General features: G+C 42.4%; 2 protein-coding genes and 1 pseudogene across 6 annotated transcripts; 1 reads left to right on the top strand and 2 right to left on the bottom strand.

Moving 5' to 3' along the window:
* Positions 1 to 105,720: 105,720 nt before the first annotated feature.
* LOC119064402 (chloride intracellular channel protein 1-like) lies at positions 105,721 to 106,371 on the top strand (annotated as a pseudogene).
* Positions 106,372 to 126,708: 20,337 nt separating this feature from the next.
* Positions 126,709 to 225,808, bottom strand: TTC17 (tetratricopeptide repeat domain 17). 4 transcript variants are annotated; one of them, XM_053673012.1, is made up of 26 exons: positions 225,615 to 225,808; positions 225,236 to 225,286; positions 207,422 to 207,511; positions 202,255 to 202,424; positions 201,490 to 201,601; positions 201,152 to 201,283; positions 196,172 to 196,281; positions 195,449 to 195,593; positions 194,894 to 195,033; positions 192,929 to 193,089; positions 191,393 to 191,505; positions 190,275 to 190,421; positions 188,834 to 188,949; positions 188,512 to 188,677; positions 187,288 to 187,365; positions 186,927 to 187,151; positions 180,893 to 181,079; positions 163,722 to 163,892; positions 153,364 to 153,623; positions 152,738 to 152,891; positions 148,605 to 148,725; positions 146,188 to 146,347; positions 143,920 to 144,003; positions 130,262 to 130,381; positions 128,597 to 128,740; positions 126,709 to 126,899 (listed from the first exon to the last, which is right to left on the bottom strand). In XM_053673012.1, exons 1-26 carry the CDS (start codon positions 225,771 to 225,773, stop codon positions 126,768 to 126,770), a joined length of 3,648 nt encoding a protein of 1,215 aa, XP_053528987.1. In that variant the 5' UTR covers positions 225,774 to 225,808; the 3' UTR covers positions 126,709 to 126,767. The 4 variants fall into 4 exon arrangements, with proteins under 4 accessions (XP_053528987.1, XP_053528988.1, XP_037022162.2 ...); XM_053673013.1 differs by lacking the exon at positions 163,722 to 163,892; XM_037166267.2 differs by lacking the exon at positions 225,236 to 225,286.
* Positions 225,809 to 234,167: 8,359 nt separating this feature from the next.
* On the bottom strand, positions 234,168 to 255,892 carry API5 (apoptosis inhibitor 5). Of its 2 annotated transcripts, none has more exons than XM_037166207.2 (14): positions 255,674 to 255,892; positions 251,649 to 251,810; positions 250,467 to 250,560; positions 249,946 to 250,011; positions 249,210 to 249,361; positions 247,930 to 248,136; positions 247,117 to 247,221; positions 244,832 to 244,921; positions 243,694 to 243,875; positions 242,216 to 242,309; positions 241,392 to 241,448; positions 240,894 to 240,970; positions 240,247 to 240,383; positions 234,168 to 236,280 (listed from the first exon to the last, which is right to left on the bottom strand). In XM_037166207.2, exons 1-14 carry the CDS (start codon positions 255,740 to 255,742, stop codon positions 236,198 to 236,200), a joined length of 1,575 nt encoding a protein of 524 aa, XP_037022102.1. In that variant the 5' UTR covers positions 255,743 to 255,892; the 3' UTR covers positions 234,168 to 236,197. The 2 variants fall into 2 exon arrangements, with proteins under 2 accessions (XP_037022102.1, XP_037022103.1); XM_037166208.2 differs by having other exon boundaries at positions 234,168 to 236,275.
* Positions 255,893 to 257,132: the final 1,240 nt, after the last annotated feature.

The following is a 257,132-nucleotide window of genomic DNA, read 5'->3' as shown; positions in this document are numbered from 1 at the left end:
TGGAAGAATGTGTTGTCTGCTGCTTGGAGTGAAATTTTCTGTAAATATCAACATCATCTGATCTAGTGTGTCATTTAAAGCTGTTTACTTGTTGATTTTCTGTCTGGAAGATCTATCCATTGATGTTAATGGGGTGTTAAAATCCCCTACTTTGACTGTACTACTGTCAATCTCTCCCTTTTAGCCCATGAAGATTTGATTTATACATTTAGGAGCTTCCATGTTGGCTTCCATGTTGGTTTGCAAGGATTGTAAACACTTATGCAAGAATTGTAAATGTTTATGCAATGTTTAATTGATAACTTTGGCATTATGTAATGCCTCACTTTGTCTCGTTAGGATCTTTGTTTTGAGTTCTTTTTTGTCCAATATATGTATGACTACCCCATTCTTAGCTTTTCATTTCCATTTGAATGGGATGTCTTTTTCCACTCCTTCACTTTCAGCCCATGTATATCTTATGTTCTGAGGTAGGTTTCTTATATACAGCATATATGTAGATCAAGTTTTCTTATTCATTCATCTACCATATACCCTTTTGATTGGAACATTTAAGCCATTTACATTTAAAGTTATTATTGATAAATATGTGTCTATTGCCAACCTATGTACAAGGATCAACTTCTTCCAGTTCTGAGCTGGAGGTAGATCAAAAAACTGTCCAAGGTTCCATGAGATCTTCCTCCACTTGTCTGCTACTCTGCCACCCTGAGATTGCCTGGTCTTCCTCAAGAACCTTCCAAAGAAAGGCTGTAGAGTAGGCCCAGGGTGGATGCAACCCATGGTCCCTTTCACAAGGCATGAGAATGGTAGGGCATGGTGCCAGGGTCTGGAGAACAGAGCCGATGGGTCTCTTACTTGAGGACAGTGCAGTCAGCCACTCACTGGGGGGAAAGTGGCCCCCACACCAGAGCCATACCACTCAGTCTCTGCCAGTCTCCAACTCTAGCTCCCCCAGCAGGAGAGCACTGCAGATTCAGATTGGGTGCACCCAGCTATCCCCACTATAGGATCAAACTTGGCAGGGCAGAGCCACCAGAACTCAGGTGGACAGATGAAGAGTCTCCCACTTAGAGGTGGTGCCAACCAAACCTGTAGAAGGGAGACAGGCACTTCATCTACCCGCAGCTTCACAGCTGCATGACCTAGCACTTGTCTGTGTCCCAAACAATAGTCCCTGATGAATTCATGACCCCAAAATCCCAGCTCTAAGCAACTCTGCCTTCCTTCTGTGGAACTGAACTCAGCAGGGCAGGGCCACTGGAACTTGGGAGGACAGATACAAATTCTCCCATTGCAGGTGATACTGGCTGAACCTTCAGGAGCTGAGGGGCAAGACTGGCCCTAATCCAAAGCCACACAACTCAATAGCTGTCTGGGTGCTCTGCCTAGTTTCTCCAGAAAAAGAGCACATCAAAGGTCCCTGTTGGGCGCAGCCAAAAGATCATTCTGCAGGACCCATGCTTGGGAGGGTGTTGTCACCAGTAGTTGGAGGTTCAGGTTTGAGCACTCCCCAGATTGGTGTTGTAAAAATAAGAGTGCTGCCCTGGCTGGTGTAGCTCAGTGGATTGAGCACGGGCTGTGAACCAAAGGGTCACTGGTTCAATTCCCAGTCAGGACACATGTCTGGGTTGCAGACCAGGTCCTCAGTGGGGGCCACGTGAGAGGCAACCACAGATTAATGTTTCTCTCCCTCTCTTTCTCCTTTCCTTCTCCTCTCTCTCGAAATAAATAAAATATTTTTAAAAATAAAAATAAGAGTGCTAAGTCCTGGGAAGATGGTACCTGAAGGTGGTGTAGGGTAGGGACTAAGGACAGGGACCTCAGACAGTGACCACCCAGATCTTTTCTTTATGACTCCTGTATGACCTGAGTTGCCTTCCCTCTACTGGAGCCCTGAGTGAGTGTCCCAGAGCACGATCCTATGCATTGGCGCTTTAAGAGAAGACCTGCCTGGGTTCTTAGAAGACTCCCTCCTATATCAGAGTCCCCACTGATTTTCAGTGCCAGATGCTAAGCAGACTCCTCTTCCCAGCCCTGGTGCTCTGAGTTGGAGATTCTGGCACGGGCTAAGACCCCACACTCCTCAGGAGGGACTTTTGCAGTTAAGATATATATTCCTCTGGCCCTGACCAGGTCGCTCAGCTGGTTGGAATATCGTCCCGATGTGCCAAGGTTGTGGGTTCAATCCCCGGTTGGGGCACATATGAGTCAACCAATGAATGCATAAACGGAACAGCAAATCAATGTTTCTCTCTCTCCCCCACCATCATTTTTTTTTAAAAGATAACCCTACCATATGCAGCTACAAGGGCCAGCCCTCTCCAAGTCTCTTCCCAAGTTACCAGCCCCTATCATGGCCTCTCCTATAAATTCTTGCTTATAATACTCCTGCTCAGCTGTCCTGGTTATTTAGGTTGATTGCTCTAGTGTAGCTGTAAATCCAGTTTGTTGCCAGGAGGTGAGTGTAGCTTCCACCTACTCTGCAGCCCTTTTCGAATCTCCTTGAGCCTCAATTCTTGTAAAAAGGCCATTCTCGATGAACGCCTGGATGTACTGAATGCTTGGCCCAGATCCTACCACTGCCTAGGTTTGCTTCTAAGAGTTTTATGGTTTTAAGTCTTGCATTTAAGTCTTTAATCCATTGAGTTTGTTTTGTATATGGTGCCAGAAGGTGGTCCCATATCATTTTTCTTTTGCATGTATCTGCCCATTTTTCTCCCCACCGCTTATTGAACAGACTCTCTACACCACATTGTGTATCTGGGCCTCCTTTGTCGTACACTGACGTAGAGTGAGGATTTACTTCTTCACTCTGCATTCTATTCCACTTACTATGTTTTAACACCACATTAGTGCTCCTTAAATGGTTTTGGTTTTTTAATTTCAACTTACAATTGTTTGTTGCTAGAACACGAGCATTTTTAAGGCGCTTGGTAAATAATGTCCTTTTTAAAGGTCATACCAATATACGTATCCAATGAAATATGAGAATGCCTGACACTTTTTTAAGTACTGAACTTAATTTACTCTTTCGATTACTGGAGAATTGTAATTTTCTCTTCTTGGATTGGAGAATTAGTGCTGGAACTTAAGAAAATCTGATCATATACCTTGGTTCAGAGCACATCATCATCACTGGCCTCTTAATTTAGTGTGTTCTACCTCACCCCCCATTCCTATTCTCTTTCCTTCCTCCTCTATGGGTAACTCTTTTCTTGTCCTTAGGAGACTGTTCCAATGTGTTTTAAAATATTTGAAATTTTCTTGCAAGACATTTTTGTGTCCATGTTTTAAATGTGTACAAATTGTATTATTATATATTCCATTGTTTATTACTTTCACTAAACACTGTATTTTTAAAATATATACATATGTGATAGATATATGTAGTCCTTTGCCTCTAATGTATAGTACTGCATGTAGACCTCTAGCATATTGTACCTTTCTCCCCACCATTGCTGAGTAAGAACCCCAGGTTGGCGTTAAGTATGTCACCAAAACAGTATGCTCAATATCCTATTTGCTCCTACCAACCCCTTCATCTTCATCAAAACTTGACATTATCCATATTCCTAATTTTTGTTAGCTTACTGGGTATAGAGATATTTTATTGTGGCTTTAATCTGAACCTCTCTGATTACTAGTGAGTTTGAGCATATCTTTCTATGCCATTAGCCTGTTCATAACTTTGGCACATTTTTCTACTGGGGCTCTTTTTTTTTGTTTGATGAGGTGAGCATCCCTTGCTGTACTGTAGACACTAGTTCCTTGTCAGAGTTAGGTGTGCAAATATATTATTATCCTACACTGTCACCTATTATAAATTTTAAGTTTTCCCAGTATTTTTTCCAGTTATCTATTGATAAAAAACAAAGCACCCCAAACCTCAGAAACTATGAACAAACCCCTCTATTTTGCTTATAATTTTATTGCTCAAAAACTGGGAAGGGCTCCAGTGGCAGTTCACCTGAGTTGCATAGCAACAACTAGGGCAGTTGGGGCTGGAGAATTCATTTCCAAAATAGCTTTTTTCCTTACAGGCCTGGTTCCTTGGTATTCCTAGCCCTCTCCACTTGATGTCTCATCCACCATGGCCTCTCTACATAACTCTGGGTTTCTCTCGGCACAGTGATTTCAGGGTAGTCGCATTTATTCCATAGTGGCCGGCTTTTAAGAGTCAGGAAACCGTCACCAGGCCAGGTAAGCACAATAGTAGGCACACCCTCCAGTCTACCACAGCAGCCAAAGGGCCCACTCAAATTCAAGGAGGTGTCAAGATGCCGCCTTTTGACACCAGAGTAACAATATCACATTGCAGAAGAGCACGAGCTGGGAGATAGGAGCTGGGCCCATCTTTGGAAAATATAGTCTACCACGTTATTGACGGACATTTTTTTTTTCTTTTGTGAATTGTCAAACCATGGGTTAGCCTTTCTTTTTCCCCCCCGATTTATAAAAGTCTTTATATTACATATCTCAAAACTTTTGTGTTCATAAAAAATTGTTTCTTCCGTGTTTTCCTCCTCAGGAAGAAGAATTTAAGTCAGTTTCATTTACTCATTTTTCGGACCATAAAACCCACCTAGGTTTTAAAGGAGGAAAATAGGGAAAAAAAAACTTTGAAGCAAAAAATGGGGTAAAATATTTAATAACATAAATAACATATTTCACCAATGTAAATGTAAACAGAACTCAACAGCAGCATTAACAACCATTATTCCTCCCAAATTTGGCGAGGGGTGCATCTTATAGTCTGAAAAATATGGTACTTCACTGTTCATTTCTTTTAAAAATAATTTGTTGGATGAAAAAAGTTACATAAATCTATACATCTCAAAAAAGTAATGCTATGTTATAGATCCTTATTAAAAAATAAGTCATTTCACAATTGCCTTAAAACTGAACCCTTTATATTAGAAATTCTCTAATAAAACAATTGTAACAAGTGGTACAGAAAAGTTTAAAATCACTGATGTCTTCATTTTTAACTCTGATACAATGGGCCTTTTGCCACCTTATAAACTGCATATTCTATAACTGTGGTGAATACTCAAATAAAAAGATACACACTGGCCATTCTTTTAATACAACTTCACTGACAATACGGTTCCTGCCTCCTCAAAGAGACTTCTTTAAAAACAATTTAAAATCCAGTAACACATATTTATTTCGGATTTTAAAAAACAAACTGTGAAAGCGCCCTACATTTTTTTTTAGATTAGTAAACACATTTTCTACTCTACTCTTTCTGCTTTCTACTCTTACGTGAATTTATGGATTTTTTAGATTGCCTGAAATTTTTCACAAATACGTATTTCATGAGAAAGTCAAGTAAGAAGTAATACTGTCTTCAAGTAAATCTTGTCTAAAAATTACAAGTTATGCATTTTCACTTACTAAAGACCGTAAATAACAGAAAAGGAAACCAAACCCATATATCCTGGATATTTCTGCAGGCCAAAATGTGGCACTTTTTGCTGAGGTTTAAAGAAGTCATTAACTCATTTGTCCCCTGGAATAAAAGTATCATATTTACATCATTTTAATTATAAAAATGTGATGAGAAGACTGCTTTACTAAAATATCCTTATTATGAATATTTCAGATGAAAAGTTTTTAAAGGTGGGAGTAAATAATTCAGAAAAAAATCCAAAATAAACAAAAATATATTTAAGTTCCAAAACCCCAGAAGCACACTGAGACACTTGAACAAAAAAAGAAAAATAAAGAAGGCAAAATAATCTAAGATATTCTGAAGCTAAGGATCGATAGAAACCTTTAAGTGACAGGATATATGAATACAGTCTTTCTTTCTTTCTAATGGAAATTACTATATTTTCACCTAGATACAGTACCTTGGAGTAACTGTTAGTTTGCTCTGTCTTGTCCATAAAATTCATATGATTAACACTCTGACCAAAAAAACAGGGCCCAGCAAGGCAGAGATAATGTGTTCTGTCCTGTATATACATGTAGAAAAAAAATCAGAAAACAAAATTCATCATTGGCAGGCATGAAAACTTTTAAAATACTTTTCTTTTCTCCCAGACCTTAACTTCCAAGTAGGTATAGGTGAGGGGATGGAGATACACTTGATCTTTAAGAGTATTGCAACCTAAAAATAAATGTATCAAACAAATGCACAAAGTACAACCAACAAACGCTTCCTGTTCAAAGAACATAAATGAAAAATAAGGGCCAACCCCTGAATGCGTGATTCGTCATCTTGTATATATGCAATGTTACCACTCACAAATGTTCAGATGCAGAAAGGCAGTAAGAGACACTCACTTTCAGCAACGTGCACAGTTGTGTACAAGGAAACAATCAGACCTGAGTAAAAGCCTCATGCAGACAGACATTCCTACCCAAAACCCCATCCAAGTGTTTCCAAATTTTGGCTACAACCTAAAATCAAAACTTTAATTTTTCATTATCTTCCAAATTCTATACTTTGAAGTAAATGTGCTTTCCTTTTTTGAAGGAACGCCAGAACCAAAGGCTTCCATTTATAACACTGAGGTCAACAAAGTTACTCTTTGGTATTGTCTCCTTGCAAGGAGTTTCATTAAAAAGCCTAAGTTTAAAAAACCTCTTGGCATAACTATCAAAAATATATACCCAACTTCAGGAGTAATCGTCTCCAAAAAGTAGTGGATCTTACCATATTTTTCTGAAGCTACAGTGGACTTTATGTATTACAAAAAGCACTTCACACCAACAGCAGAACTGAAGTGAGGGAGGTGGAAAGTGGAGTACAAAAAAGGCACAAGGGATTCAATGTTAGACCTCCTGGGTGCAAAACCTCACCACCTCCTAGAGAGATGTGTTTACTCATACATGCCAGAAGGGTTCACTGCAAATGCACAGATAAGTTTATCTCTAAACTTACCAACTAAGTACCCATCCACTCTCAAAGCACCTTCTAATGAAGTCACAGGTAACCTGGCAATTACAAAATTATGCATCTTCTTCTTTCAAAGCAAACTGTGGCTGTGGTTGGTTCCAAATGACTGAATGATTCTACAAATCTACAAAGTCTAGCCATCCAGTTTTCCTAAAATACAAAACCAATGCACAGTGCTTTACCACATCACCAAACACTAATAAATAGGGACATTACAGGTCATTTTAAGATAAGTTTCCCAATCTTTTTTCAATTGGCAAGTTAGTTAATATTTTAAAACACACTGGAGTCAGGCCAAAGGGAAGGAAATAGTTTCCTGAGACCCCACTAGGAAGGCAACAATATTATTCTATCAATCTATACCTGAAACAACATTCAGCAGAAACACACATACAAACCCGTCCAGCTTTGCTCCTTTCTCTACTGTTACTATATTCTCAAGTAGTCAAGCACTAAGTAAACTCAGATGAGAAGGGTATTATGAAAAACCAGTTCATCACAAAACATCAAAGGGCTTTTAATGATATATGAAGGAAGTCCAACAGAGTGCCACAGTGTCCAACACAGCGCAACAGGTTTTCGGTACTCTGACATGCCAAGAAAAAAAGGGAACATATTTTTTTTTCACTTTCTGAATCAATTCTGTCATGTTGCCTGGCCCAAAATTAAAAATTGATAGCCAATTTCCAAAATTACTCTTGTACCTTCTTTCAAATCCCCTACTTAACCAAGTGAGCGAAAAACTTTCTAGACCACGGTTTTACTTGTAGGGGAAAAAGCTTTTAAATAGCATTGTTTGAGAAATGGCTCCTCGTGACCAGTTAGTCCTCAAGTTACACAGAATCAACCAGACTGTCAAAATAAGGCATACTTTATACAGTGCATGGTGGGAGAAATAGTGAGGTCCAAGTTTGTACAAGCAGGTAAGATAAGTACTGACCTGCTTGGCAATCTGGTGTTATCTTAGATTCTGATACATGCCATTACAGGTCTGTACAGTGTCACACCCTGTCTCACGCTGACAGAGTAACCAATAACAAAGATCAAAGTGTGCCAACATGCAGAGCACCCCTGTGAGCTAAGACTACGGTGAAACAGCTAAAAGCAAACCTGTGGGTCCCATAAAAGTACCCAAAACGACTCCACAGCACATAAGAAGCCCAAGGGGCTTGGTCCCCTGAACTAAAGGTACTTATGATACTGGCATTTGTTTTAAACTCGCTTTTACACACAATACCTTTCTACAAACAACTGCCAAACGGTCTTCTGGAGGCTCCAAAGTTTTAAGAACACACCCAAGTCAACAGCAAAACATTTCACAAATGCCTGACACTGCCTGACAGCATCAGCAAACAAGGGCAGGGTTCACCACATGCAGGGGAAGCGAAGCACACATTCACGGACATGCTCACAACTCATGCAATTTCTCAAGCTTAAAACAAGACAGATCACGCCCATACTATTACTGTCCATACCTTCCAAAATCCCCAGTTCTTGCATAAATTCCACCAGACCCAAGAAAACAAGCCCACCTAATCCCAAACAGTGTCGTGAACATCGACGACTGCATGGAGAGTCGAAAAGTGTTAAGGAGGGGGAGGGGGCGCAGGGCACAAACTACAACAACATAAAGCACACTCCTAAACCCTTTGGCGCTGGCCATCCAAATAGTTCAAAGGCAAAGGGCCAGACCGCCAGGGTCCGTGAGAATGGTGCCCCTCCTCGAGCCCGCAGCCTCCAGAGGCCCCCTGGCCAATCTAGCGACAGCAGGCCCCACCGTTAACCCGCCAGGCCACTCTTCCACTTCCCTGGCACACACTTAAAGGCCCTCGGTGACCTGAGGGCTGCTGGTGGCCTTCTGATGGTGCAGAGAGCCCCCAAACCATGCGGAACGACAAAACTCTTCTACCCTCGTCTCGGAGGCAGCCATCACAACCAGGAAGCGAACTTTTACGACAACTCCCACAATGCCCGCAGCCTACAACTCCCAGAGTGCACCGGGCAGCGCCTCGGTTAACCCTGTCCTGGCGCGGGAGCTGGCAACCTGCTGCACTGTTCCTCCCTGCACCCAGTTCCTGCACTTAACTTTCACCCGCACAATCCGAAACTTACTTTGCAAACTCTGACAAGCGGTTACAGTTCTGCTCTCTCGATGCCCTGCTTCATCACACAAACAACCTCAGCTACCCAGAAAATTAATCCTGACAGAGTACTATTTGTTAGTTTGAGAGCACCCCTCTCAGTGCCACATGCTTATCATTTAAAGGGTACATTTAACTTCAATCAATTTTTCCTTGCGCCTTTATGCTTTTTTGGCAGTTTTCTAAATTATTATAGCCCAGATGTTTTGGTACTCAACATTATTAATTTAAGTCTGTTTTCTGAGTTCTGGGACTTAACAAGAGAGAAAGACTATCCTATATCCAACTACAATGCCTGATATCTCATCATTTTACAAGACAGATTTTCTCAAATATATTGATTCATCAAATTCATGAGACTCCAGATAAGTCCTAATAAGACAAATTAGTTAGGGGCAACATATCTTTTCAATTTCGAGTTAATTTATTAAGGGAAAACTCTACTGTGCCAATATATTTTGCTTTTCCTTTCTCCCTCTCTATTATTGATAGAAAGATGATCAAAAATAACATATACTACTGTCCTATTCCTTTCTGGTTTTAAAATGCCAGCAAACAACGAGGGAAGAAGCATTTTAATAAAATATGACAATTAAACTAAGAGTTCATTCTTTCAGAAAACTGCACAGTTACATATGTTACTGACAGAAGAACTCCTTCCAAGTCTTTCTCATTTTAATTAAAAACTGAATGTTAAAATGCATTTATTTTAAATATATCACCCATAATTTCAGTAAAGATGGCAATTACATTTAGAGATTACTGTATCGTCAATACATGTTAAATATCTAAGATGTACTTACACAAATTGTAACTTGCTTAGACGAGTAATTATCTGACAGACAAAATAATTGTTTGGTATTTGATGTAGGCACTAAAATAACAACTAGAATTCTCCCTAAGGACCTGCTCTTTTTCTCATACCCAAACATGACACAGAAATGTACACAATGTCTGATTTTTCTACAGGAACACTTTGCTATTTGAAAGAGCACTCAAAATTTATCATGAATTTTAAACCACAAAAATCAGAAATCCTAACACACACACAAAACCCAAAACCTTGTTGGAAAGACACATCTTCTAGAAAATTTTGTTTTAAATATGTCCCTTAACATTATATTTAACTCATTAGGGAATTTTTTGATTTAGTAAGTTGCAATGAGAAAATACTCCTTTATATTTATTTTTTTCACTCACGTTACACATAATTTCATTAGCAATTAAGATAAGTGCTATATACTCGGATATAAAAATTGCACATACATGTATATTTTGAAATTTTAATTAATTATACTATTATAGCTTCTGTATTTTTCTAATTTTCACTTGACACTTTAGATAGAATTTTGCTAGGTAAAGTTGCATTTCCCCTTAGTTTTAATAGACCATAATAATCAAATGCATGTTTTATATATTATGCTCTGAATGTTAAAATATGTGATTCATAAGAAAGGCTTAAAAACAAGTCAGAAATGAAACTAATCTCCTCATATATTTATTTTCTGCTTACAACCCTCTTCTCAGTGCTATAAGGTTAGATTTTCCATTAGGAAGTTAGTCATGTTTTCTTTCACTTTTTATCCTTCAAAATATAACACTTGAAAACTGATACATTAAATAGCTTTATTTAAAGATGACATTAGAAATAATTTGAGAATTTTTTCAGGTTATCATAATTCTTCTTTTAAAGTAACTTAGAAGTTTAGTGTATCCTAATTAAGTAATTTAAGTAAGTTTTAACCTATATGCTTAATATTAATATGAAGTTTTTATAATATAAGGAGAAAATGAATTTATCCTAGAAATAAATTCTTCAAATTCATAGAGAAAAATTTAGTATTTTTTCTCCCAAAGTTTTTAGATGCTATTTAACCACATGAATTTTTACATATATTTCTTAAAACCTAAACCTCTATAGTACAGTTTTTAAAAGTATTTATAAGAACCTATATAATGTATTTAAAATTAGGAGAAATCTTGTTTACTCTTGAGAATACATATTAATAGAAGAGAAACATTGCAATCTATTTCTTTTTCCAAATGTGGTATTGGTGGCAAAGCTAGAATGTACAAATTTGTATTTAGCTTACAACAGATTTTATGTATAAATTCTATAACTACTTCTTTCAGCCTTTTGGCTGCATAAAATACTTCAAAGCATCTTTAAATGTTAGTTTAGGCATTTAAATGCATTTATAGTTTATCTGCTTTAAAACATCTGATTTTCATATATGTAATTTATATTGTTTATGTAGGTAAAATGCATTAATAGAATTACTGCCAAAAATGGAATGAGTTGCTAATATTCTAATATGCTCAAAAAGTTAGTCTGTCTTTTTTTCTCTTGTTACTAGTATGACACAAACAAAAACTGAAAAACAAAAGGCAGATTCTTGTCTGATTGACCAACTTGCTTATATTTACAATATGATCCTACAAAGCAGTATTTTCCTAGCACGTGAGTATATCCCAGAGTTCAAGCTTCTCTGTCACTGCCCGAGTCTTAATTAACTTTAATTCACTGGCCTGCTTATAAAGCAGTGACCAATCTCTCAAATGTTCACAATAGTACTTTATTTATTATCACACATGTCCACATTGATGTTTAGAAGTATTCTAAGTGCCTGGAAAACCTCTAGTTCCTGGTTTTGCTACATATAATTTTAATTTTGTCTTGTCTTAAATACTTAGACAAGACAGAAGATAGGGATCCTATTATCATGTCAGCCTGTTAGAAAGTGCAAGAAAAGGGTCTTATATTTTTTTCCCTCAGAAGTTGATCTTTTTAAATGAAAAATTTCCAACTGATTTGTTTTATTTAATTTAAAAATCTGGCTCTCCGTAATCTTCATAATGTTGTATATCAGTTAGGATGGGCAGAGCTTACGTACATGCTTCCTCTGTCCTTTAAATGAAATGCTCTCTTTTCAACAGATATATAAATAATAGAAAATGTTTCCTTACCTAAAAAGATGAAAAGTTTCACCTTTAAAAGAATCTCCCTGATTCTTCAGGAGATAAAGCATTTGGCATTTTTCTACAAAAATGAAGAAGATACAGGTTAATTACTGTGATCGCTTTTCTGTGAAAAAACATAATATAGAATGATGGATATTTGAATTTTTTGAGTCTTACTTTTAAACAACAAGGCTTAAATATAATTAAATGAAATCAAAACTGCACACTAAAAAAAAACCACCCTGTTTTAAATTTTATCACAGAGACTTACAAGGTTTTAATACTTTCAATATATTTATCATTAACTATCCTTAAATGTTTTAAATGATTTCATAATGCATAATAATGCCTGTTTTATACATAGTTTCTATGACCTAAATTTCTAATAAACATGAAAGAAAAATATATAACCCCTAAACTTTCTAACTTTCAAAGGATTTTCTAGCTTCAAGTCAATTTCTCCAAAAAGAAATACTTAAAACACTAAATACTCTAAGATGGAAATATTAAACACTCTAAGACAGAGTAAGATTTAGGGTAAATATTTTAAAACAATTACCCTCTTTGTCCCTCTCCCTCTTTCTGCTCATAATTTTCTTTCCATTTTAATGCAGGTTTGCATTCTTAATTCACATGCCTTCTCTCCAAAGAAAAATTATCTTCTGCTTAGAAATATTTCAGTTTCCTTACATTTTCCCTAATTTTACATAAGGATTTACTATTTCAAACTCTAGAAGGGGAAGTGAGAACTAATTATGGTGTTTCTTCCCTGAATTTCTTTTCCTAGATATGTTTTCTAATTTTCCTTCTATCTAATCATATCGTACCCCATTTGACTCTTTTTTTTTTTAACAAACCAACAACATTTGCCTAATGCTGCTCTCCCCAGCACCTGAGGGCATATTCTGATTTTGTTTCTGTGTTTTGGTGCTTGTAGTACCAGTCAGCTAACGGTACCTCTCCATACTGCAAAGATAAATATATGTACCCCCACCAGGAACCTGTGAGTTTTCACTCGCCAGACCCTAGTTATTTTCTGTTCTTCACCAGAACACCCAATGTGGGGGTCAAACACAGATGAACCAAGTTGGAGAGCTTAGGTCAGTTAGAATCACAAGAATGCCAGCCACGGAGAACATCTTTCACGCCTTTGAAAGCATCTTGCTCATGACAAATTATGAAACTTAGGAGCAATACAGAACCTATAAAATGTATATGCATGAGCACTAAAAGGTTCCTCTTCCTTAAGTCACTATTGCCTAGTTTCCATTCCCAAGCCATATTTTCAAAGGATGTGACCTTTCTGGTACAGATGATTTTGTAGGAGCAAAGTGGAGGTTTGAGGGTAGGAGAGTTGGCCACTGACGGGCCCAACCAATGTCTAAGGCGGATGCAACGTGACCTCTCCACCCGGACTGCAAGCCTGAGTTCTGCCTCTCCTTTCTCCTTGTCATGTGCCCCTGAAGGACTGAAGGTAAGTATGTAACTACGCTGTGCCTCAGTTTCTTCGTCTCTAACTCCATTCCGACATCCAACAACAAGCAGATGCTGAAGTGGGAGCAGCCAGGGCAGTCAGGACCAAAAGGCAAAAAGAAGAAAGACTTGAACTAACATGGCAGCTATTCCCCAGCTGTACCCATTTTTCCGAAGCCTTTCTCCCACGAGGGACTGACGTGGCCTGCGACCTTGGGCGAGGCGGAGGGGTACATACGATATGGAGAGCCTGCAAAGTCCTCAAACCCTACGACGGCTCAGACAACAACATGGGCAGAAATAACAGCAATGTTTTTCTTTTTTAATAAAAAAATGACAAACTAAAAGCCTCTTTCTAAAATACTGACATGGTAGGTAAATGCTTTTTATAAAGAATGATACACAAGTGGGTTCAGAGCCATAACAACCTTCTCTTTGCTTCGGCCTCTGTGCTGCTGGGTTTTTTCTTCCTCCTTGTAAACAGACCATCTAGCCCTTACTCAGTAACCCGATGCTATTGCAACTGGGGAGCAGGCACAGTGGGGCGCCTTTAACCCCCGGGGAGAAGCTCCCTCCGACCCAACTCTGGCTGGGAGAATTGTACTGGAAACTCCGCACAGCATTTTTTAGTGTTCCAGATAAGGGTCCCTGCCCTCTCCATTGCTCAGAACTCCACATCGAATTAACCTGACTCATTCGTTCCTATTAAGACCCTTCGTTATTTAAAAGAATGCCCTAAGCAGAAACTTAGTCAAAAGCCATTTTTTAAAAAGCCAACATGTAGTCATCCCAAACAGTCACAGATTAACAGATGAACATGAACTGCTTACTAGTTTCCACCACACCAGCTGCAAATGGCTTGAGTCTTCATTTGCTGGAATCATCAATGCTGCCAAACTCTCCCCCAAACTTCCTTTCCATTTTAGGAAACCAAGTTCCTAGAAATAATGAAAAAAATTTTTTTCTTTATCATGGGCTTTTTAAACAGTAACTGCAAATCCAATCTGACTTTATTTAGCATAAAGTTAGTGTCTCCTCTCTCTCTCTTTCTCTCTCTCCTTCCCTCCCTCCCTCCCCCTCCCCTCTTTCCCCTCTCTTCCTCTTTTAATTAATCTGGGAAAATCCACTGCCCTATCTACACTGTTTTCCTAGCTGGGCATCACCCTAAAGGTTAAGGAACTTTTCTTTTTCCCTTCATCCTTACTTGAAATCCCTCTTTAAGCGCACCACAAATTTCCCTGACTTTACTGTACTGTGATACTGGCCAGATTTCACCCAATGCTGTGCTCAGAGGAAATGTAAGATGTAAAAGAGAGGTTTGCACAGGACAGTCTCCAAGGCCCCATTTAGCTCTAACACTCTATATGTGTCTGTGATGATCCAGAGAAACTGCCATAACTCCCTGTCGGCACCCAAATTCCGGTCCCATTTCCATGTGCGACTGCTGTCACAGTGTTCCTTCAAACTTTTCGCTGAGTTACAATATAACACGCATTCTCCTGCCCGTGTAGGCCAACAACCCCCTTCTTTGTTTGCCTCTTCAATCAAATTCCTTTCTTTCTCTGAGAAACCATCCTGTATCACTAATAATAACTCCATTCTTTCCATCAAGACCACCACTGCTCGCAGCAGGCATTTTCTGACCTAATCTCTTAATACTGCCACATGCTCCTCTAAGTAAAACAACAGTGTCTACTTATTCCCAGTCCCTGTCTTCATCCTTATCCTCATCTTCATCTGTAACATTTACTGAGAACTTCCATGTTGACAGACACTGCACATTGCATGCTAGCGACCTTACAATGCAGACAGCCTTACCAGCCCCGTGTTGCCCATGAGGACACTGAGGCAAACCGAGGTTAGTTGGCTGCCCAGCGGGTAACCCCAGCAAGCGAAGGATCCGAGTCTGAAAGCTACACATTTTGGGTACAGAGTTTGCACACGTAACCGCCCTGCTGCGCTGCCTCTCTGATGAAATGCCCCCCCCCCCGGGCCCTCCCACCTCTAAAACTCCTTGATTACCAGCACTTGATCATCTCAGAACATCTAGTTTCCTAACTGATGAATTAGGCATAATCAGCATATCTACTTTATGGAGTTGTGAGAGTTTAAAAAATTAATGTAAAGCACTCAAAACAGTGCCTGGCACAGAGTAAATAGTTTGAAGAAATGTTAGCAGTTATTTAATGAGAGATCTCTTAATTTGCAGCTGAAGACCCTGAGGTCAGTACTTAGTAGGAAAACTAGACTTAGAAGTAATGCGCCCTGTTCTTCTTAAAAAATTTGTTAGTGTAGTGCTAACTTCAGAGACACGCTTAAATTTGAAGACCTTAAAATAGCCTTCATCTTTTGTTTCTTAGTCTACGGTGTTATCTGTTGAACCACACTCCTCTGGCTAAAAAGCAAATTCCGAGGAATCAAGGACTAGGGATTTGCCCATCCACCCCTCATATCCCACAGCTGGACTTTGTCCCAGTAAATCAGCAGCATCTGCTTTTTGGAAGACCAACATCTCCAGAGGTTTCATAGCTATTAAAAATCACGTCTATCTTAGTATAGGTTTAAAGTCGTTTCAAATGGTGATATTGATTTGGTGAAACATATTTTTCACCAGGGGTCCCCTACTTTACATCAAGCCTATTTTACATTTATTAATTGAAAAATAAATTGGTGTTGCAAAGGAAAGAGTTTCTTCCCTGTATAAACAAAACTGGCCCTGACCAGCATGGTTCACTCAGCTGGGTGTTGTCCTGCAGAGCAAAGGGTTGATAGTTTGATTCCAGGTCAGATACATGCCTGGTTTGTGAGTCCCGTCTCCTGAAGGGGTCTGTGAAGGAGGCAGCCAATCAATTTTCTCTCCTTCTCTTGCTCCCTCCCTTCCCTTCTCTCTAGAGGTAAATAAATATAATTTAAAGCACTGGGGCTCACAAGTGTTGTATAAGTAACATTTATATTTTTAAATCAATGTGATGTATTAAATGTGATAACAGTAGATTAAGGCCTGCATTTGCGTACAACAAGAACTGAAGGACCTGAAGCCAACCCAGTTGAAGCTGGGCTCTCCCAGAATTTTATAATAGAAAGGATCCTTTTACTATTAGAGGTATATATTCTTTCTGTGGCCTTATGGTAATAAATAAATAAACATACATGTTTATGATAAACAAGTGCTTTGCTAACATATCAAAAAGTATTACATTACTTGGGTAGAATGCAGCTACTGTAGTAATAACTATTCAAAAGACAAAAATAAGCATTTTTAAGAAGCACACTAATCTGGTAATTCCAAAGACTAAAATAAAACCATTTTGGTACAGTTTACATTTTCATAATTTGTGTCATTAGTTTCAGACTTTCGGTTAGTTTCTACCATGATTCTGTCTACTCCAATCTCCTCTCATATTCCCATCCAAGAATCCAAGTTTCTCAAACTTTTACATTTCTGTGACTTTCTTCAAGGGACATTTTTATCTCACCCTGAGGTCAAAGCCCAAACTTTTCAGCATTTAGCTCAGGTAAATAAAAATGAATATGTCTTCATTTCAAAATGCCTATCATGCTTTCATTGTGGTTTCAACTCTACAGTTTTTAATGCATTTTTAAAAATAGATGAAATAGTATTTTTGCACAGGAATTTCAATTTATACTGGTTTATAAGTTACTGACCATACTCCCCCAGTTCAGACATTGAATTTGCCTATCAGTCCAGAGAAATTTTAATCCATGTGTCCCTCTCATGCATGCACAGAAATATTATCTCAATTAGTTTTTTTTACTATTTTATAGAGATTTTCAAACAAAGAAAAGTGGAAAAATTATAACAAATATCCACGCATGCATCATCTCTATTTATTTAACAATTATTAACATTTAATTATATTTGAAAATCTCTTTTTTTTGTTGCTAAACTATTCTAAAAAACACAGATGTAGTATTTCACTTCCAAATACTTCACCGTGTATGTATAAAAAGTAAGGACTTTTTCTTACGCAACCAGAATGCCATTATTACTCCTACAAAATGAACAATAATTTTCTACTACCCAGGCCATACTCTAATTTCTCTCCTTGCAATCCAATTTTCTTGATAATATCCTTAAGTCTCTATTCTGTCATCAGTGACAGTACACATGTGTTCTTAGACAAAGCCACCTCTAAAGTAGCTAATTCTAACCAGTTCTGTGAAGGAAGCAATGCCCTCTCTGAATGGCTCCAAGCCCATTATCTGGTGGATCATCAGACATCTTCTAATCTTGCCCTCGTGCCTATTGGAGATGCCCCATTAAATCAAACACTGATGAGAACTGTGATAAAAGATCCTATGGAATTGCAAATAGATATTTTCCCTCAATAATCAGTGTGCATTGGGGAGCAAAAAAAAAAGTGGAATAAGGAACCACAAAACCCTAAATACAGTCACTGTTTAAAATAAGATTGTTTTAGGTCCCAGCTGGTGTGGCTCAGTGGATTGAGTGCTGGCTGGGAAACCAAAGGGTCGCCGTTCTTTACCAGTCAGGGCATGTGCCTGGGTGGCAGGCCAGGTCCCCAGCAGGGGGCGTACAAGACTCAACCCCATATTGATGTTTCTCTTTCTCCCTCCCTTCCCCTCTCTAAAAATAAATAAATAAATAAAATGTTTAAAATAGCGTCGTTTTGTTTAATCATCCAGTACATGTCTATATAGCTCAATCTATAGTTACAAAAGTTGTGCTTTTCTGTAGAATAAATTCACAGAAGCTCAGAAAAAAATTACTTTTCCTTCAATTATTTAGTTAATTCAGTAAAAGTGAAATTATAGTAACCCATGGAATAACTGGATTATTTAGATTTTTGTTGTAGCAAGAAATGAAGAGGTAGGGGATCCAAGCTGTCAGCCGAGTACGTGTATGTTACACCCACATCCTTCCAGGACCAAACTGCAATTACAGCTAAAATATAGACCAATCAACCTGAGTAGTTCGCTGAAAAATAGCTGATCAAAAGTCTTATAACCAAAGATTTACAGAAGAAGTCACATCAAGACTGGTAGGAAGGGCAGAGATGCAAATAGAGGGAACACACCTCAACATGATAAAGGCCATATATGACAAACCCACAGTCAACATCATATTCAATGGGGAAAATCTAAGAGTGTTTCCCTTAAGACCAGAAACAAATAGGGATGTCTGCTCTCAACAATCTTATTCAACATAATACTAGAAGTTCTAGCCACAGCAACTGGACAAGAAGAAGGTATCCAAATTGAATAAAAAGAAGTGAAACTGTCATTATTTTCAGATGACATGACACTGTGTGTAGAGAACCCTAAACATTCCACCAAATAACTGCCAGAACTGATAAATAGTTCAGTAAAGTAGCAAGATAGAAAATAAATATCCAGAAATTAGTTGCATTTTTACACACCAAAAATGAACTATCAGAAAGAGAAAATTTTTTAAAAGTATATTTATAGTTGCAACCAAAAATAAAATAAAATACCTAGGAATAAATTTAACCAAGGATGTAAAAGACCTGTACTCAGAAAATTATAAGACAAGAAAGAAATTGAGGAAGATACAAATAAATGGAAGCATAAACTGTGTTCATGGACAGGAAAAAAATAACATCATTAAAATGTCCATACTACTCAAAGCAATTTATAGATTCAGTTAATTCCTATCAACATACTAATCGTGCATTTCACAGAACTAGGACAAATATTCCATAAATTTATAGGGAACTACAAAAGACCCTGAATAGCCACAGCAATACTGACAAAGAAAAACAAAGTTTGAAGAATCATGCTACCTGATATCAAAGTGTACTACAATGTCATAGTACTCAAAACAGCATGGTACTGGCATAAAAACAGACATATAAATCAATGGAATAGAATAGAGAGCACAGAAATAAACCCATGCCTTAATGGTCAATGAATATTTGACAAAGGAGGCAAAAACATACAATGGGGTAAAGATAGACTATTCTACGAATGGTGTTGGGGAAATGGGACAGATATGTGCAAAAAACTGAAACTAGACCATCTTCTTATGCCACACACAAAAATAAACTCAAAATCGATTAAAGACTTAAATGTAAGACTCAAAACCATAAAAAAACCTAGAAGAAAACAAAGGCAGTAAACTCTCGGACATTTCTCATAGTAACATTTTTTTTCTGATATATCTCTTTGGGCAAAGGAAACAACAATAACAAAAACAAATGGGACTACGTCAAACGAAAAAGTTTTTGCACAGCAAAGGAAACCATCGACAAAATGAAAAGACGACCCACTGAATGGGAGAACATATTCGCCAGAAACACATCTGATAAGGAGTTAATATCCAAAATTTATGAAGAACTTATAAAACTCAACACCAAAAAACCAAACAATCCAAATAAAAAATGAGCAAAGAACCTGAATAGAAACCTCTTCAAATAGGACATACAGATGGCCAACAGACATATGAAAAGATGCTCAGTGTCACTAAAGCATCAAAGAAATGCAAATTAAAACCACAATGAGATATCACCTCACACCTTTCAAAATGAATATCATCAATAAGTCAGCTAACAACAAGTGTTGACGAGAATGTAGAGAAACAGTGTTCACTGTTCGTGGGCATGCAGATTGGTGCAACCACTGTGGAAAGCAGTATGGAGTTTCTCAAAAAACTAAAAAATGGAACTGCCTTATGACCCAGCAATTCCACTTTTGGAATTGGAAGTTCCACTTCTACAGCCAGGAAGGACCCAAAACATTAATTTGAAAGCATATATGCACCCTTGTGCTCATAGCAGCGGTATTTACAACAGCCTAGATATGAGAGCAGCCCAGCTTCCATACGTAAATGAGTGGATGAAAAAGCTGTGGTACATTTACATAATGGAATACTACTTGGCTATAAAAAAAGAAGGAAATCCCACTTTTTGTGACAGCATGGAAGGACCTATAGAGTAATATGCTGAGTGAAATAAGCCAGTCAGAGAAATACAAGTACCATATGATTTCACTTATATGTGGAATCCAATGAACAACAAAGCTAATGAACAAAATAGAAACAGACTCATAGGTACAGAGAACAGACTGACAGCTGTGAGAAGGGAAGTGTTTGAGGAGATGAGTGAAAAATGTAAAGGGATTAAGAAAAAAAAAACCCCTCCTAGACAAGGGCAACAGTATGGTGATTACCAGAGGGAAAGGGGTGTGAGGGGAGGTAGAAAGGGTAAAGGAAGGGTAAAGGGTGATGGAAGGAGACTTGACTTTGGGTGGTGAAGACACAATACAATATGCGGATGATATATTATAGAATTGTACACCTGATAGCTATATTATTTTCTTATCCAATGTCACCCCAATAAATGTAATAAAAATAATACAAAACAACAACAAAAAAAGAGATGTGCCGGGGATGGACAAGGAGACACTGTTGCCCTGACATAAATTTTAAATCCTTCCAGGGTGAAAGGTCTCTCTTGTCCTTTAATAGGAAATAATCAGAAGAATAGAGAAAATAGGTAACCTAACCAAGATAATATTTTCTGTTTTATTTTGTCTGGAAGTGACTTGTTTTTTCTAGAAATGACCAAGTCTCCTTTAGATGTCTGTCAGAAACTGAGGCAAACAAAGGAAGGTGGTCAAGGGTTTCACAAACCACACCACTTGAAACTGTCTCGACGGCTGTGCTTCTGCGCCATTTAAAGTGAAAATGTAGCTTAGAACAGCTTGATGCTTTTTCTTAAGCTTTACCTTTATTTTCTCCTTCTTCACAAAGCAACCTCAAAAATATGCGCCATGTTATTATTTTTTAGTTATTATTTATATTGGGTTACAGATGTCTAAATTAGTTAAGAAAATACAAATTTTGGTTTTTCATTGAGGTAAAACTGTATGAGGAAAAGATAAAGAAACCTCTTCTTTCTACTGTAACCAAATCATACAACATTATGCTTTTCTATGTTTCTTTTTTCTTCTTTAATAGAGACATGATAACAAAAGTATGAAGCAGAAAATATTTACAGATATTCTCAGAACTGAATGCAGCACACCCATCAGCACTCAGCTATGTGACACCCCATTAAGAGCCTTGTCCTCAAAGACATGCCAAGATGCCTACATGCACGTTTACAAAAGCATATGCCTCGACGTGGTTACATTTGATACGATAACTTATGTAGAGAAAGGCAAAGTGAACTTCTGTTAAAATGAGACCGCAGGACAGCTTGGGAAAGCAGAATCCGAACAACCTCAAAACACACGCACACAAACACGCACACTATAGGACTTTAAATGCCTCACAAGAAAGGGTTTTTTTCCCTCTAAAAGTGTTGGAAGAACATGTGTAAAGGACCTGTGGGTAGAACCAAAGGGGGGTAGGATTGAGGGTGGGAGTGGGTGGGGTCGGGGAAAGTGGTGGTGGGAAAATGGAGAGAACTATCCTTGAACGACAACAACAAAATAAATAAATTTTTAAAAAATGTTTTCTAAATGAAATTTACAGGATAAGTAGTTCTGCATTATGCCAACCTTTACAGGCATTTCACTGTACAAGAGGCCGAAGGTCCGCCGCATCACTGACCGAATAAATATTTATTGGTTGCCCCTACATGACTGGTAATAGAAACCCCGGTCTTTGAAGTTGGAAGGTTCCTCGGGCATCACCTAATTCAATTTATTTGCTCCAAAGATGAAGCTAAGAGAGGTAAAATGACTAATCAGAGCCACACGGCTTGCTGAACTGTTTACCTTCTCAAACAGATGGCAAAGAGCTCAAAAAAGGAACTGCCAAAGAACAACTCCCAAAACTAAGAGATTATGAATTGTTCTTCCTGATAACTTTTCAGAAGGAGAAAAGGTGGTTTCCTGTAACATCACATTGAATGGGGGGAGGGGGGAGGCGTCAACAGGAATGGTTACGTGGGAACGAACGCACGCACAGCCTCTCTGTCCGTCTGGGCAGGTGCTGAGTGGCTCTGCAGCCACTGCCATGGTCAGTGATGGATTTCCGAGTGTTTAGACCACCATAGCACCTCTACACTCTTCACTTCTTATAGTTGCCATTTTTCTTGCTTTTAAGGCTTTATTAGGGAGAATGGTAAGGGGAGGTGGCCGATAACTAAGTTATTTATTGATTTTTTTTCTGGAAAATTTTGGTAGTGAAAGGAAAAGATTGAGGACTGTCTTTGTTTCAGAGGATGCTAACGGGCAATCATTCAAAATAGAAAAGAAGCTGCAGTCACTAGAAATTCAAAAGGAACTGTTTCTAAATTCCATCTAGCTGGTGGCTGACACAGTATGTCCTTCCAGGTAGACCTAGAGAGAAGAGGTACCTGACAGGGGGAACCTCACCAGGCAGGCTCAGTAAACTCAGCCAGTGAGACGCCAAGGGCTTTGAACCACCTACCACTCATCTCTTCTAGACCCCCCAAAAGTCACCTCTGTTGATTAGAATTACCTAATATATTTAAGTCTTAGAAACAGAGAAAATTGAACAAGTACTCAGGACAAACAAAAATATAATAGTAACTTTCTCAAGGTACATTTCAAGAAAATGACCCAGACAATCCTATTACAAACAAAAATACCACAGGTGACCACAACTTAAATACTGAGTCATTAGAGGGTCCCATTAGAATCCTTTGACACAGCTTATTTGAGAAATTGTAATATTATAAAATAATTATATTTTGTTAAGAAGTCTGGATAATTTATTCAAAGCAAAGGACTTGCAAATAAACTGTCAGAACTGGCAATTAACTAGATCTCCCCATCTGTATTTCCCTAGAAAAATACGTCTAGGAAAATCAATTTCCAAAACCATCAACACTGAAAAAATTGCTTGGGGGGGTGGGGTCATGTTTGGCCAAGTCCCGATTATAAACATAGACTCAGACACTGGGTGAAAGGTGGTGAGGAGATTAACGGTGTGGATGAGCCACGAAGCTGAACGACATTCTGAAACGATCATATTGTATAGCCCGGAATACTTTTCATTAAGCCAGTCAAATAATGTTGAAAAGTCAACACTACTTGTTTGAAAATTACTTAGATGAACCTCAGAGCTCTATAAAAGAGGTTTGGGATACCTCTACCAATGATACACTACCTGCTGTATCACAGTTTAGTTAGAGCCATGATTGGGATAAATATGCAAAACCAGGTTACCCGGGTCCCAGCAGTTCAGGTGGTTAGAGCATCGTCCCAACACACCGAAGTTTCAGGTTTAATCCCCCGGTCAGGGCACATACAAAAAACCCCCGCAATGGATGCGTAAATAAGTGGAACAACAAATCAGTGATTCTCTGTGTCTCTCAATAATGTATATAGGTATATTTATATATATTCTCTGAAAGAATATAAGTATATGCATTCATTCATTTCTCTGGCCACAGCTATAGTACAGGTTGAAGTTTAGAAAGCTAACCCAGCTCTGAAGACTACCCCTAACCCAGCCAAATTTGTATTAGGACACAATGTTTTTGAGTCAAAGTAACTTGAAAATTTGTTTGGAGGTAAAGTGGTCTTCTTGTCCATTTTCATTAACATTTATACAAGGTGGGGAAAAAGTAAGTTTACAGTTGTGAGTATGCAAAACAAAGAGTTTATTCCTGCATTAATATTTATTAATTATTGTATTATTTTCCATACAACCAACTGTAAGCCTCCTTTTGCCCCGCCCTGTATTTAAGCAACATCTTTTTTGTGTAGCTGATTCTATCTGTAACTTGTGAGTAGTACTCATCTGAATACCTAACAATTTTTGAGGATTAAAAATGCTTTTAAAATTCTAGTCCATAGTGACAGTGAAGAGCGATCAAGGCCAGAAGGGCTGGTTTTTGTTGTTTTTGTGGGTGGGTTTTTTTTTCTTTTTTCTTCCTGCATCGTTTGGATAGCAGACGAGCCATGGACATAGCTGCCAAGCACAAACGAATAATGATGTCATTCAGAATGCTTAAATGTTTCTCATTTGGGATAAGACTCAACAGAAAGTTCTCCAGCAAAATGGGATACACTGGAAAAACAAGACAAGGGAAGCTGACCAAAAATATTTAAGGGAAAATTTTTGTTTATGAGAGAAAAGAAAGTTTCATTGAGATGGGATCCAGTTTCCCTGGTAACTTTTAAAAAATCATTAATTTGTAATATTTCTTTTATTTGTCATGTTGCAAACATTTTAAACTATAATTATATATTTCTTTTTATATGGCATTTTGTAAAAAAATGTCAGGAAGACAGAAACTTCTGGACCAATATTGAGAGTTTTAAAACATTACTACTTGCATTAACAAAAGGAAAATTTTGCCAGTGCTTTTTAATTTTTTTCTAATAATACTTTTAAAATACAGATTTAAAATTTTTAAACATTAGGCAAGATCAAAATTTCTTTAAGATTTATTATTTATCATGAGAAGGATTGTAAAGATTAGCATTACATCAAAATTATATCAAAATCTGAAGAAAAGAATATCATTTAGAATACCTAAAAAATATATTTTAGAAATAAACACAATTTAGTTGTTAAGCTTTTAGTAATTTTTGCAACTGCTTCTAAAGACCAGAATACAGATTTCTGATACTATGACATTTTCAAAAGTTAATGAAAATTTACATGCCAAGAGATATACTATTACTAATGTTTTAGTATCATAATGTATAATAGATAAGTAGTAAAAAGTAAAATGCCATTTTAGTTTATATCTGTGGCTCTTATTTAATATCACTATAAAGTTTTTTGTTAAATCGTCATTTTATTTTAACTCAAATATATTTTTCTTAAATGCAGTTTTTTTTGTAATCAAGTTAATTTAAAAAAAATAAGGACTAATACATTTAGACAGCAAATTCAGGAGAGGATAGGATTTCTCCCTAAATTTCTGTTAATGTTGCTACAGTTCTATATAGTCATGATGAACCCAACTGCTCTGCTTTTATAATGTCAATATATCTGTTTGAAAATCAAAGATCAGCACAGGGCTGCGTTGCCTTGGTGAGGCCTGACAACTGAATGTTTGTAAATATCAGGTAGCTGGAACTGACTCATGTTAACGTTCTGTACTCTCTCAAACCAAACCATCCCTCTTTAACTTTCAAAACTGTGAGATTAATTAATCTATCAAGTAAATTAAAGTAAATGTAACTGGCTAGCCAGGGGTTTGAAGGTCCTAAAACTGCATTACAATTTCCCTCTTTATTGATTCTTTCTGTAGTAGTTTTTATGTTCTCTGGAGCAGCCATTATTATTACTATTATTATTATTATCATCACCCATAGAACATATAACATTTATTAGTATGTCAATGCAAATACTTAGTTTAGTAAGATATAATTCTAAATCCTATGGAGTTCCATCTTACATCAAAATTGTAATCTGCTGCAGCTTTTTCATTTAAGTCTAAGAGCTGGTAAAATAGAAAATTAAAGAGTATTACAATCCTTTGAAAATGTTAGTTATGATACTATAAGTTACAGATAAAATTAAAATAATCTGTCCTGAAATCATTGTTTTAGAAACTCCTAAAAAATAAAATGCAAGAAAATTTCAATATGCCATATACTTTCTGTTTCTTGCTTCTTGTTCATGTATTTGCATATAAAACAAAAAAGGCATGATTTTATATGTATTTTATAAGCCAATAAAGGAATATCTGACTAGTTCTAGAATGTATACTCTATCTTTAGAATTTATAAACAAATTGAAATAAATGGAAGGTTTATATTCTAACTACAGGATACAAAAATCTGAGTAATAAAATACCAACTTTTTTAAATGCCTGATATTCAAGGCAAGCATTTAAATAAATTGGTATTGCTTTATAAATCTAAAAGGAACTTAAGACAAGTAATTTAAAATTTTTTCATATATAGTTAAGATTGCTTTTAGCTTTTAGGAAATTCTATTTTAAAATAGAAATTTTCTCCAGAATGTATACATTTCCATTGTTTTACAAATAGATGCAATAGTTTTTTAACTCAATTTAAAAAAAATTTAAATTTAAAAAATCTTAAGCAATGAATAATCTCATAGTAATTCCTTGCTTTTCTTGGAAATAAAACTTCTAGGTAATGAAACTAAAGCTCATCTTTCTTCCCTTCAGTGTTTCAAATATTAGTATTTCAAGCCTTGAGAATTTAACCTGTTTTAAAAACCAAAAGAAGAGTTTTAAATATTTATAATAATCTTTTTGCTAAGTAAAAATATTTGTGAACTGAAAAAATTCATATTAAAATTTTGAAATTACCGATGATTCCTTATGGGAAAAAATAATGAATTATATTGTTTTATGCTATCATATGTTAATTATTAGTCCAAAATTATTTATTTTGGTCTTTTTAGTACTTTTTGAATCATTGAGGACAGATCTCAGAACTAAATTGACAATGAACTTCTATACTTATCAATTTGCCTTCATCAAAATGTTCCTGCTTGGCAAAATTTAAACATTGTTTATAGGGCTAACATCTTCTTTTCCTAATTTGGTTGTTTCTTTTCAGATAAGGTTTGCATAAACATATGGTAAAATTTCTTGCATGCTCACATTTGTATATGAGTCCTAAAAAATATTTTAGTCATGTCTCCTTTTTTTCTGAACTACAAATCAATTGTCATATTGATTATTTGGTAATAACCAAAATTTAGTTTTTCAGATTATTTTAAAAGTACCTATTTTTACTTTAATTCTGCAAATACATTAAATGAAAAAAGTATAATTACATCATTTTAAACAGTAACCATTAGCTTAGCATTTAGTGATTAAGGCCAGTATTTTGCCACAGGCTTTATAAAAGCTTTATGTTAAGAGTTTACAGTATTTAATTATGCTATCCTGAAAAAAATCTTCAAGTATGACAAAACTGTAATTAAAAAATCTTAGAAGTTAAATTTGGAAAATTTTTAAGTTTTGGTTTTGGTTTCTTTTTATATTTCGGCAATCTAGTTTCATACAGTTTAGGCTTTTTGTAAACAGATAATAGCCATATCATTTCTGATACTTGGAAACATTGTTTTGATAAATTTTTGTTTGTAGAGCTGTGTTAAATTTTGTGTGTACATGAACTATCCTTTAAAGCAGTAATAAAATGAATGTGATTCTGTTGAATCTATTGCACAAGTCCATATTTGAAGAACAAATGGGATAAATTATAAGCTTCTTTTTTATATTCACTTAACTAATCCTGGTTTAAATATTGTGCTTCTTATTTTTTAATGGGAAAATGTCTGACATATGACAGACCTTGGCAGTAGTAAATGATGTTTCAAATTTTGCTTTAATTTAAATATCTGCTATAATTCATGGACTATTAATCTATGCAATTTTTACCTTGAAATTTGCAGGTTAGTTTTGTGTGAATATTTACTTTAAATTAAAAAATATATATTTATAATGGGTTTTACAAATATTTTCAAAAGATCATGTATCTTTAGCCGATGGGGTCACTGTAATTACTTTTGAATTTCTGAACCTTTATAATTTCCTGGTCTGGCTATTACTTTAGCATCTATCAAGAAATACTCTAGTGTGTACTATACACACTGGTAATAATTCCTTTATTTAAATTGTGTAATTCACAAGGATATACCACGTGGACAGAATCATAGGGGCATCGCATCCAACTGAGAACTTAATGTCCTTCTGTTATCTTCTGTTAAATTTGCAATCTCACCTGAAAAAGAAAGGTACCTTGAAAATTAGTCTTGAGAAAGCTTTTTGGGGGGAGAGGGGAGTCATTACTATAATTCTCTATTCCTCAGAAAAATAACTTTAGATTTTCTTGAAAGAGGATTCTCCAAGGGTCTTACTTTCTTTTCCTTTAAAGTATAACTTGTACACATCTCATGGAGGTTGAATGAATAGGGGGAAAAAAAGAAAGAAATGTTCATGAAATTTCTTCCTGACTCAAATCCTAGAGCCCTCTTCAAACTCCTAGGGTGAAGTTTAATTATTGGGCGAACTGATCAGTGAGAACAAACAATCCACGTAGTTCAGGCTCCTCCAATCTCCATTTTTTAGTGAAGAAAATTTTTTCCTTTGAATTATCTGAATAACTGCTTCAACTCTTCAGTTCAATTTGCATGTCTAGACAGGAAACTAGACTGAATAAGAGTTGGAAGGACTGTGATTTCTAAAACTGCTTTAAAAAAAAACTGCATTTTGAATTGTAATTCTTACTATCTTCCATGGGTAACCTCCCGGACTGCTTGCATGCGAGGCCTTGCAGAAATCTCGTGTCATTGTAGCAGTTGTTATGCAGAAATATAATCACATTTTAAAACTTACCAGGGTCTGTTTCACTTTTTCTCTTTTAAAAGCCCACCACAGATCTTAATTGGGCACTTATATGTAACTTATGTGACTTATTTCCCCCCAAAACCCAGTTTTTATGAACAAATAAAAATGTTTTACCTCTTTTTCTTTTCTTTAAAAAGAAAAAGGAATTTGGGGTTTTTAAATGCATTGCTCTTTAGCAATGTAAGGTAACTCTTTAAACATAATTACTCAGAGGCAACTCTTTTCAGAGAGGAAAAGGAATGCAGGAATGGTTTCACTTGTTAAATGAAAGATTTTTTCCCACTTACATTTTGCTAAAACCCTTTTTTTAAAAAAATTATAAATCATTTCATAAGGCAAAAAATAGGCTACTTAAAAAAAACATGTTTTCTGAGGAATATGCAAAAAAGAAATCGAAAGCTTTTTTTGCCATTCAAACGGCAAATGGCCGACTGGAAAGAGTTAAAAACATGATTGAATGAAGGTGGTCAAAAGGGACAGATTTCCAGTTATACGTCAAGCAATGACTGGGGATGGGAAGTACAGCAAGATGGCCACAGTTAATACTGCTGTGTGCGTGGTATGTTTGAACGTGGCTAAAAGGGTGAGTGCTAGAAGTTCTCATCACAAAGGAAAAACTTTGTTTTGTACTGTGTGAGGCAGTGGATGTTAACTTATCGTGGTAATCGTTTTGTAAAATGTGTATGTCGAGTCGTGATGCCATGTCCCTTCACTGACAGAGTGCTGCATGCCAATGACATCTCAATAAAACTGAAAAATAAAATAGAGAAAAATAGATTATTTTTTCTTTTTTTAAAAGATTTTATTTATTCATTTTTGGAGAGAGGGGAAGGGAGGAAGAAAGGGAGAGAAACAGCAATGTGTGGTTGCCTCTTAACGTGGCCACTGTTAGGGACCTGGCCTGCAACCCAGGCATGTGCCCTGACTAGGAATGGAACCGGCAACCCTTTGGTTTGCAGCCTGTGCTCAATCCACTGAGCCAGGGCAGAAAAATATATTATTGATCCGAAAGCACTAATAAATAAATGTCGGTTGACTGCTCCAACAATTGCTATTGCTATATGGATAATGCAAGGCCTTGTCTGGAATCCTTCATTTTCAATGATTTTAAATAAATTACTCTCCCTCCAGATTAAAACCTGGAAAGCAAAGCTTTAGTGACAAGATCCAAAAAACCATATACCTCCTTGAATTTTGTGAAGCAACTGGGCTTAAAACATTCCTCAAGCAGCATTATTTTCCTTTCTCCCTATATTACTGTCGACAATAGTTACTGTCAAGACCCACGAAACGACTGCTGGAAAACACACTCTTTGGATCACGTATGGGATCCATTCACCATTAATCATGTTGAGCTAACCAAAAGAAAAACGAAATTCAAAACAAAAAAGGTTTTGCTTGTAAACCTTGTAAAATTGTTAAACCCAGTGTTAAAATTCATGAGATTGCCGTTAAAAAGTGGTCCTTTCTTAAGCCATTTTGGTTTGGGTGCGCCTCGATAAATTCTTACAGGCCTCTCTTCCCTACCAGCACTGCCTGCCAGAAAAAAAAAAAATTCAGTAAGAGTCAGTTTTCTAATAGAGATCAAAAGAGTAAAACCCCTTGTTCCCTAAACATCGTGTAGTGCATTCATTCAGCTATTTCATCCGGTATCTCCCTTCCTGAAATAACCCGCCTCTCACCGGGGATGGAGCTCACGCAATGTCATAAAACCACGTCTGGTCGTTCAGGGTGCACACCGTTTCCTGTGCGGGGGCAAAGGGCAACCCTGGAGCAGCAGCTGCGTAGCTGTTCCAGGACTCAACCGGGGACAGCTTTGGTTTCCCGAAAGAGAAGCCTTTACAGCTCAGCAGATGGAGATCCCGTGAGTATGGAGGCCATTCGCTGTGGATTTTCTAGCGCAGGCCCAACTTCAGAAAACGTTATTCTTTTCAGGAAGAACGGATTATTAAACCTGCACTAAATGCGATGCAAGTTTATAACTCTTAACGACTTCTCCTATCAACAGACAAATAATTTGGGGTAAAGAGACATTCATCAGTTAAAAAATCCCCAGTTCCAGCTGGGAATGCAGTTGTCATCATCAAGCCTAAGAATTTTGAAAATATTTCTTCTTAAGGGACAGGAGCATGAATTCTAAAATTTCAGTCCTCAGGCTCCCCGCAGGGTACGATATCTGGTAACCAGAGTATGCATTTACTTTTTCATTTTGAGGCATACCAATGACCACAGTCCCTTTAGTCTTGATCTACCTATTATTATGTATTCCCATCTGTCTACCTAACCCTATAGTACCCACTCACTTTAATCAATACCATCAGTACTATGGTGCCCAAAACAACGAAAGCCAGTAGTTTGACTCTGTTAAGAAGCTTGTTTGCCCAAGAATTTCCATCTGGTTGGTCCATGTAGCTATGACCTTCCTGCTGATGGAGGGTTCTTGTTGACTCCCTGACGCAGCCAATGGAGGGAAGGGAAGGAATGACCTCAGCCTTCTTCTCAGCTTCTCGTACCACCTGTCAACAGAGTTCTGACGGTGGAAGACAGGCCCAGACAGCAAAAGCAGAGTGCTCACGGTGAGCTTAGCAGATCTGAGGAAGCTACGGACCCATCAGAAGGGAAAAAGTATAATTTGGCTTTGGGGCCTGAACCCTTGGATCTTATACATTTCAGAGAAAAAGCATATGGAACTGGAATAAAATCTTTTGAAAATCCTTGTAGGGTTTTTTTTTGTGTGTGTATATGTGTGTGTTGTTGTTGTTTGTCCGGGTTGTTTTGAACTGTAAATCTACAAAGCATTTTGATCACTGTGTTTCTAAATTTACTATCTGTAAGGGTATGTTTAAATTTCTACTTGAAAATAGGAAAACTTGGAGTTGTGTATATTTCATTGTGGTGGTAATTTAAGGAACATTATGTCTCTATTTCATAGACTCTGATCTTCTTTTGTCCTACCAGCAAACAAATAACACTTTCTAGATTATTGGTAACCTACATCATTGTTCCTGGGGTTTTTGAGCTGAATTTCTGTGCAAATGTCTTCACAGCTTAAACAAATAAGCAAACCAATGCAGCTTGGCTGGGAGGTATCAAAGACAACGGAGTTGCTTCTCTTTGTCTTTTCTCTTTGTCCAGCCTTCTAAAAACTGATACAACCTAAAGTGGAATGTTCATTCATTCTACCTGATTTATGTAACATATCATATTTAATATTTTGATGGGGTGCTGTCGAGAAAAATAATGTATTCAGGAAATACTGAGTTGGTTGACATAGTGCGAGTAAGTGGTGGTGTGTTGGCACATGAGAGCACTTTTCCATGACCGTGTCATAAAATTATTTGTCACTCTTCCTTTTCTAAATGATCTCATTATCTCAGTTGCGACACTTCACATGTGTATACAGCATAGGTGTTTTTACAGACACCGTCTCTTTTGATATATGTCAATGATAATGTTATTATTGGCCCCACTTCAGGGAGATTAAAAGCTCGGTGTCTGAATTGAGACTGATGAGAAATCGAATCTTGGTCCCCTTAATTTTCTTGAGCATGCTTCTGAGCCTCAGTTTACTTATCTGTAAAGTGGGGATGTGATATGATTGTTGTGAGGTTTAAATGAATAAAAGTGCTAAGTATAGTGGTTGGTACACAGTAAGTACTCAATAAAGCTGTCATTTAAAGAGAAGGTAAATGAAACTTAGAGACGTTGAGAGGTGTGCCCTTGATGTAGCAAGAGCCATGACCCAGCTCAGCTGACTTCGGAGCCCAGGATGAAGCTCTCTCACTGTGTTCGAGATGTAGCTGTTTGACAGTGTGACTCAGCATTGTTTCTAACTACCTTCTGCCTACATACTGATCGAACACAAAAGTACATTTTTCTCTTAACCAGTGGACTTCAAAACCTTCCACAGATGTCTTCATGAAAGTTAATGGACACCTGGACCTTGTCCTGGTACAGGAAAACACAACAAGGTTAATGTATAAAAGCAAATCACTAAGAAAAAAATATTCCATGAAGAGAGCTTCAGTGGTAGCTCAGTGCCCCAACAGGAAGCTGTTCCAAGCAGCAAGCTGGTAAGTGAGAATGAGGAAAGCCTCAAGGTCTTCACATCAATGTATTTTTGTCTATCATTTTAAACAGACATTCTTAGCGCACGTGATCAGGCTATTGTGTTGGTTTAAAAGGGAAAATGCATTGGCGTTAATGTATGGTAAGTGCCCAGAACTTCCAGATATGGACACCAGTCCCCTTACATCACCATCAATATATTCTTTTCCATCTTTGTTAAGACAGCTGAGAAGTGAAACGCGTTTTGGTACTATGGTTCTCTGAGTTGTCTGATGAGTCTCTCTCCCTTGGGTTCTAAGTGGGGCCATTGTCCAGAACACAGGTCCTGGTTACTGCCGCACATCTCAGCTCCCTAGGTGCTTTCTGAGTCACTTCAGTTTAATTGATTTACCCTTTGGCTGAAAGTCTCTGATGCGTGTTTGAGCCCAGCTGACGTTCGAGTATGTCATAATCACAGGGAGTGAAACGCTGGCCCTCTGTTTATAACCTTGCAGCCAGTGCCATTCCATCTCAGAAGTCAATGTTCTAGGCTCTTTAGCCCTAAATTTCTAGTTTCGTTCTAATCCTGGAATCCTCAGAAACTGACGGTGAGGTGTCAGAATTTCAAGCTCAACGTTTTCTTACATGGAACTTTGCCAGAAGTTTGCCGAGGGGGAATACGCTGTTTTGTTTCTGGAAGGACCAACAGATGAAGAAAGGTGGGGTATAAATGTAGAAATAGAGCCAAAATTTAACTTACCCTTCAGTAGGACATTTTTTGAGTTGGCTATTATTATATGGTTGACTCTCAAAACAATAGCTCTCAAATATTGAACCCAAGGTGTGTAGGGCAGAATGGCTCATTTCCTTTGTGTGGTGAAATGTCTGTCGGAAGATGTCTTTCATATACACAGTGTAAAAAATATTTCTTAGTTTTATAGGAGGTATAAGTTGTCAAGCACCATCTGAAATTCTTCATGCAATAAACAAAACACAGCACCTGGGTTTGAGATTCTTCTTCTACCAGCACAAGGGAAACTAAACATTCTAACCCAGGACCTCTGGAGATGATGTGTTTTTCATGTGGAGAAGAATAATGAACATAAACAAATAAAATCAAAACTATCTTGATGTTATTAGTCTTAGAGGAAAATTCCCTGGAACTTAGGCATCTCTTTAGATTCTTTCTTCAGCAGGAGACTCCTTCCAAAAAGAAAAGAAAAATAACAATTATATAGAATAATTACAGAACCGTGGTTGACAAAAGAAAAGAGACACTGGTTTTCTGGTTTTAAAATGGGCCCAGGTCATCTGTCCACACTCAGGTCTTCCTGGTGGATAAGATGTTACTATTCCAAATGCAATCGTCACCCATTCCATTTCATAAACTGCAATGTCTAATGCATTTTCCTTAGACATTACAAATAAAATATGATCACCCTAGTACATGGCTCAATTCATGTAAAAAGATACTTAAGGAGCTGATTCACTAATTAGGAACCTTGCAAACAGCAGGGAGAATAGACGATGGTGCCTCCTGTCTGTGAGGACATGAGATTTTGTGAAAGGGAAAGACGTGTGAGGGACGGGCACCTGAAGGTCCACACCAGCTGAAAGACATGGGCCCTGGCTCCGCTTCCAACCCTGTTCACTGCTGTCTTCCCGCTGGGTGCTGGGTGACTCAGGGGCTCCGTTTTGGCACACACAGACTTCCTCCTCTGGGTGTCAAAGGCAGTCTCGTTCGACAGACGCTGAACAGAGTGGTTCATGACTCAGGGACCAACTGGTGGCCAAAGAGAAATGATCTTGCCATAATAACGGCCTGCAATCTGTTATCGTCTTCCTTCCTGAGATCTCCAAGATCACAGGAAGGACTCATCCCAGGGAGATGTCAACTCTCAGGGAGAGAAGTGGAAACAAAATCCTAGGGAGACCCAGCGCCTCTAGTCTGGATGGGAATCCCTCCCCACCCTCCCAACCTCACCACCCCTGAGTCAGAAGCAGAACTAGTGTGAAAGTCTGGTAGCGTGGATTGCTGATAATTTAGGAGAGTAATTTTTTTCCCAACAACTTCCTATATCTCAAGGGAGATGGGTCAGCACAACCATCACCTGGTTTCTCAGGTTGTCCAGATTGGGTGCTAAAAATCTCCCTGAGTCACTCAGCGAGTTTCACCCACACTGGAAGGTCACTTGAATATAAAAAGAGAGACTGCCAGCTGAAGTCAATGAAATGGAAAGGGCTAGCAGGGTGTAGTGCGAACAATCTGTGGGCCAATGGTACATCTACCTCGTCGATTGTCTAGCATCTCCCACCAGCCCCAAATCCCAATGAGGCTTTTATAGCTCACCAAAATTGAACATTGGAATTGTTTTTAGTGGACAGAGGAGTTGGGGGGGGGATAAAAGAGACTAACAAAATCCTTCTCTGATATGAAAGCCATGTAAAGATTAAAAATGTAGAGTTTCAGATGTCGACTGTCCTGAATGAAATCCCAACTCCTACCTATGAACATTGCAACCTTGGGCAAGTTGTCTCATGTTCTTATTTCACGGTTTTCTAATCTGTAAAATGGATAATACACGCACATATCACCATGGGTTGTTATGAAGAACAAATAAAACATGTGAAACACTCAGAACAATATCCGATACGTGATAAGCACTCAAAAAAGTAGCTAATATTGCAACAAGTTACATTTTTTTAAAAATGACTTTCATGCTGCGCATTACCTTTTAAAATTGAATGTTTTGACCCTTTCAGTGTATCTTCCCTACTTTTATATTTGCTTGTCCTCCCTTTTTCCTCTCCTCGTACCCATTTGCTCTCACTTTCACTCCCATACAAACACACAAAGCACACAACCACTCTTACAGGAAAAGCATTACACCAGAGTCTGCAAACAGCACCTTGAATTCCGATACCACGTTGACCACGCTCTTTGCCTATAAAAAATTCTCTCTTTCTCATGCCTTTTCAAATATATCCCACGTCTCAAAGGTAATACAGTAGGCACCCAAAGGGAGGGTTGTGAACAACTGCATGTGAATTAGTCGATTGTGCTAGAGATTTACACTTTCAGCCATGATGGCATAATTAGTACCAGGCTAGTCCTCCCATTATAAATACATATAAAACTGAAACAGAAGTTGTCACACTTTCGACAACAATAAGAAAAGGAACGAGATCCTGAAAAAGGAAAACACATGATGCCAGCCCCATAACCACCTTCCGTTTCCTGCCTGGAAGCACCTTCCAGACTGTGGTACATGAAGGGGGAGCAGAGGCAGAGCAGGATGATCTGACTGAGCTGACAGGGTAAAGAATGAATGGAGTTCAGGGCTGCTTAGGTGGTTGATATTTGTGCATTTGGTGCCAGAGAGAAAGAGGCTGAACACACACACACACAGAGAAAGAGAGAAAAAACTCTCAAAATATGCATAAAAGTCTCCTTGAATATTTCACTGCACACTAAGTTGTGCATACATAGGAAAAGACTCTGAGTCATGGCAGAGAATAATTACTGAGACGCTGTGAGCTAAGTGAGGGTTCCAAAGATCGCATAGGGCTTGGAGACACTGGAGAACAGACCAGCCAGATTTGAGAGACCTCACTGTGCATACTGGACAGTCAGTTGAGATCTCAAAACAAAAAGTCTTAGGAGAAGTGCTATTCTAACTCTAGGGTAAGGGTTAGTTTATTTGGTTCCTAAAAACTTCTAAAACAAGCTTCAGGAGGATCAAGCTGGTCTGTGGGCAAATGAAACATCTGACAGAACAAAAGTCAAGTCTCTTTCAAAGGAACACAAATCCAGTTTTGCAACAAGGTAAATCCACAATGTCCAGTATACAATGAAAAAAATCACTAGCTATGTACGGAGACAGAAAAATATGACCTATAAGCAAGGAGGAAAAAATGAAAAAAAAAAGACCCAGAGATAGCTCAGATGTTGAAATTAGTATACAGGACTTTAAAACATATAGAATTTAAAGCAAACTAGACAGCCCTGACCGGCGTGGCTCAGTGGATTAAGCATAGTCCCACAAAGCAAAAGGTCGCTGGTTTGATTCCTGATCAGGGCATATGCCTGGGTTGTAGGCCCGGTCCCTGGCTGGGGTATGTGCAAGAGGCAACTGACTGCTGTGTCTCTCCCACACCGATGATATTCTCCCTCTCTAAAAATAAATAAAACATTTTAAAAATAAAGCAAACAACATAATAGGTGAAAAGATAAAGAATCAGTACAAAAAACAGGAACTATAAAAAGGACCAAATAAAACTTATAAAAGCAAAAATTATTGTATCTGAAATAAAACTTTACTCAGGGAGTTTAATAGCAAATTGGACAACTACAGAAGAAAAAAATCAAAGAACCTGAAGCACAATGTAAAAAAGACTAAAAAAAAAAATGAACAGATCCCAGAGACAATATAAAATAGTTTAATACAGGTGTAACTGAAGTTCCAGGAGAGGAACGAGATATTGAGTCAGAAAAAGCAGTTGAAGACCTAACGACCAACTTTCCTCCAATAGTTGATGAAAAACATTACTGGGAGAGATCAGAAAGTTAACAAAATTCAACAAGCAAAGATGCAAACAAAATCACACCTAGATACATAGCTGAAGCCAAAGATAAATAGAAGAATGTCTAAAATGGCCAATCACATACAGAGGAATAAAATTTTAAATACTGATTTCTCATCAGAAATAATGAAAACCACAAGCCAATGGAAATACATTTTTTTATGCGTCCCCTGCTGGGAACTGGCCTGCAGGGAACTGGCCTGCAACCCCAGTATGTGCCCTGACTGGGAATCGAACCGCGATTGTCTGGTTCGCAAGCCCGCGCTCAATCCACTGAGCTACACCAGCCAGGGCTGGAAATACATTTTTTAAGTACTGAAATGAATCAAAGAAAAACTCGCCAACTGAGAATTCTATGTCCAGTGAAAATATCTTTGAAAAAATTGAAGGCAAAATAACAGCTATTGTTAGATAAACAAAAATTAAGCTAATTGATTACTAGCAGACCCGCGCTATTAGAAATGTTAAAGGGAGTCCTTCAGGCTGAAGAAAAATTGCATACACCAAAGGCACCGAGAACATCATATACATACTTGGGTAAATATAAGAATTTTGTTTCCTAAATTTGTAATTCCTTAGATGTAATTGTGTAAAAGTGTGGTTTATAGAATACATAAAAATGTCCCCTTGTAAAATTCTCAAAATATGCATAAAAGTGGCATCATAATAATTCACAGGAAGTTATGGTAAGTTAAGAATGCAAATAATAACTCTTAGACCAACCAGGAAAAATGTCAAATAGATACAGTTAAAGCTCATAGAGAAGATAAAACAGTAATAACAAATTCTAAATTATTATAAAAGAAGGCAGCAGAAAAGAACTAACAGTAAGGGACACGTGGAAAACGAGTAACAAGATGGTAGACTTACACCCAACTCCATTAACAGTTATGTCTAATGTAAATTGATTAAACATTCCAATGAAAAAGCAGTTATTGTCAGCCTGGAAGCAGAAGCGAGCCTTAAACATATACTGAAGAGTTTCACATTAAACATAAACAATCAGATTAGATAAAAGAAAAAAGAATGGGTAACTCTACAACGCACAGACCCTAATCACAAAGCTGGAGTTTGATATTAACATTAAATGATGTTAATGTCAGACAGCATGAACAAAGATAAAAGAGAATATTTCAAAATGATAAGTTTATTCATTAAGAAAAAATAATAATCCTAAACGAGTACACATCGAATAACAGTGCCTCAAAAACAGAACTAAAGGGAGAAATGGACAAATGCACAATTGTTGCTGGATTTTAACTCTCCTGTCTCAGTAATTGATAGAACAAATATACAGAAAATTAGTGAGATATAAAATTTGAACAAGACTATCAGTCAACTTAGTCTAGTAAACACTTACTGAACACTAGACCCAAGAACTTCAAAATACATTTTTTCAAGTGCTCAAGGAATATTCACTAAGACAAGACACATAGGGAGCCATAAAACAAATTTCAATAAATTTCCAAAAATTAATATCATAGACAGTATGTTATCTGACCACAAAAGAATTAAGTTATAAATCACCAGCAAAAAGAGATCTAAAATATCCCCAAATTCAATCCATTTGAAATAAACATTTTAAAAGTCATAGATGGAAAGCATATTTAAAAACACACGTAGGACACAGCTAAAGCAGCGCTGAGAGGGAAGTTAGAGCTTTACTTAATTATACTAGAAGAGAAAAATGATTTAAAAAACATAATCTGAGAAGCTAGAAAAAGAAGAGAAAATCAAAGCCAAAATAAGGGGAGTAAAAATAATATTAATGAAGAACATAAATTAATAAAATTAAAAATGTATAATCAAGAAAATCAAATATTGGTTCTTTGAGAAGGATCAACAAAAATGAATATGTTCTTTGCTAAACTGATGAGTAAATAAACAGAAAAAACAAATTAACAATATATAAAGAATGACAGAGGGGCATCACTATAGATCTTTCAAACAGTAAAAGGATAATAAAAAATTCTTATGAATGATTTTATGCCAATAAATTTGAAATTTAGGTTGAAATAGAATTTGTGCTGTAGACGCTGATACACAAAGAAATTAAAAGCCCAAGTAACCTTATACCCGCACCCATGTGGGAAGAATTAAAAACCTTCTGCAAGGAAAACTTCAGGCTGAGATGGGTTCATTGGTTAATTATACCCAACATTTAAAATATATAATAATACCAATCTTACATAAATTATTTCAGAAAGTAGAGGAGGAAGGACTATTTCCCAATTAACTTTATGAATCTAGCTTAACCCTTATAATAGCCAAGGACATTACAAGAAAGGAAAATTATAATAACACTCTTAAAGACCAACAGAAATATTTAATAAAATATTAGCAAACTAAATTCCACAATATGTAAGATTGATAACATACTCGGACTGAATAGAGCTTATTGCTGGAGTGCAATATTGGTTTCATATTTGAAAATCAATGTAATTCCCTATATTTACAAAATAAAGGAGAACAGTCACACGATCGTTTCAAAGTATGCAGAGATAGAACTAAACAAAATTCAATGATTATTCATGAAAAAACAACAACAACCAGTTTTAGTAAACTAGAATTGAAGGGAACTTCCCTAATCCAATAAATAGCACTTATAAATAATCTGCAACTAACTTCCCTCAGCCAACTAAGTTCTGAATCAAGGCAAGAATGTCTGTTTTCACCATTTCTCAATGTTGTACTGAATGTTCTAGCCAGGGCAATAAAGGAATAAATAAATAAATAAAAGAATGAAAAGCCACAGAGTTTAAGAAGAAAAAAAAGAGCAACCTGCTTTTATTTATGGATGAAGTCTGTACTGGAAACACGAGTCAGATCCAGTCACCGTATTCACCGTGTCACTGGTCACCAAACCACATAACTATGTGCACAACTGCAGGAAATCCCCCTAACATTCTGAGGTGTCTCAGAATTTAGGCCAAGACCAGGGCAAAGAGCAAGGCTCTGCAGGAATCGTTTTCTGCAAGGGAAACGCCTGATTGCTGGGTTGCCTATAAGAAAGCCCGTGACTTCGATTGGTCACTTAAGCTCATCTGTGCCACTGTCATTTTCTCTGTAAAATGGGAAAGTTAATCATTCCCAACCCTAAGATTGCAATTTTGGTCCTGAATAGGCGAATATTTGTTCATTAGGCATCAGCCCTAGACAAAATTAGGACGGTGAGAGTAATGCCCCATCGTTGCCAGGGCCTTGCAAGCATGGAGGACCCAGACCCCAGGGGCCGTATCTCAAAAATATGCCACACACATCACATACCTGCTCCTCACCATCACCCACCGACAGCTCTCATTGGCCTTTCAACTGGGCTCCCTGTTTACATTTTTGCTTTTCTTCCATCTATCCTCTACCATTAGCCAAAGAGATATTTTTCTTTTATAATGATTTTTAATTTTTCAATTACAGTTGATGCATAATATTAGTTTCAAGTGTACAACCCAGTGATTGGACATTTATATAACGTATGAGGTGAGTGCTCCTATAAATCTAGTGCCCACCTGGCACCACACATGGACATCACAATATTACTGACCACACTCCCTGTGCTGTGCAGAGTTACATCTCTGTGACTGTTCTGTAACTACCAATCTGTACTTTCTAATCCCTTCACCTTTTCCACCCATTCCCCTAACCCCACCCCTAAAGCCAAAGACATATTTTTAGGACTAGGTCCGAGCATATCATTCTCCTGAAACCCTCCAATGGCTTGCTCGTTGATCTTGGAATGAAAACTAAATTCTTCACCAAGGCCCATAAGGCCGAAAATGTGGCTCTCCACCCAGGTTTCAGAGAGACCACTCTCAACCTTGTTGTCTCATGTGGACACACCCTCTGCCTTACTCAACTCCCGCTTTAGCCATTTTCATTTTCTTCATTTCTCGGTGCAATTAGACGTTTTCCTGTTTAGCATTACCTACTTCCTTTGCTAGATTTTATCTCTCTACATTTGCTTAAGTTGCCCCTGAACCAGTCTGCCTCTGGATCAGCCCAGACCAAACGCTACCTTTTCCCAGTCTACTTCTTAACACAAGTAAATGCCATTGTGCTGAGCACAATCTGTTTATTAAGCATCACCTAAGTACTTGCTCTGTGGATGCAAAAAATAAGATAAGATTCTTATCCTGTCGAACTCACAATCCACCGATGAAGGTAGTCTAATAATAATTAGTTACAATATTATAACATTCTACTAACTATTAGAATAATAATTATAATTTTAATACCTAACATTTCATGAATACTTTATAGTTTTTAAGGTCATTTCCCAGGAACCATAAAATCTGATACCAAGAAAGAAGCTATCTTTTTGTGTCATTATTTTTAACCAGAAAGGAGTCAGACAAAGAAAAGTTAGAGGTGTTCTGATGCAGAGGAAGGAACCAGGGGTTTGGAATTCCCTAGAAGATCTATACTCATCACTTTAAAATATATAATAACAATAATAATAATAGTAATGATAAAAGTAACTTTTTATTAAGAATTGACTATGAACTCAAGAAGGACTAAGTTATGCCATACAATGAACTCAGAGTCGGCATATAATGGGCCACCATGAGAAAGTAGCCTAGCCTCTTTAAATCTTAGTTTCTCGTCCCTAAAATGGTAAAAGAAATGTACATGACTCTTGTCAGAGTTCAAAATGACATACAGTGGGCATGGTAAATGAGAGGAAATGAAAATGTGAATTACTGTATTTAATCATTATCCCACATCAGATACCTTACGGCAGTGTGTCAGCAACAAAGGCAAGCGGTGGCCGCAGCCCCCCTCCCACTTGCTCCTGGCCAGAGCTGTTTGGGTCACTGGGGAGACCTGTATCCTGGCTAGTCCAGAATCAGGAGGGCTCCACACCCCACTTAGGAGTCTGCACTTCTAGAGGATTAAAACAAAACAAAATGAAAGCACTCACAACTCTGCTGAACATAAATTTTACACAGCAAATTCTTAGTAATGTTTTATTCACTTTTGAAACCAATGGATGTTGCTAAGCTGCTGCAAAACTGGCCCTAATCAAGAACTCACCAAGCAGAGTGTGGAGCTGGGGACGGGGCGGGGGGGGCCTCATAAAACAAGTCATTTTCACCGGCCTGGAAGGACCGGCGGCCTGTGGGGTAATGAGATTACCCCTATGGGATGACTAATTCAGAAGCACAGTAAAACACGAAATATTTGGGATCCCATCTACATACAAAGTAGATTTACTTTTCTGGTACTGTTTGTTGTTGCTGCGCTTTCTCTTTTAATAATATTAAAATAACCTGTGTTCCCTGACCAAGTCAATTTAAGATATCAAAGGTTTGTCTGGAGTGGTTTTATGTGTCAGCAGAAGACAGGCTGAACATGGCGGTCTGACATATTACAGATCAAATACGCCGTCAGCATGCAGATAACAGGAAATCAAATCTACTGGGTTATAGGAAGGACCCAATCTCAAACTCTTGGAACACTGACTTCCCTAATGAATTTCCAAGAAAATGTGCTCATTGTCTGCCTTGTGGCAATCTCTACAGTGCTAAAACTATGCCCACGGGAGCAGAAAGACCATGTTCCTCTAGAAGCCCTTATATCTTCCCCAGGTATCACTCACCAGTGAGTGATGAAGAGCAGGTAGACACATCCTTGTACTGGTGCGGGTTCATGTACACGTTCCCCTGTGGACTTGGCAAGAATGAGAATGATACCACTTTTGGGTGCCATTAACCTAAAGATGCCCACCAACGAAATTTTCCAAAGATCTTCCCTACTGCTTGTGGTCCTCCAAAAGCATCTAATAATGTCTTATACATCTTATTTCCTGAAGAGGAACTCCTCTGTAATGAGCCCCTATCATATACTAGGAGAGAGAGATAGGTATAGGTATAGGTATAGGTATAGGTATAGGTATAGGTATAGGTATAGGTATAGGTATAGGTATAGGTATAGGTATAGGTATAGGTATAGATAATACACACACACATATATATATACATATAGACGATGAGATAGGTTTTATCTCCATTTTACATATGAGAAAACTGAGGTACAGACCACTTAGCTATGAAGTGTTGGAGAATTTCAACTCACATCTCTGTCTCCACCAGCCTTCCTCCCAAGTACTCTTTACCTTCTAAGTACTTCCTAAGACTCCTACTGAGCTAGTTGTCTGAAACCAATTGACTATGAGTCAGATACCTTACCCTCTGTGGAGCCCTGTCTGCTTGCCACCTTGCCTTTAACAACAGCCATCACTGGTCACCAGTTACATGCCAAACATTACGTCGGATGCTGGGGATGTGGAAATGCGTAGGATACCCCTGGTTTCAAAGATCTCATCACAAAGTAAGGAACTCGGTTTTACACTGGGTCTCTGTGACTCCAAATTGTTTTTTTAATCACTTATATCTGAATCAATGCACCCAAGTGGCTAAAGAAGAAAAATTCATTGAGAAAGAATCCTTTAAATAAAAAGGGGTAGGAAAACCATATTCCAAATTTTTCTTTCTAGTAACAATTAGGAAATATGACCCTTATTTTGTTCCATGCTACCAGCCCTGTGGAATGAAACAGATGATAACGTGGCCACAGGTAATGGACTTAAACTTTCCAGATAATTCCCATTTTGAGTCTAAGGGTTGCTAATAAGGACTTTATCAAAATCTTGGTGATGGAACTCCTATGATACAACCCTCTCATATTAGAAATGGGGAATAGTTCCAGAGAGAGAAAATGGCTTGCTTGAATGGTCAGGGACCGTTAGTAGCAGATCTAAGATCAGAATCTATGCCTCCTCGTCAAGGTGGGGGCTCTCTTCCCTGACCAGGGGTGCGGGGTCTGTAAGAGATTAAGTCTATACTGAATTCTATTCATCATAGCTTCCATGTGGAAAGGCTTTCATGGTTCTAAAAAGCTCTTGTACATATATTATCGCTACTATTTTGAGAGTCTAAACCTCTGAGGGCCACTATGAGGCAGTAAGGGGAAATACTATTATTCCCACTTAATGATGAGGAAAAGTGACACTCGAAGGAGCCATAGGATTTTCCCAGTGTCACACAGCATGCGGCAGAGCAGAACGTGGATTCGGGTTTTTTATCTCCCATCCACTGTTCTCAGAACTCCTACACACGGAGTGGGGAAGAGGCAGAGAGAGGAGATGAAACAGAAGAACCAGCTCTTTGAGGCCTCAGTGAGTTGGCAGGACACTGCAGGTCTGGCTTCCTTGGAAGGATGACCCTTCAACGGAGGGGCTTTCTCGGGTAACCGAAGCAGACCCTCTCAGGGGGCCTCCCCACCCTCTCACCCTCTTGCTTTAACTCTCATTTCAACTGCTTTTAACGTAAGGCCTTCCAAAGCGCTTCATTATTCGGAAGAACTTTTCTGAAAAGCATTTTGGCAACAATTTAGTCTCAGAAGTAATTAGAGATCTGCACAAAGATTTAGCTACAAATATTTTCATAACTGCATGACCAACAATAGCCAAAAATACTTTTTCTAAGTTGAAAATTTTCCAACAACAAGGGGCTGGTTAAATATATCATGAGACATGCATGCATTATAGTTCTCTTTAACTTCTTGAAATTAGGTTGTAGTGAATACATATTGCATGAAAAACTGTTCTTAATACGTTATGTGAAAATGCATATTTGAGGCTGTTTTTGTAAAACAAACAAACTATATGTAGATACACACACCAAGTTACTATCTCTGAGTAGTAAAATCCTGGGCATTTTTTTTCTTTTTCATTAAATGTGCTTTCCAACTTTTTCCAAAGAAAAACCATTGATCTTTGAATGAAGGAAATGTTATTTTGACTTTTTAAAAATGCATATGCCATGTAACTCAGTAACAAAGATATCCAAATGGTTCAACTAAGAAAATGGGCAAACCATCTCAATAAACATTTTTCCAAAGACATCCAGGTGGCTGACAGGTTCATGAAACGGTGCTCAACATCGCTAATCATTGGGGAAGCACAAATCAAAGCCACCGTGAAATACCACCCCACACCTGTTACAGTGATTATTATTGACAGGAAATAACGAGTATTGGCGAGAATGTAGAGGCAAGAAGAACCCGTGTTAAAGAACTCATGCACTGCTGGTCGGAGTGTAAGTTGATGTAACCATCATGAAAAACAGTGTGGAGTTTCCTCAAAAAATTAAAAGTAGATCTACTCTATGACCCAGCAATTCCACTTCTGGGTATTTATTCAAAGGAAAGGAAAACACTAATATATAAAGATATCTGCACCCTCATACTTATTGGAGCATTCTTTACAATAGCCAAGATCTGGAAGGGACCTAAATGCCCACTGACAGGTGGATGGATAAAGAAGGTGTGGGGTATATGTACACATTGGAATATTAGTCAGCCATAAACAAGAAGCAAATCCCGCCATTGCAACAACATGAATGGACCTTAAGGACAATATACTGAGTGAAAGAAGTCAGAAGAGAAAGACATACTGTATGATCTCACTTATCTGTAGCATCTTAAAAAACTCCAACCAACTTTTAGACAGAGGTGGGAGTAGGTGGGCAGGCAAAATGGGCCAAGGTGGCTAAAAAGTACAAACTTCCAGTTATAAAATAAATAAATCCTAGGATGTACAGCATGGTGACTACAGATTGTAATGCCGTATTTTACACTTGAAAGTTGCTAGGTAAGTAGATCTTAAAAGTTCTCATCACAAGAAAAAAATGTAAAACTATGTGTAATGATGGATGTAACTGTGGTAATCATTTCACAATATATATTGTACATACATAAAATCATATTGTATGCCTGCAGCTAACATCACTTCATCTTTCTGATGGCCCAGTCATTGGCGTGAACCTGAGCCACCGAACCCAAGCTACCGAAGGCAAATGGTACAAAAAGGTACTGAGTGGACACCATGTGTTGGAGAGGTGGGGCTGGGGGGATGGACTTAAATCCCTGCTTTCAGGGAGCTGACTACTCTCTGCCTCAAGTTATTACCTCCCAAGACCACCCTGGGAACACCCCACAAATTACTTGCACAAAAGGACCAAACCTATATGTGCGCGTTGTAGTACAATGGTTCATGTTGGTCCGTGATTCGAAAGGGTTCTTGTGTTTTCAAAGACACTATCTCTCACACCCAGGATGTTACCTCACAAAAATGGCAATGGGGCACTTGCTGGGAAGCAAATGTGAACTTCGTAATTATATATCCTTTTGTTATTGAACTTGTTACAATGGGCATGTATCAATTTTGTAACTAAATATAATTCCATAAAAGTTTTTAAATTGTACTATCAGTGCCTCAATACAGGGGTGGAAAAATGTAGTTTTACAGTTGTGAGTCCATGAAAGTTTATTCCTGTATTATTATTAATTATTGCATTATTTTTACATGAATAACTGTAAACCTACTTTTGCACACCCCTATTTCCAAGAGACTGAAGCAAGAGAGATGGAAATGAAGCCCAGAGAAAGACCCTGAGTTAAGAGGAAAGAAGAAAAGTGTCATACAGAAACTCCTCCCCAATACTTCATGAAAAAAACAAAGCTTTCTGGTAGCAACTCACAAGGAAAGGGGCACAGCCAATACTATAAGTAAGACTCAGAAAGTAAGAGGTGGCTAAAAGGGAGATGTCAGTTCTGGGGTGGAGCCGGGCCAAGGAATGGCAGGTCTCCTAACCACATCCTCATTTCTCCAAAGGATCAGGCCCGCCACTCATGAAAATTCTCACTTCACATTCCAAACCTGGCGACAATGAAACTGAGGATTCCCTGGTGCTTTTCTTCTTCACTGGGAAGTAGTGGAAATAGCTGCAAAGAGCAGACAAGGAGGCTGCCTCGAGCAAAGTGGAGACCTCAGGGCTCTGTCCTGAACAGGAACAGAGAGATCATCTGTCCATCAAATGAAGATCCACTCCCCACCCAAACCGGAGGGCGTGAACTCCTGGATGAGACAACTAACGTAATCTCTGAAGGAAGAGGACAGCCCAAGTGTCTAACAAAGCCTGCCTCAGGTGAGTCCTCCCTGCCTCCCTGTTCTCAGGCTACAGAAAACGTTTGCCTAGCTCTTAAAGGTAGACAGACTGTAAGGATGAACAAATGACACCGTGAGGTGATAGTGAACACATCACTAACACTAGAAGAGTAAATAGATAGAAAATATAACATGGGTATATACGTTCAAGATAAAAATAAATAATATACCAATATCAATCAGTGTATGAAACTAATATGATGTTATATGTCAATTAGATCTCAATTTAAAAAAAGAAATGGAATGGCACCAATACTAAGTATACACAAGACACACACACAAACACAACATGAAAAAGACCCACGAACAGCTGGCCTAGGAAATATAACTCGAGAAAGAGAAGAAAAACCCTTCACCTGTGCCTTTAACTAACGAAAACACCTAATTAAGAACTAGTACCTCAGCAGATGATAAAACCAACAAAAAGAGATGATAAAAGAAATAGCGGATCTAGGAAATAATGCCAAAAATAGCGTTAAAAATTAACATATAAATAAAAATACCAAGGGACAGAAGAGACGCAGCTAAAAATAAATTATGGTTGCAGAACAAAGGATTCAAGAAATCAATGTGTACACATATTTATTTATTTATTTATTTATTTTTTAGATTTTATTTATTTATCTTTAGAGGGGAAGGGAAGGAGAGAGGGAGAGAAACATCAATGTATGGTTGCCTTTAATGCATCCCCTGCTGGGAACTGGCCTGCAGGGAACCGGCCTGCAACCCGGCTATGTGCCCTGACTGGGAATTGAACCGCGATTGTCTGGTTCACATATTTAAAAAAAAAAAAAGCAAATCCAGAAAGCAAAGCCAATACAAATGGAGGATAAAGTTAATCAATAATAACAATAATAATAGATGTTTTTAAAGCAGCAAACTCAACCAATAAAGCAGAAAAAAGTATGAAAAGACCTCACACAAGAAAATTTCTCTAAAAAAAAAGCAGCCTTTAAAATGGTGCTCAGTATATATCAGGCTCTGCTCCACACACCTTACACAGGCTAACTCCAGTTACCCCAACAATTCTACAAGGTAGATACAATTATTTACATGGTATAGGTAAAGAAACTGAGGCATAAAGACATTAGGTAACTTGGTAAGGTCTTGCAGTGAATAATATTAAGCCAGGTAGAACTATATCTGTCTATTGAAAAGCACATGCTGGGTTCTAGAAAAATTGAATGTAAAACTCACAATGCAAAAATATAACATCCAGGACTAAAAGATAACTTTTCAAACCGCCAGAAAATGTAAATCACCTATAACAGGAAATAATCACGCTGACAGCCTTCTCCACAATAATATTCAATGTCAGAAAGAAAGGAGAAATAACCACAGAGATTTTTAGATATAAACTGTGACCCAAGAATAGTATGCTTATTCAAATATAAAGGCAACATGTATAAAGAATTCAATGAAACCATACCAATGAATTATTCAGAAGACAAAAATGTTTACAATAAAACCCAGCCAATTAAATAATAAATCCAAATAAAGAACCCAAGGATGGAAAAGCTTTGGTAAAAAGAATACAGTAAAAAAAGCACATATTAGACAATAGCTATGAATTATGGTTACAAAAATATAAAACTTGATAATGTGCAAATAATATAACTAAATAGCAATAACAAAATAATGTAAGTGATATAACAATAAAAGTCAAAATAAGGGAGAAAAGGTGGGAGGAATAAAAAGAGTGCTTGCATAGCAGGGACGAAATCAATACTGCCGAAAATGGAATCATTTAGGGTAAAAAACATGACTACAACCTGTTAAGGTACTTCATAATCTCTTTTCAACATTGGAAGGGATATATATTTTTAAAGTGATAGTTCTATTGAGAAAGAAATGTTTATTTGAAGTTAATGATTCCTTCAATTTTGTGCTTTTAGTTTCATAAAATGAAATGTATTAATTGTGTTTAAAAGCAGCAGTATGATCTCATTTTGCACGTAATAATATCTTGAGTGTCTGTCTTCATCGATCTACCCACTGTTCTATTTATATGTGCTTAGGAAATCTTTTAAATCACGCAGTATTTTTTAAAAGCTTAAATTATCTTTAAAAGCAAAAAACAATTAAGTGATTTTTACGTAAAGAAACAAAGTTATAATCATGGATTTGGGAAGCTGGATGAGACTTTGAAAGCCTCCGTCTCTGAACCAATGCAGGTCGGGGGGTGATGTTGAAAACAACATCATAAGAGATGTTGTTTTCAACCAGCATGTTAGGTGTATGTGGTGGGTGGGAGGGTTGTTAGTATTTTTTTAATGAATCTTCTCTAATACTGTCCATTAGCTGTCAAGCCTGGTCAGCAAAATCCTTTAAGTGTAGAAAGTGATTGAGTTGAGTTTCTTTTTTTTCTTTTCTTTCTTTGTGTGTGTGTGTGTGTGTGTGTGTGTGAGAGAGAGAGAGAGAGAGAGAGAGAGAAAGGTAAATGCAGAATTGGAGAAAATAACACAGGCATGCTGACTGGTGTTAGACTAAATATGTTATTTTTTTTTTAATTTCCAAGGCAGACATGGGGTAAGGAATATGCACCCCCAGAATAACTCTCTGGGCCACAGAAAACATCAGCAAGCCCATCTGGGGTGCCGGCTGCCTCTGGACACTGCTGAAAGTGGGCACTGCTGTGGTGGTACAGATCCCAACTATTAAGTGGAAAATGGGGAAGCACAGGTTTTCCCTAAAGCCTTTAAAGTGGATTTTTGACTTCCGGTCAAGATAGCGGCGTAGGCAGACATGACTCACCTCTTCGCACAAGCACATCAAAATTACAACTAAAATACAGAACAACCATCACTCAGAATCATCAGAAATTGAGTTGAATGGACGTCTGATGACTACAGAATTAAAGACGCCACGTCCATCGAGTCTGGTAGGAGGGGCGCAGAGGCCAAATGGGTTCTCCCACACCCATGTACAGTAAGATAAAAATTTGGGAGGTTTATTCTGGGAGCAAGGGGTCCCAGGCCCACCAGCCCAGGGTCCCAATGCCAGGAAGGTAAGTCCCCACAACTTCTGGCTGCAAAAATCAGCAGGGATTGAGTTGGTGGAAGAAACTGCTGGAGCCCCAAGCGGTTCCTCTGAGAGAACCTGCACATGGACTCACCTACTCAGACTCACTCCCTCTGAGTTCCCGCACTGGGGTAGCAGATTGAAAGGCACCAGCAGCATACTGGGAGAACCTGAAGTCCCTGTCATCAAGGCAAGAAGAGGCCATTGTACCTTTTCTAAACTCTCCCAGAACAGAGCCACAAGCTGGTGCCACATCTGAGACTCCATCAAACTGACTAACACTGTTTGGCCCGCCTTGGAGATCCCCAGAAATTCCACCCCACCCAATTTACAGGCCCACCTGAGCTGCTTTTGCATATGAATGGCTGGTCTTGGCCCCTGATTCACAATTTACTAAATCCTCTCAAACAAGCAACACCTGGCCTCAGGAGCCCCAGGCCGAGCACGAGCACGAGTAGCAGCCATCTCAGATTGCTTTATAGTTCAGGCAGGGTGGCCCTGGACAAATCACAAGTTGGGATGGACCTTGGCCTGCACCACCTGGGAAACCCCAGGGCCAATGTACCCAGTGGACAGCTACAGACCACATTGGAGCACCTCCACCCTGCCCCTGCACAGCTGATCCTCCACAGAAGGTGGAGGTTGGTGATAAGCGATCACAGCCAATCCTTGCAGCTGACTGGCCTGGGTAAACCCCTCCCACTGATCTGCCAAGAGCACCAAGGTTCAACTACAAGAGGAGGATGTACTCAACCCACACAAAGGATGCACCTCAAGTATCCAGCTTGGGTGATAGGGAAGGCTGTGCTACTGGACCCTGCAGGACACCTACTACATTAGGCCACACTATGAAGACACGGAGTCAAAGCAGCTCTACCTAATGTATAGACACAAACACAGGGAGGCTGCCAAAATGAGGACAAAAAAAAAAAAAAAAACATGGCCCAAATGAAAGAACAGATCAAAACTCCTGAAAAAAAAAAGCTAATCAAAATTGAGATGAGGAATCTATCAGGTGCAGAGCTCAAAACACTGGTTATTAGAATGGTCACGGAACTTAGTGTGGACCTCAGCAGTGTGAAAAAAAGACCTAGTCAGAAATGAAGGATATGCTAATTGAAATAAAGAACAATTTATTGGGAAACAACAGTGGAGGGGAAGAAGCCAAGAATCAAATCAATGATATGGAACATAGGGAGGCAAAAAAACAACCAATCAGAACAACTAGAAGAAAAAAGAATCCAAAAAATGAGGACAGTATCAACAGCCTCTGAGACAACTTCAGGTGGTCCAACATTCACATCATAGGGATGCCGGAAGGAAAAAAAAAGAGCAAGAAATCGAAAATTTATCTGAAAAAATAATGAAAGAAAACTTTCCTAATCTGGTAAATGAAATAGACATGCAGGTCCAGAAAGCACAGAATCCGTAACAGGATGGATACAAAGAGGCCCACTCCAAGACACATCATAATTAAAGTGCCAAAGTTTAAAGATAAAGAGAGAATCTTAAGAGCATCAAGAGAAAAGCAGTTAGCTACATACAGGGAAGTTCTCATAAGACTGTCAGCTCATATCTCAAAAGAAACTTAGCAGGCTAGAAGGGATTGGCAAGACATACTAAAAGTCATGAAAAGCAGGGACCTACAGCCAAGATTGCTCTACCCAGTGAAGATGTCATCATTTACAATCGAAAGGCAGATAAGGAACTTCCCAGACAGGAAAAAACTAACGTAGTTCATCATCACCAAACTACTATTATATGAAATGTTAAAAGGATTTATTTAAGAAAAAGAAGACCAAAGCTATGAACAATAAAGTGGCAAAAATACATATCTATCAACAATCGAATTTAAAAAAACAAACTAAGCAAACAAGAAGAACAGAGATTGATGGGTACAGTGAACCGATAGGTACAGTGAATGTTTTGTTGGTTACATGATGGCAGAGGGGTGTGTTGGGATGGGCGAAGAGGTGAGGGGACTAAGAAGTACAAATAAGTAGTTACGGAACGGCCATGGAGATGTAAAGTACAGTGTAGGGAATGGAGGAGCCAAAGAACTTACACGCATGAGCCTGAGGGAATGGGGAGATGCTGGGTGGAGGGGGGCAAAGGGAGAAAAATCAGGACAAGTATAATAGCATAATCAATAAAATATAAAAAATAAAATGGGTGTTTGTTAAGCACGGGGTTCTTTTTACCCTGTGGATTTTTACTTTTAAATCTTAAATGTTATGCTGCAGGCCACAGGCATGACAAGCAAGGAGCAGGTGGATAGCCAATGGAAAAGGGTTCAGAAACTCTGGGTTAGCTAACGGGCTTCTGAATGTGTCTTTGTGGCCCACAGAGGAGGCTGGAGAAGGGAGCAAGGGAATGCTGGGCCAGCTATTGCAGCTACGAGACAAAGTTGGTGTCTCTTCGTACTTTAAAATTGTTCCTAGGCAGCTTATTTTACCTTTGTTTCATCAAATAAACAAGAAGATTTTTCCATGGAAAAAAATAAAATAAAATAAAATAAAATCTCCTCTGTTGTTTGGCAAAAAATATACCGGTAAAAGAAAGAGATTAAGTACTAAGAGACATGTAGGCTGCTGTGACCTGAACCATCATTCATTCCATTCTGGTATTTTGATTTCCTATCAAGAATCTAAGCAGTGCATAAAAGCTTCAAAGAGGAAGTTTTTAGAAAATCACACTAAGTCCTACAATCTAGAAAAAACCATCATTACCATCAGGTGCACAGCATCACAAAGAATTTTTATCCACAGTGGACATATGTATAGATGACCAGAGAAATAATATTATTAAAAAAATAAAATGAGATTATATGTGCTATTCACTAACACAAAGATTCCATTCCAAAACCATTAAATTGTCCAAAGTGATATTAGAAATCAGACCCAGAGTTTTAAACGTCCTGTTTTGGGTCTAAGCCGTGAAGTACACCTCCTTCTCTAGGTACATACGTCAGTGAGAGGGTGTGGAGATGTGACACACAGTCCCACCTCTACACACGCACACTGCCTACTCGCCTGGCGACCCTGCATCATTCCACGGTCCTGCTGAGTCTTGTCTGCACACCCAGAAGGGGTTTCCGGGTTTCCCTCACCTGACTTGTCACGCCTCAGCCTGACACAGAGGCACAATACAGGGACATCGGAGCAGAGACCTGAGGGGCATGTGTGGGAAAAGTTTCAAAAGGAAGGGCAAGAGGACGGAGAGGAAGAGGACTTGGGGACAAAGTTGTGAATACTAAGGAGCAGAAGGGGAAACCAGGCGGGCACAGGGTGCAAGAAAAAAGAGCCAGAAGGGAAGAGAGCTGCAGGGTGGGGTAAAGCAGGATGAAGGTCTGGTTGCCACAGAAAGCCATTTCCTACTGGCATGGACCGAAATGGGGATGCGAGAGGAGCAAATCGAATTCACTGAGATCAGGTTTGGAGGGGAAAGGACCCCAGCTCAAGAACTTTGTCCTCCCCCAGAGGAAGACTCTTGGAGCAGGAGGTTGCCAGCTCATTCGGCAGACACATTTCAAAAGGAGAATTGGCGACCCAGGAGACAAGACACATGGCACACGTAATACATCTCTGTATGAAGTGTGAAGATGCTGGACACTTGGACACCCAAGCCACGAGCCTTTTCCACTCAGGAGGGACACTGGATCACACACACACACACACACACACACACACACACACACACTGCATGTCCAGTAACTTGGCTGCTTCTTGGAGGGCCTTGACCAGTACTGGGTGCTCTAAGTTCTCCCGGGAAGCCTCCCTGTAGCCCGTGGAGCTCCTCAGACCACCAGCCTCCTAGTCACATAAATGGTGTCGCCCTAGTCAAGTTTCCACCCAGCACTGCCACAAACAATGCCTTGACTTCCTTTGAAGCAGTATCAAAAAGGCAGGTCTTTCCTAATGACCAAAACTCATTGGAGCGGGCTCGGCTTCCATGTTCTTGCTCTTCCAAACCACTCCTTAATACTGTCACCACAGATCAACCCCCTGGTTGAAAGCCTTCAGTGGCTCTGTAATGCCTTCAAAATCTAGTACAAAATCCTCTGCATGCAACTTCCTCTACAATCTGGCCCCTCTCTTTATAGTTTTCTTTTCCTGTTCATCATTGCAACCACCCAGTGATAAATATATGGCCTGATATTTCCAAGATACGCCACGCACCCACCACTCCAGACTTTTATTGTGACGTTCCCTCAGCCAGACAAGCCTTTACTCATTATCTTTTAAGCAAAACCCTACTCATCTTACCAGGCACAGCTCCCATCAGGGTTAGCATCCCTTCCCGTCAGTGCACAGCGATTTGTGTTGCCCTCAGTTAGACCTCCTTCATTTTGCCTTGTCTATGTTGCTGTTTAAATCTGTCTTGATGGAAATCTGTCCTTACAGGTAGGAAGTAAGCGAACATTTATTGAACACCTACTGTGGTGCCAGGCACCTTCACAGACATCGTCAATTCATCCTTCTGGTGCTAATATGCAGCAGAGTGTTCACACATTTCAGCTGTTCATAAATGTTTGTTGGGTTACTCTATGAAAACATCACTATGTCTCCTTCCAGAGACTTGAAAGACAAGAGAAAAAGAGTTAGACTGATCCACTCAGTTGGACGGTTTAGAGAAAGGGTGACAAATATTTAAATATGGATACATCTGTCTTAGAAAAATGCCCTAGCCAGAGAAGGACACCATTTTTTTTATGCTTGTTTTTCTCTGCCCCACCCAGGAACTCAGACTCCCATCTCTTTTTGGCCCACAGCCAGACATCAGGCTAGATGGTTCTAATTCCAGACCTATCACTAACTGCCTGTGGACCTGAAGCAAAATGGTACCCCTCACTCTGCCTCATTTTTAACTCGTGTAAAATGAGGAGTTTGAGGAATTCGGGCTGCATGATCTCAAGGTTCCCTAACAGCTCCATACAAGGCTAGGATTCTACGCTGGTGGGCCTACGCAAAATGGCCTGGGAGTCGGCTCCTTATTTAGGCCAAACTGCAAACACCAAAATCTATGGAATGTTACGTAAAGAGGGAGATAGATCTCTCTTTCTCTCTCCTGTGTGTGTGTGCGCGCGCGCGTGTGTGTGCACCCGCTCTGTGAATGTTTCCTCTGTGTGGGCATCTGAGAGAGAAGTGGAAAGCTGTCAATCCAGTCCATAAAAGTATATTTTCAAGGAACTTTTAATTGTATCCAAATGAATACCTAAATAGTAAAAACATCACTTGGATATACCCCACTGGGGGCTGCCATTTTTGCCGCTGCTGTTGTTCACTGGACACTAAAAGGATTATTTTTTAAATACATTTCTGTTACAGTGGAGAATCTGGTAAAAAAAAAATCCACAGACCAACAGAACATTAACAAGGAAGTTCTCTTCATTTACATCCAACATCTGACTAATCATCCAGAAGGATCTTGTCGAATAAATGAATAAATAAATCAACAGTGTTGCATCAACTTCGGCAGGGGGAGAGGAAGCATGTAACAATTGATTTTTGTCAGATAATCAATGAAAGCTATCACTTCCCTCCTTAACCACCAGTTGATCTGAATTCAACTATTGTTTTCAAAACCATCCACTAGACTGGACTATACCTGCCCTCAGGCAGGTTTGGGTGAAAAGATGCAGTTTATGGACAAGGCCTGTGCATATACGAATAACAAGAACCTTCAGCTTGATTTTGGTGAGGCCACCACAGCTCTCTGCTTCCCCAAGGACACGCAGCGTCCTTTCCCCTCCGTCAGAGAGACCCACAGACACTTTGGCATTGCCAGGGTCAGGGTCAGACTCGCCCCTTTGTTAACAGCAAATATTTACTTTCTGCAGTTCTAATATTTCCACCCAGATTGTTTCACCCATAGCTGCCTAATGATGGGTCTCACATGTAGAAATGCCATAGAGATCCCAATATAAAGGCCCTGACTGTATCAGTACTACGAGTTTGCTGTAAGTAAAAGGTATTTGTTCTGCAAGGGAGAAAAAATAAGACAAAGGGGGGCAAAAGGTGATCAAAACAAAGAAAAAATTTATTGAGTATTTTGGGGAAAGTGGAGGTAGTATGATGTGAAATTCTGAGGAAAAAAAATATCCAGAAAGGGAAGGGAAAGGAAAAACAAGGAGTAATGTATATTGCCCAGTAAAATATATTTTCAGCGCAAACTTGGGACATTCAGAGGGCCCTCAGAAAGCAGGAAGCTCCCAGTTAAATACAGTCAGTTCTTAGCTCTGACAAGGCCAGGCCAGCCTACCAGGAAGGGCACAGTTTAGAGACCAAGGTTGGTAAATCAACACAATTTTCACAAAAGAAAACCAAATCAGTTACTAGAATTTTCAGCAAAAAATTCAGTGAAATATTTTTGAGATTCAACTTCCTCCTATATTTTAGTACCTTTTTAAGAGTATTTTCTTCAGTACATTAAATGCCTTTCTAAAGTACTTTATTTACTGAAGATTGCCCCCAAAGGAACATTTTCCTCCAAATCTATATTTTCAATATGTTAATAAAATAGTCAACCTTTTGTTTGGTTTTTGTATAAATTGTTAGCATTTTCCCCCTGAAATATCCTTTCCCAAAGTTGTATTTTTTTTTTTTACTCCAGAGTATTTAAAAATGATTACTACTTTTCCAAGGATTGTACCATTATGGAGTAATTAAGATTTTAAAAATTTAACCATCTTTATGACTCAGAAAGCCCTTAATCCAATTATCAGGGTGAAGGATAAATCGACCTTTCCCCCTTTCAATTCTGGTTCTAGTTTGGAAAAAAGAAATCTCCTTCAGAGAATACTGATTTCTATATTTACTAAAATATAATGGGCAAATTTAATAGCAGTCAGGTTTTAAATAAGCTCGATATATCAGTTAAAAAATACTTCTTGTACATAAATTTTGGGTTTATGAGCGTGTGCTGCTGAAGGAAGAGAGGGGCTCAGAGAAATATCTCACTTGATATTTATACTATGTGTTCAAACCTGCCTTTAGTAGTCCTCCAAATTTAACTTGCTGTGGGCAGATATTTTTCTTTCCTTTTTCTTTTCATATTTTACCTTTTCTTTCTTTAATCACCCTGTTACATATAGTATTTTCTTTTTGGTCATTAGCAATGTTTGGATAACAAAATCATCAGTAAATAATGGCAGCACAGCAACCCTGAGGTTGTAACTGTATTACCCATTGCTTTCCTTCTAAAGATCTCAGGGTAGCTCACAAAAAGAAAATAAAGTCTGTGCTTTTCCTGTTCTCACATGATTTAGAAATTTGACAATTGTCATTTTATCTTATATGATACTGATGCTAAACCATTCTAGAGGGTGCCTTTGCTGTATCATTATTGGGATTTGCCCATATGCGAGGTTGGAGACAAGAATTTTATTTAAAGATGCTTTTATTGAGGGCTGTCAGGCACTGAGGCTGCCCTGGTCCACATTCAGTCTTTTTAAGAAGGCAAAGAGGGTTTCAGGTTTATTTCAGACTTGAGGGTAAACCTACTTTTGAAAAAAAAAACTATCCTATGTCAAAACTAATGTCACTATTTAGTTTATTTATGTGGCAGACTGCACTGTAATTTTAAATGAAACAGAGGACTTCACATCTCCCAGGGTACTAACAGTCGGCATGGCTATTTTAACATTAGGCTACCTTCCCATATGGACGGACGGTTACGTCCTACCTTCTGGGTGAGAAAGATGGGCTAGCATATCTGTTTGTGATAGTGTCTCTATGAGCGTGTGTGTGCACGCACCTGCACACACACAAAAAGACAACAACAACAATGAAATTGCCAACATATGGACGGACGTGGAGGGTACAATTTCAGGGTTTTGATAACATCACTCAGCTAAGATATTGGAACAAACTCCCTGTATCTCTCTTTACCCTGGCCCCTCCGAGTCACTTCCTTGCTGTGACGTATTTCTCCCTCATCCTCTGAGGATATTTTAAGATCACAGCTGCCCTTCCCTACCTTCAGTAAATATATATTAGCCTCAAAGAGTACATGACATCAAAATATAATTCTGACCCCCTTGAAAAGAAAGAAGAATTAGCAGACATCAACTTCCCTTCCTGACTACCATAAAACCTCCATTTTAATAAAAGATATCTCCATAAGCCATATCCCCCCCAAAGTTGCATATTATTAACAAGCAACAGAAAGAATGGAAGAAATAACTTGTGAAGTATATACGCATCATCATTTTAATCACCTCCTGTCTCATCTTCTCCTTCCTATGGCAGACACAGTACATTTAAATGCAACAGGTTGGAGGTTATGATATAAGGTATGAGAAACAAAGATCTGTAAAATTTAGAAAAAATGTAATTTGGAGCAATTCTGTAACCTGAGATTTCATGCCTTTTTTAGATTTTTTGAATTACAATAATTTCTGGAGATTTTTTACAAACTCCATTTCATTTTATTTTGTCTCCTCAAGCAGCTGTAAGAATCTACCACTTTAACTTATTATAAAGCTCTCTTATATTTAAAAAAAAACAGTAAAAATATTTTGCCAAAAAGCAAAGTGGGAAATAAACAACAGTCCTTATTTAGTGTCATGTTTAATCCATTCTTTTATAACTATGAGAAATAAAACAACCTATTTTGATGTGTTATAAGATCTAAAATTTTATAATCCCTGAGCATATACAGAAAGAAAAAGAGATAGAAAAAGAGATAAAACCAAGTACTAAAACATAAACTCCTGAAATTTATGTTAGTTTTAAAAAATGCTTTCAGTTTAAAATTGTATCTGGAAAGATTTTTTGACCAAAATTATATTTCTCACTAAAAAAAGAGATCTTATTTTCAGATTAAGAAATGAATGTATGAAGAGTAGAAAAAAGTGGCTCACCTCCCCCAAATAAGCATATTAATAAAATTATATGTCTCTGTAGAAGGTTCTATTTTATGCCACATGAAAAATGAATATTTTGTATGCATAAATAAAATATCTTAGATATTGAGCTTTGGTGAAATGATCATCCACGCTGGGATGAAGTATCTTTAGTGCCGTAGGCTCTACAGAAAATAAACAAACAAAAAGAAACAAAATCTCATGTTAAATCTCCAAGTTGCTGAGGGGTAGCTTTACTGAGAAAAATGTTCAATCCTAAAATGAAAAAAAGTAGAGTATTTTTAAAGGTTTCCCTCTTTTAAAAAGATTTTCCCTTCTCTCAGAATTCTAAATCATTATGAAAAAATAAATTCAAAAGCAAATAGTTAATCCTCAATAATGCAAGAAGCTTGTATCTGTGTTTTTAAAATATTTGTTATTTGAAGAGATATCAACTGTTTTTCACAACTGCTTTATATTTAAATGCAAATGTTTCTTGTGAAACAGGTTTTTTTCTAGGTAAACTTCATAAAGGGTAACTTGGAGAGGGAAATATCTATGAATTGGAGGTTTTATAAGCCTACAAATATATGAAAATACTAGAATAATGTTACAAGTGAAAATGTTTTTTCTTAACATTTTCATTTTAATTCTTTAACACTTTAATAAGCAATTTTTAATTCAGAAAACTATCAATAAAAAATTTTTCTTTCTTTTTAAAATTTTCTTATAAATGACAGCTTTAGTGCTCCCTTATACTATATGTATAGTATATATACATATACATATAAGTTATATATATATATATACATATATATATATATATATATAAAATAATGCATTTAATTCAAAAAGAAAGTTAGGCATAAGGAAATTCACTAGGGGGAATCTGTAGTCCTCTTTTATATAAATATAATTTCATTAACAGTGGTGCTAATGCTCAGAGGTGGTGAAAATCTAAAGGATAAATTTGGGATTTATATCTGATTCACTCTTCCCTTTTAATTAATTTATAGGCTGCCAATTTGCTTACTGCCCTTCAATCAGCTGAGAAGGAAAGAATTTTCCAGACAGTCCCTCTGGTTTATGGAACCCCCACCTCTAGCAAGTAAGTTTTCTGCTCTTTTTCTTATCCCTGACCCAGTGCTCTTGCCACAAATTCAAAAAGCGAAAGAAGCCCCCTTAATTAAAAAAGAAAAACAAAAACAAAAAACCTCCTCACTCTACCTTGAGATAAGGATTAAAACTATATGTTTACTTGGGTTTTTTTTTTCCTACTAACCTGAGATCTGGGCCTTAAAGACGCTTTAACCCTGAGGAACATGACTCTCTTACAGGTTAGCTTGCCTGTTGAGGCATTTAAGGGTCAATGCCGTGAAAGTCATTACAGTTTGAATGACCAGCTCTCCTGGGAGGCCAGGAATTCCTGAGCAAGCTCCCTCGCATTCCCACTATTTGCTCAGCTCCAGATGCCTTCCTTGCCCAATTCATAGCCTCTAGAAAATTTTGGTATGACTGGACACTCCTTGACTTTAGACTTATCTTTGACCTTATGACTCCTAGTGACTTAACCTTTCTACTTCTTAATTCCTATTTCAACTCTTCCAACTGATCCAGGACTATTTCTATCCCTGGGTCTGCATAGACCTGTCTTAATAATAAGTTAATATCAGTTGAGTTCATACTACAAGACCTGCCTAAAGTAACTTACTGATATTTCATCTTGCCAACAACCCTGTGAAATAGGTACTTGATTATCCCCACTTTACAGACAAGGAAACTGATGCAGAGACAGTGTTGGCTCAGGGGTATTTTGCTGAAAAGAGTAGAACTGTGAAGTAAAATTAGGTCTCACTGGCCTCAAAGCCCAAGGCTCTTGGGCCATTAGGTGTTACTGCTCCCTTTAACTAAGCAGCTTTTATCCTCCCCTAAAAAGGCTGCAAAGAAGAGATGGCGAGGATCACTCTAGAACTGTGTTTGACATGCCCCTGAGCTTTCATTACAATTTTTTAAAAAGAGAGAGAGAAGTCATTGAATAGATGCAATGGGTTAAAAGTCGAAATGTCTGTGAAGAAGGCTCCAGTGTCTATAAAAATTAAATAAAATAAATAAATGAAGCATCTTTTCTTTTCCCTTTGGAAAGGCCTCGAATGTGCCTGACAGGTTCGAGGATACACATGTGGCCCTGGCCCCTTTTCCCCAGTGCTACCCGGAAAACAGAGAGACCGCAGCAGATTCTTCCTGTAATTGCCCCTGAAATTTGCAGCCAAGACTTAAAAGAAATGCCCGATAGGAAAAATGAAGTGGATCAAAGGGAGGAGAATGAAGATTGGGGTTTTGGGGGGGGGGTGGGCAGTCATAAGAGAAGCCAAAAAAATTTAAAAGACTGTGAAAAGTGAAACCGGAAGAAGGAAAGAAAGAAGATAAAATACAGGGTGGGGCAAAAGTAGGTTTACAGTTGTTTGTGTGGAAAAAAATACAATAATGAATACATAGTAATACAAGAATAAGCTGTTTTCTGTACTCACACTTGTAAACCTACTTTTGCCCCACCCCATAGGTATGAAAAGGAAAGAGAAAATATCAGTGATGACAGCAAATAGTGTTGTCTATTCTTGCCTTTACCTTTTCCTTGGAGGGACTCATGTGAGCCCCGAAAATTTAGGATGGGACATCAGCTGAAAGTCAAAAGTAAAGGGCAAGAACCTTACACGAATGGCTTTTTCTCCCCTGTCAAAAAACTTTTTTAAAAGTATAAAGAGAATGATTTGCAAAAACCATTGTGATTAAATTCAACAGATTTTAAAGGGAATTTGAAAGGAAAGAATTGCAGGGAAATGAAACTGCAAAGAGATAATCTGTGTGTAGGGATGCATAAAGTAGAGAAAAAGATTTTCCCATCAGCGATTCTGATTTGCTCCCAGCCCGGTAATCCTGGACACTGGCAGACTAGGGGGCAAATGGACAGATGCTTCCAGAAAAGATTATCTTCTATTTGTCACTCGGGGACAGGCTCTGGTCCTATGACTGCCGATGACTGCCGACTGTACAATCTGAGCCTTGTATGGCATTGCTACATGTGTCAAACAGGAAAAAAAGCTATACTAATAATAATAGTAATAATAATGACAACTAACACCGATTGAGCACTGACAAGATACAAAACACTTTTTAAGCCTACTTTCACTTAATCCTCACCAGAACCTATGGTGGCTACTATTGTCCCCATTTTACAGATGAGGACATTGAGAAGACAGAAGGGACCAGTCTGTGTTGAGATGGATTTTTCTACACTTCAGCCTCAGCAGCAGCATCTGCTGCTTTCTCATTTAAGTAGAAATTCATACACTTCACCCTGTCCTCCCACAACCCACTGCAAAATCTTTGAAAATTCAGATCCTACTTTGGGCCTTTCACTTCTACGGTCATTTCCCAGCTGTGACTCCCACTGGCTGAGCGCCCTGAGCATCTACCTCTCGCCGAAAGTGAAGTTTGCATCCAAATCGGATCAGTGTCACAGTATATGCCCTTTGCCCTAACTGATAAAGCTTAGGCCTTCGTCATTGCAAGGAGGAATTCTGAGAGCCCCGCAGGAAGGGAGGAAAGAGGCTCTGCAAGACTGGGAACGAGCAAGAAACCTTTGCACGTTGACCTCTCCATGTCCATTTTGGGCCTTGAAGACCTCAGCAGCATCACTTGCCATAAACCCCCTTGGGGTGCTATGTAGAAGCTTCTACCACCCCAACAGGGCCAACCCAATTGGACCACTCTACCAAAAGCAGCAATCAAACAAGTGAACTGTTCCATTCCTTCTCAAGGAATCCCTGTCCTGTCTAGCTGTGATTTTTCCCTGGTTTCCAAAAGCACCAGAGGAAATCTGACTTTGCTACAAACCCTGACATTGAGACCTTACGCTGTGGGGCTCCAACACAAACCTCTCTTCCCTCTGCGGAGTCACCAGACTTTGTCAAGAGCACACAGCCTAAAAGATAAATCATCTCTTCAAAATTCCTTAGGACCAGGCCAGGCTTTGTCATCGAAACCTTTCATCTGCTTCTGTCCCTCAGCTCACTGCCTGCCTTGCCTTGCGGTTTACTCATTTTCTGTTCAACATTTATTCTCCCCATTTGCTAAGTTCCAAATATTTGTTCTCCAAAAAAGAGAGACCAAAATGCATGCAATAGAATGCTACTGGGGGCAAAAAAAAAAAAGTGAGGAGCAGTTAGAAATTAAGATTTGATGATGCGATCTAAGTTTCAAATCTTAATATTATAAAATGTAGGCCTTAGAGACTACCTGGATTAACATTTTAATTTGGGGTTCATGGAGCCTAGGGAGATCATGAACTCCTTGAAATTAATGTAAAATATCTGTGGGTATCTGTGGGGTTTTTTTTCTTTTCTTCTCGTGTTTTAATGGGAGGAAGGGCCATATCTTCATTAGGTTACCAAAGGGAGAAACATTTATTTATATCTCCAATGCCTAGAATAAGGCCTTATACATAGTAAAGACCCAATAAACATTTGTTGGACAAACATTCAACATTCGTTGAATAAATGAATGGGTGAAGGGTCCGAGCTTTAATGTACCTAATTTTACAGATGGAGAAATTGAGGACCTAGAAAGGACCATCTTCAACATCATGAACTGAAGTAGTCACAAACAGAATAAACTCTTTTGACTCTTTCCACTACTGGCTGGTCTTGTTTCGCTTCTCCCCCTAATCGTATCTTTCACTCCATTTCATTTTCTTCCTCCCGATCCATTTCTTTCTATGCAGAGAAACAAATCTTATTTCCTAGTTAGAAGCTGCTGGCTAGTGCACGTCCCAAAGGGGAGGTGAGGGAGCAAAGAGCGGGAGAGTCTATGAAAAAGGCCACCGGAATAATTTGTTTGTGATAGCACACAGAATGGCTACCATTCCTACGTACTGAGGACATGATTAATGCACAACGAAATGGCTGTTATTGACAGAAATATGTAAAGCTAAAACAGTGAAGTTAGATCAGGCTCTGGAGCAAATGGACAGAAGCTTCCAGAAAAGATGATGTTTTATCTGTCACTCAGGGACCAGCTCTGGTCCTATGACTGCCGATTGTATGATCTAAGCTTTGTACGACATTTCTATATGTGTCAAACAGGAAAAAAACCTATAGTAATAACGATGCCAACTAATATATAGTAATTACATATAGTAATTTACTATTACTATAGTAAAACCTATAGTAATAACGATGCTATTGATTGAGCACTGGCAAGGTACAAAACACTTTTTAAGCCTAATCTCATTTAATCCTCAACAGAACCTATGGTAGCTACTATTGTCCCCACTTTACAGATGAGGACATCTTACACTTAACACTGATCAGGCCAAGCAGCTGTCCTACGAGCAGGTGACCTGCAGCATTCTAAAAGATATCCGCAGGACATGGATCAAACAGATTCCCCTCATGGTTTGAAAGCTCCTTTTGAGGACCTTCCTTGCTTGTAAAGTAATTAGGAAATCCTGGAAGAAGTCAAAGCAGACCTTCCTACTGTCCTAACAGTTCACAGTCAAACCCAGTGGGCAAGAAGGAGGAAACTCTAATTGCCACCCAGAGAACAGAAATCGGGAGAGGGGCCTGGGCTTCACAGAGCTGCTCCTGGGAGAGATTTTGAAAGAGACCAGATTCTGTGACACAGCAAAATTTCTAGTGCTGGTGACTCCCTCAGCACATCGAGGCCAACGTGAAGGCTCTGAGGGCTCAGCCATGTCAGAGGCAAGGACAAGAGCTGTTCTTCACCGAACGACACCCCCAGAATGCTACTTGCTTGCAGAAGAAACTTTCTGCACACTCTTCTCCAAACCCTGGCATCATAAACGCAGGTCTTTTTGGAAGGGAATCGGTTAAAATGCCCTGGTTGTGTTGATGGATTGTCTGTACTATTTGGTAGTGGTATAAAATATTTAGTGAAAAAGAAAGGATCCGGAGTAGACAATAAGCAACCTGGATTCAAGGCCGGCTGTGTGACCTTGATAAAGCACTTAACCTCTCTGAACCTACGTTTTTTGGTTTATAAAACAAAGGTTTTGGTTTACATATCCTGTATAGCTCTTTTCAGCTTTTGCATGCCACATGGATCGCAAACCATGACATCTAGGTTTGAGATCCCACCCAGCGACAGGTTTTTTTCAAACATGACCAGAAGAGGTTACACTTTAGCCAAAATAACCCCCTCCATACTGTTTTCTGAAATTTCTCTTGCAATTGAAATATAAAGTAAAGGGGGGAAAGGGTGAGATATTAATCTCGTGGAATGAACAGCAACCCTGTTGCTCTAAGACAGAGTCTTATATTCAAAAGGGGAATTTAAAAAGAAGATAGGTTCAGCCAATGATCTGAAGACCTTGCCTTCATGTCACATGGTGGGATTATAGAGGAGTCCAGTCAATTTTTTTCTTATTTGAGTTCCACTCTCAATATGCAAATATTTCACAAAACCTACGTGGCAGTCATTCAGTGCACAGAGCAACCAGGTCTGCTTTGTCATGTCCTGAAGGTCTTCCACGTTAACGTGATTCAGTTGTGCCACGAGCCGCAAGTTTTCCTCTACAATTGCTAACAGCTTCCCATGTTTCACTCACATAATATCCAAGGATTAGCCAGGTAGCTCGGTTTCTCCCTTCCTCCCAAATCTAACAGCCCTGGGGTTTCAAAATTCTCTACCAAGAGTTGAACTGAATTCCCCAGTAAGAACCACACTATGACACTGAAGCTCAGAAAGGCAGCTCAACAAAAGCTCTGTCACCGAGGATTTCACTGGTTAATAGAAGAAGTAAATGTATTTAGAGTTTAATGCGTTATCCTTCAAAAAAAAAACAACAACACAAAACAAGCCATTACCTGAAATGTCTATCTGTCCTACACTGAACTCCAGTTCAGGAGACATAACTCAATATTTTAGTTTCCTTGGAGAAACTGAGCTTAGCCAATGACAAACTCTGCACCTCTCCTGGGCCCCTGAGAGGCCTGAAATAGCCCCAAAAGTGGGGGGTTGAGAGTGAACTGTGAGGCCTACTGAGTAAGGCCTGCACCCCTTAGTAATGGGGGCTTGGGAGCCCCCAAACACCAAGGCCCAGGTCCTGCTAGAGAATAAGACAGGAAGGGGGACCTGCCTCATGTGTCCTTCCATATGATGTCTATGATAGGTGTCTGCTTTTTCCAAAGACTAAGCCATTGAGGACAGTCTCCAATGTTGGATCCCTGGCAGCTATAGTCCCCAAGTGGGGAGCACGTCTGGAAGTCCCCAAGTGAGGGCTGTCCAGACTGAGGGGGTGAAGGCTGAGGTATCTGCACTCACCTGTGACTCCAGAGCTCATTTGTCCAGACCCTTCAGCTCCTCTGACCTCTGAGACCCCCTCCTCCAGTGGCCACCCCACATGCAGACCTCCAGGTTGCGGGCACAGGTTTGACCACCTGAAAGGACAAATAGATGGGTAAGGTTACTCTGCTGGTTACTCTGGGGATCGGGGCATTTTGCAGGAACTCAAGGAGGGGATGCTAAAGGAGAAGAAAAGGGCAAAAAGACACATCTGGGCCAAGGGCTCCAAGGCAGGGGTGCTGGTGCAGGGGAGTTTTTCAGGGGTAGGCACCAAGCCTCCCAGGCTGAGAGGTCTCTGGGACAGAGAAGAGGGTCCTGGTCCGAGACTGCAGCAAGTGCACCCAGAACCTTTGACTCAACCCCTGCCTTTGACTCCAGCCTCAGGCAGAGAGACTCAAAGCAACCACAGGTCTTGGAATGAGGATAGAAGGGAAGAAAAGGCCAGGCAAAGGGAGGCCCCTGGTTCTAACCAGGGGTAGGGGGGCTACCCAGAGGGGGAGCAGTGCAGATGCAGAGCAGCCGGAAGTGAGCCTGGGGGGCAGCATGCAGAAGCCCCGAGCCTGGCCCAGCCACTAGAGGGCAGGTGGCAGAGAGGGGGCTCTGGGTGCCTTCACCCCTTCCTTAGCTGCTGAGGCAGCCTGGTTTCCTAACACAAGCAAAAGCTAAGCTTGTCGGCTGGGCTGCAGGGACCAAGTCGTCCCAGAGGCTTCCAGGACACTTCCCACTCCCCAGGGAGAAGCAGACTGCGGTGGGGAAGGGTCTCAGCTGCTCCCCCCAACCCCTTCCCTACAGGGACTCCAGGGGTTGGCATCAGATGCAAATGCTTGGAAGTTTCCATCAGGCCCTACGTGACATAGCTTTTTTTTTTTTTTTTCCAAAAGGGATGTATTAGCAGTGTGAGGGTTCAGAAAGATTTACACCCCCCTTGCCGACTTTCCTCAGCAAAGGCAAAGTGGGGAGAATGGGGTGAATCAGTTCCCACTGGCCTCAGGCTAAGGCAACCGCCCTTAGGAGGGAAGGAGTGATACACAGAAAGCCACAGATTTTCACTTATTGGGAAGGGGGAGGGGGGTCCTCTCCCCCGGTCCCCCCCACCCGGAATGAGACACCCCTCCGGGCAGTTCCCGGGGCCCGAGGGGAAGCGGGCCGCCCCGGCTCGGCGCGGCCCCCCCAGCGGCTGTGCCGCAGTAGCGGCTCCTGCGAGGCAGCAACAGTTGTCTGGCCGAGGCGAGGCGAAGCGAGGACTCGCTCGGGGCGCACGACGCCGGCTGGGGTCGGCCAGGAGCTCCTGGGCTCCGCAGCCCTGGCCCCAAACCTGGCCTCTGCGGGAGAGGTGAGGGCGGTCCAGGAGCCCCTGCCGCCTGCCTGTCTGGTTGCTCAACCCCCTCGGCACAAGTTCACTTCTTTTCGGTCACCTCTCTCCCAAACCTGGTGGAGGATCAGGCTTTTGGAGAGAGGAGGGCTTTCTTGCTGGGGAAAGGAGGGGGGTATAAGAAGCAAAAGACAAAAGCTAAACTGGAGGGACACAGGATGAGGCTATTTTTAATCTAACGTGGCCCTTCTGCCTCTCCCTCGGCGAAGTTATCGCTCCACAGACGGCCCCAGGTGAGAGGCAGGGAGGAAACCCCCCAGAGCTTTTGCTTTTGCTCCATCGCCTGTTGCAGATCGTAGAGACCCTTTTACTCTTTCAGAACACGCAACCAGGGAGGGGAAATCTCCTTTATCTCGGGAGAAGGGCTCTGATTCAGCCCTAGAGCTTGGAGTCCTCGTCCTCCGTGCCTTCTCGCAGGCTGAGCTGCCAAGATTGACTCTGTCCAGCACTGTCGGACTCCGTCGTCCTGTCTTTGCTCGGGAGAGGGGAGAGTCTGGGTGCTCGGCTAACCGAGTGGGGAACGATGGTGGGCGTTTAGTTTGCTGGAAGGACGGTGGTTGGGGTGCGGGGGAATTCAGGCCCTCCCCGAAAATGAGTAGCTTCGCAGCCCTCGGGTCTTGGACTCTTATATCCCTAGGCGCATTCTCTATCCTTGTGCATCCCTCTGGGCGCCCTTGTGTGTCTGTGTGTCCTTCTGGTCCAGTCCCTAAGGACGTCCCCAGTGTTTCTGGCTGGCGAAGGGCACAGGGCGCAGAGCATGGCGAAGGCCTGATTTGTGCCACTTGTAACCAAAGTGGTCACGACTGCAGGGAATGGAGAGGAGGGGGGGCCGCAGACAGTCCCCGAGCCTGCAGTTGGGCCTTCCCAGGATGGGGTGCCTTGAGAGGCCAGGACTGCCCAGCCGATGGGTCCGGTGCAGCCTCATCTCTCAAAACCTCCTTTCTGCGGGGTTTCCCCCAGTTTTTTTTTTTTTTTTACTGTTTTGCCCCCTTTGGTGATACTTAGTTTTGAAAAAGACGAGATGGAGAGGGACCCGAGGCTGCAAAATACCCTAAATTAGGTTGGAAGCAGGTGAAGGGGGGAAGAAGGGACTCCGGGGATCGGGCGGTGCCTGGGTTTTCCTTTTTGGAGCCACCTAATTCGCCGCAGCTCTCCTCACCTCCGGGTCCCCGGAGCTAGGACACAGGGTGCCGAGGGCCTCCTGCTCCTCCCTCAAGGGCTTCCCCACCCCCACAGTACAGAGTTGGACCATTAGGGTCCAGCACGACCAGAAAATGTCCTCAACTGGTTCATATTCCAGGTACTGACTTGGTCCTAAGACCAGATCCTTTTCTCTTTTTCTTTTCTTTTTTCTTTTTCTTTCCTTTTTTTTTTTTTTTTTTTTTTTTTTTTTTGGCAGTGGGTGAATGGGGTTATTCGGGGTGTGGACAGGGGCAGTGGGGAAGACACAACTTCTGTAAACTTTTATTGCATTTTAGCTTCTTCCCATTTCTCCGAAAACACACGCACACTGCCTGCTCCGATTCCCCCTGTGATACAAAGTCGATTAAAAAGTTGGGGGCGGGGGACCTGCGCGAAGGACAGGCGGGTGACCAAAGCCTCGGCGAGCGCTGGAAGGACAGAAGGGAAAGGATTAATTTTTTTTTTCCGTGGAAAACGGGGACAGGGCTAGGGAAGGCTCGGACTGAGTCGCTTCGGAGAGATGTGTGGGCTTCGGCGATGGCTTGCCGTCTTGTCGACGAGGGCGCCCTCCGCGAATGCTTTTTGGGGTAAGGGCTTCCGGCTATTGAGTTATGTACAGCAAGCCCAGACCGCAAAAAGATTCGCGAAGGGCAGAGTCTGCCGGCTTCTTCCGTCCGCCGCCGCCGCCGTCGTCTTCAGCCCAGGATGTCTCTGAACCCCGGAGCCGAGGCGGCTGGGTCTCCCCAGCGCGCTCCAACGCGGCGCAGCCTTCCCACCCTGCGCGCTGCCCGCCCTCTCCTGCCCCTCTCCGCTCCCCCGACCCATCCCCGCATTTCTCCACACGGTCCGCGATCCCCCAACTCAGCCCTCACAGCCTCGAGCGAGGTATGTAGCGGGCGAGAAGAGGAGCGCCGAGGGGGGATCAGGAATCCCGCCGCCCAGCCTCCACCCCTCTCCGGTCGCTCCAGCTCCCCGAGCTTCCCCGCCTATCTGTTCTATCATCCCTATTCCCTTATCAGGGCTCCGCGAGCCCGGCTGCAAGGTCGCGGATCTCTAAACAGGTACAGTTCGGATTCCCCCTGAAACCCCCTCCTGTCTCTCCTAGTCCCCCAGCCGAGGTTCCAGCCGTGACTACAGGCGCTGCGTAAAGAGAAAAACTCCCCCAGAGCACTAAATAAATACAGACGAAGCTGCCAGCTCATTGGTACGGACTAAAATCGTCACCCACCAATCAGGAGAGAGCTCACATTTTCTTTTTTTTTTTTTTTCCCCAGAACGGGGAGGGAGAAAAAAAATATTTCCATTTCTAATTATTCAACAAAACCCAGACTGGAACACGTTATAATATTATTGTTGCAAAAAAAAAAAAAAAAAAACCAACTGGCCATGACCCCTATTCCAGCCCAGGTGAGGGGAAGGGCGCAAGATACTGGGCAAGCGGGGTGCAAGAAAGCGACCTCTCCCAACGGGACCCAAGCCAGAAGATTCAGATAGAAAAAGATGAACATAAAATAAACCTAAAGTCCACGCTAGTCAGCCTATTTCTAGAAATATGAGACTATCTCAATCCCACCCCTCCAAAGTTCGGAGTGCTCATTAGAAAGGGTGAATATCCTCCCTCCCCACCCTCCCCCACACCTGTCTAGATATCGGGTATCTAATAGCCCACTCGCCTCAGGTGCCCTTTCATTGCTGCAGCCCGTCCTCCCACTCCCTACCCATTCTGCAGAATGCCGGAGGAACAACAAGGCCCGAACCCGTCACGGACCGCTGCCTCCCGGAAAGACCGGAGATTCCAGCATCTGCAGGGCAGGAAGGAGAGTCGGGGAAGGGAGGCTGGGGTGGAAGGAGGAGAAAGGAGATCTCTTTCCTACGTTCGCCCTCCTTCCCTCTTCCTTCTCTCCCTCCAGGCCCCCTCTGGCTCCCCAAAACCCAGATTTCGAGGGGGTGCCCTCCTACTTCCCAGGGCAGCGCCTCTCTTTCCATCGCCTCTTTTGCCCCCCCCCCATCCCCTAGCCCCATTAGTGTCCAAGAACAGTGTGACCATCTCCCTCTCTGCCGTAGTCCTGGGGAAGGAAGAACACAGCCAAGGTGGGAAGCTGCAAACATTGCAATAACTTAAGGGGAAAGTTGCCATATTTGTTCTTTGCCACCCTGGAATCGACGTGCGGACAGGCGCGGGCACGCGCGCACACACACTCCTGCTCAGCACGCCCGGGGAAAACGTAGCTAGACAGAGTAGTCGCTGTCTCCTGTCGACCCACCCCCTTCGCCCATCCATCACCCTACCGCCGCTCTGCGACCCACCCACCCTCCCACGGCCTCCCCTCTGCTCCGCGACCAACAGACGCACGCACACACCCTCCGAGCGTCGGCGCGCCGGCAGCGCCAGAGGGGGCTCCACAGGCCGCGCCTGCGGCCGCCGTGGAGCGGGGCAACCGAGAAAAAAGTTCTGCCTACCCGACCACTGAGCATACCGACCACCGGCCGACCCTCGAACCAATCCCTGTCCGCTTACCTCGGTCCGGAGGCCCCGGGAGTGCGCTGGTCCCGTCCGCACTGCAGCCAGCTGGAAGGAGGCCCTCTCCAACGGGCCCCTCTCGCGCCCCTCCCTGCCCCCCACGAGTGTTTGCCCAGAGGCAAAGCGGGCTCTTCCAGGTAAGTATATAAGTTACTGTACTGTGTGGGAGGGTCACGATCTTGGTAATTGCGGCTTTCCGAGCTTAACCCCTGCGTTCCTGCCTTCCTCCAACTTGTTGAGGACTGTCGGGTCACCAGCAGAGCGAGCGAGCGAGCGCACGAGCAAGCGCGCTGGCCGGGAGGGGTAGAGGTGCATCGGCCAGCAAGGGGAGAGCGAGGCAGCCAGCAGCGGAGTTCAAATGCCCCCCTGGCAGCGGTTTTCATTGGATAGGTCTTTCCCCCCACCCCCGGCCCCCCTGGTTTGGTGCCCCCCCATCTCCCTCGTAGGGGACGTCTCCTGGCGAAGTCACGATTCCTTCTCAGTTCGGAATGAACTGTGACTAGAGCCATGACGAAGCCAGAGCGCATTACTCACTTTTTGCAGTCACGACTTGGGAATCCGTGCTGGTTCCAACCAAAATTACACCGCTACCATTGAATTATTTAATAGGCTCCAGTTCGGAGGGGTGAACTTGTGCATTGTGTCAAGCGACGGAGGAGAGGGACGGCGGGGGGGGGTGTCGTAGTTAGGACCCAGGGTGTCCTCCCCTCCCCTTTCATGACACTTGGACACCCCCCAACCGCTCCACGTGTTGCAAGTGATTTATTGCGCTCCCACCCCTCCCGGCCCAACCGCTCCCACCCCGCAACCACAGCTATTTTCTGTGCAAATGTGGCAGAATTTGTAAACACGACCACGCAACTTGCGGGACTTGAGGAGCAAGGCTTGGGGAAGGGAACGAGTAGGTCCGAATGAATGACGAGGAAGCCGAGGGGTTGCGAGCAGCTTTGGTTTGAGCTGAATTGTCAAGACAAAGTGTGGGCTGCAGCGTTATTTGTGTTATTCTCCACAACATCAGTAACAGCCCTTGTTACTATTATGAGTTGGCGAATACTCAGTCTCAGCCAGGGAATCTTCCCAGAGAGGGACAGCATCTGAACTAAAAATAAACCGACCCACCCCTCCCCCCGACGCCCAGGGCTGCTGCTCGGATGTCCTGTATGGGGTCAGGTCACTAAAGCCAGAGGCTGTTGCAGGATTAGGATGGGGGCGGGGGAGCAGAGAGTACCTGGGCTCTTCTCTAGCCTGAAGGCTAGCCCCCTCAGATACTTACCTCCCAGGCCCGAGTTTTGTTTGTTTGTTTGTTTGTTTGTTTGTTTTTTCCTAATTACATAGAAAATGTCCCTGCATGCACACAAGCTTACTGCAGATCCGTAAGACTGCCTCATTTTCCCCACCGACTACAGCCCACTCTGTGGCCAGTTTGAGCATCCATTTTTATTATTTTTCTACCTGGAGTTAATCGTGTGGATGACTTTGTGTGCGCATGATATTCACCCCCTACTCCTGACCTCTGGTAGCCTTGCTCCTTCTTCACCTGTCTAGTCTAGCTACAGGTTTGGCCAAGGTGCCTGGAGCTGACTGCAGGATCCTCACTCTAGGTGGAGCCCATAATCCCAGGGAGTTGATGGTCTCCCTGGTAACATTTAGCAACTAGGAGAAACCCCCTCCTCCCCAGTTTCCCTCAGAACCAGTTTTCAGAAATCCTTTGGCTTTTGGTTTTAAGGAACCACGTGATGTTCCCAAGCCTGGCTTCTCTGCGCATCGCATCAGCAACTCCTGTGCCTTGGATTCTAATTCATTCATCCCACCAACTCATTTGTGGCTTCTGTGACTAGGGTGCGAAGGGGGAATAGTTAGAAAAGTGCCATAATGCACAGACACATCCTTACACACCTCACAGGAATTACAGAAATGTAGGAGCGTGGGGTCATGAAGTGGGAGGGGACGAGAGTCCGAATAAAGCAACCTATAGCCTCTTATTTTGAGAGTCACCATCACCGGAGAGAAATCTTTCAAACCCACTGGCGGGAAGGTGCGGGCGCCTGGGAATGGAGACCCGGATAGTGTCTGGCCTCTGCGGTGAAAGCCGGTGAGGCGCCACTCTCCGTTCCTGGAGCGCTGGGCCTTGGCTCATCTTCATCTAACATTTGGCTCCCCCTCCTTAATTTTTTTCCCTTCCTTCCCACTCACCCCTCCTTTTCCCCAAAGCTCTCACCGAAGTCACGACTATCCCCTTTGAATATCCTTAACTCCCTCCTCTCCGTATCCTCCTCCCGCATCCAGGGCGGGGCTATCTGCAGCCGGTGCCAACTCGGCCCCCTGGCGCTCGGAGCTGAATTCTCTCCGAGGACTACGGAATTTTCAGCACCTGCCTTCCATGGACAGCTACCTCGCCCTGAGCCAGCCGGGACTAGGGTCGCTGTCCTCCGGATCCTGGACCGGACCAGAGCGCGCAGGGAAGTTTGTCAAAGGAATAGGGATCTCCCTCCCTTTATCTTCCAACCCCATCTATGCAATTTTAATCTATATCTATCGTCTCCATTAATTTCGCAGAGAAATGGTCCATTAAATCGTATCTGGGCACCCTTTAAGACAGAGAAAATGGGGAGGGGAGTGGAGGGGAGGGGAGCGGTCGAGATAACTGAGCTCCACAGCGCCGACCCATAAAGAGAGAGGGAGTTGCAGCAGCTATTGATTCAGAGATTCGTCAGGGTGATTCCCCGCTCTGCAAGAATTTCCCATTCCAGTTCCTTTGCATGCAGCCCCAAATTCCTTACACACACACACACACACACACACACACACACAGCTATACCCCTCACCCCCCGCTCAGTTCCACCCTCCTCTTTAGAAAGGGGTAAGAAAAAAAAGCAGCCATAAAGAACCTCGGGGCATGCACGAAGTAAGCCTCAGCTCATACTCACAGTCTGCGGCATGCACATGACATAACATTACTTACCCGAACGGGAACTCCTTGAGAGAGAGAAAGAAACGTAGAGGAGGAAAGAGAAAGTGGAGAGAGGGAGACAGAAGAGAGGAGAGGAAAAATCCAACAATTAATTTCCAGACATAGTTGGGGGGTGGGGAATGCGGTGATGTCCAGGTTTTCTTCCACCCGCGCTGGCTTTTTATCCCAGTGCAGCCCTCGGTCTATTTCTGGAACACGATCAAACCCTGATGCTATTTTTAGCAAGTACTGAAAAAAACCTCCACACACAAAGGCATTTCGCTGGAACGTTTCATCCAAAACATTAAAGGTGCATTAAGCGCCCCCTCCCCACTTTTTTCTGCACTACTAGATTCACTTGCATTACTGCAGATGTTTTTTAAAGCAGAAAAATACCCAAATATTTCTTATATTCTTCCCCCTCCCAGTAACTCCTGTCTGCTTCTGCCTGTTGCAAGCTGCTCGCAGTCTCCTTGAGCAGAAGGCTTTGGAGGGGTTGTATTCTTTTAGAGCCTCATGTCTCCATTGACCAGATTCCTTGTGTGTTGAGGAAGAGGGGGCTGCTTAGGCCTCTTCCCCAGAGGAGCTTCCCAAGAAAGCTCTAGAGTCGAATGCAATCCACGATGGAGTTTCCCAAACGAGGGGGGGGGGGAATCCTCTATACCCTTCCCACGTTTCCCACCCATGCTTTGCAAAAATCGCGCTGTGTTTGCAACACACCGCCTTTGGAAATGTATATTTTGAAAGCTGCATGTGTGTGTGTGTGAGTGTGTGTTTTGCGTTCTAGTAATTCACTACGAGGGGGCTGGAGAAAAGAGACTCAGGAAAGCAGCGCAGAGCAGCCGCGTTGAGTCTCCTTTGCCAGCCTGCGTCAGTCGGCAGCTACTGACGTCACGTGCAGATTCTCCTCTTTGGTGGGTCTGGTTCAGCCGGGAAAATGCTTCTGCTCGGAGACAGCGCTTTGTGTTCCAGCGCAGCCACTAAGCAGGCGAGGCGGCAGAGGCGGGCGCCAGCCCAGGCTTGGGCTGGGCAGCTGCAGTAGAGGCTGCAGCCTTGTCGTGCGGGGCCCGAGGGCGTGCCTAGCTGGATAGCCCCCTTCCCAAATGCCCTCCGCCGCCCAGTGCAAACGAGGCTTTGCACAGACTCGCGCGAGCGTCCTTTCCCTGCCTTTTCTCAACTGGCCACTGTAGCAGACAGCTATGGCTGTAACTCGGATGAATTCTGTTTGTCGGGCAGAGAGCCGTGGCTCCTCCAGTGACGCAAATAACAGATTCTATGGCTCTCTCCCCTGCCCCCTTTCTCTCTCCCCCTCCTTCTTTTCCCTCCTCTGTTTCCTGCGCCCACGCATCCTGCTTGGTCTCCCACGAAATCAGCCAGCTACAGCTTCCCAGAGTGCAATGGTAATCCGAGTTACAGACAGACAGATTCCCAGAGCAAGGACAAATAAAACTGCATTTAAACACACAGCCCTTTGCAAATGGCCAGCAGCGCCTAGGAGCTGCGGGGGTGTGTGTGTGTGTGGAGGGGGGGTGCACGCCCGTTTTGGGGGGAGGGATGAGGCGAGGGACAGGGAACAGGGCTCAGTGCTGCAGCTTTTCCTTCTCCTTATCACCCCAAAAAGAAATGCACCTCTCCAAATGCCCAGATGGCAGGGTACTGGTGAATAACAACTTAAGTTGAATGGTAGAGGAAGGGAACATTCAGCAAAGACTGAAAATGCTTAGTCTCGAGCTACATAATCAGGACTTTTTAAGACTAAATGGTGGTTTACCCTTTGTCCTTTTCAAGATCAGGTGATCCTTTTTCTTCTTCTTAAAAAAAAAAAAGTCCCTGGAAAATTAGCTCAGTGGATTAGTGCTATTTTTAAACTAGTTTGAATTGAGCTTGTTTCGAGAGGGAGAGGGCGACAAATGTGAGTGCCTGTGGGTCATGCCTGTGTCTAGTCCAAAGCTGAGGCCTTCAGCAGAAGATGTACCACACCTCAGCAACAAAGGGTTTACTGGGGGGTGGAGGGATGGGGGTGGGAAAATCCTTGCATATCGGAATATCAGAACAAAATCTCATACACAGCTTATCCTCCCCAAATGTACACAGCATCCCAGGCCCACCTTGCCCATCTTCTGTGCTGGGGGTGGGGAGAGGAGAGGCAGAGAGCTCTTTACAGTCCTGGCTTGATGCGTGGTTCAGCTCCTCTACTGACCCTAATTATCAACTGTCCCTGACATTGGTTTTTGTTGCCGCCAATAAACAACTTTCCAGGGGTCCCCACCAAGCTCTGAGCCACGGAGCCTGGGAGCAGTGATCATGGGGTCGTCTCTAAGCAGTGTGATCTTTAACACCCCCTCCTCCTCCTCCTCAGGTGCTCCCGGACTTCGCAACTTGCCTTGGAGGTTTTGGTTTTAGCTGAGGCCTGTCTTGTACCCTCAGTGCCTGGTTTAAGCCTTGCCTACTAAGGGGAGACTGAGGATGGCTGCTTGGCACAGAGGACACCCTCTGGCAGCCCATCAGCAGCTACTTATTTTTAGCTGCACAAATGCACGTATGTGTGCCTGTGAGAATGTAGCTGCAGTGGGCAGGCGTGCAGGCCGGCAGAAGAAATATCAGTGCGACGTGGGTGGCCCTGGTTCCCCCACTGAAGATGACCTATCACATGGGACCATCAGAGGAGGCCCAACAGACGGGAAAGCGTCCCCATCGTGTGTCAGCAGCACTTCAGTGCGGTCTTCTGGGACTAATGCAAATGGCCGGTTAAACATGGCTTGTTAAAGGCACAGAGTAGGTGTGCTTTTCCAGAGATGAGACTAGGTGTGTGTAAGCATGAGTTCACACAGAAAACATATAACCTACATCAACTCTGTAGAGAAGAGACAATTTAGAATAATGTGACCTTATTCTTTGGTGCTTGGCTGCTATTGTGTCTGGTGTTGAGACCAAGGCAGGTTCACTTAAGATCACTTTGGGGTTCCCAACAGCTTCCAGGAATGCCTGAATCTAGCCCTAACAAATGAGGTAGAGTAAGAAACAGAAGACTCTGCACCTCAAAGCTCTGAGGTCAGTAGCCTAAATTATATAACAGAACCTTGGCCACTGGGTGGACCCAACATCTCTGCCTTCCCACCCCCACCCCAAGAAGAGGCCCCTCTGCCTTGTCCCCATCTTGCTACAGGAATCAAGCCGAGTGGTCAGATGGGAGGAAGAGCTGGGGCTGGAGTGGGGGTGGGGCGGTGCCCAGGACACTTGCAGAAAGGCCTGCAGAGACAGCTCCGTTTTTCATACTCATGACTCAGATCCTTTGGCACATGCCGGAACTGGAGCTGGTGACATTGGCTTTCTGAGCTGTCCCGCCATTCTTTGCTAAAGGCTGTGATGCCCTGTTCTTGTTGGAGCAGTCAAGCTCAGGGCCAAGGGAATTAACAGACCAGCGCAGAACCTGTCCATCTCTCCTTCTGCACTGTCATCCGGTGCCTGGGCCTCCCAAGCAGGAAGAGGACTTGCTTCCCCTCATACTCCTCCCGCAGAGGGCCTGTAGGGTAGGCCATTGTCCCCAAGCCCTTGAAAAGAACTGAGTCTCTTCTCTTTCAGGGTCAGTGGATCCCAGGAATGTCCCACCTGTGTGTCTGTCTCCTCTCCAAGCACCAAGAAAAATGCCAGTGGTTGAAATACTGGGTTTGGAGGAGGAAAACCACCTGGCTGCCGGGTAATCAACCAGCAGTCTCTCAGGGAAGAAGTCCAGGGAAGATACTCCTTTTCGCCTAAAGGTGTCTCCATCAGGGAGCAGAACTATTTGGCCTAAGTAAGGGATGGGGTAGGAGGAAAAGAAACCAATAGTCTCTGAGAACCTACTATGTGCTAGACCCTGTGCTTTTACATAAATGACTAATTCTATGGGTATCATTTTAATAATGTCACCTACCCTATATGAGTTGTAGGGCACAGAAATCACTTCAAAAGATAGTTATGATTTTCCCATTGTAAAGTTAAGGGAATTAGATAACATAGTTTAAATGACTTATCCAAAAGTCTTAGAGCTTAACACTCCACAATTAGGAATCCAATAAAATTCAGGTCTTTGGGGCTTCAATACTTATGTGCCTACCACTCTATCATGTTGCCTGTCTCTTATCTTTTACATTCCAGTTCTAGGCTCCATCATTTGGGATTGGAGATGTCTTGGACCTTCTCAGTAGTGACCTGAATAATGAAACTGAGTTCCTCCTTTCAAGGAGCCCTTTGGCCAATAGACATCCTTCTACACAAGGCTCTCCCCCTAAGAGACACCCTCCATCCTCTACCCAGGAAAGCCCCAGCTCATCCACAACTCAAAGGATTTGCCCAAAGCCAGCCCGTGTGGATCATGGCTGCAGGGAACTTCATGCCCATTCTGGCTGCTGCACCCAACTGTGTCTCCATCCTCCCTGAGGAAGCCCCTTAGCGGGGACTGAGGAGGAGCTAGGAATTTTAAGAAGGTTGTCTCAAGGTGAGAACAGCAGCAAATGTGCCTTTTGTTTGGCTAGTCGTGAGCCCTCCTTCACCCCTTTAGAAACTGGCACCGCTGGTCATTCTGATTCTGCAAACTTTAGAGGCTAAGCCATGAGCACAGCGGGGGAGTTGCTCCACAGCATGATAATACAAGCTATCCCACGATCCCCTTCCCCTATTAAATATGCTTTCATCACTTACCCTGATCCAGAGGTACATTCCAGCTTGGGAAACATTCCTTAAAGCAGCATATTTACGAGTGTGAGAGTGATGTTTTACAGGACCACTGGCATGCTGCAGCAAAGGGACTGGAATTTCACCCCTCTCCCTTTTTCATTGCCATCTGCACTCAAAAGTCTCAACTCTTTATCTACCTGAAAGCAACTGCAGTGTTCCACTTCAGAATAGTGAAGGCAGTATCTGCCCTCTGCACACCTCCGTTATCAAGGAGCAAGCTCCTTCAAATGCCTTCCTCCCCTCCCTACACCACTGCTGGACACCTCGGAGAACCAGATGATCGTTTCTCCCTTGCCTTGTCGACGGAAGGCACACTTGGGAGAATGGGGACCTAGAGGGTCACCCAGGAATATCTAGAGTGGGTTTCATGGTGAGGATCTAAGCAAAGACAAGGAAGGCAGAGCAAGCACATGATAGGGGGCTGAGGCTGAAGGAGTGGGGGCGGGGTGGGACTCAGGATGCCAGCATGCTTTAGTTTAGCAGAAGCTAAATAAAAAAAAAAAAAGATCTGAGCTTGTAAAGCATGGCCCGTGGGGAGAAATGAACAATCTGTAAGGGGCTTCAAGAGAGTTGCATAAGCTTGGCCTTAATCTGGTGGTTGGTGGATAGTTGTCTGCCTTTCCTGAATTCAGTGGGCAGGGACAGCTCAATCGCAAATTCACGAGGGGAGGTCTAGTGGGTCTGAATTAGCTGAACTTTTTATCCTTTCACTCTTAAGTCAGCCTTGAAAGTAGCTGCTGGTCTACTAGGCTTGGGCCGCTCTATCTGATAGGCCAACAGTAAAACGTGGGTGTTGCATTTCTTCAATTCCTACTCCAATAAATATAGGCTGTAGAACAGAGGCAGAATGAACTAAGGTGTCTGCTTGGCCGGCCAGTGTTTTGTACTTATTGGCAAGGCCATGAGTTAAATAACGATTAGGTCTGAACCTTGCCGGGAGAAGAGAGAACTTCAGCTCACCTGTAAAAACCTGGCATCTTTCATCAGTTCTAGTTGACCTCCAAAAGTGGAAATAGATGTGGGGAGAGAAAATGCACTTTCTACGTGTAGTGGGTTTCCTGAGAGCCACACTTTTTTGTAGAGATTGTCTTTGGAAAAGAAAGCACTATGACCTCAACCAATTCCGATTTGTTTAATCCTGGGGGGTCTGCTTTATTTTGTGGAGATTTAGATTAACATTGTGAGGCTGGCTGGCCTGAAAGGCATTCGAGTCAATAAGAACCAACAGAGGATAGATCTGACATCCTAACAGGCTGGATCTGGCTCATCAGCACTGGGCTTCCGAGGTCACTGCAAGTCACCCTAGACAGTGCTGCCGAAGGTCACTTACCTCACCATCCAGGAACCCGTGGCTCAGAAACCATGAAGCAAAGCCTCGAGTCTCAAATGAACATGCTTAGAGTGAAGCCATCACAATGTGGTAGAATGAAATGCAAATTTAATTGGATGGGGGGAAACTGAGATGATTCCATCCTGTGTGGAGGGGCATTCCAATTCTGAGGACCATTCTTTCTCTCCTTCCTGCCCCCACGTTCTCAATCACTCCAGACAGCCAGGAGTAAACTCTTTCACTACATCTGATGGGATTAAGGGCTCTGTGGTCTTTCCGTCCCATTTCAGTTATATCACACTCAGATACCTTGGGTACCTGCACTGAGTGTTACTGCTCTAGCAGAGGGTCCCTTTCCTGACCAGGGGGTTGGGTGTTGGGCCGAGTCTGGCACAAGACAATGGTAGGAGAGAGGGAGGTAATGTTAGCCACCTGGGTAAAACTCAAGAGGGGAACTTGCCAAACACAGAGCAAAGGTACTGCCCCTGAGAGGGGCACCTGGGAGAAAGAACTCAGTGGGCAGTGAATGGAGGAAAGATGGTGAACAGGGAGGGGTAATTATGGCGAGGGTTAATAGGAAGATGAACGTGAGCAGCGACATTGCAGAAAGCACGAGGCAAAGGGTGAGGTGTGTCCTGGGTGTTTGAGGACTGCTTTGAAACCTCATCTGGTCTCCTCTTGGTCGTTGGCGCTCCTACAACAAGCAAGAATGAAAGGGATACGGTGTCAGCAATCTACATTCCGTCACTCACAGTTCCCTGTGAGCGTCCAGTGCCGGGCTCTCCCCTCCCGTCCTTCAGAGGCATCATCTTGGCTTCCCTGGGGGTGTCAGGGAAGAGAGACAGATGCTCAAGGCTACCGTTGGGTAAAGATGCTCAGCCTTACCAGCAGGTGGCCAAATAAGAGTTCACTCCAAATTGGCAGGTCTGGACCAACTATTCATCAAGAAGGCACATTTCTGGCAAAGCAGAGTTTGTGGTATTAACAGGTCAAACCAGAGAGACAGCTGCTTCCCACTGGTAGTTGGGGGCCTGGAGGTTACATTATGAACAAATATTTTTAACCCAACCACTCTGTTTAGGGCAGTGACGGCCCAGTTGCTCAGGAGGCACTGCAGAAAGCCCCCTCTTGCATCCACTGTGTTACCAACAGCAGGTACCATCCTGACCCCATTATGACATCATCCTGCCTCTAGGGAAAAAGGAAGCTAGTAGAAGATCCTGAGTTGGGTGGGGTGGGGTGCTAGGTAACATCTGGAGTGGGTGCTGTCCCACTGTGAACTAGAGAGACACAGCAGTGACACCGAAGACCAGCACCCAACCCAACAAGGCCTGGGGATCCTATGGCTTACCCATATCTCAAATCCCCAGGAAGAATCAATGTGAATTAATGAATGCCTTCGGGTTATCTGTGTGAAAAGGATCACGTCTTTGCACGGTACAGGAGAGGTTGAGATAATAGATGGGATTCCCCCAGGGACCTAGGGGTGATCCCACATATTACCTTTAAAATGCAGGCTGCTAAGGGACCAGCCTTAAAACCTTAAAAAGATGAATGGCTTGTGTAAATTCCTAATTCCCAAATGATTCAGTATCCAGGGGCCTCAACCGTGAACCAGCCCGAAACGGGGAAAGGAGGGACTCAGCACAGGATCTGTATGTAAATCAGGGAGGTAGTTTCACAATCCTTATCTTCTGAAATTCAAAACCAAAACAAACAAACAAAAACATCTAGACCTCAATTTCAAGCAACACCAACCAGAAAGTCAGCAGTTAAGCTGAGAATGAAGATTCTGGACTTGCCCCTGCCATTTGCTCCTAACTAAACCCTGGAACATGTCGCCCAACATCTTCACTGCTCATTGGAAAACAAGTGGGTCCTGCCACCCGCCCTACCCACCTCACGGGATTTTATTTTTAAAAACGCAGGTGTGAACGTGTCCCTCACATTCAATGGAAGAATTGCGATGGGAATTCTTCTCAGTCACCGTGGCGGTGACTCCTTCCTCCACCTGGGCATCACAGTGGAAGTGCAGAGCGGAGAAGCATTTCCCATCACTCATCCCGCGGGTGGGGTTTCTACAGAGCAACCCCAGAGCCAGCACGGTCTACTCGTATTAGGTGATGAGAGCAAGCGTTGCGACCAATTTCCCTTCGTCCCTTGGTTCTTGCTTCTCCTGAGTTCTCTCTCAGGAGAATCCTAAGAACAGTGAGGGTCGTGGGCATGGTCTGCTAGCCTCTGGTGATGTCAGGAACGTAATTGGTTCAGGTCTCGGCTGCCTCATTTGCAAAGCCCTCGAGTAAGAAGCTTAGCACTGTGTTGGCACCCAATCAATAGGAGATGAAATTATGAAGAAGGCAGAAGAAACAAACCTCTGGAGTTTCATCTTCCTTGGTGCCTCAAGGTACCTGATTTTCTCTTTGGTTCAAGGCACCTAGCTGCTCAGATGTCTCAGGTTGATCCCCACAGGGCAAGGCAGAATGACTGCTTTGGAATTTCTACCAAAGAGCCAGTAGAGGGAGCTCCGGAGTAGAACTGCTCTGCTGCGGTCCACATTTCCTTCTTTTCCCTGCCCCGAGGCCACGGACTTTTTCTCTATGAGAAAACTAGCGACCTCAGCAAAAGACCTGGGCCCAGTCCTGCTTTCAGAGCACCCAGGGGTTCTTGGACTTTAGAGGCAGCTTGAGTTTCATGCCAAGGTTCAACTTTTGGGCTCCAGTTTCCAAACTGGAACAAAACAGGTCCTCTCGTGGCTGATCGCAGATGTGGGGCTGAGGTTTCGAAGCTCACTCTTCTGCAGCCCTTGGAATTCTGAGCAAGCTCCAGCTTTCTAGTCATCCTCTCCCCACAAATACCTCTGTCCTAGTCGTTAGAGGACCTTGCTATAAGGCCTGGAGCCTGGATACTGTTAGGAGGAAGTCGTCTTTGCCAGCTCTTGGATCCTTTAACCGCATCTGAGAAACCAAACGCTGGACGTTGCATTTGTCTCTGATAGAAGAGCTAAAATGGCTGCCCAGTGGTGCAACGCGGACTCGAGGCCCTGAGCCCTGTGCGTCCACAGCTCCTTTTCCCCTTGGATTCCTCGGGTCAACCAGGTGGCGCAAAGCCTTTCTTCTCATACTCCTGTTCTGGTTCACAGTTAATCAATGCAACAGTAGGAGCCCCAAGAGATGGAGGGAGATCTTTCCAGGCTTCCTTATAATTAACATTTGCTCACAGTCTGATTCTGATTAGAAGTGGCCTCGTTTCTTTTAGGGTCCCCCAGGGGCTCTGTGCCTCACCTACTTATAGGGTGATACATAGCTCAGGAGGAGCCCCAAATAAGGCAAGGACTTGCTATCAGGAAGGTTTAAAACATATGAGAACTTTTCTCCGCCTTTTTTTGCTGGTCCGATAGTACTTATGGGGTATTTCCAGCCTCGGGTACTCCACTAAGAAGTATGTGTACAGTATTCCACTCAGTTCCTATAGCAACTCAGTAAAATGGGTCTACTTACAATATCCATTTTCAAGTTGAAAAGCTAGGGTGTAGAGAGCTTAAATAAACTGCCCTAAGTCAAAAAGCTGGTAAGTATGGTAGCTGGTATTCTGAAACACAGAACAGCCCCTCTCTGGGCTGTAGCTTGGCTCTCCGCCACAGACAATGCTGGAGTTCCCTTCAGTATCAGGAAAAGTTTCCAAGAGTGAGGGGAACCTGGGCAGGGGGCCACCCCTTGTTAAGTCCCAGCCAGGACCAATGGAGACGTGTGATGTCTCTTCTCACTCCATTGTCCCAGGAGGAACTACCACCACCAGGATGAAGCAGTTCACCTCCCTTTTCTTCTCTAAGATAATCCCTTTGGACTCATTCCGTCTTTGGAAAATGTATGGGACTTTCTTAATTTGGGGATGAGTTGGAAGACAGACAGCTGGAGAGCTAGTTCAAGAGGAAAATTATTTAGGTCTTATGTCTGAAAATAAGAGTCTTTGGGAACTGCCGTTAAAAATAATCAGCGGTGGTGGGTAGGTAATAGATTTTACCAGCGGATCTCAAGCCATGGATGCATCTGCCCTGATATGTGACTTTGCTGGGCTGTCTGCATCTACGCCTGGTTGAGTTGGCCCCTTTGACACAGGGGACGAGACCAGGTAGGCAAGGCAGAGGCTGTACAGCGAAACACCACAGGAGGCGCTTCTCTTTAACCAGAGATGGCAGGGACCCTGCCTTCAATCACCTGTGAGCTGGGCTGCTCCTATTCATCCTCCACTTCTTGAAGTCAAGAGAGGGAGGCTGCCCGTGAGAAGGTGGGGTTCTGGTGACGAAGAGGAAAACACGAAGGAGCTGCTGAACGCTGCTTGAAGAGCTGGAGAAACACTGGCTATAGGAAGAAGAGAGGACTCAGACCCAGGCCTGTCCTGGCTTGTCCTCTCATCCCCTCATCTCTAGGGCTGACACCAAATGTTGTGACTTATGGAATACCCTGCTGGTCTGAGCCACCAGTATTAGCAAATACACAGGCTCCAATGGGTTTGAAATGGCATGGTTACAAATCAAAACAAAACTTTGGTCTGGACAGTAACTCAGGAGAATCACTAATGTTTGGATTGGCTCTGGGGCTCATGCCTATGAGGAGTTCCCTCTGATGAGGAATTTGTGGTCTGGTTTACTTCTAGGCCCCGAGGGGCATGCTCCAAGCCCTCAGGAAGGACAACCTTCATCCTGCTGCAACTTGCCTCATTTGCATCTTGCTAAAAGCCCTCCAGAGCCAAACTAGTTACAGAGCATGTTTTTCCTGAAATCCCCTGCAAATGAACATCACTCTCCCAAGAGGGTAGGGTATTAGGGACTGAGATGCCTAACGAATGGGGAAACACTCATAATAATAGCAAGCATTTACTGAGTACTTGTACAGATGTCCGGCAGTGTCCTGAGCACTTTATATGCATTCATTTATTCTTCATCATAACCTTAGGAGGTGAGGACTGTTATTATTCCCATCTTATAGTCGAGGAAACAAGTTACTGAACTTGAACAGGTTACAAGGTCTCAGAGCTATTTGAGTAGGCAAGATTTTCACCCAGGCTGTCTGGCTCCTACTCTGAGCTCTATGCTAGATTCTCTTGTCTTAATGGAAGGTGCTGTCAGGGGGCTGACACAGGCCCTGAATGAAGAGATCCACATTCAGTCCAGTGTGTATTTGATCTGGATGGCCTATGCATGCTGGACATCCTGGGGGCTAATGGGCCCAGAGCAACCTGTTGTCTGAGGCCTGAGCAACCACTGACCACTCCACCCCAAGGCTGTAGAAGAAGACCATAATAACAGCACCTGCATCTCAAGGATGCCACTCCTCTATGAGCCTGAGGAGCTCCTTAAGGATGAGAATTATTCAGCTTTTTCTGCAGAGCAGTTATGAGATTGCGTACATTATGTAGCTGGTTGACGCTGGTCCCCTTGTTTTAGGGATGAAGCCAAATGAATCACCTAAGTTCACTAAGTTAGGGCTGCAGAACCTGTACTGGCTTATTGGTCAGGTGAGGGTTTAAAAAAAACAACCCAGAGTTGGAAAGGGTCTTCCCAAAAGAAGAATATGAGCTTCTAAAGGCCGCTTTCGCCTGCGTAGCACTGTGAGTGCTATGGTGGCAAGCAGGAGCCACATCCTAGTTATTCCCGGATTTTCAGAACCTAGTATAAGACCTGCTGTCTAGTGAACCCTCTATAAATTTTTGCTGAGCTCCCAATTTGGATGAGGCCTTGGGGTCCAGGTAAGGGATCTCTTTCTTCTGTTCTCCACGTGGGAACAAGGTCATTGAAACACAAGATCTGGATGAGTAGACAGTCCTAATGGCCTCTAAGGAATCACTGAGGGACTCTCACAATGTCCAAGGTGGACTTGGAACACCTGCCCCAGTGGAAAGAAGGAGTCTTGCCTCTAGACCCCAGTGAATCAAAATGCAGGTGATCTTCTCACCCTAAGTCTTGAGGTCCAGACTGTGATAAGCCTTGACCTGGTCCCTTTCTCATTACCAGGAGGCCTCCTCTTTCAGAACTGGAGGCTGCTGGGGCAGGGGGGGAAGGGTTTAAGGGCTTTGAGCTGAAGTGAGAGCTCCAGGAGTTTCCCAGGCCTGTTCCTGGCTTAGCAGGGTCAATGGAGAACAGTTCCTCTGGCTTGTAGTAGGGTGTGGAGGAGAAAGATAGGTTTTACTTAGCATCTCCCAAGAAGAGTCCCTGTGAGTATGCAAAGGTCTAAGAGTGACTCTATCAGCTTTGGAAAAGGAAGAATCTACCCTGGAAAGAAAGGCATATGGTGGAAATGCCACTCCTTAATATGCTATTAAAATATGTTCCCATAGCCCTGGCTGGTGTAGCTCAGTGGAGTGAGCGCAGGCCTTCGAACCAGAGGATCACAGTTCAATGCCCAGTCAGGGCACATGCCTGGGTTGCAGGCCAGTTCCCAGAAGGGGAAGCACAAGAGGCAACCACACATTGATATTTTTCTCCCTCTCTCCTTCCCTTCCCTTCCCCTCTAAAGATAAATGAATAAAATCTTTAAAATAATATGCTCCCATGTCACATTTCTGATGCTTCCTCTGCCCCATGAATGGCCAGAGGTATAACAATCATAAAATACCAATAAAAATAGTAATATATCAGACATTTGGTATATGCCAGGTGCTGTGTCCAGCCCTTTGCAAGTAACTCAATGAATCGTCACAAGTCTTTGAGGTAGGTGCTATTATTACCCTCATTTTTAAGTTTCAAGAAACTGAGGCTTCAAGAACTGAAATAACTTGTCAAAAGGCACATAACCAACCAAATAAAGGAGCTGAGATTTGACTTCAGGCTTCTTTGGTTGCAAAGCCTGAACAACCTGCCATCAAACTGCACTCAGAACATTGTGAAAGTCCAGACCATGAAAGACCTATGTCTACCTGTATTGGTGGGTGACATGGGAAAATTTAAAATTTTAACATCTGCCTCTGTGCACACACATTTACACAAACACATGAATCACATATGAAGAGCGCTCCAGAGTGTCTTCGGATAAGTCACCTCACTTTTCATTTCATTCTCAAAGGGGTAGATAAATATTCCAATTGTGCGGGTGAAGCAAGCAGGTCACGAGCTGAATAATTTGCCCCCAATCATATATTCACTTGGTTGCCTGGATCTATGTGGTTTGATGTCAAACCCATGGCTCTTTGTGACATGTTGCCACAGTAACGAGGCATGCTCAGTCAGCTAGCGTTGATGCACCACCCACCATGGGTCAAGCACTGTACTAGGCTCACACACAAACAGTAAACAATTATTCATTGATTGGCCTTCCAGTCCACTAACTGGGCTGTCACTGCATCAACATCCATGTCTTGTAAAGGTTACACAAAAAAATAAATAAGAGTAATTCCTTTCCCTATTTCTTTAGGTGTCATCAGTCGCTTCGTTCAAGATGAATATTTAAAAAGGTGTTGCTCTCATCTTCAGGACAAGGCAAGAATGGAAAAGTAGACTAAGTCTAAAAAATGCAACTCTCAAACTCCCTGAACCAAGGAGAGAGGGTCAGCAGTGTCTTCATTCTCTAGGTTGGATGCATTTGCAATGCCACCCTATTTCCACAGTAGTCCACCTCACATTTTGGAGGTGTCCTTTAGCTTTACTCTTTAGGAGGTAGTTGATGAAGACAGGAAAGAGTCCCTTTCCATGGGGTTATCAGGGACATAGGACTGTCTTCTTCTTGACCCTTTGAGCCTCAGGTGCAACTTCCCCCATATCCCCATCATTGAATTTACTGCCAAAGTCATTCCTAACCAGGAGATTCCTGGGCAGACATCACAGCAGTAGCGAGACAAATGATACCTGATAGCAGTAAGTGCTAAATAATTAATACAATTATTCATGAAGCAAGTTAAACATTATTCTCTTTATTTGTAGATGGCGGAGCCTAAGTACACATCAAACAGAGGGTCTGCTTCATGGAGCCATGCTCAAAAGTGATGGGTAGGGATTGGATGCGTAATTTCTAAGACCTGCGCTCTAACCCAAGGCTTCAGCAGGCCCAGAAGAGAGAAATGGATGAAATTATTTCTTCAAAGCTGTGACACTATCACCAGGAAGTGGTAGACTACTCACTGAGTGGGACTTAGAGAAAAAGAAAACGCCAGTGGGTCAAAAGTGGAGGTTTGCTGAGGTTTCTTGCTGCAGGTAGATGATGCTCTTGATGAAGGAAGATGAGCAGCACGGTTCCCAGTCTGGCATCTGGGTTACTTCTTACCTCCTCCCGCCCAGGCATGTTTCCTGTGTAGAACACATGGCCCTGTGCTCAGAAGGGCCTTGTGCTTGGTTTAATACTCTGCTGTCATTGTCTTGAGATTCTTAATAAATTTCTCTTTGAACTTGTGTTCTGTAAGTCAAGTCTGTGGGAAAATGCCTGAGTAGAGAAAATATGCATGCTATGCATATTCGCCATTCCTTGCTGCCCCCCGAGGGCCCTAAGAGTAGAGAATTTCAATGAAGCTCAGTGAGACTCAAACAAGTAAGAGGTAAGTCTATGACTAAGTAAATGGGGGCACTGACCATACCTAGAGGTCATGCTGTTTGAACCAGAACCTACTCTGAAAGCAGAAAGGCGGCTATGGGATTCTATCAAACACTGATGACCAAGAAGCCCTAGCATATCATTTCTGACTAGTGTTTCTTCCCTGCAGTTGCCAACCATCTATGCTGAAAATGATGACATAGAAGGACAGGGAAAGATGGAGCAACCCATAGTTCCTTTTCCTGTCAGTCCTTCCTTATTCATCAGCAAGCTGAAGTCAGAAAGCGCTGGTAGAATGTGCGCATAAAGAACTGAAATACCGTAAGGGCAGTTTGAGTTCATTTTCTTTAATGTTCCCAATGTTCTGGTAAGAACAAAATATATATGCATGTACCATCTATGAAATACCAATTGTGTAATTTCAGTGATTCTGCAAATGAATTAAATGAATTAATATTTGCATTTGAAACTATCATTGCACAACATAAAGATGAGTGGTGAAACTCATGCTAATTAATTTAAAATTTTTATCTAGCATGATATTAAACAGCAAATTTTTTAAAAAGAAAAAATCACAAGTTGAGAGAGATAGTCAAAGAAAAAAACTATAGTACCTTTAATGGCACTTTTTCCTGTGTTTTGAACAAGGGACCCTACATTTTTGTTATACTAGGCCCCATGAATTATGTAGCTGGCCCTGGTCTTGTCCTTATTTTTCTGTTGAAAAAGGAAGGGGATGCACTGGAGCTCATCCAAGGGAAGAAGGGACGAGGTGGACTCCATTCTTCTCATAGGTGGGTAGCCATCGGCTTGCAGTGATGCTTTCCAGTGTTGAGTGAAGGGGGAACTGATACTCCTGAATGAATATGAGGAAACCCAAGGCAAATTCAGGTTCACCACATACACTCAGGGACATCAGATCCACCCCTAAACTGGACGTGGCATTTCTCCACTGGCATCTTCGGACTTCACAGATGAACAGGGTCCACTCTTGTTTGTAGCTCACAAGCTCAGAAGTGGAGAGAACTCTGCACACACACACACATACGTGTTGTGGTCTTGCCATACACATATGTGTGTATACTGCATATGTATATTTGCACGTGATGTGGGCTTGGGCACCTGGGTGAACCTGAGAAGGGTATTTTTACTTAGATCTCGGGGGCTGACTGACAGATGAGAGACACAGTCAAAGTGAGCTTGGAAATGGTGTCCTGGAACTTGGTTCCTCAGGAGACCACAGCTAAGAGTAGAGCGCAAGACTGATAGGTTGGGGGGGGCTATGGAGGACTATTTCCAGGACCTGATTTTTCTCGTAACCACTTTCCTCTCTTTCATGTCAATAGGAGACGAACACTTGTCGACTTAGGTAAAGGGCAGAAACAACTTCTTTCAGAGGGCCACGGCACGAGTGACCCTACCCCCTCCCAGGCTGTGAAAGACTGCCCCCACCTCCTCCACGGCGTACAAAAATGAAGGCGCCACCCCCAGAACCAGGACCGTAAGTGATGTGGACGGGCACGCCAGCCATGCTGTCCTGGCTTTACTCCACACCAACAGGTCCGCGGGCTGGAGCTGCCAGCCACTCTGCTGTTTTTAGTGGGACAGCATGTCACAACTGCAGCAGGCTCCATGCCAGGCTGTGCCCGTCCCGCCTCCGATCCCATTCTGTGCAATCCTTGCCTTGGGGTTACTGTAGCTCTGGAACCATGACAACAGCATGTTGATTCTAATTTCCAAGCACCCTCCCAAATTCTCCCACCACCACCCCTGCTGAAAAAGATTCATGTCAATTTGATAACCCTGTTGGAGGAAAAACCTGCAAATTGCTCCTTCAGAATCACATTCCCATCAGGTGGTCTTCACTACCACCAGCCCAGTCCGAAGAACCACTGCCTTTACCTTCTCTGTATTTCCAAATTCATTCTAACCAGGCATGCAAATGATGCCCCCACCTATATCTTTAAAGACCCATTAGAAGGGGGGTATTCCCCCTCCAAAGAGACTTGTATTCTACCTTCCAGAAGTGGCTGCTCTTCAGAGTGGATGTGATTCAGCTTTCCTAGAGATCATTTGCAGGGGAAAAAAAAAATACAGTACTACAGCAGAGAGTGCTGCCTGCTTCCGTAGATTAAAAAAAAAAAAAAAAAAAATCCTGCTCTCATACACGGAATTCCCAATGACGAAATCTGGCCAACACTGGGGGTAAATTTCCCCCATTAAACAGAAAGCTCAGGATGAAGAATGCAGGGCAAGAGAAGGGGGGACAACACCTTTTAAACCCCCTAGAGGATTTGAACTCTGGCCTCCAAGGTCAAATGGCTGATGTTCAAAACTCCCCACTTTCCATCCCTCCACCTCTCTTCCCCAAGCTCCTTGCTAACAAAGAAGGACTCTCTTTGCTACACATAATAAAGCCCTGGTGGATTTGCCCAGATTAAAGAACCCCTTGAAGTCTCTGTCAAAACTAATCTTCTCGGGAGAAACACTTGTTGATAACCACCTTGCGTCGTGTGGCAACAGAGCAACCAGGGCCCCGCTGGAAAAACTGGCCTCTGACCTCTCCATCTCCACATGGCACCAGGCACCATACAATCCCTGGCCTCACAGAACGCCCCCTCCCCCCAAATACCCTGCAAGCTCCCGCACCCATTTAGCCTCTCCCCTTCAAGCTGAACCATCTTCATACCAACCTCCAGAAGCAAGGAGGCCCGCCCCACAGCTCCCCAGACTGTGAGAGCCCCTGGCTGGTCACCAGCCTTTCCCTCCCGCTCCGCTGCCCGCCCCCGTGATTTTAACCCTCCACCCTGCGGAGTTCAGCTTCTCTTCAAGCTGCCAAAGTTTGCCAGGCGCCTGTTCAGGCGGTTTTCTCTATGCAACCGGCCCTAAGAAACCATGCATAAAGATTTCCCTCTACAGGTGGTTGTGAGCTGTAGCAGTTTTTGCTCTTGCAATGGAAATGTGTGGGGTTTTTTCCTTTAATTTCATTTTACCCATTAATAGGAATTTTTCAAAAATTGTTTTGCTTGCCCCCACTAAGGACTTGGCATTTCCTCCAAATAGTGGGGAAGAGAGATTAAATTCTTTATGCAAGAAATGTTACCACTACTATCACCACCACCCAGCTCCGCCTCTTTATATCTCCTCACACTCCCCCACTTTGCTTTGACTTCATAGAGCCAAATAATTACAAGAATGAAGACACTTGGTGAATGAGAATCCATCCAAAATATGACAGACTGGAAGAAACACTTGCCCACCACAGAATCCCCCTCCACCCTCCCACCACCCCTACACCACAGAACATTGGGGGCGGGGGACAGCACCCCCTCCCCGGTTTACCGCCCAGGATTGCCTTCCAACTGGCATGCTTCCTGCAAAGCCTTCTCACACACGGCCCCAGGAACGCCTGCTCGAGAAGTCTAGGCAATTTGTACAAATATACGTGTTCAATGAAAAAGACAGTAATCATGGCCAGTCACACAGATCTACTCCTCCAAACATTCACCAACTGACATCATAAACTTTGCAAAAGCCGAACACAAGACAGTGCATGGTATAACCTACCTTGGCGAGCTCCTTCACTTTTTGTGCAAATGTTTTCCCCTCCGCACGCTTCACACAGATTACTAGGAAAATTTGGAAGGACTGGTGAGGGGGTGGAAGAGGTGAGGGAACGAGGGTAATATAAATAAGGAAGCGTTTTCAATGCACCACGCAAAAAGCTGGGGATTTCACGTTATGTCTGCACTCTTCCCGGAGCAAAGCAAAACAGTTCGCGTTCAGTGCCAGACTTGGTGGGAGAGGGAGGAGAGAGGGAGGGAGAAAGGGAGGGGGAGAAAGAAAGAGGGAGGGGGGCTGAGAGAGGGAGAAGAGAGAAAGAGAGGAAACGAGAAAGGGATAGAGGCAGAAGAGCCGGGAGGTGAGCGGGAAGGGAGAAGGAGAGAGACAGAGGAGGGAGGGGGAGAGGCGGAGGAGAGCGAGGCGGCAGCCCCCTCCCACGCTCCCACCCCCACACATTCAGGCACCTCCTGAGTAACCGATTTGAGCAAAGAACTCCTCACCCACGTTCAAAAACCCCGTTTGGGGACTAAGTCCCGAGGCACTCACTCTCGGGGTCTATTTATAGACAAACCCTAATGATATGCATTGCATTATGAACGTAAATGTGTGTGTGTGTGCGCGCGCGCGCGCGCGATCGCGGACCACATAGGGTTCCTTTGACAGGTATGATTTCCATTTTATGTATTTTTTTAACTGCAGTGCGTTTGATTATATCTGCTTGGATTTTCTTCTCTTTTTTTTGCATCCGGAAAACATGCATCAATTTCGAAGGTTTTGTCAGGGGGAGTTGTGGGGAGGGGTCTCGAAGCTTACAAAACCCGGACACCCCCCCTCCACCCCCAGCAAAGCTGGGCTATTTGCAGAGTTGGGGCTGTTTGAAAAGGCTCCAGCTCTGGCTCGGTGTAGCACGCCCAGTTCCAGCGGTGTGTGCTATTGACCTGCATTGACGTCAGTGCGTCATTAGGTCTCCCTTAGAAACACTGACTTTCAAAAATAGTATCAAATTAATTCAGTTGGAGCCTGGTGAAGAAAGGCTACTAGCTGGAATCAACCATAAAACTCCAGAATTTTCAGCCCTACATCTCTTCTTTTTCTAGGAGCCAAATAGAAATTAGATTGTATGGAAAATGCCATTGATGGGATTTTTTTTCCTCCTTAAGAAAAGGGACCAAATTAGATTGCAAACCCAGAACTGCTTCTTTTTTTTTTCCTTTCCCTTCTTTTTTCTGATCTAAAAATAACCCCTGCTTGAGCTGACTGCAGTATCTTTTGTGTTGCAGCTTTCTGGTTTTAGCAGTGTGGTCTGGGGAAGGGTGGGACACAAGAACAGATATTGATCTATTGATATTTGCAAAGCCAAGAATTAATTTTAATAAAACAAGCGTGCCTGATGTGGGTAGGTAATGAAGGAGAGGAGGTGCCATAATGAGATTTATGCCATTCACACTTTTCTGTTTCATGTTTTTCCAATTCATCTTTTTAGGCTGTAATTCCCACCCCACGTGTCTCACGTGGCCTCTGACCAGCACGCGCAACCCCCATTCACACAAACACAAAGCACCAGCACATTCACACTTAGCGGAGACAGTACATTCATAAGCAAAGGCTCTGGATCTTTCTTCCTCTCATGGCTGCTTGGCAGAACAAGCACAGCAACCCACCAAAGTGGGATTAGGTTTAATCTGGGGGATTTAAATGTGCCATCTGATGATTAGATTGCATTGTTAACATCTGCATTTACTTTAAAATCTGCTTTTTATAGAGGAGCAACCACCCCCTTCACCCAACAATATAGTTTTAATCGGTACATTTTACAACCATATTCATATATATATATATATATATATATATATATATATATATATTGAATTATATACGTGAATATAGAAAGTACATCCCCCATGGAATCCAGGTGGGTGATAGCCTCCACTCTCAAAGCATTCAGGAAATGGGGGATCTTTCTCTTTCCAGATGAGGCAGTTTATAATAATAATTTTGTATAGTCTTTATTTCTTACATTCCTGCTTCCCACCCTCTCTCCCTTACCCACTCTTCTCAATGTGCTGAACTTGTGCCTCTGGGAGACAAAAAGAATTTGGTTTCTCTGACCCATTCAGTCTTTGGCCTCTGCTGAGACTATTAATGAGGGGACTAATTAGGGCCATTGTATACAGGGCCCCTCTTGGAGGCCACTAGGGTGACAAGGGATGTGGGGGGCCTTGGGTAGAGGCAAGGAGAGCCCAAGATATATTTAAATCATGACTCAAAATTAAGAGGGCCTGAATTCTCCTTTTCTTGATGCACCTACAAGGTCAGGTTCATAATCACGCAATGATTTGTGCTTATCACTGTTTCCTAAATGAATGAGCCTTTTGTTCCATTCCCTGAAATGGAGTTGAGAGAGAGAGAGACCTGGTTAAGATCTTGTTGACCTCAACATTTTCAGACAAGGAATGAACATGCCTGATTCTACCACGCCAGGCTAGCAGGTCAGGGGCATGGAAGGCAGAGAAAATCATACCCAGCTGCTACCCATCGGCCCCTTGCTCAGTCCCAAGGAGGAGCACTGAGGGTAAAACAGGAGGCTGTGGGGCAAGAGTTTATCTAAGGACAATGTCTGGTGTTTGGAGAAAACTCCAACTGATGACAGACTGACCATGTGGTTTCCCTTGTCTGCTGCCCCTTCTTCTCTGAGGGATTAGGGAGGACAAGGCAATGGTCAACAGTTCCTGCTGCGCAGTGGCGGCAGCAAAGGGAGGCGTGGTGGGAAAACTGAGTGCACGCCCCCCCACAACCCAGCACTTAATAGATTTTGGCAAAGACACTGATCAGTGGGTGCTTCCAGCCAGCCAGACACCTGCAAACCAGCACCCAGGCTCACAGGGGCTTCCATACGCCCTTCATCACAAATGCATTCATTCACAGAAACCTAAAGAGTCATTCATGCACCTGCATCCAACCACATTCATTCATATTTTAGCCACAATTGCAGCCACGCATTCGCCTGCAAAGGCTGAGAGAGTGTACACAGCAGTAAAACGCCTTTAGAAGGCTGCTTTCTCCTTCCCTCTTACACACACATACCCCCACCCCCTTCACCGTTTGCCCTGCTTCCTTCCCCCAGGGGCTTTCAGCTCTGAAGTACGCAAAATCCTGGCAGGAATAAATTTCTGCCATTCATATGGTCACATCCCCAGCCTATATAAAGACCCACTGACCTGGTCCATGATTAGATCATGGAAAAAGATGCCCAAGAGCTGGCAGAGCTGCAGATGCCTAGGTGTATGAGGGGGGGCCAGTTCTTTTCCTGGCCTGGTTTTCCTCACTTGGCAGCCACTGAATAGAGAGGGCCAAGGGAGGGGCTTGCAACGTGGCCTAAGACTGCATAATGTCCCACTTGGCCTGCTTGGATCTTGTCCTTCGCGGAGAGGTGAGACTTGTGGAGAGCTGTCAAGTACTGAAGGAGCCAAGCCTCGGCATTCCTAGGCCCTGGCAATTCTTGTCCATCTGCACATGAAGTACAGGGAGCTGGGGAGACTCCGTGTGCCCCTCCAGATCCACCTGACACTCTCACCTCTCTCTTCTGTGCTCAGAGAGGCTGACCTCTACGGACTTCATCAACACACTCTTCATCCCTGGCTCAGCCTATGGAGGACCCTGGCAGGGAAACTGAGGATGGGGGAGGGCATGGCAGGGTGCTTAGTCCCTCATCTCCCTCTCTGACAAGCTATGGATTGTCTGTGGCCATGTCCCTCTGCTGAAAGCCACAGCTGCTGTCAGTGGCCCTCCTGTAATGGCTACAGTTTGAGCCTTCTCTAAATTCTGTGTGTGAGTGTGAATGCGTCTAGACCGGCAAATCTCAGTCTCTCAGGGTATGAAACTCTTCACCAGGACAAAAGTCCCTGGATGCACGTGTCCTTAGCTCCTGCTGGCTACCTAAAAAAGTCTTTCATTGGAATGCTGGGTAAGCAGTGTTTACTTTACATACAGGTAACAAGGTGAGCTTTTTTTAGTCAAGTACATGAAATCAAAGAATAGATGCTGCAAAGATATTGCAGAGTAGTGGTTAAGGAGAGCTCTGAAAGTGGACCATCAGCTCAGCTGTTTACCAGCTTTGTGATCATGGGCAAATTACTTAATGTCTCTAAGCCTCAGTTTGCTCCTCTGTAAAATGGGAATGATAATAATAGCACCTTACACTTAAAACTGTTACAAGGACCGTAATACTAGATAATGCATGTGAATGTCTGTAACACAATGCCTAGGACAGAATTAACAAATTGTTGGCTATTTAACTATTAATAGTATAAGCATGCAGAACACAGATGGCCACCTATGGTGCCCCTAGAAACTTTCAAAGTCTTTGAACCATGGCCAAAAATAAAATATTCGTTTTTTATCATGACCTGAAGATACACACACACACAAACTGGAAGATAGTAATACTTAACTTTACAACTTGCAATGCACTCTGATACTTCACTCCTTCTATTTTATTTAAAAAATTGTGTCACAACAATTAATGGTGAGACAGTGATCTGGTGAACCTTCTGGGGATCAATGTAGTGAGGACATCCTTGAAAAATAGGTAAGGACCATTACCTGATGTCTTCTAAACGGGTGTAGTCATATTAATAGGGAAAAAAATTAGATACTCTCTCCAGAATCAGAAATTCCCCTATCAAGCATTTTTGTGGACTTATGTGTAAGTAACTAGGAGTTGGGGACCCAGATGTATATAGCATGGTGACTGACCTCAAGGAGCTTATGGCTGAGTGACACAGTTAAGATTCATTCACTCATTTAGTCATTTAACAAATTGAGCACCTACTATGTGTGACATCAGACAGAGTTTCCTGATCTCACAAAGCATACTGTTTCATGACAGTGGTGAACAATAGGTAAATAACCAAACTGTCCTGACTGGTGTAGTTCAGTTGATCGAGTGTCAGACTGCAAAGCAAAAAGTCACTGGTTTGATTCCCCAGCAGGACATATGCCTGGGTTGCAGTTTTGGCCCCGGCAGGGTGCAGATGAGAGACAACCGATTGATGTTCCTTTCTCACATCCATGTTTCTCTATTTCCCTTTCTACCTCCCTCTCCTCAATCCAAAAATAAATAAATAAAATCTTAAAAATAAATAACCAACCAAATACACATACTGTGGTTCAGATAAGCGAGGACATGGAGAGTGACTGGCAGGAAAGCCTACTCTGGATAAGGTGGTCAGGGAACATTCCCCCAAGGAGAAGAAATTTGCCAAGAGACATGAAGTGAAGGCGCGAACTGTGTAAATTCCATGGGACCGCCAAGAGCAAAGGCACTGAGGCAAAAATGGAATATCCTAGACACAGGCCGAAAGCCGGAGCGGCAAGAGCTGAGTGCACATGAGAGGTTGATGGGGCCAGATGACAGAGGTTCCTAAATGTCACGGTCATCCTGAATTACACCTGAATATGATGGGGAAACCAGTGCAGGGTGGTTGGATCTGGTTTGCGTTTCTACAGGATCACTCTAGCTGCCATGTGTAAAACCCGACGGAAGGGAGCACAAGCAAAACAATGGGTCTGACTGCTCGGGAGGCCACCACTGCAGTCCAGGCAAGAGATGTCAGTGGCTTGGACTAGGCTGTCAGTGATGGAGGTGGCAAGATGTGGTTGAATTAGCGGTACCTACTCTGAAAGTTGATGCCACTACATATCCAGAATATAACATAGAATGTAAGGGGGAAAAAACATAGAAAGTGAAGTGCCAAGATGTTGTGGGAACTCAGATGGAAATGACAACTGGCTGAAGGATGAGCTGGCACTGGAGCTGTGTGTGTCTTCAAGGATGAGTGGGCAGAAAGGGTGAGGGAGAAGACACTCCAAAGACAGGGAAGAGCATGTGAGTGAAGGCACGAAAGAGGGAAAGCAGAAGGCATGTCAGGGGTAACTCTGTGGACCATGGAAGGTGTGAAAGGGTAGACGGGAGGTTGGGCTGGACAGGTAGGTTTGGGATCAATCTTAAAGGGCCCGGGGTGCCATGGCAGTGTTTGGGCCACTATCCCAATGCACAGCCACTGCATGTTTGTTTCTAAGGAGGGTTTTCTAAGATCAGAGCTCAGCCGCAGAGAGTACTGGGCAATGTACAGCTGCAGGGGAATCTAGAAGCTTGTGCTTCGGGCCCCAGTAGACTCGTTCTTCAACCTTCCCTGATTCTGAATCTTTTGTTCCAGCCAAACTAGCCCTGTTCATGACCAGTGGGCTGGCCTCAACCACACCTTCCCTTCTCTGCCTTTGTTCACACAGTTCCCAGCACCAAGGTGCCTTCCCCAGATCCTGCCCATTTATTCAAATCCTCCTCATTCTTCTCTGGCTCCTTGGCCTCTATTGCTCTCTCTATTCTATCAAAGCACTTATCTATCCCACTCACACTGGCTCTTAATCTCATATACCCACTCACATTTCCTTATGTATTTCAAGAATATAGAATGTCCCCCATGAGATATAAACCCTATCCCGTCAAGGACCTTACCTGGAACTTCCTTTGTTTTCTCCAGTATCTGGCACTCAATAGGCATTCACTTATATTGACCATCCTCACACATCCCTAATAAAGTGAGTGTTAAGAGCCAAGTGGCCTCCTGCAGAGCTAGTGGTAGAAGGGCAGTTGTCCAGGTACACTGACATGGGGACACACAGTCAAAGGGGACACATTTCCCAGGCTCTATCCCTCTTCCCATTCCTTGGCCACCCCAGAAATAAACACACTGAGATCTGGCCACACTCAGGTTTTGCCTTTGATAACACTGTCTTGGGGAATTCACTATCTTTGCTTTAGGGCAAAGGTGTCAAACTCATTTTCACCAGGGGCCACATCAGCCTCTAGGTTGTCTTCAAAGGGCCAAATGTAATTTTAGGACTGTATAAATGTAACCACTCCTTAACCGTGAAGCGAGAGCTCGGAGCTGCTGCCCGGTAGAAACAAGGTGGAGGGCCGAATTCGGCCCACAGGCCTTTGTGTTTGCCACCTGTGCTCTAGGGAATATAATCGATGTTCGAGAGAACACAGCAAGCCCATGATTTCCAACAGGGAGACAGGAAAGTGGGCCTGAGTCAAATTCAGTGTCCTCCCCCTGGCCAACTCACAGTCCTGCCCCTCCTCCAGCATGGACCTGGCTTCCCCGGCCCCTTGCTCCCCAGACTCTGTGCCACATCCTATTTGTCACTTTCCCTGAAGACATTTTTTTACTTACTTTAGGGGCTTCAACTCTAGTGCTTCCCTTCAGCAGTGTCTGCTTCATTTCACCAGCCATTGGAAACATCAACCAGTGAGACATGAGTTTCAAGACAGCAACAGGGCTGTGTGGACTCTCTCAGCACCTGTCACCTTGCAAGGACATGGGTCACTTAAGGACACAATGCGAAGGCACTGATGATAGGTTTCCTCCTCCGTTGCTGTGGACACTGAATTTGGTGGCTGTCTCGTCTTTGGCCTCCATTGCCGATTCTGTCTCCATGTTCCACCATCCCCAGGAAGGGGGTGGGGCCCGGGAGCGCGAGTCATTGAGGTCACTGACCCAGGAAGGACGGAGAGGTCAGGTTCTTGCTCAGTGTTGAGCATGGAGCTGGGCCCAGGCCCAATGCCACGGGCCCCGACTCAAACAAACTCCGAATATGGTGGTCACTCAATGTGGCAGAGAAGACCCACCAAGCCAGGAAACCGGGGAAGGGGGGACGGTGCTGGTGCAGTAATGGAGGCTGAGCCGCGCTGTGGGGACCCTCCCCCTTTCCCTCCCAAGCCAAGCTTGGGTTAAACTTCCAGTACCACCTCTTCACTTCGGGAGGAGGCCCTTATGTGCCCCCCCCCCCCGGTCGACCGGGTTAGGGAAGGGAGAACTCCCTGGCCGGAGTTCCACGCTCCCGCCCCAAATTCGGGCCAGCACGCAGCTCGGCAACCCGGACCCCTGACTCCAGGGCAGAAGGGGGCAGGGGTTCCCAATGCCCCGGGGACCACGAGGGGATGAGGGGGGTTTGCGCCTGCAGAAGCAGCCTTTCCTTCAGCTTTGCCAGACCAGCCCGCCCCCGCCGCCGCGGTCTCCCACCCACGCGTGGAAGCCTGGAAGCCGCGCGGCCGCGGAGGCTGCGGTCCGGCGGGGCCTGCCGGTCACGCGGACCGCACGCGGCCCCGCGCTGTAGACACGTGAGGGGGCGGGGCCTGCGCCCAGGATCCCCTCTCGCGCTGCCTGCGTAAGAGCTCGGCGCCGGCCCTGCCCGCGTGCCTCCTCCCCCACCTCCCTCCTTCCCGCACCGCCCCGCCCGGCACTGCCGCCCCCGCACCGCTGCGCGCGCCGCCTCCTCCCTGAGAGCTCCCGCGCGGGGGCGGGCCTCGGAGACTGAAGAGTCGGAGCTGGCGAGGGGAGGGAAGGGGGGAGGTGGTGTGGCTGTCTGGAGGAGTGGGCGCTGGGCCTTCGCGGACCCCCCAGCGCCAGGAAGACCCCTCCCAGCTCCTCTAAAGGCTCTCCGGGACACTCGATTTTGTTTTTCTAGATTTGGAGCGAGGAGAAGCAGGGGTGCGGGATAGAGCTGCAGGGTGGTGGAGGCGCGGGGTGCAGTCGGATGCGAGCACACCTCCCCCCGTTCATCCACCCACGCGCGCGTGCTCTCCCGGCACTGATGATGTCCTGACCGCTCTGCTGCTCGGGCTCTGCTCGTGACTTTGCTTCGTGCTGGCAGAAATCCGCAGCGTGCGTTTGGGGGTGGGGATGAGGGCAGTGGGGGCAGGGGGTTAGCTCCTAACGTTGCCCCCTTGTGCATGCCCATACGTGGACACACCAAGCCACCCCACATACCCACCTCCACCCGCAATGTCCGAGGCCTCCCACACCAGGTCATTGCGGGGTCCAGCCCCTGTGTCCCTGTCCACACTACGGGACACTATCTCCATCCTGCTCCTGGTTGCCCCACACCAACCCCCAAGGCATTGAAAGTGCCCATCACGTCCGGTGGGCGCTTTCCTCTGGGTGCCCACACTCCACTTCTAGAGTCTGCATGGGTGCTGGCAGCAGGTGGGAGTGGAGGGGGCAGTGGGGCAACAGACAGGCTGTCCACAAGGCCCCTTCCGTGTGCACCCTCTTGGAACAGGGCAGTGGAAAAACAAACAGGAACTCTGCAGAAGAAGTCAAAACACCAGCTCCTTTCCACCTTCCTGGGGCTGGTCACCAGCACGTGTGTCCGCCCCTGGGGATAAATATTGTGGTTTGGTTCCGCTCAGCACCCAGAAGACGCAAATTGCTGCCCATGGTAACTGGGCAGCAAGGCCTGGTCTGGGGCTCTCACATGTAGGATGCAGTGCTTCTGACGTAGGGTCCAAGATAAGGCGTGTGTGTTGGACACACAGAGGGAGGAAGGGTGAGAAAATAAATATTATGAAAAGCAAGAGGTATTCTGAAATCACACTAGGTGCCCTCCTGAGGGTAACACCCTGCAGTAGAGGGGCTGGGCTCACTCTGAGGGAGGGACCGTGTGAGAGCTGTTTGCCCCTCCCTATGGAGGTTGATTCTGGATGCGACCCTGTCACCAGGCAAGAGGCAACAGGGCTGGTCTTCTGGGCGTTGAGCATTGAGGTTCCAGCGATAGCCACTGTATGAGAGCCTGACCTGTACGGGCTTTTCAGCGCCAACTCTCAGACGCACTGTATCGTCCCCGGAAGAGAAGTGAGAGCAGCTAGTTCAGTTTCCCCTGGTCTCTGTGCTACAGCATACCAGATGTATTGAATCTGGTCGCTCTTAGCATTGGAAACTTTAGGACATCCTTCAGAAAGCTCTCTCCTTTCTGGGCCACTCTCAAAATTCCTGTTCCTCTGGACAGTCATTTCATACAGTTTAGCAGCAGTGTATTCTTTGCTTAGAGTTGATCTTGTCAGGTGATACCACTTTGAAGACAGAGATTTATGTACAGGTGTGCAAAGAGCTCCAGGAGAGGGCTACACTCCTTGGGGAGCAAAAGACACTGCAGGGCATTAGGATCCGTTGACCATTCATTTATTCATTCGTGGTTTTTGAGGTTTAGCTGCATTCCATGCCTTGTGTGAGGCCCTGGAGAAACTCAGTTAAAATGACATGGGCTCTGACGGTGGGGAGTTCGGGGGGCGGGGCGCTGAGAAGACAATGAATGATTATGTCACGGGGAGGGCACTGCAATGAGGGAAGAAGCTGTGGGAATCTGCTCTGGGGACTCTTATCGGTCAGCTTGGGCTCCATTATGCTGCAGTAACCAGTGACTCCCAACTTGTTCCTCAATGAGCTAAAGCGATCAGTCCACCAGAACCCTGTGGCCCCAGTCCATGCTCTCCTCGTTCTGAAACCAAAGGCGAAGGTGGAGTCCCTTTGAGGGACCAGCGGGTCTCAGAAGCGCAGGGAAAATAGAGACAACAGAGTCATGTAAGGGCTCTGCTCCAAAGTGCCCTAGTCACGCTCACTCATGCTTCATCGGCCGTAGAAAGTCATGTGGTTAAGTTGGCCATCTATGGAGCAGGAATTATAATCTTTCCACAGGGTCAGTCCAGTGGGGAAGGACAGTGAATATCTAGACAAATAATATAAACTACCACAGCCTCCCAGAGTTGGTGAGGCTGGAGCTGATGCAGTGGGGCCAGGTGGGCAGTCAAGGCAGGGCGAATATGCCTGCAGTTTCCTGGGCCGCAGGTGTGGGGGCATAGAACAGCTTGGGGCCTCAGAGAAGCCAGTCACCTCGCTTCCAACGCCTTTTCCTCTGTGGCTGCATAGCGTTGGGTAGCATTCTTTGCTCACCCTGCCCTCCTAGGTGGGCATCTCTTTTAAGGGGTCAGCCCCCCACCCCTGTTTCAAGAATTGTCACAGAGGGAAGGACACTGATTTATTGTTACATGTCTTCCCAAAGAAAATGAACCCACGTTACCTAAAAATGATTGTCTTCCATGAATACTGGGGAAACAGGCCAAAACCCCAGCAGATTGCCATAACATTCTCGATGCCTAGAGACTGGACAGGGATGGCTGTGTGTGGAGGCTGAAGGCTGCCACAGTGACCGCTGTAGGTGTCAAGTCTTCTAAAATTTCAGCTTATGTTCATGGAGCTATTTCAGGGGGTGCCTCTAGATGATTCTGATGGCCACCTGGGTCTCAGCAACTAGCCTGTCTCTTCTGCTGACCCTGGTCAGTAAAGGCCCCATTTCTACCCTCTTCCTCTGTCGCCTTCTATCCCATCTGAGGTGTTTAAAGAGGAACACCTCTTGGCCAAGATGCCTAGTTGGCAACTCCCACCCACTCCCCCGGATGCTGCTAAACAAGAGCAAATAGGTGATTCCTGAACTATTAGCTAAACCTTGTATAGTGGTTAGTCATTTGCTCAGAAGTAGTTGGCTATTCACCACATTTCTTTGCTTAAAAGAAGCCTTAAGGCCAAGTTTGACATCAGTGGGGCCGAGAAACATACTAAAAAAATAATCTAGTGTATCACAATGTCACAAAAAGTGAGATCAGCAATAGGATTAGAATGCTCTCCAGGGCTTTATTCATGCAGGCGTGCGTGAAAAGCGCTGCTGAGAAAATCACATATCGAGTGCTTTCCTCCTTGCTAACTCCCCGTAGAAGTTTAACCATTGAATGAAAAACACCTGTTTCCTTTCTTCACCTGTTTACTGGACACTTCTTACACTAAGTATGTGGTGTTTTCCGAGTGTCCGGACACCAGCTGGCTGTCCCTCAAGTGAACTCAAGTCTCGCGATAGCTGCCTGTAGTCAGCTCAGACCCTACAGGTTGAGGACTCAGTCCCACAGGACTGTCCTCCCCACCCCCTGGCCCTGCCCCCTTTAGTTGTCAATCACAAGTCCAGGTTGACTGACACCTGTGCATCTTCTGGCTATAAATCAACTGTCCTGGGGTTTGGTACTTTACTAGAACGGCTCACAGAACTCAGGAGAACAGTTTACTTCCCAGGTGATTGATTCATTATAAAGAGATATAACTCAGAATAGCCAAATGGATGAGATGCATAGGTCAAGGTAGGTGGGAAGGGATGTGGGACTTCCACGCCTAGTCCAGGCACCTCCAGAAATTTCAAAGCTCCCAGCACCACACATTGTTGGTTTTTGTAGAGGCTTTGTTACTTAGCCATGAACGATTAAACCATGGGCCATTGATGATTAACTCAACCTGTTCATCCTTCTTTCCTAGGAGGTCAGATCAGAGGCTGAAATTTCCAACCCTTTAATCACAAGGTTGGTTTCCTTGGCAACCAGCTTCCATCCTGAGGGGCTTCTCAAAAGTCACCTCATTGACAAACTCAGGTGTAGTTGCTAGGGGCTTGTTTAGAATAACAAAAGATTCTCCTTTTACCTTTATTCCTCCTAAAACTTAGCAAATTTCATAGACTGTATGTGTCTTATTATATATCACAATATCACATATATAGTTGAGTTTTTATGGTAAAATACAATAGCATAAATTTTATCATTGCTGTACGACCATCAGCACTACCCATTTTCAGAATTTTTTCATTCCAAGCAAACTCTGCCCATTAAATGATAACTCTCCATCCTTCTTCCCCTTCAGCTCCTGGTAACCTTTACTGTACTTTTTGTATCTATGAATTTGCCTATTTTAGCAACTTCGCAGAAGCGAAATCACACAAAATTGTCTTTTTATGTTTGACTTATTTCATTCAGCATAATGTCTCCAAGGTTCATCCATGTTGCAGCATCTATCAGAACCTTGTTCCTTTTCCTGGCTGAGTAATACTCCATTGTGCACATAAACACTTTTTCCCCATTCACCTGTTGAGGGACACTTGGCTCGCTTCCCTCCACCTTTTGGCTGCTGTGAATCATGCTGCTGTGAACACTGGGGCACAAGTATCTGCTCTTGGTTCTTTGGTGCATGTATGGCCCTGCTGCATTTTAATTCGAATCGAACAACAGGCCCGTGGCAGCCATGGCTGAAGAACAACCGCAGACTGACTTGTTCATGAAGGCGGGCAGTGATGGGGCCAAGACTGGGAACTGCCCCTTCTCCCAGAGACGTGGTGCTCTGGCTCATCGGCGTCACCACGGTTGACACCAAGAGGTGAACTGAGACTGTGCCAAGCTGTGCGGGGGAGGGCAGCTTTCATTTCTGCTGTTTGGCACCGAAGTGCACGCAGACACCAACAAGACTGAGGAATTTTTGGAGACAATGATGTGACCTCCCCCCCGAGGTGCCCCACGCTGGCAGCTCTGAACCTTGAATCAGACACAACTAGCCTGGACATATTTGCTAAAATTTCCTGTGTGCATCAAGAATTCAAACCCAGCACTCGATGATAATCCAGAAGAGGGGCTCCTGAAAGCCCTGAATGTTTTAGGCAATTACGTGACATCCCCTCTCCCAGAAGTGGATGGGATGGGTGCTAAGGAGGAGGGTATCTTTCAGAGGAAGGTTCTGGAAGGCAATGAGTTCAATCTGGCTGACTGCAGCCTGTTGCCAAAGCTCCACATAGTACAGGGGATGTGTCAGAAGCGCTGTGGGTTCTCCATCCCGGAGGTGTGCCCCGGGGTGCATGGGCACTTGGGCGATGCCTCCACGTGTCCAGATGATGGCCTGTGAGCATATGGCCGAGGCCCTCAAATAAGCTCCCCAGGTGGTTTCTATTTGGCTACGCAATGGACACACTCCAAAATGTCCAGTGGGAAGGGAATTCCGGAGCCCCCTGCATGACTACCTGGGGGGTGAGTGGAAGGAACTGGGGGTCTGTGGGTGGGAAGGGCAGGGCAACATATTGCAGTAATAAAATACAGAATGAAAAAAAAACAAATCAAACAGGTGAATATGTATATATATATATATATATATTATTTCAAATTACACGTCCAGCTCTGTCTTCTTCTTGGTGTGTTGCATAGCAGGAAAGAGCATCATTTTACAGATGCAGAGATGGAGCAGGAGGCCCGGCCCGGAAGTCAGGGCTGGAAGCTGGGTCCTCGGTGTGTAGTGTCCGCACTGGACTGACACCCCCGAGGACAAGGGTTGCATCCTGCCTCACACCGATGCATCTCCAGAGCACTTGACTGCGGTGCAGTCGATAGATTTTGAAAGAATAAATGGATATGTGTGTGTGTGTGTGCGTGCGTGTGCTTTACACTCTGGCAGAGCCTCTCAAATAAAGTCCTGATGCCAAACACATATTTCTCTCCTTCTCCAAATCCCCCTCTCCATCTACTAGACACTTCCCCTCCAGAGGGACTTGCTTGTCCAGACAATGTCTTAAAATGCTAACAACTTCAGCCTCAGGCCTGAGGAAGGTTCTTTCCCACGTGTTTCTGTTCACAGTCTGGGGAGGATGTCCTTGTCCTCATCCCGTGTGGGGCTCCCTCTGAGCTCACCAGGGAGTTCCCCGCAGTTCAGGGGGCAACTGGCTCCCTGCTGGGGCATGAGACCCACGGGGGGGGGTGCCTCTGGCATGGGGGGCGAGCAGGTTTGAATGCCTTCAAACCAGCTTCTACTAGAGAGCTCTAGCCTGCTGCCTCACTGCAGGTCCCGTTCTCTCACAGTGTTATCCTGGGGTTTGGGAACCTCAACCCAAAGTCCCTTGTGTTTGAAAATGCAGAAACATGTCATTTGAATGGAGTGGTGAAAATGCTGCTCTTGATAAAACCGCACTGAGGACTTAGCACTTGCTTTAGAACATGGGGGCCTTTTGAAAGGAAAGGAATCCTTGTGCTCTGCTCCCCAGGACACTGCTTCGGGCTCTCAGAGGAGGTGAGGGGTGTGGCTTCAATCATCTGGGGTCCTTTGTCCACCGCTGCCTGCCAACATGCCAGCAGAAGCTGTCATTAATGGCACAGAGATGGGATGCGCCAGGTGCCATGACTGCCTCTGCCTGCGGGGACAGTCTGTAAGAAAGAAGGCAAGTGACGATGAGAAGCACATACAAGGCATCCATGTCGTGTCCCCAAAGAACCTGGCTTATGGTTAAGTTTCACCGGGGAGATTTCCTTGACTAAGGAGGGGCTGAGACAAAAGGTTTGGTGGTCGGGGTCGGGCGGAGCGCTGGAGATGAGCTCCTGCAGGTCTGGCGAGTGCAGAGAACTCGACGGAAGAGCCCGACGGAAGGCGACAGGCACCCCCCTCCGCTGCAAGGGAGAGGGGCGGAGCCGGCGCTGGGAGGGAGGCGGCTTCCCGCGGGCTGCAGAGGGTTAACCCCTCCGGGCGCCCAAGGACGTCAGAGCGGGTTTCTGTCTGCAGCTGGGACTCAGAGCTTTTATCCCTCGTTATTTTCCATCCTGTCACCGCTCTTTATTGTGTTTGGAGTTCGGGGTTTGCCTTTTTCTTTTCAATGTTTAAGCGATTTAGAGGGGAGAAAAAGGTCATCCCAGTGAAAGACTGGGAACCCCAGCTGGCAGGACTGTAGGATGTTGGGAGCGGCTGTGGAGAGGGCCAGGTTCAGAAGAGCAGGGCTGCCACCCTTACCTGGACCCCCGCATTCCTGCGCTCCCCTGAACCCCCACACCTCTACCTGGGCAAAGAGGCTTCCTGCTTTGGAGACCCAGCCATCCACTAGTCTGCTAGGAGGGCGGCTGCTGACAGGGACCACCTCCCCACGCCGCCCCGCCCAGACACACCAAACTCCTGGGCCTCAGCTGGGAGCAAGGAGATCCCAGGCCCCACCACATCTTTCTCCTCCATTGACCCCGTGGAGCAGCAAGTGGAGGAGAAGGGCGCTTCTCTCAAAGCAAAGGAGGGGAGTGCAGCTGCCACTGAGCAACGTGGAAGAGAGCAGGTTCCAGACACAAAGGGAGAGGTGGCGTAGGTTCCTCAGGGGACACGGAGGGCTTAGACGTTTGTGTGATCTTTATAAAAGAAGATGCTAAAACTCAGGGAGGGAGGGCACATTCAGCCTGTGGCCATAGGGGTCAGCATTTTCTGTAGCAAGTAGGCTTCATGTCCAAGTCCTTGGTCTGAGGGGAAATACACTGAACACAAGGTCAGGGGAGAGAGAGATCAGGTGGCCCAGGTGTGGCAAGGGGAGCCAAAAGTTGAGAGAGAGAGAGAGAGAGAGAAATGAGACAGAGCCTTTGAAGCGCAGAATTCCAGAGTTGGAAGGGGATGTGTGAGGGTATCCAGGGGACCTGCTCTCCAGAGCCAGAACTGTGTGGGCCCACATCCCTGAGGTGGAAGTGTCCACTTGGCTTGTGTACCCTGGGCCCCAGAGGCATGACCTGGGAATGGAAAATAGCTACGTCCCAACAGAACCTCACAATGTGGGAGCCCCAGGAAGCTGCAGAAATTATAGGATGAGGTGGGAGGTCAAGAGGCATTTGCATCTCTCTTATTCTTGCATGTGGTGAGTCTGACAGAGAGAGCAAGCCCTGGGGAATGGTCCCCTAGTGTTAAAGATCAGAACTGGGTCTTCTGAACTAAGACTTACCTTATAGAAATGGACTTCTACCAAGGACAGGGTACATCCGAAGGGGATTGTGACAATGGTGTTTGCAGGAAAATTTCCCACCTGATGAACATAACTTAAAACTAAAATTTGAGGGAATGAGGGAGGGGAAAATATCCATCTGCAATGGATATTGTGGAGAAGAGGCCCAGCATAAGTAAAAAATAGAAAGAGCAAAGATGTTCGCAGTGAAGTTTATATGGCTCAGACTGGGGCTGGATATCTCTGTTCTCTCCTCTTGTTCTCTCTCCATCCATTTGCGATTATGCCCGAGACCTATCTTTACCGTAGCAGTGAGCTCTCAGGCCCCCCTTGGCTCCTATGAGGTTCAGCCAACAAGAGTCAACCAGCAGGAGATTGGAAGGTGGAAGGAGAATAAAGTTGGGACATTTATTCTGTGGCTTCCTCCCAGCTGAGTTGCCGTGCGTGGGCTGCATCCCTCTTCTGATGACCACTGCCCTGGTCAGGCGGCGACGGGCTACAGCGCCTTTCTCTAGGCCCTGGTGTCTACCCCTCCCTTTGCCCCAGCAGGTCTTATGATGGTGCCTGGGCCCCTTTGGGCGAGCTCCAGTCCTTGCTGGCTTCCCTTATCCCCCCCAAATGATTAGCCAGCCCCTTTATTAAACTTTCGGTTACCCCATCTGAGAGTGTCTCCCACTTCCTGCTGGGACTCTGACCAATACAATCATTGAATAGAGATTACACAAAATTGAAACCGTAACCTGAGGTTAACATAAGCTCAAATCCATCGCCAAGCCTTGGTTGGATGAGACTTACGGCATGAATTCTATGTGGGTAAGGATTCCCTTCATCCAGATAATGGTCTCATGGCAATGGGCCAAGAAGTAGGACTCAGTTCATTCCCTTATTTAAAGAAATGTTTATTGAATTTCTTCTGTACGCCATCTCCTCCATGAGGGGCTACCCCAGTCAAGGGTGGGTAAAACAGACAGACCTCCAACTCTCACGGTTTTCAGTCTAGTGGGGGAGAAAGATATTAATCACATAGCCACAAATATAAACTTGTAGGTAGAAACTAAGCTAAATCCTTGGCAAAATAACTCCAACTTTCTGTGAGGGCACAGTTAGGATGCTGATGAGGAGCGGAACTTTAGAGAACCTCCGCTGAGGAAGTAACACTAAGTTTACTCCAGGCAGGACACTCAAGTTTACAATGCTCTCTTTTTAAAAAAAGATTTTATTTATTTATTTTTAGACAGAAAGGAAGGGAGGGAGAAAGAGAGGGAGAGAAACATCAGTGTGTGTTTGCCTCTCACACGCCCCCACACCCGGACACCTGCCTGCAACCCAGGCATGTGCCCTGACTAGGAATCAAACCGGCGACCCTCTGCTTTGTAGTCCGGCACTCAGTTCATGGAGCCATGCCAGCCAGGGTTACAATGCTCTTTTACATACACAATTTCATTTGATTACCACATCGTTTTGTGAACTGGACATATATAGACGGGTTACTGTTTTCATTTTATAGCTGACAGAACTCCCAATTAGTACAGTAGCATATACAGTTTAGTAATATCTGTATGAATTGCAAAGGACTCTAATATCCAAATGTATTTACAGTCCATCAAAGAGAATGAGGTTGTGCATTACATTCAATAATAATACACGATAAATAATACAGGTTAGGGGTCAATTCATTTCCATTGGACAGTCTACTGAGCTGTCAATATAAGACTGGAAGCAATGACCTTCACCTTGTTAATAATTTCTTCAGCTTATTACGGTACACATGACAAAGAAGAGCTGTGTTTCTCTCAGGTACGCAACGTGATGCTCTGATACAGGTACACATTGTGGAACGGCCACTGCAGTCAGGGTAATAGTGTGCCTATCACCGCACGGAGCTGCCATTCCCCTTCTTTCCCCCCCCTCCCTCCCTCCTTCCCTCCCTCCCTCCCTCCCTTCCCCCCGTGGGTGAGAACACAGTATCTACACACTCTCAGTAAATGTCAAGTATACAGTGCGATATTGCCGACCGCAGCTCCGTGCTGTACTTTCGATCCCCAGACTTAATCACTCTGCAGGACTGAAACTGTATTCTTTAACCAACATTCCTCGTTTAAGCTCCGCCCCCCAGCAGCGGGACAAACTGATTCTATGCGTTTGACTATTTTACATTCCACATATGCGATCTCGTCTGATCTCGGAAGCTAAGCAGGGTCGGGCCTGGTTAGTACTTGGATGGAAGATTCCACATATAAGTGACATCATGTGGTAGTTATGTCTGTGTCTGGCTTGTTTCACTCAGCATCATGCCCCGCAGGGTCTTTCACATCATCATTAATGGCAGGATTGCTTTATTTTCTTATGGCTATGAGGGGGGGGACACCCCAAAAAACCAGAATTTATTTATCAAAAATTTGTGTATTTATTCTTACGTGTTTAAACTCCAGTCACCTTCAAAGTCCTCTTCATTTGATGCAGTACACGTATTGCAATGTTTTTTTTTCCAATGCTCCAAAACAGTTTTTGAACTCATTGGTTTTGATGTTTTTTTAGCGCTTCTGCCTTTTTTTTCTTCACCTCTTCCACATTGGTGAAATGTTTCCCTTTGAGGAATTTTTTCACTGGGGAAATAAAAAAAAGTAGCTCAGGGTGAGATGGAGGGGAGAGTAAAAGAAGGTGGGGCGTGGGGGTCGTGCTGTTTTTGGTCAAAAACTGCTGAACACTCAGCACAATGGGGACAGCTGTGCTATAAATCACCCATCATGAAATGGGCAAACATGTTGAAAGAGTCTTCAAAAAAAAAATTCACTGAAACAGAACACAGCCTCTCACAACAACACCAGCTGGCGCACCAAGAGATGGGATCCTAGAATACTCACCCGGCAGGAGAAGCCTGTACAAGGGGCCCACCTTCCAGAAGATAACTCTGGTTTTTCTGGTGGGTTCCCCATTGTGTGTGTATACCATCTTCTCTTTATCTGTTTACCTGTAGACAGACATTTAGACTGTTTCTGTATCTTAGCTAGTGTGAATAGCATGCAAGAACCCATTCATCTGTCCATCCGCCGTGGGCATCAGGGGCTCTGTTTACACGGCACAGTAAATACAAAAGATGTAGAACAGCAGAGCCACCGAAATGACAGTCTGACTGCTCTCACATTGTCCACCACCATTCTCTAGATCCAAGACACATCTGCCTGAGCCAAACAGGGAAGTTAGATTGGGATGTAATAGGGATGAACAGTGGTTTGCTGGTAAACTGGCTCTTCAGAAGGAAAAATCCTAATTTGTAGTGTTTGCCAATTTTCACGGTTTACATAGTGCCAACGGTGGCTGATTTCAAGCTACCAAAGTGACGTCACTGAAGAGGAAGTTGCGAGGTAATGTTAACGATCTCATAGCGATTCTCGTGAATAAATGATAACAATTCTCGAGAGCCCGTCTGGGCTGATGCCGACACACCTGCCGTTTGCAGGTCTTCTGTGATAGCGCCGCTCCCTCCGACTGGCCCGGAAATGTGGCGATGGTTTTGGTTTACTCTTTTGTCAGAAAGACTCACCAGGGGCTCTCACTCCATCCTTTCACAACGGTCCTTAATCCCCAGGTCAGGCAGGTTGCTGGGTGTATTCCAAGTATACATTCAGGACCTAGAGAAACAATGATGAGGTGGGTACGACCCTATTTGACTCACTGTCAAATGCTTTGGGCCAAATGCCGTTGGTTTCCTGACTCCTGTTAACTCCCACTCACCCCTTGACCAGAAATGAGCATTATTTCAGAACCAGTACTAAGCCTCGAAAAGTCTTGTTTTTCTTTTCCCAGTGAATGCTCACTCTACTGAGTTCCCTTGGGGGGAAGTGAGGAGGAAGATCTACAGTATACAAGTGCAATGTTTACGGCACAGAGTACGCCTTCCTTTCTACTCACCTGACTTAGGTGTGGAAGTCCAGTGGAAGCCTCACCCTCTGGTATCCTGAGTCTCTGCTGTCCTGAGACTTCCTTTGTCAGATCGCCTCTAGATCTCTATTCCCGCCCCCCCCTCAATTCTATTGATCAGGTGGGACCTTAATGCAACACTCCATATATTTCAGTCCTTGGTATTCATAACCAATTAGCCATTGCCAAAGATCCCTGTGTGTTAGTTTCTTCCCACTATCGCTCTGGCTCTTCTGCCTTCTTCACTTCGGGTCACTAAGTGTCACTGCATAGCCAATGCTAGGATGTCATTGTCCCCATTCAAACCCAGAAACACTGTTCAATGGCAGCATCTTCCACTGTCATCCCCAGCAGAGAGAGGACTGTAACTACAGCCCTTATGAAGGCCGTGGGTGCTCTCTCCTCATCAATGTGTTTCTCTGCATCTGGATGACAAGGGAGTCCTTGGGTCCCTCTCAGGGGATACGCCATTTACACGTGATAAATCCACTTCAATGTACCTAGCTCCCTAAGTCCATGCATTTCTCCTACCTTATACCTGAGAATTTGTGGGGGGGTTTTGGCATCTCAGTTTCATTTGACTATGGCTGAGTTCAGTCTTCAGTTTACAACTGAAATAACAGCAGAACTTCCGTCAGATACTCGAGCTGGCACACCAACTTCGGAGTCTCTGGTAACCAGAGCTACCCCAAAACATCCAGACAGATTTAAAACTACATTCTTTCTCTGTCTCCGGGCATGACTGAGGCTGGTTCCTGCGAATATTCCCCAGGTTTCATTGACATATAAAGTTGGAAATTTTGACATCGAAGCATTTTTAGGCCAATGTTATAATTGGCAAGCTGGGCATATCGAGATTGGATCTGGGGAAGGTGTGAGCATGGAGGGGGAAATAGCGATAGAGCCCGGCCAGCCTCCTCTGGCAGCGCAGAGAGAGAAGGCGGCTACTGGAGTGCGGAGGTTCAGGGTCTTCAGCTTTACCTGGGTTCTCCTAATTATCACTGTTCTAATTTTGGGGATTCTGGTCTTTCCTCATGGCCCTAACTTAAACTGGTGAGGTGGTGAATTTAATCAATTTTGTTAATCAGCAACCTATAGGCTAAGAATCAGTACCTGATTTTTGGCCACGCCAACTGACCAGCTCTAAGAAATAAGCTGTTGTTTTAGGGCGATCATAAGATGCTCTCTTAGGGCAGTTATAGGAAGTCCTTGGCTCTCTGACTGTATCCTGAGCCATACATTTAAAGTTTTGAACTCGTTATTCCATTTCTTTAAACTCTCCTGAATGGTTAGAGTCAGCCAGCCTGCTTCATAATCCTTATGTTCTTTACAACAACCCAACTGTGCTATGGTGTTTGCCATTCATTCTGCCCAAACCCTATCTTAACAAACAACTTTATTCCATGTGACACCTTCCTCTGTCTCTCTCTCCTTCATCGAGATATAATTCATACACCCCACGATTCACTCATTTAAATCGTCCGTTTCAACGATTTTTAGGATATTCACATAGTTGTGCAACCATCACTACAAACAGCTATAGAACATTTTCATTGCTTCAAAAAAGCCCATAACTTCCGCTATCACCCCCAAGTCCCACCACCTCTGGCCCTGTGACACCCTAATCTACTTTCTGTCTATATATACTTGCCTATTCTGTACGTTTCATATGAATGGAATCAGAATGCACGATAAGCACATTGCCGTCTAAAATTGTTTTCTTCTTATTTGACCTGGAATTATTTTCAATGCAAAGGAACGAAGCTCTAATGATAGACTCTCAGCATGGGCCACAGAGGTGTGCGTGCATGTGTAAGTCAGAGAGGAGGAAAATTTGGAGAGTCAGATCCCACTTCCTGTGTGCATAATGCTAGCCCTTTTTTTTTTTTTTTTCCTCCCATAACCTGCTTGGAAAGGAAAATGTCAGAAACCAATCATCTGTGGCACCCAGGAGCAGGCCAGTGGGCGCTGCCATGGCTGAGGCCCTGCTGAACACTGCACAGAGGAAGGGGGAGATTTCTGCCCTTGGGACGCCCCTCTCAAGGGGGAGACCAGCTGCCTGTGTGGAGGCGCTGGAGGAAAGAGACCAAACATCGCTGATCTGGAGGTGGCAGAGGGGGCGGAGATGGTGGCCTGCACCGCATTGCCCTGGAGGACAGGAAGAGGCCATCCTGACACGCCCCGGCTCTCCTACAGTCCACAGAGCCCTTCTGCACAGACATGGGGACTTAGTAACCTGTGCGGAATGGGGCAGGGATTGTCAGTGTTCGTCATCTAGGGGGTAGACTGTCTGACCAGCACAGCTGACATTTGTCGTTCACCTGAACCACTTTTGAGACATGTCAGCCCCTGAATAACTTTCAATCACCTGCAAAGAACAACAGTTCCTCCCCCTTTAATTCTCTTCCAAGGCTTTTAAGTCCCTGGGCTCCACGGAACCACTCAGTGCGCATGCTTTGAACACCGTACTGAATGTCCCTTTAAGTGAGAGACTGGGTCGTAGAATGAGGGCCCATCCCAGCAACATTCGCTCCCTCGAATGTAATAACATTGTTTTGATTACAGTGAATTAATTTTACCCATGATGTTGACCTTCCATGTCTGGTAGTGACATAAATTTTCCAAGTTATGTAAATCGTTTAAGAGCTTAATAAGTGATTTGGTTTAAAGAATTAACAGAAAGTGGTATACAGAGACGGCAAAAATGGTGATGGCGATGAATGAGCAAAGCCGGTAAAAACTGAGCTAGGATGTGTTTCGGCTGAGAGGGTCTGTCTGTCAGCGGCCGAGGAGCTGAGAAGTGCCACTGGGGTCAGCCGGACTTGACCGTCAAGCTCTCGCCACCCTGCATCCTGATGGGCGGGTTACTTGTCTGCTTCTCTCCCTGGACATGGAGCCAGACCATTGACTTGTCTTCATGTGTCTCCAGTGCCCAGCGCGGTGCCTGGCAACAGGAGTCCTCAGTAATTATTCACTGAATGAATGTGCAAATGAATAAGTAAATGAGAGGATGGCTGTCTTCTATGTTATTGGCCTTAATACCCTGAGAAGTCACCTTGATTATGTCTGTCCGTCTCTCCATCCTTCGATCCATCCATCCACCTCATTAAGACCTGCTAGAGACCTGGCTGCTGTGACTCAGTGGATGGAGCACAGGCTGCAAACCAAAGGGTTGCCAGTTATCAGGACATGTGCCTGGGTGGCAGAGCCTGGCCCCCAGTAGGGGGCGAGCAAGAGGCGACCATACGATATTTCTCTCCGTCTCTTCCTCCTTCCCTTCACCTCTCTCTACAAATAAATAAAATAAAAAAAAAAAAGAGACCTAGTATGTTCAGAGACCTAGTATGCTCATTGTAATGGCTTTATTTTCTGTCTATAAGCAATCTATTTATTACTCATGGGGTAGTCGAGGCAATGCCAGCGGTGGCGAGAACCTAAGCTCTTCTTGGCTTGAAAGCAGTGAGGCAGCCGGGCGGGCCTGAGAGTGAATCCTGCCTCTGACAACATTTTGAGCGCCGTGGGCCATTTGTCTTTTGCTCCTATAAGGTGATTTTAGGAATACGTAACTTGCGGGAAGGTCCTGAGTCCGTCTCAGTGGACCTTGTTGAATGAACCAGACAGAGGGAGTGGATGAGTGGACAGGGGGAGGGCCTGCGGCCCCCCTCGGGCTGGGTGGCGGGACACAGCCAGGCTCCTCTCCCTCAGCCAGGCCTCGGCCTGCTGGCTGAGAATTCTGGGTGGGTAAGAGAAAATCTAAGCCCCAAGCTTTGCTTAACCAAGCAAAAACAGAGCAAACCGTGTGCAAAAACAGAGAGCTAGTGAAATCCTTTCCCACAGTGGGCTCCGGGGCTTGTGGCGGTGGAGACAGCGGGAGCCCCGGACAGGTGAGCCAAGAGGTAGAACAACTTGCTCACCAGACTCTGAATGTCTGGCTGCCCCGGCCCCTCCTCTCCTCTCCTCTCCCCCGAGGACGTGGGCAATTCGACGTTGGCATGGTGACCGCTCAGCCTGTCTCCCCCTCCTCTGCATCCTGACCTGACAAAGAGGCCCTTCGGAGTATAGAATGGGGCCCCGCGGGCTCCACTGCCTCAAGAATGGTGGGGAGAGAGGGGTCCAGGAACTGAGGGGCCTGGTTGCTAAACTCCCGCATTGGGAACAATGGAGCCGTTGCCCTGGCAACCAGGGGAGGCCTCTCCCTGGGCCTCAGGGCTGAGTCTGGGAAGAGGTGTCCTGAGAAAGGGAGGTTGGGAACAGAGGGGGTGCGCTGGGGGTGCCTGTTCTCAGAGCTGTCTGTCCCCCAAGGGAGGGCGGCCGGGGCCCCTTTCCAGAGAAGAGGGTCAGCGTCTCCGTGGACCCTCCGCAGAGCCGCCGAGGGAGACCCCGCAAGAACCCAGAACAGTTTCCTCCGCACACAGCGCGGGCCTGCTGAGCGGCCGCAGTGTCCGCGGAGGACCTTTCCCCAGTGCACACTCTCCCGCACTCGGGCCTCCGGAGGGCAGGTTTTGGCAGGGGCCCTCTCCCTGGGGCTGTTCTGCCAACTCCGGGGTGTGCTCTGATGCCGTGGGCGCAGGCAGGAGTGGGGCCTGGGGTGTTGGGGCGGGGCTGCGTTCTCCAAGCCTGAGTGCAGACCCCCGAGAGGCCCTGGGGCTTTGTAACAGCGTCAGCTTCTGCTGCAACACAGTGTCTCGGAGGTTCCGTTTCTCGAGCATTAAAGCAGGAATGATTCCGGCCTTAGCACGTGCGCACTGGATGAAGGAGTGGCCCCCTGAGCGCCGAGCAGGCACCACACAGTTCCTCGTGGGTTGGCTCCCCTTCCCTGCCCAGTCACTAGTCTCCTTGCGTGCTCCTGTGACCCAGAACACAGGAGGTATCTCCCAGCTCTGCACAAACTGCAGAGACACCTCACAGACAAAAATACACGCCCACTCTCCCTAAAAGTCGCCTGGGGAGCTCTGTCTGTGAAGGGACTGGGCAGGATGGGTCCCTATGGTGGTGGCGAGGTCGTCTTCGAGATGGCCTGGTTACAGGTGTCCTTTGCCTGTCTGAATTTTCTCACGTTCTCCTTTGAACTGGGGTTGCTTTTGCCTTAAAGAAAAGGAAGTTGAGAGGGGGTGAAGCACACCTTACCAAAGACCTGAGAGCTCAGAGGCGTTCGGAGTGGGCAGCAGCCTAGAGGGTGTCCTGTGCCATCCGCCCATTGTGCCTGCCTGGGTAGAAGTGGGTGCTGGGGGAGGGCCTGCCTCAGCCCGTGGCCACATGAGCCAAGAGCCCGGCGCAGAGGCCTAGCCCTGACTTCGTGGTCAGCACCCAACAGGAGCGGGAGCCTACGTGGGTGTTGGATGAAGGCGGGAGTCACGATCTCAGCCAGACGCCTAGTCCTTTCAGGACAAATGGGTCCCTCTTGTGGCCGCCAGGCCTCATAGCCATTGCTTCCCACTCCCTTGCCCTTGGGGGCTGCTTGGAGAACTCTGATGGGTATCTGCAGGGAGAGGCCCTAAGGAGAGCTGGGTCCGGGAACTGTGCTGGGATCTGGTCTGGCCTGGCCCTTCTGCGCCCGAAGTAAAATCATTCCTGGCCTGTCCTCTACTCCCCTCACCCCAAGTCTACATGGAGCAGCATTTCTCCTGCCTTCCCAAGCAAGAACCTTGAGGAGGATGAAAGGCAGCCACTCTGAGAACCTCACCACACTCAGATGGGGCTGGCAAGCTGCGGTGGGGGAAGGGGGGGCTGAGGGGCCGGCTGGCCGCAGCGATGTCGCCCGCAAAGGTGTAGTGGTCGTCTCAGAGTGGAGAAGATCATACAGGTCGTTCACACACTGTTTTTGGAGACTCTGTCGAGTCCGAGCTCTGGGCTGGGTTCCCGGAGGGGTGCGTGATGGAAACCGAGAAACCAAGGGCACCAGACTGTTGCTCTCTGGTGCTTTCAGTCTAGTGGTTGGTGTGCTCATTCCAAACAGAGCTTCTTACCTGGAGTCCTTGGGTGGGTCCAGGGACCCCCTGACATCATATGCAAAATACGGCCTCATGAGCATTTTCCCAGGGCTTTCACTGGACTCGCAAAGGATTTAAAAGAACAGAAACCACAGCAAAGGTGAAAGAGAACAGCACTCCCTTGTCCAGTGCTGCCTGGGGAGGGGTCACCATGGTCAGGTGAGACTCTCTGCTTCCATCAGAGGCTCCTTTGGGCTGGGCCCAGGGAGAACTTGAAGGTGTGGACCAATCTCAGGCTCACTTTTTCCTGACCACATCTCGTTTTTGTCCCCAGAAGGACCCAGCTTCATCACCCACTTCAGTCACCAGCTTTGGATCCAAGGCAGTTGACTGCTAGCGCCCCAAAATTCCATCCAACCTGCTAGGGCAAAGATTCATCACCCTCCAAGGTTTTCAGGGGAACAGGACAGCATCACTGTAGGAATTGCTGACACTTCCTCCAGAATTCAGAGTGGGACAGGAGTAGATAAAGTTTTCGTGGTGACTAATGACTCTGAAAGATCGGTAACAAGCCAGCCATGGGATGCTGTAGAGATTTGTAAACTGAACAGATGGAGGACAATATCCGGATGAGGTAAGGGGCCAAAGGAACGTGTCAAAGGGGTCAAAGGGGGAAGTCAGAGAACAGGGAAGTGGCGATGGCCAGGAATTCGCCATGGTTCACACAGCATTCAGGTTGGTTATGGACGTCCACTCTGGGCTCTCGATAAATAAGACAGGAGCGCTCAGCAGCACAGCGAGACAGACGCTCAAAGAACTGGCTATGAAACTACATGGGAAATGTTATAAGAGGAAAAACGGAGGAAGTGACACCCCAAAAGTTCACCCAAAGTTGACAGTTCACTCACAGTGACAAACCTTCTGGAGCTGTGGTGTGGACAGAAAGAACAAAGCAAGCGTGCAGTTTCTCTGGCTCTCGGAAGGTGGCATTTGGAAGAGGCTGTGGCAGACTGCACTCACGGCCCCCGCTCCTCACGCCTCCCTGCGACTAGCCCAGGGGACTTTGCAGTGCTCCCCCACTGAGGGCCACTTGTCATTCCCTGTCCCTGAGCAATGGCTATTAGCAGATGTGCCACAGACAGCGTATCCAAAAATGCTCGTGTGGTTGGGCTTATTCCCTAGACCCTCTGCCATTGCCAGAATACTTTTGGGCTAGCTTGCTGGTCCCAGGAAGAGGGGGGAAAGACGTGGAACAGAGTTAGTTACCCTGGCACTGGTGCCCCCCCTCCCGCCTAGCCTAAAAAAGAACACCTAAACCAACCCCCAGAGGCAGACATGACCCCAGTGAAGCCAGCAGACCCCTGACTCCCGTCTGACCCCAGCCTTGGCCAGTCTACTATAGCCCAAAGACAGGTAAGATATGATCATAAATGCCTGTGGTTTTAAGTCACTGAGTTTTGGGATAGTTTGTCACACAGTGATAGCTGACTGATACAAAGTCCCTTTTATCAGAGATTCATTAAATGCTTCCTTGTCTAGCTATCTGAAAGGTTGGGCACTGCTCATAAAGGAAGTTCATTTATCCTCCTGGAAATATTAGTGAGCACCTGACATCTACTGTGTTCACAGGGCTGTGGCTGGTAAAATGCCCTAAAGAAGACTGAAGTCTCCCTGAGCCTTCGTGGCTTAGTGATCACCGGGTCCTGGCAACTCTCCATCAACCCTCCGCTGATCCTTCACCTTCTGCCCACCCCCAGGGCCTGGGCCCCACCTAGTCCTCCCCGCTCCATCTCTCCTTGTCCACTCACATCCCAGTCTCCCCAGGGACCTGCTCTGGTCTGTTTTCACATCACTCCCAGCGTGGCCTTTGGGGGGGAGGCCGAACCCCTCTACCCTCCCAGCCCGGAAAGTGTCGAGGGCTCCTTCACTGTCCCCAGGAGTGATCTGTCTGGAGTTCCTACCCGTCCTGCTTTCGTCTGAACTTGGCTGAGCTACCAGCCCTCCCCCAACCCACTCTTGAGAAGAGGATCCCAAACTCTTGCAGAGACCTCCGTGAAGACGGGAACCCCCCCCCCCCCCCACCGGCACCTGCCCGTCCTGTTTGGAAGTCAGCGTCTGGGAAGGGTCTGGCTGGGCCTTACTGTGAACAGCAGTCTGGGCTTTGTTTCCCTGAAGTGGATTGGAAGATAGAACAGAGGAAATCCACCCAAGGGAAAAACAGAGAGGGAAGAATTTCCTCAGGTATTTCTATTAAATGCTGTTGTGGGGAAGCTCCTCGCCCTTCCAGACCAGGAACCACTGTCCTGGGCAGTGAATCTTTTCAAACAGGGCCCTGCCCTGGCTGGCGTGGCTCAGTGGATTGAGTGCTGGGCTGAGAACTGAAAGGGTGGCCGGTTGGATTCCCAGTCAGGGCACATGCCTGGGTTGCGGGCCAGGTCCCCAGTAAGGGGCTGCGTGGGAGACAACTGGTTGATGTTTCTCTCCCTCTCGTTCTCCTTCCCCTCTCTCTACAAATAAATATGTAAAACCTTTTTAAAAACTCAGAGACCAGAAATGGAACAAAACCCTTAACCTGAAAAGAAAAGGTAATTTACTTCTAGAAGTAGGAAAAGATTTTGCAGAGGGATTGATGACCTCTGCTCATTAGAGGCGCCAACACTTGTTGACTGCGTAGTGAGTGCCGGGTTCAGGGTTCAACGCGCAACGCGCGGCTCAGAGGGGGGGCTGGGGTGAAGAGAGAGGTTTCCCCGACCGAGCCTCCCCTCCCCCTTTGCACAACTACCTGTTTCCACTCTCTTCTCCCTGATGTTGCTATTCACCATTGGTTCAACGGTTCAGTACAGTAATGTTTTGTTTTTTTCAAACCAAGCCATTGTTTTGGCCCAGGCCCAGATGTTGTCGGGGCAGGGGATACAGACTTCAATTAGACTCGGAGCTGAGCGTGTAATCGGAGACGAGATCTGTAGCTCACCCACACAGTGCGGTGATGAGTGTTACCAACGGGGTTGATCGCAGGTGATGTAGCCCGGCGTCTGTGACCCGCAGACAACGCCTCGCAGAACCAATGGAAATAAGTGAAGACAGAGAGAAGACTGGGAGGAGCTGGGAATCAGGTATCGGTAACACCAGGGTCCCAGGCACGGAGAGGGGGACGTTTGGTGCGTGTGGGCAACACTAAATTGCAGCTTGACGAACGAACTGGGGTGTGGATTCCCTTCTCGCTCCGGAACAGCCCAAGCTCCGTAGCTCCGCTTATGAGGTTATGTTATTGCTCCCGAGCTGGCTGCGGACTCACCTCCCGCCCCTGCCCCACGCCTCCTCTGCAGGATTCCCTGCAGCGGCCCAGCACCGCGCCTGGCGCAGCGTAGGTGTCCAGTCTGTGTTTCCTTTTTAATTTCAGTTTTTATCATTTTCAATTACCATTGACATCCAACATTATACTGCTTTCAGGTGTCTAGCATAGTGGTCAGACATTTATACAACTTATGGAGTGATACTCTGATAAACCTGGTACCCACCTGGCACCATCCACAGTTATTACAACATTATTGACTATATTCCCCGTGCTGTGTTTTACATCCCCGTGACTGTCTTATAACTGCCACTTTGTACCTCTTACTCCTTCACCTTTCTCACCTGTCCCCTCAAAGCCCTCCCCCCGGCAACCATCCCTCAGTCTATGCTCTGCATCTGTGAGTCTGTTTCTGTTTTTTTTACTTAGTTTGTTTTTTAAACCCCACAAATGCATGAAATCATCTGGCATTTGTCTTTCTCCGACTTATTTCACTTAGCAAACAAAGCACCTTCTAGGTCCATTTGTGCTGTCGCAAACAGTAAGATTTCGTTCTTCTTTATGACCAAGTAATATTCCACTGCACCTATGCACCACATCTTCTGTGTCCAGCCATCTATGGACGGACACCTCAGTTGCTTCCATATCTTAGCTACTGTAAATAAAGCTGCAGTGAACATTGGGGTGCATATATCTCTTCAGATTGGTGTTTTGTTTAATCTGTTTGCTGAATGAAAACAACAGCAAAAGAAAAGCGTGGAAAGGCAGGCAGGGGCTGAGACATGGAGGGCTCTGCTGGGGGTGTCCAAACCAAGGAAGGTGCCCCTGGAAAGGCTCACACTGTCCCAGCGAGCCCGCGTGGTAGCTCCGTCAGAGAACTCCATTTCAACCTTCAGGCCTCTGCTGGAGGAGACGCTGCATCTTTCAATTCTCTCAGTCTCATCTCTTCCACTAGATGGGACTCTTGGGGGCAGAAACCATGTCTGTCGGCTCATCCACAGTGTTGTACAGCAACAGGTGCAGACTTAAATGTTTGTAGGTAGAGCTGGCCTTGCCTGGTCGCATCTTCACAGAGAGGGAAGATATGGGGTTCGATCTAGGGAAGAAGGCACATCCGACCAGCAGAAGGTCTGGCCGTTAGAATGACCACATGGAGCGGAGGCTGGAAGCAGCCCTCCCAGCTGCTGGCTCAACCACTGGTTGGGAGACGACAGCAGGCAGAGCCGCCAGAGTGGACTGGCTGGAGGCCCAGGAGAGGGGAATTCTCTGCACAAAGCTGGCCGCACCGTGGCGCAGGGCCCATGGACAGTGAAGGGTGGGCTGTAGACTGTTTCCTCTCTTAGCCTGATTGAGAACAGAGAGCCTGAGGGCAAAAGACGTGTGTGTGTGTGTGTGTGTGTGTGTGTTTGCAAGTTCCATTGTAGAGAAGCAAGACGTTTCATTTCCCCGAGATTAGTTTTCTGAAAGTTTGCGAGACGTGGGTGGAAAGCCCTCAGAACTCCAACAGCAGGAAGAAGAGGAACATATTAATCGCACTGTTTGTCAATCGTTCGGCATTTATTATTTACTATAGTGCAGTTAGTGCTAGGAGACAGACATGTGACATATGAACACACGTGAGAGAGACAAGATCAACACACCTGAATGTAAAGAAGGAACAATTAAGGATGAAGTGGCCACTAGAAATAATTCACACAGTGAAGGACAGCAGAGCATTAAGGGAACTAATGTGGGGCACTAATTGAGGCAAACCTGAGCTTGGTCCTCTCACCTGTGAAATAGGGATAATGCCACCTGCCACACTGTGTCGTTGTGAGGGTTATCTCGGTGGACGCCGAGAGCACGGTGTGCAGGTCTGCTTGGGCTCAGACCCGACTCCGTCGCTTCCCCCCTGTGGTCTTGGGCAAGTTAGGTAATCTGTTTTCCCATTTTTGAAATCGAGTAACAACAGTACCTATCCCTGTGGGTACTTACATGAGCTTTACTGCGTGAAAACTTTTGGATACTTTTGGAGCATAGCAGCAACCCCATACATCCCCGAATTGCTTACACACAGGAAAACTGTGCACACAAAAACCTGCATGTGAATGTTTACTGCAGCCTTATCATAACCTCCCAAAGCTGGAGGCATCCCAATGTCTTCCACCAGGTGAATAGAAACGATGGAACACTACTCGGCAGTAAAGAGTAAAGACCTGATTCATGCAACCGCAGGGAGGAATCTCAAGCGCCTTCTGTTAAGTGGACTTAGTCTGGCTCAGAACCCTATACCCTATGCAGTTCCGTTTTATGACAATACGGCAAAAGGAGAACAGAGCAGCAGTTGCCAGGTGTTAAGGGCGTGTCTGACAACAAACGGGCAGCGTGAGGGCATGCTGGGGGGGGGGGTGATGGAAGTTGTGTGTCCTGTAGGGGCTGCACAACTAGGCAGTTTTCAAAGTTCATAGATCTGTCCACCAAAGAGTGATTCTCATTCTATGTAAATTTTTAAAAATATTTTATTCACTTATTTTCAGAGAGGGGAAGAAAAGGAGGGAGAGAAATATCAATGTGTGGTTGCCTCTCATGTGTCCCCCACTGGGAACTGGCCTGCAACCCAGGCATGTGCCCTGACTGGGAATCAAACTGCAATCCTTTGCTTCACAGGCCTGGGCTCAATCCACTGAGCTGCACCAGCCAGGGCTCATTCTATGTAAATTTTTAAAAACCCCCAAAAAACAACTATTGTTTCAAGAAACTAAACACCAAGTTGTGAAGAAGTGGGGAAGCACCTTAATTCATAAATATCTGGCGAGTGATTAAAGGCTCCCTTTATTCAGCAGTAAACGAGCTTGTTCTCAAAGCACATCTGACCAAACTGTTTGGAATTAGTTGGACTCTAGCTGCATTAAGGACAGACTTCACAGGGATGGCTGACTGCTCACCTGCCTCTCGGTACTTACGTAGTCCGTGCAAGAACCAAATGCTCTGAGATCTCTTGACCTGGCGTCTGAGACAACTGGTGTCTGATACGGTTCTTGGAGAGTCTACAGAACGCCTGTCCTCAGTGGGAGTCCGTCCCCAAGGGGAGGCTCAGTTTTACACTCCTGCAACGGTCACCAAGGCCCTCCGTGATGCTCACTGGGGTGAATGTCTGAAGCAGGGCGCACCCGAGGGGACGTGAGTTTGTGGTTCACGTCACTCTTCCCTTTCTGGGAAGGTCAGTTGCAGACCCACCACTGAATGTCTGCTGATTCTGCTGCTTTCCTGGTCGGAGGTCTCATGCTAGTATCGATGACGAAGCCCAGCGGGGCAGTTTCTCCACTCCCCTTGCTGTTACGGAAGGAGAGAGAAATGCAACCTAGGACTCGGGAGGTTCAGATCCAGAGTCACTGGCGGGCTTTGCAGCTGTCCGAGCTAGCCTGGTTCTAAAGAATAACCACACTACAGAACTGTTTTGCTCATAAACAACTTTAATTTTGTTCTCAGTATGTGCCCTTGAAGATTCCAAAATGGCTGGAGTTCCTGATTCTCCTGGGACCAGAGGTAATGGCTTTGGAGGGAGACACTCAGCCCTGCTCACTGCTCTCCTGAGGAGCTAAGTTTGAAGACCTCAGGGACAGGGAACCGCATTCACACCTTACTCCAAGATGGGTAACACAGCGGACAGAGAATTAGTAAACCACAGACTCAGTCTGTAGAGGGCTTCAAATATACATGTTCTATATATATAAACCTGTTACATAGGATTTCAATTTATTGGTGTCCTCATGATTTGCGATTAAAGTACAAATGATAGAGATGTTGCACACTGCTGACCACCCCTTCTCAGCCCCCTCCCCCCAACATAAATAACATCACAAAGGTCAGGTGATCCTAAGGGGTTTTGCTGTTGTAAATATTTTGTTTTAAAAATCATTTTCCCCTTCCTCCCCTGCAAGCTACCTCTGAGAGTCTGTGATGTAGCAGCATGGAATGGGCAAGACCAGGACAGCGAGGAGCTCTAACGGAGAGAGCAAAGGGGCTGCTTCTCCCTGAAGGGCACCAGGGGAGCTTCGCATTTCCACTGACCACAGAGGCTAGACGGGAAGCGGAGGATGTGCGTGCGGTCTGTCCTCACCCCGGGGGTGGGGGGAGGCTGGCTGGACCACTGAGAAGAGCCCCAAGGGCCTCAGGGTTCTGGACACAGAGCACGGCTCCAGAAGTGTCTTGGCTCAGTATTTACACAACATATTAAGCTGCATTTTCCTTTGAGAAATCTGTGTTTCTGAGGTTGGCTGGGGGAAGGAGGAGCTTACAAACAAAAACTGATTCCCACATATGTAAAAGTCCTGTTATAAGTCTTACTCAGTTATTTTCACACATCATTAAAAGTAGATACTGACAATGATTGGTTTCTTATTCTTTTTTTTTTTTTTTTAGGAGCAGAAGAGAAAGAGAAAGGAGGGGTGCGCTACGGAGAACGTCGCCCCTTCTTCAGCACTAAGTGACACTGGATGGTCTGGATTCGGTTCTTGGCCGGGACAAACTCAGGCTGCAGCTTCAGAGTCGACTCGTACCACACCAGCGCCTTTTCAAACTCCTCCTGCGAGGGGCAAAGGGGCAGATGTGAGGGGCACGGCCACCAGACTAAAGGTACATTCAGACTCCCCCCGCCACCCCCCGTCAAAAAGCACCTCTGCGCTAGTGACGATCTCCAGTACTTTCTCAATGGATCTAAACTGCAGAGAAAAACCGAGGCCTGGGCAGTGGGAGCTCACACTGCCGAGTGCCAGCTCTGTGCCAGCGCCGAGCAGGGCGCTTCGGAGACCCCTCCCACTCAGTCCTCACAGGAGCCGCCAGAGCCCTGCCTGACAAATGCTTATTATTCCTCGGCCTGAACATTCTGCTGTAGCTGGAAACGTGGAAGTTGAGTCGGGTATCTCAATTAGATTTGCACATTTTGAAACAGTTTTTTGTTCTCCCTAACATTTAAAAACATGAGCATGGCCCTGGCTGGGGTGGCTCAATCGGCTGGAACATCATCCTGGAAACTGAAAGGGTTGCAGGTTTGATTCCCGGTCTGGGCGCGTCCCTGGGCTGTGGGTTCGGTCCCAGCTGGGACACATGCGAGAGACAGCCAATTGACGTTTCTCTCTCACAGTGATGTTTCTCTCCTGCCCTCTGTCCCTCCCCTCCCCTGTCTCTAGTATCAGTGATCACATCCTCAGGTGAGGGTTAAAGATACCTGGACATGGTTTGGGAACGATCACTGCTACACTGAAGGCGTCTGTCTTTTATTTGGACCAATGGTCTCAAAGAAGAGCTCAGACCAAGTGGCTCAATGACTCCTTCTAGCCAAATGAGACAGAAATCCTCATTCAGGGTGGAAATTTTCACACTTGCTGGGGACAAAAACAGAATCTTCAGTTTTAAGAAGCAGAGAGGGAAATCTTACGTTTGGCGACACCTCCCTGGCCACATTACACTCCCTACCTTTGGGGTAAAGGGACCCATGAAACTGAGCCTGAAGCTGCTCAGTCTGTGAGCCTTCAGCGAGCACACCCCGGGGACGGCCCTCTGACGGGGCACCAGGTTGCAGACGGAGTGGGTGGCACGGTTCTTGTGTTACATTTGGTTATGACGGCTTCTGGGGAACCTCTAGAACTAAGTTCTGAAATCAGTCCTTGTTTCTGACCAGAATGAGGGTTCTGGATGATGGGCGTGCCGTTTTCTGTCAATGGTGTCCCATGGAACTCGTGGTGTTTCATCATTCACTGAACATTTAGTGAGCACCTACTGTGTGCTGAACACGGTTCGTGCTGGGAACAGGGGGACGAAGAGAAGTGCTTTCTCTAAGGAGCTCCTAGTCTTGGGGGAAGAGACACATGCTTAACCCAAAACATAAAACAAGGTGAAAATACGGCAAGAAAAATCGGCACAGGGCACCGAGAGTGCAATGGCAGGTGCCCGGCCAACCTGAAGGGGGCAGGAGTGTGTCTGCGTCCCAGGGGACTGCTAGGTGGGGTCCCCAGGAAAATGGAGGTCCATCTGACTCTGCTGTTAGTGTTGGACTCGTACTGAACCACACAGCTGCAAATACTTCGATGAATTTACTTACAGTTTTTAAAAACTCACAAACCCCTTATTCATAAAATATACCTTTGGTGGAGTGAGTGATTTTGGACACAAAACTTACAGAAGAGCGAGGACACTGACATAGTCAAATGAGTTTTGAAACCCAAGAGGTGCCAGTGAGAGAAAGCGGCAGAACTGGGTTCCCTGCTCCCGCGCCAGCCTCACCATGGCCACGTAGACGTTGCCCAGCGTGAAGTGGTTCACAGCAAAGTGCGGCGCGATCTCCACCGCCATGGTGGCCACGATGACGGCGTCGTTCCAGAGCTTGGCGTTGTGCAGGATGTTGGCCAGGCTAATCAGGGGCACGTCCTGGGGGAGGAAGGAGAGTGGCGAGAGGGGAAGAACACAGGCGTTTGAGCCTTCGTTCTCGGCTTTTGAGATCATAAACAACGCAGCTGACGCTGCAGCTGACGCTTCCTGGTGAACGAGGGAGGGCAGCTGGAGGATGTGCGCGCCTGCTGCCTGCCGCTGGCCCGTGCCAGGTGAGGAGCTCGCACTGGAATGTGCGTCTGGACCAGCGCATTGCTGCTTCCACGCACAGTCTCGCCTCGAAGCACAAGCGGAATGGAAACATTAGCTGAGCAAACAACCGGCTGAGTGAAGTTGTTGGTTTACATCTGCTGCAAGTTCCTTGCCTCTTTTCAGGTTGGTAATAATTAGTTAACGGGCTGACACTGGTCCACGGGCCACGATTTGGTCATGTTGTCATGGAGCGAAAGTATTTTCTGCATCGACCACTGTTACCACCTGAAGCAGGGACTGGCAAACTTTGGCCCACGGGCTGTACCCAGCCTGCTGCCTGTTTTGGTAACGTTTTACTAAAACACAATCATTCCTATTCCTTTACGTATTTCCGTGGCTGTTGTACGCTACCACGGCAGAACAGAGGCTCTCGGGCTTGCCACAGCTAAATTTCTTACCATCTGACCCTTTGCAGAAAAAGTTCTCTGACCCCCGATCTAGAGTCTTAGCCCTTCCCTACTGCCTGACAGTACAGAGCACAGGATGATGGGCTGAAACAGCAGCAGCATTACCACCACAAAGTATTTATTGAGCAACTATATCCAACTGTACAGGAGATACAGAAGAAATGGGAAAAACGGACCCGTCTCTGTCCTAAGTGGACACCCATTACAGTGCACCACAGTGGGAGAGGTCACGGAGGTTGAGTAACTGGCCCAAGGTCACAGAGCTGTGAGAGGTGGCGCTGAGGTGAGCGCGTGGCAGTGCCGACCAGGAAGCCGCGCCTCTCCATCGCCCCCTAGGCTGCAGCCCTGTGAACAAAGACGTCAGCTGTGCTGAGGAAGGATTTGGTCTGGAGATTAACGCGGCTCTCAGCACACGTGGGTACAAATGTTCTGTTAAAAAATGGTAAATTCTCAGTTATAAAAATAACTGACTTTTGGGAAAAGCTTGATGTTAACCCTCTACAGGGGGTTAGCTGCCTTGTGTTTGTGTGTGGAGTTGTGTGCATGTGTGTGTGTAAAAGGTGAAGTCGCACAAAGAACAGGAACTAGCTGACGTATGTGAAGGAATGGAAATTTGCTTGTTTCTGAGTCTGGAATCAAGCTTAAGTCAGGAGCACAAGCAAATCAAGTATAACGGGTGCCCAGGCCCAGGGGCCAGCTAAATGCAGAGCGACTTCTGGAGCCGTGGCCTGCCTGCAGTAGAAGGGGCACCCACGGATGTGACCTCTCAGGGCGATCCTGCGGCCCCTGCCACACGTTCCAGCGTGCTGGGGCAGAGAGGGCCATCACGTGTTCTTCTGCCCTGTCCTAGGCTTTTGCCATTTTACTGGCCAAACCTCTGCAGCGTCGGAGTCCCACTCACCTTCATCTGGTGTGGCGCGTAGTGGAGGGCCTGGCGCAGGCAGTCGATCGCCTTCTTGCCTTGGCCTTTCACTCTCCAGTAGAGGGCAGCCATGCTGGAGAGGACCCAGGACGTCTGGTTCTGCGGAGGAACGGCCAACTACAGCTGAGGTCTTAACATACTAATTTTCTACCAAGGTCAAGAACAATAACGTGAGGCCCTGGCCCTTGGCGTCCTGATACACTAAGGTTGCAGGTTCGATCCCTGGTCAGGGCATATACAAGACTCGACCAATGAATACACAAAGTGGAACAATAAATCAATGTTTCTCTTTCTAAAATAAATTTTAAAAATGAGTCAATAACCATTTAACTGAGTATTTACTAGGTGTTGGCACCCTGCAATGCACCTTATGTTCATCCTCTCATTAATCCTAATAACAATCTTATGAGCTTGATTCTACTATTTCAGCATTTTTAGAGCTGAGAAAACAATGATTCAGAGAGGGTGAGTATCTTGTCCAAATCCACTGAACTACGAAATAGCAGACCTTTAGTTCATGTCCATGTTCTTTTCTTTTTAAAGACTTACTGTGTTTTTAGAGAGAGAGGAACGGAAGGAGAGGGAGAGAGAGAAACACGGATGGAGAGACGGACAGATCAGCTGCGCCTCACACGCCGCCGACTGGGGACCTGGCCCACAACCCGGGCATGTGCCCTGACCGGGAATCTAGTCGGCGACCCTTTGGATTGCAGGCTGGCACTCAGTCCACTGAGCAGCACCAGCCAGGGCTCCATGTTCTTTGTAATTTAAATTTACTTAACTTTTTGAACACCTAACTCATTACATATTTCAAAACCTAGAAATTATACAAAGTTATGCTGTGAAAAGTCTCCCTCCCACCCTTGTCTCTACTGTGCATCAGTAAACACAAGTTTTAGTTTCTTATGCAGTCTTCTAGGGTTTTCTGTTCTATACAAGAAATTATAAACAGACTTATGCCCCCTTACTACATGCAGAAGAGGTAACAGTCACCTGCATTTTGCTTTTCTCACTAAACAATACAACTTGGAGATCTTTATCCCTCATCCTCTTTTCCACTGTGCAGTATTTCATCGTATGAATGCACCTTACTTGTTAAACTAGAGCTGTATCAATGAACGTTCCTCTCCCCCAGTTTGTACTATTGTAAATGATGCTGTACCGACAACCCGTGCAGGGGTAACTGCACCCGTGCAGGTGCATTTGCAGGATGCACGGCCAGGAGCGGAATGCTACAGCAAGGGACACCGCACACGGTTCCCACAGGATTGTGACACGTTAGCGTCCCACCAGAAATGCACCCCTGCTTCCCCGGGTTCCTGTCATGGAACCCTTGGACCTTTGACAGTGACAAGTGTGGTTTAAATCTGTATTTCTTCTCATGGGTGGAGCTGATCATTTCATATTGGACATCCTTTCATATTTTTTGTGAAGTATCTGTTCTTACATTTTGTTAATTTTCTGTGAGGTTTTTACCTGTTTGAGAAAACTCTTTTTATATGGCAGGAAGATTAGTCCAGTGCCTGTGATATGATTCACAGGTACATTCCTTCAGTTTTCTGAAGTCCACCTTTGAACTCATGATGCTTATGTGACGTAGGTTTTGATTTCTACACAGTCCAGTTTATTAATTTGTCTCTGATGACTCCTGGAATTTCAGTTGTAATTAGAAAGGTCTTGCGTACTTCAAGATTATCAAGAAATTTTACATAGCTTTTACAGTTTAATTTTTCACAAATTTTTGATTCATTTGAAATTTAACTTGGTGTAAATAATAGGGCTCCATTTTTTCTTTCCAATTGGCCACTAAATTATCTCAATAATATTTAATGAATAATTCATCTTTCTCCACATTAAGATGCTGCCTTTACCATAGATAACATTCTAGCATTTAATTTAGGTCTAATTTTGGATTTTCCTATTTTGTTTGCCTTTTTTAATGGATGGTCTCTAACTCCCAGCAATTATAGATGAGGCAATCAGAAAACTTCCCATGCTTCCTAGCTTATTTCTTTTCTCCAGTCGAATTTTTTCGTAGTTTTACCATTCTTCATTGTCGGGGCATTCAGAATTTATTCTGTCCTGTCACGTTATTTCCCAACTTTGTTTTGTGTTGGTTTTGCAGTTAAGTACACTCACTGGTCACTGACACAAGCTTTTCTGTGGTTTTCCCTAATCATCTCCTGGCTGACTGATGTCCAAATTCTTTTTTAAGAAAAGACTGTATTTGTTTATTTACTTACTTTAGGGAGAGGGGAAGGGGAGACACATCCATGTGTGGTTGCCTCTCTCGCACCCCCTACTGGGGACCTGGCCCACAACCCAGGCATGTGCCCTGACTGGGAATCAAACCAGCAACCCTTCCGTTGGCAGGCCCGCACTCAACCCACTGAGCCACACTAGCCAGGGCTGATGTTCACTTTCAAGTAGTCTCCTCAACAAGAGTCCACAGGAATAAGATTTTTATGGGCTGATATGCAAAATTCCTATTTGAGGTCTCAACGTCTAGTATTAGTACCTCAGAATGTACCTTGTATTTGGAGATGAGGTCTTTAAAGATGTAAGTTAAGATGAGACCATTTCTATGGCGCCCTAATGCAGTCTGAGCGGATGTGTGTGAAGGATGTGCAGAAACGACACGCGCCGGGGTCACGTGTACAAGGGATGCCCATGTGGAGAGGCACCAAGAAGACAGCCGTTTACAAGCCAAAGAGAGGACGCAGAGGACACCAACCCTCCTGGTGCCTGGATCTTGTCTTGTAGCCTCCAGAATTGTGGAGAGATACATTTCTCCTGTTTAAGCCACCTAGTCTGTGGTCTGGCAGCCCTAGCAAACTGACACAATTGCATGTGTTCCAAACTCTCTGCAGCCTTCCACCTGAAGGACAGCTGACTAGGGCTGAAACCACGGCTCACTCCCTCCTGGAACGATGCGTCAGCACTGCTCCACTGCCTCTTGGCAAGGACGCGGCTGAGGAGAGATCTGAAGCTGGCCTCACTTGTTCCTCCTCCTTAGTGATTGGGCCCTAGACTAGCTTCCCCAAAGGATTCTTTATTAAAAAATAAAATGATCTTCCTTTACTTTACTGCCAGTATCTGACACATACAAAAGGACATATTTGTGTAATTATGCATATAGCATGTAACTATATAAAACATCCTTACACAGTAAAGCACAAAATGACGACCCACCCCCAAACTGCCACCCTATCAGAGAATGAACCTGCATCCCTTACACCACGCCAGCCCCTGGCCTTTCTCCAGGGGCACACCCTGCCCTAGATGTCGTTTATTATTCCACTGCATAAACACTATTCCATCGCTTACACGCATTTGCTTCAACAATATAATACTTCGTTTACTTCTTCCTGGGCGTTACAAAAATGGTGTAATACACTTAGGCAGTCTACTGGGTCTTGGGATTTTTACTCAACACACTATTTCAAAGATTCATCCACGTTGTATGTCACTTTAGTTCAATTTCCTTGCCACACAATTAAATGTCCATCAAGGGAATATACTATAATGTACTTATTTATATTCTGTAGATAGGGGTTTGAGTCCTTTCCTGTTTTTAAATCTCCTGTTGCAAATAAATGTACAGACTTCCTTAGTCTAGAGTACCTCAGAGTGAAATAGCTAGGTCACAGGATATGCAAACATCCAACCTAACAAGATAATGCCAATGCTTCTGAAAGTTGCTGACTATTTGCAATCTCATCAGCAATGCTTGAAAGATTCCTTAATCAACTTCCTTTCTAATCCTTGGTTATTATCAGTAGGAGTTTTAGTTTGCATTTTCTGATTATTAATGAAATTGAGAATTGTTTCTTCGTGTATGTTGGTCATATATACCTCTTTTTTTGCTATGAAATATCCGCTAATATCTTTCATGCATTTTATTTATCTTTCTCATAATTTTACTTATATGTAAATAGATAAAACTTATTTATTAAGATATTAATCCTTGTAGGTAAAGTGTGTGATATATATTTTCTCCCACTCAGGCTTACGTCTTTAATTTAAAAACATCTTGAAAAAGATTTTATTTCTTTATATTCAGAGAGAGGGGATGGTAGAGAGAAAGAGAGGGAGGCACACTGATGCAGGAAGGAAACATCGACCTGCTGCCCCTCATGCGTGCCCCAGCCAGGGGCTGGACTCACCCTGCCCCTCATGCGTGCCCCAGCCAGGGACTGGACTCACCCTGCCCCTCATGTGTGCCCCAGCCAGGGACTGGACTCACCCTGCCCCTCATGCGTGCCCCAGCCAGGGACTGGACTCACGACCCAGCCGTGCACCCCGCCCGGAACTGAACTGGCGACCTTTGGCTCTGAAGGACTACGCCCAACCAAGTCGCATGTGTCAGGGCAAAACATCTTTAAGAAACCTTAAAATTAAGTGTCGTTGAATTTATTAACATTTTCTTTATAGATATTTTTATTACCTTCTTAAATCTTTTTGTACTGTAAGGCCAGAGAGAGTATCTCCCACATTTTATTCTAATTTTTAGACTTTCCTTTTTGATACCTGAGTTTTTGATACTTGATTCACATGGAACTGATTTTTTTGTGTGAGATGTGAGGGCATCAGTAAGTAATCACGCCAGCACAGCTTCCCAAACAGTCCTCTTCTTCCCACTGACCTTTCACAGTTGTACGCATGAGCCTGTTCTGGTCCTTCTGTGTAGTTCTGCTAGTGACTTCAGTTTGTTCTTGATCGAATGGCATAATGTCTTATCATTTTTCATAAAAAGCCATTCTCACAACCTTATTCTTTTCAAGGGTATCATGCCTGTTTCTTACCCTTCCATGTAAATATAAAGATATGCTTTTCAAATGCCACAAAGATACTGTTGGTTTTTAAAAAATAACAGCACTGCTTCTATACTAATCACACAGGAGAAAACCGACATGCTTGTGACACGTCCTCTTAACCACGAACACTGTACACCTGCTTGCTTAGGTGTTTTAACATGCCTTTCAATGAGGTTTTATCACTTCCTGCATAAAATCTTACAAAATTTTTTGTTCAATTTATTATTGGGAACTTATATCAATGCAAATATATTTTAAAATTATTTTCCTAATATTTTTTGCTGCTGTACAGAAGTGAACATTTGCTTTTAATTATTGACTTTACAGGCAGCCATCTTGGTAAAAATGGTATTGCTAACAATTTGTAGATTCTTTTGGGTTTGCTACGTAGGTGCTCATGTTATTTCTAAATATTCTGTCTTGATTGTACTTGCTGGGACCTACCTTCAGTGTAAGGTTGAAAAGAAGTGGTGATGGTATACATACAATCTTTTTCCTGATTTCGAATACTTATTTTCAATATTTCCACCATTAAGAATCATCTTTGATGCAGATGTCTTGTTGATTATTCTAATCAGATTAAGGGAGTTGTCTATTCTAATTTGCATGAGCTGTATATCATGAATGGTATTCTATCAAATGTAATCTAATAAAATGACTTAATAATTTTTCTTCTTTAATTTGGTGAATGTAAGATTTTTCAAAAGTTAAACCATTTTTGTGTATCTGGGATAAACCCAAATTGGTCAAGTTGTATCTGAAAAAAAATGACTTTGGGTTCAGTCTGTTAGTATTTTGCTGATGGTTTTGATAACTAAGAAATTCACAAATGAGAGTAACCTGTAATTTTCCTCTCATAATGCCTTTGTCTAGTCGTGTTTTCAAGGCCACACTTGTGTAGGGTGGTGCACACCTGGGCCTGTTCGGTTTCCTCCCCACTCTCCTGAGTGCAGGCCCCGGGCTGTGGAGTGCCTGACTGGACACAAGGCTCCTGACGGTGGTCCGTGCAGCTCGGTTCCGCGTACTGAATTACTATTGTCATGAATTTTAACCCCCAAAGACACTACTGCTATTATTTTGTATAGTCATAATCTTTTACATTTAATATTTACCCATCCTGTTGATCTTCACTCTTTCCTGTATTTCTGAGTTTCCATCTGGGATAGTTTTCCTTCTGCCCAAAATAATCTCCCTAGTGATTTTTAGTGCAAGTCTGTTGGTAATATGCATCTTTCAGTTTTGGGTGGTCTAAAATATTTATTTAAACTTCATTTAAAAGAAAACAGGTATAATTTACACAGAGAGAAATACTCAGGTCTTAAGCGTAACATGTAGTTTTTGACTATTATTTGAAGAAAGAAAATTTCCAATACTCCAGAAAATCCTTTCAAACTGCTTCCCAGGCAACCTGTTCTGCCCACAAAGCAATTACTGATTTCTAGAACCACAGGTTACTTTTGCCTGTGCTGGAATTTTAGAGCTGGGGTCATTCACTAGGCCCTTTTCGGTGTGCCCAACATCTTCTATTGGCATATTTAAAAATTCATCAGCATAGACGTTGGATCTTCTCGCTGAATGGTACAAATATACCATTGTTATCTAGTCTTCTCTTGGTGGGCAGCCCACTGTTTCTAGGTAGATAGGCTATTACGAATAAATCTGTTTTGGACAGTTTTTTAAACAAGAGTCTTGTGGACATGTTTTCATATCTCTTTAATAAACAGCAGTAAAATTACTGGGTCATGTATGCTTAACATTTAATAGACTACCAAACTGTTTTCCAAAATGACTATATATACTGTGTTACATTCCCACCAGCAATGATGACAGTTCTGGTTGCTCTGCACCATTACTAACGTTTACCATTATCAACCTTTCATTTTAGCCCTTCTAACTCTAGTAATGCTTTCTGGCTTTTTAAAAAAAAACTGTACGCATGATATTATTTTCTATCTTTGTACTTTCAACCCACTGTACCTAATAATTAGAATGTTTCTCTGATAAGCAGTACATAGTTGGATTAAAAAAATCTATTCTATACTAAATTTTATCATCTTTTTTCTTTTTAACGATATTTTATTATGCTATTACAGTTGTCCTAATTTTTCTCCCTTTGCTCCTCTCCACCAAGTACCCCCACTCCCTAGGCATCCCCCTGTTCACATCCATGGGTCATGTGTATACATTCTTTGTACTGTACTTTACATCCCCATGGCTACTCTGTACCTACCTATTTGTACTTCTTAATCCCCTCACCTCTTCACCCATTCCCCCACACCCTCCTCCCATCTGGGGCAACCATCAAAGGGCTATCGTATCCATGATTCTGTCTCTTTTCTTCTTGTTTGCTTAGCTTGTTTTTTAGATTCAATTGTTGATAGATATGTATTTTTTGCCATTTTACTGTTCATAATTTTGATCTTTTTAAGTACGTTTTATTGATTATGCTATTACAGTTGTCCGATTTTATTTTCTCTCCTTTATCCCCATCTATGCTGCACCCGTCTCTCTCCAGCATTTCATGTCCATGGGTTGTACAGAAGTGCTTCGTCTTCTCCGCTTCCTATACTATTCCTAACTTCCCCTTGTCTATTTTGTACGTACCAGCTATGCTTAAAAAAAAAAAAAAGATTTTTATTTATTTATTTTTAGAGCGAAGGGAAGGAAGGAAGCAGGGAATGAAACATCAATGTGTGGTTACCTCTTGCATGGTGCCTACTGGGGACACGGCCTGTAAACCAGGCACGTGCCCTGACTGGGAACTGAAACAGTGACCCTTTGGTTTGCAGGCCTGCACTCAACAATTATGCTTTAATCCCTGTACCTTTTCTCCCATTCTTCCTCTCCCCTCCCCCGCTGATTATCCTCTATGTGATCTTCATTTATGTGATTCTATTCCTGTTCTAATTGTTTGCTTAGTTTGGTTTTGTTTGATAGGTTCAGTTGTTGATAGTTGCAAGTTTATTGTCATCTCACTGTTCACAGTTTTGATCTTCTTTAGAGATAGATCCCTTTAACATTTCATATAATAAAGGCTTGGTGATAATGAATTCCTTTAAACTGACCTTTTCTGGGAAGCACTTTATCTGCCTTTCCTTCTTTTTTTTCCTTAAATAAGTCCCTTTAACATTTCACTTACCACATTTTGCTGTGTATCATGTGCTCGTATGTATAATGTGTACTCAGGTTCTAGTACTACCCATGTATAATGTACATCCTTATTTTTCTTAAAAACTTTGGGCAAACAGTGCTCATTACACAAGGTAAAATGTAGTAATAATGCAGTGATGGTGAATTCCTTTAGTGTTTCCTGTCTGGGAATTTCTTTAACTGCCCTTCAATTCTAAATGATAGCTTCAATGAGTAGAGCCATCTTGGCTGCAGGTCTCTGCTTTCATGACTTTGAATATTTCTTGCCAAATCCCCTTTAGCCTGCAAAGTTTCTTTTGAGAAATCAGCTGACAGTCTTATGGGAACTCCTCTGTAGGTAACTAACTGCTTTTCTTTTGCTGCTTTTAAGGTTCTCTCTTTATCTTTAACCTTTGGCATTTTGATTATGAAGTGTCTTGGGGTGGGCCTCTTTGCATCCATCTTGTGCGGGACTCGCTGTGCCTCCTGGACTTACATGTCTATTTCCTTCACCAAATTAGGGAAGTTTTCTTTCATTATTTTTCCAGATTTCCAATTTCTTGCTCTTTCTCTTCTCCCTCTGGCACCCCTATGATGTGAATGTTGGATTACTCGAAGTTGTCCCAGAGGCTGCTTATACTATTGTTTTTTGGATTTTTTTCCTTCTTGTTGTTCTGATTGGTTGTTTTTTGCTTCCTTATGTTCCAAATCATTGATTTGATTCTCAGCTTCATCCACTCTACTGTTGTTTCCCTGTAAATTGTTCTTTATTTTAGTTAGTGTGTCCTTCGTTTCTAACTGGATCTTTTTTATCCTGTTGAGGTAGTCACTAAGTTTCTTGAGCATTCTCATTACCAGTGTTTTGAACTCTGTACCTGATAGACTGCTTATCTCCATTTTGTTTAGCTGTTTTTCTGGACTTTTGATCTATTCTCCCATTTGGGCCATGTTTCTTTGTCTAGTCATTTTGGCAGCCTCCCTGCATTTGTCTCTCTGTATTACATGGAGCTTCTTTGAGTCTGTAGTGTGGTCTAATGTGGCAGGTGTCCTGCAGGGTCCGGTGGCACAGCCTTCTCAATCACTCAAGCTGAGAAGTCGAGGTGTGCCCTCCATGTGGACTGAGTACAGCCTCCCGTTGTAGTTGAACCTTGGTTGCTGTTGGCGCACCAGTGGGTGGGATTTATCCAGGCCAGTGAGATGCAAGGATTGGCTGTGACCACATATCACCAACGTTCGCCCTTCATGAAGGATCAGCTGTGCAGGTACAGGGTGGTGGTGCTCTAATGTGGTCTGTAGCTGTCCACTGGGTGCACTGGCCCCCATGTTTCCTGGGTGATGCAGGCCAAGGTCAGCCCCCCACTTATGTTTTGTCTGGGGTCACTGCGCTATAAAGCAATCTGAGATGGCTGCTACTTGTGCTGAGCTTGGAGATTCCCAGGAGAAGCCAAGCTGTGAACCCAGGCTGGCTGCTGCTAGTGCTGGGCCTGGGGTTCCCTGAGGCCAGGTGTTGCTTATTTGAGAGCATTTAGTAAGTTGTGAAGCATGAGTCAAGACCAGTCATTCATAGGGAAAAGCAGCTTTGAAGGGCCCCTAAGTTGGGTGGGATAGTCTCTGGGGATCTCCAACGTGGGTCCAACAGTGCTGGTCAGGTTGATGGAGTCTCAGATATGGCACCAGCATGCAGACTCAGTGGCTCTATGGGGGGAGGGCTCAGAAAAGAGACAATGGCCTCTGCTCACCTTGATGCCAGACACTGCTACTTCTCCCAGTATGCCACTGGTTTCTTTCAAGCTCTACCTCAGTGTCGGAGCCCAGAGGGAATGAGTCTGAGTAGGTGAGTCTGTTTGTCAGTTCTTAAGAGGAACTGCCTGGGGCTCCAGAATTTTCTTCCACTGACTCAATCCCTGCTGGTTTTTGCAGCCAAAAGTTGTGGGGATTTATCTTCCTGGCACTGGAACCCTGGGCTGGGAGGCCTGAGACGGGGCCGGGCTCCTCACTCCTGAGACATCCTTCCCAAATTTTCATCCCCCACATGCAGGTGTAGGACCAGCCTGTCCCATGTCTGCACCATGTCTGGATGGATGTAGTTTAATTCTGTAGTTGTCAGACTCACTCAGTTAAATTTCTGATGGTTCTGAGTGATGGCTGTTCTATATTTTAGTTGTAATTTTGATGTGATGTACTTTTGATGAGACAGGTCTGCCTACACTGCCATCTTAACCCAAGTCCCAAATACTTATTTTATATAATCTTTTGTACTTAACTACTGACAAACGTGGCTGTGTATTCTTACTATTTGTTATATTTTTCTTCTTTGTTAAATTCATAAGGTTTTCATTTATTGTTGTTCAGTTACATTTGTCTCCATTTTTTTCCCCTATTGCTCTTCCCTGCCTGGTCCAACATCCACTCCCAGAGAAAAATCTCCACTCCATTGTCCTTGATCATGGGTCCCTTGTACATGTCTTTGACTTGACCCTTCCCCTTCTTATCCTGTTATCACCCTCTCCTCTGGTCACTGTCAGATTTTTCTTTATTTCCATGTGTCTGGTTCTTTTTTTTTTTTTTGTTTGTTTTGTCTATTAGGTTCCATTTAAAGGTGAGATCAAATGGTATGTGTCTTTCACTGCTTGGCTTATTTCACTTAGCATAATGCTATTTCATGCTGTTGCAAAGGAGTTCCTTCTTTCTTTCTGCTGCATCGTGTTCCACTATGTAAATGTACTACAGTTTTTTGATCCACTCATTTACTGATGGCACTTAGGCTGTTTCCAGCACTTGGCTACTATAAATAGCACTGCTATGAACATCGGGGTGCACAGGTTCTTCTGAATTGGTGTTCTGGGATCCTTAGGGTATAATCCCAGCAGTGGAATCATTGGATCAAATGGCAATTCCATTTTTAGTTTTTTGAGAAAACTTTAAACTGGTTTCCCATGTGGCTGCACTAGTCTGCATTCCCACCAACAGTGCACTAGGGTTCCCTTTTCTCTACAACCACACCAGCACTTGTTTGTTGATTTATTTATGATGGCCATTCTCATCAGTGTGAAGTGGTACCTCATTGTGGTTTTAATTTGCATCTCTCTGGTGGCTAGTGATGCTGACCATCCTTTCATCTGCCCATGCGAACTCTGTATGTCCACCTTAGAAGCGCCTGTTAAGGTCCTTTGCCCATTTTTTAAATTGGATTGTTTGCCTTTCTGGTGTTGAGTCATGTGAATTATTTATATATTTTGGAGATCAAAACCTTGTCCAAGGTATCACTGATAAATATATTTTCCCATTCAGTCGGTTCCCTTTTCATTTTGCTGATGTTTTCTCTAGCTGTGCAGAGGGTTTTTAATTTGATGCAGTCCCATTTGTTTATTCTTTCCTTTATATCCCTTGCCCTAGGGGACATAACGGTGAGAATACTGCTGCGTGGGATATCTGAAATTTTCCTGCCTATGTTCTCCTCTAGGACTTTTACGCCGTCAAGATTTATATTTAAGTCTTTTATCCATGCTGAGTTTATTTTTGTGTATGGTATAAGTTGGTGGTCTAATTTCATTTATTTGTGTTCTATTTTTATGTTCTTTTGCATTTCTTTGAATTAATCAAATGTTTTTACATTGCTCCATTTTCCTTCAATTAAATTATATTTTAAAACCATTTTTAGTAGTTAGACTATACCTTATAACATGCAAATTATCACTTTAACTACTTGGCTGATACCAATGAAAGCTTAGGACTTTAAAATCCATTTACTTCCCTCCCATCATTTGTTGCTGTTACCGTGAATTTCACCATCTATAAAACTGAAGCTCTACAGTTAACTATTTTGTACAGTTACTGTTCATTTATATTTTCCTTTCCAGTGATCTTTATTCCTTCTCACATGTTCATATTTCTGTCTGGGACTATTTCCTGAAAAACTCCCTTTAATTCTTATTTCAGTGCAGGTTGTGCCAAATCCTCGGGTTTCCTGTTTGTCTGAACACATAGCTTTATTTCACTTTTAATATTTGGGGGGTGTTTTGGCTGCTACAGAATCCTAAGCTTGTCATTTTCTTCTTCTGGCTTTAAAGATGTCGTTACATTGGCTTCTGCTTTCCATAATTTCTGTTGAGAAGCTGTCAGCCTTGGTCCTCCTTTGAAGAGAGCTGTGACAGATCCAAGATGGGCCCCACAATTTGTCACTACTGCTCTCAGCCTCGCAGAGCCCAAAGCCACCATGCACAAAGGCCCAGCTGCACAGCTGGAGAGACTATATGGAGAGTGAACATTCCCAGCTGTGCTCCAGCTGTTCCAGCCACTGTGGATAAGGCACTGGACATGTGGCTACAGCCTGTTTTCGTGGACAGTCTCAGAGGAGTCATTGCCTGTCTGCAGGTGCATAAATGATGCCAACCGAGACCATAAGAAATGCCCAGCTGGGCTCCACTCAGACTGCAGAATCTTGAGCTAATGGTTTTAAGTCAATAAATTTTGGGGGTGGTTTTTAAGGCAGAAATAGATAACTGAAATAGTATTTGGTATCAAGAATGGAGTGTTGCCATAACAGAGAACTAAAACATGTGGCATCAGTTTCGGGAAGGGGATGCAGACATTTGCTGAAAGAGCAGCCACGAGACCATCAAAGGCGGCTGGATGAGCCTGAGGACCTTGCTGCTGGAGGCTGGCAAAGTGGTGTTGTTGTCCATTGGCAACACAAATAGTGTGGCTGTGTCTTGCACATAGAAAAAACACCTAACAAAGTTGTGGGCCTGGTGAAGAAGACTTGAGGAAAAATGCTGAAAGCTGACAAATGGTTTTTAAAAAATAATTTATAATATGGTATTAAAAGAGAGAGAACTAAGTGGGAAGCTGTGTAGTTTTTAAGCAGAATTTAGAAAAAATGTTTTTAAGCTACTTGCAGGGTTAGAAATGAAACTCTCTCAATTGTCCAAAATAGTCCCTACTCTGGGACTGGAGTGACGTAAGTCCAGATGGATTTCAGAACTGACAACAAACAGTGACTACTTTGTGTTTTCTTTCTACTTCCCCACTTTTAAAATGATGGGATTATCCTTTCCCTACCATACTGTCATGTGTCAGATTGGAAGCTGAGCTGATTTTCTTAATCACTGTATCTTCAGTATTATATAGATATGGAACCAGAAAGTTATTAATTTTAATGTAAAAAGTCCTCTTCTTTACATAAATATCACACAGAGGCAGATCAACTGTATTAGAAACTCTTAGTTATGATTTCTGTAAGCTGTATGAGAATGAAGTTTTATAAATATTTTGTTTCACGATTTTAAGAGAGAAAGGTATTTAAAGATGTATTTCTCACCCATAGTCTGAAACACCAAATATTCTTCACCACGAGAAGAACATCTGGCTTATTTCATATACCTCGATTCCATGGTTCCCAGGACCATCACCTCTATACGCCCATGCTGGAGTAAAGAGGTGAAAACTGATGGGGTGGCTTTCATCACAGAGAGTAAGCAAAGAAGCAAAAAAATATTCAATACTAAGCAAGGGATGGGAAAAGTAAGGAAAAGTGATTGAGACACTCTATGTGGGGTTATTTCATGTTATCTGTTTAGTTACCAAGTGCTGAGTACCTAACAGGAGAAGTCAGAGCCACTGCATGACAAATAAATTTGGAAACGTTAGAAGGTGGGCAACAGTTCCCAGCTTTCCTACAGGGTGACTTACCTTTTCCAAAACTTTGGCAATTCGGGTGCCAATCTGTTCGAGTGACTGTTGTGGATATTGGTTTTTGCCAAGATTTTGTAACACCTGGTATAGGGAGGAAGGCGGCAGATTAGAGGGGTGAAAGCTGAGGCAGGGTCCAGACAGCACTGCTGACAGTGAGCTGGGCTCGACCCGCAAAAGCAAGTTACTTCCCTGGGGTAAGTCCTGTGGTCCCGTCGGTGAGACATGTTTAAGGGTAGTATATCACCCCTTTAGTCTTCTCCCAGTTAACAAAAATTACAGACATGTAAATCCATACTCATTACAGCAACATGAGAAAATAGAATATAGAAACCGTTTGTAATCTTATCACCCAGACACAACCAATATCTTTCCATATGTGAGATCTGTCCAGAAAGAGTCCAGCTACTGTTAATATAGGAGAATGGTTTGCTCAACATGGATGTAACCTGGCAGCCAAGGACAGTGGACTGGAGTGCTCATGTGTGAACAGTGATGACTTCACTGTACTAATCAGTGGGGGCCGGAGACACTGTTGAGTGAGCATGTGTACTGTAAACCCATCACATTCAAAATAACTGAGTGAGTGGAGCAATGAATCTGCATCAAATTTTGCATTAAGCTTGAACATTCCTCCACAGAAGCTATTCAGATGAATCAGAAGGCTTTTGGGAAGAATGCAATGAGTGCAGCAGAAATAAAAGTGTGGCACAAATGCTTCAAAGACGGTTGAGAATCTGTTGAAAGCAATCCATGTTCTGGAAGGTCTGCAGCAAACAACAGCTGAGCATGTTGAATGTGTAGAGGCTGCAATCAATGAAGATCAGCAAGTGACAGTAGGAGAACGAGAAGCTGATCTGGGGATTCCACATACTACTGCGTCTGACATTTTGATGCAGGATCTTGGCATGGAACGTGTCATGATAAAATTCATTCCACAGCTCCTGCTACCAGAGCAGAAGGAACATTGTGTTGCACTTGCTAATGACTGGATTCAAACTGATGCCATTAAACCAGATTTCCTTAAGGTCATAACCAGAGATGAATTGTGGGTCTATGGCTATGGTCTGGAAATGAAGGTCCAGTTGTCCCAATGGAAGTCACCTGGTTCTCCACGCCTGAAGAAATGGCAAAGTCACAACATAGTCAAGACCATGTTAACTGTGTTTTTTGATTGGGAGGCTGTTGTCCATCATGAGTATGCCCCTCCAGGCCAAACAATAAGGAGGGCTACCTCCGTGTTTTCTGTCGGCTGAGAGATGCAGTATGATGAAAATGACTGCAGCTCTGGGCAACTGGTGACTGGCAGCTTTACCAGGACAGTGTGCCCACTCATATTTCAATGTCTCACGTGGAGGTTTTCGGTGAAACATCAAATCCCCCAGGTGACTCAGTCTCCCTATGGCTCAGATTTGGGGTCCTGTAACTTCTGGCTCTTCCCCAAATTAAAATCACCTTTGAAAAGGAAGAGATTTCAGACCATCGATGACATTTACAAAAATATGACAAGGCAGCTGATAGTGATTCCAACAGTGAACAGTGGAAGAGAGGCTGTGAGAACTGTGCGAGGTCCCCAAGTGCCTCCTCTGAAGGGGCTGAGGCGTCACTGTACCTTGTGTCTTCTTCAGTAAGTGCCTATACTTTCCACATCATGTGGCGGGATACTTTCTGGACACGCCTCGTATATCTTTCAGATTTTGATACATGTACACATAATTTCTCTCACAAAATATAGGACCACACTGCATACTGTCACCATTTTCACATAATATAGTCTGAAAACTTCTTCCGCCACTAAATGTATTCCCACACATCTTTCTTAATGACTCCACGGTATAATACCTTATACCTATACCAACATTTATGTAACAAATCCTGCATTGTTGGACATTTGTGGCATGTATTCCCAATTCTTGATATATTCTTTGCTTGGTATATTCTGGGTCTGTCCTTTCTTTCCTTTTTTGGAATGCCAACAGGGGAGTTAAACTGTCCCGAATATTTCTTGTAAGAGCCTCTGTCTGATAGCAAGCAGAATGCTACCCACCTCAAGGAGTGAATCAGAATTAAAATTTCCTGGACATAAAAAGAAAGTAAGCTCAGTCCCAGGGCCTGAAAGAAATTAGGCTTAGCCTAAAGCCACTGAAGTGACAGCCAACCAAAGACAGACAGAAACACATGGCCTGGCCGTTGTGCTTTCTGCTATCAGTTGCACCCAAACTGTTGGGCTAAAAACTGCAGACGAGCTGAATAAAAGTGAGCACTGACCTCTGTCAACTGACTCTCGCCTGTGTAGTGTAGACTGGCTCGGTTGGAAACCCCATGCAGGTGGTCCAGGGTGTGCATGCTGGTGGGGAGATTGCCATTGCAAACAGGCTCCATCGCTGGCTGCTGGATTGGAGTGGCAAAGTCTATGTGTTCTGTGATGCTGAAACACGGAGATGACCAGATTAGCCACGGAAATATGAATGGGTGGGGAGAAAGTATTAGTGGTCAGCTGATCATAACTTCAACAGGTTATGAGAATTGCCTGGAACCACAGACTGAGACAGGGAGAGACCCCAGGAGTTATTTAGACTGATCTCATCATACAGGTGCGAGGACTCTCAAGCCCGGCAGTAAATACGTGCTGAATGCATGAGTTAAGATCGTATCCCAGATCAAAGGAGCAGCTGGGACCTGAGTCCCGAACTCAGTGATTTTCCCAACCACCTAAGCTGCCTTCTTTCTACGCACCATGGCATCTGATATGCTCACTCCTGCTGGCCGCTTGTTCTCACTGGGGAGGTTTTAAACCAGCTGGGTCTTCTGGTAGGATTTCTTTTTCCCCAAGTAAAGAGAGTGATAAATACCCACGAATTGTTCCTATTTTATTTCCATTTTACACAGAAACAACTTGTGTCCACAGAAAGTTAGATGATAGTAAATTTTATACAAAACAGGTGTCCATGGTATTTTCTGCATGGTGCCAAAGTGGTCACTTTCCTGCTAGACACAGGCTAAATGCTATGCACTACCATACACACCAACATGGAAAACTGGCATTGACAAATTTTGTTTCTAGCGATTTAATACCAGGGCTATCAAAACGAACATACCCAGTCTCTGCCGTTATGGTGCTCACAGTCTTGTGAGTGACAACTCTTACAGATGTGACAAATCACAAACAATAAAAACGTGGTAGCCCTGGCTGGTGTAGCTCAGTGGATTGAGCGTGGGCCTGCGAACCACACGCTCGTGGTTCAAAACCCAGTCAGGGCACATGCCTGGGTTGCAGGGCAGTTCCCAGCAGGGGACTCACAAGAGGCAACCATACATTGATATTTCTCTCCTTCTCTTCCCCTCTAAAGATAAATAAATAAAATCTTAAAAAAAAAACCCGTGGTAAAATGCCCATGCTACACTACAGGAGGGTATCTGTCTCCTCCACGCCACTGGAGGAGGGAGACGGTCAGCGAAGAACTGCTCGAGGAAGTCAGATTTAAGCTGCAGCCAGGAGGGGGAGTGTGCACGAACCAGGCAGAAGACGACGAACAGAACAGGGGAAGAGACGCCATGTGTGAAAGCCCCAGCGGGAGAGAGGACAGATCTGGAGATGGAAAGACACGAGCAGACTGACGATGTGGAACACTGTAAATAGCAGTAAGAAGTTATTAGAGCATTTAAAGAATTACTCGACTTATAATTGAGGAAGAATTCTGAGCACTATGGAGAGAATGGATTGAATAGAGCCAAGAGTAAAGCAAGAGGACCAGCCAGGAGGTTACTGAATGAATGTAAGGGGAAAAGATGGTGACCTGATTTAAGAAGGAAGCAGTGGAGACGGAGAAAAGCGGCTGGATTAGAAAAATACTCAAGAGAGTTAAAACGACAAGAAGTGGTAACAGACTAGATTCGAGGGGTAAGGAAGAAGATTATTAAGGATGACTCCCACACTTCCGGCCTAAGCTCTGCTGGAGCTATTCACTAAGAATAAGAAATAGAAAACAAACACAATGATAACTTTTTTGGAAGGCTGCTGCACAAGAAAATTATGAGTTCTTTCCTGAACTTGGGACACCTGAGAGCTATCTAGGCAAAGAGGCCAGGCTGAGGACTCGAACCAAGGTCTGGTCTGGAGATTCACGTTTGGGAATTATTAATATAGTGGTGGTGCTGTACGTTCTGGGAGTACATCAGTCTGACTAGAGTGATTATAAAGAAGGCTTACTGGTAAACCTCGGGGAACTCCGACACTAAAGACCAGGAAAGGGGCCAGCAAAAGAGAACGAGTGTGTGAGAAGGAAAGAAGCAGTCACCAGAGAGGCAGCCTTGTGTTTTAGAAGGTGTCTGTAAATCAGATTTGCCTGACTCCTTTTCTGAGTGTGTGATGTCAGTGAGAGACCACAGGTTTATGCTTCTCAAAAACAGGGATCCAGTCTTCGAGTCAAACTAAGTACACCTGGGTAAGTTACAAAAGTGAGGGCAAAGGCACCAAGATGGGGGGCACATTTACTGTTCAGTGCAGCTGGCCGGGTCCGTCTGTGGGCAGTGGGCAGCAGTGGTCATCCTCTGAATCACCAACTCTAGAAAGGATGACTCTTCATCCTTTCTACCAGGGAGCTGGCCTCCCTGAGGCCAGCTCAGGCCCTGTGCACCCATGGCACACGAATGCCACAGGGGAGGGAAATGTGTAAGATACTCACTCAATGTTTTTTGAAGAAACTGCAAGCCAGGTACTCACGATGGCAGTCAGCTCTACCCAGCGAAGTTTGACGCACTCATCTGGGCTGGGCCACCCCAGACTCTGGTAGTCACGCTTTTTTCCTAGGAAAAGAGCATGTCAGCAATGACACAATTGCAAAGGAACAGAATCCCCAGTGTCTTATGCCCAGGTGATTACTTCACCCAGGTTGGTGTATTTAAAGGCGCTAGTCATCCTTCTAGCCTTCAGAATTTGTACCATATAGAGAATGACAATCTTGTCATTCACAGCAACGAGAATAAAGATCATCTCTGGGTGAAGCCTTGTTCTTGAAGGTAGATAGTAATTTAAGTACAAATACTTGAGTTCTTCACTAGATTTAAGACAAATCAACGTGAGATAAGGGTTAAGATGTTCTTCAATGTTAACATTCTTACCAAACTTAATTTTCAACGCTCTACATTTTGATTTTATAGACCATGAGAACATGTGTCTAAAGTGGGCTTTTCAACCTGGCCCTATGACTCGGCAGGCTGAATTACTTTGCTTCGGGGACCGTCCCGTGCACTGGAGGAAGCTTAGCAGCATCTTAGGCCTCTACCCACTAGATGTCGGTAGCATCCTCCCCCAGATGTGATGACCGAAAGTATCTCCAGGTACTGCTGCACGTCCCCTGGGAGGGCAGAATCGCTCCAGGTGGCGAACCACTGCTGTAACCAAAAGCAGCAGGGTGGGAATAAGGATGGTGGTGAGTGGCCATTGATTTGCAGAGCACTTACTGTGTGTTTGGATCCTGTGCTAAGTGTTCTACATGTGTAACTCTGTGAGGCAGGTTTTGCATCTCACTTCTCAGCTGAGAAAACGGAGGCTCGGACATCTCAAACAACTTGCCCGAGGCCACCTGGCTCGCAGGGGCAGGGCTGGGATGAACATTCAGGTTGACTGACTAACATGCAGGCACCTAATTACCATGCTATTTAAAGGTACGTGGGGCTTAAAGTTCTGTTTGTGGATACCCTTCCCAAGTGCTCCCTTTTGGGTACTTAGATCAAGTTCCCAAGAAAAAAGCAAAACTAAGTTTGGTCTGGGGAGGGTTCTTCTGAAGGAGTTACAATTAAAGGGGCAGGATGGAGAACTTTGGTTCTGTATAGCTCTTTTTTACTGCAGAAAGTTACCAAGAGTAGAAAACTGTCTGAGGTTCAGGCAGGATTTTAGATTTAGATTTTAATAAAATAGAAAAGTGAAAGAGTTTCAAATGAACACTTTAATAAGTTAAAGAATTAAACCGTAAGCGTCACAATGAAGCTTATTTTTCTTTTATGTTTAGGAAGTTCACTCGGAAAACAGGGCTGGGAATCGTGATAGCAGACAAAGGACACGGAGGAAACAATACGAGAGCCTGACCTTGTGCTCACGGCCCAATGAGGAAGGCAAATATACATGAACCATTAGAATACAACGGCGTTAGTGCGAGTGCCTGCGCAGAATGACTGGAGAGAGAGCAACTAATTCTGTCCGAAGGTACCAAGGAAGAGATGGCATTTGAGCTTGAGCTTGAAGTTTAAGGATGAGTGCTATTTCAGCATCTCTGAGGTAGCATAAGGGCATTCCAAGCAGAGGGAACAGCATGAACTGACCTCTGCTGGCTTCAAACTCTCCTGCAGCTGCTTCATCCCTCAGCTTTCCTGGAACTAAGGGGTTAGGGCCTTGCTCTGGATTAGGCTTTGGCACGAGGGAATGCTGTGGCTGGTCTGGTCATCTACCCAGACCACTGAAACCTTCTCCATCTCAGCAACAGGGCTGTTTTACTTTCTTATCATTTGTGTTTACTGGAGTAGCACTCTTAATTTCATTCAAAAACTTTTCTTCACACTCACACTGGCTAACTGTTTAGCACAAGACGTCTAACTTTTGGCCTGTCTTGGCCGTTGACGTTTCTTCCTAAGTTTAATCGTTTCTAGCTTTTGATTCAAAGTGGCTCTTCCTTTCACTTGAACGCTTGGAGGCCACCGCAGGGATACTAACTGACCCGATTTCAGTACTGCTGTGTCGCAGGGCACAGGGAGGCCCGCGAGGAGCGCACTCGGCGACAGCTGGTTGGAGTGCAGTCGGACACACACAGCACTGATTACGTTTTCAGTCTTACATGCATGTGGTTCGTGGTGCCTCAAAACAATTACAACAGAACTTCACAGACCACTGTGATGCTTGTAATAAAGGAAAAGTGTGAAATATTGAGAGAGTTACTAAAATGTGACAGAGAAACAAAGTAAGCAAATGCTGCTGGAAAGAATGGCACCACCAGATTTGCTCGATGAGGGGTTGCCACAAACCTTCAATTTGTGGCAAATTAAAAAAACCCCATAATATCTATAAAGTGCAATAAAACGTTAAAATAACAAGAAGTACATCTATATGCTGCTTACCAAACTGCTTTTGTTCACTTACTAAATTCCAAACATCTTGCCTGCACAGTACACATGCTGTAACTTATTCAGGAAATTACCAACCTTGAGGCTGTTTCCAAATTTTCATTAAAAGCAACCCTGTGATCATTAACTTTGTACTTCTATCTTCGGCACCTGTAAAATGATTTACTTGGGGGGAGGTACTGGAAGTAGAACTGTTGGTATATTTTTTAATTTTTTGGACATCTAGTCAAACTGTCCCAGAACTCATAATTCATTTTATTAACTCTCATTGTTTATTACACATTTAAAGAATTTGATAAGCAAAAATGGAACGTCACTGCTGATGTTTGCACTTTTTTGTTTGCTAGTGAGGCTGCACTTTCTCATGTTTAGGGCCATTTGCATGTGTGTGTACACATGTGTGTCTTTGGTGAACTGCCTATATACTTGAACATATTTTTCAAGTACATAGGCAGTATTTTTCTTATCAATTTGTAGGTGCTCTTTAACTATTACTATCCTTTGCTTATCATACATCCTGCAAATATTCCACAAAAAATTGTTTGTTTCAGTCCTTTGTCTTTTTATTTCATGGTATTTTCTGATGCTAGAATTATTTGTTCTTTCAACCTTAGAAATTTCCTTTTCACCTTAAATGTTTATAAATAACCATCTAAATTTTCTTCTTTTATCATGTTATCACGTGTACTGTTTAATCCAATGCACTGCTCATTTCCATAGGGTTTTACAGTTTGAGCGCTGCTCCCTGGCTACAGAAGACAGACCTGACACAGGAAGTGTGGCTTTCTTTTGTCGCCTGTTAACACATGCTGTGTTCCTTAAACAGGAAAGCTACTTCGTGCTTTAGCTCCAGTCATGACAAGATGTCCTTTCTGGTGTCATTACTATCCTTCACAAGTCACAGTTCATTCTGGGGTTGAGTCACTTTACTGTGTGCTCTTTGCTTTGAGCTTTGGTCAGTACATCAAATGAAGTAACACATTTTAAGGAAGTTACCCTGAATCTCCAAAGTCCAAGACAGGGAATATATCCTTTTAAGGATAAAGAAATTATAACATCTTGATTGCTGGAAAAGAAAGTCAACTGGACTTACAGGAAGGGCCCTGACCCTGGAGTCCAGAGATGGGTTTTGGAACAACTATGAACCCTGAGAGTACAGGTCTGAGTTTGACGTACACACGTTTGTCCTGGGGAATGGTTCCACAGCATGTGGCCAATATGTAAAGAGATACCTGACACACAAAGATGTTACCGGATAGTTAATATGTACTGAGCCCCTTGTGCCCAGTTCATTTAAAGCACCATACATGTGTGAACTCACAGAACCCTTGCATTCACCAGATAAGACAGGGGCAATTCTTATTCCCATTTTATGGATCAGGAAAGTGAGGCATGGAGAACTGAATGGCAAAACTGGAGTCTGAGGCCAGGGATTCAGTCTCAAACCCCCATTTTAATATATTAACTTAGACTTTCAAGTTATCAATAGGATATTTAAGCTCAAGGTAGTAAGAATAAATGCCAAATAACTAATGGTAGTAAAAAAGTGAACTGTCGAAACAAACTTTTTGTATTAACTGGCTTCTTGTTCACTTAGGCAACTTACCTCATCATCTACTTTAAGTCACAAACATATCTTTTGTGAGAACTAGGACAGTAAAGTCTGAAAGAAGAAACTGGCGTATTAAAACACTCAAATCACCTTGTGGCCCAGGAGACGCCACCTTTGGGCCCGTGATCTCCAGGTTGGCTTGGTAGTGATGTACATTTTCTGCTTGATTCGATTCTATCTTCTTCCCTGGAGTTTTTTTATGATCTCCTTTGGGTTTCTTTACCCGTTTGACCTGGAATGTGATCTAGGAGATGGAAACATGTTAGGGACAAATGAGACCAGTGATCAAATCTGTCAATGGCTGTGGATATTGGTGGCTTTGAGAAAAACCAGTCCTGAGCTAAGTTTTCTCCTTCCGTTGAATTCTTGAAGCTCTAAATCAAAAATGTTTCGTAAAATAAAAATAGTGCCTAGCCCTGAAGAGTAAGTACACAGAGGAAACTGAAAACTAAGATGCCCGACCTGGGCAGCTCCAAATGCACGGGCTCTGAATGTGGCCACACGCCCGTCCTGTTTCCCCCGCTTCCTGGAAGAGCTAGTGACATGTAAGTTACGTAAAGGGCTTCCTGCGCTACAATTCCAGTGTGAAGGCTGGCTGGAGTGTGCAGTAAAGCAGGGCCACGTGTCCAACAGGAACATCACACTGTGAAAACTCAGCCCCCCACCCCCAAAGACTTGGGCTACAATTTGGGAAGAACTGACTTGGCAACTCTTACCCATTCTGTTGCTTCGTCATCTTCACTTCTGCAGTCTCCATAGCAAGAGCTTTTGGCCACTCCATCCTGGGGACCCTTCTTCAGTACCCGAATCCCCTGCAGGTCCAGACGCCGCCCTTTCATCTCTAGTGGTCCCCCAAAGCCTTCCAGGGGCCATGCCTGTTGAAATTCATCCACCAAAGCCAAGATCTCTTCCGACATTTTTGTTTCATCTGAATTCTCTATCTCGTCAGAACCGTTGCTTTCTTCAACCACCGTACCTGCAATTCAAGTTCCAGCATGTTATTCAAAATTACATAGTATTCTTTCAAGTACTTGAGTGACTCCAACCTTGCTTTTTGAGAAAAATTTTGGCTCTGGTTAGAGGCACTTCTCTGGCCCACTTGCATAAAAATACCATTTGGCATCTTCAAAATTCCTAAGCGAATACCATCTCCGTCATGTACCTTTTGTCAAAAGCCTGGCTGAGAACAACGGCAGCAGCTAGATGGCAGGCACTCATAGCGTACGACCCTAGTGAGCACCAGGATGGCTGTTTTATGTGTTTTTGCAAAAAAGACCAACTTGCTTGAGATATAAGACACAGATGGCAAAGATGAGGTTTACTTATTTAATGTGGGATTCTTCAAGCTTTATTCAAATAGCACATAAAATACTACAGCTGCAGGTCCAGGCCATATAACCTAATTGCCTTAAGTGAATAATGTTTTGTTTAATGAGAAATTATCCTGTTTCCACACGAAGGCTCCCTCCCATTCTCACTAACGGCTGATGTAAGAACTAGCAATATGCTAGTAATAACAGTAATTTTTTTCCTAAAATGGTTATCAAGATATTATTCGTTACGTTGCTCAAGTTTCTTGTGTAGACTCCCATGGAAGCTTCTCAGCACAATGGGCTGGTGAAGAGTCTCTCCGCTGAGAAGTTGGTATGCCCCCCCTTACCATACAGGGAAGACTGCATGACCTCACACGCCCTCCTCTATGCTTGGCTAACTAGGAAGCCTAAGGAAAAATTACTCCAAGTTTCTTAATAGAATGCCTTCCTTAAAAAAATTCTTTACCACTTCCTATGTGATTCTGAATTAATGGCTGAACCCTAGATTGTGTGTTGGACGGAAGTTATTTCCAACCCTTTTGGAAGTGGAGAGGATATAAAACAACAAAATGAAATGCCTGCCTTTGGAATGTGTACCCACTGGACAACCTGAGAGCTTGGGGATCACTGCTCACAAAATGCTAGTCTGCGTTGCCCCAATTATCCCAGTGATCTTCAACTGGTAATTCTGGCTTGTTTGGTGATTTAGAACATGGTATTACAAAAGCCGGGGCCAGGAACCTCATATCCATGGTGACCCAGGCAGCCACTGTGAGTGGTCTGTCTTAGAAAAGGTCAGCAGCAGTTTCTGAGGAGGCTCGGGTGAGAAAGATGCCTGACTCCATGGCTAAAAATAACTTGAAGCTCTGAGTCCTACTCACAGAAGATGCAATGTCACCCTTAACCCAGGTGACACCTGTCTCCCATCCCCCATTCCATTCCAGAGAGTGGGAGGGTCTGTTGTCAATACCAATCTCTGTTGTTCTTTGAAAAATATATAGGGCTCTTGTATTTGTCACAAGTGACTACGGAATGTACTGCCACCTTTTTAAGGAAGTTTCTTTTAAATTTTCTGAATGAATCTGCTGATTTCTACCGATAATGATGATGAAGAAGAAGAAGGAGTTCTGAAACAAGTTTAAAGTAAAATAGGCATTTGCAAAAGCTTTTCTTTAGAATATTCAGATAAAAAGGGTTGGTTGCTTGCCTCAATTATGTGGCCAGTAGGGTAAGTGTGGGGTTGACGAAGAGTTTTACTTTTCAATTTCTATCTTGCTACTATGTTCTGAATGTCTAGCATTTTACGTGGCACATAGCAGGCACAGAATGAATTAATGGGAAGGCAGAAATAATTTGGATTGTGAGGTTCTTGAGAATCTGCTGCTCCTGCCTTTTCCTCGTCCTGCTAACATTTTCAACTCTAAGGTTTACCTTGTCATGTGTTAAAGCATGGTCAGCGTGGCTGAATGAATAGTAAGCAACAGAAAGGCAGCATGTCTTCAGCATAAGCAGTAGCTTTTTACGCCGTTTACTATGGCGTTTACGAATTTCTCAGTAGCTACCCCAGGAAAGCTGCTGGACAGCGTTTCTACAGGAATCCCTAACAGCAACTTAGAGAGAAATCCCAGGCATCCGGCTTGCAGCAACACTGTTGTCTCTAAGTACTGCTCGTGTTATTTCAGCTTCCCCTCCTTGCCTCTCCTATGGATACCAGGGGATTCCTTGCACCTTGTCCGGAAACAGGAAAGGATTTTCTGAAAAACTCAGCCACAGCAAAGAAGAATATGAGTTTAAGGAGAAGTGGCTTTTGGCCAAAGAGAGACTGCAAGTAACTAATTCCCCAGTGCACAGTTGGAGCTGCACACAGATACTGTGTCTCGAAGCCTTATTTACTACTTAGAAAGCTTTATGTTGTCCAGCTGCAAAGAGTTCCCCAAGGGTAAGGCTTCCTATGCCCCCACCATTAGGGAATATGTATCATTATTAAAAAGTTCTTAGGGAAAGGCACTTCACTGATGTACCGTATGTTTCGGACCATAAGACACACCCAGGTTTTAGAGGAAAATATAAAAAATTTTTTGAAGCAAGAAGTGTGGTAAAATATTTAATAAAATAAACAATACAGTCTTTTACCAATGAAAATGTAAACAGAACTCAGCAGCACTGCAACCATTATTCCTCCCAAATTTGGGGGGTGGGGGGTGCGTCTTATAGTCCAAAGTACAGTAAGTCAATATTCAAATACACAGAGACCAGGGAACTTGCTGCAGGCTGCTGGGGGCGGGGGGGTTAGAGCAAGTCCCGAACCATACTAAACAACAGTGAGGGAGAGGGAGGTCACACGAGCTGAGCTGGAAGAAAAGTAAACCAAACTTTACTTATTTAGAGTCTGCTATGAGCCCATCTACACGTACAAACTGTACAGGTGGGAACAAGAGCAACGGGAACCTGAGGAACCTGACTGAGGAACTGAATACACTTCAACTCAAGTTGAAGACGCAAAACTGTACACACTAAGCAATGAGAGAACAAGAACACTGAAGAGTTCTGAAAGGAACAAGTACTTGATGGCAGCCACAAAACTCTTTGTAAAGGCAGGCAGACCACCTGAGGCAGGGTGCAGGTAAGGCACTCCCTAGAGCGACGGCACTAAAGCGCATGTGCACACACACACAGACTGACACAGGCACGAGGAAGGTGTGTGCGAAGGCACTGACTCCAAAGTAGCCAGAACAAAACTGTATACAGAGGGTATCAGCAAGTCACAAACATACTGAGGGAAGGTGGGTGACCCTGAGCACATCTGGGGCAGTCGGGAAGAAGACCTACCGCAAAGAGAGCAGACACAGCCGTCCTGACGAAAGTTAGTGCAGTGAATCCGCTGGTGTGAGATTGGGAAGGGGAGGAGGAGAGCAGGGCAGAGGATAAGGAGACCAACCGGAAAGGCATTTCGATAACCTGTATCAGTTCTACAAAGGGAGGTTGACTTAGGGCGAGGGTAAAAGGGATTTCTTAAAAGGGATTTTTTAAAAGGGAGGGGAAGACGTATGTGAGAAAACGTCAATGGAGGAAAAATAGAATTTGGTGATTAAATGGAACTTGGGACAAAGATTAGGGTAGGTTCAAAGATGATTTCGAGATTTTAAAGGCCAAGTGGGCTTTTTACTATGTGAATGTAGTTTGGAATCTGAATATGACAACAGAATGCTGGAGTGAGAAAGGGCAATGGGATAGAGCTTTGGGATTTGTGGGCCCTGAGAAAGAAGACATTGACCAAGAAGGGCTCCTGGTGGCTAGCTGGGCTCAAATTAAAACCAAACCAAACCAAACCAAACCAGCCTAGAAGCTGCTTCTACACAGGGGCCTCTGTCGAAAACTGCATTTCAGGAGAAGCTTGAACGCTCTGCCTGCGCTGTGTTTCTGCCACCCGAGCCAGCCCTGACAGAGGAGTCCCTGGAATCCTAGTTCAATCAATAGGACTGTGGAGCACCCCTTCCAATACGAGCTGTTTGGCTCTGATTAATCAGAATGGCTCTATTCTGACCAGTTAGGACAGAGCCTTTTGGACCAATCCAACTGCAAGGATTTGGAATCCTCATTTGCATGAGGACAGACCTACCATGTACCCGGGGCAGGAACTTCTGCTCACGTAAGCCAGACCTGCTCTGGCGCATTTTCCCTTCCCACCAAGACTGAAGACTGTCTTTCTCTGGCCAGAGCTGAGCACATCAGATCACAGCCAACTGGCTTTAAAATCTTGAAATCATCTTTGAACCTACCCTATTCTTTGCAGTTAGTTTCAGTACAATATTGCAACATTTGAGACACACCTGGAGATTTGTGGTTAAGCTTGGGAACCTCAGTTTAAAAGATTTTGAAAGCACAGCATGTTTACAGAAAAGTGACTTGGAGAAAGGACTCAAAAACACGTTAAATGAAGAAGGACTAAAGAAACCAAGGGTCGCCCCCATAGAAGGAAGAGTAGCTGATCTACTACTGCACACAAAAATAATCAGTCCTGACAAATATTTTGCTAGAAAGGTTTTTCAAAATTCCAGAGAGATTACTTCAGGGTTGGAGAAGGGACTACAAGCTTCATATTAAGAGGAACTGTTCAAGAAAATGAGAACACTTAGTGAAAGGAAGCAAAAATATGAGGGCAGGGGCTGGGGGAGGAAAGGTAGAAACAATAATCACCTTCAAATATTTAAGGAAATGTGATATTAATGAGAGAGGGACTGACTCTGTTGGCCTCAGAGAACAGGACTAGAAATGAGAAGTCCTATTTTAGCCCAGTATTAGGAAAGGCTTTTCAATTGTCAGACAGTGGAATGGGCTGGCTACTTAGGGAGAGAGACTGCGCTCCCAAGGCCTAGAGAGATAGCAAAAGCCAGACAACGACAAAAGGTGACAGTATTTGATAAGAAGCAGCATTAATAATCGTGAAGGTGAGGTTTCCAGAGTTTTAGGAGCAGAGAACAGAAAGATGGGCGCTCCTTTCAAAACAAACGGACTGAGAGCAGACAGAGGTAAAGACCCTGCACTCAAAGAAATGGCAGAAGGAAGTCTTCCCTTCAAAATCAAGCCCTGGCTGGTGTAGCTCAGTGGATTGAGCACGAGCCTGTGAAACAAGGGTTGCTGGTTTGATTCCCAGTCAGGGCACATGCCTGGGTTGCAGGTCAGGTCCCTGGTAGGGGACACATGAGAGGCAACCACACACTGATGTTTCTCTCCTACTCTTTCTCCTTCCCCTCCCCTCTCTCTAAAAATAAATAAATAAATAAATAAATAAATAAAATATTAAAAAAAAATCTGACTCAACTGCTCCCCCATCAAGTCTCACATGATTAGTAACAGCGGGTCTGAGTACAAGGCTGTGCTTCCTGAAGACAGGCAGGCACAGTCCACCTGAAGAATGGTGCCACGGAGGGGGCGCGTCCCTTTATCTCACAAAATGGAAAGAACGTATGAAGGCAGCGGACGAATCTGGTTTCAAATTAGGACTCCTCCACACAGCACCCTGGGCAGTTCTCTCTTAAATTCCAGGGTCTTCTTTGAAAGGCAGTGATCGGGTTTTGAAGGCAAGTGTACAGCTGATACAATTTAATGCACAGACAGTGGTATAAAAGTTCGTGCCGGCAATCAGAAAGCTTGAAAGTAGATAGACCAAGTAGGTACGGGAACGACTCACTTCTGAGAAGAAAAGAACCCTGAATTTTCATTTGCACCAACGGTGCTCTTCCTTCTTTTAGGTAGGCCCAGATAGCAAGAGAAAATAGAATTCCACGAAGATAACCGAGAAAGGCAAATAAGGAATCTTTCCTTCGACAACACCCGTGAAAATGTGTCAGGACTCCCTTTAATCAGACAGATGTGTACTTAGAAGATACTGTACGTACATGCTTATGAGGACTTTGGCTCATAAGCAGCCTGAGTCCAGAAGCAGCAGAATCTCATGCCTATGTTTGCAGAAGTAACATTTACTTAGTTTCCGCTCTGTACCAGACACTAAAATAAATGTTTCCCTAAGCCATTTCATTTAAATACTTAAAAACACTCTGGCATTTTTTCTTTGATTATTTTAAAATTAAGAACATAAGGAAGGCTCAGGAAGGCCAAATATGTCGCCCAAGATTTAATAACTAGTATGTGGGAGAGCCAGGACAAGACAATATTTCTGACTACAAAATCTACACCCTTCCTTTCACATCTAAGCTTTATTGTGGAGGAGTAATTCTGTATTAGATAATGACAAATTAAAGCAGTGGTTTTCAAATGTTACTCAGACACAGAATTTCCAGCAATCTTTAGCAATGAGAAAGAAAACAATGACACATATATAAAGTTATACACACACACACGCACACTTATGTCCAGACGCACTTCTGTTGCCATGAGGTCGCCAAATGTCCATTTCTGAGAAAGACTCACCTTTACTCTGAGATTGTCTTTGTACATTTATGACATTAAAATGTTCTTTGCTGTATATAATGGTGATAACAGATTTTAGTTTTCTTTTGAAAAATTTTATTTATCTATTTTTAGAGAGGGGAAGAGAGGGAGACAGAGAGGGAGAGAAACATTGATATGAGAGAGAAACATTGATTGGCTGCTTCCTGCACATGCCCTGGCTGGGGACCGAACCCGCAATGCCCTGACTGGGAACTGAACTGGAAACCTTTTGCTTTGCAGAATAACACCCAACCAACTGAGCCACACTGGTCAGGGCAGATTCTAGTTTTCTTTTAAAATGACCTTGCCAATTAAAAAAATAAAGTTCGGAATAAAACCTTTACTTCTGAGAACTACAGGCAACAGGGTAGTTTATGAAATCAGAAGGCCTGAGAATAATTTAAATTATGTCCTACTGAATAATTTGGCCAAGGTACCTAAGATCACTGGACCTCAATTTTTTCATCTATCAGATGGGCTTAGTAATAAAATCCACAAGGTTAATAGATAATTCATAATCACGTGTAAATTATAGGTACCACAAAAGGTAGTGACTGTCGTGGTACTTTTACAGTTACTAGGGAGGATATTAACTTGCTCCCCCACATGCCTGAGTTCTGGGAGTGCCTGCTTCTAAACTTCCCTCCACACTGGCACGTCAGAGAGGACTGCGGCTGTACATGTTAGCATGTCCACACCAGGAGGCTTCCTAAGGTGCGGTTATCAGAGACAAAAAAATAGCCCTTTTAATATAAATAGTGTGTTATAATAAAAGCCAAAGTACAGACATAAAAGTTTTTATATTGTATTTTTGGAGGAAATTAAAAAACCACGAGTAGCAAAGCCAGTAAAAGTTGACATCACATTGCAGATTCAGTTAGCTACCTGGAAAGGAATCCGCCCTGGGAGACAGCCTGCAGGGCGCTGTAGGGACCTGGGAAACACCTGGTCTCAGCCAGGGTGACTACACTGTGTCCTCAGTAGGGCGATGGAACAGAACTACGTGAGGGACGTGGGACTAAAGAATGTGAGCACTAGGTTACAGTTTGTCTTCACCAATGCCGTGTTCAGAAACCCAGGACACAAAGAGCAAGACTTTGCTTGGGTTTTATTCTGAGTTATGCAAGGAACAAAGACTCTAATTTGGTAGCCATGTGCATTCTGGTCACTAGGGATTTCCACTGCACTGGGATAGGGACAGTTTCTATAAAGTGAATAAACAACCCCCAACGTTACCCAGTTTCATTTGTGTTCACTGTGAATTCATCAAGCAACCTCACAATGTCCATTTGGTAGTGTGGGTGCCTGATGTCAGAACGAGACGTGAGTCTGTCAGGTACCAGGTACCTGAGAGGAGCAGCTTCCTTGTAAAGGAACAAATTGGCCGTCTGATTTAAGATCCAATCTCTTTTGAGCTGGTAAATCGGAATCAGTTTCCTTAAAAGCCCAGTAGTTTCTGGTGGAACTGATAAACTCATTTTCTAAACCTGTACAGGTGAAGGTTACAACTTTTCCTTTGAGGTCTAACTTGCCACTCTTATACATCATTTTTATATACAATTCCACTTAAAAAGAAGCAAGATTTTGTCATTGCTAAATATTGGGTTGGACAAAAAGTCTGCATGTTTTTTTCTGTAAAATAAAAGACACATATTTCATTTTTCAGCAATAACTTTACTGATATGGATACTTTGAGTATGTTGACAATTTCCCACATGGTGTAACACTGATTGTTCTCAGTGTCCAGATTTGATCACTATCAAGTTCAACTGGTCTACCCAACCACGGAGCATCTTCTAGTGAGAAATCTCCAACATGAAACTTCGCAAAGCACTTTTGACATGATCGATCAATCACACACACACTGCACAAATCTTTTTTTTACCTTTCTTGAAATAATAAAGCATAATATGCTGAAAATATTGTGTATTTTCTTCCATTTTAACATTAAAATGGCTTCACAAAAACCGATTTTTTTTAATGCACGCTGATATAACAGCTGTCACAACACAATCTAACAAAATTGTTCTGAATGAAGTTAAAGACAATTAACACTACTATAACTATTTTACGGAAAATACCAAATGAACTTTTTGGCCAACCCAATAGGTTAATCCAACCTACGTACAGAAAGGTAAATGCCACACTTTATTACTTTAAAAAATATTTACTGTACACAGGAATATAGTAATATAAGATAAAGTACATAAGAAGCTCACAGTCTGATGGGAGATAAGACTTACAAGTGACTAATACTACATGACTTGGCCTGGATACAAAGTGGAAATACCAGATGGCAAATGCAACAACTAAATGCTTAGTCGCCTCCTTTGTGAAGGCTTCACAGAGGAGGCAACATTTGAGCAGCATCTCGGAGGAGCACAGGAGCTGTCCGTGTAAAGCAGAGAGTACCGAACAGCCACTCCCAGCCTGCGCAAAGACACGGAGGCTCAAAGCAGCACTGCCTGTGAGGGGAATGCCGAGTGGCTGCCCTCTCCGTCATGCAGAGTACGGAAGTTCGGTTAAAGAGGAAACGGAGGGGCAGACCGTCACGTGTCCCATTCTGAGACATCTGTACTCTCCCTATAAATAATAGAGAACTGTTGAACAATGTAAATGTAGGCAACTTACCTGATCGGATCTGATTTCAGAAACAATTTTTGGATACACAAGAAACTGGTGACAGGATTGCTTCTGCTTTGGAACTTTTGTACCATTACATGTATCATCACTCTCTCTTACTCTCATTCCCCCCCCCCACACACACAGACAGAAGGAAAAGCCTAGGTAGTAGGGACGGAGGCCCCTGCAATAGTCTAGGTAGAAATAAAGAACATCTGAATTTAGGCGTTTAGTAGGGGAGAAGGAACAGATGAAGGTAAGATTCAACCAGTCTTACGAAGTGACTGAATACAGTGGTTCCTGGGTGAGTTGTGATGTCATTAACAGAAAGAGGAATATGGACCTTAGAAGCAGTTCAGACAATAGGGTGAAAATGAGGACAAGCTCAAGTTTGGATATATTAAGTTTGAAGTGCATGTGGCACATCCTGATAGAGAGAGCACTAAAAAAGGGGAAGTGAGATCTGGAGTTGTGGAAAATATCTCTGCGGAAAACAGAGAGCTGGAGTCACTGGTATACTCAAAGGCAGGTGACACACCAAGAGATAACATGGAGAGGGATAAGCAAGAGGAGACCAAGGTTAAAATCCTGGGTAACTCAACAAATCAGGGGCAAAGTAACACAGTGAAGGAAATTGAAAAGGATGTTCTGAAGACAGGAAGAGAGCCAAGAGCAAGTGATAGGGGAGAGTGGGAAGGAGCTGTGCACAGTTCCAAATGCAGTAAATTGGGGTCAAGTGGGATGAGTATTAAAACCAAGTCATTCATTTCGGCAGTTATGGATCTGACTCAAAATGTGGTCATAAAAATGCAACTGGGGGAGCTGATAGGCAAGCCCCCATTATTCCAAATCTGTAAATTTTACTGGGTTAGCATAAATACAACTTATCTTGCTTTATTTTCAAGGACTTACTCAACAGACTAATAATACTAAGTAGTACATAACCAAATCAAGTTTGTTCTAGCAAAAGACAGGGAGGCAGAGAAAAAAGAAAGGAGGATGAAAAGCGCATCCACAGCACAGCTCACCTTCTGCCTCACCATCTGAGCCCCCCCCCCCCCATGAAACTACCACGTAATAAATGAGTAACTGCTCAGAGAAGGAAACAGACTCGAGTAGAGAAAAGCCTACGCTTAAAACCTGAGAGTTGACTGTGCCCCAGCACAGCTCAGGTCACATCCACTTACTTTCCAGTCTAAGGACAGCTGAGTCCCCCCCTGAACTCTCAACAGAGAGTACAGGGTCCTCCTCTGTTCCTGTCTCAGAGGGCTCTTCTTCAGCAGCATCCAGTGACTGTGAGTTGTCAAAATATTTCTGTTTGTCATGGCTGTTGTCCAGGGTTTTCTCATGACAATTACCTCAATGACAAGAGACACAATACAGCACATTAGAAACATCTCTCTTCTGTATTCCCACAGCTCAAGGTCCCCAAGCATCAAGAAGAGCAGAAGGGCAACAGTGTAGGTTTTCTTCCAGCAGAACATACAAAATCAGTGAGCAGGAGAGCCCAAAGGCGGATCATCACTGTGACTCAAGTTTAGCACTGAAGTCCAAGTTTTACCTGCCAGGCTATTATAAGAAGTATTTTGGGGGAGAAACTGCAACAATAAAGATCACATCCTAAGACTCCATTCCATTCATAATGAATGTGTAAGTTCTTTGAAAGTCAAAAACACCATTAAAATTTTGCCCTCTACCTAAATCATTCTGAAGATAGATGCATTATAGCAGAGAAATGTAGCATTTTTTTCATCCTAACTTAAAATGAAACATATATCAAATGATAAAGGATTATAAGGTTTTAAAAGGGCACAGTGGTAGCAGAGAATCCATGTTCAAGACTGCAGTATCACGAAGGATACCTTTTCTTTTGGAAAACAAGTTCTGGTCATGGATATAAATATTTGCCTAAGCATAAAATGTTATATCTTGAATGTAATCACAGCCCTCTTTGATACTTTCTGATATGTACAGGTGAGCCTGACCTCTTACAGTTTTGCCAGAGTCGAGGAACTTTGGCCCTACTAGGGACTGTGTGTTAATGTGGATAAAGATCTACTATCCAGCGCCATCTGACGGTCATACTCTGGGTCAGGGTTGAGTCTGATGTGGCAGTGACCTGACTAACTGAACAGGGCTTCTCTCCCTGGCTTACACCCCATGAGTATGCTGGCTGAGGATGCATGTGCAGGAGAAGCCTACCACTTTCCCATTTCAGAACGCTGCTTCAGGGGAAAGTGTGTAAGTCACTTCCCTTCCTTACCAGGACATTTAAAAATGCTCTGAGTTCATCAGAGAATGCTGTCTCAAAGAGATGTATGTTCCCAATGAAGCTCCCTCTGCAGCTGTGGAAGTACAAGAAGTCTCTTTCTGGACTAGATGACTCCCTTACAGATTCCACAATGTAGGGAAGCACTTCTCAAGCCATTCCCCTTATTGTGCTAGGGAGGCCTAACAGACTCGAACCCTTGCCCAATTCACTGAGTTCAGAGACATGGACGACGAGCATGTGAAGTCACCTTCCATTTTCCAATTCTACCCTATCACATGTAAGGGGTAGTTCTGGGATTTGAATCCGTTTTATCACATATCTGAGGCCACCATATCCAACAAGGCTACACTGAAACAGGATTCTGTTTGAGGAGAGCTATAGCTCTCAAGAAACTTGGAAGCAACTTGGGGAGACAGTGAACACAAAATAAGAAACAATGATGAGATAGCACTCTGTGCCAGGTAAGACCTTCAGAGAATAAGCTTTGGGCAGGCAGATCTTGAATTTTGAAGAACCGGTAGGACTTAAAAAAGGGAAACCTACAAGGAGGCCAATATTTGTTGCGTCCTGTGCTTTCTTCTTCCACTTACTCCTCAAAAACACCTTGTGAAATATTTTCATTTTACAGATAAGGAAACTGATTCTCAGTGAAATTAAGCAACTTACCAGTAAGTGACAGATCTGGGACCTGAATTAGTTCTATCTTATTGCAAAGCCTCTGGAGTTTCCTCTAGTCAATGCTACTGCTATAGCAGAAAAAGTGTGGGCAGCATTCTAGGCAGGGAGGAATGATGTGTTCAGCAAAGCAAAAGGAGCAAGAATTCTCCTTTGTGTCTAGTAGACAATGAGGAAGGGGACGGGAGGGGTGTCTGTGTGTGTGTGTGTGTACATGTGCCCCTACAGGGCTAATAGAAAAGAAGCCCTGACCAATAGTAGATGCTTTCTTTCTCCAGATTCTCCAGTGAGAGGACAGAGGTTGCTAATTTGCTTCCACTTCTGTTTTTGCCGTCTAGTATGTTCAGGTAAGTATGGGCAAACTAAACGTAAGCATATTAAAATAAATAGAGCAATATCACTATCTCTACATACCCAGCTGCATACAGTCTACTATGAAGAATGTCGTACTTCTCAGAAACAACTCTCAAGATACAGATAAGCATGACTACAGAAAGCAGAGAGGAAACAATGACAATGATGCTAAGAATTTTAAAATGTGCGTCATTCCCAATGACTATCCTCTGTTTTCAGCTTTGGTGGTTTTGCTTCTAAAGCATTTTCACCACGACACAGGTAGAATAAAACTTAATGTTACAAAAGCAAAGATCAAATCTTTTAACTCTGCAACCCAGTGAAATCCTAGCTGTTTTCTGCAGCTGACTTTCTCTTGCAACTTTTGCGTCTTTTTCCCTCTCCCACCCTCTTGCCATTATAAAAATGTAACTGGTTTCTTCTTTTTAAATATCTGCAATATTTTAAAATGCTTTATAAGTAATTTATAAGATAGGATGGGCTTAAATTCCCAAAGCTAAATAATCCTTTTGCACAACGCTCAAAACCCAGATAATCTCTTGAGACAAACCTTGTACATCCTAAGACTGTCTTGTCCTCCAGCTCAGGAAATTTGGGCCAAAATCTCTGATAGAGAGGGCAGAAGTGAGGAATCAGGGAGAACTGGGCAGTAAAAAGAGTAAGAAGTTTACGTTCAGATATTTCTTGGAAGTAGGCAGGATCAAAATGAAGAAGTGAAAACTATATGCCTTAAGATTAGAACTGTTAATGATTTTCTCAGGATGACAGTTAAAAAAGACTGCTTTGGCATTCTGATATAATTTACATAATTATCTTAATAATAAAAAGCCAAACTGCCGAATTTTAAATTACTCCTTCCAGACTTCCGCCAAGATGGAGGCGTAGGTGGAAACACTTTGCTTCCTTGCAAAACCAAATCTAAAAACAACAAAGTTTTAACAACAATAAACACAACCAAACCACAGAAAATCAAACAACAGGGGGTCCAAAAACAACAAAAAGCTCAGCTAAACCGGTGAGAAGGGCGAAGCCAGCAGCAGAGTGGTCAGGCAAAAACAATCCCCCCCCCCCCCCGACCCCGGCAGCTCGCAAGCAGCCGAGGGCACGGATCCCAGGTGCTGGGTAGCTACGGGAAGGCTCGGGGCGTGGCTGGCTGTGTGAGGTCACGCATTTGCTTGCAGATAAACCAGTGAAGAGACCTTCATTGAGACAGACCACGCAGATCCCGGTGCAGGGCGCAGGGCGGCGGACTCGCACATTTGTGCTCAGATACACAGGCAGGGGCAAGTGGTGAGGCGGACTGGTTGAGCGGAGAGGACCACCATTGATCCCTCTCTGACCCGGCCCCCACATACAACATCACAAACTAGCGACCTGGGTGGCCCTGCCCTGGTGAACACCGAATGCATCTCTCCTCATACATAACAGGCACGAACAGATCAAAACATGGCTCAAGAACAACTCAGAGCCCCAGAGCCCATAAATCTAAGCGAACAAGAAATTGCCAAACTTTCAGATGCACAGTTCAAAACACTGGTGATCAGGATGCTCACAGAACTGGTTGATTTTAGTCACAAATTAGAGGAACATATGAAGGCTAAATTAATTAAAATAAATGGTAATGCACAGGAAACCAATAGTAATGGAAAGGAAACTGGGACTCAAATCAAGGGAGCAGACCAGAAGGAAGGAAAAGATGACCAACCAGAAAAGAATGAAGAAACAAGAATTCAAAAAAATGAGGAGAGGCTTAGGAACCTCCAGGACAACTTTAAACGTTCCAACATCAGAATTATAGGGATACCAGAAGGGGAAGAGGAACAGCCACGAGTGGAAAACTTATTTGAACAAATAATAAAGGAGAACTTCCCCATTCTGGCAGAGGAAATAGACTTCCAGGAAATCCAGGAAGCTCAGAAAGTCCCAAAGAAGTTGGACCCAACAAGGAACACACCAAGGCACATCATCATTACATTAGCCAAGATTAAAATGAAGGAATCCTAGAAGCAGCAAGAGATAAGGGGACAGTCACCTACAAAGGAGTTCCCATCAGACTGTCAGCTGATTTCTCAAAAGAGACCTTACAGGCAAGAAGGGGCTGGAAAGAAGTATTCCAAGTCATGAAATCCAAAGACCTACAACCAAGATTGCTCTATCCAGCAAAGCTTTCATTTAGAATGGAAGGACAGATAAAGTGTTTCTCAGATAAGATCAAATTCAAGGAGTTCATCAACACCAAGCCCTTATTATATGAAATGTTAAAGGGACTTACCTAAGAAAAAGAAGATAAAAAAGGTGAACAGTGAAAGGACAGCAAACTCAGTTATCAACAACCACACCTAAAACAAAAGCAAATTAAGAGGACAGCTAGATCAGGAGCAGAACCATAGAATGAAGATCACGTGGAGAGTTAGCAACAGGGGAGTGGGAGAAGGAGAAGGGGGGAGAAGGTACAGAAAATAAGTAGCATAGATGGTAGATAGAAAATAGACAGGGGGGAGGGCAAGAATAGTGTGGGAAATATAGAATCTAAAGAACTTGAGACACGTGTTCATGAACTAAGGGGGGAATGGTGGGGGAGGGGTGTGCAGGGCGGAAGGGAATGAAGGGGGAAATAGAACATGTAATGGCATAATCAATAAAATAAAAAATATATTAAAATAAATAAATAAATAAATAACTCCTTCCAGTTGTCTGAGGAAGAATGGAAGCATTTCAGAAAGAACAAAAGTTTCCATTCTTTGGACTCTGGCACAGGTCTATTCCAGCTCAAAGAGGGACTTCGAAAGCTGCTTACATGGAAAAATATTGCTTGTCTTTCCAGAGGTGGAGGTGATGTTCACATGAAAGAAACACAAGAAAGTGTTGGCGAGGTAAAAATGGAAAGACGCCTATCTATAAAGTAACACAGTTACTATCTATATACACAGTCATCTTCTGTGTATATACCTATTACTTTTTGCTGATGCAAAAATAAGATTATATATCTAAGACGGACTTTCAGAGGTATGATTTTTAAGGGTTGAAATGAAACACTTTAGATAACAAGGTCCCAGGTGAAAATGGGAACACTTTTCTGTGCTTAATGCTTTATACTTGCTTACAAAGCATTTAGCATCTAATTCAAATCCTGGTGGTTTGGTTTTTCTTAGAAGTAAGAGACTCCAAGACAATACCAACTAAGCATACTCCAGGGGGCATTTCTGAATCTGGAGCTGATGTGAGATCTTAAGACACATCAACAATCTCTTCTGTGGTTAGAATATACATGCATAAATTCAGTTATTAACTTATCCTAAAAGGATGTTCCGGAAAACAACTAAATATTTAATACACTTATCAAAGCATAAGTCTCAGAGATAAAAGCACAATTTATTCTGTGGCTACAGGTTTTCAGAGTAAACTAACTTCTCAGAAGCACCTATCACTTCTAAGGTTAAGGAAATCTATCTTCTCATATTAATTCTATTTACAAAGGTTCAAGATTTATTTTCTAATTAGAGTTGGATAAGCATACTTACCTTCTGAGTCTCAAGTTAGTAAGAGATTCCTGGTTGGATAATTTAGGATCCTTAGGGTTAGTTATACTAAAGAAATGCCACGAACATAGTGAAAGGCATCAGAAATTGGAGAGCTGAGTGACCAGAGAGCACCGAGTAAAGCCAACGACAGGATCACACAGCACCGGAGTGCGGTGTGGGGGAGCACACACCGAAAGCAGGTAAGTCAGATCAGACCCTGTCTCTACTTTCTAGCTGTGCAAAGCTGGGCAAATTCTTTTTAACCTCTTTGTGTACCAGCTTCCTCATCTGAAAATTGAGTGTACGAGTAGTGTTCATTTCATTGGGTTGTTGAGATTATATGAGACCACACTGCCTGGCACATGGCAAGTGGCTATTATTATTTAGTATATCCCTAAAAACAAAGGAGTGAGAAGTCATCCCAACATAATCTCCATTCACAGAGGCCTTTTAGATATAGCCCACTCAGAATCTCTAGTACGAGCAACTAGCTCTTAGAAGTTATCAAGGAATTTGTCTAATTTCAGCTTCCAGTGGATGTGTATGTAGAAAGTGCTGGAGGCAACACAAGAGTTCATTTCCACCAGTCTCTTAGAAGAAAACGGCAATTACTTCTGATTAAACTGTTTAGCATATCTAAATTTTAAATTAGTTAGTACTTGTAGAAATTAGCCTCACAGTCCACTCTGTGCTCTTTAAAGGGCCTTTTAGTAGATGGTGTGAAATCACTGCCTTTCAATATAGAAACAGACTCTAGATACCACATTCAGTGAAATCAACACCTACCCTGCCACTCAGCAGTGCCTGTCAGACTGCTACTGTTTGCTCCCATCTTCCGCCAAACCGTACGGCCCCACCCTTACTTTCCCCCAAAACAGAAGGAGTAAGTCTGATACTCCTGTGCTTCCTATTGCACAATGAATTTCTACGATGTAAATAACAATTGAACTGACTTGTAATGAGAACTGAACTCAAATTTTATGCTGTTGAAGGAAAAGTAACAAATGTTACAACAGTGAGTATTATAAAAATGTTCCTACTGTCCCTGTTTAATAGATTATTTGTCTATTATATTCTAAAGCCTCCTTCTTTTCTGCCTACAGCCAAAGTTACTTTATGGGAGGCATCCTGTACATTCAGTTAAATATAAGGTACTCGGGTGAAAAACCCAGACAGCACTGTCCTCTGAACAGACGCGAGCGGTGTTGCACAGCATGTCTTTCTCCTGACCTTTCTACTTGACTGCCTCAAACTACGCAGCTCTACAACCACTGCTTTTTATACAGGTAACTCAGAAACACATTGTGTATGTTTTATTTTATTATAATTTTAGCGACCTCATAATTTCATATTCATTTCTCTAGTAAAATAATCTGTCTTTTATAAAAGGTAGTAAAAAGTCATAAAGTGAACAAAAGTATATCACTTAATTGCTCACAAAATTACTTTAAAATGTTCCCAGGAAACTTTAATTGTGGGTGGCATGTGGGGCGTGGTATCACACAGAGTAACAGGAGGAAAGAAACTTTCTTGGGGGCAGACACAGTTATGATTTCCATCTCTAGAGGTGGTGACAAGAGTCCTGTACACCTCCTTCCAAGAGGAATATTCCACGGAATAATTTTAAAATCTGTCTCAACTGCAGCCTGATCATCTGAACTGGGGCAAATCAACTTACATCTCTGTGTCTACGTTCTTTATCTGAAGTTTTGAAATGCACAGGTAAACTGCAGTCCCACAGGGGATTCTTGGGAGACAACATTAATGAAACCACTGGGAACACAAGCCTACAGAACTCCCTGCATCTGGGTGAGACCTGGTTGCTGAGGACTACGCCCGAGACAAATGAAGCTGTCCTGCCTCCTCTGCCCTGCGCTATCTGTACTTAGGGAAGACGAGAAATAATGACTCCTTAGACTTGTCAGACTTCAGTTACTGCTGAATGAGATTCTTTGCAGATTTTAAAGAAATGGTTGTGCATTAACTGACCTTAAAAGTGCAATGCCAGGTAGGAAACACCATATTGAAGACTTGAACTCAGCAACCTGAGGATTACACAGGCATTTCCTCCTAGTGAGGTAAATGAGTCAGAAGCAAGTTTAAGAAAGAAAACTAAGATAGAAAAGTATGGTCTCAAATACAGGGAAGTGTGTGTATTTCCCTTCTACTGCATATTCTAGAGTTGAAATCTACCCTGGGAACACTTGGTTCACACGCGGTAGGGAACCTGCTTTGCCTAAGAATTCAGGGCTGCCTCTGTCTTGGTTTCTGCAGACCAGTATTTCCCGCCTCCTGTAAGAGGAGAAAAAGGAGAACTGGCTGTAAATCTGACCCGTCTGTCATGCCATGTGGCCTTAAGTGACTAAAGCAAAGTCAGCATCAATTGAGACACACAGACACCATGACACCCGGGCTGTGGAAGAAACAACTCCAGACGGAACCCAGGCTCTTGGCAGTGACACACCTTCCTCTAGAAACGTGAACGGTTGGATCACATCTCTACACAAGGGAATTTAAACACTTGCTGGAAGTTTGCTATGAAAGATGTTCCCATGCAAAAAAAATTAACTGCCACAACTGCTATTATTATTAAATTTAAATCTCTGGCTTACTTCATCCTAGGGAAATTTATTTCAAGCAAGAATGCTGGGGAAACTAATCCAAAAGGTTTTCTCGGACTTACTGGTGCACCCATAAAGGTTTTTATGAGGATCAACAAGGGCATTTGTTTGTAACTGTTATTAAGAACTGTGTGGACAGAAGGTGGAAGATTATAAGCTATCTATTGGATGTGTCAGTGTCTAGTGGACAAGTGAGACAATGAAATTCGTTTTCTCTTCTGCCTCCTATGACATTGCAGCTACAGACCTTAACAACTCTACATTTATATATGTATGCTGAGTGGTGGTTTTGGCAAAAGCATGCTGGGTCAACAGTGGGTAGATAAAATTAATTACTCTTTATTAATAGGTACTTTTAGTAGTTCGAATTTGAAATATCATCAGCTAACATGCCATTTACTGAATCCTACGTGCTAAACTTTGGGGCCAGGGTACGAAGATGAAAAAAAGGGTCAGTCCCTGTTCACAGGGAGCGAGAGAAGTCTTGTGTACTGGAGATCTGTGTCTCTACACGAGTAACTACAATAGCACGTCGCGGGGGCTGAAGGAGAGGCACAGGCAGGTAGACTGATTGGTCACACGTTACCTGTAATTAAGACATCAGGATCGGCATATGGCAGAAGTGGGCACTGAAAAATGGGTACGATTAAGAATTTTATGGAGGGGGTGGAATTATGGGAACTGCTGCAGAAAACGGGCACACGCGTGGAACCAGGAAAGCAAGATGTACGTAGTAGAGAAAACAGGCCGTTCACAACAGCACTATTAAAAATCAGTTTGGTACAATTTCCACTGACTTTGAAAAAGGCAGAATTATATTATAGTTCTTACGCAGTAAGTGAGCTTAAACTCACCACCTCTACTCGAGTCAGCCACACACTCCTGCAGTGAGTCGGCTTTATTCAATTCTTACTACCTGGTTGTGAGATGCGCCTCCATTTCAGGACTTTGATGCTTGTTTTAATTCTTCTTACAAAAATAAATGGTGGTAAGCTGCCTAGTAAGATATAAAATGCTATAGAAACTGAGTCTTTAAGACTGTGTGGGTGTTTTTTTTAAAGCAGGTGTTTTCACTAATTCTTACTAAGAAGGTGATAAAGCCAAGTCCTTAACTGCAGGCGGCATATGCTGGATACTCCACAGGAGGGCAGCAAAACGCAGGACTTTTCCTTTAAAATCTGAACTACGTGAAAATTGCTTTAAGTTCCAATTTATAAATCTACAGAAATTTAGGTTGAGGAACACACACTAAACAAGTTATAAAAGGGAATAAGATTTAGGTAAACAGACGCTGTAAAAAAAACGAACACTGGGAACACAGGCTAATTCTTCTGTAGACTGGAAAAGATATTATAACTCATGTAAATGGTTTGGAAATTCTCCCATTTTTTTTCCTACAGTGGAGAAAGCTTTCAAACACCTATTATGGAGAAACTTGCATAAAATTCTAGACATACCTAGATATTAAATTCTGACTTCTGTATAACATTTATTCATAGTTTCTAAAGTTCTGGGCCAACAATGTCAGTGAGCATGTGTCTCAGTGAATTAAGAACAGGGTTGAGAAATCCTGAGCTTGATGCTATACTCAGTACCTACCAGCACCACTGTTAGTGGCGGACCTGTAAATATCTCATCAAAAGGAAGTCTGATAAGTATAACCTACCACTGATCTTATGTTTCCTAATGTAACAAAATAATACTGAATGGAGAATACTAAAAGTGGGATTATATACATCAAAGACAAAATAGGACAATGTAGATTGTAAGACATAACTTTTTAATTTGCAAGTTTGTGAAGTTGAAGAATGCAAGTATTTAGAAAAAACTGTAGAGTAATAAATGCTTGGAAAAACCCACTGTCTTGAATGTTACAGATTCAATATCTGTTTTGCTCATAATATTATTAAAATTTATTATCCAATTAAGTCATTAGGGACGATATTAATTATTACCTCATGAAGTTTCATTCTCTGTGGCAACTTCATTTTTTCTAATTAAAAAAGGTTCTTTTTAAAAGGTTGAGCATTTCAGAGACCTTATTTAGACTTAAAAATATAAGTTTATAAAACAAATTCCATTTATTTTAAAAAGGGCCAGATGTGTTGTTACTGAAGCATGAGTTTGTTACAGCGACTCATTCAGTTGTATTTAGGTTATATCAAGTAGTAAAATAACAAACCAGTAATATGTAGAAAAACAGTGTATATGAGGTCTGTCCAGAAAAAAGTCCAGCCGTTGTTAATATTAGAAGAACAGATTACATGACACAGATGTAACCTGGCAGCCAAGAAGAGTGGACTAAAATGTGCAAGTGTGAACAACGACAACTTCACTGTACAAGTCAGTGGGGGCAGTAGACACCACTGAGTGAGCAGATGTACTGTGTGGTCATCACATTCAATGACTGAGCGAGTAGAGCAATGAATCTGCATTAAATTTTGCATTAAGCTTGAACACTCCTCCATGGAAACTACTTGTATGATTCACAGGGCTTTTGGGAATGATTCAATGAGGGCAGTGCAAATAAAAGTGTGGCACAGATGCTTCAAAGATGGTCGAGGATCTGTTGAAAGTGATCCATGTTCTGGAAGGTCTGCAGCAAGCAAAACACCTGAGAATGTTGAACATGTATGGGCTGAATCAACAAAGATCAGCCACTGACAGTGCGAGAACTAGAAGTTGATTTGGGGATTCCAAAGACTGCTGTGTCTCAGATGTTGACGGAGGGTCTAGGCATAAAACATGTCATGGCAAAATTTGTTCTGTGGCTTCTGCTACTAGAGCAGAAGGAACATCATGCTGCATTTCCTAATGACTGGATTCAAACTGCTGCCAACCAACCAGATTTCTTCAAGGTCATAACCGGAGATGAATCATGGGTCCACAGCTATACACATGTTCTTGAAATGAAGGCCCAGTTTTTCCAATAGAAGTTGCCTGGTTCTCCAAACCCAAAGGTGTGGCAGAGTTGTAGCAAGAGCAAGACCACATTAAGTGTGTTTTTCCACCGGGAAGCTGTTGTCCATCACAAGTATGCCCCTCCAGGCCAAACAATTAATAAGGAGGACTAACTCAAAGTTCTTCGTCGGCTGAGAGATGTAATATGACAAAAATGGCTGCAGTTATGCCAACTGGAGATTGGCAGCTTCATCATGACAATGGGTCTGTGCATGCATCACGTCTTGTACAGAGTTTTGTGGCAAAACATGAAATCACCCAGCTGACTCAGTCCCCTACAGCCCAGGCTTGGCGCCCTTCAACTTCTGGCTTTTCCCAAAGCTAAAATCACCTTTGAAAGGGAAGAGATCTCAGACTGTTGATGACATTCAGGAAAGTATGACGGGGCAGCTGATGGTGACTGGGAGAACTGTGTGAGGTCCCAAGGTGCCTACTTTGAAGGGGACTGAGGTGTCATTGTCCCATGTACCATGTTTCCTGTATCTTCTTCAATAAGTGCCTCTATTTTTCATAATGCGTTGCTGGATACTTTCCGGACAGACCTCACCACATCTACTCACCAAATATTTCACAACTCGTGAAGTAAAATATTTAATCAACACTAGTTCTCTTTTGCAGTCAACTTGAGAGTGGGCAATTAAAAAATCAATCTATTAAGTTTTCCTTTCCAGTCATTGAAATGGTAGTGGCAATATAAAACTTTCTATAAAAGAGAAGGCTTTGGCCCTGGCTGGTGTGGCTCAGTGGATTGAGTGCCTGCAAGCCAAGGGGTCACTGGTTTGATTCCCAGTCATGATGTATACCTGGGTTGTGGGCTGGGTCCCTAGTGGATGTCACACGTGAAAGACAACCACACACTGATGTTTCTCTCACTCTCTCTCTCCCTTATCCTCCCTCTAAAAATAAATAAAATATTAAAAAAAACATGAGAGAGAAGGCTTTATTAAATGGTAATCAAGGGAGAGAGATGATAAGCAGTTGCTATAAGAACTTATGTACTTAACAAATGGCAGTCAATAAAATAATTCCTAGATTAATAAAAGTGTAGAAAAACTATGAGCTAAGTAATTCAGTACTGACACATTTTACCTATTAAGTCTTTATAAGTAGAATAATTTTATGAATATAGTGATTATTTATTTTTAAGCTGAATTAATCAGTATTCAAAGGTAACAGAATATATTACCTGTGCAGATATTCCAAGAAACATAAACTGAAAATCTATGTGAAAAATTCCATGATTATATATGAAAAGCAATAAAATACTTGCTGATGTTAACATACTGACTATAATTTTACCATTAAGTTCATATTACCCAAGACATTATATTATATTATAGCTTCTGTAAAAATAAGTTACTAGTATGAATCTTTAAAGAAAATAATTTATGGGAGATTAACAACAGTGGTCTGAAAAATTATTTTAAAAAGGGTTTCCCAAGAGTACTTAAGTATTTTCAATCTTGAAAAGCTCATCTAAAAAATTTTAAGTTGGTAGCTTTTCAAAAAAGGGAGAATAAAGGCAGTTTAAATCCTTGCCTGACTGAAACCAATATGAATTCCTTGATCATTATATGGAGAAGGAATCCTGAGCCTTGTCTATCCTCCTGAAACCTTATAATGTCTTAATAAAAACTTCACACAATAGTATGTCAGATATGTAAAATAACTTGTGAAGCTTATTTCAATACTGCAAAAACAAAAAAGCAAAAGCAGATAGATCACCTAAAGGTATGATTCATCATTATCCAGAGATTTTTATTCATTTTTGTTTATTGAGCAGCTGCAATTGCTTAGGTTTTCAAATACAAGTTCATGGTGTTTATAGTTTATAAACTATAGTTTATAGTTTCTTTCAAGTTTCAGCTTTCAAAGCTGGAACTCAGCAAAGCAACTGTGAATGAACAGGATTACCATGGAAACAAGTACAAAACCACTGTCAAAGAAAATTCAATACTGAAATTAATTCAGTACCTTCAATGAGTTTTTAAACCTAGAAAATACTATATGTATGATACACTTTATTTAGGGGCTAGGAGATGTTAGATTCTTTTCTAAACTAGTTAATTACAATGTGAAAAGGGCTACATTTTAAAAATTATTAATTAATGAGTTCTTTCTAAAAGAACTAAAAAAGTATTCCCACTTCCCAATTATTTTCTTTTAATGTTATTGTACTGGACCCAACAATATTCTTTGGATAATCCGGACTACCAGACACTACAACTTTAAGGAAGGTCTGTTTCAGGTTAGTAGTACCCTGGGCTAGTTGAGGTTATATTCTGGGGCGAAATTTCAAGACAAATGAATTTCCTATCTTGACATGAATAACATAAAATAGGAATCAACTTCAAGAAACAAATACTGATGGCATTTTTATACACCAATAATGAACTATGAGAAAGAGGAACTAAGAAAAAAAAATCCCATTTACTATAGCAACAAAAAAATACAGTACATTGGAATAAATTCAACCAAGGAGGTAAAAGACCTATACTTGGAAAAGTATAAACACTTAAAGAAATGAAAGGAAGACACAAATAAATGAACGTATATAACCTGTTAATGGATTAGAAAAATTATCATTAAAATGTCCATACTAACCAAAGAAATCTATAGATTCAATGCAATTCCTATTAAAATACCAATGGCATATTTCACAGATCTAGAACAAATACTTCAAAAATTTGTATGGAACAAAAAAAGACCCTGAATAGCCCTCAGCAATCTTGAGAAAGAAGAGCAAAGTTGGATGGATCACAATACCTGATATCAAACTATACTACAAGGCCACTGCAATCAAAACAGTCTGGTACTGGCATAAAAGCAGACCATAGACCAACGGAACAGAACCGAGTGCCCAGAGATAAATCCATGTCTCTGTGGTCAATTAATATTAGACAAACGGGGCACGAGCATACAATGAAGTAAAGGCAGCCTCTTCAGTAAATAGTGTTGGGAGAACTGGACTGATACATCCAAAAAAAAAAAGAAAGTAGACCACCAACTTACACCATACCCCAGAATAAACCCAAAATGGGTAAATTTACCAAAATGGGGTAAATTTAAGTCATGATACCATAAAAGTCCTAATGGAAAACATAGGCAGTAAAATCACAGATATCCCATGTAGCAATATTTTTGCCAATACATCTCCTAGAGCAAGGGAAAAAAAGAAAAAAATAAACAAATGGGACTTCATCAAATTAAAAAGCTGCACAGCTAAAGAAACCATCATCAAAATAAAAATAGAACCAACTGTATGGGAGAACATATTTGCTGATGATACAACAGACAAGAGTTTAATTTCCAAAATATGTAAAGGACTCATTTGACTCAACACCAGGAACACAGACAAGCCAATTAAAAAATGGGCAAAGGACCTGAATAGACACTTCTCCAAAGAGGACATACAGATGGCTCATAGACATATGCAAAGATGCTCAACATCACTAGCCATCAGAGAGATGCAAATTAAAACCACAATGAGGTATCACTTCACACCGGTCAGAATGGCCATCATTAATGAATCAACAAACAAGTGCTGGTGAGGATGTGGAGAAAAGGAAACCCAAGTACACTGCTGGTGGGAATGCAGACTGGTGCAGGCACTGTGGAAAACGGTATGCAATTTCCTTAAAAAACTAAAAATGGATCTGCCTTTTGACCCAGTGGTTCCACCGCTATGAATATACCCTAAGAATCTAGAAACACCAATCCAAAAGAACCTACGCCCCCATGTTCACAGCAGTGCTATTGACAATGGCCAAGTGTTGGAAACAGCCTACACTCCCATCATTAGACGAACAGATCAAAAAACTGCAGCACATGTACCCTATGCAGCAGAAAGAAAGAGGAAGGAATTCCTACCTTTTGCGACAGCAAGGATGGAACTGGAGACTATTATATTAAACAAAATAAACCAGTTGATGAAGGACAAATACCACATGGTCTAACTTATAGGAGGAATCTAATGAGCAAAATAAACAAGCAAAATAGAACCAGAGGCATGGAAAGAAGGGAAAGGGATTAAAGAGCGTGTATCAATAACCCACGAACATGGACAATGGGGTGGGGACAGACTATGGGAGTGGTGGTGGGCTGGGTGGAGGAGGGCAAAGGGTGAAAAATTAGGATAACTGTAATAGAATAAACAGAAATTTAAAAAATAAAAGTGCATCTTAACAAAAACCCCCACAAAAGCATATAACACTAATGCTAAGGAAAAGGCTTTTTAGAAAAGGGACACTACATACTTTCAAAACCTCCTCCCCAAATAACAGAAACAAATCAAGAGAGGAGGGCGATAACAGTAGGTAAAGAAAATAAAACACTATTAATATATAAGCAGCTCAATGGAACAAGTTAAACTTGTTTACAAGGCAGTGCTTAGGAAACCTACAAAATATTTTCTAGGATTCAGTAAAAAAATAAAGATCCGCCCTGGCTGGTGTGGCTCAGTGGATTGAGCGCTGGCCTGCAAACTAAAGGGTCGCTGGCTCAATTCCCAGTCAGGGCACATGTCTGGGTTGCAGGCCAGGTCCCCAGTAGGGGGTGCACAAGAGGCAATAATACAGTGATGTTTCTCTCCCTCTTTTCCTCCCTTCCCTTCTCTCTCAAAATAAATATACAAAGTCTTTAAAAAAGAAAGAAAGATCCATAACTTGCACTGTGAAAGTGCGGGATACTCTGTATACATTATGCATTTATACTTATTTTTACCCAACACTTATAAGAATCTCACCTAGTCCTCCCCATAGGTGTGTGAGATAGACTTTTATTGTCTTTCCTTTTACAGATGAGGACACAGGTTACTTTACTGGGATTGACTCTAGCACCAGGGACTCCACTCCACTGCTTTGCTAAAGCTCGGTCTGTGACCCCTGGAATTCTTGCAAGACCTCCACCGTACACTGCGCCCAGCACTGCTCTTCAACTAAGTTATGGAGTTATGTTGCTGAGAGATTTTTGGTTTCTTCTCTAAAAAACCAGGCTCTGATAATTTTTTAAAAAATGAAAGCACTATAAACTGCTTGTGATGGCACTGCAATCCTGAGGCCCTCCAGAACAGGGAGTCAGAAAAACCAGTTTGGGGTGCCAAATCTACTAGTAATTACTGATTATCTTTTAGACAAGTCACTTTGTTTTCAACATCTGCAGTGAAGGCGCTGGACAGATAGCCCCATGCTTGAGTATTACAATCAAATTCCAACATTTAATGGAGCGTCACTGTGTGCTCTCCAACAGTGAGCTGCCGAGGATGCACTCATCTGTAAACCGTACCTCTCATGATTCAAGTGAAACTCATTTTTTCTCTCGTAGTGAAGGTTAAACGAACATCATGGAACTCTTCGAGAGTTCTAATTGATGGATTTACAATAGTTCAGGTATTAGCTCAAATATTTTGACCCAGGTGGACACACCTTTGTACACGCGTGTGTGCACACTGCAGAGTGGCTTTGGAGGAAAGCGGATGAATGCAGAGAGATACCACTAATGCCGGGGGCTCTTTAAAGGCGAGGAAAGGTTTGGATGCCCTTCACTGAAAGGCAAGAGGGTGTATTTCTGTGCACGAGCACAGAGAAACTGTTGGAAATCTCACTACACAGTTTGAATTCATGGACAGAAAAAATATCCCCGACCATAAATATCAGTTGCTATAAAAACATCAGAGACTTGGGGAAAAGAAAAAAAAACAAAACCCCGCAGCCTACCAATCCCAGATGAATGTACTTTAGTCAGCCCTTCTCAACTAGGGTCTGAGAGAGGATTAAGCCTAACAGCCTGCAGCATCTGTACAGTAAGAAATAAAGAACTTCTTTCCTATGTATCTAGAATTATACTAGTTATGCAATATCCTCTGGAAAAACTGAGAAAGCCATTTTCTGTGTTGTTGACCAGGACAGGAATTCTGGTTGAACTCATTATTTTGCCAGCACTTAACAGCTGCTTACCACTGCAAACAGAAGAGGTGATGTTGTACAGAAAAGGATAAAACTGCATACAGCGAATCAACTTCAGGCTGCTTTCACACTCTGGGCATTTGGTAGTTAATTTCAAAGCCTGTCTAAAGGCCTCGAGTGCCCCACTGATATTCTTCAGAGCAAGGTAAGCATTTCCCAGGCTCAAAAAGGTCAGGGGCTGAAAAAAAAATCAGCAAAATGTTAATGAATTAATATTATCTGAGAATTACCAAACCTTTACATTATAGGTCTTCTGGCTTTTTCTTTTAGGTTACCCCATAAAAGTTCATGGCCAACTGCCCACTTTACTTTCGCCAGCTATTTCTAAACCATGTAACGCAAATGTAAATTTATCTTTTACCTTTTTCCTAAGATATAAAGTGCATATATAAACTGTGTAATGTATACTAATATTAAGTGTATAGATCAATGAATTTTTATACATACAGAGTTCTCTTAACCACCACTCATTTCAAGATATAAAACAAAACATTCAGAATGTTCCCAGTGCTCCAAGAGGTTCCCTGGAGCAAAGTCGACCCCAATCCCAGAGGTAACCACTGTTGTGACTTCTACAGATTCGCTCTGCCTGTTCTTGAACTTTATATAAATGGAATCAAACAGCATGTTCTCTTACGTGTATATATAATATGTACCCTTTTGTAGCTTTTTTCACTCAACACAAAACTAAGATTTAAGTAATTGAATGTTTCTGTGTATCAGTAGTCAATTCTTTTTAAGAAAATGTGTAATGTTGCACCATATGAATATAGTACTACAGTGTATTCACCTGTTCTCTGATACAGGTATCCGAACTGCCTCCAGTTTTTGGCTATTATAAATGAAGCCACTATCAATATTCTTGTGAATGTCTTTTGATAGCCTTGGGTATCACTCATTTTCCTTGGGTGTACACTTAGCAGTGGTTCTTAAGGAAGGGCATGTACTCAGTTTTAGGAGATACGACCAAATAGTTTTTCCAAAGTGGATGTACAGATTTATACTCCTACCTGTTAGTATGAGAATTTGCTCACTGAGTCAGTCTTGTTAAATAAGCTGTTTTAGTAAGATGAAGTAGCATCTCACTGTGGTTTTAATCTGCATTTTCTTAATTAGTAATGATGCTGAATATTTTTTCGTGTGCTTATTGGCTATTTAGATATCCTCATTTCTGAAGTGCCTGGTGTTTTCCCCATTTGAAAAAATGAATAGTCTTTTCCTTATTGATTTGAAGAACTTCACACACATACACACACACACACTCGTACATTCAAGATACAAGACCTTGGTTAGAAATATTTAGCACAAACATCGTGTCTCAGTCTGTGGTTTTCCTTTTCACTTTCTTAATGGAGTCTTTTGATGAGTAGAAATTCTTAATTTTAATGAAGTTTAGCTTATATTTTTTCTTTAATTATAGTTAGTGCTTTTTGAAATCTTTGCCTAATGTAAGGTCATGAAGACTTTCTCCTATTTTTTTTTTTATCAAGAAGTTTTATCTTTTACATTTTGGTACATGATCCACCTTAAATTGGTTTTGTGTGCAATGTGAGGTAGGAGTAAAGGTTCGTTTCTTTTTCCCTAGGGGTTATCCAAGTATTCCAGCACTACTTACTAAAAAACCACCCCCCCCCCAGCTGACACACACACACGGAACTACAGATGTGCCTTTGTCATAAACCAGGTGACCATATACATGGGGCCTATTTTTAATTTCTCTATTGTTGTTCCTTAATATATTTGGGTATATCTGTGCCAATTCCACACGAACTTCATTACAACCAGTCTTCAAATCTAGTAATACAAACCTTCCAACTCCTTTTCTCCGTCTCACACCAGATATTTTTGGCTATTCTAGATCCATTTCTATTTAGATTTTAGAATGAACTACCAACATACACACATATGTACATGCGACTACTGAGAGAAAAATAATCTATAAATCAATTTGGAGAGAACTTACATCTTAATATTGAATCTTCCAACCCATGAGCACAACGTGTATCTCTACTTACTTAGGTCTTTTCCTCTTAACGATGACTTGTAATCAGTATGGAAGCTGACTGCACCTTCCTTTAGATTTGTTTCTCAATATCAGATATGGACGCTGTCATAAACAGTTTCGTACTCTGTTTTCCACCTGTTTGGTGGGACTTGGTTTTTAAAAGTAGGTCGAAGTGTTCAGTTTAGGGTGTTTTAGCTGAAATAACCTATGCTTAGTGGGTTTTGTAATTTGCTTGCATACACACCATTCATTCTATGTTTACTTTATGATTGAAAATATTTTAAAAGATCTAAGAATGTTTGATTCTCAAATTGCACTATATATGCCTACGAAATGCAACACCCATGGTTTACCCAACGACTTGCTTTTGATACAGGTGTTTGGGTCACCCAAAATGTTTCATGTAACAAAGTGAAGGTGTGCAAAATACCCCTCAGAGACCTAATCCTAGGAGGTTTCAAATTACATGTAAAGTATTACTTAGTGGCTCACTCAGAATCAAAATGAAATCTCACACCTTGATTTCAAGATTGTTTTTTGCACTCTGCGTAAGAAAGCAGTGTTGTGATTACTGTTACGCTGGGAGTGATGGTGGTGCAAATACCCTGTACTGAGATGAACTGGTAAGTATTGTGGAAAAAATGATACATTTTTATAAATGCTGCCAGAAAATAACCACTGAATACTTACTAATGTTTCAGACACTGGGGATCCAACAGAAAGGATGAATGATACCTCCCTGCCCTTGTGGATCCCAGGCTAGTATTACACAACTGTGAAGAGAATGTGGCGGAGAAAATTATAGCAGGGTACAAGCAATACTAGAGTGGGGGAGTGTCATTTTAAATAGGGTGATAAGGGGAGGACTTACTGAGAGGTCAGTATCTGTAAAACATTTTAAGGATATGGAGGAGCATGCCACGAAGAAATCTTGGTGGGAGGGTGAAGTATTCCAAGCAGAGAGAACAGTGCAAAGACCCTGGGGTGGGAGCATAGCCAGCGTGTTCAAGGCAATGCAAGGAAGCAAGTGAGGCCAAACAGAATGAGCGAAAGGGCTGATCTCATGGAGATGAGGTAAAAAAAAAGAAACAAGGTAACGCAGGACTTCTACACCATTATAAATTCTTATCTTTTACTGCACGTTACACGGAGAACCGTTGCAGAGATTTGAAGACACAAATGAAATTTATTTCTTCTTTTTTTTTTACTTAGGAACTGACTGGTATATTGTGAAGAGACTGTAGGGGGACAGACACCAAAAGCAGAGAAGCAAGGCAGCAGCTGCTGAAATATCCCAGATAAAGACAATGGTGGTTTAGATTAGACAGCAGTAGAGATGATGATAAATAGTGAAATTCTAGGTATATTTTGAAAATAGAATCAGCAAAGTTAGCTAATGGATTGACTTTGCCCTGAGAGAAGGAGAAAGGTTATACACGAGGCTCCAAGTTTCTGTCCTGAGCAACAGGCCTTACTTGACTTAAATGGGAAAGATAGAGAAGAAGGAACTGGAACAATGTTAAGAAGCTTAGTTTTTTTAGAGTGTTTTAGACACTGAGGTGGAGATGTCAAGCAAGCAGGCTGCTGCATAAAGGAGTCTGGAGTTCAGAGCAAAGGTGACAGATGATTCAATAGGGAAAGGACGGTGCTCTCAAGATACGGGACTGACACAACCGGCTACCAGTGTGGACATGAGCTTTGATGAACAACCTTTGATCCCTACCTCACATCATAAAGTACCTTTACCTTGAAATGGATCATAAACCTAAATGTACAACCTAAAACTATAAAACATCTAGAAGACAATACAGGAAAAGGTCTTTGTATATTTGAGAGTTAACTATTTAAACACAAGTCATAGAAAACACAAACAAAACAGAACTAATTGTTTCAAACTTCTTATCAAGAAGTTAAATCAAACAACAGAAATAAAAAGAGAAAAGACAGACAAATGTAAGGGTAATTTTGAAAAGCTAAGACAAAAAACAAAGAAAATATTTTTAACATAACGGAGTTAAAGACTACTGTATAAGAGTTCACATGAAATTAAACAACTAAATTTGAACAAAATGAACAAAATGCATACAAGAACTTTTACTTTAAAAATTAAAAGATAAAGAAATTTATATAACAACAGAGAAGTGAAAACTTTACAAGTAAACTTGTTTTATGAACATAAATTCAGAGGCAGTAGGATACAGCCAACGATGTGAGTCCTGTGGCCTCTCTCCCTGAGTTCAAATCTGGCCTCTGACTTTTGGTAAATCTCTTGGAGTTTCTTCACCTATCAAATGGGTAAATCCTATCTCATAAGGCTGTTGTGAGAATTAGGTAAGTTATTACATGTAAAGCGCTCACTATCGTACCTGGTTCTAGAACAAAATCAACAAAAGATAGCATTTATTGTTAACTCCCCAATTCTGGTGAAGATACAGGTGAAATGAGTATTTTTAGACCTTGGTTATGGCAGTGTGTATCGGCCCAAATCTGTTGGTGGATTTTTTTGGTATTTTGTATCATAGTCATTAAAATATTCATTTTCTTCTTAGTAATTCCAGTGCTAGCCATCTTTATTTAAAAAATTATCTGAATACAGAAAAGGCCTTACAGACAAAACCATACTGATAGCGGCTAAGCACTCCTGGTAACCTAAATACCCAACGGCAGAGCAGTGAGCTGTGATACACCGATCCATCCAGCCTTGACGCAACCATTTAAGTTGATGGCTATAAAAACTATGAAGTAGTTATTTTTATATAATACATTTTAAAGATCACCAATACATCTGAGTTGCAATACTATGAAATATTTACATAGAAGAAAAGCTTAACAAGGACTTACTTCCAAATACTGGCAGCTGTGGATGAGGTACTGAATAAGGTTCATTTGGGGTATCTATTCCGAATCACTGATTTATCTTTTTATTCTTGTTTCAGTACAGCGTTTTTAACCACTGAAATTTTAGTATAACGTTCGAATGTAGAAAGGCAAGTAATCTGTAAAGGAGCTCTTTTCTTCTGAAGAATATCCTGCCTAATTGCCTTGGCTTGTAGCAGGAGAAGCCAGGCTTTCCACAGAGCACCGAGGGGATACCGCTGTGTTCACCTTCCTCTGGACACCCGACCTTCCTCACGCCCCACACACAGCGTGTGCTCCCCAGCTGCACCACCCCGGGCACCTAGTACATATTTAACACATACTGGATGTGCTCCTTTAGCAACTCGACCTGTTGTATAGTATAGTGACTGTCAACTTTTGCTTAAAATTCAGCTATGAATTTGTGTATTTTAAAGGATACTCGTTTTAATAGGAAATCTTTTCTCCTCATACATAAAAAATGGCTTCAGAATATCTCAAATAAACCTGTATCATTCATGCACACTTCTTCTAAAAGTTCTTTTAGATAGAAAACTTATAAACTTTTAGATACCAGGTATAAAAGCAATGTAATTGTACATTTATTCTAACTGTATTTCATCAAACCTAAGATGTCATGTCATCGATTGTAACACGTATCCTTATTTCAGAGATGCTGAAATATGACAAAAAAGGAAGTGCTATCTTAGAAACGATGAACTAAAGCAGCTAACTGCAAAGCCGCGATGTGAGTCCACGGACTGCATGAGGGAAGTCCGGGGATGCCCACGGGCCCACCTGTCCTCACCAAACCACCTTTAATCTGCGCTCTGGCCCCGCTGGTATAATGATGTCTATAAATTCAAGTTGTAAAGCAGCATAATATTAAGCAGTGTGCATGTTGTGATGAGTAGGATACAGGAAAACCAGACGTTTCAGAACAACATAAAATAGTGGCAGTGTATTTTTAGCAGCTATGTCGTTCCTTCTTAAAAGTAATTTTCTAAAAAAATATTTAGCTGTATAATCACACATTTCAAATAAACAAACATATCAAAAATAAAACAAAATATGTTTCACGTGCTCTTGAAATATGCACATTCTACTCTGAGTCTGAGTTACCTTGCACAGCACACGTAGCCACGAAGGAGCGTGAAACCTTACCTCGGAGCTATTGATGGCCAAAGCTTGAAGAAGCAGCTTAGCAGCATCAAGATGAAGGCCATAGTGAATTAAAAGGTTGGCCAGGTTCACAAGAGGAACGTCCTGGTATTGAAGTGGAGCCAAATTCAAAGCTCTCTGAAGACAAGCAATAGCAAACGTGCTATTTCCTACTGCTCTCCAGTAGAGTCCAGCTTCATTGAGTATCAGCCAGACAGGAGCATTTGGCTGAAAAACCCCAAACACTTCACTCAGTACAAGAGTACAGTACTCGTTCTAAAAAGGATTTTCAATATATGCATTTTAGTTAGTAATTACAATTACTAATCGCTTAAATTTCCGATGTCTGAAGTAGGTGACTCACCTTATTAATAGCGTGAAATAAGAAAGACCCAATTTCTTCTTCTGGGATAGTATAGTTATTAATACGGGAAAGCAAAATCTGAAAACAGCAAAAGGGAAGACTGACTCAATTGAAAATAGCAGAGAAGACATTTGAAAATAATTTCTACAGATAGCAGCCTCTATTCGAGCTCCTCCGGAACAGCTAATTTGAACAGATATTTATAATTACATGACATGAGGTCACAGACACACCAACAGGTGTGGACCTGCTCACATGTGCGCCCTAGTTTCCTATAATTAAAAACGTTGGAAGATGCATACCCCATAGACATACTAAGGTGATCTATCATATCCCATTAAAGCCAAGCTAAGTGTCCAGAACCCAATGAGAAATTCTTCAGGAGACAACAGCATGCAACCCCTGATGCAATAAAGATCTACCTTTTCCAGCTGGGAAAGCACCCGACCCTACATTAGTCTATGGTCTTGCTGCATGTATGTAACTGTGAGGAGCTCTAAGACAGGTAACAGAGTCTATCTATCTTTGTATTCCTGGCACTCTGAACAATGCCTAGCACATATTTTTTGCCTCAGTAAATGTTTGTTGAATGTAAGTAGTAACTGTTCAACTTTAAAATTAAGTTTAATAGGAGGTTGTTGCAATGGTCTGTTTTCTCTGTAAAACAGTTATTTTTTCATTTGTACCTATGAAATGGAATGTGATATAGGATTTATAATCAGTAATAATATATTCCTAGTTACTCATAACAGAATTAAAGAAAACAACATGACAGAACTTATTTTTAAAAATGTTTCCAAAACGGTTATCAAATTTATACAAATTCCTAAGGACCTCGTATAAGCCCAAAGCAAGGTTGATAAGGCCAGGGGAAGAGAATCCTCAAGCTTTCAATTCACACAAACGTCTGAAGGGGATACAGAGTTGAACTGAGTGGGCACAAGGGCCCCCCAGAGACAGAGCGCTGCGTTCCTCATCTCGCAGCCTGTCGGTGGGAGAGCGTGTTCAGGGGTCCAGGCCAACAGCAGCCCGAGGAACACTTTCCTGGCACTCTTTCAACAGGTCACTGACTTCTTAAGGATTTCCACAATTCTTTAACTCTATCCTTCAGTTTGATCAAGGGAAAGCTCCACCACTCCTCCTATCACATTTCTGTTCCACCTAAGGAGCTTGTGAAGTCACCCAGAATGGACGGCAATGAACAGCAGCCTAAGTGAGCCTTACTTTGCGTGCATGGTCATCTGGCATTTTGGCTTTCAGATCCATGCGGACCTCTAATTCTTTGACTAAGTAGGACAGAGTCTGGCTTTTTCTGAAGTCAGTTATGGAACAGTCAGGGGTTTGGGCCTCTTCTTCTGAAGAATAATCATCACTGTTGAGTTCGTGGATCCTGGCACAAGAAAAAGGAACAAGATTCACATTTTACAAGTTTGGGTGATGTCAAGATAAAGACTTAACCTTTCGAGTCCAAGGCTGGTGCTCTCAAAGAACTGCCAGATGACAATCATGCAGATTCAAGTGCTTTGCCAAATCCATCAGCACTTGCCTGAGTCCTTTGTTTTCTGGAGGCAGAAAGTACGTTGGCAACTCTCCACCAGCAGGGACTCTCGGGTAGCTTTCTGCACAATCCGCCCTTTTGGGCCAAAGCATATCCTGTTTGTCCTAAGTAGGAAAGAACGTTTCTCATCAATTTCTTTGGATTTGGCATTTCAACACGCCTAATGAACTTTTAAAAGAACATGAGTATACTAGGATAATTAAACAATAATTTAGTTATTTTAAGATAAATGTAGACATTGTGGTTGATTGTGTAATATTCCTTCTACTGCAGATTATTAGTCTAAGATAGTAATTCCACCTGCTTTACCACATAGTGGTTCAGGTTGGACGGGCCTAACTCAGGTGAGCCAATGAAACCCAAGGAGAGGCTTGCTTGGGGCTTCTGGGAAAGAAAAGCCAGTCTTAGTTTCTTAGGCAGCATAGAAACAAAACACTTTTTGCTCTAGTTGCTGCTGGCTGTCAGGCTTTAGGATGAAAACCAGTGGCGTGATGGCAAATTTAAAAAGATGAAATAAATGGGTCACTGGTGACATCCCTGAGCCACTGAATCAACCAAACCAAAATTACGACTTATCTCTGGACTTCCTGTAATGAGAATTTTCTCTTGTTGAAGCCAATATGAGGTGAAGTTTGTGATTTGTTCCTGAAAGTACACAGTCTTATAAAATTGAAAATAGAAAAATATTTTCCCTTAACTAGGACCATTTCTACTTAATGGCAAAGTAAACTTTGCCAATGCCAAAGTTTAACAATTAATTTTGATTTGTAAAATGTTGACTTTTTCTAAATATAAAAGCTTGCTAAACTTATATCCCGATGCTATCAAACTATGGTAAATTTATTTCAAAGCGGCTATATTAATTTTGTTAGAATACAAACAAATACATTCTGAAAATTTAATAGTGAATTAAAAAAACATATGATATCTGGCATTTCCATCGACTACATACAGTTATTTCTTAGATTAGAAGCGCATCTTTACTAACTTGTTTATTATCTGCATCTTCTGCTAGGATGTAAGCTCCAGCAGAGCACGGAATTTGTGTACTAGGGTAGTAGTACCAGCCTGGTACACAGTTGGGAGCTCAATGAAAGAATGCTGATCAAAAATGTATATCCACGTAGGTACTTAGGTCCAGTCTAGACTCTTGTTAGGGGTGGTAACTGTACTCAGAGCTCAAAGCCTGGACAGAAGTCAGAAAGTCAATCTGCCCCATTTGACTGGAAAGACGTCAAGGCAGACCCAGTGCCTCAGTTATCTACCTAGCCGAATGCCTGCTGTTTGGTAGAAGCTGACGAAGTCCTGACCTGAGCTGCACTGTGCTGTACTGTGACAGGGGCCATATTCATCAGTGAGGCTGAGAGCCACTGCCTTAAAGGAGCTTGTCTGTTTGAGAAAACTCCTTCATCGCCCTCTGTTAACTTACCCTATATGCATCAGAGTCCCTGCCCCAGATCCAGAGAATAGAATGGGCTACAGGAGAAGCCTTGACCAAATCACTGATGTCACTCTGATTTGCTGGAACATCAAAGTTCACGGACATCATACTGGAGGTTGATGAATCCTCACCAAACTGGAAAATGAAAAGTTCAATCAAATTGAGAGCAGAAAAGGAGTTGTGACGAAGACTGAATCCAAAACATTTAGTGAACACTCAAAATTAGAATGAAGTCAGAACTTTTCATTATTCTCAGAGCTATGCTCCAACAGTATTCTCTCACAGATAATGATGCTTCACCAGCAACTCTCCACCAACGACGCCACTGCGTTGTTCTCCTGTCCTGTGACCTCCTTTCGACAACTGAGTCTATTTTAGGTTTAACGATTAGCTGATTTAGAAGCCTGGTTCATTATTTCGCTCCCCTACCTAGACTAAAACGATCGCTACTCTATAAAATTAATGTTCTGTGGGTCAAAGCAAGAGTCCTTAAGAGTTTAATACAGCTGTCCTTCAGGCCTTACAGACCACTGTACAATCAATTCCAAATATATATAGCCTTTCTCCAAACCAAGGTAAAACAATGTTTGATGTTCTCATAAGACTGAGTAGTTCTAAAACTCTGTTAGATAAGAGAATGGGGCCAGAATGGGACAGGGTAGGAAAGATGTGGGAAAAAGGAATGAATATGATGAGTATTCTTTGGGAAACAGAAAGGTCAGTCATGGAGGAACAGGGTACTTTCTATAAACTCTGACTTCATAAACATAATGGATAACTCAAAACCTTAAGTGACAGTCAAAAATTTTAGGGATCAAAAATACAAGGAATCAAGGAGGGGGGCAATATTACTCTTTTTTTTTAAGATTTTATTTATTTATCTTTAGAGGGGAAGAGAAGGAGAGAAATATCAATGTATGGTTGCCTCTCATGAGTCCCCTACTGGGAACTGGCCTGCAACCCAGGCACGTGCCCTGACTGGGAATCGAACCGCGATTGTGTGGTTCGCAGGCCCACACTCAATCCACTGAGCTATACCAGCCAGGGCTATTACTCTTATATACATAAAAGTTTATGTAAGAACTACAAAAGAACAAGAAGAGGACCTGAACATAATCCACGTTTTCAAAGATATCTCCACGATGGTAGCGCACAGGCTGGTCCCACTGGCAGTGTAAGCTATGCTGCTGGTTGACCAGACGGCATATCTGATGATTTCCTGAAATAAAAAAGAAAATTAAAAGTCCTAAGAAAGATCAGCAATATCAACATGATTTTCTTAGTCTAAATCATTTGTTTCAACTTGAAACAAATGATTCTTCAGAGCCTGGCAGAGCACTTACAGAGGTATTTACTCAGGAGAACATTAATTAATGGATAATTAAATTAAATCCTTCTAAGGAAGACTCGCTCCACCTACAATACATAGGGTCTCCAGATAATCACTAAGATATCTTCTGGCAATTACATTCTATGATTGTAAACATCTACTAATTACAAGAGACTTCAGACATTTCTCTGTAAAGAATTTGTGTTACATACTTCATAATCCTGTTTCAAATTACATATAAGAACTCTGGTTGCACTTCAGTACAGACAGAGAAGTAAATAATCCTAAGGACTGAACATACTCTTTACACTCCAAATAGCAAAGAAAACTTGTTAGGTGGATTGTAAAATGAATTGTGAATGGTCACATCTAAGGTTCAAAGATTAAGAGGCCTTTTAGACCTCTTAATGATAAATGATAAACACATTTATCAAGGCAGAGATGTGTAATATAAGGAATCTATGAATTTATTCTTCGGTGCCAAGCTGTCAGATCTGCTCTCTTAGGTTTAATCAAACTAAAAATTCTGGGTGTAACCAAATTACTGATCCCCTGTCAACCCAAGTTCACTTATGCCAGTGGTTATATTTTGGGCCCACAGATTAAGAGATTTTGATATGTCCTCTTCCTGGAAAAGATGTTTGCACATACACAATTCTACTTAAAATTCTGGGAAGGTTTTCAGAATTCCCTGAACCTAATCAATTGACCCAGATTAAGACCTGTTTGAGATAAATTCTAATTTAAAATCTGACTTCTCAAATAAAATGTTTGTTTTTAAGGGAGCAATAAAATGTTATTTATTTAGGCTTATTGCCAGTGTTGACTGAAGAGGTGGATGCTGTTCCTAGGGTGTGTCTGGCTTGTTTTACTGGGCGCAGGCTCCAGGTGCAGTGTCTTCAGACCAGCAGCAACAGGCATCAGGTGGGCGCTTGTTAGAAATACAGACTCACACGTCTCCTCAGACCCACTAAGTCAGAACTGCATTTTAACAAGATCTCCAAGAGACTGACTTGTACATTAAAGCTGGAGAAGTACTGATGTAAGCCACAGAGGGCAATCAACCATTCTTAAGACTCGGATCTAGAAGATTTGACTTTTACCTTAAAATGTAAATGAAAAAAAAGTCCAGGGACCAAACCAGCACTCCAGGCCTGCTGGTATACTTGCTGTGATGATACTTGATTTGAAAATCTAAGGAAGTTATAAGCACAACTTTATACTGCTTTACAACTACACGCAAGTTATGAAAGTAAAGTAAGCTAGAAGGGAATTTCTTAACCCATCTTCAGGAATCTGGATCGGTACTTACCTAACTGTGCCTCTTTTGCCATCTGTGTCTCATGGATGATGTTTCTTAGGATTTGCTCCTCTTGAATCAGCTTATGTTTCTCCAGGATCTCCTGTTGTCTCAGGTAGTGATCATGCTGCTTTTGATATTCTTTCAACTCATTCAGTGTTCGCTGGAGGGATCTTAATATTTTTAACACCAGGGAAAAGTTACAGAGCTTCAAAATTGCGAATTTTAAACATGCACAGATTTTCTGGCACTGAGCAATAATTGCTAGATTTTATTTTTCCCTTTTAACAAATAATCACTGTACCACAAGTTCAAGAACAATGAGGCTAAATAAATGCTATTGTTTTATTAAAACTTGGGGGCAAAAAAGTGGATGCAAAATTCTCCCCTTAAATACAACTACCCTGACATTAAAGAAATGGTGTGCAGGACTTTTCCTGTGCCAGAAAAGATGCATAACAATACACTATAAACTTTTACAAGTTTAACAGTTCTTGTTTCCTTCCACAAAGTGTGTCAGTTCCACTAACTCTCAAAGCCCTTCTAGAATCTTCCTTTGATTTTGCCTAAAGAGGAAGTTAAGTGTAAGGGCCACTCTACCTTGTTCTCACACTTTAACTCCTTGATTGTATAGATTTTGGGAAAAACCACAGAAATTTTACTTTAGAGAGGAATATTCTTTACCACCTGGTATCATATCAAATCAGCTGCCTGATTATATTTAGTCACAAAAATCTTATTACCTATTAAACTATAATATATGGAGATTTAGGAGCTGTACAGATTGCATTAAAGAGAACCAACTTGATTCTTAAGAGCATAATATTGGAAGAAGCTCAGCCAGGAAAAGTTCTGATCAGGTATAATAGAAGCCAGGTGTAAACAAGGAAGCTATCATTCTCTCTTTTCCACTACATAATGCTTTAAACCAGGGGCGTCAAATTCATTTTCACCGGGGGCCACACCAGCCGCATGTAGAGCTCCTGGCTCACAGTTTAAGGAGCAGTCACATTTACACAGTCCTTTCCGGGGGAAAATGAGTTTGACACCCCTGCCTTAGACTGGAAAGTAAGCAAATAGAAAAGTTCAGTGAGTTCCAAATCATCATTTAATCCTCTAATAATCCAAGTAGACTCAAAACACTAAGCGATGAACAACTCATTTCTGAGTTATGTGGTGCTTCTTAATTGGCCCTATATTTATGGAATCAAATATTTTTATTAAGTATCCTGCAAAGACCAAGTACAATAGAATTCCATTACTGCACAACTTATACAAATTTGACTATAATGTGGGCAAAATAATGTCTATTATCCTCACTTAACCAACAACAGCCAGACCCTAGGATTCAAAAGAAAGGAAGATCAAATATTGCACGTGCAAGTGGTGTTCGTGACACTGTGTTCTGTGGATATAAAACCATACTGAACAGACTTTCTGAGTAGCCAGCAGCACAACCCCTCCATGTGACTTCGCAGAAGTAACTGATGTTCAAACATAAAGCTCTAAATGACAGCATTTACTGCAAACATTTTCCAGTTCCTAGAGTCCATGCTATTAAAGAGATTTCTCTGTACCACTGCTAACTTGTACTAAACCTCGTAGATATGGAGAAAAGGGATAGGACTAGCAGTAGTGAAAATGTGCTTTTTAAAATTCCAGTGAACAGCCCTGGCTGGTGTGATTCAGTGGACTGAGTGCTGGCCTTCAAATCAAAGGGTCACCAGTTCACTTAGTCTAGGGTACACCCCTGGGTTGCAGGACAGGTCCCTGGTAGGGGGTACACAAGAGGCAACCTCACATTGATGCTTTTCTCCCTCTCCCTCCCACTCTCTAGAAATAAATAAATAAATAAAAACAAATCTTTAATAAAAAATAAAATTCCAATGAACAAATTAACACCGATATCACCATCTACAGGTCTAACCTAAGGTTTTATGGTGCTAGTGCTTCAGGGACAGTTTTCCTCCCAATTACCTATGTTGAGCTTCCAATTTTTGTTCCAGTTTTTGCTGACACAGGACAGCATGCTTCCTCTTTATAGCCTGCTCAAACCCAGGTTTGGCCTGCAAAGCATGGTCGTAACAGAGCACTGAGTGGTTATACTCCCCAAGCATCTGAAAGGAGAAAGCAAACACACACACAGGCACACACGAAAAATGTTAGGCAGTCTGTCTGCATCTTTCCAAATCCCTTAATAATTCATGAGATGACACCAGTATCTCACTCTACAATGAATATTATTTTGACCAGTGGCCAAATCTCCACAACATGAAAACATGCTATAGGATGGCTTACTTGGAAGGTATCGCTATCTTAAAAGGTATACTATGTAGAAATTTGATAAGCCTATCAATGTAATTATTCTTCCTTTTTTGTAGAGGCTAGGAAAATTATAATACATTTCTATCCCCTTTCCCTTGTTTGGACCAAAAGAGGAAGGGAAAAGGGTATTTTCAATTGAGGGAACCCCCCCTGCCCTGCCCAGCAACTAGTATAGTTCATGAAAAACAAAAAAAAAAATGTATTTACTGCATATATATTTCCCAAAGTGTAATAGCTGGTGAAGAAGTCACTGTCGTCCAGGGCTGCGTGGACCACGACAGCAGCATCAGCAGAGAAGTGTGCTCTGTGCAGAACGTTGGCCAAGTTGACCAGGGCGATGTCTTTATTGTGCCTGCAAGGGAAGGAGAGAACAACGAAGGGGAGGAATGAAGCCTGTGCGCCACGACGTGCACCACTATCCGACCGGGGAAATCACAGTCACAGTCGCTGAGCTCAGGGACAGAACTGAGCACACTCGCAGATGGAGAAGAGAATTGACAACAACCCCAATGTTTCGTTTTTGCATAACTGATAATACTCAATCTGATAGCTACAAATTCTGCCACAAAAATAAGGGCTGGCAGACGTTTTATGATTTTAAAATGTATCTAGGACTTATATTTGTTTTGAGAAAAATTGAATTTATGATAATGTCTCCAGTCGAGGTCCTTGCATTCAAGTCTCAAGTGGGTCAGGGGGCATCTACGTTATGTATTTTCCCCCTCATGGAAATCAGAAGTATATTATGCTATTTTCACTTTGAAGTCTTTGAAATCTGTCATTTTTTGTGATGGGACTAATTTCTTTGAAAAGGAATGAAGGAGAGTGTATAAGTACAGCACTACGCTTCCTCTGACTGTTTCTTTAATGAGTTGTTTAAAAGCCCATGCCACATGGAAAATCAGAAGGCGTGCAGGGGAGGAAACCTACCTGGAAGAGAAGTGAAGGGCTCGCATGGCGCATTCTACCACCTGATACGGCTCATTCTTTATTCTCCAGTAAAATGAAGCCATGTTGTACAGTACCCATGAGGAAGAGTTCTGGAAATGAAACAAATAAAATGACAATCCAGCACAGTTCAAGACAGTTTCTTCAATTCAGAATGTTCAAAGTTCCAGAAGTTTAAGATGAAGAGACAGACTCACAGTAGCGACAAAGCATAAGACAAGGTACTAATAAACTACACCTGTGAAAAGAGCCTCCGGGCCGCCAGCTATGCAGGTGCCTTAGGGTGTGATCCACAGAGCAGACTGACCAATTACAGGCGATCATTCCAAGGAGGAAACAAAACTGAAAAGCCCCCCACACGGGCTGTAATTCATTGGGCCTTAGTTATTTCAAGACTTTAGGAGTTAGGGCTTCGCCTACTTAGAGATGCCCGCTGCTCTAACATGAAATTGCTGAAATGAACACATTTCAAAGTTTCCTATTTATTTACCATCTGAGTGAAGGTACATACGTAAGCAAACGACAGGCTTATGCTTTTGTGACAGATAAATTTTGTCATTTTCCCATGTATGTTTAAAATCGAAGTCAAACCTTCCCACTACAATACATTGATAGTAAGTGTGTTATTTAGTCAATTTACAAAGGAGTTCATGTAGGTTTGCTCCTTTTGTGCCTTAGACCTTCATGCCCTTAACACACATACATGGAGTTTCAACCACACAGACGTCAAAGCACTAAACCGGACCGTGTCAAAACCTCAGTGTAGATAGACTTCCGCCAAGATGGAGACGTAGATGGAGGATCCACCTCGCCTCTGCGCACAACCAAATCTAAGAACAACTATTTTTTAACAGCAGTCACAACCAAGCCACACGGAAAATCGACAATACGGAGTCCAAAGGACAACTAGATACTCGGCTGGACCGGTACGAGGGAGAGAGGCCAGCAGCGGAGCAGGTTAGCAAGAAAAAATTCCCGGGGCGGTGCGCGGTGCGCGCAGGCAACCGAGGACGCTGATCGCCAGCGAGCTGGCTGCCGGAGCGCACAGGGAAGAGGCGCGGTGGGTCGGTCGGTCGGTCGCGCGCATTTACGTGCGGAGAAACCAGTGAGAAGGGAAGCCCGCGCGGTGCAGCAGGCTCGCACAATTAGGATCGGATAAACAAGCCCGAGGCATGTGAGTGACTGGATGCGCTGGGCTAGCGGAGAGGAACGCCATTGCTCCCTCTCTGACCCCGCCCCCACACACAGCGTCACAAACCAGCGACCTGGGTCGCCCCGTCCTGGTAAACAACTAAGGCTTCGCTCCGCTCACTTAACAGCATGAACAGACCAAAAATGGCTCTAGGACAACTCAGAGCCCCAGAACCGATAGACCTAAGTGATGAAGAAATAGCCAGTCTTTCAGATGCACAGTTCAAAACACTGGTTATAAGGATCCTTACAGAACTGGTTGACTTTAGTCACAAATTAGAGAAACATATGGAAGCTAAATTAATTGAAATGAATGGGGATACAAAAGATACCAATAGTAATGGAAAGAAAATTGGGACTCAAATCAAGGGAGAGAACCAGAAGGAAGAAAAAAATGATCAAGCAGAAAGGAATGAAGAAATAAGAATTCAGAAAAATGAGGAGAAGCTTAGGAACCTCCAGGACATCTTTAAACGTTCCAACATCCGAATTATAGGGGTACCAGAAGGGGGGAAAGGCACAACCACCAGTTGAAAAATTATTTGAACAAATAATAAAGGAGAATTTCCCCAAGATGGCAAAGGAAATAGACTTCCGAGAAATCCAGGAAGCTCAGAGAGTCCCAAAGAAGTTGGACCCAAGAAGGAACACACCAAGGCACATCATAATTACATTAGCCAAGATTAAAATGAAGGAGAGAATCCTAGAAGCAGCAAGAGCTAAGGGGACAGTCACCTACAAAGGAGTTCCCATCAGACTGTCAGCTGATTTCTCAAAAGAGACCTTACAGGCAAGAAGGGGCTGGACAGAGGTATTCCAAGTCATGAAAACCAAACATCTACAACCAAGATTGCTCTACCCAGCAAAACTTTCATTTAGAATGGAAGGACAGATAAAGTGCTTCTCAGATAAGACCAAATTCAAGGAGTTCATCATCACCAAGCCCTTATTATATGAAATGTTAAAGGGACTTACCTAAGAAAAAGAAGATAAAAAAGATGAACAGTGAAAGGACAGCAAACTCACAGTTATTAAGAACCACACCTAAAACAAAAGCAAACTAAGAGGATAGCTAGATCAGGAGCAGAACCATAGAAATGAAGATCTCAGGGAGGGTTAGCAACAGGGGAGTGGGAGGAGGGGAAGGGGGGAGAAGGTACAGAAAATAAGTAGCATAGACAGTAGATAGAAAATACATAGGGGGGAGGGTAAGAATAGTAGGGGGAAATACAGAATCTAAAGAATTTGAGACACATGTTCATGAACTAAAGGGGGAAATGGTGGGGGAGGGGTATGCAGGGTGGAGGGGAAGGGAGGGGGGAATAGAGCAAATGTAATGGCATAATCAATAAAAAAAATAAATTAATAAAAATTAAAAAAAAAAAAAAAAAAAAAAAAAAAAAACCTCAGTGTAAGGAAGTTTGAATCCAAGCAGAGAACTTTCAAATCCAGCACAGAAAGATGTCATAAAGTTTAAGAAAAACTGGGAAAACATATAAGACAGCTAACATTTAATATCTTTACTACATAAGGAGCTCATAAAAATGTAAACGGACCGAATGAACAAACTTACAACTAGAGACTATCAACCAAAACCACAGACAATTCAAAAATATAAAATAATGGCTAATTAGCAGGTGAAATGATGCAAAATTTAACAAAAAAAAAAACCCACAGAAGTTTAAGAGATACAAGTTGCCTTTTACAAGCTGGCAAAGCTTAAAAAGAACATGGGGACTGGCTACACTGGACACCAACTCCAGACACACTGGATAAAGCCCCAGAGGGGCTGCGTCCGCACAGGCAGCACTGCTGGGGGTGACCTGACACGTGGATGGAAAAGGCTTGAGAAGTGTGATTACCCTTTGACCCCTACAACTCCACTAGGAGAAATTTATCCTATAAGAATAACTAAATTTCAACTATACAAATGTATAAAAATAAAAATCCAAAAGTATGCAAAACAGTAATTAATCATGTTTTCAAATTTTAATTTTTACTTTAGCTTGTAGCTTTTTAAATATAATCTGATTTTTACAAGGATCAATTATTTTATTTTCAAAATAGTTATTTTTAAGATTAACACTAAGGATAATTCTGTGTTACTCAGCCTTAGACATACTATCTTCAAGGAAAGTGTATGATTTTCTTCAAGTGAAGCAATGAAGGACCTGACCACTATGTGTAGTTGGTTAAGGGTCACTATATTCTTTCGCAGTTTACTTTACTTGAGATTGAATCTCCTTTTTGATAGCCCTTTGAGAAAGTTTTCCTTCAAATGAACAGATACTTTAATTTTATCTCTTATTTTCAGACTTCAAATTGTTAACTGGAACAAAAGGAGGAATTAAACATTCTACATGAATTACTGAAAACATCAAGATAAGCCGAATACTCTAGAGTCCACACATATTAGAAGAGAAAAATGGACCTTTATAAAAATTCCTTCTGTGAGATTTCTCATACAATCTTTCCCCAAACCCACAAATGCTCTACGTCACTGTTGATCACTCCCTTCTTCTTTGGTACACACTTTCCCCTTGGCTCTCAGGACCACATTCTTCTGGACCCCCTTCCGCCTCTGCTGGCCAGCTAAATGGAGGAGGACCTGGGACTCAGAGTGGCCCCCTCTCACACTCTGGCTGTCCTTCAGAGGACCCTACCTAGCCCCATGGCTATGAATACTCCCCATTTAACAATGATTCTCTATCTGTACACTCAGCTCTGCCCATTCCTGAAATTCTAGACTCACACAGATTTCAAATCCAACATGGCCAAAATAGATCTCTATCTTCTCTTTACTTAGCCAATCTTTTTCTTCCTTCAAGTTGCTCAAGCCAAAAATTGGGGAATTATCCCTGATTCCCTTTTCCCTCACTCCCCATATTTAATGTATCAGCTTCTAAATGGTTCCCGAAATAGCTTAAGTCCCTCCATTTCCAATACTAACTATTCTAGTCCAAACCACCTTCACCCCTCTCTTGAACTAGTAAAGGGTATTATAAATCCTCAGCCAGTTTCCCCTTGTTACTCATCAAGTTCTGGGGATGCAATCTTTTACATTACCTTCAGAAAAACAAGATGGAGATAACTCAGCAATAAAAATAACCATGTATAATATATAGTGTATTCAAATAAACATGTAAATATACAGTGTTTTTTAATAAACTGCATGCACATAGTGTTGTAATTGCACATTGTACTTAACACCAACCACTAAAACACTGCTCAGGCTCTGCTCTGACGCTCCTCGGGCACAGGGAAGAACAAAAATGTTTTTCTAATTCCCACATCACTCTGCACGATATATTTAAATTCTCGGGCCCTGTTGTAGAATTCCCTATTTCATTTTTTTAAAAGTAGATGTTCCCTTGAAATAAAAATTACTAGAATATTTTATTGCTGGTGGTAATTTTTTCTTATTCAGAGAATAGTGATAATCTATGTATTACGTGTAGATATAGCAGAGACACCAATGTTAAATTTTCTTTCACACTCAAAATTGGTAATCAAACCTATAATCTCTGTTGTTTATATTAATATATAATTCTTTAATGAATTAGTTTAAATAAATCTTTTTAGCATCCTTTCCTGGTTAAGGGAACTATATCACCAATATTTCTCCTTAGCTTTGAACTATACAGTTTCAATGATTATAACCATAATTTAAAATCACTCTCCAGATAGAAACAAGCTAGGAAGGTGTTTCTTGAGAGTAAAATATCTCCTGTTCACACAGCCTCCTGACTGTGCAAGTCACTGATGACTCACCTTCTGTAGGCCTTCATGAATGAGGTGCCCTATGTCATCTATATTCCTTCCTAATCGTTTAGATAAATATGCGAAGACTGGATCTTCTTTAGATAGTAGAGGTGTAGAAAGATTCACTCTTTCTTGTACACCCTGAAGAAAAACACAGACAAAGGAGATTATAAAAGACTACAAGTAATTCAGTATCTTGTAACATTTATTTTGAAGGAATTTTAAGAAATACAAGACGCTTGTAAAATTATAAAGCTATTGAGGAGACGTGGAAAAAAGAGGATTTATAAGCAAGAGACTACATTTTTAAAAATGCACTAAAAAAGAGTCCCATACTCTCTACTTACTCGTAGGTGCTGGAAAGCGTGTATGCTATATGGAAGTTCTAGAATTTTAGTGCAATCGGGTTGCTCAGGGGCTGGAGGGACAGGAGATTCTGTGTCTATATAATCTTCAGGGCTGAAATCAAGAAGCAAGAAACAATGAATGTAAGACGAAGAAATGCCTAATTTCCCCCCAACTGAACCATATCCTCAGAACATCTCAACTTTACAAGCAACATTAGTTAGCACTCGTTAATGTTTCCAAACAGCTGTTGCTAGAGTCAAACATTTTGAAAGCTCAACTTAAAGGAGATAAATCAAGAGTGAGAAAGTAGGTTGGTGACAGAATGTTAAGATCAGGGACTTTTTAAAAACTAATATAACACTGCTACATTCTTTCTAAAAATGTGAAATCAATTTACATTTCTATTGACAGTCTCTCTACATTTTTTATCAGTTACTGATTTTTATATATTTTTTCAGTTTGAGAGATGAAAATTATCTAAATGTTTTAATTTGTACTTCCTTGATCATTATTGAGAAATATGTTCTCTACATGTTTGCTATCTACTTGTATTTCTTGTACTCTAAGTCCTCCAATTTTCTGCTGTGGTATTAAGAATTTTCAATTGATATGTAAGAATTCTACACGTACTATGTACTTTGAACTTTAAAATGTTAATAAACTTATCTGTGACTGAAGGTTACTCTCATTAGCGAAGTAATTTACTGACCTGAGAAAGGCCTGTTCGAGAAAATGTACTTTGGGGGAGGGAAGTGAATCTCTACCTGATGTCTTTGCTTTCCAAAGTTATGTATGTGCCGTCATACAGATCCAAGTCCCCCAAGGGCACCTTCGCTTTGATGCAGTCTGGGTCCTCTTTATTATGTCTTTGTTCCAATCCTGTGTCTCTGTCCTCATTCTCTTCTATGTGAATTTTTTGAGCAACTAATTGCTTCTGTTGGGAAGAAAATAACACAATACATTTTCCAATATTTCAGTCTACATAGCATGTAAGAGAAAAGAGAATTTAACATGTTAAAGAAGTCAGAGAATCCTTTATGAAGAAAGACAGGATTCTGAATATGCCATCAGTTAATTTAGTTGATATAAATTAGCTTCTCTAACCCAGTGAGAACAGTATTGAGATTTTGGGGCTATTTGTTGCCAGTGCAAAAACTGATTGAAATACCGCAACAAAACTCAGACTACCTTAACTAATTGATCATTAATGAGACTGTAAATATTTCTGATATGTTTGAGTATTTTGTGACTGTTCAAATCTATTTTCTATTAAATTAAAAAAATTGATTTGTAGAAATTTCAGGAGTAATTATATGAACTCTTTCCCTATCATTTACACATTAAGAATATGTCTTCCCAACTTGCAGCTTAATTTTTAATTTTGCTCATCATATCATTAGCTAAAGTGCTTTTAATTTAAAGATGGCCAATTCTATCAATTATTTTCTTAATTGCTTGTACTTTCTGTGTTATTGAAGGCATATATCTTTAAAAAAAGATTGTATTTATTTAGTTTTTAGAGAGCGGGAAATGAGGGATAAAGGGAGTGAGAGAGGCGTGGACAGGGTGCCTCCTGCCCCGACTGGGTCTGCAGGCTGGCACTCACGCCACTGAGCCACACCCGCCAGGGCCAAGGCGTATTTCCTATGTGCACCAAGCGGCTGGTCTAAATAAGAAACCCAGTCTGACAGTCTGAGTTTTAATCAGTGAGTTTAATTTGTTTACTATGACTGCTGATCTATTTGGATTTATTTTACCCGTATTATTTTGGGCTTTCTGCTTATTCTTTTTCTGCTTCTCTCTTTTCTTGCTTGCCCTGTGCATAACAACACTTTCTAAGTTCCTCCCTCCTCCAGAACCTTCTCTTAATCTGGTGGTTTGGAAAGTATCAATCGCATTTCTGTTACTTTAGTGCTTGCCCTTATTGTATTTTTGGTTAATTTTTTCATTAGCAAATATTTTAGTATGTTTTAAAAAGAACCAAAAAACCATTATCACATACAAAAAATAACTTAATTCCTTAATATCAAGTATCTCATTTGTGTTCAGATTCCCAATTGTTCCTTCCTTCTTTTTAAAATACAGTTTGAATCAAAATCCAGTGAAGTCAACACATACTGCAATTGGTTAATTTGCTCTTAAGTTCCTTTTAATCTATTCTCTAGTTCTTTTTTATTTTAATCCTTGTTATTTATTCGGTAAAGAAGCTGGGTCATGTGCCCTGTAGTTTGCCACTTCCCAGGACTGGGCTGATGGCATCTCCTGGGCTCGCCTTGCGCCTCCCCTGCCCTGCGGACCTCCTGAATGCTGTCTGCAGGATGCGGAGGTTCTCGGCTTTTCTGTGTCAGGGACTTTGGCGGTCTAATGAAGACAAGAGACCCCTTTTACAAAAAGTCTTTTAAAACAAAAAATAAAATATTAAATTGACAAAGGGAACTGATTCTACTGAAAAACTAATTATACTGTAGTTTGACTGGACTCCCACTTCTTTTGGCAAGACTGCTTAAAAGGTGGCAACATTCTTCAGTTTTTAATATGTGTGCTGGTAAATCTTCCAACAGGGTTTTAATTTATTCAGTTAATTTTACCTTTTCCTGAGCATGAAAAGAGTCTAACAAGCTTTACCTTCTCACTGATCATACCCCACCTCAGCTACATATTGTTAAGTTCATCTAGTTTTATCTTTTAAAATACACAAGTTGCTAAATAAATTTAGCAACTTTTCCATCAATGTTTTTACTGACCATCAAAATACAGCTTTCACTGTTTAATTTTCTTCTTGCCAAACCATGCCTTTAACTTTTTTTTTTAAGTGAGAGTCTGTGGTTAGCAAACTCTATCTCTGTATGTAAGAAAAGATCTTGCCCTGGCTGGTGTAGCTCAGTGGATTGAGCGCGGGCCTGCTAACCAGAGTATCGCGGTTCGATTCCCAGTCAGGGCACATGCCTGGGTTGCAGGCCAGTTCCCAGCAGGGGATGCATGAGAGGCAATCGTACATTGATATTTCTCTCCCTCTCTCCTTCCCTTCCTCTCTAAAGGTAAATAAATAAAATCTTAAAGGAAAAAAAAAAAGAAAACATCTTTACTTTGCCCTCACTCTTGAATTATGGTTTAAAAAATATAAACATCTAGTTTGACTGATTTCCCTTAATACACTGAGGTTATTCCTCCATTGTCTTCTGATATCTAAAAAGTCACTTCTGACATCTAAGTAATTGTTACTACTTTGTGTATGAATTGCATTATCTAGTCTTATGTCTTTAAGTCTACACACCAATGATGAACAAATTTCCATCTCCAGCCAGACCTTTACCCCGATTCCACACTTGCAGAACCAACCCCCTATTTAACATTGCCATTTTGATGTCTAAGAGATGTCAAACTTAACATTCAGAAGCCGAACTATCACTGATTTCCATAAACTCCCCAGTCCTACACATTCTTTAGTCTTCTTTATCTCAGCTAACACCAATTCCTCCTTTCAATCTCTTGGATCAAAAACCTGGAGTCATCCTTCACCCCTCATCATCTCTGTCTCCCTCTTCCCATTCCATGACCTCGGCTCTCTTAACAGTACTGCTTCCAGGTTATATCTAGTTCCCAAATTCAGAAACAGATCCTATAATTTTGGTTTGGAGTTTCTATCTCAGTAATATTCTGCCCTGAAATGAATTTCAGAAAATTGAAGATGCAATTATTGAACCATTGGACAGTTCGGTTCCTCTTGTGATCATCAGGTTTTGTTCTGTCTCCCTGTTCCGCCCCCTCCCCACCCCAATTCTTTCCATGAACAGAATGGCTCCATCCCAGTCCTCAAGCGGTTAAGGCTGGTCCTCTTCCCTTATCTCACATGGAATGCTGCCAGTCCCCTTTACTTCTCAGAGCTGCTCAGACACCACAGAGCACACCTGGCTTTTCAGACCAGCAGGTCTGTAGCTTTAGGCGCTTTCCCAACTTGGTGTTTCTGTTCCATTTCCGGTCCAGAGAGATATTTATGTTGCTTTTAGGCCTGGCTACATTTTATTCTGATTTCTATTTTATATTTTATCTGTCATTGCTGTGTATATGAAGCAAAAAGGGTATATTACATATAAACTCAATATATTACTTTAATAAAAATTAGTGAACATTTTTCATTTGCACTTCACTGACTTGATAAATGCCACTTTCCCCTTGTATATACTCAATTTAGGTCTCCTTCCTTTACATTATGTCCTCCTGCCCCCTTAAAAATGGGAGAGCATTAAAAACATACAATGTGCCTGTGCATATGCAACTTAACACTATTTTCTGCACAACTGCATCTTTTTGCACAAGCATGAAGCCTGATAAATACACCTATTGTCTTATTCCTAGTATGCATAAAAATCAACATCTCCAAATTTATAAGTGGTAAAACTGGTAGAAACAAGGTGAGAGACTATTTAAAAAATGACGAGTTATTCTAAAAGTACTACTACCTGCCCTGGCCAGTGTGGCTCAGTTAGCTGGAGTGCTGTCCTGCAGCAGAAAGGTTGCGGGTTTGATCCCCAGTCGGGGCATGTACAAGAAGGAACCAATCGATGTTTCTCTCATACGTCAACGTTTCTCTCCCTGTCTCTCTCCCTCCCTTCTACCTCTAAGATCAATAAGCATGCCCTCCGGCGAGGATTAAGAACAAACAAACAAACAAACAAACAGTACTATCACCTATGCAGAGCTGGTTAATATGTGCTACAAGCTCCTCCTTCTTAATTAACAGAAATTTTAAAAACATATAATTGTAACTATTTCTGTTGATAGGTGTACTAGTTTGAATTTATGTAAGTGAAACTCTGGATTTTTATATTATGAAAAGATGAATGGCTACCTGGTCTAACGGAAATGTCGACTTTTAAGCCAAGAGGTACAGTGTTTGCCTCTGGTTCTATCATAACTTGCTATGTGAAATCAGGCAATTCACCGTCTTCGGGTCTGTTTCCTTGCTTCTAAAACAAGGAGGATCTTCATGAGTCCTTAGCTCTTAACATTTGACTTTTGTTACTCCATATAATTTTCTAAATCTCATCTTGCAAATTGGTTTATTTTTTCTACAACTGATAGTTCTCTTAAAATGTGGATTCAATTTACACTATAACTTTTAAGCAGAGATTTTATGAGAAAAAAATCTCCAGTTTTTCAAGTAACTAATAGTTTGCTATTAAGCAAAATAAATTTATGGAAATCAATGATAGTAATAAAAAAGGGTCAGACTTTACTAGCACAAGTCAACTGCAAGTTTTCAAGGTGAAGAGTAATAAATGATTTTCACTTCAATCATAAAAACACAAAATATCCAGACCCTAATTTTTACTGCTTGGGGATTAACAATAATTACATTATTATAGTGCATCGGAACCGTTCTTCCTTTTCACATTTTACCCAAGCTCTCTGTCCGAGAGTATCCCCAAAGACCACACTCCTTCATACGTGATGGAAAAAGTTATACATGCACCCTGGCTGGTGTGGCTCAGCGCACTGCATGCTGGTCCGTGAACTGAAAGGTTGCTACTACCCAGTCAGGGCACATGCCTGGGCTGTGAGCCAGGTCCCCAGTTGGGAGCTTGAGAGAGGTAATCACTCATTGATGTTTCTCTGCCTCTTTCTCTCTTCCTTCCTCTCTTTCTCTTAAAAGAAAAAAAAAGGAACACTTATACACGGAAACTTTGTTCAAGGATATAATGAGTTAAGAACCAGGCATAAAACCTAGAGTATGGTAGCCTGTTTTTCTTATTGTTGTTCAAAAGTTACTCTAATTAGATGTTATTTTTAAAAACATGACCTAAAAGTAGTAAATTCCTGTAAAAGTCAAAGAATCAGGATTAAGTAATATGTTTAATTTTTCTTTGAACACAGTAGCTCCCATGAAATACACCAAGCTTTAGCTGCACACCACACGCCCAGGTGCCTCACCTCCAGTTCTTTGAGGTAGTTAACTGTTGTTTCTTGTCTCATTAGTATGACTAAGTCATGGGGATGCTTCAAGTTCATTGGTGAATCCACCTGCAAACAAGCATGCAATAAATAAATGAAGCTCAGATTTCACTAACATTTGTTTTGAGTCACAAAGTTTTCTTCAATATACTCTACACTATTGTTCAATCTCCATTACAATCAGTGTTAGGTGCTCAGTAAGACTCAAGGGGTATTGTAAAAGTGATCACATAAATTTCAGCAAAGACAATGACACATTCAATAGCTATCCCTTGAACTCCAATTTGAAAGGGCAAGCTTTGGAAGTAAACATTCTGACTTGACTGGTCATATTAAAAATACTTAACAAGATAAGTATTTGGCAATGAATGATTAAGTAAATTCTTTAAAAGATATTTCATACCTGTAATAATAAAAAGGGATTGTCTCGTCTTGATAGCACATTCCGTATCTCAACAAATTTGCAAGCAGTAAAAGAGAAACACTAAAAGGTCCAATTTTTGAAAGCTATAACTGAAAGATAATATAAATAACCTTGAGACTTACTTACAACTCATCTTCTCTGGGTCATAAAGCAAGCGATTATGTGGTTGAAGTAGAAAAAACGAACCCTCTTATGCTGATAGTAGGGTTTATTCTTTTCTGGACAGTCATTTGACAACATATATAAAAATGTTAAAAGTGTATATCCTTTAACCTGGAAGTAGAAACTCTAGGAAACTCCTATTGTCATTCTGAAACAAGCAGGCATGTATACACAAGGGTGCTCTTCATCACACTTTTATCTGGGGGTGGGATGGGGGGAGGAGGAAGCCACCTAAATCCATAAGGGTATAGGAAAACCCATTATTCAGTGGAATGGCATATAGAAAGCTAGATCTACTGTCATGCAAAGGTGTTCACAATGCACTGTTGACTAAAAACAATAAAAAATACTAAGTATACTATAAATTTTAAAAGAAATTGTATGTATATATTTTTATACATAAAGACATATACATGTCTGTATATGCACAAAAATAAGCTGGTTTACAATGGTGTCTTTTGGAAAGTGGAATAAAATGGAAGGGTACATTCATGCTTTTATACTACACACTTGTATATTTAATTGTTGGTGATGTACACACAACATATTTATAGGGAAAAACAATTCACACACACACACACACACACACACACACACAGCGCTTTTGAATTTCAGAAGAATCTAAGACACAGGCCTTGGAACCTAATGGGTAAGATGAAGTTCCTGCAACCTTGTAGTGTCGGTCAAATTATATATCAGCCTGGCAGGAAGTTACTCTTTGAGAAGAAACTTCCTTTTTGTAACCTCTAAGAAATTGACATCAGCTCAACTAATTGATTTTAAGAGCTAACTTTTTAGGTACGGAAAACAGCCTTGCTTAGACCTTGATGAATATGAGAAGCCATTAAAAATTATTTTAAAAAGAGGGAATAAGAACAGTATGAAATAAAGTTAGCTTTAATAATACACACTGAAACACCTGGACAATGTTAAGTGACTACAAATAAAACTTAATGTGCCTTTGCTCATTTTACCTTATTGGGGATGGCAGAGGAAAGGAACACTAGTCCTGAATAACTTCCACTTAGACTTTCATTGCAATGATCTGAACTACATCATTATCATTATCTAGTCATATAATTTTCACCCCCCATAGCATTTAAGAGGAGATCACTTTGCTGCTCTGTGGCTTCCCACTATATTGGAATTTACATTGAAACTGGATTCTGAATTTAAAAGGCACTAAAGAGATAATAGCAAGGCCTATTCATGGCCACTTGAGCTATAAATCTCTACCAAATAATCACACCTAGCAAAGGCCTATGAATAAAATGCTAGGTTTATTTCAGTAAGAGATGGACAATTTTGCTTCTCTTTTCAATAGAAGTTGAACATATTCCCAAAAGGCATTTGTAGGTGGGGCAGGGAAAGCTACCACAGTCAACTGAATTTGGACCAATTTCAATTCAAACCCATCAATCTTTTTTTTTTTTTTTACAAGATGACACATTACTTATGATACAGGACACCAAATTTTTTACAGGAGAAAATGTGAAACCTACAACCAGCGGCCAAAGTATAAAAGAACTATACATAAGGAAGGCAAAGAAAGTCTGCTTACTTTGCAACTTTGTCCATTTCTCAACAGGTAGCTATTTAAAACATGATCTTACATAAATATTTTTCAGTGAGGATTTTTAGGAAAAAATTGGGGGAGGGGAATGAAAGTGGAAGCATGATATTCCAAAACACCTAACCAATCTGATTACCAGATATTTGGAGAACTGCAAGAGGAATGAAAGAATAAGACAAGTGAAGGTTTACATTAGAGAAATATTTACAGTATAATATTAGTTTTAGATGAAAAAGGTACTAGATGACCAGGGTTCTGTCATATTTGAATAGTATGGGTTTGGCCAGCACTCAGGGATGAGGAAACACTTTTAAAACATTTCTTCGAAGCCTTTAGTTCAACAAAGACTCGGGGCTACAGGAGGATGAAGTGAGTAGCAGAAGGAAGGAGGGGGGCTGACTGACAGCTGTGTTTCTCTTTTTAACCAGCAGCAAACCGGCATGGATCTCCGACAGGTAAGGGTTGGTGGCACATGATTTACAGTGTGGCACACATTTTTAATGAGGTATCCTCAAGTTCTTAAGTTTTAGGACAAGATAATTATCCTTGGCAAATGTCAATAAGCTCGAATTTCTTTCCTTTCAAACACCCCTCTCCTCCTTAGATTATAAATACCACATCATCCACTCAACCAATAAAGGTTTGTTAAGACTATGAACCAGGCCCATTATGAGTCAATATTTGGGACCTATGTAGTCCTAGTCTATATACATTGTGAAAAGGAATGGTAATATGCTTTCAAAATCTTTAGAATTTAGAAGAGCTGGCTGTATGTTCAGGAGCAAAGGAGTGGCCGAAATGAGAAGAGGTGATGGGAGATGATTTGGCTCTGGGTGGTGGGCATACAACCAATAAACAGACCATGTATCACAGAAATGAACAGTTAAAACCTATATAATCTTATTAACCAATGTCACCCCAATAAACTAAATTAAAAAAAAGAGAGAGAGACTGTAATCCATACATGAGATCTCAAAGCACTTTATGGCTTTTTCACAAGAGACAACCCTACAAACTTCCATTACTGTACAGAACAATAAAAAACACCTATTATGACCATAAGCATTAAGGAAATGTGGAATTATTACCAATTGCTTCCACTTAAGCAGAAGAGGCAGTATGAAAGATATTTTAGGGCAAAATTTAAACTGCACAGTAAAACTAACCAAGTATTTGGAACGTCACACTCTACGAAATTCTATTATCCAAAATGATTCATTCTCTACGAGTTCCAAGTAAATAAAGTTTCCCTGTTACTGTAGTAATTTACTTTAACAGAAAAATGGCAAACCATGTAAGGCAAGTCAATTTTGTAAGAACATAATCCAATGACATATAACAGCAGTGAGTCTCTTACTCATACCAAGTTTATTTTCATATATTTCATTTCCTGCTGTCTCTAACCAAGGTGGTGTTCATATGCACATCTCAGATGTATCTCTGTAAACTCAGTGGTAGAAGAAGGAAATATCATGGTAAGAGAGTAGTTATTTCACTGCCAAATTAGATAAAAGGTGAACATTTTAAATTTAAAATAACCGATCTAAGGATAAAAACATATTTGATTCCTACAAAAGTAAGTTTTAGTCAATCACTTTCCACTGGTCCTTTATGACAGGAAATTGAACATTTCTACGCACTATTTTTTAAAAATGTTATTCAAATGAGTACATGAAAGCAATATTAACGGGGTCACACTCTTTTCCCAAAAGCAGTTTGAAAATGATGAGTGAAATCTTGCACTGTGCCACACTCATTTAAAAAATTTTCCCTTTAAGTTAGAGACTAGGGATGGAATATTTTATATCTTTTATTCAGAATTATAGATTATTTAAATACTGAGACAATATGACGGAAAACACAAATAAAAACCTTTGAAGCACCCAGGGTCTCGCCTCCACCTTAAACAACTCCCCTGAATAGGCAGGTCCAGTCTTTGCTGTCCAGTATCTGCATCCCCGTCTGTGGCAGAAGCACCTGCCTTGCTTGGCTGGAAGCAACCTTCCTCCCAAGGGAACCCTGCTCAACGATAATGATCTCTGAGATGGGACATTACTTAACAAGTGGTCAGTGGGTGCTAAAAAGACTCTACTCCAGAACATCTGTTTGAGCTTTTGGGGACAATTCAACTTTTATCATCTGGGGGCCTGGGCATGTGGTTAAAGCAGCAGAGGAATGAAGACAGAGAAAAACCTGTCCTGGTTACACTGCTTGAGCTCTTGACCAAACTGTGTCTGTAGCACTCAGAATCCGTTCAAACATCCCAATGAAAGTTTTCAATACAGAAGGTTTTTGATCCTATTTATTAAGCTTCTCATCCTAATTTTCTTTAGGCCCTCTGCCTGGGGTACCTTCTCACCCTGTTGCTCTTTTGAGAGCCTCAGTGCCTTTGCACATGCCAATTCCTCTGCTTGGATTTCACTTCTGTCCCTGTGCTTTTGGGGAAGGCCAAGTGACTTGGCTCATATAATATGAGGCCATATTTTGTAGGGCCATTCTTCTCTTTAAGTCCCTTAGTACTTTATACACACTTCCTTAACGGCATTATTATATTGTTTAACTATTACATGTCTGTCTCTCCAAAAATGTGTTTTATTTCTCTTCCAGCCCTCAGTACTTAATAAGCGTTCAGGTACATGCCTGGCACCTAACACACTGTTGACTGAGGCAATGTCTGACGTCACAGGTGTCAGGTGCCTGCCCCGTCTCCGACGGCACCGTCGCGCACTAACGGCTATCTGGACAGGACGTAAAGTCACCACGCCCTTGACAGCTCTGTGACTAGCTGCAGGTGACTTTCAGCAAATCACCGTCCTTCCGGGGCCTGCATTTCCTCCACTGTAAACTGAGGAAACCCAGCCCACCGGTTTCCGAAGTTCCTTGTAATTTTCAAATTCCACCTATATAAGAGATTTAAACTATCATAAAAGCATCATATTTTTACCAGCTTAATCTACACCACTGAAGTAATCCAATATTCAAGTGAATTAAAATCATTCTTTCAATTTGCCAGATAAGTTTGTATTTGCTCTAGGCGGGGATGATTTCCAAAGCTACAGTTAAAATTTTCTTTTAAACTGTTGATTTGTTCAATAAACCAAGGCTCCAATTAGCAGTGGTTAGTTATTTCTGAGCAGTCAAGTTGCTAATAGTATTTTAGGTAAAGATAGCCCTCTCTGTTTTTATGCCATTTAATTCTAACGAAGTTTAATTTAAAAAAACATTTTTTTTTTCTGATTGTAAGCTAAATATAGCTTACTGAAAAACAGACACATTATAGACAATATAAAGAAACTGAGCCCTGGCTGGTGTGGCTCAGTGGGTTGGGTGCCAGCCTGTGAATCAGCGGGTCACCGGTTCGGTTCCGGGTCAGGGTGCATGCCTGTGTTGCAGGCTGGGTGCCCAGTGCGGGGCACAGGGGAGGCAGCCACACATTGATTGTTTCTCTTTTTCTCACTCCTGTCCCCTGTCTCTAAAAATAAATAAATAAAATATTTTTTAAAACCCTGAAATTACTTAAAATTTCATTTTCAGCAGTATCTGCTGCTACACACACACAATGTCAGAATAACTTCTTTGCATATATACAAATATAACTAGCTGTCTAGATAAGTATTTTCACAAAAATGGATAATATATGTACTATATTGTATCCTTCCCTTCTCTGCTATTCTCTAAATTTGATCAGATTTCTTTCCCAGTAAATATAGATCTACTTCAACACATTTAGTGGTTAACATTGTATTTATTTACCAGACTCCTCCTTTACCTAAAAATTGGGGTTTTAGTTATTCTCTCTTTAACAATATTGTGATTAATATCCTTACACTTAAATTTTTTGGAGAGCTGTGCAATTATTTCCTTCCCAGAAAGAGAATTGTAGGTTAATATACTGCACTGTAAAATTGGTCATTTTTGTTAGCTTTTCTCTGGAATCATTGAATCAGCTTAAATTCCTAACAACAGTCACTGAATTTCCATACACTTTCAGGAACATAGGAGTAAGAAGAAATACATTTTTAATCTCTTCATTGGCCATATGTATTTCTTCTTTTGTGTACCTATTAAAAAACCTTTCTCGCCGCCTCCCCTTAAATCCACCTGACGTTTTATACATCATATTTCATGAGTGGTGGCTTCTAGTTGGTGGACTCTGGGTGACTGTGAAAAAAGTGAAAGCTCAGTGTCCCCAACCCCACTGGGTCCAGCCCGTGTGGTTCCCAGGGTACTCGGGCTGACAGCCCTCCCGCTTCGGACCAATCACCAGTCTACTCGCTGGAGGAACTCTGCTTGGGGCCTGATTGCTACAAAAACAGCCCCTGCCACCTCCCTTCCCTCGACGTAAAAGAAGCCTGAACCTTGTGCTTTCTTAAAATGGATCCGAGCAACTACGGAGGCTCCCACACTCTTGGTTGGTGCCTTCTTAGTCAATAAACCTTTCTCTACTCGACGTTCTGAATTCTGAAGCACCAAGCACGGGAACTCTGGAGGGGACCAATTCCTCTCTCCTCGTGTTTTCTGACTTTTTCTACAGGGGTCGTGTTGTCAAAAGAAATCCTCAGAGCACTGTGCAACATGTGTTTTTTATTGAAAAAACTGTAATGACAAGGGTATGCTCAGGCCTGAGGGACAGTTTTGTAGCTCTTCCTTATATACTCATAGAGAAAAAGTTTCTCTCGCAGATGTGGGGCCGGTCAGCACACCTGAAACATGCAGCATCCACTGCTGTATGTTCTTGCTCCTTACCTCCCTCCCCTCAGGTTTTTACCTCCATCTTAAGTCCAGTGCACTGCCATTTTCAAATCGTTGTCCAAGGAACCCTCACCTCTGTAGCCCCTATCAGGCCAATGCAGTGGCCAGGAAGATGGGTTTTAGGGGGAGAGGATGAGACAGGCAGGGGAGTCTGCTGCCCACTTTGCATGCAACTCTCTCTTCAGGATTCCAGCCTTGGAATCCTGGACTTGGACCTTCTGCCAGGTCTGTAGAAGTGCAAGTTCACAAAATACCAGTTCAGCCTCAGCTCTTGAGAGGGAAGTACACAGTCTCCTACCTGTAACTATCCAAACTTTAACATTAATATAAACAGATCTTTTACTAGAATTTAATGGTATAAGATCAATAAAACACTATTACAAACAAAGTGCTAGGATTTGGAAATATTTTTGTTATTAAAGATAAAGATGACTTTTTTTTTTTTGCTCTTAGGGTACTTAAACAGTATTTAAAGGAGAAATTGAAAGCCAGTCTCAATTATGTAGGGTACCAAGTCATCGAAACGAAAAATAAACTTTAAATAAACAAAAGTACTGAAAAGTACTGAATTAATTTTTATGGCCTTATATCCCTATTTCTGAAAGCCTTACCCTCAATTAGATTTTACCTTTCATTTTCATAGCTCATGGAAGACACAGTTGTACATGCTTAAAGTCACATAACATCATCTAGGCATTTGAAATGTGTCATATAGCTATACTCTGGATTTGGATAGTGTTCTGGCCAATTTTGAGAGAATGTTCATGTCAAATGATCACCATCTTCCTAACTGATAATCAAGTAATTTTTTTCATTTTCAATATGAACAACTTCTAATAAAAGTGCTATTAGACACTATATTTTCCCCCCTCACCTGAGGCCATTTTTTCATTGCTTTTAGAAAGACAGGAAGGGCAGGCCAGAGGGTGGGAGGGAGGGAGGGAAGGAAACATTAAGTGGGCACACGCTCAGACCAGGGATCAAACCTGCACCCTCGGTAGGTATGTGCCCTGACTGGGAATCAAATCTGCAACCTTTCAGCATCCGGGAGTATGCTCCGACCAACTAAGCCATGCCAGCAGCAACTAGATTATGTTTTATGCTTTATGTAACCAAGAACTATACAAATAACATCATGAATTAAGTAAACAATTTACAATTTTACAAGGAAAGAGAATGAAACACTGAATCAAGACACAAGAGCCATGGATACTTATCGTTGAGTAGTTATATATTCTTGTAAATACATACAGAAACAAGGTAGCTAAACAGCTGTAGTTGTTTTATATGTCACTTAGAAGTGACTCTCATTCCAAAAGCAAATATTTATTGAATACAGAATAACAGTCTAATAAATATGTCCATGTCCTAATCACCAGAATTTCTGAATATGTTAGGTTACATGACAAAGGAGATTTAGGTAACTGATGGAGTTATGGTTGCTATTCAGATTATGTTAATTAAGACAGAGAATACAACCTGGATTATCAGGTAAACCCGATGTAATCACAAGAGTCCTCAAAAGTGGAATAGCTATATTAATTTAAATCTTAAAAATTAAAAAGTATTTAAAAAATAAATGAAAGCAGTCAGATGAATAACAACAGCAAAAGTAGAATAGGGAAGCCAGAGAGAGATGTGCTTAAGGAAAAATGGTCAGAGAAATGCCATGTTGCTCACTTTGAAGATGTAACAGAAAGAGCCAAGAGGCAAGGAACATGGGTGGCACCCAGAAAAGGCCAGGAAACGGACTCTCCCCAGAATCTCCAGAAAGACACACAATGCTGCTGTCCCCTTGATCTCTGCCCAGTGAAATACAAGTTGGAGCCCTAACCCACTGAACGGTGAGAATACATTTGTGTTGTTGTAAGCCACTCAGTGAGTGACTTTAAACAGCAGCATTAAAAACTAGTATAAGCACCCACTAAGTACCAAAAATAACGTTGGACATATGGTGATTAGTAAAATAGGTGACAGCTTCAAAGTTATTATTTAGATGGCTGCTGTGGACTGAGCTGTGTCTTCCTAAAATATGCACGTTGAAGCACTAACCCCCAACGTGAGGGTCATGGGAGAACGAGCCTTTGGCAGGTAATTCAGTTTGGACTTGCACGAGGTCCTGAGGTTGGGGCCCTCATGATGGGATTAGTGCCCTTATTAAAGGAGAGCCTGCTTTTGTGTTCTCTCTGCCATGTGACAGCAAGAATACAGCTGTCTGTAAGCCAGAAAGAGCACCCTGCTGGAATCTGACCATGCAGATCTCGGACTTCCAGCCTTCAAAACCTCGAGAAAATAAACTTCGGTGGCTTCAGCCATCCAGTTGATGGTGTTTTGTTATAACAGCCCAAGCTGAGGCAGACTTGTTAATTAAATACTGGAAAAGGAACACTAAAATCAGTGTCAGGTGTCAACTCTTAGTAACTTTATCACTAATCAGGTGATGGCAAACTCGACAACTGAGAAATTACTTGTTATTCATGCTAGAAATCGCTGCTCTTGAATAAAGTTTAACTTGATTATTCATCAGATAAAACAGTAGTATCAGCTGGGGGAGGAAAACCCCATCTTGACTAATTTCTTTTACTATAATCCTAACAAATATGAAATAAGCACCAATGACAAAGGTTTGATGTTTTTAAGATGATAACAAATCCAGACTGAAGGCCACAACACTTCAGTGAAGGGCAATGGATAGAATAAGTGGTCTTTGGTGAGAGCTGGGTTATGAACAAAGGTTTCACACATTCCGAACACTGGTAGGTACCTTCAGACGCTCCTGATGCTGTCCCTTAGGAGGGCAATTGAACGCGATCTCAGAACAGGACGCACTGTGCACTGCGGAAGCAGGGAGCGAGGAGGGCAGTTTGGAGGCTCCTGCTCAGCCTCAGGAGGAGGAGGGGAAGGAGGAGGATCGGCACCAGGTTTGCAGAAGCAGAGGAAGAACAACATGGCTTCATTCAGGATGCATTTTGGAAAAGAAGTTAATCAGGTATTGACAGATTGGGTATGAGATAGGAGAGAAAGAAGAGTTCAGGAAAATACCAAGATTTTGGAGCTGAGCAATTTAGTTACAGTATGTTGGGGTAGAAATTCAAGGGTTAGGTTTAGGATATAATGTATTTGGGGTCTTTTGTTTAGTCTTTAAAAAGAACCTAATTTTTATTTACTTAAAAAGATTTTGTTTATTTTTAGAAAGAGGGGAAGGGAGGGAGAAAGAGAGGGAGAGAAACATCAATATGCAAGAAACACACTGAGTGGCTTCCTCTTGCACGCCCCCAACCAGGGACCTGGCCCACAATCCAGGCATAAGCCCTGACTGGGAATCGAACCTGAAACTTTTCAGTTCACAGGCAGGTGCTCAGTCCACTGAACCATGCCAGCCAGGCAGGACGTAATATATCTGTGATGTCTATTAGACAGCTAAGTGGAGATGGTGAGCAGACAACTAGGTTTCAGGGACAGACTGCAGGTGTGATTTTGGAGTCCTCAGAATAAACGGGGGCTGGCAGAACTAACGCCTGCTGGAGTGTGGTTGGTATGGTAATAATATGGATGTAATAATTTACAGTTTTAAGTAGAACATTTCACCTAAAATGTCATATAGTGTGCTTGAGCATGATATTGTTATGTTACAGAATTACATGCTTATGGTTTTGTAATAAAAGAGTTTGTTATAAAAAAGGGGCATTATTTGTGCTGGGCCCTGAATATGGTACTTTATGCCATGAGACTGCATAAAATCATCTGGTGAGCAATGTATAGAGGGAAGTGAATGGAAACACTAATATTTAAGACTTATGAATAAAAGTGGGATTCAGCAGAACAGAATGATGAGTCACGGCCAGGAACTTGGAAGGAAAAACTAGCCGTGTGCGTCCTGGAAGCCATGTAAGAAAACAGTTCAATAAGGTATGAGGACAAATGCTGGCTTGCTAAGAAGCTGAGGTGACTCAGAACTGAGCACTGAACTTGGCAGCATGAGAGGCCCGGGTATCTCAACAAGAAATGTGGGGATGAAGACTGAAATGGGTTGAAGAGAGACCTATGCAAAGGCAGGGAGGAGGGTCTGTGCACACAAATAACTTCTCTGAGGTATCTGGCCACGGAAGAGCCACCCAGCATGGGACTTCATCAAGGAGCATAGCCGAGAAGCAGGAGTGTTCACACCCTGCTCCCGACACCTGAGTGCAACGCTGTTCTGATGGGCTGGCAAGCCTTCTTATCCTCACTGTCGGACAGCCCTCTGTTCCCTTTCACCAGCGCTTCCAGATGGGAACAACTGCCCAGCTCATGGATGATCCCGACCCCCCTCAGCAGTGCCGCTGCCATTTCTCATCTTCCAATTCCTTTTTAAAAAATATATTTACTGACTTCAGAGAGAGAGGGAGGGAGGGAGGGAGAGGCAGAGGGGGAGGAGAGGGGAGAAGGGGAGACAGAGTGAAAGAGAGATAGACTAGTCACCTCCCACACACGCCCTGACCAGCGATTGAACCTGCATCCTAGATGCGTGCTCTGGGAATCAAACTCCCAACCTTCTGGTGCACAGGACAACACTCCAACCAACTAGCCAGGGGCCTTCCAATTCTTTTTTTCTGCTTTTCTTGTTTGTCTCTATTTTCTTGTCTCTTGTTGCTTCTCCCTACTTTTGGACGTCTGAGCAATAAAGGTGACTTTTTGGATACAACATCAGTGGCAAAGTGGATGACTTCTCTTACACACACGGCCTGATCACTGCAGACAGGCAAGAGCAGTCTCTGAAATCACGGCTCTCCTCACCTGCGTACAGCACCTTTTCTGAAGGCCTCAGGGCTGAGTCCTGGAAGTCTGAGGCTCCCTTTAGGCGGGCCTCCATGACTACTGCATTCATGAGTATGGTAAGGACTTATTCAGACAGTGGTACATTCCTAAAAGGCAGGCACCTCTTGGGTCCTTACCACATCCATTCCACAGACTCTACTGCAGCCGATGTGACTGAGCAGCGTGAGAGACGACAGAGCTGCAGAGAACATGGACAGGTGTACTCCCTTCAGGGAGCAGGGAGCAGTCTAGCAGGGCTTTTACGGAAGCAAATGGACACAACACGGTATGGTAAACGGTTTCATAAGGGGATACAGGATGCTTTGAAAGCATACAGAAAGAAGAGCTTGTTCAAATCTGGGTGTTGCAGAAACTTCCCTGGGAAAGTGATGTTTAAGTTGTGAAGTGTGTAAGTCAGCGAACATGGGGCATCTTGGGGGAAGAATGTGTGCAAAGGCCCAGAAGCAAATAGGAACAGAGCATATTTGGGGACACTGACAAGAGTTAAATATGGCTGAGTGTGGATGTGTGTACATTCTGGAGTGAGGATGGGACCCCCAAGGATGAGCAGAGAGAAAGCCAGAGAGAAGGGATGGTCAGAGCAGGAGATAGGGTGACGAGTTTGGACCACGTCCTGGGATATCGCACTGTTACAGGTACATACACCTGGTACTCGGGGAGTACCAACAGGTAGAGGTGGAAGGGCTTCACTTCATTACGTTAAATGTTCCTACAACGTTAGAATTCATTTCTACAATGCCATGCTTTACTTTTACAATTCAAGTGTTCATTACCGAATTGCAGCAATGACAGTGGCTATGGGGAAAAGATATCATTAGAAAAGTAAAATGGAAAGATGGAACGGAACAGGGGAGAGGGAGAAATTAAAGCAGATACCTAAATTTCTGATGCGGCGAATGGGTGGATGGTGAGTGGTGGAACCTTCATGAAATGTGGGGAAACAGAGCGCGACACGGGTGTGGGGGACGAGTTGGGATTTGGTCACATGCAGCTCCAAGTACCCAGAGGACATTCGGATGGAATTAAAAGCTAGTACGGAGGGGTCTGGAATCTATTATAACTCTCGAAAAAATGTGAGTTGATGAAGGAAATGTGGACACTCTCAGCATGTACATGCTAACTTAAGTCCTGAGAAAGGATGAGACGGCCCTGGTACCAGTCAAGAGTAAAAAGAAAAGGCTCGAACAGAAGCTGGAGGGTGAGCAACGTCCAAAACTAACGGCTCAGAATGTCGTGGCCCGTCCGCATCGTAGTCTCCCGAGGAGTCTGAGAAACGTGTAGACTGTTGGAGCCACCACCAGCCTCCTGAATGAGACACTACACATGGCCTGGGAATGTGCACTGTAGGCAAGAATCCAGGTTATTTTTGTGTAAAGTTTGAGAACCACTGACTTAGAAAATACATGGAATAAGAGTCAGGGAAAAGAAGTTAAGAAGAAGCTGTATTCTGCTCACTGCTAAAGAAAACAGAACTTTGTGTCACAGTAGTCAATGGAAAAAACTGATGAAAAGTAAGCAGTCAGTAAAATTTGTTCAATAAATAATCGGGACAAGTACTTAAAGTTATAATTTACCTCTGTATATTTCCTACTTTCTACTAACTACTCTACAGTATAAATAAAGTTAATACCTGGGTAATTTATAAGAAAAATAACCATGGAAATATCTAAAAATAATGGATTATACAAGAACCACTTTGATGCCCAAATCTAGGACAAATTACAAGGCGTAGCAGGTTCCTAGCAAGTTAGTGAATAACCACCATGACCTCCTGGGTCAAGTTAATCCCTGAAGTGTATAAACAAGGAAATGGCACTCTGTGCCAGAAAGATGGGTTCAGTTTTAAGAAGCTCCGAAAGAAAGCTGTCAGCTTTATGGCACACTATGTGGACGCTCTCTCCCATGTCAACCAAATTACTTACCATCTGATCAAAACCGAGCCACTACTTCACTTATAAGCTATTAAAAACCAACGGATAAAGATATAGCCTGTTTGTCCAACTAAATCTGATAGCTCTGCTTTAGACCACAGTGATGAAGTAGTTGCTTATCAAACAACTGTTCTTTGCCAAGGTTGCTAGGTTTCAGGGCATTGGTTTTGCCAGAAACCTCATTTGTTCTGAGCAGTTAAAAGGATCTGTACTCCTAAGACATTTGCTTGGTAGGAGGTAAACTGATTAACCCCCAAACTAATTCATACTTGTCTGGGACACCCCCCCACCAACCCCAATTTGAAGTCACCACAAAACATGACACAGAGGTAAAGAAAACCGGAAAAGAGAAGATATTTACTTCATTATTTCCATTTTTGCTTTTATTTTTCTTTCTATTCCTTCATTTGTAGGTGTTGGGGGGGTAAAATTTCAAACTTGGTGATTACAAAGTGCTCACTTATATACTACTGCAGATAAATACATTTTTACTGATTGTTATGACTACCATTAATTAATTGTGTGACTCTGGGTGACTTTCTCGCCTATCAGTTATACAACACATTGTCTTTTTAAAAGATTTTATTTGTTTATTTTTAGAGAGAGGGGAAAGAAGGAAGAAAGAGGGAGACACCATTGATTAGTTGCCTCTTTCACACCCCACTGGGGACCTGGACCACAACCCAGGTATGTGCCGTGACCGGGAATTGAACCCTCACCTTTCGATCTGCAGGCCTCACTCAATCCACTGAGTTACACCAGCCAGGGCTATACAATATATTCCTAAAGATTTTTTCCAAATCTTAAATTCTATTATTCTAAGATTGGAAGAGAGGGAAACAGCAGCCAAAAAGGTAAATGTTCTATTGTTTTAAGAGAGTTGGAAAAGGTAACATTCTATTTACTTAACATTTAACAGGACTTAACTTACTTAAGTCCTCTAAAGGACTTACAGATGGACTCTATTTACTTAATGTTTGTGAAGACTACCCAGAGGTGGTCACGCCACTGCTAGTCGTACAACTTCTTGATTCAATGCGTTGCAACAAACCAACTGGTAACATTTCAAGAGTCCATCTGTTAGCTGGTAATTTAGAACAGAGAACATTAATTTCTTCCACAGAAACGATGTGATACATAGTAGCTAGGCTCTTAGGCTAATTCGTTTCGTAAGTTTAAGCTCCAATGCAAGTGAATTGCTAGAGTCTTTTGGAAAAGTAGAAAACAGACGCTTCCACACTTGTAATTAAGCAAAAAGAACATCAGAATGAAACAAACAAACAAGCAATGTTTCACTTGAAGACTATTCCTCACAATGAAGTCAACCAAAAGACCCACTGGCCTGATTATGCACGCTGCAGATCCTCCCAGGGACCAGATGATAACAGCCTACTCCTCAAGTCCACAGACTCCAAATTAAGGATGGACCCCTCATTACACAACACTCGAGGGTCTAAATTTTAGCTACAGGGCACCACTGGTTCAGAAGTATCCCAAAGCCGAAAGCTCCGAGAAAAGCACAAAGTTGGAGAGGGTAAGGAGAGCAGGGGCCTTTTTTTAAAGATAACCCCCGACCTCAGCGGGAAATGAACCTAGTGAATGCAGGATTCTCTTCACATCCCATCTCAGGATTTCCTGGCCAATGTTCCTGAGAGTTCAGTGGCAGCTCAGTAAACAGGGAGCCTAAAAACAATGAAGATACACTTCCTAACTGGAGCAGGGGCTGTGAAAAGGAACGATTTTCCGAGCTGCCATGCCAAGTACTAGACACCTGCTACTGCCAGCAGCAGCTCCAGCTTTAATTGTGAGGAGGCTGCCTGGAGGAATGTCTGCTTCCTGGCTCTCACTGAATCCCCCTTTCAACGCCTCTACACATCTAGGGCTTCCAATACATATGCATACTCACAAATCTGCGGCATCTAACTCCTGGGCACCTATCTTTATCATCTGCTAAGGCTGGAAATAGAAAAACCAAACGAGTGTTCTCTTCTCCTGAAAAGGACTACTTACTGTACTTTAAGCTTTAACTCTCATGATGACAAATGTCCCTATTTAAGCCTGTATTTTGGGCAATTCAGATGTTTAATTTATAAGTACACCTTCTCATTCACTATGGAAACAATGACCTATTTTATCTAATTTAAACAGGTTTAAATATCAGGTGAAGAGTTTCAAGATATTTGTCACTCTAGTTTTTTAAGACCTGCAATTTCAATTTTCCCTTAGCCTTTTCCTTGATATGAGGAAACTAAAACTGAAGTCATACTCAGACAGTATAACCCAAAACAAGTAATTTGGCATGTCAACAGGAATATATATATATATATATATATATATATATATATATATATAAAGCTTTTAATTAATTGGGTTTCTGAGTGTATGGATAAATGTGCAGTGTACTCAAATCTACATACTAAAGTAGTCTTCCAATTCTTTAGTAAGTATATCTAAATGTGATAATCACAATTGTAACTGAGGGTTGAGTTTTGCCTGCAAAATTATTGCTGGAAGGGCAGCATGGGTAATGTGAGCAGAGCCATCAGAGTAGAACTCAGAGGCTGACATGGTACCCAAGTCTATTTACATGTGCTGCATTTCCCTCTGATTAAATCCAACTTTCCTTCTCTAGCCTCTTATTGTTACCATATAGTCACCAACTTTATTTCTTCTGGTATGATGGTTGCCTGAATTTATGTAACTGTTACGAAACAAAATATTGGAAAATTCACGGAAAAAGATCATTTAAAAAGGCATGTAGTAAAGAAATCCTGCTTTCTACACTTTAAGCCTAACTACTTACTGCAAGGGTGACTTGGCAGAGATCCAGAAAATTCTTTATATTTCTCCCTTTCTGAGGCAACCCATACCTTCCCCCTCTAAAACATATATATCTAAGGTGCAAAAAGAAGGAAGTTGCTGAAAAATAAAAACCAAATCAGATTCCACTTTCCAACTGGCATGTTTAGCATATAGGTAATACATTTCTACCACCTTTCACTTTTCAGATGGGCTACTTTCTAAGCTGAGTGGCAGGACACCTAGCGGGAAGGAGAAATCAATGTCATGGAGTATAAATAGCTGTGGCCAGAAACAATACTGCAGAGGAGCCAATAGGATAAGGGCTCCCCAAATTGCGGCGAGAGTGAATTAATCTCATGTCTCCATGAGAGCCTCAGGGAAAGCTGAGGAAACAAAAGAAGGGTGGAAGTAATGGGGACTCGCATAAGATTTCCAATCTTTCTTTAGAGGTGAACTCGCAGCATTTTCTAGGGTTTCTGAAACCTATATTTCTTAAAGCTCAGCTGGCATCGCCAAGAAAAGGAAAATTTTTCTAAAGTTAGGTATAGAGAGAATGCCACCCGGATAGGAAGTCAGTCTTTTCTCAGATTGCCAAAAACTATTCACCAATATCAATGCTGACTTTCAACTATTTTGTTTAACTCATTCAATATACTTGAGATAAAATATGCATTCCACAGCAAATGTAAATGTGAATGAACCTCACTTTACACAAAAGTAAAGCCTGCATCGTGTTCTCATCATTGTTCATTACACACTAACGTCCAGTAATTTCACACAATGAATACATTTGACACCACTCGGCTAAACTGCTCGCGGGGTACACACTTCGCTTTCTAAATGTTTGCTGAACTTTCCAGGATTGCTTTCAAGTGCTGAAATTCATCAAGTTTACTAAATTTCTGTAGCAGACACACACAAATGTACACCACTCCGCCAGCATCCACAAAATGCAGGCAATCATAAAGTTACGTAAGAAAAGCAGGAATTAGCTCAGGCACAAGAACCCAGGAAATCGCATATCCCTCTCGCAGGGTCACTGCAACTAGGTAGAGAAACAATGCAAAGTACACTGGGAAACGAGGGCGGTTACAGCTGAAAAGATGCAGGCAACGCCACCAGAGGCATCTTCAGGCATTCCTTCGGAAGGAGAGTGAGTGTGTGTAGTCTCTAAGGGGCCCCAGTTCACCTGGGTTAACTGCACCAGCCAAAACCACCACAGCCAGACACAAATGCCGGCAAGTGGGAGAGGAGATTAGGGGAGCAGCAGTAAATGATCCACTGCCCATAGGTGCCTAAGCTGTCATCACCCGGGGACCCGGCGCTGCCACCTGCTTTCTCCTTCCTCGGGGAGCGCTGGTGACGCGTGGGCCCGTGGAGAACTAGAGGGAAAGAAAACGAATCTGTGGTCCTAAAGCCCGAGCGCGAGAAAATGTCCCCAGGGACCGAACCCCCGCAAACTGGGAGACTCTCCCCACGCAGCGCGAGGCCCCAGGGGTGGACACTTAGGAACTTACAGGCGGCCAGGGCGAGGGCCAGGGCATGAGTGGGGAAGGAGCGGCGCGGGGTCATCCGGACCCCGGCGCAGGGTCTTTGGGGAGGTAGGCTGGGGGCGGGGCCGCGCGGAGCCAAATTGCTCGGGGTCTGGCCCGGGCATCACCCCCCGGGGCTGGGGCCGGCGCGGACGGAGAGGGGCACCCTGGCTGTTACCTGCTGCTGGATCTTCCCGTCCTCCGTGACGACCCAGTGCGTGGTGGCGAAGGCCCCTCGAGCTGCCACACTCAGCAAGGCGGAAAGGCTGAGGAGCCAGCCTGGGCCGGAGCACGGCGGCAGCTCGCACCGGCCGCGGGCCCCGACTGCCGCCGCCATCTTGCCCCCGCCCCCGGCCGGGCCGCTCACACCGGAAGAGGAAGCGGGCCTCCGCCGCCCGCCATCTTGGGGAGGTCGGCCTTGGACCAGGAGGCGGGGCCGAGGGCGTGCGGCCGGGCGCCGCGGGCTTCCTCCACCTGCCTCTGGGCGACCGGGAAGCGCGGCCTCTGGCGGCTGGCCCAGCCTGGCTTCAGGTCGGAGACCGACTTTTTGTCGTTTTCTTGTGTGAGATCTGACCTCTGATCGTGGGAACTAGCGGGAGAGAGAAATAGTATTATACGTGGAGCCAGAAAGAGCGCACTCAAGAGTGGGTGAATACACACACATTTTAAAATAAAACCTTGGTTTTTATCTTAGTTCTGGTTGTGTAAAATAGTTGAGAAATAAAAGGTACGCTTTCGAAGCTCCAAAGGGAACAGATGTATCTTTGATTCTTAAAGCCTCGCAGTAGTGGAAGCTTCAGAACTGGATGGTTGTCAGTCTAGGTCAGTGCTACCCTGTAGAAATACAATATGAACTACGAGCTACGTACGCAATTTAAAAGAAAGAAACAACTAACGTTTTATTTAATCCGTTATGCACAAAATAGCATAAGTTCCCTATAAAATTCTTACAAATTAGTTTTGTTTTTGTACGAAGTCTTCGAAATCGGTATGTGTTTAACGTTTACAGCTCAGCTAAACGAGAACTATCAAGGTTTCCCGGACTTAATAGCCGCCCGTGGCCAGTGGCGATGTTTGTGGGCTGCATGGGCGTAGGCTGGAGGTCCAGGTCTGGAGACCAGCGGTGTTGGCACCACGTGGGAGCTTATTAGAAGAGCACATTCATGGCTCTTCTCCCAATCCCCGTCAGATGCTGCCTTTTCACCACCGTTCCAGGTGACTGGTGCGTACATTGAAGTTTGAGAAGCACTTCCCCGTGGTGACTCAACACAGTCCAAGTGACGAGCCTAGACTCTAGCTTCTCCTTCCATATGTCGGTTTAGGTATTTCAAGGCTGCCTTCTAGCTTTGTGTGTTATTTTGTATTTAGGTTCATTATGCTGTTGGTTTTCTCGTTGAGAAAACGAGGGTGAGAATTTTGCCTGACCACTTCCTACACTGGTGTATCGCAGGAAGAAAATTGCCAAGCGTTTGAACACCACTTCGTGCTGTGCGGGCAGTGCGTAGCGTGGTGGTGGTTTTTTGTTCTTTCCGAGAGCAGCTTTTCTTGAGGACAGAAGTAATGAACATTCATTTTATGAAAAATATATGGTTTACCTGACTTTGTCTAGTACTCTGCTAGACACTGGATATGGAACTACGACTACTGAGCGGCCTGCAGTCTAGTGGGCTACTGGTAGGTTGACAGTTGAAATGCAGGGTAATGGGCACACGTGTAGAAGAGAGAGCAACCAAACAGGTGAAAGGCTTGGAGTAAAGGTGCTGATTCAGGCAGAATAAGCAATAAGTGTGAAAAGGTGAAATGGGTGTCAGGTTGTTAAGGGTTTCTTGTATGTGATACCAAGGAGTTTAAACATAGATAGAAATGTTTCAGAGTTTAGAAACAAAAGTGGCAAGTGATAGAGTCCCTTTGTTGTTCGCTTCTTTTTTTAAGGCATAGGAGTCAACTCTCTTACCTGTGTATAAACCTAAGTAATGGCAATCATCAACATCTAACATTCGTTGAGTGTTTAAATGTTTATTGGGCACTGTACTTGCATAGCTCGTATTAATCTTTGCTAATTTACCAGACATAGGCTGGTTAAGTAATTTGGCCGAGATTATACAGGTAATAAGCAGCAGAACTTAGATTTGGAATCGGACCTACCTGACTTGGGAAACTGAGCCTGGATGAAGGATGGTGAAGAGTTGGAGAGAAGCCCCAACATCACATATTTTTGCCCATCAGCAAGTTCTTTGACATGTTAATCTGTAAAGAAGTAGAATCATGCTTCTGTAGCTTTAACATACCACCCACCTCTAATTCCCCTAAATGATAACTGCTGTCCATTTGGATCCTTTATTAGTTTTCTGTTGTGGTGTGACAAACAACCACGATACAGCAGTTTAACTCGCACTTAGCTCAGTTTCCATGGGTCAAGTAACTGACATGGCGTGTCGAGGTTCTCTGCTCAGCATCTCACACGACTGGTATGAAGGCTGCAATCTCATCGGAAGCTTGGAGGCCTCTTCCAGGCTCTCTCAAGTTCTTGGCAGAATTTAGTTCTTCGCCACTATAGGACTGAGGACCCAATTTTCTTGCTGGCTGCTAACCGTGGCCACTTTAAACTTCAAGGCCGTTCACCATTCCTTGCCACATGGCCCTCTCAATATGGCATCTGTTCCTTTAAGGCAAGCAGGAGAACCTCCACTACTCTATCTTTGGACTTCTTGCAATTTCTGATCTCCAGGCCCAGATTGAAAGGGCTCTTGTAATTAGATAAGGTCCACCTGGATAATCTCTTAATCCTAAATTAACTAATCATCCTTAATGACATCTGCAAAAAATTCTTTTGCCATATACATGATAAATTATTGGAATTATATCACATCACATGTTCTCCACACATTCAAGGGAGATTTTATGGGAGGCAAGGATCGTTGGGGGTCACGCTGGAAATCTGCCCGCCCAGGCCCTGACTGCCCCCCATAGTCTGTTTACTGAATGGTTTTAAGCATCACACAGTAACAGAAGTGATTTTACTGATCCTTTTAGCTGCCTGAAATCCTTTCCTTGCTCTCCCTTTTCAAATCTGTTATTTAAGGTACAGCTCAAATCCCACATTGTAAAAAGTCTGTCAACTTCTTTTGTCTCTTCTGATTTTTATAGCACTAATATTGCAACTAATACCATGTTACTTTGTGAAATTACTTTGAACATTTTGAAGAGATAAACTCGAGTAATTCTTTGTTCAATTTAGTTAGACTAAGAATCTGAGAACAGGAAGCATTTTTGTATACAAACATATTTTTATCTTCTGTAAAGCTTCCATACATAAGTGGTTAGTTTGCTTAGTTTTTTAACCCCCAATAAAAGGTACATTTCTCATTTTATGTAACTAAAACAATGAAAAATCTTAACCTAAATAAAGTTGTTGCTACTTATTTTCTACACCCAGATAGACCACTTGATAGCCTTAGAATAAAGGCTATCCTTTTTAATTATACTTTCTTTTTTTCCTTTTTAATTGTACTTTCTCTTTTAAATGCTTAGATAAAACCTATAAAAATATAAGATGGCACTTGATAAAATTTCTGATCTCTAAACTGTAATTTAATCCTCAGTTGAATAAGCGATAGAAAAACTCCTAACTGCATTTATTTGGTCTTTCAAGAAAGTATTCTGGCGAATAGACACTTTAATTTATTTACTCTCATTATAAATTAATAGAATTTTTGAAGCTAGGAAATGAACAATGATAAAATGATTTCCCTGGATTATTTATTCCTCCCTTGGGCCATTTTATCTGAAAGTTGCAAAAAATTACTATGTTGTTTATTTCTTAGCAAAAATACTTAAGATATTAATATCCCTCAGAGTTAACACTGGTTTTAATTCTGTTAATGGATTATCTTTTGCTTCATAGTCAACTTAAATCTTAGTGGCTTTAATACATGATTTTATTATTTTTCATTGTTTGTGGCTGGACCCAGCTGGGTGGTTCTCTTCCTGCTTTTGGCCAGAGTCATTCATTCATAAGGCGGCATTCAGCTGAGACAGGGCTGGGGCTGGAAGGTCTCAAAATGGCCCCACCCACATGTGTAGTGCTTTAGCTGAAGTGGCTGAAATGTCTAGGGGTGGCTGGGCTTCTCTCTGTCAGGGTAATTACAAAGTCTTCTGATGTGGGCGCTCAGGGCTCCAAAAGAGTGAAAGTAGAAGCTACCAGGCACCTTGAGGGCCAGGCCAGAAGGGGCAAAGTGCCCCTTCTGCATTCTATGGGTCAAAGAAAGTAACAAGGCTAGTCCAGATTCAAGGGGGAAATGGAGACAGACTCACCTTGATAAACGTGGCAGCATGTTCAAGCAGGCACGGAAGGAATCATTGGTGGCCTACTACATGTAGTTAATTCCTTTAGATGAATTTTGAGTTGATAGGAGCTTGGGAGGGGGTGTAGGGAGTGAATGTGGTTATGCAGAAGGGCTGGCTGTACAGGTGTATCTCCCCAGCAGCTATATGCAAAGTGAAGAGGGCGCCCAACGGGGAGACAGAGGACACATACTATGTAGCAATTTTATTTAGAAGTAGTTTGCCAAACTTGTCAGGGAGTCTGAAGCATGAGGGCTGCTGTGCACGAGACCCAGGGTTTAATCGGCCCAGGGTTCTAACCCACAGTGACACCGGGCCATTCTGAGGATAGTGTGAGGGTCAGCCACAGAAGAATCTTCCTCCTACAGACTGAACCAGCCATTAATTTATCCAGATCCTTGCAGCTGTGAATACATTTGGGGGGGGGGGACATTTTCTATGGAGTAATTGTATTGTGATTATTCATTCTGTAATTAGCTAAAAATCACACCCCTCTCCCACCTCCAGCTTTTACCCCCATCCAAGTTTCAATATCTTGACTTCATGATTAAATCCAAGTTCATTCTACTTAAACCTTTCATGAGTTTGTGCTTTTTGATCTGGTCCATCACGTATAACATGCTAAATTTTAGTTCTTCCTCATGGGAATACCACTCCATCTTTTGTTTGCCCCTCTCTGCTCCTTTTCTTGAGGAATGCAAACGAGAACTGTATATAGTGTTCTATCTAGATTTGTCTCAGATCTTACTTCTTTTTAATCCAAAATTTTCACTACATTTGTTAACTCTTTATTTTTTAAGTATTTTTATTGATTATGCTATTACAGTTATCCCAATTTCCCCCCTTTATCTCCCCTCTGCCCTGCCCCCGTCCTTCAGCATTCCCCCCTTAGTTCATGTCCATGGGTTATACACGTAAGTTCTTTGAGTCCTCTGTTTCCTATACCATTTTTATCTCTCCCTGTCTATTTTATGCCCACTAATGCTGCTTCTTCCTGTACCTTCCCCCCATTCCTTCCTTCCTTCCCCCTCCCCACCGAAATCCCTCCATGTGATCTCCATTTCTGTGATTCTGTTCCTGTTCTGTTGTTTGCTTAGTTCGTTTTTGTTGTTTTTTCATTTCTTTTAGGTTCATTTATTGAGAGTTGTGAATTTGTTGTCATTTTACTGTTCATATTTTTGATCTTCTTTTTCTTAGACAAGTGCCTTTAACCGCTCACATAATAAGGGCTTGGTGATAATGAACTCCTTTAGCTTGACCTTATCTGGGAGGTACTTTATCTGCCCTTCCATTCTAAATGAAAGCTTTGCTGGATAGAGTCATCTTGGATGTAGGTCCTTGCCTTTCATGACTTGGAATACTTCTTTACAGCCCCTTCTTGCCTGTAAGGTTTCTTTTGAGAAATCAGCTGATAGCCTTATGGGAACTCTTTTGTAGGTAACTCTTCTTTCCCCTTGCTGCTTTTAGGATTCTCTCCTAATCTTCAATCTTGGGTAATTTAATTATGATGTGCCTTGGTGTGTCTTCTTTGGGTCCAACTTCTTTGGGACTCTCTGGGCTTCCTGGACTTCCTGGAAGTCTATTTCCTTTGCCACTTTGGAGAAGTTTCCCTTCATTATTTGTTCAAGTTTTCAATTTCTTGTTGTTGTTCGTCTATTTATGGAACCCCTATAATTCGGATAGTGAAAGTTTCATTTGTCCCAGAGGTTCGTAAGTCTCTCTTCACTTTTTTTTTCTCTGGTTTGCAGGCCTGTGCTCAACCCACTGAGCTACACCAGCCAGGGCTTCTCTTCACTTTTTTGAATTCTTGTTTCTTCGTTCTGTTCTGGATGGATGTTTATTTTTTCCTTTTGTTCCAAATCATTGCTTTGAGTCCTGGTTTCCTTCCTGTCACTGTTGATTCCCTGAATATCTTGCTTTATTTCACTTTGGGTATCTTTCATTTTTCGACCAAGTGCAGTCAGATCTGAGCATTTTGATTATCAGGGCTTTAAATTCTCCATCAGATAGGTTCGAAATCTCCTTCTTGCTTAGCTCTTTCTGAAATTTTGCTGTGTTCATTTGGGCCCTATTTCTTTGTCTTCGCACACCAGTTAAGTTGTAATGGGGTGGGGCCTTAGGTTTTCACCTGGGCAGGGTAACCCTCCTTGCTGCCCTGGGGGGTGCCTGTGGGGAGGGGCCAGAGAGGGGACGATGCAGCTCGCCCGCTCATCTCTACTAGACTTTCCAATGGACTCGTGTGTGAGACTGGGAGTTTCTGCCACAGCGGCAACCCCCCTGCTGTAGTCCACAGCCAGCCCTGCACCGGTTCTGCTGCCTTGCCTCGGTTTTTCTGAGCTGCCTTGGCCCTCGCAGTCCACTGCTTTACCAGTCTGGTTGTTCTGGTTGATTTCTTCTTTAACTCCTTGGTTGTTGGAGTTCCATGCAGGTTGACTTTCTGGAGCTTCTGGTTGTGTATTGATTTTAGATGTTTATCTTCCTTTTGGTTGTGCGAGGAAGTGAAGGGTTTCTGCCTACACCTCCACCTTGGCTAGAACTCCAGATCTTATTTCTAACATCAGCTCTTTATTATGGCCAGGATTTTACTCGGTTCTTACTTGTAGTTACATTAGTTTTAGGGAATAAATGTACAAGTTCTAGGAACAAATGTACAATTTCTTAGGGTTTTGATAAGTTAGATGTTTCTATTACACTTGCTAATATTAAATCACTTGCTGATTTCTCCCCCCCCCCAGAACTGATTCGAATTCCTCCTATAGTTTCTAAAATGGGAGGAAGGATAGTGATCTGAAGGAGCACAGCGGTGGTCACATCTTGTCCAATCTGAGGCATCACTTAGATGGAAGGGGTGAGGGGGGTTGTCAGGGAACAGTGACTTTCCAGATGGGAAACATGCCTGTGTCAGAAGGAGCATGGTGCTCTTTGAGTTACTGAAAGTAGTTCAGTCACAGTGGATGAGGCATTTTGGAGTTCTGGGTCAAGATCAGGAACCTGCGAGCTTTGAGACAGCCCGTTCTTTAGCACAGCCTGGCATTCTTCAAGCCAGGTGTTCTGCAGATTTTGTTGCCTCCATCTCAAATGCTTTTCCTTGAAATATTCATTAGGTTGGCTCCAAATAACCTTGTACGCCTCAGCTCAAGTGAATTCTTCTGAGGCTTTTCCTAACCATTCTTTCTAGGTTGGTTCTCTTACACATTATCACATTAGAATGCTCCGGCGTCCTCATAACACTCACTACTCTGAAACCAGCTTCTTAGGCTCTGCATAAAAAAACATAAACTCTTTGAGGTTGCCTGTCTTGATCACCACTATATGGTTAGAGCCTAAACACTACCTTTGACTTACTTATTGAAAGCTTACTGTGTACCAAGGACTGTTTTTAGATGATTGGCGTTATCAGTGAACAACATGCAAAAATCCGTATCTTTGTGGCATTAAAAGACATCACATTTTCCCTGGGGGAGACAGAGAGTAAACAACATGTAAGTAAACTGCATGCTCCAGGAACACACGGTAGGAAAGTGGAGCCTGGAGTCTTGGCAGGGTAGAAAGGGGACCTGCAACGTGAAATAGGATTCCTTGAGGTGGTCTTTGAAGATTTGAAAGAAGAGGTAGTTAAGCAAGCAGACACAAGGAGGAACGGCTAGAGGGGAGAGCTACTGCAAAAACTCTAAGCAAGAGCGTGTCTCCTAGCCAGGGGACTTGGGCAGCGTGATGGAGGGGAAGAGCAGCAGCTGAGGTCAGAAATGAAAAGCCGTAGCAGTATTTTTGATTTTTATTCTGTAATGAGGAGCCAGTCAACAGCTTCAAGTAGAAGAGTTCAATGTTCCCTTTGCTGTTGTTTAGAACAGGCTGTAGAGAGACAAGTGTAATAGCAGGAAAATCGGTATTAGGAGGTTACTGTGAAATTCCAAGGAAGAATTGATGGACATGTATTTGGCAGTCCTCAGCATAAAGCGATAGGATGTGACCACCAAGGGAAATTATCATCTTTTGAATGACTTCAACTTTGGCTTTAGGACGCTCCTAACCATTCTTGGTGCTACTTCAGGAAGACTTTTTAATAAAGGCTGGTAGTCCAATTAAAAGTTCCAATTTGCTCTGCATATGAACTTGAGGATGGCAATATTTCATGATTTGGCAAGTAACTGTTTTGCTTTGATTAAAAGAACCAAATCCTTTTATCATTAGCTTCTAACTATAAATCCAAAAGGATGAAAATTAAAGGTAATTTGCAAGACTGAACTCTCGAAGGCAGAGCAGTAGCTTGTCCATTTTTGTATATTTATGGTTTGACACACTGCTTGGCACATGAAAAGCAAAAAATGTTTAATGAATGTCCAAGAACCCGAAACTACCATAATCATAACACATCAAGACACAAAACAAAATTACAAAAGGAAATTTATTTCAAAAGCATAAGGGAACATTTACTTTTGAACAAGGTGATAAACAGGTGTCTTGCAAAGAAAAAAATCATGACATGAAGTTTTCCATTCAAATTTTTGAAGCAAAAATAACCTAAGTTGTGCACTATTGCTTTAGGGAAGGGAAGGAGACAATGAAGTGGTTAAGGAAGAAACACAAACAAACTCAGTATCAAACTTGAAGAAGCAGGGCCAATTCTGCTTACCTTTGAGTTTACAAATATTCTTAAAAAAGGAAAAAGAGGAAAAGTTACACTTAACGTTTAAATTTATATAACTATAATCCCAATGTAGTTCCTGTACTTGAAATGGCTTTAGGCTACTGGCTGACCTGCCTCTGAGCTCCAGACTATCTGGTCACAGTTTTCAAATGGCAATTCCACGTTCCTACGTCTGTGCAGATTCCAAGGGAGCTTGGGTTCAGCTCACTGTCTTTTGGAATGTTTACATTATTGCCACCACTCCACAGTCAAGCTGACCAACTTCTTTTGCTCACTTGTACAATTCTAGTCTTCAAAGAAATATTTTTCTCATGAACTTGTGTGGTAATTCTAACAGGGGTTTTGCTTTTTCCCCAATGTGAAGGTAACAGTAATGAAGACACCTGCATTGGAATCACAGACTATTCCTCAAAAAATATGCCCAACTACTAGAAAATGTCATCCAGGCATTGGATTTGAATAGCAAACGTGGGGAGGGAAGATTAACTGTGAAACAAAAATATATGAAACATTCAAATGCAGAGCAAAGGGCCTATACACTAAAAATGCCCATGACATTTAACACTCCACAAACCCCCCATCTGTTGTTTTAACCTAAAGATTCTATTGGCTAACTTATACAATAATTTTGATTAATAACCTGAGAAGTTAAAATCTTCAAAGTGGCCAAAGCAAACAGAGAGCATCCCTCATTATTGGTACAGCATGTTATCAAGTCATTTTTCTTGGATTGCCCTGGTTATTAAATCCCCAAATTCTAAACTAGTCTATGTCATCCTGCAGAAACCTATATGTACATCAGATTCAATATTTTGGCTGTATTTCTCCAACAGGGATCTCCAAACTCATCTTTGAAAATGCAGCCTTTGTTTACTTTTTGTTTTAAATAACAATAATCATGTAAGTGCAACTGACTCAGAATCCCTCACTACTTGGAGGAAAACCTAGATAACAAGTTAACAATGGATTCAGCTTCAAAAGGATAATCACCATGTCAAAGATTACCCGTTCTTAGAATTAAAAAAAAAATGATTTACGTTGTACAGTCAAGTTTCACAGCATGCATATATACACACACACACATATATATGCTTATGTATGTATGTATATTATACATATACATTTCTATTCAAATAGTAAGATCCCATATTCAAAAGTTTTTATCACAACATATGGAGAAGAGTTAAGTAAGCAGTGCAAAGCAGCTTGCTTTCTCCTAAAAATGTAATGTTGTTTGTACATTTTAAGAGAGCTGGTAAATGTTTTGCTCTTAGGGCCCTAGGTAGGAATGCTGAACCATTGCCTAGCAGCTTTATTAAAAGATAATGAAAACAAAATGTTAGGATTGACCATTACTCTTCTCCATATATTGTGGGGGAAAACAAAGGACAGAGGGAGAAAAAAATCAATAACCTTTCAAAACTGATGACCTTTATCAGAAACAGACTGAATTTCATTATATTTTAGACTCGAAGAACTCTCACCAAATTATTAAGATGTTTAAAAGATTCACAATATGAAGTCTGAATAATGATGAAATCGCAAAAACAAGATTGCGCACAAAGCATCCAAAAATATCGCTGTGGTTTTTACCTCAGACACAACCATGGTCTATTACAAAAGTAGATCATACATACAAAGGTATAAAGAACATTAAGTTTTTAGCTGAAGGCAGCAGTCCACTTCAAGGGACATCCCCGGCAATCCAATGAGTAGTAGAATTGAAGTATGTGAAGCTCGTGACAATGGTGAAGAATGTGACGTCCTACTCAGTAGAGTCTTCCCCGACTACGATTTCCTCGTGCTCCCCAACCGCGGCCACTTCTACTTCCCCTGAAGGCTCCTCTCTGCTCTACGAAAAAGCGAACAAGGGTTTAGGCCTTGCTCAGGACTTCGTGACACAACAAATGTAACTCAGAGATCTAAATACAGCAGTAGGCTTTTTAAAAGTAGCACTTGTATCTGCTACACCATCTACAAATTCAATCTGTACATAAAACTGGGGCAACATATACACTGAAGAACCCTAGTGAATACATTCATAATATCAGAGGTGGTCTGAGGGCAAGAGGCTCCAAATGATAAATGTGGTGACCGTGGGTGCATTTGGTGGGCTGTAACTCCTGCATTTTTGATTAAGACTTGGTCTCATTTATGGCACACATCTGCACATTTTCCCTAACCATACTCGTTATAAAACCTCCATTTCTCAGTAAATTTAACATCGACACACTTAACAAACAAAATCCTCATAGGTATCATTATTATAAGCTAAAAGTTAATAGTGTACAGAACTCCACCCTTTCAATTGTTTTTCAATCACCTTTAATATAAAGCACTGGGTTCCTCTCGATTGTTCAGCTAGATCTAATGACAATATTAAATATCCTGTATAAAGGTCTTGTTTGATCCTGTTGTCTTTTCTATACTGGCTAGTTCTTTCTGATCTGGTACAGTCACTGTTACAGTACAGGGAATAACCAAGTTTTTTTTTTTGAAGGGCTTCATCCTGAGGACCATTCTGCACTTCCATGACTTTTTCAGAGATTTCATGCTTTATTACTAACTTAAAAAGCCACTACTCCAAGTAAAAATATATGCTTTAAATGTTATTTTTACATTCTGAAAATGTAAAAGGTAAAGGACAGAAGTCACAAAATACAGAATGCTTAGAACTTCTGGGTTACTGGGTTTCACAGGAAGGAAAACTGAACATGGGTATGTGTTAGTAAATGATTTGATTGAAAATGCACTAGGAAGCTGAGCTCAGTTGTGGGAACTAATATTATGTTCATATAAGTAACAGAGACATGAGTGAGTTAAGTGATGAACTTGGGTGAGGAACAAAGCTAAGTACGCCTGCATGGACTCAAAGAACAGCCACAAGTCCTGGCTCCTTCTCGACAGTAACACGTCCAGGCCAAGGGCACCTGTAGTTCATTTTCTTCACAACAGACCTGTCATTTGCTGTAACAAGGCGGTAATATTAACACTACCAGGTTCCCCAATAGCACAAAAAGAATAAATTTCCCAGCCCCTAAGTGTACATGATGTTAAAAACTCCCATTCAGTCTTCTCTGGAAAAATACAGCAAAATGTGAGCTTGGCTGACATAGAAATGTGGAATTATGATGATTTTGCCAAATGTGGATAACCAACTCTACTCTTAAAAAGAACACAAAACATCCCCCTTGCCCACTTCCAACGTTTGAGGCAACGCTGACATCTCAGGAAAAAAATGAAGAAGGCTCCTCCTACACTCCTTACACCGTCAGTTCCCTAAGGACAGGCATAAAAAAGGTGCAAAAGTTTTGAAGTAGAAAGGCCCACCAATCTCACCTGTAGCACTTGGAGAATACCTGTAAGGAGATAACATTCTACTCCCAAATATAAAAACCGGCAAAAAATTTACACCTATTTTCTAATGAGTCAGAGTTTGCCATTTGATTTATGACAAGCACTCCAATTACATGTTGACTCATAAAAATGGTTGGGTGTTACCCACAAACTTAAGTGTTGTGGGGTTTGATTCCTAGTCAGGGCACAGTTGCCAGTTGGGGGCACATGCAAGTAATTGATGTTTTTCTCCTCTTTTTTACTCCCCCTGCCGTTCTGGAATCAATAAAAAAAAAACAAAACTGTTTTTCAAATTAATAGTTTAAAAAATATCACATACAGCCCTGGCTGGTGTAGCTCAGTGGATTGAGAGCTGGCCTGCAAACCAAATGGTTGCTGGTTCAATTCCTGGTCAGGGCACGCACCTGGGTTGCAGGCCAGGTCCCTGGTGCAGGGCATGTGAGGGGAAACCACACATCGATATTTCTCTCTGTCTCTTTCTTCCTCCCTTGCCCTCTCTAAAAATAAATAAAAAATATCCTATACAATCTAAGGCTTTGCATTTTCCACATCTCTTTCAATTTGCATATATCACCTGATTATATCAGGCACAGGGCAAAAATCCTCATGAAAACTCAAGAGTAAATGACTTGCCGAAGTGAAGGAATACAAATCTCTATGTATTGCCATAGCTCTTGGATACGTTCATTAAATCAAATGAAGATAGTATCTGAGATAATAGTTGATTTTAATAATGGTTGATTTTAAGATACCACATGAAATCATACAAGTGGCAGGGGACAATATTTGGTGCAATGAAGTAACACAGAATCCTTTCCATTTAGAAAATGCTTAAAATACTCTTATTTGAAATTCTTATCTGTTATCCATATTTTTCAGGTAAGAAAAGAAGCTGAGATGCACATTTACATATTATTACATAAGTAAGAGTTTGGTGTTCTCTCCCAGACTAAATCTGCCTCAAAGAAAAAAGGCAAAAAGGGAAATCAGTATCCAGAGTTTGCTCTGCAGCGAGGCATTAGAGGGGCAGTGTGCAGTGGGTTGTGAGTAGCGCTACCAAGCTTCTTCCCTGGAACCACAGGCGGCATCTCGGTATCAAGCTGACAGAGCTTTGAACCATGTATGTGATACCTATGCTTTACCTCTGTTTTGTGCATACCTGAGGAAGACGTGTCCTAAAGTATCAGAAAAACCTAAGAGTTTGTAAAGGTGTTATGTTTAGTATAAAACTGTACGTAACTTAGTGTTTTGATCATGGTGAATTAAATAGATTGCATGCACTGAATCTCCTTTGTCCACCATTTGTACTACTTTACACCCAGAGAGAGAATCTTGAAAGCTGCCCGTTACTGCTGGTTCTGCAGGTGGTAGCAAACTGGTGTTTTAGTTGGCATCCAGTAATGGAAAGCATACTTACTGCCTGAGCAGGATGATGAATGTACAAAGAATGGTGTGTATTTATCCTATCATTCCTGCTTTTACTATGTGATAATACTACTTGTATTTTGTTTTATGTGCCATTTGGTAGGGTTTTTGTTTCTTTTAGGTCTGGGAACACTCACAATTTTTTCCGTGTAAATTAATAATGGCTTCATTCATTCAGTTTCAGCTTATGAAAGGTTTCATAGGAATGCTCTACTTTTGAATAGTGGGGGAGCCCTGTACTGCGAATTAATCCTGATTGGTAATCAAGGCCAATCGCAAGCATTTTCGATTGCTAGTGTTATTAAACTCTGTCTTAAACAAGATCTGCAGAGGTAGTGATACTTTCCTCCATTATTCTTTGAAAGGATTTTTGAGGGTATAAATCAATGGAAAAAAACCAACAAAAACAAAAAATTTCACTTCTCATTCAATAGCTCTGGGAGAGAATGGACCAGTGGGAAGCTCTAATAGCTAAAGGTGACCAGAGGACTGCACTCTGGGCAGCGGGCAGGGTGTGGGGGGCACTGTAATTGGACACATCTTCCTTGCCAGATGATGCTTTAACATCTGACTCTATTTCTATGTCCTGTCCTTTTGAAACAGTACAGAAGATGGGAGGACAAGCAGTAGGCGACCAAGGTCCAGGAAGGATCATTAATACCTCATTTGCCAGAAGCTACAGCTCTGCCCCTGAGGGAGAATGCACAGAATGTCTTGCCTTGAAGCTAGAATAGGGAAAACCAGTAATGAATGGCTTATGCCAAATTCCTCTTTTTTCCTGTTGGCTCCTCTGAATAAGAGATGTATTTTTCTTTTTTAAGTGCTTGCTTTTGCACGCTCAGTTCAATAAGCCCACAAAAGTGGATCAGAAAGTAATGGAATCAACTGTTTCCCCAATAGCTTTAATTTCCCAAGTTAACTCAGAAAGATCATATAAAAAAGCTATGATACTATACATAATTGATAATGAAAATCAAACACAACACAATTCTTGCCTAATCTCTCATATTGCTTATACCCAAACGGAAACGCTCACCATAATTAAAGTTGCTGAGATTGCTGCTATATTTCCCACTGGGAGGATTATAAATCTGCCTGGCATCTCTTTTTGGTCCTGCTGGAGATTTCTTGGGTGGTGAACCAGAAGTTGTATCTTCAGCGGCTCTCTTTTGCCTATAACAGTAAAAAGAACAGTAATTAAAAAAATTACACCAGAGGTCACCACTACACTTGTATTTTAGCATTATCAGTCATGAAAGACATCCTAAAGAAGACAGTCACATTAGAATAAAGGAAATAACATTCTGATGTCATCGAATTAACTGTGCCTTAATTATGCAGACATTGTGAGAGAGCATTTATAAGACTTAAATCTAGAATTTGTAGCTTCAAAGACTATATGCAAGTAATCCATTTTGCAAAAATTGTCAGAAGGTCTAGTTATACCACAGGAGTACAAACAAGACTGAAAATCCAGGGTTGTATTCCACCAGTTTATTTTATAAGTACTGGAATTAGATTTAATATTTTAAGTCATGCTTCTAATAGCCATATTTTCACATCTTATTAAGAATCATTTAATAACGTACCATTTTATACAGTAGATGTTAACATCTGAATTCAGGTTTTCATATAAGTCATAAATATTAGAACACTTAAACCACTTTGAATTACATCTCTTACCCAATTTCAACCTTCTGTACGGGTTTCCAGGACAACGTTACTGTGCTCTTGTAAGAAGGAGGGATGTGGAAGAGATCCTGCAGAGACAAAGTCAGACAAGATTTCTATCCATGGGGTGGTGTGGGGGTGGTGGCGAGGGTGACACACAGGGAGACGTTGTCAAGGTTAATTTTAGGAAAGAAAGCTTTAATTTATCTTGCTCTTGTGCTGGTGACTAAGCACCTAAAAAAGGCTACAAGAGAATAGTAAGCAAGGGCAACCTTGTTAAAACCTCCACCTATCACTTATTAAAAGTCCTTTTGTGCACAACATGTAAAAAACCGAAGCTAAGTTTTTTCTAAATGTGATTTCAAGTTCCAGGAAAAAATATCGTATTTATAAATGTTAATAAACAATGTCCATAAGTAAGTATTTCTTTTGCACATTTTTAAGTAGCTCAAAATTTGAGCACTGCTTGTCTAGCTAATGGGAGGACTGGGTAAGAAAGGAAGACATTACCTTGATTAAAACATTGATGTTATTTGTTATTTTCAATGCAACAACTTTAATCTTGTTCTGCAAAAGGAAAAATAGATTAAAATTCCCATTAACTTTTATACTGCATATTCCACTACCATATAGAAATAGAGTAATTACACTTCTCTTTCAGAACCATTCTTTCTTTCTTTTTAACTCTAAGCCAGTGTAGAGATGGCAAAGCAAGCAAATAATCTTTCTATTCTCTTGACAGGTAAGAACATTAAATTGTTAGCTACAATATACCTGACAAAACAAATGAGGGACAGGTCATGTGCACACAGGAGTTGTTCTAAAAACGATCAGTTTAAGTTGCAGTAAGACGTGATGAAAACATAAAACGGTTCAGTAGACTGGGATGAAGAGTGATCAAAATAGATGAGATCAGAGAACCAAATATCCCAACATAAACACATATAGTTTGGTAGGAAATAATTTAATCTTTTTTCCTAATGTGAATTAATATGTGAGTTTCAAAAAGGTGAAATGAAAAATATGATAACCACCAGTCAAATATTTAAACAACCTGTGCTGCTGATGACCCTAGTGAAATACTGGTATGCATCTAGGTTTGGTAACAAACACTGTTCACGAACACTAGACACAGTCAAGATCACCTCAATACTGACAAAAATGCCACTTAGCAATTAACTACGTGGACAACCTTCTAACATCATGTATCTCAACACATACTTGTATCACCAATTCAAATAAAATCAACCGTTACATTTCAATGTATGAGTTCAGTCTGAATTTATAATAAACAGTGGCTATCATAAATATGAGATGTGACCCAATGTTCTTACCTCGTCTGTTTTCAAGGCCTCGCCTGTTTTGCCCTGGAGAGCCAAGCGAAGTTGTCTGATGTAAACCTGCAGGCCCCGTGCAAAGTACTGCAGCCTAAAGAAAGAGGTATTTGTTAATGAGTAAATCATCACTTTACTTTTAACAAGTCAATCTCTCGTGTGTTTATCTGCTAACAAGTGACAGTGTTTGACCTGTTTGTATCTCAAGGTCCAGTAAAAATAAACAAAAATTCAGATTTGAGGATTTATGATAAACTTACAAATCTCAAAGAGACCTGAGTAATCTTCTTCAAGTGTGTTCTCACTTAATATGTGAACAAAGAGTCAGCACCCTAACTCTATCCTACTGACTAGGCATACTGCTTAAGAACCTGGTTCCATTTATTTTTTCATTTTTAGAGTTCTCCCTTCTTTCCTTTCCTTCCCTCCCCCACCTTTCTGTCTTAGAAAACAGCCCCACAGTATTTATCATCATCTGGTAATAACACAAGGGTAATCAAAACAGTATGAATAACTGTTTAAGAACTATACTCCCAACAAAGGACACCTAAGAACACAAGCTGTATTGCCTTCTTAACAATTTCTCACTTCGTTAGTCATTTCTAGTTGGAGACACTTTGGAGTAATATTATCTCCCTTTAGGATTTTCTGACCCGGTTGGTTTTCTTCTTTGTTTTCGAATGAATCTCTTCTGCATCATCTAATATGAGGATCATATACTCATCAACACCAGTGATCCAGCCCTCTCTCCACATACTCACTTGCTCATAAAGCCACACCTGAATCCGAGATCTGTTTTGCAAGCATCTGAAAACAAGGCTGATGGGCTGTCCCACCACCTTCCGCGCTTTTGGGCTCTGGCCGTGCCACGCCATGGTGGAAGCTGACAAAGACCACACTAATCTGCTATAGAAATTTCTTAAGTTGCCAGCTACTGATCAAATGTTCCACCAATTATTAAACCTAAGAGTACAGGCCAGTAACAAATGATACAGTGGCCAAATATTTCAAAATTTAAGATATGAATTTGTTAATGAAATGATTCAATACAAAGTGACTTCATGTAAACAACTCAGAATTTCTCCAATAACAGCAGCAGCTACGGTTTCCTGAGTACCCACCATATCCTGGGCACTGTGCTCAAAGCTTCCCATTCATGGTCTCATTTAGATCTCACACCTCTGAGGTGGGTACTATTGTCGTTTTACAGCTGAGGAAAACTTGGGCTGTTAGACAGGTTATGGAACCTTCCCAAATCGTAAAGCAAGTGGGAAGAGCCGGAGTCTATTTTTGAAAAATCCTTCTCCCCATGGATTTGTTATATAGCACAGGAGTCACATGTGTGCAAATATCCCTGCTTTTTGGCTCTCTTGTTCTACTAGGGGAAGACAGCTCTTGTAAAGATGAAAACAAAACCTAGGGAGCATCAGACAGCAATCATCGCTGCCAAGGACCGGAATACTTTAATCACACATCACCTGATTTTAAAATCTTTGAGCTTTTCTGCATTCAGCTTGGCTGTTAAGAAGTCTGGAAGTTTTCGTCCCAGCTGGTGGAAGCTGTACAACAAACACTCCACATAACTGAACTGCAGCTTAGGTTCTTCATTGCCAGCATTCTCCCCATTTTCCGCTTCTTCAGGAGGGAGAGGCATGTACTCCTAAGAGATAAAAATATCGAGATATTTGTAATGTGCTAATTAACTATAAACATACTCAACTAACTGTAAGGCATGAAAAACTACCAAGATAAAAAATTTATATAAGATAGCTCTTTTAGACCTACTGGATCCATGATCTAGGTGATCAATTCTCCATATTAACCTATGTTATAACTGATACCACTACTAAGAAGGCTAATGAAAGTAGCTAACATTTATTAGGTACTCAATGTAGATGGAATTCTAAAAGCTTAGGTATCTTTCCTTTAGTAGAACAGTTAATAAGCTGAAGAGTCAATCTAGGTTTGACCTCAAGACTTGATGCTCTTAACCCACTGGTAACTCCAAAAATCTTTGAATAGTAGTCCATATTCTTAAGTACTGACTCTCTTTTCATTCAAAGTAGTACGAAAGGCATTCAACACCAGTGCTGTAACACTAGCAGGGGCTAAGGTCTGAGAGAGAAACAGACACTGGACGACTCGATTCACACTGTGGGTCAAATGCTTATCACTGTGTCCTAACTGCTCACGTCCAACAAGAAAATCATTTGGCAACTCTGAGGATGATTTTATCAAATGGCCTATTTTCTCCACAATTATGAATTAAATGACCTCATTTTCTGGTTGCTAAAGCTACTTGGTCATTGGCAGCAACCTGAATGGTGAACTGCAGCAAATGTAAAAAATATTTTGATAAAGGAAGAGCAGAAAAACCCCGTATAAATCCTGTATTATACTTTAGGCAAAGCATCAAGAACAGAAGAAATGCCAAAGATTAAAACATAAAAAAAGAAAAAAAGTAGACAACATGTGGCCTGAGTAGCTAGCGACACCTGCAGTATTATTGGCCAATACTGGAACTTCAAAATCTACTTCTCCATGATCTAGACATTCATACCACACTATTAGATTTGGGGGCTATATATATTCCACAGGGAAAGAAAAAGTTCTTACCAATAACTTATCGAATAGTTTTCTTAAATTTGTTTCTAGCTTTTCCATGTCACCACAAAATGAACTCATCTCCGCCAATAGTTTCAATACCTAAAACACATAATCACTGTTATTAGTATTATTTTCTTGAATGGGCAAGGCCTATAAAATAAGAAATGATTCTAGGTAACTATTTAAGACTGCTTATTTTGTCCTGGCTGGTGTGGCTCAGTGGGCTGGGCAATGGCCTGAGAACCAAAAGGCTGGTTTGATTCCCAGTCAGGGCACATGCCAGGGTTCCAGGCCGGGTCCCCACTTGGAGGCGTGTGACTGATCAATGTTTCTCTCCCAATTTTTAAAAAAAATTTTATTTATTTACCTTTAGCAGGGAAGGGAAGGAGAAAGGGAGAGAAACATCAATGTATGGTTGCCTCTCATGTGTCCCCTGCTGGGAACTGGCCTGCAACCCAGGCATGCACCTTGACTGGGAATCAAACCACGATCCTTTGGTTCGCAGGCCCAAGCTCAATCCACTGAGCTACACCAGCTAGGGCTCTCTCCCTTTCTTTCCCCCTCCCTTCCCCCATCTCTATAAAAATAAAATAAATAAAATCTTTTTAAAAAAAGAGTGCTCATTTTTTAACTGCACTTTTATGAAATCAGGACGCATGAAATGGAAGAGAGAGGCAGCCCTATATTTTACTGTGGAGGAAACTGAAGGTCAGAGAATTTCTTGACTGGTAAAGCCACAATATGTGGCAGTTGCACGGCAAGACCTTCAAACCCCACTCCTATGACTTTCACTGTATCTGTGAGAAGGAAAAGAATATACGAGGTCTGTCCTGAGAAAGTCCAGCCATTGTTAATATGTGATGTAACCTGGCAGCCAAGGAGGGTGGACTGGAATGCGCACTTGTGAGCAATGATGACCCACTGTATTAGTGGGGGTGGTAGATGCTATCCAATGAACATGTGTACTGTGTGGCCATCACATTCAAAATGACTGAGTGAGAAGAGTACCGAATCTGCATCAGATTCTGTGTGAAGCTTGGACATTCCTCCATGGAAACTGTTCAGATGATTCCGAAGCCCACAGCTATGGGCAGCTGGTGACTGGCAGCTTCATCACCATAATGTGTCCGCTTGTCCACCATGTCTCACGCAGAGTTTTTTGGTGAAATATCCAACCACCCAGGTGACTCAGCCCCTCTACAGCCCAGATTTGGCACCCTGCAACTTCTGGCTTTTCCCCAAAACTAAAATCACCTTTGAAAAAGAAGAGATTTCAAAGATGGGGCAGCTGATGGCAACTAGAAGAACTGAGTGGATCCCAAAGGGTCTACTTTGAAGGGGACGGAAGTGACATTATGTAGTGTTTCCTGTATCTTCTTCAGTGAAATGTCTCTATTTTTTGTATCACATGGCTGGATACCTTCTGGACAGACCTCATACATGATACTTTCTGCCACAGGTTAATGATTATAGCGTTAAATAAATGCAAAAGTGATAAACATACTAACTAACTTGACAATGTGTACTATGAAGAAACTGAGGAATAACTCTTAACAGCAAAGATTTATTAACATTTAGAGTAGGCCTCACTTGCTGTAAAATTTAGTATCTGGATACCAATCGAAAGTATTGGTAATTGCCACTACTGAGGTTCATCTCTGCTCTATCCAATCCAGTCTAATAAGCCAAACCCCTAACATTTTAAATAACAGGGCAGGTATAGTGAGACACTTCTGTAACCCAAAGACCTATGAAGGAAATAGGTTTTCATATTTCAGTTCAATTCAACTATCATTAAGTGCCGTTTCGAATCAAGCTCTGCACTAGATTCTGGGAATAGAGATGAATCTGCTTAAAGTAGGGAGATAAATAAATGTAAAGCATTTCACCCGCTGTGAAAACATGTATTATCACACTTATGTAAATGAACATTACGGTTGAGACACACAGGAGAGGGGACCATGAATTCCATCACAGAAGGGATGAAGGTATTTTGTGTTAATCAGCTTAAACCTGGCTCTACCAGTTGTGGGCAGAGATGAGAACTGTCATCAATTAAATACCTTACTTAAAAGTATTAGGGCCACAAAGGCAGAGACTGATTGTAATGAAAACCATGAGCAGTGCTTTCCCACTGCAGCAACTTTTAACTGAGTCCATAGAGCATCCCTATGGCCATGTGAGCCACCAACGGACCTTTACTGTCTTAGAAATCAAGTATGAATTAGTGGTTTACATCTTCATTAAAATATGAGAATGGCTTTCCAGTACTAAGTACAGAAATTTTCTCTTACCTCCAACTGTATATCAAGACCCTCTACTGGGGTGGTCAAGGAGCTGAGATTAGGGAGAACGTGCTCACAGAAATAGGTCACAAATCTTGTGGAATGCACATTTTTCTGTAAAAATCCAAAAACATTTGAGTTGTCAAAAACATACAGGAGATGCACTCTCTCAAACACAATAGCAGAATGCCGTTCCGCAAACGCTGCCCGAGCAGCACAGCGGCAAGTGCTCTGGCCACAGTCACAACCCGCTGCATGCCCCACGGCAGCCCAGAAACGACCTCGACCCACAACACTTTGTCTGTCTGGGTCACTGCAACACCTACACATCTCTGGACTGCTCCATTCCCAGGTCAAATTTTGGATAAACTTTTATTGCTGATTTCAGTAAGTTTTCCACAAAGGACAGATTATTTAAACTGTGTCTTTCAAACTGTGGTATGCACATCTCGGAACACTCTTGGCCAGGGACAGCACAAAGCCAGAGATAAGGAGCATATTTACCTAGTACAACAATCCGTTGGACAATTTAAGAAAAATGTTAAATTGCTAAAGAAAGTAGTTTAGAAATTCAGCCGAAGTATAAAGTATGATGCAAAATCCTCAAGACTTAAAAAGAAGTCTCTTAGCAAGACATGAAAGAAACTTCTTGCTGCCTCTGCCTCTCACCAACCCCACTGGTGCTCCCATAAATGAAAATACCAATTCTACTGTGTCAGCACTTTTACACAAAGGTTTGAGGAGGATGTTCAAGTCAACATCTACAGAAATATAAGCTAACAAAGTAACCAAAATACCAGCTATGTAAAACAAAGAGCTTACAGAGAAGAGGGGCACTGCCTGCCGAGTGCACTGTAAGAGCCTGTCCACACAGTCGGGATCTGACGGGTTGAAGGTTTGCTCCAGGTCAGCCTGTTCAGCCACCAGCTCTACAAGCTGCTGTCTTCCGCTCACTGTCTGTAGGCTCTTTAACCCAGACAGTATCTTCATGAACAGGACAAATTCTTCACCAGTCACATCTTCTAGGACCTGGAAGGAGAGAATTCAAAGAAAGAATCTTTATCCCTTGAATGGGAAAGACCAATATTAAAATTGTAAAAAACTTATTTCAGCTACTGAAGTCAGTTTGCTCCTAATGCTTTTGAAATACTGATAAGCGCATAACTTCTAGCTTCAGTAAATTTAACTTCAGAATAGATCATTACTCTCAATGTGGGGCCCAATATGGTCTCCAAGGGGGCACAATTTGGTTCCTGGAAAATTTTAGTTTTTAATGTATAAAGCACAGTGTGTACACACACACACACACACACACACACACACACACACACAGTATATAAAAAGATATATAGTATATCTGTGGCATTAAAATTTCAAGGAAGGGTGGGTAAGGAAAAAAAACTCTACAGTAAATCTGGTGCAGTTTCCTGTATTTAAAAAAAGCCCCACTTGCACTAATTTGGTAATTGTACACAAAACAGGAGCCCACGTGTGTCTTGCTGCAAGTGCTCCGTACCAGTGGGTCTGAGTCTTTCTGCTGGGTGGCCAGAGGAGCAAGCAGTCATGACCTTTGCCACCAGATCACTCGCCGGGGCACAGGTAAGAAATGCTGACATGCCCAGTTGGACAACTGCGCCTTTCTCTCTCACTGAGGCAGCATCACTGAACAGGCAAAGAGCACTATCAGGGAAACTGTGAAACCTTCCTAAACATATAAAAAAGTAAATTATTCCCAAACTCTGGCGCTTCGTAAGTTAAAGTTAATTGTGACGCATCTTGAGAATCTCAGCAGCACCTGTCACTACGCTAGATCTGGGGGCACACTCTGGAAAAGCTTAGAGTCGAAAGATGGAGAAAACTGGTCATTTCTATGTGATTTCATTTTTATTTCGAAATGATTTAGAATACCGAGAGACTGTCCTAAGATGGAAGGCAAGGGTGTAAGTAACCAAAGTGCAAAACACGTGGCAAGAAAAGCTCGATTGATGTTCTATGACGGTTCTAATTGGATATGTCAGTTTACACACATTGATGACACTGCTCATTTCAAATACGTATTTTTTGCTTCAGGCAAGTTCTCTTAAATGATGACCAAAGCTTACCTTTTTGGATTCAGTGAGTATAAGTTCCTCTACTTCCTTTGTTAAGACTTCATCTGGTAAAGTCTTCAGTTTTGTAGAAAGAAATTTAATTGCTCGTTCTCTAACAATGTCCTCTCCTTGAAGGATTTGGCTGAATAAGCCACCTAAAGTCCCTGCGAAGCAAAATAGTTTGTGTGTAGCAAGTCAATTCTGTATCATAACAAAGATTTTAAATTTAACTCAGTTATAGTACTTCTTTTCAAGTGAGTTACTAACAAACATCCTGAATATTACTGATACTGGTTAAATTAGTTTCAAATTTCTACAGCTCCAATTTTAAGAGTGATCAGATGCTTAGTTCATGGATTCAGAGTCAGCTTGACTGTGACGTACCTTTTTTTTTATCATTACTAATAATAAATAAAACTCAGGTATTTTGGAAGAATTTTTTATTAGTGACAGAGGGAGTTTTACCAACAAATTTCTAATGGAAAAGTTTGATCTGTTTTTGCAGTTATTTCTGTTGAGTTTCTCAGTCACAAAGCTTGAGGTACGTAGTTAAACACCACCTTCCTGACAACTATACTTGAACAATAAAAAAAGAAAAGAAACCCCTCCCCCCAGTATTTTTATGAAATAGATCTCTGGGTGAATTCCAGACTTCATCCTTTCTGAGTTGAAGAAAGTTGAAAAATTGAGCTGAGTTGCTCAATTTTTGAAGGCATCAGACACAATTCAGAATCAGAAGTGGCCTTACCTTTCGCATCCATCTTAAATATACTCAGCAGGGCGTTGTTCACCAGGTTAAACTCAGCAGAGTCATCTAGATAGAGAAGAAGCAGTACAAAGGATCAAATAAATGAAAAACATCATCTGCTTCATTTTCAAATTTAAGATTCAACACAGATTCTCACGGATTACACTGAGACACATAACTAGGTATTTCTCTCAAATACTAAGAAAATACATTCCTTAAAAAGGTAGAGAACCTGATGTAGCAAACCTAGAAAAATTTTATATTAAGATGGTACAATTATGAAACTATAGGAAATTGCAGGGGGTCGGAATTGTGATGTATCAAAATTCCCCCAAAGAATCCAGTAATTTTGCCTTTATAAACAGAATTAAAAACAAAACAGTATTAGGAATTACATAATCACACGTCATTAAGTTTCAAACTACTAAAAAAATTATTTTATTTTTAAAAAGCTAAAAACAGAGTCATTATTTCAGAGAGAAGTTCTATTTATATAAAAGGGTAATGTTAAAATTCTTTACCTGTCTGTAGAAGTTGGGTTAGAATGTCTGCCACTCGGGGAAGATTTTCTCCAGTGGCAAACTGAGGAAGCTCTTTAATTGCTTGTCGTCGGATCTGCACATAATTTCAAACAAAATTTTAACAAATACTACCATAAATAAAAACAACAAACCCAACCTTTAAAGAAAACTAAAACCACAGAAAAACCATAATTAAAGGCATACGAGTCACAAAAATATAAAACATGAGATTTCTAGTAGTTTTAGAAATAATCTGCTTCAATTTAGCATTCAAGCTTCACAAAATTAAAATAAATGTGGTGCAATTCAATACAATTATCTAACTGTAGTAGACAAATTTGAGATTATAAACCATGGTTTATGTACTAATTATATACAAATATTGCGTTTTGACAACTTTTGGGCATACAATATAGTATCCCTTAAGAAAGCCTATTGAGGAAATGTCATATCTAGTAACCACTTTATAATTTTTAGTGTTGACTACTTAGTACACATTTGTGACTATACTGTGTACTTAACTCCAAATATGTGGTCTTGGCTTATTTAGTTTAACATAAAAAGGCATAGGAGCTCTACCTAGCAAATTCTGAATGAAATGTTTGTAATTCTCTAATTTCATTTGAAAAGTTGTGAATTAATAGTTGAAAATTCTCAGGAACCTAAATCAATAGCCAGAAATGCTAAAGGCTAATTCCTCTTATTCTATTAATCACATACAATTACTACACAAATCAATTATTTTTCTGCTATGCAAAATATTTAGGATTGCTGAAATGATGTTTAATGATGTAATACTACTAGTACTTTAAATATCTGAGACAAGCATAAATTGACTGAAGATGAACATCAGTCTAATTCCATGTACACAATGTACAAGAATTTATGACAAAGATGTAAGCCGCAATCTGTTTTTAACAGTGGACAACAAATTGAAAAGTTACAGTATTTTGTAATTCTATGCATTTTTCCCAGCTGAAAGGTGGTGAAAGAGCAGAATGTACTGTCCTGAATGTAGACTGAGCCTTGGTAAGACACCGTGCCAGGCCACACTGCGGTGTTTATCAGACGCTGACACGACTGCTACTTCAATTACATTAGCTACGCAGAGAAAATCAAGTGTCTGGAAGTAGCAAGAGAAACATCCGAAAGCTTGATGAAAAGCGTCAACCGTAAACTTACTGATACATCTTCATCCTCACAGAGGTCTAACTGTGCATTGATAGCAGAATCGGCCAATTCTGGAAAATGCTTAAAGAATTTTGGAATAAACTGAGCTGCTAATCTTTTTTCCTTGGTACCGCCTTTCACACCATCCAATATCACTTGATAGGCATCTTTGTGCTGAAGGAATGAAGCAGAAAGGAACACAATTTTGAATGATGAAAAGCTAGACAAACTCGCCTGAATCTAAATTAGTAAAATTTGACAAAGGCTAAACTAAAAATAGGGCTTGTTTTTGCAGTGTTGCTGCTGAACTCGGACACCTGCCTTCCTACCATCTGGTCCCTGCCCCCCACGAGCTGTGAGTTGGGGAAGAGAGAAGGATGACTCTAATTAAACAAACAAACAAACAAACAAACAAACAAAACACCTCGCCAGGGGATATGCTGATTGATTTTAGAGAGAGAAGAGGGAGAAAGATCGATGTGAGACAGAAACATCAATCAGTTATCTCCCATATGTATCTGGACTGGGGATCTGAACCTGCACACAGCCGAGCCACCTGGCCAGGTGGATGACCCAAACTTTAAGTGGGAGAAGCAAACAGGCACGTTGATGTACCAACACTTCTCCATTCTCGTGATCACTGACCCTGGCCTTGTGACTGTATTATGCTTTAAAAAACTGCAATGAATATAGCATGGAATTCTCAAAGAATTGTGTTACAGTTACTTAAATATTTTCATCTGTTTCCAATTAGCACCTTAAAGCAGGTGAAGAGAATACATTCCTGAAATTAAGTAATACCAGAAAGGTAAGGAAGCTTCTCTTTGCCTCATATTTTAGAATATGAAAACAGTAGTTGATTCTGTATAGCCAGCCAGTTTTGGAGTAAGACAGATTTTAATGTCACATATTTAACTTTTTATTAGAATAATACATTCAAAGCTCATTTGTTTCCTTAAAAAAAAATCAGAAGTGCTCCCCCTCAGATGCCCATAATGCGACAGGTCCACTACCCATAGGTACTGACCCCAATCCCCAAACACCTTCTCCGAGCGGGCGAGTCCTTCCATTAAACAGTAACAAACATCGAGACAATAGCTACCTCTCCAGTTTGGAACACATATAAAACCTTTAATCACTAGAACACCTTAATCCTTAAACACCATAATGATGATATCAGATGTGTACATAACACATTGTTTACTCTGTATAAGGCAATGCGCTAAGTACTTTATGGCTTGAGAGCTTGCTTCTGGCTATCAAGAGGGAATTGACAAATAAACAGCCAATGGATTATAGGATCACCAAAAATTTAGTTAAATAAAGCAGGATGCAAAGCTATGGAGGTGTAGTAGAATCTCAATGAAGAATATTCTTTTTTTACAATCAGAAATAAAGGGTTCTATGTAACAAAAGGTTAGGTCGTACATTGCCAACCTACCTAAAAACAGATTCTAAAAATTAGTTGTAAAAAAAAAAATAAATTTCATTAAATTAAAAAAAAACACCAAAAGAATGAACTGGCATTTCATGAACTGTCAGTGTTTACACTTTTCCACCCCGTAAAGCCAGTGTACTCCTGTGTAAAAGAACAGCAAAAATGAGAGTTTGGGTATTATGCTGATCTAATCTTAGATCAGTTTAACAGTCCGTCTCTTCACAGGTGTTTGACTTTTTTTTTAATTAAAAAAAATTCTGCTTACATCAAATTAAGCGTCTACATTTTATCATTAAGTAAATTCCAAAAATTTGAAGCACAGTTTAAAACAATGGAGGGCCACAGCCTGCTGCTCTATTATGGCTGGTCAGGAGCCCTGGGGGGAGCCCAGGGGAAGAGGGGGGTCAGGGAGCTAAAGGGACCTACAGCAGGGGTAGGAGACCTGACAGCGACAGAGGCAGAGTCAGGGGGGGAGGGGAGCTGAGTACATAGGTGGAATACAGGAGCTATGGGGGGAGGTGACAGAGGGACTGGGGGATTGTGAGGTATTATATAATGCTTCATTTAGAACTTATCAACTACAGTTTATTAGAAAATGCATGTTCATGGTCTAAATATATGTGTGTGTGTAGAGGTCCCCTCTTCATTCAAAACACAACCCTTGTAAGCAGGTTACTGCATATATATTTTCTTTGAATACAGATAAAATCGTGGGCCCTCATTAAAGTCTGCAGGAAAGCATGTTTTGTTTTCACAAACTACGGCTCCTACATATGCTTCCTAAATTAAAAGCAGATTTCTGCTTTGAGAGAGACATTTCTGACACTTTGAGGGAGATGTTTCAATTTAATTTGCCTTTATAATTAAAGATGACAAAGGGGAATGCAAGCAATTCTCAATTATTCACAGAACAGATAAATTCTAGTTTGGCTTCCATTTGCCCTATCTGACTCTGTAAGTAGGTGGCCTTCAAACTTTGTTCTCCTCCAGCAACACATGAGGGTGGGGATATGGGGCAGCACTATGTATACTGGTTTCAAAGTTTCTCTAGAAGATTCCCCATACACCTTGTCTGGGAGGACCAGCTGCAGATGGAGGGAGAAACACTGGTCTGACTTCTACCCATTCCTTGTGCTGACGTACAGCAAAGTCAATTTTAGGTAGAACAACTTACTGAAATCGTCCCCAACTCGGTTCACAATGAATGAGAATACCTTCACTACGACTTCTTTCTAGGAACAACAAAATCAAGCTATGATTGACTGTAGCTTTTCTTATTCCAACTTTGTCTTATTGGGTAGCCAATTTCTTCTTCACAACCGATCTAACATGGACCTTATGCACAACACTCAGTATATTTCTCACTGGTGATGTCAAAATTCCCTCGTAAAATGGAAGTATTGTAGGGAAGAAAAATCGTGATACTTGCAACTGTATATTTATAATTCTAGATAAGCTAAAATAAGGTTCAGATACCGACATTCCCCGTCCCCCCCCCCCCCCCAGCTCAGAAAGTTTCTACCTACAGAATGCACGACCAGAAAAGGGAACGGGACGGGGCAGTACCCCAGCTTTGCTCATGTTATTAGACTCTAGGAGATGCGCTTCCCACTCCACGGGATGGATTTGCAGAAGAATCACATGAAGTTCTAAGTCCTGAAAATATATATGGCATGGGATTGCTACTGAATACAATTAACATTACACCTCCCATGCCAGGGAGAGCCTGGTTCTTTTCACAATAAAGCACATGCACAGTCAGTCATTAACGCCTCAAGTTCAAGGTACTCCAGGGCTTGAAAACTCACAAAGCAGCGACGTACGGAAAACACTGCTGAGACAGAGCTGCTGCCAGACCACTCGATTTAAAGCTGCATGCTCACGCCCCCTCCCACTGCGCGGCCCTGTTGTATATTTCACCATACTTTCCATTAAAAAAAAATAAGAAAAACAACCAATCTACCTTTCTTATCTATTTACCTCCAGTCTCTCTAAAAACACATTCCCGTAGAGCGTCGCTCTTCAGTTTTGTAGTTCCAGCGCCCGGCCCAGCGTCCGGGTGCTGGTAGGGGCTCCAATCATGTCCTGAAGACATGAAATCGGGAGCTCTTGGTAAAGAAAGGACGCAAGCCCCCCTTTTTTTCCCTTCCACAACTTGTCTTCTAAAATACTCTTCCTAAAGTTAATAGCAGACTTTTGTAGCTCGACAAAGACTATTTTTTTGACCTCTTGAGAACTCTCGGTCTAATCTTCTGAGTGTCTGAACTCCACTGAAAAGGAGAAAGACTTCAGAGAAATTCAGAAGGCAAGACTCCGGGAGAGAATGAACAGGAGACTGAAGAGGCTATGAAAGAAAACGCTACGGGAAGGAAAAGCTGCCCAAGGGAGGCGGAGGCGCCTGGGACCCGAGGACCGCGCTTGCCCTGGAGGACGCCGGAGTCTACACTCCCAGAGAAGGGCCGATCCCGACGAAGCAGCGGCGCTCCTGGGACCTCACTGGAGAGCAAGGAGCAGTGCCCTCCGCCCTGCCCGGCCTGGCCCGGGGAGCGCTTCCGAAAGGCCCGGAGGACCGGGCCCTGCAGGCCGCTGGGGGACTGACCTGGCCCACTTGTTCCGTGGCATCGGCTAGGATACCGTAATTGCGGTAAAGCTCCTCCACGGTCGGCATGGTGAGCGACAAGCCGAGGGCTCGCTCCTGCTGTCCTCGCCGTCGTCTTCCCCGCCGGCGCCACCACCGCACCTTAAGTTCCCCAAGCCCGCGAGCAGCACTATTAAGCCTTTAGATGCCGCCAGCTCCGCCTCCAGTCACCGCGCACAAGGGAGGCCCCGCCCCCAACGTGTACGTAAAGACGCACGCGTCGAGAGGGGCCTTTAACTGCAGGCAATGCACAGCCTGGGGTTGCATTGCCCTCTATCGCTGGGAGGTCCAAAAGGCGGCAAGCGTGACCCTGCTTTGAAGGGTGTGCCTGTCTGTCTAGGAGATTTTGGTTTAGAGTGGAGCAACGTACAAAGATGACTGCATTTCTGCCCTTGAAAGATCTCACGTTGGCCGGAAAAGTGATCTGAAAGGGAGAGAACTAGAACGAGGGGCGGGAGTTCAAGCTTCATGAGAAGTCATAAACTCTATTTCCTTCTGACTCAAGAAACATAACAAATCTCTAGCAATAGGGGGCAGTAGGTCCAATTTTTATTTATTCATTATTGTAAAGAAAAAATATTCAAATGTCGTTTAAAAAAAGATAAGAACTGTATCCATAAGTCTAAACCAGTCTCGGGGTGAAGTTTAGCCTGCTGGAAAAGTTTGTTTATTTTTGCTTGCTGCCAGAGTAAAGTTAGGGTCGTGTGATTGTATCCAATTCCAAGGGAGTAATAAATAAAAGAAGCCATATGCAGTCAGGCGAGAGTCTCTAAAATACAAGTTTAAATAAAAACAGATATAAAATAGTTACATTTACATTAAAAATTGACCTTAAAAATAAGACAATTTTTTTTCATTAAGATGGGTTTATTTGTGATAGCTGAGGAATTGCAATTGAAGACAAGCAACTTGTAGCAAAAACCATAGGCAAGTCCAGCAAACAAAGGAGAGGAACATTATTTTATACAGAAAAAGGAGGAATTTTGGAGGACTATCTTTTAACTAAGAGTGAGCAGAAAATTTGTGGGTCTGCCAGAATCGCTCTCCAGGACCAGAATGAAATTGCTCTACCTGAATAAATTTTAAAGAGATGGTGGAAGATGATAACGAGGACCCACGTCGGGGGATCTGTATTTCAATCAGATGCCCCGTCAGGTATTCAATCTAGTGCTGGGTATCTGTGTAAAAGTAGAGAGGCAGGTCTGAGGTGGGAAGTGAGGGTATGTTTGTTCAGGGGATCTCCTCATTGGCTTAATGTTCTAATCAATTACAATGTGAGTATGCTAATATATACATACAATACCTTTACATTTAAAAAGAGAAATAAGACTCAACTAGTGTTTCTCTAGTGTTCTAGGATGTAGCTATTCACACAAATCTCTTCAAACCTAGTTCTCAGAACTAACTTGCCAGGCAGTTT

Source organism: Artibeus jamaicensis, unplaced genomic scaffold (assembly GCF_021234435.1).
Source record: "Artibeus jamaicensis isolate MK-2021 breed Jamaican fruit bat unplaced genomic scaffold, CSHL_Jam_final contig_797, whole genome shotgun sequence".
NCBI classification, from domain to species: Eukaryota; Metazoa; Chordata; class Mammalia; order Chiroptera; family Phyllostomidae; genus Artibeus; species Artibeus jamaicensis.
The sequence above is the reverse complement of the archived record's forward strand: the minus strand, read 5'-3'. Positions and strand labels throughout refer to the sequence as shown.

Coding starts and splice junctions, on each gene's coding strand:
- API5 (XM_037166207.2), bottom strand. CDS start 255,742: ATGCCGACCGTGGAGGAGCTTTACCGCAATTACGGTATCCTAGCCGAT. Junction 249,362..249,945: donor ATTTAAGATGGATGCGAAAG/GTAAGGCCACTT, acceptor TTTGCTTCGCAG/GGACTTTAGGTGGCTTATTC. Junction 243,876..244,831: donor AACTATTCGATAAGTTATTG/GTAAGAACTTTT, acceptor TTTATCTCTTAG/GAGTACATGCCTCTCCCTCC.
- TTC17 (XM_053673012.1), bottom strand. CDS start 225,773: ATGGCGGCGGCAGTCGGGGCCCGCGGCCGGTGCGAGCTGCCGCCGTGC. Junction 195,594..196,171: donor GCCCTTCACTTCTCTTCCAG/GTAGGTTTCCTC, acceptor CTTCCCTTGCAG/GCACAATAAAGACATCGCCC. Junction 191,506..192,928: donor GGCAAAAGAGGCACAGTTAG/GTAAGTACCGAT, acceptor TTTTTATTTCAG/GAAATCATCAGATATGCCGT.